The sequence below is a fragment of the Electrophorus electricus genome, chromosome 2 (genome assembly GCF_013358815.1).
Source record: "Electrophorus electricus isolate fEleEle1 chromosome 2, fEleEle1.pri, whole genome shotgun sequence".
In the NCBI taxonomy this organism is placed as follows: domain Eukaryota; kingdom Metazoa; phylum Chordata; class Actinopteri; order Gymnotiformes; family Gymnotidae; genus Electrophorus; species Electrophorus electricus.
In genome coordinates this window covers 28,908,116-29,196,473 of record NC_049536.1, presented here as the reverse complement: position 1 = coordinate 29,196,473, position 288,358 = coordinate 28,908,116, and the positions used below count along the sequence as shown (strand labels likewise).

Genomic DNA, 288,358 nt, shown 5'->3' with positions numbered 1-288,358 from the left:
TGGACTGGCAAGTGCTGCTTTAACCTAATGCATTTTATTTTTTGTAATTTGACAGCTGATGGAGACGGAATCCAAATTTTTGATTGGCTGGGAAGAGGAGCGTGCAGAATTGAGGGTGGAGTTATCTAGGCTGAAGGAGGAACTTGCTGAGAGCAAGGCAGAGAAGGAGGAGCTTCAGTCCCGCACACATGCACTGACTGACAGGGTGAGCAAAGATGCCAATACGATTTATAGCATTTAGACACTGACAGTCAGTCCACTGGTGTAGTCACATGGGGGATGTGATATGATGCTTGGATCTGAGGACCCTGTGGGTATTCTGTGCAGCTATCTCAGACTGTGGACATGTCCTTGTCTCTCCGTCTGGATGGCGAGCAGAGAGAATGGAGGAGGAAGCTGAGAGAAGGCACAGAGAGAGAAGGCAGACAGGCTCTGCTTATCCACAAACTACAGAACAAGGTCTGTGTGGAGGGTGTTACACAACTGGAGGGTGGCTGATCCTTTGGGGTGTTAGCCGCTGGTCCAGATGGAAATCTGCCCTCTCAGTGTTCTAGTAGACCTTGTTTTCATATCAAACCACAGCACAGGTTGAGGTTCGCCTGCTCTGACACTATCAGGAACTGTTGGATTCAGTTCTTTAAGGGTTTCGCAATTATGTGATAAGATGAATCAAATTATTAAAATGAGGAAACCCATAAACAGCACATTATATGAGCACCCTCAGGTAGGACTGGGAGACACTATCTCTCTGTGTGTTAACCCTCACTGGGAAAGTGCTGATCTAGAATGAGCTCCCAGTGCATGATTTGTTTTTATTAGATGAAAACTAATCTCAAATCAACACTTGCTCTTTGATATGGGGTATATGTCGCACTTGGTCTTTGTGGAGTTTGCCTCCCCTCGTATTATAGCTGACCATAAAACTTTTACGTTTGCTTTGTCTTAGTTGGTGGAATACAGGGGATTGTGTGGCCATCTGGAGCAGCAGGTACAGACTGCTGAGAGAAAGGTGAGCTTTAGCCCACCCACACACACAGTATCTCTCAGGAAAGTGTGTGCTGCTGCTTTGGAAAGAAAATATCATTTATAAGCTACACCACCATTCCTGTTCTGTTCTGCAGAGAATGCTGCGAGACGAGCACAGTGATGCATTGGAGAGCGCCCTCATTAGGCTGGAGGAGGAACAGCAGAGGTTGGGAAGCAAAATGGTTAATTTCTCAAAAAGGAAATGATCAAATAAACAAATAATTAAAATAAACAATCAAATGACAAGCAAATGACAACACAAAATATACATAGATAATAAAAAGCACAATGACATACAGCACATACACTAATATATAATATAGTATGATGTAATATAATATAATATTACTGTATAATATAGAAGAGTGTGTTGACGTCTATCTCAGCTGATGAGCTGATCTTTGATGTGTTTCCTTATATCACTGGTCATTAAGTTCATGATCGTCTTTCTAATTGGGCGATCAGTCCCAACTGAAGTTATGTAAAAAACTAAGGTTGTTACACATGTAAACATAATATTCATGTGCGATCGTATATATATGTATGTGTGTGTATATATATATATATATATATATATATATATATATATATACACACACACACACACACACACACACACATTTCAGAATCATTTTCTATAAAATGAATAATGCTCAGTATAGCTTAAACTATACTGTCAACTATAATTTTCTTGGGGTTGATGACCAGAATACCACATCATGAATGCCATCATAACGTGTCTTACCTGTGCAGGAGTGTGGCGCTGGTGGGAGTCAACACGCTATTACGTAGTCAGCTCAGCCAAACAACAGAAGCAAACCAAGCCCTGCAAGGTGACTTAAAGAAGCTGACAGCAGATTGGACTAAAACAGTGGAGGAGGTGGGACAAAGGGAAATTGACTGGCACCAAGAGAAACAGGTGTGCAGTAACTAGGTGTGACAATACACACACCCTATGGCTTAAATACACACTGTCTGTGCTGCTGGGGCAAGTGTGATCGCTTAACTGTGGCCCACAGACTTTGTCCAGATATGTGTCAGGAGAGCACGCCAGGCTTCTGCTGATCTGGGGAGGGGTGGAGGCTCTCCGACGCCAGTGCCACACTATAAAGACCGCCACAGACAAGTGAGGGAACGTCTGCATGCTGGTTTGCTCTGCAAAGAATATAGAATATTTAAGAAACAGATTCAGAATATGGATTGGAATACATTTTTAAGGCTTTATGAGTATGCATGTATTACGCTGTTGTATGCTGAGAACAGTAACTCAGATCTTCTATCATATGTACCAAAGTGTGGCTATTAGAAAGCTTGGTGCAATGTTGTGATAAATCTGCCCTGAAGTTTGTTCTTGGTTGTTTGCATTGCGCAGAGACCTATGGGAGCTGAGGGCGGAGTTTTCTCGCCTGTCATCCACTTTACTCTCTCTGCCTTGCCTTCCTGCTGTCTCCTCCACCCATGCGTCTCCCCCTCTCTCCTCCACCCTCACGTCTCAGCCTCTCTCTTCCACCCACGCATCTTCCTCCACCCCGGGACCCATGACTGTGGAGGACTTGCGTCAGGAGCAGACAGTCCACCCAGAACTCATAGCTGTGCGTGAAGAGAACTCTGGGCTCAGGTACAGGTCAGTGCAGAGCCCGGGGACCAGATGTGTAATCTACACTTCATCCCAGTTCCCGTTCCCTCAACTTCACCACATAGGCATCATTACAGTGGACCTCTATTATCCCTACTGGACTCACATTGACACTCTGGAATTAGTTTGACTGTGTTTTGCTCTGTTCATTTCATAAGTGCTTAAGAAATACGAACGTGTATACTTTGAGAATAGTACTGAGATTGTTAGTACCTGGTGTGAGTTCCTTGGAAAATCCAGAGGGTTTGGGACACTTATGAGACATGATGTTTGATGTTTAGATGGTGTGATTGCTGTTTGCAGGATTGGAGAGTTGATGGACACTGTAAAAGCTCAGGAGTGTGAGAGGCAAAGACAGGAGCTGGAGATGGAGAAGATCAGGGAGAGAGAGCAGCAGAGAGAGCAGCAGCACACAGAGACTCAGAGAGACTTGGAATCAGTCCAAAACGCTGTCAGAAACTTGGTAGGTACAGCAGTGGGGCATGTACTGATGTATCATTTTTGTTGATTACAAACACATGTTTTCCTATTGCAAGATAAAATTTCAGCTAGTCACTGAAATATTTATTTTAAATTTGAAAAATGTAATGAATCAGGTTAAATGTTAAAATATGAGTTTAGTCAGTGTTTTCCATAAATGAATTTAACAGTGATGTAAAGTTCAGTATTGGATCCAAATGCCCCCCAGTAGCCTACCAGCCACTTCTGTGCTGGTAACATTTGCTTCAGACATAGGCTAGCTAATGATGTCTCAGCTACAGTATTACCTGAGCTAGGTAAACTGCTAAATATGGAACGGGCCACTTCTGTGTAAAATAACCTGCAGTTATTTTAACCTGGTTAGCTATCTTGTGTGTTCTTAGATGGTTTATTGACTATTAATGATATGAACGATAAACTGTCTGGAGATATGATTAAGTAAGATATGAACGTATATCTGGAAATGACGCTGGGGTTTCCCCAACACCGCTGTGGCTGGATGAAGGGGTCTGAGAGTTATCTAGACCTCTGCATGATTCACGCCCTGTATGTAGGCCTTACCTGAAACAAACCTATTTATCTAAAGTCAGCTCATCATAAATGATAAACTCACACTGGATTATTACTGCTAGCATTTAGTGAAACGCCCAGCATTTCACACTGAAGAGATTTTGAGCTTATATGTTATGTGATCTCAAGTTAAAAAGGTTTACATGAGTGAGTTTTAAACTAAAATACAATTAGGAATTGGTGGAATTTGGAAGAACTAACTGAAACTTTAAAATATCTGAAATATCAGTGAAATACCAGTGAAATACCAGTGCCAGAGCAATAAGCAATGCCAGACTTCACCCACTGAAATCTGTACGGCGTCCACACAACCTGATCTAACCGCTCTACCCTAGAGCCCACCTAACCGCTTTATCATAAAGCTGCCCTAACCACTTCACTATAGTGTGCGGTCAGCAAGTCTGAGTGGTTGCAGTAGTTTGTGTGGGTAAACAGACAAGTGTCTTCTATTTCTGTTCTCTCTGAGTATGCATATACACGCCTTTATGTGTCTGCGTGCTCTCTGCGTGTATGCGTGTACATGCCTGCATGCGTCTCCATGTGCTTATGTTAATTCCTGATTAGATTAAAAGCAGATGCAGTTTGCTTGCTTAATCATGTATTTCAACATCATGAGAAACTTTTATCCCAACTTTATCTTGAGAGAAAAAATATATTATGATATTAAGAAGGTTGCACAGAAATTACTAAGTAAATACTCATTAAATACTAATTAAATAGTCAGTAAGTACTAATTAAATACTCATGGCCTTTCTGCATTTACGCTGCAATTAGGCTTCAGCATTAAGAGAAAATGAGGGAACCTCAGAGGAAAACTATTAACATAACATAATTAACATATTAATATAATTAACATACTGAACAGTGTGTGTGTGTCTGGACATTGTGCTGTTATCCAGTACAGGAGTATGTACTGAACAGTGTGTGTGTGTGTGTTTGTGTTTGTGTGGACATTGTGCTCTGTTATCCAGTACAGGGTTATTGTCTCTCTAAGGCTGGATGGACATTCCAGAAATGTGGCTAGCCATGTTGAGCCCAATGATGGCTTGTCTTCTGTGCTGACAATTATCGCTCAGGCTGAGACAGCCCTCCAGTGGAGACACCAGGAACTGGAGGTCCATAACCAAACTCATTTGTTAGTATTCATTAACATCTGGTGTTGGTTTAATGCAGGAAGTTAATTTAGAGAGTTGCTGGCACCTTCTTCTTCCAGGAAGCTGAGGGGAACTTGCGCAGGTTGAGGGTGGAGACTGAATCACTGGAGCAGCGAATCAAAGAGCTCTGTGATGAAAGGGAGGAGTTTCAGGACCAAGCCAATCAGACAGCTCTGGAACTAAAGCAGACACAAAGACTGTTGAACAGGTTTGTGCTACTTTTTCATAGAAGGTCTAGTATTTTTGATTCCCAGAGTTTTAAGTGGACATTGACATGTGTGATTAAAATGCGTCCTGCATCACTGCGCTACACCCCTCCAGTGTTACTGCAATACATCACTCCAGTGTTAGTGCGCTACACCCCTCCGGTGTCACTGCGCTACACCACTCCAGTGTCAGTGCGCTACACCCCTCCAGTGTCAGTGCACTACACCCCTCCAGTGTCACTGTGCTACACCCTTCCAGTGTCACTGTGCTACACCACTCCAGTGTCAGTGCGCTACACCCCTCCAGTGTCACTGTGCTACACCCCTCCACTGTCACTGCGCTACAGCCCTCCAGTGTTAGTTTGCTACACCGCTCCAGTGTCACTGTGCTACACCCCTGCAGAATCACTGTGCTACAACGCTGCAGTGTTAGTGCGCTACAACCCTCCAGTGTTACTGCGCTACAACCCTCTGGTACAAATTTCCCAACAGCTGCGCCTATACTGGCGCTCAATGCCAAGGCATGTTAGAAATCAGAATGCATATATTTTTCTGCCTAAGGTGGGTAAACTGTTTTTGCTTTCCACGGCAGCTTCAAATGTGAACCTCTCACACATGTGCTGAATATGTTTATACTCATTCATAACTCTTACAGGAACCTGAAGCTATGATGGCTGTAAATGTTTTTATGCTTGTGTTTATGCTATGGGCAGTGGTAGCTCAGTGGTTAAGATACTTGTAATTGGAAGGTTGCTGGTTCAATCCCCACCACTGCCAAATTGCCATTGTTGGGCCCCTGAGCAAGGCTCTTTACCCTCAGTTACTCAGGTTGTACTCAGTCATAATTTTAAAAGCATCAGCTAAATGCCATAAATGTAAATGTGTTGGTATAAGACCTGCACCCAGTTTATGAACTCAACACCACACACAGTTCTTATTGGGTTCTGCTGTTGTCCAGACCTGAGCAGATACATGTGCAGATTTTCAGTTGCAGGTGTTGCAGCAAGAATGAAGTTGTGGAAGGTTAGGGTTAGGTGTTAGGGGTCAGGTTATGTCCAGAGTTAGGGGTAGGGTTATAGTTGATCCTAACCCTTGCTATGGCGTTGCAGCGAGAAGGAAATCGTGGATGGGTTACGAAGGCAGCTGGTGGAAATGGAGACACACAGTGAAGAGCTGACTAAAGAAAACAAACAGCTGAGATTCCAGAGGGAGAGGGAGGATGAAGAGAGGAGTGAGTCTGAAAGAGAGCGACAGAGGCGGTAAGAATTCAGACTGTAGAATTTAGACATTTAGCCTCATGCAAAGCAAACCTGGTTTGCTAAATGAATGGTTGAATTGGATCCTTATCTTTAACAGTTGAGTAGTGAGTTTTCTGTTGGGAGTGTGTAACAGGCCTTTGTGTTCCAGAGTCGAGACGGAGCTTCTGGAGAACGCGCAGCTCTGTGAGAGAGAGAGCCGCACTCGCTTGGAGTTGCACAACCTGCAGGGGGCACTGGAGAGAGAGAGGCTCGAGAGAGAACGCATAGAGAGAGAAGCAACAGAAATCAAGGATGCTCTCGTTAAGGTAAATGTGTAGGTGGGACTATTGTCTAGATTATTGTCCATACCAGTCACTCTGACTAAACCAGTCTATTCTACTGTCCATACCAATCACTCTGACAAACCAGTCTAGACTACTTTCCATACCAGTCACTCTGACAAAGCAATGATCATCTAATATTGCGATCAGGAATATTAAAGATTGAAAACAGTTAGACTGTCGTTATCACAAGGCATTTTAGCTCAGTCTGACCTATTTTACACTCTCTCAGCATACCCCAAAACGTTTAATTACTGCCGCAGTCATGCTGAACTGATGAAGTGGAACATAAAAGTATTATTGTGAATATTACATAAACACACAAACAGCATCCTAACTTACCAATATATGCTATGAGGATGCGTTTATCCTGAGTACGGAACAGACTAGAGGGAGAACTGAGAAGGTGTTTTCGCCACTCTAACTGTGGGATTGTTCATTCATTAAAAGCTGCAGTCAGTAGGGTTGAGAAGAGTGGGCGCTGCATGCTTTTTTTCTTTGTTAACCTTTATAAAATTGTGACCTCTGTGTGTTTTTTCTAGTCTTTCTCTAGCGTGACTCTTAACTGTGTCCTTCCCCATGTCCTCCACCCCAGACTCGAGAGTCGCTAGTGGCCATGTCCTCCAGCTACACGCTTCTGAAAAGGGAAGCAGCAGATGGACGTGATGCCTTGGAGAAAACTGCTGCGCTAAATGAATCCCTGGCTCGCGACAAGAGCAGCCTCAACTCCCGGATTCTGCAGGTCTGAGACAAATCTGTGTCTTGTAGCCCAGATCTCACAGCTTCTCACTATTTCTCATGTTTTCACATTGTTTCTCATTGCCAGTGTGCCCCAGGCCCCTAGACCATAGGCAGTCACCCATGTGTTTGTAGCGAATTCGAAGCTCGATTGTGGTGGCTGGAGGGGGCATTTGTATACTGCATTCCACATTATTATGCAAATTGGATTTAAGATTTCATTTTTTGTTTTTCAATTAAACTTATGGACAGTATTGTCTCATGGCTCTTTGGATCACTGAAATCAATCTCAGACACCTGTGATAATTAATTTGCCAGGTGAGCCCAATTAAGAGGAAAACTACTTAAGAAGGATGTTCCACATTCTTAAGCAGGCCACAGGTTTTAAGCAATATGTGAAAGAAAAAGGATCTCCCTGCTGCTGAAAAGTGTCAAATAGTGCAATGCCTTGGACAAGGTATGAAAACAGATATTTCACAAAAACCTAAGCGTGATCATCGTACTGTGAAGAGATTTGTGGCTGATTCAGAGCACAGATGGGTTCGTGCAGATAAAGGCATAATGAGGAAGGTTTCTGTCAGACAAATTCATCGGATTAAGAGAGCAGCTGCTAAAATGCCATTACAAAGCAGCAAACAGGTATTTGAAGCTGCTGGTGCCTCTGGAGTCCCGCAAACCTCAAGGTGTAGGATCCCCCAGAGGCTTGCAGTTGTGCATAAACCTACTATTGGGCTCACAAGCAGAAATGGTTGCAGTGGGCCCAGACATACATGAAGACTAATTTTCAAACAGTCTTGTTCACTGATGAGTGCCGTGCAACCCTGTATGGTGCAGATGGATGGAGTAGTGGACAGTTGGTGGATGGCCACCATGTCCCAACAAGGCTGCAACGTCAGCAAGGAGGTGGCGGAGTCATGTTTTGGGCCGGAATCATGGGGAGAGAGCTGGTAGGTCCATTTAGGGTCCCTGAAGGTGTGAAAATGACCTCGGCAAAGTATATAGAGTTTGACAGACCACTTTCTTCCATGGTACAAAAAGAAGAACCGTGCCTTTCGTAGCAAAATCATCTTCATGTCTGACAATGCACCATCTCATGCTGCAAAGAATACCTTTGTGTTTTTGGCTGCTATGGGCATAAAAGGAGAGAAACTCATGGTATTGCCACCATCCGCCCCTGACCTCAACCCTATTGAGAACCTTTGGAGTGTCCTCAAGCAAAAGATCTATGAGGGTGGGAGGCAGTTCACATCAAAACAGCAGCTCTGGGAGGCTATTCTGAAATCCTGCAAAGAAATTCAAGTAGAAACTCTCCAAAAACTCACAAGTTCAATGGATGCAAGAAATGTGAAGGTGATATCAAAGAAGGGGTCCTATGTTAACATGTATCTTGGCCTGTTAAGATGTTTTTTTATTGAAATAGCTTTTGATTTTAGTAAATGTGACCTTTGAATGCTGCAAATTCAACAAATGACCATTTTCAGTTCTTTACAACCTATAAAATGTTTTGAAACGCTGTTGTACATAATAATTTGGAACAGTGCATTTTGAGTTTCTTTATTTTTGAAAAAATACTGTTATCATTGGGAGGTTTGTTCAATAACATTCAATTTATACTCTAACAGTTGATGACTTGAAAACTGTCATTTGCAGTGACCATTTAGGAAAATCAGAGAAAAATATCATTTGCATAATAATTCGGAACATGGTGTATGTCTGTGTTTGGGGGAGGAAGTTGCTTAAGGGTGTGTGTGTGTGTGTGTGTGTGTGTGTGTGTGTGTGTGTGTGTGTGTGTGTGTGTGTGTGTTCTTGACCCAGTTGGAGGAAGAGGTTGATGAAGCTCACATGCAGATACAGAAGTTTAGATCAGATGTGGCGGCTCTGCAAAGGGAATTAAAGGCCGTCTCCATGGAAACCTCCCAGTTAAGGTCAGACATTGCATTGTTTGAAATGACCAAAGACCCCACAGTCTATGGAATGTGGTTGCGTCCAAGCCATGTAGACATTAAAAACCTTCCTTTAGTAGGCTAACTGATAACCTCTGGCATCACTAGTTTTGATGCAGTGACAATAATTCTGTTCTATGCTTGAGATTTTATTGTGGAGCTGAAAAGGTTTTAACTGGAACTGTAGTTGTCTTATTTCTTAGGGACATTAAATAATTATCTCTACTAGTCAGAGATAATGGAGGCAGTTGGTAAAGTGTGTGTGTGTGTGTGAGCTGCAGTGGGGGGCAACTATTCTGCAGTACAGTCTGCTACATGACATGGTAGGATGGAACATAACATAGAAAGTGTGCGTGTTCAGGGCTCACAGGGATACAGAGCTGGACTCCCTCCAGCAGGTCCGACTCGGGGAGAGAGAACTACAGAAAGAGCTGCAGGCCCTCCGAGGGGAGAGAGACATAGAGACCACTGCTCTCGCTGAAGAGAAAGCAAGAAATGAAGAGGTATGAGTGGAAGAGGACTGTTGTTGTGTTTTAGCACAGTGGAGACCGTTGGTGTGTTTTTATTATACTAATTTTGGAAGACATGATTTGATTTAACTATTTAGATTTTATTTTAGTGTTTGTGACTATAATATAGTATATGTACATACAAATACACTTACTACCCAGATAAATTACTTTGTGCTTTGTTTTTGGCGTTGTTATAAAAGGTGCACGAGTAGCAAAACTGTCAATTAGGAGTTTTTATTTCTATTTCCAAGTTGACAATTAAAATATCAGTCTAATAATGGCTACATGTGATGTTGGGATACATGCAATGTTTCAATTTGACTTTGGAATGTGTGTGTGTGTGTGTGTGTGTGTGTGTATGTGCATGTCAGTTGTGTGAGCAGCACAGAGCTGTATGTGAAGAACTAGATAATGTGAAAACAGATCTCTGCAGAATAGCAGAGCAGGAGAAGGAACTGCAGAGAGAGACACATACACATCTAAAGGAGCTCCGACAGCTAGAGGAAACAAAGCATGCTCTGGAGAGACAAAATGAGGAACTGAGGCAGGACAGAGAAGAACTCAGGTAAGGTGTGTGTGTGTGTGTGTGTGTGTGTGTGTGTGTGTGTGTTTCTGAAAGGGCTCCAAACTGTGGAAATGATGCGTTAGGTTGAGTCATGTTACTCTGGTGTGTTGATAGTGTTGTTGTTGACAGAAATTTGACTGAGACCCTGCAACAGCAGCTGTGTGTGGCCCAGGACCAGGCTTCTATGCTGGAGGTGCAGTGTACACAGCTAAACCTGCAGATCAGCACACTGCTGCAGGCCAAAGATGTGCTCCATGGTGAGTCCTGGCTGCTGATGTTATTACTTTTCAAATGTTGGTGAATGCCAACTGACTACCTGTGACCTTTTCGCTGCGTAGGTGAGATCCAGTGTCTTCATGCAGAGCTGGAGAGAGACGCAGTGGTGAGACAACAGGAGAAACATGTAGCAAGTGAGGAAAGGAGAAGGTGTGAAAAAGAGACTGAACACTGTCGAGCAGAGGTCAGGAGACTGCGGACGGAATCTGAGAGAACGTCAGAACAGCTCAAGATCCAGGAGCTAGAGCAGGATGAAGAAAGAGGGAAGTGGCAACAGGAAAGAGAAGCTCTGAACTCTGAGCTGGGTCAAAGAGATGGAGAAGTGGAGGCGCTGAAGAACAGGATGGAAGCTCTGGTGGCTCAAAACAGGGAGCTGTCCAATATGGTTGATGAGAGAAACTCTGAGCTGGAGCAGCTTCAGGTGGAGCTAGCAGGAGAACGCAGAGACCTGGAGATGAGACTGCAGCAAGCAAATGAGGAGATGGAAAGATGGAAGACGAGTACAGTGGACATTCAGAGAGAGAAGGAAGAACTGAATCAGCGGGTTTTACAAAGAGAAGAGCAAACTAATGCAGAATTAGAAATCACCAGAAGAGAGAAGGGTCACATAGCCAGTCTTTTGAGACAGAGGGAAATTGAGATTCAAAAGAAAGACAAAGACACTGAGGAGTTCATGTTGAAAGTGAGATTGCAGGAAGGTGTAATAGAAGCACTCAATTCACAGTTAAAAGAGAAAGAAGTCCTGGAGAGGAAGCTAACTGCTCTGGAGGAGCAGGGCGCTCAGCTGAAGGAGAGGGAGAGTGCTAAAAGACAAGAAGAAGAAAGACGACAACAGGAGAGGGTGGCAGAGGAGAGAGAGAGGGAGGTGAGGATAAGAGGAGAGCTGAGAGAGAAAGAAGCAGCATTAGAGCAGCTGAAAGACCAACTGGAAGAACTACTAAGGGACAAGAAACACATTTGTTGGATGCTGGAGGAAAAGGAGGGTAATCTAGAAAAACTCCAGAACAATTTGACAGGAGAACAGAAAAATCTGGAACGTATAGCTAGAGAAGCAAAAGATGAGATAGAGAGGTGGAAGAGGAGGGCAGGTGACGCAGAGAAAGAAAAGGAGGTAGTGAACCAAATGCTGGCAGACCGAGTGGAGAGAGAAAGAAACGACCTCAGTGCTCTGGAACAAGAAATGGATGACTTAAGAAATGTGCTACAAGAAAGAGAGGAAGCACTACAAAAGAGAGTGAATGATATTATGGACTTAAAATCTACACTAGAGTTGTTAGAAGGGATCATAGAGAATGAAAGGAAGCACAAGGAGACACTGGAAGGCCAGCTTATTATGTTAGGGGAACAGAACTCACATCTTATTAAAAGAGACGAAGAGAGGCTGAAAGAACGGAACAAGATGGAGGACGAGCACCAAGAGCAACAGAAGGTGCTGTGCAGAGAGCTTGAGCAGAGAGACGGAGAGATAGAAAACCTCCGATCCAAAGCAGAAGAAATACTAAAGGAGAAAGATGAGATACTAGACCGACTGGATGAGAGAGATACTGAGTTAGAGAAACTGAAAGCCAGACTAACAAAAGAACAGTTGACATTTGAGCAGAGAGTAAAAGAAGATAATGAACAAAGGGAGAAATGGAAGATGCGGATTGAGGAACTGGAAAAGGAGATACAGAGATTGGAAGAGAGGGAAGAAAGCTGGATAAGACTGGAGGAAGAGGGACAGGAGCGAGAACAGGAGATGAGAGGAGAGATCTGTCGGATGGGACAGGAGCTGAAGCAGCTCAGAGTGAAGATGGCAGAGATGGATGGAGAAAACAGGGAAATGCAATGGAAGACAGTGGAGCAAAAAGAGCGCCTTGAGTGCCAGGCCGCCCTTCTCAGGGAGAGGGAGCAGGACGCAAACAGACTGAGAGAGACTTTACAACAGAAAGAAGAAGATGAAACAAAAAAAGCTCAACAGGGGCAGGAGGACCTGAGGAAACTGAAGGAAAGGCTGACTGTGATGGAGCAGGATCTGAAAGACACACAGTCCCTCCTGGACAAAGAGGGACATCTACGCAAGGAGAAAGAAAAGGAGCTTTTAAGCTGTAGCCAAAAACTTCAACTGGCAAACGCCAAAAGTGCCAAAGAGGAAGAAAAAGTCCAAGACCTGGAAGAAACAAGCAAAAGATTGATGGAAGAGGTGGAAATGTTGAGAGGAAAACTTGAGGAAAGGTCAGGAGAACTGGAGAGGAAATTGCAACTGCTACAAAACCATGAAAGAGAGGTTAAGAATCTAAAAATCAGACTGGAGGAAGGTAAAGAGGAAAACAAAGGGTTAAGGAGGTCTCTGAGTCAAAAGGAGGGAGAGACTGAGCAGTTTGAGATCCGTCTGAAAGTACAGAGTGAAAAACTGAGAGCCAAACTAGAAGAGCTTCAACAAGAACAGCACAGCCTGGTGAAACTCGAGACACAAGTTCTAGAACTAGAAGAAGAAAGGGATCATCTCTCATCAGAACTGAGAAGGAAAGAGAGAGATGTTGAACTCTGTAAAGAAGAGACTGGAAGAGAAAAGCAAGAGAAAGACATCATGAGTGTCTCTCTCAAACAAAAAGAGGAGGAACTGAAAGGAGCACAGGAGAGGGAGGAGGCTGTAGTCACCCAGGTGGCAGCACTACAACAGGAAGTGGCAGCACTCTCTGCGAGCAAGGAACGCGCAAGGTCTGTGATAAGGGAACAAAATGAGGAGAACAAGAAGATTAGAGAAGGGCTAAAAGCTGGCCTTCAGGAGATGGCCACTCTAAGGGAGTTACTAGAGGAGAGCCATCGCGAGGGCGAGACACTCAGGGCTATCCTTCAGGGGAAGAAGGGTGAAATGGTCCGGAGCAAAGAGAAGGAAGATGGGACAGCAGCAAGAGCAGAAACAGATTTACAAGCTCGAGTTCAGAGAATAGAGAAAAAGAATCTGGATCTACAGGCACAGCTGTTGCTTAGAGAGTGTGAACTGGAAAAGAACGTTGAAGCGGTTACCAGAGAAAGGCGGATGGCTGAGAAGAGAGAAGAAGACCTAAGAACTTTAGAAACCATAGTGAAGCAGAAGGAGGATGAGCTGGCCAGAGTGAAACCGAAGACAAACGCTATGGAAGAACAGAGACCCGATCTCATCCATGTGGTGGCAGAGAAGAGCAAAGAGGTGGAGAAGCTGACCAGCAGGGTGAAGGAGCTGGAGGAGGTGCTGAAGGAGAAAAATCAGGATCTGAAAAATTCAGAACAAGTGATTGGGTCACTGCAAAAGGAGAAGAATTACAGACAAAATGAGTTACAGGAAAGAGAAAAAAGGTTTGAACTTCTTAGTAAGGAACTGAGAGAGAAAGAGAGAGAGATAGAACTGATAAAGAACAAAATGCAAGTTAAAGAGAGGATGAATGAAAGGGTTAAATACCTTGAAGCACAGGGTGTTAAGAATATGGAGTTTGCAAAAGAAAAGCTTAATGAAAAAGAAACAGAGTTAGAGAAAGTTAGAGAAATCGCTTTCAAAGAAGAAAAGGCAAGAGTATTCCTGCAGAAACAGCTGGAAGATGCGATGAGGAATACGAAGACTCTGAAATGTCTCCTGGAAAGTCAGGACAAAGAAAATGAAGAGAAAATCGCTAGACTAGAGAGGGACATATACCACCTAAGAGAATCTGAAAAAAATGCCAACAAACTTAAGAAAAAGATTTACAAGCAGCTTCATCATCATTTAAAAGACGTGTCAGGAATCGGTATGATCTGTCATACCCAGACTGAAATGAAGGATCTTCTAAAGAAGGAAGATGAAACAGATGTGTTGAACAGCCAGATGGAGGCTCTGGAGACGGACGTGGAGAATTTGCAGCCTCATACTGATGAAGAGGCCTGTATCCCACAAGATGATGGAGTTTGGGAGCTACTGAACAATCGAGTGTGCGCTGTGCTCCTGGAGAAGCAGGAGACAAGCAGACATTTGAGAGAGAAGGAGTCAGAGGTGTATGCTCTGAAGGAGCGGACAGAGGAGCTCAGCAGGGACAGGGACCGTGTCAGGATGGCTCTGGAGAAGACGGAGTTGATGCTGATTCACTATAAGGAAAGACTCCAGCAGCTGGACCAAGAGAAGACCAAGACAGCAGCAGTGGAGGTGAGAGTAGAAGTGAATAATCCATCGTCTCAGAAGCAAAAAAAGTCTGAGTTTTAAAAATGCATCAGGCGGTGTATAAAATGAGAACTAGTCAAATATTGGTTGACCCAGCTGTGAAACCTTTGTAGTGCTTCACAACTCACAAGAAGTCACAGGTGATGCCAGACAAAACCTGAATCATGCTCTAAAAATGCTGTAAATTAGCTGGTGTTTTTACCCAAAAACTACTGCAGTATACGAAAGAAAAACATCTGGAATAAAGTAAGTACCTGCAGCTGCCAGGATCAAATCCATCAGCTCTTTTATAGATAACCTAATCATGAATATGTGCACACACAATCTCGCTTTATCAGTACTGTTGGATAGTGATAGACCAGTGAGCCTTATCAATACTGTTGGTTAGTGTTGGACCAGTGAGTGTTATTAATACTATTGGTTAATGTTGGACCAGTGAGCCTTATCAATACTCTTGGATAGTGATAGCCCAGTAAGCATTATCAGTTCCACTTAGTTAGAGCTGGACTAGTGAGTGTTATCAATAGTTGGTTAGTGTTGAACCAGTGAGTGTTACCTATACTGTTGGTTAGAGATGGGGCTCATGAGGAAAACATGATGTGGGCATCTGTGATTTGATGTGAGCCTTTGGCATTACTTGGATCAGGCCAATTGAACTGCTGGTTCAAAGTTATTTTTCTTTATGTCTTCTAAACTCTAGAATAATGGTATTAATATTGTGATATTATAAATGGTAGCTTATTAGTTTTTTTTTTTTTTCAAATTTAAAATAACACGCTTCTTTAGGCAGTCTTATGGATTCACTGGGTCTTTTTTTACAATTTCAAAAAATGTTTATCATATAAATTTGAAATTTTATTATATGTTAAGAACTTTAAGATTCTGGACCTTAAAAAGAGCGCTATAAATAAGCATAATTACTATTACACTATTATTATTTCACTCACCTGTCAGGATAGTGGAGTGGAGGGCAGGTGTGGGGAGGAGGTGGAGCCAAGCTCAGCGGCAGAAGAACGTTTGTGCGCCATGCAGAGGGCTGTGGCCCAGCTGGAGCTGCAGCAGAGAGAACTACAGCAGAGAAACCGACACCTGGAGCAGCACATCCAGAGGCTGAAGACCGAGAGGCAGCACCTGCGAGACACCTTAAAGCAGGTAAACCAGTCTATAGGACACAGGCTACTGGGTCATTGAAGGTGTATGTGTGTGGCTGGACAGTGTGATTCCACTGTTCATGCTGGAATGAAGTCTAAAATTAGCCAGATCAAAAACCACCATCTTGTTCATACTTGTGCTGTAGAGACCATGAGACTGTGCTATGGTATGTGGCCCATGCTGTGGACTGTGCTTGGTGTCTAACCCTGTGCAGGTCATTTACAGGGCTGTGAGAGGGAGACAGCAGGTCGTTTACAGGGCTGTGAGCGGGGGACAGCAGGTCGTTTACAGGGCTGTGAGAGGGGGACAGCAGGTCGTTTACAGGGCTGTGAGAGGGGGACAGCAGGTCGTTTACAGGGCTGTGAGAGGGGGACAGCAGGTCGTTTACAGGGCTGTGAGAGGGGGACAGCAGGTCGTTTACAGGGCTGTGAGCGGGGGACAGCAGGTCGTTTACAGGGCTGTGAGCGGGGGACAGCAGGTCGTTTACAGGGCTGTGAGCGGGGGACAGCAGGTCGTTTACAGGGCTGTGAGCGGGGGACAGCAGGTCGTTTACAGGGCTGTGAGCGGGGGACAGCAGGTCGTTTACAGGGCTGTGAGCGGGGGACAGCAGGTCGTTTACAGGGCTGTGAGAGAGGGACAGCAGGTCGTTTACAGGGCTGTGAGAGGGGGACAGCAGGTCGTTTACAGGGCTGTGAGCGGGGGACAGCAGGTCGTTTACAGGGCTGTGAGCGGGGGACAGCAGGTCGTTTACAGGGCTGTGAGCGGGGGACAGCAGGTCGTTTACAGGGCTGTGAGCGGGGAACAGCAGGTCGTTTACAGGGCTGTGAGCGGGGGACAGCAGGTCGTTTACAGGGCTATGAGCGGGGGACAGCAGGTCGTTTACAGGGCTATGAGCGGGGGACAGCAGGTCGTTTACAGGGCTGTGAGCGGGGGACAGCAGGTCGTTTACAGGGCTGTGAGCGGGGGACAGCAGGTCGTTTACAGGGCTGTGAGAGAGGGACAGCAGGTCGTTTACAGGGCTGTGAGAGAGGGACAGCAGGTCGTTTACAGGGCTGTGAGAGGGGGACAGCAGGTCGTTTACAGGGCTGTGAGCGGGACCTTGCAGGTCGTTTACAAGCCTGTGATAGGGACCCTGCATTACGTTTACAGTTCTTGTCTGCTCATATGTTCATGTCCGCTAATATGGACAGACACTGGGTCCAACCTGTTCTAAACTGTTTTCAATAGGTTAGTCATTGATACGATATCCTTATTTTTGGTGTCCATCAGGTTGAGCTCGAGAGGGGGAAATTGCGACATCAGCTGTCCCAATCAGATACTGGCATCAAGGTATGACTGAGTAACTTCATTCCTGTGTGTATCTGGAGTTTTGGACAGTAACGCTGAGGTTTCCTTTAATTTATAGACCAGTGGAGCTTTTAATTGTCAGAAGGCCTCTGTTAGCCTAATGTTTCTTAGCCTAATTCACATCACATGCTGTTCATGTTGGAGTGGAAAGTTATGCCATCTTCACTACCAAGACTTCATCATAGGCATACATTAGCACAGTAATCAGGATCAGCTTTGTCAGGTCTTAGTCTATATCAGGACTGAGCCAAGAATGTCTAAAGGGAGTCGAGACTTGGCGTCAGCTTCTGAATTGATTCAGCTACATGGACGATGCGTAATACAAGGGACTGGGAGGAGTGGGACTGCACAAACACGTGTGTGTGGTCCAGGCAAACCCAAGAAAGAAAAATAGATAGGTCCAGTCTGCAAAGTGGTGGAATCAATAAAACTGAGTCAAGAAAACACGCAAATGACCCTGGCTAAAGCACAATATGAACAGAGAAAGTCTCAGAACTGCAGTGACAACACTAGCAGGAGTTCATAGCATACTGTGGGACGAGGCAGTCTAAACTAAGGCTAACTAATGTGTAAATAACTAGTGAGAACTAAGACCAGTAACCATAGAAACGGTCAGTTCAGGAGAGAAGAAGACCTAAGGTGGTGATGTGTGAAAGCTAGGGAGAGTTTCTGTTTTTGTTTAACAGGCTAGTAAAGACAAACTTCATGCTGTGCAGCAAGTTGTAAGCTTGATTTACTGATTTACCTGGAATAAATGGTTTACCTCGCAGGAGCCCCAAGTCCCAGCTGGGTCTGATGAGCTAAACAGCCTGCGAGCTCATGCAGGTGAACTGGCTGAGCAGGTGAGGGGGAGCATCTGGTATGATCACTTATGCAGATGAGAAAATGATGATATATAACAAGCCATGATTGACTGCTAGAGTGCATGTCGACACTACTGCTTGTAAAACGAAATTAAAAACATTGCTGGATATGTTCACCTAGTGGCTATTTTTAGCTTCACTAATGTAGGGTCACACGCTTAACCAGCAGCACATCTGAAAGGGCACATACAGTCCTGCAGTGCTTGTAAGTGTTCTCTGTCTCCAAATGTGCAGGTTCACTGTTTGCGTCTGATGCTGGCAGCCAGTCAGGAGGAGCGGACTGAATTCATCGATCGCTCTCTAATGAATAGCCACAGACTGTTGTCCCTGAGGCAGGACCTGAAGCGCTCTTTGCTGCTGGTGACTGAGCGCATGCAGCCCTCAGTCCTGCAGGCAGAGACCGACCGACTAGACAGAAGCATCAGAGAGGAAGAGCTCAGCTTCACTCTCAACCAAAGCTGAAGAAGAAATCAACCTCAGTATCCATCAGCTCTTGTACAGAATTTTGCACTTTATTTTTTTAGCATGGATTCTGTGTACGTTACTTACTTCATGCCATTTTTATGTATTTATTGTTCAATTTCTATTATGTATAATTATCATTATCATTACTATTGTTTGGCATTTGTTTATATTTGTGAGAGCATCTAAATCTATCCTGAAGCTTTATTGCATATAGATCAGTACTGAAAAGTTAGTTAAAGCATAGACTAAACGTACAGGCCATCCAATAATATATTATATAATATATATAATAATATATATATTATAATATAATAATAGTCATGCATTAGTCTGTCCAGAATCAGGGATGGGAATGTCACCTGGGTTGAATTCTGATGTTTTCAAACCCTGATTGCAGGGCAGCAGTTTAATGTACATGTTCTAAAGTGTGAAGGAGAGACTACAATGTAACCGTTCTGACAGCCACTAATATGAATTTGTGTTTTTAAGAAGAACAAATTTGGTGACATCCTTCAGGTAACAAATACACAAATGTTTTCTTGCCAACACATGGAAGAAGTGTTTCAGTATTTAATTAAACCTCAAAGGCTTTTCTAATATTTTTAACTTGTTTTCTCTTGTTTTTAAACACTGCTGGGAGGCAGAGGTTTCTTATATAATGCATGCAGGACAGTGCTGGGGTTAGGGTTAGGACAGTGTTGGGGTGTTTGGTTTTTGCACTTATGGTGAGCATTGAGCACAAGTCAGTGCACATAACCAGGGCCATTGTAGGAAGCACTTGACTGACTAACAATAATCTCAAAAATCTTATCAGAATACTCAGTTGCAGTAACGTCTTGTCTTAGCAAAACCAAATTCTGCTATAGGTTCAGATGGTTGTAGTCTAAAGACATGGTGGGAGAAACACCTGCTGAATCCTGGTACTGTTGTAAAATCTTATTTTGTGTTTTCTGTTACAGTACAGGGTCACACCCGTGTACTTCACCGGGTGTGGACTTTCAATACATGCATGTTCAAGCACACCATAACACAGCTTTATCAGAACAGGAAGGAGAACGTTGAAGTGCCATAAACTTGCACTGTAATACAGGTCATTATGTCTGACCCCTGTTAGTAAGCTGTTGTGTTCTGTTGTGTTGTGTTGTTCTGTTGTGTTGTCTGAAAATTATCTATGAATATTTTATTTGCAACTGTTCTGGTACATATATTCTGTGGAGAAATATGGCTATTAGACATATCATAAACTTTTTAAAGTGTTATGTTTGCAAGCTCTGCTATTTTTAATTGAAGCAACATGGTATAAGAAGCTGTGCCTTACAGTGATTACTAGTGTAATTGGTTGTCTAGTGGGTGTTTTCAGGGGTGTTGGTAGAGTCAGTGGATATCCAGGGGAGTTGTAGGTTACCCCTATCCCTAACTATTAGGCAGTCGAGACACTAACAAAATATGAGTACATAGCCCCAGATCCATAAGATAGATTTAGGGAGCATGTAACTGGTAAAATATGTTTAAATTTGATTTAATATCCCAACCCACAGCAACAGTAGAATTATATTTTTCAGTGTATACATGTAAGGAACTATTTCTAGTAGATGTGTTCTTAATAAAGGAGGCATTGAGTGTTGTAAGATATGTGTTCTTAATAAATGAAACATTGTAGTAATAGATATGTGTTGTTAATGAAGGAGGCATTGAGTGTACTAATATACTCTAATCAAGTTGGAGTATATGAATCCTTAATTGGTCATTTCCTGTGCATAACGTAGTTTAATGCTGGTGAACCATCTAACAGTATGCTAGAGAGACTTCTGGATATAAATACTGCAACACAGCAGTAGTGTTCTGAGAAATATTAACTGACTGCAGCTGGAGTTCATTCAGTTTAAATGATGGCCAGCAGCTCTAGGTGACTAGCCATGCTCAATAGAATATGGGTTATAGGGGAGAGAATGAACTTGAGATGAGGTAAACTATACGAATGAGCCTAAATGCAGTAACAGTGGAAAGATTTTTTTTGCACCCTATTTGAAAACTGATAGCTTAACATAGGAGACTTGTAAACTTCAGCTGTAGGCTAATAATGAAATATATGTTTCATTATAGTTCCCTGATTATGATTTTGTACTAGATTTCCAGTAAACACAACTATGAGTAGTTAACAAATTGTTAACAGTAAACATGAGGTAGGCAACATACAAATGAAGTGATCAGAATGGATAATGCAAATTAATAAGGAACAGGTAAAGTAAACAGCCACATTTTACTGGCTATCATTTGGCATTATAGGTTAAATGGCAAGTTGTTACTTTGTGAATCTGTGGTAAACAGAAACATGTATATCTGTGAATGTCACTGTGGTTTGAGAAAGGTTGGTTGTCCTGGTAGGGGTTTGGATCTGGTGAAATTTATGGTCACAGTTCTTTGAAGTACAAGCAGGCTGTTAAGTGCTTCCCACATTTCATTCTGTCAGTTTTATGACACCTAAGAAGAGAAGGGTCAGAAAGCCAGGCGAGCTAGGCCATTTATGGCTTTGTTGTTCAGCATCAAGGCGCCAGAGGGGTCCTGGGTCCTGTCTGTGGTGCAGGGGGGAAAGCCCACCCTGACCAGGTCAAAGTTTCATTAGAGGATAATTTGCACTTGTGTTGCGACAGGAGTTTTAATAATAGCCAATTCTTTCCTCAATTAAATAAATAATTCCTTTATTTAACAAAATTTAACAATTTTGATCCTCCAACATAATTTATTCCCTCAATAATTTGTACCCATTTAACTTAAATTTGCTTGTTAGTGTGGTGCAGATACACACCGGAATGTTCGGAGGTAGGACATTTAGGAAAACATGCTCTTTTATTACAGAACATACAGTGAGAGACACATAAACATAACTAGCCAATTTCAGGCTGGCGTAACTGCAAGGAAGTTTCCTTCTGAGGTTGTAGCTGGTACTCACTTTCTCTGGGCCCCTACTGAAAAGGAGACCGTTGAAGTAGGTTCCCCACATGTGGCACAGGTACACCCAATTTCAGGTACCCACTGAACTGTCCTATAAGCCTTTATCTTTCTCAGTGTTGCTGTATTCTGTCTCCCGTATAGACAGCTTGTAATTATTATACATCCTGATTGTTTTTTTCCCTTAATCAGCGGAGAGAAGTCAGTGGACCCCTAACCCTAAATGCTTTAACCTAGTTAAAAGGGAGCGTTTAGTCAGTGGGCCCCTAACCCTAACCACTTTAACCTAGTTAAATGCCTGCTGGCACTGCTCTGAGTGCTGGATTTTTTAAAATTAATTCTGCTTTTGTATTTTTTCCTAATTTTTAGTTGTATCCAATTCCCACTTGTCAAGTAGGTCTCCCCCATGTCACAGCCAATCTAATATTTTCTCATGCAATACCACCCCTTATTAGCTCATAGATGCCTGTGATTGGTCAATGTTTCTAAAACTGGCAGAGGAGAGAGAGTATGCCCCTCCCTCCACGAGAGCACAGCTAATTTCCTCTTGAAGGCTCCTGGCCACAGATGGCCGTGGCATTATCAGATATCGAACCACATGTCCCGTGACATAGCATCTTCATGCACAAACTTTTGTCCCATGGTGTAGTGTCTATGTATTGTGTTGTTTGAGTTTTAATAAACATCCAACCAGCCCATCCATTAGTGGATGGTGCTGGTGTGAATTAATTCCCAAAAGATTGTATAGTTTGTATATAAATTCATGGCAAAGTTGATTGTTCAGCCTCCCTCCCCTACTGCGTGGCAGCCACAGCTGTCTGCTGACCTGATTGCATGTATTCTTTGGCTTGTTCACTGGGTGCTTGGATTCGGACATCTGTAAAGATGCTTTGTAACACCAGCTGTTGTAAAAAGTAAATACATTTGACTTTGAATAGAACATGGTGTTCATCATGGTTCTGTTTTAGGCCATGTTTTATTATGCGTGTTCTTCATGGTTCTGTTTTAGGCCATGTTTTATTCTTTGTGTTCTTCATGGTTCTGTTTTAGGCCATATCTTATTCTTTGTGTTCTTCATGGTTCTGTTTTAGGCCATGTTTCATTCTTTGTCTATCCTATTAGGATCTATTCTAGAGCTAAACAGTTATTTTGTGAAAACTATAGCTATCCGGATGTAACCTTTAATGCAGGCTTATCAAGTGAGTCCCATATCAGTGAAGTAAGCTGCATGTGGCCAAAATAAGACACATGCTACCCCTAACCTGATGTAATTTATACAAACTAATGCGAATCTGATTTGACATTATTTACACATGTTAACGCTAACCTGACATAATTAATAAATGCTAACCCCAACCTGACATAATTACTACATGCTAACGCTAACCTGACATAATTACTACATGCTAATGCTAACCTGACATAATTAATACACCTCACTCCACTGCTGCGTTCCCTTCTTTGGTTTCTAGTAGCTGCCCGCATCTGATGCTCGCCTACAAAGCCAAAACTGGACCAGCCCCTCCGTATATGATTAACCTCTAGTACTTCTCGGCTGGAAACACCATGCTTCGAGACTGTTCTCTGTCCTGGATCTCAGATGGTGGAACGAATTTATGAATTTCTGGACAGCAGAGTCCCTTGCAGTCTTCAAACGCAGAGTGAAGACCCATCTATTTATGGAATATTTAAATGACCACCGACCTTGCTACTGTGTTCAGTAAATGAAACTGTAGCACTTATTGTTTGATACTGTTTGTTATTGCTCTTATCATTGGCTGCTATAGAGTTAATGCATATTTTGCACTTCAAGGCATCAACATAAGTCACTCTGGGCAAAAGCGTCTGCCAAATGCCAAAAATGTCTAACCTGACATAATTAATATATGCCTTTATAACCTCTAGCTTGCTGTACGTCTCTTTAACTTAAAAAAAAGATTTTATAGTAATCTTTTCAAAACTTTAGAAAAGTTTTATTTCAATTGTGTTTTTAAATAATATCAGTTATGCACGTTTTATATTATTTTTAATATATAGTTTCAACTTGATGTTTACTTTAATAAACTTTAATGTTTATCCTGTTTTAAGCACTAAAATTAAATAAAGATGATTATTACTATTTGTGTTATCATCATCATCATCATCATCATCATCATGTATGTATATTATAATATGGACACTGTGAATGGTCTAACTCAGTACATCTTTGTTTGATCTGTAGCAGTGTGAATAAATGTGCTTTCACAGGCCTGTCTGTTTGGGCCCTGTGGCAGGGCTTTTGTTTTCAGGCAGCCGTATTGGCGTAGTTCATCCGCCTAGCTGTGACAGATCAGGAAATGCTTGGGAGTGATGTAGTAATGAAATACAGTGCACAGCCATCCGACAGCACAATAACCTGTTCATCCACGAGAAGAGGCAGAAACTGCTCTGCACCGGCGCAGATTGCAGCTGGCCATAGCTGAAGGTGTGTCAGCAATGCAGACAGAGCGCGTGCTGTGGGAGCTGGGAAAACTGGAACTTCATTCGTGTTAGGCAAGGCCTGCAATACAGGTAAGCGGACACATTAATCATCATCATTTTCTTATTAGTTAGTTATGATTTGACCGTGTTTTGTTTAGTTTAGATTCAGATATGGTTTGATGGGTACTTGAGAAAACAGACATGTTTCTAGTACCCATCTGCTCCATCTGCACAAAAGCACACAATAAGATGCTTGTATTCTGCCTTTCACTGTGAGGCTTGTATTGAGCCTTGCACAGTGTGAAGCTCTGGCTCAAAGCAGGCCAGCAGTGCTAAGAATGTCAAAATATAGGAATCCAAGTTTAGTGACCAATTTTAGTGTCTACATACATGATAAACAGTAAATGATTTCACATTCTTAAAAGCTTACAGTTCAGTGCAGTTTGAAGCTGTTCATTTAGAACAACGAAAGTCATCACCAATTCATTGATTACAATTGATTTATATAGCATATTCATGTATTAAATGGAATAGTTTGATCAATATTAGGCACGTACTGGTGATGATATTTTGAACAGTCATTTTACATTTTGGAGAAATATATTAAATAGAAGTAGATTGCAATACTCAAACCAGCAGATAGACTATAACAATATATAACAGGATATACTATTTGGGAAACTCAGAACACAAAACATTAGCATTTAATTTTTTTTACAGCAGTGCATCTAAGAGTGAACTTTTTTTGTGCATGTTTATTTATTTCTATTGTTTTATGTTTACCTTCCCTCCCTGTTGGTTTTAGAGTGAAGATCAAAAGAGTGAAGATTTCACATTCACAAGAGAATGTAAAGACATGAAACTTATCACATTAATCACACTCATACACAATCAGTGATGGACAAGCCTGACTGAAGAAGGACTCCAAGGGGACTGCATGTAAAGCTGATGTCAGTTTTAATATCGGGAGGGATTCCTACTTTTCTCAACAGAACTGTCTCCTCTGTAATCGGCAGTGATGGGTAACAAGACAGTGCAGCTCCTGGGATTCTTCTTGGCTCTTCTGGGATTGACAGGGACCCTGGTTGCTATTGTTCTGCCTCATTGGCGTCATACGGCCTATTTTACCTCCAACCTCATCACTGCCACATCTTATATGAAAGGTCTGTGGATGGAGTGTGTCACCCACACCACTGGTATCTACCAGTGTGAGCTCCATCGGTCCATGCTTTCTCTGCCCCTAGACCTGCAGGCTGCCAGGGCTCTCATGGTGCTCTCCTCTGCCATCTCCATCATGGCCACTGTCATCTCTGTCTTTGGGATGACGTGCACCCGCTGTCTGCAGCACTCCCCTGCCAAGGTCACTCTCGCTGTTAGTGGGGGCATGTGTTTTATCTCTGCTGGAGTCCTCTGCCTTATTACAGCATCCTGGGCAGCCAGTGATGTAATCCGAGATGCATATGACCCATTCTCCACCAGTGGAATGAAGTATCAGGTTGGCCTCTGTGTGTACATTGGTTTTGCCTCTGCTATTTTCAGCATTTTTGGTGGTGGAGTGCTCAGTGCAGCTTGTTGGGATAAAACAGATTCTTCTTCCTACAAGTGTCCCTCCCACCTGCCCCCACATCGCCAAGCGCACACAGCTTGTGAAAGCTGCTATTCAGCAGAGCAGAAGTCTTCCTCTACCATCAGAGGCAAGGCAGGTAACGATGTGTCTTCCTCTAACACTGGAGGCAAGGCAGGTAACGACGTGTTTTCCTCTGCCATCGGAGCCAGGGCAGATAATGATGTGTCTTCCTCTAACGCTGGAAACCAGCCCAGTAACGAAGTGTCTTCCTCTGCCATCGGAGGCCAACCCAGTAACGACGTTTGAATGACATGTAAGTGAAGATGGACAGGGACACTGAAAAGGAGAAAAGAACTTTGGTCTGTTTTAATTTTTCAATGTATTTGTTTTTGGAATTTTGAGTTTCCAACTTTCAGTCCTTGCTTTCACACAAATCAAGGACTGATGGTCAAATCTCATCACAAAACTATAGATGTTATTCTGATTCTGAACTGTATGAAGACCACTTTCATACTTTATAATAACAGCAAGAGAGAACCTACAAACTCTTTTCTCTTACTATGATAATATTTTGTATACAAAAAAGAAACTAAAGCACTTTTTACACTAAAGAAAATGCATCTTTAACACATTTTAGGAGAGGAAAAACACAGGACAGATAATGATTTAGCAAGAATGTCTGTAGTTTTCCTGAAAGACTGAGTGTTGGTGCTCCTGCTACTGTCTGCAGAAATGCCTGACCTTTGATGTGTTGCTGGGTGACAACACAGGGCTACAGATTTCATTTGAAAGACAAGTTGCTGCTGATGTCTTTCTGTGAGGTCAGCGGCATAAACCTGCCTATTATCTACTTAATTTACCTGCTTGTTGGCATCTCCAAAAGACTGTGTGCAGGCATGTACAGATATTTATTTTTTATTTTTTAATATTTAGGTAATCCATTACTGCTATCAGTTTGATTAATGATATGGCCATGTCAATAAATGTTAATAAATGTTAATAAAGGATATGGAAGTCATTTAAAGTAAAAAAGTAGAATTAATTTACAGACATAAAAAAATGTAAAACATTGCTGGACTAACTAAACAAAATATTCTAACAACCTTTTGATAAAAACATCATCTTAGTTCCCAACAGATGAATAATAAGGAATGGAGCCATTTTCTCATCCCCATGTCTGGTTTTCCCACTTGGAAATACAGATTAACATATAATTGAATTTATTTTTAAATACATATCAGAAATTTATATTTAAATAAAATGTCAACTTCAAAGCATTTGTAAGTAACAAGCATTCGGTTTTATCAAATAGCTTAGGGCAAAAACCAAATGTATATTCAGGCTTACAGATGACCAGGGTGCAATAATTTGTAAACTTTGATAAATTATGCTAAATGTCTGCTCAAGTAAGAACGCAGCATTGTCCTTACAGATGATGCCAAACAAGAACGAGCCTGATATGGAAATGCGCTATATAGCAGAACAAGATAAAATAAGTATGGGTTTTACTCAGTGTTGTGGGACTGGGTGTTCTTAGAAACTAACGCAGGTCCAACTCTCCCTTCTCTGTCGAGAACGACATGTCTAAATAGTCTGAAACAAAATCTGAGATAACCACAAGGTGGCAACAAGGGTACGAGTTATAACCAATTTCTGTCAAATTTTGAATGAATAAGCACCAGACCGGTTCATAGGAGGACATGGGTTCAGTACCGTGGACAGCGCCGCAGAGGCGTGCGCTCAAATGATAATCTATAGCAGTGGGCGAATTGCTGAGCGTTCACAGTGCGCTCTATACAAAGCAGTCTTCGGGGGCGCGCTGTTAAATGCGAGGTATGCGGTGCGCGAACAATATTAACATAGACAAGAACACGGAAAGCACGAGCTGTCAGTTGAACTACAGAGACCGTCAGTTATTTCCCAGACACAAACAACTCATAAACCCTCTCCAGGTTTATCATGTTCCGGGACCTCCGTGTTGAAACGTATTATAGTACCAACTCTTAGGCTGCTTGAAATCTAATCTACATAAAACCGTTACTGCATGCCTGAACTGTCTCTAATTTCATGGATATACCATTGTTTTGTAAATTTGTGTTATAGAACCTAAACATCGTACGTTTTACAGTTTGCTGTTTTGGTCCACACACAGATCTTTCCTAAACTGAACCTAACTCAAACTGACCTACTCATACATAAATTCACGTGCGTTCAAGGTTCGGTGACGTCCATGGGCTTGACGAAAACAAGAGCCTTAAAACCTGCTGAAACGATCTGCTTGGATATGGGTATGTTTCCAGCCACACATAGGAGCGCAGCCAACTTCACCTTTTCTACGATCTTAGCTCATCTTTTCCATCATTTTATTCTCATAGTTCCCGAACCATTTGCAGATGACTACTACCTCTAGTTGTAGGCTAATTGATTAGGCTTTAAGTCTTTCCGTTATCTTATTTCTCTTTTGTTTCTATCAAAGTTAAAAGTCTATGTCAGCAAGACAAACAGGTATCAGGAATTCGACTTGTATTTCTAATTGTATTTCAGTTTCCATTTCTATACAAACTTTCTTGGGAAGAAATCGCTAACTAATTAATCGTCAATCGACATTGTCAACACTAGGTGTGATATTCCGCTGCCTGAAACGTAGGCAGCTGTTTAAAAGTCCTTTTGCAAAGGGTCACTCGGATTTGATAAAATTCCATTTGTTATTTGTAACGTTTCATTTATTGATTCCTAAATTCAATTAAATAAACGTCTAAATATTTTGGAAAAAATCACCGAAAAGTATGTTAAAGAAAAGTTCATGGCCCACTAAAGTCTTTGCATTTTGGTGTTTTAATTAATTATGGGTTTTAAAATAAATTGTGTTAATTATCAGTTCATTTAGTCACCATTCAATCCGTCGAAGCGCCTTCAGTAGTCCGTGCAATAGCCTGTATGCCTCTCCCAGCAGTGCTCGATGAGAGTCCGATCGTTCCGCTCAGGCTGACCCAAGCAGTGGAAGATGGCCATCCACGTGGAGGGATTACTGGCGATCGTTATCTTCTACGTGATCATTTTATTTGTTGGAATATGGGCAGCGTGGAAAAACAAAAATTCTGGGGTTGGAGAAGGTAAAGATCAAAGTGAATCTATAATGGTAGGTGGACGGGACATTGGATTGTTTGTTGGCGCATTTACAATGACTGGTAAGTTTTCTTCGATTGTCTTTGTCGATCCAGACAGTAGACAATTCGTTTAGTTGTGGAATAGTCCAATCATTGTGTACTTCACTCATTTTCCTAATAAAATGCCGTTTGGCGGTGATTATTCGTTTTTTCAGAAGTGCAATATTTGATCAAAATGTATGACCGCGCTTGTCAGAAAAAAAGTGTATAGTCTGTGAGCCTGTGCTTTTATGATCTTTTTAAAGCGTGCATATTCTGGTAAATAATGATTGCTTAAATGCTCTTAGATAATTACTATTTAGAGTATAAAAGACCCCGAAGCTCTACCCATTCTTTGAGAAGGCCTTTAATTATTTATTTCTTGAACAGTGAAACATGTTAATGAAATAATCTTGATTGTACATGAACTCAGTGAAAGGAAGCTGTTTTATTACACAGTTTTCTAATGTGGTCATTTGTTGTACATTATTTACCAAAGTATAGCAAATGCTCTTTGCTTATTTTATGTAACCTAAATTGTGACAAATATATTGACACACAAGTTGACAAAGAGTCATAGTGACCAAACAAGGACACAAGCTTATACACTTCAGAGGGAAGTGTTTTGCATTCATCTGCGTTTCTGTGCCGCTCTCTAGCCACTTGGGTTGGTGGTGGATACATCAACGGAACAGCAGAATACGTGTACTTGCCCGGATACGGCTTAGCTTGGGCGCAGGCGCCGTTTGGTTATGCTCTCAGCTTGGTCGTAGGTAAGATTCAGGAATATACCGTTTGAAGATATTAATTGATTTTTAATAATACAAAACTGCTCTAGTCCCCATCATCTACCTCATTTGCCATATACCTTGCAAAGGTGTGGACCATAATATTAATCATTTGATATATATTTATACCTGAATCTGATTCACTCAGGTAGTCTGGTCATATATAAATACACTTGACTGAGAGCTCAGCGCTTGGCTTGACAGTTTGATTGATATTTGACCAACACAAAGTGCGCTCTTTCACAAATAGCCTACGTGATGAAGGACCTCTGTGCAGAACGTCCCGTTTCTCTAGAAACCTTGTGTACTTTACGGCAGTTTGTGGTAGCTTTCCGCTTCTCTCATATATATGTATGTATGTACGCTTGCATGCATGTCACTCCTCAAACCTCAGGCAGCAGGCATGGTTTCGTTTAAGCAGCTGCCTCACGCTCTGAAAACTAAAATATCTGATGCCCACAAAATAGGAAAAGGCTATAAAATAGCAAAGCATTTCAACAGTTTCACACAGAGGTCATTTGTCAACTGTGTAAGCTATAGGGGTGGAGCCGAATCCGATTACGGTATTCGACAAAGCACAAATAGTGACTTTTTCCGAATAGTTATTTCGTACAAATATTCTAATTATATGTATATTATATACAAAACATGACAAGTAGCTAGAAATCCTCATAACTGTTTGGTACTTTATTATAATGTTACTTATCTTTTGTTTTCCTATTGGAAACATGAATTGCAATTTCTGAAGCTGAATTTGTTTGGCCGGGAAAAGATTAGCCTCCATAAACTCTGGAGGTGAGGTTCCTAACAAGTTCAATTATACGCTGTGCTCACTCCTCAGTCAGTGTGTGTCAAACGGTTGCAGATATCACACTGGAGGAATATAGATATCACGCTGGAGGAATACAGATATCACACTGGAGAAATACAGATATCACACTGGAGGAATACAGATATCACACTGGAGAAATATAGATATCACACTGGAGGAATACAGATATCACACTGGAGGAATACAGCTCCCATTATGGCTGTTCTAGCCATAGCGCCACCATTCAACATACAGACGCAGTAGTTTGACTGAGAGGATACTGGGTTAGGGTTAGCCTTCTTACCTAGCCTATATTGTTGGCTGTGTGGGGCGACCTTTTGCGTAATTGTTTCGAATTGTGTCTACGTTTGACAAGTATTGAGATATTTACATGGCCTGTTAGGTTACTCTCTTTTTTTTACAGACAGTAAGATCTATAGTTAAATTAGCCACATTGTTCCCTCCACAGTTAACAGTGTATTTTTGACCACTCATTTGCTGTCACCCATCCACATGGATGCCCTTTTATTCAAATACAAATCATTTTACTGCCATGACAAATAAGTACACAAAAACAAATAAAGTGCTCTCAGCACATGCCTAGCTTATTCATTCTGTAGTAAAAGTTGTGGAGATGGTCAATATTGCAGTGAAGTACACAAGGTTTCCAGAGAAACAAATCCTTTGGGACTGAGGTCATCAGCTCTTGAGCAAAATGCTTCTGAAGGACTATGAGATTAAACCAGTTTATGTTCAAACCAATAGATGTTTAAATCATTAATTCCATGGGACTCTTACGTTCAGAGTGTAGATGAGTTATTTTTTGTTGAGTTTTCTAATTTCATTGCTGGCATTTCAAAAACTGGCAAAGAAATCAGATATGTCATTAAGGCAGTGTCCATTACTATTAAAATGCCTTGCCACTGGAAATGACAAATCCTTAATTCTGATGGTCTGAAGGTGTTCAACAAAATGATCGGCAAGCCTTCTCTTGGTTTCTCCAATGTAAAGCTGATTACATCTCATGTACGAAATACAATAGACAACTCTTGCAGTAATGCGTGAGGAATGGGTAATAACAACGGCTCCTTTCAAGCTGGGTATTTTAGTGACTGTATTAACACGTTTACATGTAGGTCATCTAGCCACTTTATAGAGTTTTGTACTGGTGGAGTATCAAGGGCATAAACACACTTCACAGCAGAGCAAGAAGTACCCTTTACCTGTCCACAGCTTATTTCTATATGATGATGAAATTGTGTGCAACTCAGTAAAGATGAAATTAAGATGACCAAATCCTGTACCTGGAGCTCAATATTCAAATCCAGAAACATCTGACATGTAGTATGCAGGGGTAGCTGCTTGACTTGTAATCAGAAGGTTGCCAGTTCAGGCCCCACCTGTATGTAGCAGTATGTCTCAGATGGGTCTGTATATCTCTGTGTGCTTCTAAAGCAGGTTACAAATAGAGTTTTGTTGTTTTTATGATTTTGGTGAGACAGCTTTGGTAACACAATGCAATATTCTTCAATTTATACTATGCTTTTATTATATTGGCACAATTTATAGTCAGTACTGTATGCATTGTCAGTTAGATCATTTCAGTTTTCATTAAAGTAAATTTGTGAAATTTTAAGTGTATTGTTGATAAGTGGAAGATTGATAAGTGGAATATTGATATGTAGTGCATGACCATGATTAGTCTCAAAGACAGTCATTAACATAAAGCATTTCTCTCTTCTCTTCTCTTCTCTTCTCTTCTCTTCTCTTCTCTGTTTTCCCTTAGGTGGACTCTTCTTTGCCAAACCTATGCGCTCCCGTGGGTACGTGACCATGCTGGACCCCTTCCAGCAGATCTATGGGAAGAGGATGGGTGGTCTGCTCTTCATACCAGCCTTGATGGGAGAGATCTTCTGGTCTGCAGCCATTCTGTCAGCCTTGGGTAAAACTAACATGTTTATTCAGAGTATAATCACACTACAGTTAAAGATGCTATAATCCATGTTTATTCAAATTATAATCACACTACAGTTAAAGATGCTGTAATCTATTTCAGTTGTTAAATTCTTCTAGCCGTAGTTCTGAAGGTAATGAACCCCTCCCTTCAGACGTTTTTCTACACAATTATAGCTGTCAAGGTGTAAAGACATTATAACTGCAGTGTTATCAAAGTAAATTATTTATAACAGCTTTAAGTACAGTTGCAACTCTCATAACTGGAAATGACAGTTGAAACTGAAATTAATACTATACTTTCAGTTTAGGTTGTTTCCTATCATAATTCTATCCTTATTATCCCTCAACAGGTGCAACCTTAAGTGTGATAGTTGACATCAATATCAACATGTCTGTTATGATATCAGCTCTGATTGCCATCTTCTACACGTTGGTGGGTGGGTTGTATTCTGTGGTATACACGGATGTGGTTCAACTCTTCTGCATTTTTGTGGGCTTGGTGAGTGCTTTGGGATTTCCCAATGCTTTCACTGTTAAAATAAATGGCTTTAAAACAAAATATGACTACTCTCCTACCACCAAGATCCAAACATTAAATCTGTTTCCAACAAGGATGCAAAGGCATATTTTGTGCACAATTTATGAGGTTCACCTACTCTACTGCTGTCTGTCCTCTGGAGCCAGTTCTATAAATGCATCTCCATCAGTGTAATGGGAGGAGGCTAAGCAGGATGCGGGGATGAGTCATGTTGAACAGAAATATACGTTTATTCACACAGAGAAGAAAGACTATGTGGCACTTAATATAGCATAACATCAAACACTGACAACAGACAACAGAACAATAGGGGTTTATATACACATGTAAATGAGAAACATAATTACAAACAGGTGTGACACATGGGGGGGTGTGGCCACATGGATGAACACACACACACACACACACACACACACACAGGGAGACATTTGGGGGAGGGGCCGTACTGTGACAATCAGTTTGTGCTGTATTTGCATTAACAGTATTGACAAGTGCACTTACAGTATAGATATTAAAGGCATCCAGCTAAGACTAGGACAATTTCATTTTGTCTACCTGTTTTACTGAAGGGCAGTTTTTTTTTGTGATTATTCATATGACAGAACATAGCTCAGTTTTAGCTGCATAGCTGTTTACAGCTCGTTTTGATTATTGTGATTTTAATAGACTAGGGCCATGTCAAAAAGCAATGCAATTATTATAGCTAACACTGGTAATGTTACAGATTGCTAGCCAATTTCATAACTGTGATGTTAATCTCACCTTGCTCTTCGACTTTTGATAAGGGTGGCTCTCTTTGATTGGGGTAGCTCTCTTTGATTGGGGTAGCTCTCTTTGATAGGGGTAGATCTCTTTGATAGGGGTAGCTCTCTTTCTGTGTTTGACATGAACTGGCTTGTATTTGCAGTCTGATTTTTTTCTTGTCTGAATTTTTGCACACCCAATTTTACGAGATGCCTTCACCATGCCTGGCCATGCCTGGCTGTGCGTTTCCTCTGTGATACTGTGGGACGTTTCTCTCCTGTTTCATATCTAGTGGGATTACACTACTTTGATCAAATATTAGGAAGGTCAGCAGGCAGATTTGGACTATGAAATTGAATTTGCTATTTTCTGTATATTAACTCATTACTAAAATGAAGACATGAAGTAGAACAGAAGACAAGAAGTTTCTATTCCGATGTAACGTGAACCCTAACCCTAACCTTCCTGTCCACATCTTAGAACAGTGTTCCCCCTCACTCTATCAGTAGACCTGCAACTCACAGCTGACTGTAAAAACCTGTTGGGTACAGTTATAGTTAAAAACCTGTCAGGTATAGTTATAGTTAAAAACCTATTAGGTATAGTAATAGTTATAGTTGAAAACCTAGTAAGGTTAGTAATGAAACAGGTGCACCTAATAAATTGATCACTCAGAAGTGTTGCACTTTCTCTGTGAAATCTTTATATTCATTCCTGTTACTTCATAATTTGTGTTGACAAAGACTGTAAGCACGTTTTGGCAACACAGTGAAGTATGCTGTGAATCATCTTCTCAGACAACAGCGCTGTCACCAAGAAACACACAGATAAACACAGTGCTGTCACAGAGAAACACAGCACTGTCACTGAGAAACAGCACTGTCACAGAGAAACACACAGATAAACACAGCACTGTCACTGAGAAACAGCACTGTCACAGAGAAACACACAGATAAACACAGTGCTGTCACAGAGAAGCACAGCACTGTCACTGAGAAACACAGTGAAACCCAGCACTGTAGGAAGAACAGAACTACATGATTAAAATGGAATGATTTTTAAATAAACTTTTTAATTAATGTCCTTTAATTAGTAGATCAAATTTTACAAATGTTAAGTTTAAGTAGTGCTTGTATATTAAATACAATTCTTTCCCTCTCTCTGTACAGTGGATCAGTGTGCCTTTTGCTTTAGCTAACCCTGCGGTGTCAGACATTGGCATCACAGCAGTAAAGAAAGTATTTCAGACTCCATGGCTGGGTACAATTCACCCTTCAGATGGCTGGATGTGGGCAGACAACTTTTTCCTCCTAGTGAGTGTCCATAAGACCTTTCAATTTAAATCCAGCTTCAGGGTTTGGTTTAAAGAAATGTAGAAAATTGGTATGAGGAGGTCATTTATAATCGTCTGCAGATTAAACCTACTAGTTATTTGACTCATATTGTTTGTATTGTTTTCCAGTGTGTCCGCGCCTGTTGGGGTGTGTGTATGTTGATGCTGGTGATTCTGTGTGTTGTAGGTGTTGGGGGGGATTCCCTGGCAGGTGTATTTTCAGCGCGTTCTCTCTGCCTCTTCAGCTGCCTATGCCCAGCTCCTCTCCTTCCTGGCTGCCTTCGGCTGCTTGTTCATGGCTGCCCCGTCAGTCCTGATTGGAGCCATCGGAGCGTCTACCGGTAAGAGGACCCACATGAGCTTTAAAGGTCAATTTACTTTTGGAATCATTTTGCTTAACTCTGAAGGTTTGATAAAATACTGAAGAAGGTTGGAAATAATCTGATCACTCTTGGTTATGCTATTTATAGATAGTTATAGACAATTATAGATAGTTATAGAGAGCTGTATATTGGTAAGGGTATTTATATTCAGGATCATATAGCATAAGGTGCAGATGTGAGCGTAGAGCTCAGTTAAGTGAAGTCAAATTTTACACATTGTCAAACATGTTGTCACAAAGCACCTCTACAAATGTCCTCCACTGGGTGAACTGTGTAGATCTGAGTTCAGTTTGGAGCTTTGGGAGGTGTTTGATGAACCTAAACTGGAATGACTCATGTGTGGATTGCACCAGATGACTCATGCATGCGGATTACTCCAGATGGTTTCTGTCATCTACTTGAAGAGTACTAATTTAACTGTGAATTCAATGAATCTGAGGGGGCTTAATTAATTTTGTTGATCACATGCTTGAGCATAAAAGTCTTAGCAAATAAACAGATGATTGCTGTTTTGTTGCAAATGAGAAAAAAAGAGACAAACTTACAAAAAGCTTTAGAGATGAGAGAAAACATGTTTACACCTAAAAGACATGGCAATTAAGCACTAGTGCATGATTCTTCCAAAGAAAAACTACAAATCAAAGCAGAATAAGATTACTGTCATATTTTGTGCAACTTCATGTAAGCATATATGCATTATACAGGGCTAATTGTGAACAGCTATGTAGGTCTGTTTTTGTGTTTAATATGTAATGCACTGCTGAAATGAATTCGTTTTTATTTCATGGAATTTAATTAAATAAAGAATTTGCATTTCATCAGACTGGAACCAGACATCCTATGGCCCTGTACCACCAATAGAGAGAGACGAATCAGACATGATTCTGCCCATCGTGCTCCAGCACCTCTGCCCACCCTTCATTTCCTTCTTCGGCCTTGGGGCTGTGTCTGCTGCTGTGATGTCATCAACAGACTCGTCCATTCTCTCAGCTAGTTCTATGTTTGCCCGCAACATCTACCAGCTTGCTTTCCGTCAGTCAGTAAGGACATTTCACATACACAGATGTTTTATTCATATTTTACATTTGCAACGTTTAGCAGATGCTCTTATTTAGAGTGACTGACATATTTAACAGTATGACAGTTCCTGTGCTCCTTGGCTATCAAAACCATGACCGTGCTGTTTCCAGCACCTTTCTCTGCCTACTCTACCAGGTCAGCTACAGGAGGGTTAACCTTAACCCCTAATCCCTAACCCTAACCCTACAGTTTGGTTAACCCTAACCCCTAACCCTAATCCTAAAGTTGGGTTAACCCTAACCCTTAACCCCTAAATCTACAGTTGGGTTAACCCTAACCCTAACCTTAACCCTAATGAATCCTAACCCTACAGTTGGGTTAACCCTAACAGATTAACTCTAACTCTAACCAAAACCCCTAACCTTAACCTTAACTCTAACCCTAATCCCAAATACACACTGCTCTTGACTCTATTAAATCATTGTTCACTTTAATAAACTTTCCACTCTTCATTTCCCACAGAGTACTGTTGCACACCATACCACTAATTGTTCCTGGGTAAACCCGAGTTTGAGCTAATCTGGTTGTCCTTGCTTTGTGTGGCTCTCTCAAGGCATCCGACCGAGAGATCGTCTGGGTGATGAGAATCACTATCTTCGTGTTTGGTGCTATGGCAACTGCGCTGGCTCTTCTAACAGGAACAGTGTATGGTCTGTGGTACCTGAGCTCTGACCTTGTCTATGTCATCATCTTCCCCCAGCTGATTAGTGTGCTCTTTATCAAGGGTACGAACACCTACGGTTCAGTGGCTGGCTATGTCTTTGGTCTGCTTCTGCGCATTGGTGGTGGGGAGCCCTACCTTAAGATCCCACCTTTCATCTACTACCCAGGCTGGTATGAGGAAGAGAAGATGCACCATCTCAAAAAAGACGTGGAACACATTGTGGTGCAAAGGTTCCCCTTTAAAACTGTTGCTATGCTGGCATCCTTCTTGAGCAACATTATCTTCTCCTGTGTGGCCAGGTATCTCTTTGAGAGTGGTGTGCTCTCTCACAAATATGACTTCTTGGATGCTGTGGTTTCCAAGCACAGCAAGGAAATAATGGATAAAACAACCCTTGTTGGAAATGAGAATATCATCCTATCAGAGATGGCACCAGTGAAAACAAAGATTGGATCAACCTTGGAAGGAACATTCATGAACACAGATGCACTTTGTGATGAGGGAGAGACTAGTCCAGATTTGAATAATGAACATAAATAGAAATAGAAAACTTCCTTAAATGTAACAGTGGTTAAGAGTGCTAATGCTACATCTATGTGGCTGATTTAGTTGAACATTGTATTTTTTTCCCCAGCTAATACAAAACATTCTTCCTAGAATTTAAATCTAATCTACTGAATTTAAATCTAAACCACTGAATTTATATCTACCTTACACTGATGGGTAGGAATGAAACTTATTTTATCATTTTGTTTAGATCGGTCACAATAGTCATGATATTTATAGCAATAATATATTTAACCATTAGTCACTGTATGTTGTGATATAGTTTATAATAAGGAGAACTTCATGTTTCATAGTAATCTCATATCTCAAATTCTTTTGTGTAGTTGATACTCATGAGTGACATCACAGATTAAGCTTTATTATATAAATATAAACATAAGACTGAAATACAAGTACAAAAACTAGAAAACCCCATTAAACAGAAACAGTGAGAGAAGATAAGATCAAGTAATTACTAGTCATTTCTTTTTCAGTTCAGTAAAATGAGCTTTGCCGTCTCTGTAGAAGATAAATGATGAAAGTGAAGAGTCATTCATTAGAGACTTTCTCAGTCTGCAGGTGCTGTATTGTATGTCAGTAATCTGGTAGCTGTGTGCAATATTGTCAGGTTGCTTTAAACACCATTTATATAAATCTCATCTGACAAGATTCACCGTGAAGTAATAATAGATAATGATGAACAGCAGCTGACTCAGTGACAGAATCTGAACATAAATATATATTTATCCACTGGTTAATGTATATAAACTCACTGGTGTACACGCACGCACGCACACAAACCAGTGGGTATATATACATTAACCAGTGGAGATATATATATATATATATATATATATATATATATATATATATATATATATATATATATATATATATATATATATATATATATATACACACACACTGGTTGATGTATATATATTTATTGGTCAATATTGTGTTGTTATATTTTTATGTGATGTGTGTATGTATAGCTAGAGTATGAACAAGTGAAATATTTCAGAATACATCAGTAGAAATGCTTTATTTATTATTTATTTATTTTTTCAACTGGAAGGCCATCTTTGTGAAAAAAAAATCTATTTACTAGTAAAGTGTTGAAGAATATAATAAATATAAATGTAAGGAATTAATGATTGTGTTTGGCACTGCCTAACCCTAACCCAAACCCTAACCCTAACTAACCCTAACACTAACCCTCACTCTTGACCTGGGACTGCATGCTATATTCTGCAAAAATATCTGAGGAGACAAGAACAATCTGAATGTAGTCAGTACATTTCAAAATTATTATATATTTTAGATTATTCCACCTAGTTAGATATATTGTCATATTTCCTACACAGTGAAATTATCAAATTATATTGCGGCGAACATAATCAAACTCAGAGCACCACAGATTAATGGTATAACTCAGAACTCAAGCAAGGATGTGACACATAGTGTCATCATTTCACCACTGTTCCTTCCATAGGGAGACCAGCCATGCTGGGTAGTTCTTATGGTTGATTCCACTGGGCCTGTTGAATGTGTGTCCTAAACTCCTGTTTAAAAGTGTCTGATAATGTATGTAGATAAAATTGGAGAATACACCCTGATACTGGTATTTGTATAGAGGTATATTTAAATTTCATGTATTATATAACCTGTTTTTGGTGGCAACAGCAGTTGAGAAGGGAAGCATGTTTAGCATTTGTTTAAGACTGTGTGTTTAAAGGCTTAGGAAAGGATTTCATGTTTCAGAAAAGACTGCTGTTTCTTTCCTCTGTGATACAGTATGATTTTCTAGTGCAGTTTGTCCACTGACTGATATTTAGTAGGTGAAGAATGTGCAGGAAAAAAGAGGACGCAAACGCGAGCCTGCAACTGAAGGATTTAAAGGCCCTGCACAAAACGTCATATTAACGGGAAGTATGTGATTATCTTCATACTTCTGCTTCAGTTCAACATTTATTAGTCACTCCAAAGTGCATAAAATTACCAAAGTATTTTTGGTATACTGCCCCCTAATGTCCAGTTAGGAATGACATTTTCTTGTGAGTTATCTTTGATGTCATAGATAACACTAATTGATTACAGTGAATCATAAGATACCTTATATTGCATATTCATGAACTGTGAAATGAACTGACCCTCCCACAATTAACTCACTCCGAATAGCTATACTTGAATAACACAGATGCAACATACATACAAATGCTTGGTTTTTGGATACAAGCGGGAGAAAGGTTACTTTTTACATTATATTCCAGAAAACAAGACCACATCAAAATGGCTCAGATGTATTTCTGGGGTTGAAGTTAAACTAAATACAAGAGTTTATTGCACGCATTTTACTGCAAATTAATTTAAAAATTGGGCTCAATACAGCTGCGGAGTTGCCAGTCGACTAAAGCTTAAAGCAACAGCTTTTCTAATACTTATTGGAGCCAACGTGGATGATAAAGTGGTAAGTTTTTCTTTTTAATTAACAGTTGTTTTCATTTGACATTTTATTCAGTAATTTAGCAAGCAATGACCATTAGCGCAGGCTAACGTTTGCTAATTTTATGTAATTTAGTTCAGCTACAAATTAATTTTTATAACGTTATATGACATGCTGACATTTTTTAAAATTGCCAATAGTCATTTAGACTTTTCCACATTTAGCTCTGCCATTTGTTGTCAAAGCCTGTTAGCTAGACCTGGATAACCAGCCAAATATAAACTGGCTCGCTAGCTAACGTTGGCTAATAGCTTTAATGGAAACACGATCAATATAATAAATGCACAGATGATACCGTTATAAATACGCTGTTAAAATATGAACTGTGGCATCCTATAATTTAACCAGAGAATTTGACTAGCAGCTATTTAAACACAGAACCAGACTGCTATTTTATGTGTCTGACCTGATTTTTCCTGGACCACCACAGCATCGGACATCGCAGTCACTCCCCTCAACCTCTCAGACCATCACTTTCTGTCCCTCTCTCTCTCCCCCTCCCTTCTCTTTCCATCCATACCGCCCCAATGCGTTCCTCCATCACTCCTTCTTCCCTTACTTCTATTATTTTGTCCACCCTTCCTCACCCTACAGTTAAAATATTTTCCTTTCTACACTCTTCTCGTCAATGACTCTTCTGTGTTCTCTCTCCTCTAGACCTGCTAAGACCTGCCCCCTGGCTAACAGAAACGCTCCGCTGACACAAGAGAGAACTAAGGACTGCAGAGAGGTGGTGGAGGAAATCTCACGTAGATTAAGACCTCAGCTCATACAAGTCTCTTCTTTCCATGTTCTCACTGGAAGTAACATCTGCAAAGTCATCCTACTTCAGAGGAAAAATTTAATCATCAGCATCTGATCCACACAAGCTCTTCAGTATTTTTTCTTCTCTCCTTAACCCTCCCTCTCCCCCTCCTCCCTCATCCCTTACTCCTGAGGATTTCATCACCTTCTTTGAGGAGAAGGTTGTAGCAATCTGCCAGTCCTTTTCCTCTGTTCCCACTATTCCAATCAGTGTTCATTCCTCTACATCCAACTATCTGTATTTTATTTTCTCCACTCTCCTCAGATGAAATTCATCAACTCCTGACTTCCAGCAATCCGACTATATGTCCCCTGGATCCCATTCCTTCCATTCTGTTCCAGACGATCTCAAGAGATCTGCTTCCTTTCATCTCTGTCATCATCAACAACTCCTTATCCTCTGGACATGTACCAACTGTGTTCAAAACCGCCAGGGTGGTACCAATCCTCAAGAAGGCCACACTTGACAGCTCCAACACAACCAATTACATATTGGTATCACTTCTCTCTTTCCTCTCAAAAACCTTTGCTGCGTACTCCTCTGACTGCAGTGTTTGTCGCCATCTCATTCTGCTGCTCTTTGTCTTAATGGGGGATGTCTGTGACCACAGACCCGTTATCTTTTCTCTCCTTTGTCTTACCATCCTACCACTACCACCATCTGTTGGTGTCCATATACCTTTGACCATATAGTGTAAGGGACTTTCCCATAACAGTTTAATCTGTGTCTTGTTAGTAAATATCACCCACTAATGACATTTACGAAGAAATATTTATGAGCCAAAATAGAGTGCAGTATATATGCACTTATTCAAAGATTATTATGGACATCACTGCAATATGTGTGTGCGCGTGTGCGAGTGTGTGTGGTTGTGTGTGCCTAGGGGCCATGCTAGAGATCAGAAATGACTGTTTACTGTCCCGTGTTTGATGTGATGCTGTATTATCCCACTGGAGCCTCTGCAACATTCATAATTTATTTTGCCTGAATGAAACATTTGGGGCTGAGACAAGAGGATGACTAAAGGCATCTAATTTAAGTTTGGGATTGGTTTCTTACGGAAATCTATTCATCAGATTCAAGTGCTTTAGAGATTTTTTTCTCCTTCTGTCATAAACTTCAAATGAACAAAGAGATTGAGGGGTAGCAACAGAGTGACAAACACTAAAAGAGCTCCAGAGTTCAGTGACCGAGGCTGGAGTGAAGGGGCACTAGTCAGTGATATTGAGCACCTCATGCCTGTTGTGGTCAGATTACTGAGCTCTGCATACACCTGGCCTATTGTAGTCAGATGAGACATAAATGAAGGCTTCTAGACAAAATTCAAAATGCTGTGTGTGGCATAAACACTGCCCATTACTCAGCCAACGCCATCCCAGACCAAACAAGTTTTCAAGTTTCAAGTTTGGTATATTTGTCACATACATAGTCATACACAGTATAACTCACAGTGAAATGGTTTGAGAGTGCTCTGTCCAAACTGAGGAGAAAAAACAGGGGTCTATAGGGAAATATATATCTATATATATAGAAAATATATTAACAATGTATGTACAATACAATAATAGTATGTTTATATACACAATGTACAATGTATATATGGATATGTATAAGTGTATGTACACAATGTACAGTTCCAGCTTACAATTGAATATTTACAGTTGCATGGTGGTGGTGGTCCCCACAGTTTATCAGTTTCCCTGATTCAGGGCCCGAATGGCCTGTGGGAAGAAGCTCCTCTTCAGTCTCTCTGTTATCAGGGAGCGAAAGCGCTTCCCTGACCTCAACAGAGAGAAGAGCCTATTGTTGGGATGGGTGGGGTCCTTCACAATCCTCCTGGCCTTGGTCTGGCACCGCTTGTAATAGATGCTCTGCAGGTCAGGAAGTTCCGTATGAGTGATGTGCTCTGCTTGTCTGTCCTGCTTGGTGCTGTTCCCAAACAAGACTTTGATGTTCCCCGTGAGGATGCTCTCACTAGTGAGGTGTAGAAGTTCAGTACCTTGGAGGGCAGTCTAAAGTCTCTTAGGCGTCTGAGGTGGTAAAGACGCTGACGAGCCTTCTTTGCCAGGGAGTTGGTGTGGCGGGACCAGGACAGAGATGTGAACACCAAGGTACCTGAAACTATCTACTCTCTCCACCGTGGTTCCACTGATGCTCACAGGTTGGTAGTGCCACTCCTGCTTCTTGCTGCAATCCATGATCAGCTCCTTTGTCTTGCTGATGTTTAGGAGGAGATTATTTTCCTGGCACCAGTTTTCCAGGTGTTTAATCTCCTCCAGGAAGGTCCTCTCATCGTTGTCCGAGATCAGGCCCATGACCACAGTATCGTCAGCAAACTTGACAATGATGGTGGAGCTGGAAGTGGCTGTGCAGTCGTAGGTGTACAGTGAGTAGAGCAGGGGGCTTAGGACACAATCCTGAGGAGCTCCAGTGCTGAGGGTGAGGGTAGATGAGACACAGTTGCCCACCTGTACTGATTGTGGTCTGTCTGTTAGGAAGTTGGAGATCCAGTCACACAGGGATGTATGCAGTCCTAGATCCTCCAACTTAGTAGTGAGTAGGGAGGGGATGATGATGTTAAATGCTGAACTGTAGTCTACAAACAGCATTTTAACATAATTACCCCTCCCTTTGTCCAGGTGGATCTGGTGTGGAGCAGATGTGCAATTGCATCATCAGTGGAGCGGTTGTGGTGGTATGCAAACTGCAGTGGGTTCATGGAGGCTGGCAGTGAAGAGGTGATGAAGTCTCTGACTAGCTTTTCAAAGCACTTCATCACGATTGATGTGAGGGCAACAGGGCGGTAGTCATTGAGGCCGGAGGGTCGAGGTTTCTTCGGGACAGGAACGATGGTGGAACGCTTGAAGCTGGATGGGATGATACCGAGCGTCAGGGAGAGATTGAAGATGTCGGTGAATACCGGGGCTAGCTGGTCTGCGCAGGCTTTGAGGACTCTCCCGCAGATACCATCTGGTCCCACCACCTTCCTGGTATTCACTCTTTTGAACACTCTCCTCACGTCACTCTCTGTGATGATGAGAGGACACTGTCCTATGGTGGGCTCTGCGCATGCGCCGTTGGCTGCGCCGATAGCACCATTAGCGTTGTTAGCGTAAGCGCTGTTAGCATTAGCGCTATTAGCATTAGCGCTGCTAGATGTAGCCTTGAAGTGAGCAAAGAATGTGTTCAGCTCGTTCGCCAGAGACTCATCCACACACATCAGTCCGGAGGGTGGGCTCCTGTAGTCCGTGATCGTCCGTAGTCCCTGCCACAGGGATCTAGAGCCACTCTGCTGGAACTGTAACCCTAGTTTCCTCCCATAGCGCCACTTTGCCTCCCTCACCGCCCTGCGCACTCCATATGCCACAGACTTGTACTCGTCCATGTTCCCGCTGATGATCCCCGTGTTGTAGGCAGAAGTGTGAGAGATCAGACATCATCAGTGCTGCGCCGGAACATGTCCCAGTCTGCGTCATCCAGAGTGTCCTGCAGAGCGTCCACCGATTGGTCTGTCCAATGCGCGACCTCCCTCTGAACCAGAGCTTCCTGTTTCAGCCTTTGTTTATATTTTGGTATGAGGAAGATGGCGGCGTGGTCCGACTTACCAAACGGTGGATGAGCTGGTGCCTTGTAGCTGTCCTTGTATGGGCTGTAGCAGTGGTCGAGTGTCCTATTTCCCCTGGTGGGGAAGGTTATGTGCTGGTAAAGCTTGGGCACTGCACGCTTGAGGTTAGCACTGTTGAAATCCCCAGCCACGATAAGTACAGCGTCCCGGTGTTGTGCCTGAAACTGTGTGAGAGCCTCATGAAGTTCCCACAGTGCAGTGTCCATGTTGGCCTGAGGTGGGATGTACACGGTGTTGATGATGACCGAAGTGAACTCCCGAGGAAGGTAGAAAGGACGAAACTTGAGCGCGAGCAGCTCCAGGTTGGGTGAGCAGGAGCGGGCGAGAGTAATAACATTGGCATTGTTGCACCATCTGTTGTTTACCATCACACACACTCCACCGCCTCTTGACTTCCCTGAATCTGCCGTCCTGTCCCTGCGGTAAACCGAGAAGAAACCGGCCGGCTGGATGGTGTGGCTCGGTACCGCTGGGTTCAGCCACGACTCGGTGAAGCAGAGGAGGTTGCAGTCCCGACTGTCCCTCTGGAACTTTATCCTGGCCTGGAGGTCGTCGAGCTTGTTGTCCAGAGACTGGACATTGGCTAGCAGGATGCTAGGTAAGGGAGCTCGGAGGGCCTGAGCCCTCAGCCTATTCCAGCTCGCTTCCCTCGAGGCCTTTTCCTCTTGTCGTGTCCGTTGTTCTCCCTCAGGATCTCCGTCGGCCATCTTGTGTCCGGGGTTACAGACGCCTTGAGGTGAGTGTTATGTAGATTAAGAGAAATAAGAGCATCTCTGCTGTAAGAGATATGCGTCGTGGTGTAAGAAGGGCTGCGGAGAAATCAGGGGTAGCGGGAAGAGCGGGAAGAGCGAAAAGAGCGAAAAACGTGCCAGGTGTGGACGGAGCAGTTGTGATGGCAGCCGACCTCACCGGTGCCATCTTGAGCCCAGCCATTCCTCAGCCAACACCATGTCAGGCCCTGCCACAAAAAATTGGGCAAAATTGATGTTACTCTCTGTATGAGAGGGATGGCATTACTCTGTCTCCTGTGAATCAGAGTGACACTAGCCAATCATCGATGAATCAGAGTGACACTAGCCAATCATCGATGAATCAGAGTGACACGAGCCAATCATCGATGAATCAGAGTGACACTAGCCAATCAGTGATGAATCAGAGTGACACTAGCCAATCATCGATGAATCAGAGTGACACTAGCCAGTCGTGGATGTCTGTGAGTTTTGTACTTGCTAATGAGGGCAGTTAGCACTTTTCTCCCAGTGTGTTCAGCAGCCCTGTGTCACAGCCGCATGTAAAGATCTGATGCTTCACGTGTCTCAGAGGATACATGTGCCTCCATACACATTTACATTTACATTTTTGGCATTTAGCAGATGCTCTTATCCAGAGTGGCATACAAAAGTGTTTTGTCATTTACTCACAGAATGTATCCTTGTCAGTACAACAGGTTAGAGTCCAAGATACCATTGAATTAGCATACTGCTAAATTCAGGAATCTGTGCTGATACCTAGAAGTGCAAAATAAGAATAAATACTAAATCAAACAGTGAAAAGTGCATTACCAAAGAATAAGTGCTAGTGTGTTCTGTTAATCAATAATAGTGTAAAATTCCATAGGTACAGGATTAGTGGTCATTTAAATACTTGACAAATAGTCAAGGGACGCTGCTGTTCAGACAGTGGAGGTTCATTCCACCATCAGCAGCCTCTGCAATCGGTAGTTGTCAAATGACATGGAAGACCAAGGTGGCTGATGGATAGGAATTAGGTTAACCATCACCCCAGAAATCCCAGGAATAAGGTTACCCATCATCCCAGGAATTAGGTTAACCATCATCCCAGGAATCCTAGGAATAAGGTTACCCATCACCCCAGGAGTTAGGTTAACCATCATCCCAGGAATCCCAGGAATAAGATTACCCATCATCTCAGGAATTAGGTTAACCATAATCCTAGGAGTTAGGTTAACCATCATCCCAGGAATCCCAGAAATTAGGTTACCCATCATCCCAGGAATCCCAGGAATTAGGTTAGTAATCATCCCAGGAATCCCAGGAATTAGGTTAACTGTCATCACAGGAATCCCAGGAATTAGGTTATCCATCATCCCAGGAATCCCAGGAATTAGGTTATCCATAATCCCAGCAGTGAAGAGTCGTGTGGCGGCATCATTATATGAGGATGCTTTTCCTCATCAGTGACAGAACATCTTGTTAAAATTGAGGAATGTCTGGATAAAGCAAAATACAAGGATATACTACAAGACAACTTGCTTCAGTCTGCTAAGAAACTAAAGCAGGGGAAACAGGACAGTAATCCAAAAACCAAGGTGGGATTGAACAAGGAATAGGTGAACGTTCTACCAGGGCCACGTCAAAGTGTAGACCTCAGTCCAGTCAAGAATCTATGGTAGATCACATGCATCATCCAAACAACCATGAGTGAAACCGTATGAGGAATGGGTGGAGATATATATATATATATATATATATATATATATATATATATATATATATATATATATATATATATATATATATATCTCCACCCATTCCTCATACATATATATATATATTTTCAGAATTTGGCAAATGCACTTATCCAGAATTATGTCAGTAAATCACTCCCAACCAGTGTGTCAAGCTGGTATAAATTTACCCCAAAATATTTTATACTTTCACTTGAGCAAAAGGGGTGGTTGTTCCACATACTAGTCTGAATGGGTTGAAAACATGCAGCATTTTCTGTTTTTTTTCCCCAAAGATTTGCTAACAAATAAAAATGCTTGAATTTATGATCATTTTCCTTAATTCACACTTTTTTGTTACACATCTGAGAAAGAAAATCCAGAGGGCTGTGGTACTCAACAGGAAGAGAAGAGTGTGCAGATCTTAACACTGCAGATCTAAAAGTATTTCCAAGGTTTCTTTATTAATGGTGCAATAATGCATCTGGTAGTTATTTAATTACTCTTTGTAAAATCATACAGGATGGTCAACTCTACACTTACTGCATTTAGCAGATGCTTTTAACCAAAACAACTTACACATTAAAGTTAAGGGTCTTGCTCAGGGGCCCAACAGTGGTAACTTGGCAAAGGAGGGGCTTGAACTGATAACCTTCCGATTACTAGTCGAGTACCTTAACCTGGGGGGATGGGCCCCCTTTGAGTCTTGGCTCCTCTCAGTGTTTCTTCCTCATGCTCTAGGGAGTTTTTCTATTGCTGTTGTCACCCTTGGCTTGCTCACTGGAGGCTTGGACTGGGACACGTGTAAAGCTGCTTTGTGACAACAACTGTTGTGAAAAGCGTTATATAATAAACTTGAATTTGACCTTTGACTTTGACAACTCAGATATGAAACATCAAGGTTCAGACCTAGGGTTAGGGTTATGGGAAGATTAACTAGTTCATTTTTAATATGGACATTGCATGCAGCACTCTTTAGGAACACACTCAGTCTACCCTGATGCTGACTATATTAATACTGACACTGAATATGTAAATACTACAGTGATATACACTGTGACTGTTGGACATGTTAGTTGTATCAGCTCAGTTTGTTTCCTTAGAAGCACTGCAATGAAACCAGACATCTCCTCCCCTCTATGATTCATGCCTGAGTTAAGCCTGGGAAAAAAATAATCAAATAAATATCCGCCTCTGCTCCACCACAGCCGATCCATCAGCGTGCCCTCATCCACCCGTGCAGGAGCCTCAGCTGTTTCCAATATTGCTTGGCTGCACCTCACCAAGCCATGTGTCATTTTTAAACGACAGTCCTGTAAAGCATTAACTGGACGCTGTGCAAAAGAACTGCTGGCAGCAGGTTTGTTACCAAGATGGATGATCAGGCTTCTGCAATGTTTTTGTCTGAAAAAACCCCCCCAAAACATTGGCCCAGTGGGTTAAACATTCTCCCAACTGACAGCAGATCCACATTGCCAAATTGTCAGTGTGGAAGTACTGACACACTATACAGCAGATTTGCACTATGAAACGTAGCTGTTTTCAAAGGGCTTGGATTGGAAAAGGCAGATTTTTAAAAATGCAATTAATGATATTTTAATTCAATTTAATTGTTTGTAGTCACTTTCAGTAATTTGCAAGATTACAGCATCTGGTACTCAAGAATCATTTTAAAAAGCCGTTTTAATTAACAATTAAATGACATCTACACTGGGTCTTGTTTGGGCAGTCAGCACTAGGGGAAAAGATCTCCTGCAGTCCCATTTGTGTATCTAAAGAATGAATGAATGCATTTCAGTCTCTTTTAATTGTAACAGTATTAAAAATGCCTCTTCATATTTAATCAGCTGTTATGTCAGTAATGTAATGTATACACTGTGCAGAGGCAGTATTTCCCAGTCTTGGTCCTGTAGAACTGAAAGGTTTTTTGTCACAAAAACTGCTAGCATTATATAACTAGTTGATTTTCCATTGATTGACATCAGGTAACCAGGTAAAACATTAAACAGGCAGTACAGAGGCACCAAAGCCCAGTGTGGAGCAGATCCCTAATGTGCTGAAGACATATGTACACATGGATGGATATCTTGTGCAGTCTGTAAGACTCTAAACCCAGTGCTCTTAATATTGAAGGAAACAGTGACCGTGAGGTTAAAGAACAGACTGTCAGCTTTCATCTGAAGAGAGTATGTCTACATTAGGTAAACTGTAGGAGTTGCAGACATCTTCCATAGTCAGCCATGCCTTTGCCACCATGCATCACACTTTTCTTCTCATTTTCCTCTTTCCAACACTGTGGTACATGTTAATCTTTGTTTTGTGTCCACGAGACACAATCCTTCAACATAACGTACTTCTTAAATTTTTACTTTCATTTTAAAGTTAACATTTTCGTTTAGTATCTAGAGATAAGGCCAAAGCAGGCCATTTGAGATTTAACTATGCCACACACTGTCACAGAATGCGCCCATTCCCGCTGGTTATATGCGTGCAGTGGGAGTTAAACGTTATTCTTGTTTGTAACCAAGCCCCTGTTATCAGCGCACACCTGCACATGGTTTACTGTGGGAAGGTCGCTTTGGATAAGCGCGTCTGCTAAATGCCGTAAATGTATGTGTGTATTTAAACTGTTGTTGGTGTGTGCGTCAGTTATTACGTTTGTCGTAGCCTGTGTTAGTGATCGTGTTAAATTCACAATGTTCCAAGTTATTTGTGTTCGTGTTCACCGTTTTGTGAGTTCCATTGTCTTTGACGTATGGCAATAAATGTCTATCACCGTCGAGGGAGTGTGTATGTTTTGCTCGTGGCACTCGGGCCGTTACACACACATTTTATTCCAATAACAGAGTAGAAACTAAAGATTCTGAAAGCTGGGAGTGCTGGACATAGATCAGCGTATGTTCCGATTTAAAAACACAGGTTGGCCAATAAATGTATAGGTTTAATTTTCAATATGCTTTTTCAATGTGCTAATGTAATCCACAGACCTCTATCAGTAAAAGGATGTGTATCAGGTATATGGTCAAATAGAGTGTTTAGAATGGTGACTTCTTCCACTAAAATGCCTCTCTTATTTGAGGAATGCTCAGTAGTGTAAAGCAGTAAATATGTAAAGATTTAGTATGTGTAAAGATGGGTTCAGTTTTTTATTTGACCTGTCAGTGAATAGGAAATTATAGCAGGGTTTTACAGTTGTCAGGCTACAGCACTGCAACATTTGGTTTTCTAGCACACAAGATTCTGAATATGCGGGACTTAAAACTTAGATAATGAGTTGATTGAGTTTTCTATTTTCTGAGCATTTTATCACGACTCAAAAATGCATAGCCATGAATACTATCTGAATATTTTCTTAATTTACTTAATATCCTGTATAGATGCCAGAATATCCTAAGATATTGAAACGCTGATAGACATGCCGGAGGGTTTTGTGTGCAAGACAGACGTTCTGTATTTACTAAATGTAATAGACAATTCGGAGGTGAAGGAACAGAACTGCTGTGAAAGCATCCAAACGCTTCCTCTATGTCTTGTCTTGAGAACCTCACCATCTCACACAGCCTCAAATGACCCCTTCACCCTTACAGCCTTGTGATAATGAAATTATCCTGAGGATGAATTCTCACCATTCTTGCTCTCCCATCAGTGTAATGCAGTTTGTGCTTTGAAGGTCAGTTGGATAAATGGGGTTTTAGATGGAAGTTACTACTGTTGAAAAAACTACAGTTGTTGCTTGACAAACACAAACAAGAATATCCAGTCCAGCTCACATGATGCAGAGCATTTCATCTTAAATCTTTAAGTTGGCTAAGTAGCTAGCTTTTTGTTTCCAATTATTTTTAATGTGAAAAGAAATAAAGCACTGTGATTAAAGTGTGACAAATACAGAATCAAGCTACTTACATTTCTCAGGCTATTGATTGTTATCGATCCTGTAAACAGACCCAGTGACTCTGGGCATTCACACACAGGTCCGAGGCTGCATGAGTGATTACCAGTGCAGTGAACTGGGAACAGCCTGTCCAAGTGTAATCTCCTAAATGAAGGAGGCAGTGCTGAGTACACATGCAGCTCAGTGAGACCCTGCAACTACTGAAGGCCCTCAAGATGATTAAATCCAAGCCATGTTAATGACTACAGAGGGTGTGTGTGTGTGTTTGTGCAAGAGCAAGCATTAAGGCAGTTGATATGTGAGGTGCAGCATGTGGTGTTGGTTCAGCAGCAGGTGGTGTTGGTTCTGAAAATGTGTTTTTCTTGACCTCAGTAGCCTCATAAGTGCCTTTATGGCTCAGACCAATATTTATATACAAACAGTGCCAGGCACACTGCCTGGCCAAAAAAAAGGTCACACACTCTAATATTTCGTTGGACCGCCTTTAGCTTTGATTATGGCACGCATTCGCTGTGGCATTGTTTCCACAAGCTTCTGCACTGTCACAAAATTTATTTCTGTCCAGAGTTGCATTAATTTTCCCCCAAGATCTTGTATTGATGATGGGAGAATTGGACCACTGCACAAAGTCTTCTCCAGCACATCCAAAAGATTCTCAGTGGGGTTCAGGTCTGGACTCTGTGGTGGCCAATCCATGTGTGAAAATGATGTCTCATGCTTCATGAACCACTCTTTGACAGTTTGAGTCCGATGAATCCTGGCATTGTCATCTTGGAATATGCCCGTGCCATCAGAAGAAAAAAATCCATTGATGGGATAACCTGGTTGTTCAATATATTCAGGTAGTCAGCTGACCTCATTGTTTGGGCACATAATGTTGCTGAACCTAGATTTGATCAACTGCAGCAACCCCAGATCCACCACAAGCTTGTATGGTAGGTTCTAGGCATGATGAGTGCATCACTTCAGCTGCCTATCACTCTAGAACAGGGTAAATTTGGACTCATCAGACTACATGACCTTATTCTATTGCTCCAGAGTCCAATCTTTATGCTCCCTAGCAAATTGAAGCTGTCTTTGCCGGTTAGCCTCACTGACAAGTGGTTTTCTTAAGGCTGCACAGCTGTTTAGTCCCAACCCCTTGAGTTCCTTTTGCATTGTGCATGTGGAAATACTCTTACTTTCACTATTAAACATATCCCTGAGTTCTACTGTTGTTTTTCCACGATTTCACCACAAGTTTAAGTGATCGCCGATTATGATTATTCAAGATTTTTTCCGACCACATTCCTTCCTCGAAGATAATATCTCCCCACTGTCCTTCCACTTTTTAATATGCGTTGGACAGTTCTTAACCCGATTTTAGTAGTTTCAGCACTCTGCTTAGATGTTTTCTCTGCTTGATGCATGCCAATAATTTGACCCATCTGAAACAGATTAACATCTTTTCCATGACAACAGGAAGTGCCTTTCGACATGGTTGTTTAACAATTGAGAAGCTACTCACTGCATCAGTTCAGGTTAAATAACTTTTGCCAGCTGAAACATAATCACCCATGCAGTAATTATCCAATTATCCTATTTGCTTAGTTAAATCCAGGTGGTGATCTTTTTTTTTGTGCAGGCAGTGTGTGTGTGTGTGTGTGTGTGTGTGTGTGTGTGTGTGTGTGTATGTATATATATATATATATCAGGGTGAAGGACTGCATGAGAATTTCTATAGTCTCTGATGGGAATAAACTCAGAAACACATTAAAGGTGGACTGTGCCCAGTGATGATCTGAGTGATCAGGTTCAATTTACTCTCAGTGACATTAACAAACAAAAACAAGCCGAACAGGTAGAAATACCACACCACGGCTGCTTCATCACTCCGGGGACATTCCCAGACCCTCCTCACTGGGATAACAAAGATCTTAAACAAGCAGGCAGCATCACCACATCTCCAATACCCCACAGCCGTATCTCTAAGAACCATTCTCTACTGATATTCTGCCTGGTGTGTCAGGTACACTAACACTTCTGAAGTAAAAGTTATTTGAATTTGTAGGGATTATTGTGTTGTAGTTCATTTTCATGGTTAATGTTTGGGATAGAGCCCAAAATAATGGAGTTTCACTTTTCTCTCATATCAGTTCTGAGCGAGAAAACTAAAGGCCTGTGCATGTAATCAATCAAATGAAACAAAACACAGAAGCATTCGCTGGAAAATTAGGTTGCCTTTCCACACCAAAATGACTCATGTAGGTACCGCAAAACTCCAGTATATAACTATTCAGTCAAAATTTGAAATGGAGTACTATAGAACCACAATCAGGCTCTGATCTAGGATCTGTTAGTACTGCACCGCAGTACTAAATGTATTGTTTCCAGCACTAATGGTCTTTGCTGGCCAAACTGTTTTAGAAGAGAATCAGAAGAAGAAATCTGAACAAAAACAACACGGTCCCTAATAAGCATGCCTTGTGACCTCATCCCTTTATCAGGGTGGGACCCTTTCATCCTGATAAATAATCCATCATAGCTATAGGTTTCATTTTTAAATACATACTTTATTTTGAATGAATTTCACTATACTGTGAAATGATTATAAATGTTCAACAAACCCTAAACTGATTAATTAAACTCTCAAACTGATGCAAAAACCTAATTATATACTGAGGTATTCCAGTTAATTAGCTTTATCTGATGAATGCCCAACACTTTAACTCAGGCTAGGTACATTAGTGTGGAGAGTTGTTTCTCTGATTGTGCTGTGAAAGTGCTGTGTTTACTATGTGCTTGACAGGCTACCAGAAAGAACACCGACCCAGCAGAGCGAGGATGACTGACGCAGCTTGTTAGCAGCCACAACAGGTTTGAGAAGCTGTTTAAAGAACCAGGGCACCCCACAGGGTTTCCATAGGCAGGTGTCTGTTAGGAGCATCAAAATCACACAACAGAATTTTTAATGAAGGACCAGAGGAACATGCACGTGTCCTGGGGGAAATGTGGAAATGTTTGCTTACAAGCTTTTATCCGAGTATCAACTTTTAGTTAGAAATATGATAAGATTTACACATTATTTATTCTGTCATTCATATTTAGTCTCAGTTGCAAACCAAGAAGCACATTTTATTATAACTACAGTGCCTCTCTTAAAATAGATTTGATGTATGCATAGATGCATTGATAGATGGCAACCTGGTAACATTCTTTAGCAAGGTAACTTCCCTGCAGTAACTACCCTTATGACATCACTGCTGTACTTAGTTGTCTTGTGCACAACTCCTTTCATGAATGAGTTGTTCTGCAAACAGTGCAGATGTGTGTATATAGAGCACAGTACAGGGGAAAAGCCCCACACCTAACCTTTTGCGGCTCTACACAGGTAACCATATGATGCAATATGTGAGCACACCCCTGATATTCTGTCTAAAACCCACCTTCCCAAAATGAAACGGAAGCTATGATTTAGCAACCATCTCTAAGAGGAGTGTGTTTGTGCAAAAATAACCAAAGTGTCTCTCTTCACCCTTAAGTCATGGTGTTACGTCACAAGGGTTAAGTCATGTCATGGTGTTTGTATGGGTGTGTGTGTGTCTCATCCTCTCTATCTCAGCCAGTATTTAAACAAATGTCTCCACCCCCCAGAGAGCTGAGAGGCTGATGGGACAGAATATGTGTCACCTGGTCATCTGGAGGGGGGGAGAAGACCAAAACAGGCAAACACAACATTGCACGTAGCAATGTGCACATTTATATGTATGTACACACAAATTATATGGCATGTATAAAGTGTGTGAAACGATGCATCTGAGTTTAGTCATGTATATTGAAAGGAAGAACTTTCAGAAAGAGGAAACTGAATCTCTCCCCTTGAGTCCCCTTGGGAACTTAGTCACAGGCCTATGCAAACATGCCTGTATCCATATACACAGTGTATACATCTGTAATTTCATTTCATTACTTAGACTCACACAATGCTTTAAAATTTGTTTTGATTCCAAAGGCACTTTATCATAGGCAATTCTATTCTAATTTTACTCAGAACAATTAAACTGGGAAAATACACTGAATTTGTAGTGACTACTATTGTTGGTGATTAATGTGCCTGACAGCACTAACTGCAGTTGGGGTTGGGGACTGCACCCATACAGTAAGTCATCAGTTATTGATTAGTTTATACTTGCACATAATTACCCAGCTGGAGTGTGATTGCTTTCCTGAGTCAATCATGATAACGGGCAGGAGTGTGTGTGCACGAGGCTATCAAGAAGAACCCAAGATTACTTCAGCAGGGGTCTATCAGTGGTGGCCGGCTGCTTCAGTGGCTCTCCATGTAGTGTGAGTCTGGGACATGCTGGGAAAAACCCTGATTGGGCACATATTGCAAAAACAAAAGAAAACAGAAACTTTAAATCTATCATAACCTGCAGAATAACATTGGAGGGCCATATGGCAGTTCTGTTTGGTAGGAACAAAATTTAGCTCAATTAAAATATTTATAAGTAGTTGTTGAATCACTTATGTTCTAAATCCTTCACTTTCCCTAAGGTTGTGAGGTATCCCTGCATGATTAGGAAAATTGTGCTTACTTCTATATGTACAGTAGGATAATATTACCACATTACAAGCTCTTCCCTCTGGACAAGTAGTTCCATCTCTAAAATGTTATCATGCATATTTACAGCTAATTTGCAAATACCTTTGACTGAAGAATTCATAATTATGTTCTGAAAAAACATGAAAAATAATAGTGATGTTTCATATACTCATCTACTCTCTGTTTCAACAACTGCCCCAGGTTTTCAATATTAAATATGTTTCAGGTAAATAAAGGAAACATATTGAAATATTGTCAGTGATACTCAGCCATGTGCTACATGTGCAGCTGACAGAGATCTGGGGCAGTATTACAGCATTGCCCTTATTCTATAACCATAGCTTCCTGCCACCATACCTATTGATTTTCAGTGAAGTCACTCATGTAGAAAAAATGTTATGCTCTGTGTTATGACATGATACAGGATAGAACAGAGTTCCTACATTAATTAATTAATTATTTCTATATTATGGATTTTTTCACAGATTCCATCTTGAACTTGACAGATCTTAAGGAAGTCCTCTAGTCCTCTAGTTGAAAAATTCTGAAATATTCCTTTAATGCACATGGGAATTCTTACAAACACTTAGGCAAAATTTACCAATGAATATTTATAACGTCAGTCTACAGGCAGACTGAAAAAGCATCTGCTCTGCCAGAACTCGGTGGCTGCATGAGAGATGAACCCCGTGCCGTCACATATGAGGAGACCAGACTCACAGCCTGTTGAATATGACTGATTTCTGTACTGGAGGTCATTTGTTAAGCCCTAATGAAACCCTGTCACCTGCAGCACTCCTGAGCAATCCTGCACTGACAGCTGTTAAGAGGTTAAGGGAAAAATGTGGTCGTATTATGTAGACAGGTAATAGTTCTTTAGTGATAGAGACAGTTCTCTGTTAATGGATGGGCACAGTTTGACTCAGTGTTGTGCAAATGGATGTCTTACAGACTGATCCACAGTCTAAGTTTGGCCTGTACTGAAATTATTCCCTGAGTACAAGCACAACTTCTTCAGATGACCTAACAAGCTGAGTCATGCTGTCTGCACAGTCAACTGCAGCTCTGAGGAATTTGTAGGTGCAAGATCTCAGGTGCAAATGGACCTTTCCACATCATCCCATAAATGCTTGTTTAGGCTCAAGTGAGGTGAACGAGCAGCCACATCATCTGTCAGAACTAACCAGAATGCTCCTCAAGCCACTTCTGGCCAACTTGGACCAGATGGCACAATGCTTTATCCTGCTAGAATATCCCATCATTGCTCTGGTATCTGAAGTCCATGAAGGGCTGCAAATGGTCACCAAGTAGTGAAATGTATTGAGCACCGGCCAATGGCGTGTTTAGGTGGACCAGTGGACAAACCCTTGCCATGAGGACACACCCTCACCAGCATGGGCCCACCAGCAGCCTGCACAGTGCCTTGTTGCCAGATGGGGTTCATGGGGTATGCACACACACAAAACATCAGTCTGATTACTACCGTGACTCTTCAGACCACACCATGTTACCAGTCCTCTGGCCCAGTTAGCAACCTCATGAGACTGGGTGAGGCACTGTGTCCAACACTGTGGTGTTAAGAGGGGGTCTCTGGTGAGTCGTTTGCTCCTGTATCTCATTAGGCTAAAGAACACTGCACTGATCAGTGGGATATGCATGTGGGGTCTCCTGCACTGAATGTAGATGTGGTTTCTGCCATAGTTGCTCTTCCTTTCACATGGACAATTCCAGCCAGACATCGCTGGTCATGATTATTACGCACCTGTCTGTGGCCACTGCACTGTCCACTGTGGGTGGTAATGACCCTAACCCTTTTATGATGCATTACCAGTACAGACCTAACACTGTGGGTGGTAATGACCCTAACCCTTTTATGATGCATTACCAGTACAGACCTAACACTGTGGGTGGTAATGACCCTAACCCTTTTATGATGCATTACCAGTACAGACCTAACACTGTAGATCAAGGAATGTTAAATGCATAACACGAGTGGGTTCATCCTCACTCAAGATAACACTTACACGTGTGGCTGTTCCCAAGCCGATCCCTGAAGCAATGCCACTTCATAATCAATCAAGACACTAACATCTTTAAGAGGCAAACCTTAGACATGTAAACAATCCATAGACACTTCTAGGAAACTGATTATTTCTCATCTTCACTTTCTAATGTTCATAATATATACTTAAAAATTCAGCTGTTACTGGTGGGTATTTTCTCGAACATGGTTCTATTACTAGGGTTATGGTTATAGCACTAAGGTAAGGATTAAGGTACTAGGGTAAGGGTTAATGCACTATTGTAAGCTACTCTGGACAAGAGAGTCTATATGTGGATTTCCCCAGCATGTTGAGAGCTTACCACTTTTCAAAGAAACCTAAAGTTGTGTGAACCCCCCCGGTAGAAGAAGGTGCAGCCTGTTATGTCCTATGAGATTTGACTTCATATTAATATGTAGCAAATGAAGCCAGTACTGTGGCATTGGGAATTCTCTCATCTCCTCCCTGGGTACTGTTCGTCTGTCTGTCTCCCTCTACTCCCTGGGTACTGTCTGGGGGACATGTTTGACTGGTGCACAACATGCAAAAATAAAGCCAAAGAAAACATTCAAAAAGGTACACACCTGGGGACAGGTATATATCTATATATAGAAACAATGTTGGCTGGATTCATATACATGAATTTATAATTCATTTGTATAAAATTCATTTACATAAATTTCTAACAATATAAAGGTTATATTTTGGCTTATCTTCATCAAATTAAGCTACAGGTGTACAGGCAAGGAGACATGACTAAACCATTGTTCCTTTCATTCTGTTGCATGCAGTCATGTTTCACTTTTTTTGGAAAACATACGAGCATACAGCTATCAAACAGCCTGCTGTAGGTGAGTCAAGAGGCATCCTCACCTGTCACAATTTTACTGATTTTATCATGAAAATTAAACATTCTTGTACACATGAAATTAACTACAGGGGAATTATGAGACTGTATATTCCAGCAAGTGAAGAAAATTTAGTTTTCACTGATTCCCTCTCAACATTCATACACTCAACATCTCATAATATGAGATCTCTCATAACACTCAACATCTCATATGACTTTTAAACCATTTAAAAAAATAATTACAATCTCATTTTCCTTATTGCATGTATTTGTTATTGAATGGAAAAGGTACTTATAGGACAATTGAGCAAGATTTATTTTGATGAGTTCAATTCAATTTGACTCACTTTTGTGGCTAAGTGCTGCTTCATCAGAAATGAAGGACTCAAATCACATGGCTTGACCTGTGTCAGACACCAGGCATAGATTTGTCAAATTGTGACTTGAGAAAAAAATGAAGACCACTTTGACAGTCCTTTGAACATTTGGCAGACACACTAATCCAGAAAAATGTACCTACTCATGATTATACACTGGGAATCAAACCCGTGACCTCAGTGTTCCCAGCACCGCGCTTTACCTGCTCTGCCAGGATATTACACACATGTATTACCACTCAAGTTTCCTGTCACATTTAATAATCTTAGTTATATAAATAGTATGCTATTCAGGAAACGGAGTTTCACAGACAGCACCAACAATGCTATAACAGATACAAAAGGGTTACCAATTTTACCAATATTTAAGTAAAACTGGCATTGACAATCTGCTGCACCCCCCTATGATTCATTGATGGTTTAATTAAAATAGGACATGATGCATTTACATTGACAAGGTATACAACTTAAATAAATTAAAAGTGAAAAATACTCTTAATTCTTCAGACTTGATTGTGGACCCTTTTCTGTGATTTGTGTTCCAGGTTTTAGATTGTATGGTAGAGGCTTTGTTATATTAACATAACAATAACAGACTTGACCAAAAGACGTTTTTGATCAGATGCACAATCAGTGGATCTGGTGGTGGTGTAGTTAAGTAAATATGTCTGGAGTGAATTTCATCACAGTAAGAAATTTTCAGGGAGTTTTTAATTTAAATGTCTATCTCAAACAAACAAACAAACAAAAACACAAAACAAAACAAAAAACCCAGCTCACAAAGACAACAGCTCACGACTTTCAGGAGAAAACAGAACAATGTGAGTCATAAGTCATTATGTGCAACCTGTAAACAGTGTGAATGTTTCACATAACTAACTCAGAGAGGATGTAGCATCACCCTTCACACTAAATAATCTTTTTGTAAATAGTCTACCGGTTATTTTATTAACAGATGTCTGTGTGTGTGTGTGTGTGTGTGTGTGTGTGTGTGTGTGAGTGAAGTAAGTGTGGAGTGTGTTTGATATTAGGATCCATCTTGAGGCTTTGTCCTATCTGATTCCAGACCAGCTGTGTAGGTATGAGGTCCAACCCGACCTTCCAGAGTGTGCAGCCTCTTCTTCACCTGCACCATGGGACAGGTTATGCCATGAGAGAGATTAATCCATGGGACAGATTAAGATATGGGAGAGATTCATTCTTGGGACAGATCACGCTATGAGAGAGATTAATACATGGGACAGATTATGCTATGAGAGAGATTAAACCGAGGGACAGATTAACCCATGGGACAGATTATGCCACGAGAGAGTAACCCATGGGGCAGATTAACCCATGGGGCAGATTATGCCATGAGAGAGATTAACTCATGGGACACATTAACCCATGGGACAGATTACGCCATGAGAGAGATTAAGACATGGGACAGATTAACCTATGGAGCAAATTATTTTGTACATATGAATATGTAAATATGTATTAACAGTTTGGTCATGAACTGCTGCTTCCATATGAATTATCTTGTCTTTTTAATTTATTGGTTGTCTTGTTTTATCTAAATAAATTGAGCCTCTGATTTTGTGGTAGTGAATGACAGCACATCTTTTAACTTTTTAAAGCTGCAGTGTGCGTAGACGGCTGCAAGCAAGTGGACGGGGACGGGCGAGCATACAGTTGCGCGTACCTTGCGCGATGGCTGCCAGCTTGCTCTTTTCGTCAGGGCTGAGCTGCAGCAGCGTGTGGATGACGGGCAGCAGGGCCTGTTTCTCACTGCCCGCAGGCAGGAGCATGAAGCGTAGCACCACATTCTTCAGGTACTCCAGGTTCGCCACAGACTTCTCCCGCTCCTGGTTCCGCTCCAGACGCCGTAGCTCGCTCTTCAGGACCTACACAGGATGTCAGACTGACTTCATTTGGCATTTATTTGTAATTTCACATTTTCATTACAACAAAACAGCTTCCTTGGTCCTCAGCTCTCATATGGATTGTCAGAACTTTTCAGATGTTTTATACCACTAGTCACCACCATCATAGATAAAAATTACAAAAAGATTATTACAAAAAATTGTTGTTTAAATAATTAAAACTTCCTTGTTTTGGTCATTTGTGTTATACATAACCAGTCCCACTGTAACACTGAGGACCATGAGGACCTTTATAATCTGAGCGTGTACTTGGTGGGAATTTCATTATACAGGGCTGATCATCATTGTTATTCATAATGCTCACACGCTCAAAGTCTTTCCACACAGAGCTGTGCTGAGGAGTAAACATGTGTGCATGTGGGTGCGTGTGTAAGTTTATATACATGTTTGTATACATGGATTTACACCGATCTCCTCCATGAGGACAGCATTAGTGTGTTTGTGTGTGTGTGTGTGTGTGTGTGTGGGTACACACACATGCGTACACTAATCTGCTCCCCAAGGACAGCATTAGTGTGTGGGTTTACACATGCTTACACTGATGTCCTCCATGAGGACGGCGTTCGTGTGTGTGTGTGTGTTTTTACACTGATCTGCTCCATGAGGACGGCGTTAGTGGCTTCACTCTCATGCAGGAGGCTGTTCATGTGCTCCAAACTGCGGGTGGCAGTACTGAGTCTCTGACTCAGATCATCTTTAGTGGGCTCCACCTGCCACACAAAGGGCTCTTCGCTCATATGCGCACAGACACACAGAGGAACACGCACATACACACAGACATGCATAAATATATAGACAATAGGCAGTACACAATACAATGTATATGCACACACAATGATGCACACACAATACACATGGACAGATGCAGAAGTGCACACACACACGCGCACATACACACAATTAACTATATATCAAATATTTTTGTTACATTTAAAAAATAAAGGTTGTGATAGATATTCAGACCCAGAAGCAAACTTTACCAACAACTAAAAATAACAGCATTGTTCTGATTTCATGGCCTTCGGTCTAAACATGTCCTGTGTTCACTGCTTAAAGTGTGTAAAAAACACATAAATGAGGAAACATGGAGATGAGCTTTTATGGGGAAGCAGAAGAAACTGATTTGTAGCATCTGTTCACAGTATAAAAAGTAAGTATGTATATCAAAGTACGTTTCATAAGCATTAGAGTAGTTTGGAATGGGTGCTCATTTCAAATTATTATAATATTAGCAACTTTAAAAGTATCAGAAGCAAAACTGTGCTACCTGCATTTAAGCAGGTCAAACAGCAAACTGCACTGGAAAGGCCCCATCAGACCAGGGTTTGAAACCAAAGTGCCACATTAACTAGTACTACATAATTAACTAATATTACATAATGTAATAGTTAATGTAGCACTGTTGTGACGGACCTGCTTAAACGCACCTGATTCAACTCTTCAATCAACTGCCAGGTTTACTAGGTGTGTCTGTGCAGAGCTATCGCTAAACTTTTCTGGACTTTGGCCCTCCAGGACCACACTACAACACCTCTGTCTAAAGTAAACATGACAACAAAAAATGCTGACCATGCAGAGCGTCTACCTTGTTTGGGGTCTGGGGAGCTGAGCAGCTGCTCCAGTGTGGGTGGGGCGCTGTCTGAAGTGGACACCAGCTCTGCCTCTGCGGTCTCCATGCCTTCTCCCTCCTCTCGAGCCATGTTTTGCAGCTCACACACAGCCATGTCTGCAAGCTTCCTGTCTGGAAGAGACTTCCGAATTTGCTGCACAGGTGCTGAACCTGGGGAAGGTCAGAGGTTATGGGTTTCTAATATGAGGGATCTCTGAAAAATGCTCTCTGTAGTAACCAGTTGGGACAGTCACTGGTTTGCTTGGACTTTATTATTTAAATATTTTTGTTGATGTAAACCTGTGCTTCTCCAGTCAGTCCCACCACTGCTCAGGGTTTCCTACTGCTGGCCTGATTAAATTCATCATCAATTAATGAGACCCATGTGGGTGAAGCTACTGTATGCGTGGAGCTACTGGTTGGGTGGAGCTAGTGTATGGGTGGCACTAGTGTGCTGTGCTGTGGTTCCTCTAGTACATCCTGGGCAGCACAGTCGACTGTTCAGTGTTAAAAATACTTTATTCCCAGACTATTCAGCTTCTAAATGACTAATTATCTTCTAAATGGAATGATAAAATATTTTAATTAGTCCTAGTAATGCTGGAAAGAGATTTGCCCCTTGCTATATTTTTCATGCTATGCTTTAATTACTATGCAAAGAAACTCATATAATGCTTTGGACTGTACTGTGAACATTACAAACTGAATGGTTTTGATAAGCATTACATCACTGAAGTACTGCTTCACTGGAAACTTTGCTGCAGGTACACTGGTACCCAGGTACCTGTGCTGCTGGCACCCAGGTACCTGTGCTGCTGGCACCCAGGTACACTGGTACCTGTGCTGCTGGGCTCCTTCTGCAGCTGGAAGAGCTGGGCCTCCAGCCTGCTTATCTGCTGCTGCAGCATCTCCACTGTGCTGCGCTGTTCATCCTGTAGATGGTGCACTTGTTCACGGAAGCTGCTGCGCAGGGCGTCGGCTTGTGCCGTCAGCTGAGCCACAGACTGACTGTGCTCAGATCTCAGCGCTGAATTCTCTGAATGTAGGGTCAGCAGCCTGGGACACGAAGAAGCAAACAGTTGAACAAGACAGTTCCATAACTATCAGCCCAGCTACTAAATATCAAAATTATAATTTTTTCAGGGAGACCATGAGTAGAAAACACATACGCCTAATTAGATTTTCAGATTTCTTAGAGCCTTTAATAATTTCTAATGAAACTAAAAATATTTTTGAGTCATGAAAATATGATAAGTCAAATTATTTTTAAATGATCAAGTAGAACATTACTATTTATTTTCTCCTATTTCTATATTTCTTTGATGGTGGGTGGCATATTAATAATTTATCAGTGCCCTACAGGAAAAATGGCATCCCAGAGCAACTTTTTAACATTCATGCACACACTCTGGAACACGCATGCACACCCCCACACACGTACACACCTCCAGGTACACACATGCACACCCCACACCCACCCCACACACACCTCTCCCTCAGCTCAGCCTCTTTTGCAATGGTCTGCTGAAGCATCTTGTTGTGGCGCTCCAGGAGCAGGTCGTGCTCTGTCTGCAGCTGCTGCAGTTCTGCAGTGCTGCTCTGCAGATGGAGCTGGTTCTCCTGGAGCTTTGAACGCAGCTGCTCCATCATACTGTCCATGTGCTCCCTGATCAGGACAGCGTACGCGCACACACACACACACACACAGGTACATAAATTTGGTTTTATACCTTGTCAGGACATGGGGTCAAATACGTTTTGTGTAATATTAAAACTAAATATTAAAGTCTTTTTCCTCTGTAGGGCAGAATGGTTCTGAGTACGGACAGTTCTAATTGCATTTTCACAAGATCACAGTTCGGCATTGAACGCTTACAAACGGTCCTCTAATCCTTTTTAGTGCCACAGACCTCTCCGTCTGGGATGGATTAATGATGCAGGGATTCACATCATTGGGTCTAACGCAAACGGAGGTAAACCTCAGGGATTCACTGATTGGGTCTAACGCAAACGGAGGTAAACCTCAGGGATTCACTGATCGGGTCACTTCTCTCCCGTTGACATTCAGTATTTGAATATGTCCTGTACTGCTTTGCAGACATAAAAAGAAACACTAAAAACATTTCAAACAACTCCAAAATTCTTGTCAGACCCATGTAGCCACCAGAGTGGCTCACTGCCACAAATACTTCCTGGCCCTGATTTCCAGGACCAAAGCTGTGGAAAAAGAAACTGTAACCGGCATGAAGGGGTCAATGAGGCATTTATTGTGGAAAAGAAGCTTCAACTCTGTTAAGTCAATTTAATAAATGAAAAGTGTGTTGACTCTGATAAGCCAACTTTGGAAACTGAAATCTCACCTCTCCTGTTTTGAAAATTCTCCATCACATGGAGCAGAACTTTTGGTTTTCTGCTGCTTGAGAACATTGTGCACCCGCACCTTATAACCCTCAAACTCAGACACTGTCGAGCAGAGTTCGGCCTGCAAACGGAAGAAAAACTCAGACCACAGCTTTTTTCAGTAATACAGACATTATTAGTCTTATTTTTTATTAATTATTTTTCTTATTTGGAATATGCGTGCACCTGCAGACACCATCTGAGCTCTGGAGTGGTGCAGCTGTTTAAGAGTTTGCACTTTGTCACAAGGGCACTAGCTGTAGATCCGGCAGGGCCAAAGCCAGGCGAGGCTGACAGGGTCACAGAGAGCATCTGCCCTGCTCTGTGTGTGGGATGGATGGCTCCGTGTCTCTCTCATTCATCAGCATGATGCAGGGAACAACTGTTCACTTCCCAACCCAGTGCTTATGGACCCCAGACAGTCCAGCTCAGTGTGCTTGTGTTCCCAGCTTTGTGTGTGTTTGCTATTGCCTTGTTTATAACTGTATTAAGTGAGCGTGACATGCTGACCCTAACCCTAAACCTTTTCTCATTGCTCTTAGTGAGTGTGATGTGCTGACCCTAACCCTAAAGCTTCTTCTCACCACTCTAAGTGAGTGTGACTAGCTGACCCCAACCCTAAAGCTTCTCATTGCTCTAAGTGAATGTGACGTGCTGACCCTAAAGCTTCTCCTCATCATTCTAATGTGCTTTACTCCAGCAGCTTCTGCATCTGTTCCCTGGTCCTGGCTCAACAGCCTCCTGTTTTAATGAGATATCCCCGCTTTGTTTGTCTTATATGGGATTCACACAGTGCCAGTACCAGGGTAATGAAACAACACTACAGGACAGGCAGAGCTCCAACAAGAGTTAGTACTGTTACACAGACAAAGTAACAGGAGAAAACTGAGTACCTTTGTAGAACTGAGCTGTTCCTGCAGAGTGTTGACGTTGCACTGGAAGGTGCCGACTGCCTTCAGATGCTGGTCACTCAGTGACTTTAACTGCTCCTGCAGCCTGTGCCGATCTGCCAGCAGTTCACTGCACTGAATCTGAGACAGGCAGACACAGTCATTTCTCACAATAATTCCCACACTCTATGATCCACACCTTAAAGTTCTCGCAGACCTCCTGGAGCCTTATACCTTATAGCCGTCCAGCTGCTGCAGACTACCCTCTAGCTCTCCTTTCAGAGAAGACTGGATCATCATCTGAGACGCTTCCTGCAAAACAAGCAGTCAGAGGCTTTTTTAAAACATCAAAGCCGATACAGACTTTGTATGTTACTATTGGACACTCCATCACTGCTCTACACTTCCCTACAGAAAATAAATACTTGGAAAACAAACAAAATTGCAGTTACATTGATAAAATACAGTGAAACTACTAACTGCCCGTGATTTATAGCTAGTGGAGAATAGAGTTTATGGCAAATGTCTAAAATATGACACATCATTTAGATATCTTGTGTATTACCTTAAGGTAATATGATCAATAAAATCTGGTGTGAACAGGTAAATTATACCATACAGAACTCACTTCCTTCTTGGCATCTGCCAAATCTTTCTTGGTCTTCACCAACAGTTGTTTCATCTTTGAGTTTTTTTCTTCTCCGATATCCACAAGTGATTTCAGAGACTCTGAGGTAAACAAAGAAGAAAAAACAAAAAAAGAATTGTTTAATTGTAATGCTGAAATGGGATGTGACAGGGGTTCTGGTTACATCAGCAACTAACTGGAGCTTGAGAGTCTCTGAACTATAACGAAAACGTACCAAGCCTAACACTGTATAGTACTATGATACTGTCTAATACTGCGTGATGCTGCGATACTGAGTATTACTGGACAGTACTGTGATACTGAGTATTACTGGGCAGTACTGTGATACTGTGATAACGCTAAGACCCAGACTTAGTAAACGTGTATCAGATTCTCATAAAAATGTCATTTTTGACATAACTGCAAGTAACAGCATGAGAACATCTCAGGGGACAATGAGAGAGAAACACCCTAAACCACATCACTGCATGCAGGCATTTTATTCCTCTGGTGTGAAAGACTATTCCCATAGTTATTGACTTAATCACAAACTCTGGAGTTATTTTCAGGTACAAGATCAAAATAAATGTGTCATGATGTATTCAGAGACCCCTTCAAACCCCCTCAATTTCTACTGAACATTAATTAAATAACCCCAGATATGAACCACAGATTAGAAGTCAGTTGTGTCTAGATGGCCCATGTTGCCCAGATGAAAGATGGGAAAAATCAGTATAAATAATCAGCATAAATAATATGTATCAGTATAATATGTAACAGTATAATTAATATGTCTGGCTGATATAAATGTTGAGTTTTTTCAATCCCTTACTCTCTGTTCACCACTTATTTAACCTGCTCAAAAAACAATAAAAAGCTTCTTAGGGAAGCATAAGTGCACTAGACTGAGACGCTCCCGTTTCTGACCTGTGTTGCAGGGTAGGGTCAGGGTTAGAATTAGGGCTAGCTGTGCTTTACTTCATATGAAACCAGCCACCAGCTGTGCTTTACTTCAGTTGTAATGAATTGAATTACATGATATAAAAATTCTGTAATTAAATGCATATCTTTTTGCGTCTCTAAATAAAAAAACAAAAATAAACAAAAAATATCCTGTTTCTCAAATATACAATAACTGCTAAAATAGTCTAAAGCCAAAACATTTTAAAATACCTCCACATCAGAAGTACTCTCTCACTCCTTTGACATACCAGGCTTTACTGCTTATGATAAACACTTTAGCGGAAGAGGACAAGTCTCCATTACCATTACTCCATTTGGAAAGGTAATCAAAAGAATCATTTAACTATAAACTTCAAACTTGGCATGAAAAGCTATAGGAAAAATAATCTGATAGTCTCTAATGAAGCTTCACTGATGGGGACACTGTAGTCCTCACCCATTTCCTGGCTCAGTTTCTCCTCCCTGTCTCTCTGAGCCTGGGCAAGGTTCTCCTGTTTCTCCAGCAGTTTGTCCTTCTCCAAGAGCTGGACGTTGAGCTCTTTGACTAGCCGCTCGTAATCAGCCATCTCCATGTCCAGCAACGTGCTCTGTTGGGCATCCTAGATGCACGCACACACACACACGCAAGCACGCACGCACGCCCACAACAAAAACAAGGTTTCATTTGAAACAATGTTTTCAGCATGAGCATAATTGCTCTGGGGTGTTTCCAGTTTAACCCTCGTATGTGCAGTTCTATCCCCACCAAGTCATCAGATCTGACCCAAATATAAACAGTCATGCAGCCAATTAGAAAACATATTTATGCTTGACACTTTTTTAATATATGGTATACCTCTCAAGGTCAGAAATATCCAGTGTGTGAGATTTTGTGGAGGGGGTAGTGGTTGGTGGTCCTTCAGTTCTGTCATCTGAGGGGTGGGGGGTGTGTAATCTAACCATCAGCTCATTTCATTGGCTTATCTAACTAATGTGTCGGGAGGGCACAGCCATTTAGATTTCGCTTGCTATTTGTTACTGCCACAGCAACAAATCAACTATTTCTGCAGACCGTTTTGTGATGTGTGAGATTTGACTGGTTGGGTGTAAGACCATGAGTCTCATGGCCAGTGAGTGAGACTGGAGAGGTATGATATTGGAAAGTGGGCTGTAGTGTCATTTAGCAGAAATAGAATTACAAAATAATATTGTTGTTCAGAAACTGCAGATACATGGGGCTGTTCTAGCACTGTATATCACAAATGGCCTTTGACAGCAGTAGAACACTGGAAACAGTGTTATGAGAGCTATTAATATTGTTAAGACAGCCCTAGGGCAGCATTTTGATTAATATTAATATTGTTAAGACAGCCCTAGGGCAGCATTTTGATTAATATTAATATTGTTAAAACAGCCCAAGGGCAGGGTTTTGATTAATATTAATTTTGTTAAAACAGCCCAAGGGCAGGGTTTAGATTATTATTAAATTTTGTTAAAACAGCCCTAGAGCAGGGTTTTGATTAATATTAATATTGTTAAAACAGCCCTAGGGCAGCGTTTTGATTAATATTAATGTTGTTAAAACAGCCCAAGGGCAGCGTTTTGAAGTACTTAGGTTTGCAACGGCCATGACAAAAAGATTTAGGTACATTAACATCTATGGATAAAATGCATGATATGATTTCAGCCTATAACCAGGTACATGAAGGTGCTGAGTCCAGTGTGAGGGTTTCTGAACACACCTTCCTAAGCTGTTCCAGCTCTTGTTCAGTTTGCTGTAGCTGCTGTTCCTGTTTTTGCAGTAAAGCTCGCGTCTCCTCAAGATCTGCAACAGCAGACTGGTGGTCCTAGAATCACAAAAAAATCAGACAGTGGTGGTCCTGGAATCACCCAAAATGAGTCCTTTCAAACTCAAATTCTATTCTTGGTGTAGCTGAAAACTAGTTTGTATGCTCAGACATTTTAAACTTAATACATAGCAGAAATCTGACTTGAAAAGGGATCGTTCACTACAACTGTAAACTTTGTTTTTGTACCTTTGTTTTTTGCTCTTTTGTAATCTTCTCTGCCTCCAGGTCTTTCTCTAACCCAGATTTTAGCTTTTGCATCTCCAGTGCCTGTGCTTCCAGCTGACGAACGTTACTTTGGAGTGTCTCAATATGAGCAACCATGTCTTCTCTCTCAGAGGACAGCTGCTTATGCTGTCAGAGAAACAAGGTGGCAGAGATTTTGTTTTTAAAGCAGGATTTTCTATACAAGACAGTTTTCTTGACAAAGACAAGAAAAATGTGTATTCAGATCAACTTTTGGGGAATGGAAGGGGTTGTTAATTGGCATATATATACGATGTATGCATTAAACTAACAAAATGAACCTTTGTATTAGCTCGAGCACTTTTATAAGCAGTCATGAAGTTGTCATAACCCACAATGCTTACTGACAAATAGCTTGCTACCCCTAAATAACCAATAACAATTATTTAAACACAACATAGATTAATAACTGACAGTATCTGTGTTTTTTTTTTTTTTTTTGTATCAGATCATATATTCTGTGGTCCTTACAGATATTATGCAAAACAGTCTTAGCCGGTCTTGGGAAGAGAAAACAAAACTAAATGACAGATGCAGTTGCTTATTGACAAATACAAAAGGTAGGAAACATGCGCTTTGGAAAGGTGGCATGGACTCCAGCACTGGTTGAAATAAAGACTCTTCTATCTCTAGAGTGTTCTGCGAGTCAGATGACCATAAATGGTTCACTTTCAACGTGAAATGCCTTATAAACATAGAATAATTCCAAGTTTACTAAGTCAGGCCTATCAAGAGTAACTGGGTTCTAATTCTAATTAAGTAACACTTCCTTGTTTTTAAATAAGCTTTTAAAACTTTTTAAAACTTGTTATACAGCCTGCCCCATATTTACTTTAGACTAAGTAACACTTCCTTGAGTAACACTTCCTTGTTTTTAATTAAGCTTTTTAAAACTTAATGGTCTTTAACCTGCATAAACTCAATAAAATATGAATAATGGTGGTTGAGTTCTAAAACAAAACCAATGGAAGTTGACACTTTTTCAAGACACTGCATATGAGCTTTATTTGACAGCAAAGTCTGAAATGGGAAATTTAATTTATACCACTGTGTGAAATCTCTGAATTCATTCGAATTCCCAGTTATTTTTAATAATTCTCTTACATGCATAAGTTATAATACTTATAAATAACACACATTGGTCGAGCAATGTGATTACCTGTTCAACAGCTGACTGTAAACGTTTGGTCAAGTCCTCAACCAGTTTCTCTGCTCCCACCAGCTTCTCTTTCTCTTCATCCAATAGTTCAGTTTGCTTGTCATAACTAATCATAAGATTCTGTGAATTAAGTTCATTCATAAGTTAAAAATGCAACTAAACATTGAGGAAAAAACAAAAAAGGGACAGAATATTAGAAATAAAGACCCCTTTATACCCAAATGTTCTAGACTCTTGCAATATTATTACCCTCTGTAGATGAGACCTTCATCTACAAATCTAACAAATCTAACTTCAGCTAAAGTTAAGGTATGTTTAGAACCATTATGAACATGCATATACTAAGGTCAGGGTGAGAGCTAGGGTTAAGGTCAGGGTCAGGGTCAAATGCAGAACTTCTGTTCTCCTGATCAGTCACATGTATGGTCACTAAGCCTTTAAGTACATATATTTCAAAGGGAGTTTAACTTTTCAGAGTAGATACCAGAGTGGAAAAGACCATTTCATCAATAGATGCTGTTTACCTTCTAATTCATGTAAGTTACAGCTGATATTTACCTTGTACTCCTCTGCACCTTGGATGATGCCCTTCACAGAGTCGGACAGTTTATCTCGTGCAGCCTGTACGGCCGCCAGCTCCTCTCTAAGAGCAGATGCCTGTAATGAGGTGGGTTACATTACATTCAAATGCATTTATATACACACACACACACAATATATTATTTTTTTAATGCCTTTTAAATGCAAGACAATACAAACGCCACTCTGGGAACAGCATCTATCTACACAGTACTGAATGTGGCCTGTAGAAACATCTCACCTCTTTTTCGCTCTCACCTCTTTTTTGCTGTTTTCCAGTTCCTTCCTTGCTTTAACAGCTACAGCTTTGATCTTGTTCATGCGTTCGTCTTTCTCTTTGACTTCATTTTCTAAGATTTCTACAGAAAATGAGGTTAAAATACAGGTTTACCCCACAGTTTGTGCATGATTACAGTCAGAGATACAAAATCAATAAAAATCATGATTTACTTATGGTATTCCTTCTGCTCAAATATTGAATAATATCACTCGCTATTTTCTGGTTCACAATATACATACAATGCTGTGAACAACAACTAGTTATCCAGTGTGGTTCTTATACACAGGACAGACCAAAGCCCACCCCATATTTGTAGCTCCCTGAAAATGTCTGGCAATCACTTCAATTACAGAGCAGTCACTGGCTGAAATCTGTCATTGGCTGAACTCTAGTGAATTTACCACTTCAATAAGTGCGTTTAGCTACTATACAACCTAAATTTAAATGTACAGAGTTTGTAACTGCATATGCAGATAATATGCAACGTTTATATGAATAGGTTTGGTTTATACTTATATGCAGACTGCAAAAACAATGTGCTAACAATAAAGAACTCCACATTCAAAAGAATAACAAACATACCTATTTGCATATTTTTGTTGCAGGTAGACATCTTGAATTCCTAGAAATCAACAGTCAAAATATTTCAATTCTGTCAAATTTATGTAGACAAACATAAAATCAAGCCTATATGACAAAACAGCAGAAGTCCAAAAAAACCCCCCACTATGATTTAAGAAATAAATACCTAGCAAACACATACCTGTAAAAGGGAAATTTCTTCATTTAACTGTACTATTATGACCTCCTTCTCATTGAGCATATGGTGGAGACTTTTCACATCATCTTTGGTTTTCAAGTCATCCTTAGTTCCTTGTGTTCCAACTTCATTTGGAGGTTGTTCATGCAGTTTGACTGCCGCTCCCTCAGTTCTCTCATCCTCAGAATGGTGCTCACTGTCGTGAAGGCTGATCTCATTCGGCATCTGCATTTCAGTGTGCTCCTCGGTTGACATGATCAAAGCCTCATTTGGCGTGATCAACGCCTCGGCCTGGAGCTCCCTGCCGGGTACTTGCTCCTCTGTGTGGTGAAGCGGAAGCTGTTCTGTTAGTATGGCATCACAGTTCTTTGTCTGCTCTTTTTCATAGAGCTGTTCTTCCAAATGAGCTATACAGCTCCTAAAACTTCTCCTCTCTGCCAAGGCACTTTCCAAAGTCAACAACAGGTCCTCCAGCACCTTAAGGGTGAGTTGGACAGTGTCCTTCTGTCCACATTTACATTCCTCTACCATGTGATCTAGATCTGTTCTCATGTTTTCTAGTCTGTGCTCTTTATCCGAGGCCACGGTGATGTGAATCTCTTTACATTTGTCTGATGAGTTGACCGATGTTTGCGCTACGCTCTTCAGATTCTTTATCACACTGTCCTTCTCGTATAGTTTTTCTTGCAGTTCCTGAATTGACATGGCTGCATGCTCCTTCATGGCACTGTACTGGTTCACAAAGTCAGCTGTTCTATCTCCCAGCTCCAACTCAAGATTTGACAGTATTTCTTTTGTGTGCTCATATTCACTGATGACAATATTTTTTTCCTCTTCAAGAACTGTACATCGGTACTGCAGCTCTTTTAACTCTTGAATAATTGCTTCCTTTTCATGTTCAGCATTACAAAGCACACGAGTCTCCAGCTCCTTCATTTCTGTTTTGTGTAATTCTTGTAATTTTTGAAGCTCCTGCTCATGTTTGTCAAGACTTACAGTCTTTAGCTCATTAAGGACATGAACTTCCTTTTCCAGACAAGTGTCTGTATCCCCTTTCATCATTTGCAGTTCATTAATCTTAAACTCTAGCTCTTCCCTTTCCATCATGAACTCTTCTTTTATATGTTTCAAGTTGCTCTCCAGCTCAGTTTTTACATTGCTGAGAAATATGAGCTCCTCCTGAAGCATTGCATTCTGGGACTGCAAATCCTGTAGTGTCAATCTTAGCCTCTCATGTGGTTCCTCCAACGTTAAGGAGTCTGACGTATGCGTAATTCCCGAGGCCTTCTGGGTCCTGCTGTTACCCTCCTCTTCCTCTTCTTCCACGTCCTGCAGGTAACTCTCCTTAAGCACCTGCTGCTCCGAGAGCTCACTCAGAAACCGCTCCCTCTCCATCTCAAAATGTGCAGCGTTCATCTCAAGCTGCTCTTCCAGGACTCTGATATCGTCTTCATGCTGTTTGCTCAGCCTGGAAATCTCATCCTGTAAATTTTTAAGGTTTTCATGAGATTTTTCAAGAGCCATCTGGTGAGTTTCCACACGAGCTTCAATTTCAGTGGTATGTGCTTTTTTTGCAAATTCCAGATCATGTTGCAAGTTATGCACCTGGTTCTCATACTGCTGGCGAACTGTTTCAATATTAGAATTAAACTCTTCTATTAGTCTTTGTCTTTGGATTGCCTCATTCTCATTTTTTTCACTTTCCATTTGTTTAATAAGCTTCAGTTCTTCTCTGTGTTTTGCTTCACTGATTTCAAAGTCTTTTTCCAAAATCTTTATCTTTTCCATGTGCTCTTTGTTTACATTATCCAGTTTCTCCTGAAGTTGAAGTAAGTTTTCCATTGACTCCTGTTGATGAATATTACATCAATATTACAATACAATTCCATCCATCCACCCACCCATCCATTATACAAATGGTAATGCTGTTAAAATCTCACTCTTAAAGCAATTTAAAAATAGCTAATTTTAGTAAGAAACAAATAAACAAACAAAAAATACAACAATGCTAAAGCTAAACAAATGCTGGAAAAAAATCATTGTGGTTCTTTAAATGGGAAACGTGTAAACAAAAGGCGCAAGCCGTGTTTCCTTCCCTAAACACCGCCATTTAGTGGCGGAGATGGAAATGACATTGAATTAGAATCTGAAACAGACACAACCGATTAAGACCCGTTACATCCAGACGGAAAGAAAATAAACTACATTAACTCCAAAATCTTGCACTTGCTGATATGTAAAAATGAACAAAAGAACTTCTTAAGCTAACAGACCTATGATTATAAATGGTACTGTCATTCTAAGACAGGAAGGAGCACTGCTAAGAGCTGCTGTTAGTACTAAAGAGGGTTATGTAAATAACTTTGAAACAGTTGGGTTGTGCTGGAATAGAATATTATTACAGCATTATTTCTAAAGCCTCTTGAATTTTAATGATGCATTAAAAAAATTACACATTAATCTCTCTATCTTTCTTGAAGATAGCTTTACAGTAAGGTGGTTTAGGCTAGTCAAAACTTTAAAATGAGCCAGTGGTGATCTGCCCCAGACTTTGCACTCATCTGTTCTGGATGTGTCTGCACTCTTGTTCCTCAACACTACCTGCTCAGGTGGCCCTGGATATCCTCTCCTTTTCCCTTTTAAGCATTTTATGCATTTTTTTAAAAATTGTCAAATCTTTAAAATGTCACTCTGTTGCATCATAAGAGCATAATTTACTACATTGGTAACAACCTTTATGAGTATACAAGTATAAAAGGCAGACCTATGGACCATGACCATCCAATAGGAATGTCCCACAAAACATTGCTTTTGCAGGGACCCTACAAAAAAAAAAAAAACAACAACTTTCCAAAAGAACCTGTGTTTTGTAGGCTGGGGGTCCTTGTCACCCTTTTTTGTTCACTGGGATTGCAGAGTACAAGCACCAGATTAAAGTGTATTTCACCATGACTAAAACCACCAGCTAATACCTTTATCATCACTTACATTTGTATGGATTGCTCAATACATTCATCTATTTGCACAGTAACTGAACTTACTTCTGCCTGCATTTTGATCTTTTCATTTTCCTTCCGCAATAACACAAGGGTCTGTTGAGTCTCAGCTTTCTCAAGCAATACAGCATCCATTCTCTCAGTCAGCTCCTGGTAAACAGTGACACAGCAGCCATTCTCTCAGATAAGCATATAGTGTGTTTTAATCACAGGTTTACTGTAAACACAACTTGCAAATATTAATCTGTTTGAACATTAACTCAAAGAGGTAAAAGCAAACATTCTGGATGCATAAAGAAAACAGAGTACTTGATGCTCACTTGTATTACTGTGTCATCTGAATTCTCACTGGGAAGAGCCTTTAGCATTTCAACTCGCTTTTCCAAATCTTTCAAAAAGGAAACCACCCACACACAACCGTAAGTGATCAATGAGGCACTTGGAGACGTGTAAAAGAAGCAACTTTAATCGATAAGCAACTGGCAACTCCATACCTGCACATTTTGCCTTTAACTTTTGCATTACAGCCATTTGTTTCTTTGCAAATTTAATGAGGTCTTCTTTAGACAACGTGTCCAACTTGAAACATTAAGAGGAAAGAACACATGATGAAATAAGATGAACTAGCTCACAAGTCTCAGTGTCATATACACAGTATAATCTTCACCTTAGATTTCCCCAGATAAGGGGTTGACGGCCCACTCGCCATATCCGTGTCCCGCTGTAGACAAGAAAAGACACATCAGGCGAGAGAACCATGTTCACAACTTAGCTAGCTAGATTAGCTCAAATAATAATACCTTGATTAAATAAGTTTCTTCTAAATATACTAAAGTAACATTTAACAAATTAGAACATGCTTACTCCACTTAAATTCAGTTATCTGTCAACAGACATCCAGTGACAACTACTTAACCAGTAGTCATCCAAATTAGCAAATCTAAATGTTAACTAGTCAGTTAGCCAGTAAATATAAATGCCATATTCGCTAATGTGTTGAAGGTTTACCAAAATTGTGACCGCTAACACAACAAGCAAGCTCGATAACAAAACCGACACGTTTTCATTTCCGCGTCGCTGGCTAATTTAAGACACAAAGCTTGCCAATTGTTGATATAAAACAAACAGGATCCTACTCACTTCCATATCAACACTCCAGGTAGAGCTGAACTCTTATTTCATACGAAACATTCAATGGATAAACCAGCTAAACTCGCCAGTCTTAGATTAGTTGTAACAGCATCGCTTGTGAAACGTTTCATTTCCGCCTTCGTCATATCGCGAGGCACTTCCATTATCTGTGGCTCGTAGGTGGGGGGCGGGACATCCAAGGGAGACATTCACGTGTTTTTCTGCATGCAGGTAGGTGTCCACGATTCCAGGAAGTCCCGGATACTGAGCACTGGCGCGGCTTCTCAAATTCCACTGTGTAACTGGTTTGTACATAGAAGCAAACATCTCAAATGGCTCATCAGCAGACTGTTCGTACTAACCCAGCCAAGCATGGGGTGGGATCTGTCCAAAAGGGCAGGACGAATCAGTTTCTCACGCACATCGCTCTGGCTGCGCCCTGGGAAGCACCTTTGATGGAATCTGCCCCTCTCCAGCTACTGCAGGAATCTAGAGCTTAGATAGCCTAGTAACTTAGACAGCAGTTAAGAGTTAAAATTTTAAGAGGAGCCAGTTGGTAACTTGTTTACAACTGTCCTATTTGTTTTAAAATCTACAAAACAAAAAGAAAGTAATAAATGTTTACATTTTCTGTCAAACAATAATAAATGAAAATCAACAGAATTATCATTTGAGGTTTTATCTTATATGAACTAGATTTTTTGTTGCAATGGTTTCAGTTCACAAAAGTTTGATTTAATCCTTTATTACTGGCAAAAAAAACCAAACAGAAAATGTCAAATTGACTTAAAAAACAAACAAACAAAACCCCTGAAATACGCTTATAAAAATGAGCATTGAGATGGGAGTAGCTTTTTAGTCCAATTCTGTAGCATTCTATCTCCAGAGTCTGATTTTACAAAAGATGTATTTATTAGAACATGCAGAGCACTTATCCATATAGTTTTGACAATTACAATGGTCAGGAAACAATGGCAGCGCCGGCTGTACAAACTTTACATTTTATTAAGGAAGTGTATAAAGACAAAAAAGTTTTACTGATTAAAATGTACTCAGTAATCACAAAGCAGCTTTCCTGATGCATTCTGAGCAAATGTCTCATCAGTGCCATCACATCAACAAAAAATATTTTTATACTCCCAGCAAATATAAAGTAAAATTTGTATGAGTTTTTCTCCCCTTTGGTCATCTTTCTGGTACATGCCTGATGTGAAGAGATTCTAAGTTATCAGAGATGACAGGGAAAATGAAACACACACACGATCAAATAATTTGATGATTACAGCTGTCCACACTCCATCACTGTTATCTTTTTACTCGGTTTACCACTTTTAGAGCCCAGCTCTCCCATTTGTTTCACAACATCCATTCCATCTTTGACAAAGCCAAAAGCAACATGCTTGAAGTCTAAATGCTCAGCTTTCTTCAGGGTGATGAAAAACTGAGAGTTGTTAGTGTCTCTGCCACGATTAGCCATAGAGAGCAGACCTGCTCCAGTGTGTCTTACGTCAAAATTCTCATCCTCAAACTTGCCTCCGTAGATGGACTTTCCACCAGTGCCATCCTGGTTGGTAATATCACCACCCTAACACAAAACAAGTCCCATTAGTGAACTAAAATTACACAAGTAAATCAACAAACTTGTATGGACAGGTAGGGTTACATAGAATGTGTAGTGGATGAAACACTGCCCATTCTGAACACAAATGCTGACAATGTAAATAAATACTGCAGTCTATACATTGGCTCCACAAAACACTACATGCTGGATCACAAGAAATGACATGCAGTCGTCCTCTCCAGATGGAAGTCAACAAGAATGAGCATCTTCTGTCAGCTCTTCTCTCTGCCTTACAATTTAATTACCTCTGCAAATCATTTGTATCAAATGCATGAATTCAACAGGAAGGTTAGTAATGAATACAAAAATCAACTCAATTCCCTTAAAGCTACCGTTGAGCAACAAGCATACAATACACATCTATGACAAAACATTGTTCAGTTGGTCAGTCTATTCAATAAAACACTCAACTGAATTAGCTTTTATTATATACATGATAAAGCAATCCATTTGCTTATAGGTTACTTAAGATTTTTACATTGGGTAACCTATTTCACATAGAAAAATATTAAGGCTTTTTGTACTGTTATGTTGTGTCTGAAACTTGAACTTGGATAGACGGTGTGAAAGAGGCGACCACGACAGAAGTAATGGACCATCACGATGTGACCAGCAGTAGCCAACAATCCAATATTCATTACACAAATATCTGGGCAAAACAGAAATGCAAATTAATTCTTACCTGGCATATGGAATCAGGGATTATCCTGTGGAAAACAGAACTGCGGTAGCCAAAGCCCTTCTCTCCAGTGCACAAAACTCTGAAGTTTTCTGCAGTTTTAGGAGCAATGTGAGCAAACAGCTCCATGGTGATCTTGCCCATGACCTCACCATCAGCAGCAATAGTGAAGAACACCAAGGGATTGCTTGGTTTAGAAAGCTCAGCAATTCTTGAAGACTGGGAGAAGTCTTCTTGACGCATGCGACTCTGACATTCCATGAAGGTTCTCTTGAAGGTCCCTGCTAGATCAGCACTCTTGAACTTGGCAGCTAGCTGTTCCACCCTAGCATCACCGTCTGGTTTACAACATGAAAAACCAAAACCAATGCACATTGGAGATGAGGGTTAGGAAGGTAAAGCCGTATAATATTTGCTTCACTCATTTGTTTGTTTGTTTTGAGTGGTCTACCTGTATAGTCATTAGCTGTCCAAACCAGAGCGTTGGCAGAGGTGTTCATGGGTTTCAGTTCTATGTCTTTTGTGATGGTGTGGTTTGCACACACCTTTAAGACCTGTTCACGCCTCATAAGCAAGCGATAATACTTTTTTGATGGGTGGAAGAGAATCTTGATGTCACCAACACCACGTTCTTTCCATTGGTTCAAATCACGGTCCCATCTATAAAGCTTTGCCCTTTCCTTGTAGAGAATCTCCTCATCCTCCTCACCAGATTTCACCTCAACCTGGGAAGAGTTAAACGTTTCATGAGAAAGGAACGGTTTCCTGAAACTGCCAATTTCAAAAGAACATGATTATTTATCGAAGAGTTTAATTCCAAAACACATTTAAACAAGTTGTTGCGAGTGAGATTTACACAAGCATGAATAATCTGCATTTTATAATGATACTTATGTTTTCTTTTGTCAAAGTACATTAGCCTGTCACAGAAACCTTTCTAACCCTGTTGTCATTCCCATCAATATGCCAGTTCTTCTCTAAAAAGGTGCATCGGAGTGCCTAATCTGATTGTTCCTTGGCAGCTAAACTAGTTGTATGCCTAGCACAATTTTAATAGCTTTTAGCAGTGATGTAAATTTTTAAAATTTTCTCTGATTTTGTCTTGGCAGATAAAAATCACTTGATTCACAAAATTACAAGAAATGTCATTACTGATAAGATGCATTAAGTGTATTAACCATAATTTTGTAAAATGGATGTACAGCATTTAGGAATGAAGCTCATTTATTTTGTCTTTATTAGTTATAATTGTGGGAGTTGAATTCTCTAACAAACACACACACACGAAGATCATATTTGGTACTGCTGAATATTTTTATAGGTGTCAGTTAATCAAGATGGCAGAAAAAAGTCTGGATTCCACTATATAAAGTCACTTAAAAAGAAACATACCTCTGGCAGTGAAACAATAGGTTCAAAGTGAATCTCTGTATTGTTAGAAACATCTTCACCACTGTCTTGTTCCTCCTGTTCCTCATCACGGGACAATGCTGTAGAGCTGCTACTGAACACCACTGCTCCAGCATTTGCCCAGGAGAAGTTAGGATCTACAGACAATACAAATTCATAATTAAGTCACTAATTATTGCAGAAAATGGTACCATGACCACAACCTAAAGACTTGGATTTGTTGCATGCTCCACACGTGTGAAACCGGGTAAAAAGTTCAGCCATAAATATGTATGCTATAGACTCAGGCAACCTTAAACATTTGAAAGTTATTTGTTTCGACAATTCATCAATCATTCGTGCTTTTTAGTTTGAAACAACTCCAACTAAATTACTTTGTTCAAAGCAGTATTTCAGTTTTTGTCTCTACAAATATGCATAAAAAGATGATCATTGGTATTGCTGAATATAGCGCTTTATATTGAGTATGCAATTGATGTGCATGCATATTAATTTTGCTTTAAAAACCTACAATTACAATTTCCCCCTTAAAAACAAAATTATAGGACACGTCTCCAAATCAACAGAATGGACGTAACCAACCTTTTTTGCCAAAAGCAAATTCACCAGAATTCTTTGCCAAATCTGCAAATGAAGGACCATCTTGAGAGCAAAATTCAAAGGTAATAGGGGCATCTGGGGAGGCAAAACAAACAACACATCAGAACATGGAGGGATGGGGAGGGAGGTTAGAATAGCACTGGAGCAGTACAGTGGTGCAGAACTGGATTCAGAGCAGCGGAAGCTATTTATAACATCATTTATATGGTTTAGGATTAGTTTAAAGGGCAGGTTAGTGTCATTAACTATTGTGCAGGTCTCATGTGAATTATATAATTCAAATACTATTGACAGAATGAAATGGGTGCCTAGTCTGCTTTATAAAGAAAAGAACAAACAAACAAACAAACAAAAAAAACATTAATTCAGAAAATAAAAAGTGTCCGGGCCACCATTGGGAAGCTACACAACAAAACCAAGTGCTCACACAGCTATGCAAGAAGTAAACAATATTCATACATTCCTCATTTTAGGAATGGGGAAGGGTGCATACCTTGACAGGTACTGGAAGGATTTGTTGCTTCAGCTTCATAGTTCTTAGTAGAGAGATCAATGGGACTTCCATCATCAGCTATGGCAGTGCGATCTGTGGTAGCCTTGCTGCTTTCTTTACGGGCTTCACTGCTCTTAGTGTGCCCATCAGCGGAGCAGGAATGCTGTTGGCAGATCATTTTGCTCTAAAAGGAAAGACAAATTAACATGTCCTGTGGCTTTTTACTCGTAAGGAAAACAGTCGTCTCAACTTTCAGGTTCCCCTGAACTAGCATCAGACCTCGTTGTCTGCTGCGGTCGGGCTACGAGACTATTAGTGTGATGGCAGAGTATTTGGAGTGGGTGTGATGGTGGAGTACTTAGTGTGATGTAGAAGTAATTTTGGCTTGCTGATGAACAATGCCATATGAAACATTAATTTGACTGTTCATCCAGTCCCCCTCACAGCCAAACCCTCTTCTGTTCCTCTCACCTGAGCTTCCTGGACCTTTTGTAGCTCTATTCCAAAGTCCTCTAGCCCATCTGGCTCAGTATCTGTATCACTACCCGCCCCGCAGAAGAACGTGGGAGGGAGCTGAAGCATCTTGGCCCTTCTCTCCTCCTCCAGGGTCGGCTTCTTCTCCCAGACAAGCACACATTCTGTGTCTTTTACATCCTCGTAGGTTTGTGCTGTGAGCAGTAATGTTTAAAATTTTAACAAAGAAAAGAAAAACTGTGAGAACTTGGTCAGTTATAAATGATCATTATGACGAGTGCATCAGAAGAGCCCAGACGATCAGGTCTCTCTGAAGAGAAGCAAACAGTGCTAAGAAAAAACAACTATACTTAATATTTCATTATGGTTATACAGTATCATTTGATTTATGATGAACAGTTTAGCAAAAGATGACCAAGTGTCATGTGAACAGGTAATCTGTACCTGTTCATGGCAGGTACAGACTACTCTACAAAAATACCAACACAAGGCTAATCTCAGTATTAGCCCTAGAAACTGCACATACTGAACAGTGTTGCTTCTATACAGTCTGATACTACAGTATTGTCAATATTCTCTGAAACACTATCACCTAAAGAAACATTTTGTTCATGCATATCCCCCCACAAAAAACATCAAAAACTTCTCAAAAGGTCAATTGCAATTGGTTTTACATTTAACAAATTACATAAAGCACAAGGATTCACTGAATCACTGAGTTAAAGACATCTTACCAGAGCTAGAGGCACCAGAATCAGGGTACAACTTTCCATTCAGATTTTTAACTGCAGTTTCATAATCTTCATCTGTATGACAGAAGTACACGTAAATGTGTTTCAATAATTTGGTAAAAAACAACATAAAAAGTATAGTAGTAAACACGAGTGAGCTTTGATGCCAAAAGGTTTCTATAAAACCAGAAAATACTGCATCCAGGAGATTCACAGAAAGCCAGAGGAACAAAAACTCCAAGTGTATGCCACCATTTAGAACGTTCATGGATGGCTAAGGTGCAACCCCTCTAAACAAGACAGTGATCTAGATCATAACTATATCTGAGTCTGCTAGGGTTAGTTCAGAAAACAAACTAGTTTTTTTCTTCTTCTTCTTATACACACTTCCCATGAACTATCTTGTTTTGCACAAACTTATTCTACAGATGCATGCTCATCCCCTTTAGACTCTGGCTGCGGAGATAAATTCTTTTACTAAATCATGTGCTACCTGATGTAAATGGTTATGAATGTTACACTTTAATGCCTTGTGTGAACAAAAATGTTTCAAAATTTTAAAATGTTAATTTTAAGGGGAGTCGACCCTGAAGGGAACACCCAAAGATTAAGTAACTTTTACTTTTGATTAAGCAACATGTCTCTGCATCTTCAACCTTAATCGCCTGACACCAAAACAAGTAGAAAGAACTGTCTCTTAATTAGGTTACTGAACTGAAGGGTTTACCAAACCAAACAATTCTAACCTCACATGAGGGGAAGGGGAATAAGACATTATGAAGTTCTTACCATTGCTGTCGTCACTGAAGTACCCTGGCTTATCTTTATAAAGAAAAAATGCAGGTGGGAGCATCAGCTGTCGGGCAAATTCCTCTAGCTCTGCAGTCGGCTTTCGTTCAAATACAATTTCAACATCCGAGTCACACTGGTCCTCATCATTCCTTACATCCTGCTGAGTTTGAGATGGAACTGAAAAGAGGGAAAAAGGAATTAAACTACATAAATTAACAGATTTAAGAAAGAAGCGTTCCAAAAAGCAAGGACTGAGAGAGAAACTTACTCAAACCATTGTTTTTTTTCACCCAGTAACACTTTCCTTGACAGTTACAACACTTGGTCGATAGGGTGTGTTCGTGTTATACTATTTTAGAATTACTTATTAAAACAGTCATGAGATACCTCCAGCACAAGTCACATTATTAGAGAGCACTGTCAATTTTCACTTTATGCCTGACTTTGCTGACTTCATTAAATTCAATAAATGCATAAAATTCATTTATTGTTCAAATTCTCTCCAAAATATTAGCCGCTATTAGTCACCAATTTCCAACTGGTATCTAAATCTAGACCGTACTGCTCCCATCAAGTGGAGAACAAATATGATTTATGTACAGTGTCCTGGTGATAAGAACACAAAGCTCCTTAAGGTCTGTGTCCAACACTTCTTTTAACAAGTCAACCACTTGCATGACAATGTGAGATCAGAAAAATCTCTCCACTTGTCTAAAATTAATACATATATAGCTAGCATACACACACAGTACTGCATGAACAACAAAGGATATGCAGGCTGGGGAACATGCATTTTTAAAAATGTTTCCATTTTGGAACTGTAAAAACAACATTGTGCTCATTTTCAGTCAGCAAACACTTTCGTTCCCTAGGTAGAACTGTCATTTTTGCAGAAAATGTGATGACTACTAATTACCAGAATTGTGCACAGAGAGAATATAGATAACAACAGATCTTCATAAACCCATCAGCAGGCATAACTGCTGACCAACATGACCCAAAAACACAACCCAACAACATAATCCAAAAACATGACTCAACGGGACCCAAAAAGCGAACACACACAAACAGAAACGGTGCTTAGATAACAGATGTTGAAAGTACCATCAAGAGAATAAGCATAGAATTTGTCTCCTCTGCCCAAAAATCAAGGAAACCAGTAAAGAGATGAGATGTAACCTACAAAAAGCATGTGGGTACCCAGAGTAGGCTTTTGTGAAAACAACAACTCAGACAAGACAAAACACTGCTGTCCCAGTGTGGCTGGAGTATAAGAAACTCAGGACACTTATATTTATTATATTCCTGTACATTTCAAACTAAGCAACACTAAGATATATCATAAATGACAACAAGTCAAGCAACAAGACATATGCAGAACAAAATCAGGGACGAGTGTCTGTTCACCAGTAAGACCAACTCTATAAGCATGCCATAGCACTACATAGGTAGGCTACTTGAATGTAAAGGACAGGGGACACTCCTGTATGTACAATAAGAAGTGATCGAGGCCATCGGCATGTGCAACAGTTAGCGGACATTAAGACCAGTCGTCTGACTTACAACTTCTAGACAATTCAAGGACGTTGATGACTTCATGTTTCTGAAGCGAAGTGCTAATAGTTTTCCATCTTCTGTGACAACAGTTAACGAGACTCATTATACTCGCAGAACATGACTGTATAATCCAACTATATTTTCTCTATAAGCCATTATAAGCGAGTTATATTCATGTTTAACAATGTTTTATTGTAATATCAAGTAAGTGTTACCATTTTTAAAATGTCTACTAAAAGTTGTAAAACACAAAAACAACAAACAAAAACAAACATGTAATTATTGCTACACACAACAATGCATGCAAAAATCTTCCATGCACTCCATCAGAAAGACTACCATACATTAAACGTAGGCCTAAAGCCCCACTAAGGAACATTTGTCCATTTAATAAAGTTGGTTTTTCATTGCAGACCATGTGAAAAATCTAACATGGTCCAACATTCCAGAAGATTCAGACTGATGATTTAAAATAGATTTTAGAAAGGCTTTGTGCCAGTAAGAAAAAGCATCACACTCAAAGCAAAAATAAAAGATATGAGGACATTTGGAAACATGGGCAGATTAAGGACTATTTCCACATTAATGTAAGCATAAAACCAGCAGTGTTGTTCCAATAGGGTAGTTAATCTCAATAACTGAAAGTGCAGTATTTGTGCAAATGATGTATTACCCTAAATGTAAGAATGCTTGAGAAAATGTTTTTTTCCAGAAAACTGCTCAGAACAGTGTTTATTTGATATAGGTAAGATACGATTGTGATTCCAGACAAGGATTAGTTGCTTTCAGTGTTGTAAATACCCGAAGTCTATGGGCCTCTCAATCTCCACGACCACTGAGCCAATACAATTAAAATGTGTGTTAATTGCCCAACGTATGAGGCCAATGGCCAGTGTTGAAACCTGTCAACATAGTAGGCATACAGATTGATAATAGGTGGTCATAGGTCACAGACTGTGCTGATAGAAGTCAATTAAAACATCCTGATTGGGGCTTTAAGGCAGAGCAATGATGGCAACATAGACTGGAGTCTGTTTAGCTACTTCTTCAAGATGGATGTGAGCAACACTGCGTGCATACAGTAACCAACATGATACCTTGTTATTTTCAACCACAAACTGCATAAACCAGTAGTTTTATTATGTTCATAATCTACTGCATGCATCTCCACTTCATACTAATGAATCACACCCTAATGCATTGAACCATATTTAAGTAGTTTAGTTTAACGACTTGGGAACCACTGCTCATATCTGAAATACTGATTTGGACCTAAATGAAGTCACTGTGGATGAGGTCAGTGGTTTTGTTTGAGCAAACAGAAGGGCAGACAGATCTGAATAATACAATAAGTACTAAGCTGAACAATTAATACCACTTTTTACTCTTCCTACATATTAGCAAATACAGAGTTAAAGTTATTCGGCATGAGAATTCTCTCCTCCCATTGAATTGGTAGCTGGCTTTGTTGGTAGATGGCCATAATCATGACCAAATTAATTTAACTGTCACTTCTACAGAAATTTGAAACACAAAACAAGCAACATATTTAGGAAGTTGGTCACACTTCAGAAGCATGCAGGTTAGGTTTTCTGCTTGCACTAATGCTCTGGTTATGTTATCCTTCAGCCAGGGTTAAATACGCCAGCACAGGCCACTGGGTGACAGCACAGCATTCTGTGTGTCACAGAACACACAGTGACAAAATACCTGGAGGTTCAAATTGGGTGGGTGATGTGCACGTCCAAAAAGCCATAGGGTTATCTTTAAAAAGCCTAAAATCCAATCCTAAAAAAACAATGGTCGGGCGGTGAGAGAAGTTTAAAAGAGGGACAGCTAGATACCTTGACTTGGTGCTCTTTTTGCATTTTATACAACACAGTACACACAGAACGAAGCACTAGCTTACAAAAACAGAACATCGTAAAGTAACGCAGGAACGTCACAGAAAGCAAACTGCAAAAGAAATGTTAGCTAATATTAAACTTTGATGTAATAGTAGAATAACACTATCAAAGCGATATGCAAGTCATTCTGGATCAGAATATTTGCCAAATTCCATAAATGTAAATAATATATTTAACTAACACTGGTACAAAACTAATGTGGTTGTGCATTAGTTTTCCACTGCCAGCAGACAAAACGAGTCAAATGTTAGATGTGTGAACAAAAGGTCACAAGTATTTATTAAGGAAACTTGTGACTTACTGCATACATTTGATCAAAGTTCATCCTAAAGTGTGCACCTAATAAGTGGTTTTCCCCATGCGCCTATTCATTTAAAAATTTTTTTAAAGTGCCACTCTGCCAATAAAGTTCTGTTTATTAAATTTACTTTCACAACTTTGCTTAATGTAAAAACTGTTACTCTCAATAAAGTAATTGTAAAACTAATTTGGCAAAAGTGATCCCAATGATGCAAAAACAATATATCAGAAAAAAATTAAAAGAAGAAAACCACTTTGGTCTCACCCTTTTCTGGCACTTTGAATGGAGTTGCTGTTGAGCTTGATCCTCTTCCCAATGTTTTTGCATCTGAACTGCTTGATACCTTATCTTTGGAACCGGCTGCGGTGCTGGGAGTTCTCTCTGCAGATGAAAATGGGCTCCCAAAGATTTTCTGTACCGATTCTGTGCCAAAAACAAACTTAGGGGGAGAGACCACCGTTTTAGAGGTGCTTTCTGGACTGTGAGCTACTATCATTTCTCCACTAGGTGTGTGGCTGCTTTTAGAAGGCTGTTCAGTCTGTTCTCTGGTGGTTTCTTCAAGAACTGAAATAGCAGCTTTACCACAAATGGTCTTTTCTGAAGTCAAAGTTGACACAGGGGGATCAGCTACAAGCAAAGTTCTCTTTCCTTGGGCATCCTTGGCTTTGTCAAAACATTCTTTGAAGGAATTTGCAGTCTCCTGCAGTTTGAAGCGCACAGCTAACTGCTCCACTTTTCCTTCCCCTTCAGCAAAATCAAAGGCAATCCAGATCCATGCTTTTTCTTTCATGGCCTCAAGGTTCATATCTGAAGTTATCCAGTGGTTCGCACATAATTTTAGGACCTGGTCCCGTCTCATCACAAGCCTCGTGCGTTTAGTATCATAGTTTTGTAAAATTTTGAGGTCTCCTATACCTCTTTCCTTCCACTGACTAAGGTCTTTATCATAGCGATACAACTTTGCCCTGTGACTGAACACAACCTGCTCATTCTCTTCACCAGTTGAAATCTTAACAAGATCAGGCATGGGCACAACTGGCTCGAAAAATTGGCTGTCCCTTTCCTCTTCTTGAGTCGTTTCTTGTTCATCGTCTGTGCCGACAGAAATCCTGCTCTGGCTTAGCTTAGCTGGGGATTTTGATGGACTGAGAACAGGCTTGAAATTGAAACTAAAGCAAGTAGATGATTCTCCAAAACGGAACAAATTTTTTTGTAGTGGGCTGCTAGCTAGTGGAGAGGCATATATAGATGTGTTTGTACTTTCATCATGAACTTCTTGGAAATCATAATTGTCCCATTCCAAAGTGGTTCCAGTGCCTTCACGATGTGGTCTGATTGGGAGTTCTGAGGTGTCACTTACAGCTGTAGCAATGCTTTCTTCTTCTCTGCCTTTAATTCCATCAAATGTCAGAAAAGACTTGAGATCTTTGAGACCACACTTCATCTCCTCAGCTTTCTGTATTAGATGTGCAGTTCTGTCAGAATTTGTAAGCTTGTGAGGAGTCTGTAGAGGAATGTCCAAAAGGAGTCGCTGACATTCCTCAAACTTCTGCTTGAACTCTTCTGCAAGTTCTGGGTTTTTGAATTTGGCAGCCAACTGTTCCAGCTTGGCATCTCCATCAGAAAAGTCATTTGCTGTCCACATCCAAGCACGATCTGATCCAGGGAGGGGCTTTAAGTTCATTGTGGTAGTGATCAAGTGATTAGCACATACTTTCAACACTTGCTCTCTCCTCATAAGAACTCTAAGCTTCCCATTTTTATTATTTTTAAGAATTTTAAGGTTCCCAACACCTCGTTCTTTCCACTGAAGTGTTTCTCCATCAAATCTGAAGAGTTTAACACGGTGTGTGTACAGACACAGCTCATCTTCTTCCCCAGTAACCAGATCAACCTTCTCAGGCATCTTAACCACTGGTTCAAACTGGATATCGTCATTTTCTTCGGTTTTGTACATATCCTCCTCCTCCTGATTAGCAGGGGTATCTGTCTTTTGGTTTTGAAATGAAGTGAAAAGTTGTTCACCGGCTCGTGCAAAGCCTCTGAAACTTGGATCACTTTGGCCAAATTGAAAGTCACCTTGTGAAGAATTTGCCAGGTCTGCAAAACTTAAGGTATTGAGCTTTCCTGTAACGAGGGGATTGTCATCATTACTAGTCTTGCCCATTGATGGAACAGAAGTGGAAGAAATTACTTTTTCTTTCTCCCTGTGTTGTTCAGCAATACTTTTCAAAAACACTGACGCAGACCCACTTTGTACTTGACCATCTTCTAGCTTTGATTCTGATACTGTATTACCAAACTGAAATCCACTGGAAGGTACCGACATTGAAAAGGGGTCATTTTTACAGCTTGATGTTTCAACCTGAGGTGCAGAAGATTCAAATGTAAACGATGCAGGTTCTTTCTTACTCTGACCAAACTGAAAGGTGGTATTAGAATCAAATTTGGCTTTAAAACTTGTAGCAGGTTGGTTAACCATACTGCCAAAACTAAAGGCTGGTGCAACTGAAATTTTAGGATGGGGAGCCTGGCAGGACACACAATGACTGGATGTGCCCTCATTTCTTACTAGACACGCATCACAATCCCACTGGCCATTTTTCTTTCCAAACGCATCCAAGCCACTCTGAGGCAACTGAGTTTTTTCACCGACACATGGGGCTTCACATGAAATACATTTTGTGGCAGTTGGCTCATTTCTGACTAAGCAGACAGCACAATCCCATTGTCCCTCTTTTTTGAGAAATCCAGTTCCAAATGAAAAAGCTGGACTTTGTGATGACTTGACAGTTTCCAGTGCACTAACAGTTTTGGTTAATGGATTTGATGTTTGACATGCAACACAACTGTTTGCAGAGGCCTCATTCCTCACTGAACATGTGGCACAATCCCACTGTCCTGGTTTCTTAGCAAACTGAGAGGCAAAACTAGACGCAAATGATGGTGCAACATTTGAAGTGCTGCTTACAACATGCACAGAGGAATTTTCTGGTATGACAGCATTATCTGCTGAAGGTTCCCACTGGGCAGGCTTTTTGTCACACTGACTGGTTGGTGGAACTGGTGTGTGGGTTCCAAATTTGAATGAAAATGGAATCTGAGATCCAAATCCCTTTATGCTGGTATCAGTACTGACACCCTTAGAACTTTCACCAAGTCCAAAAGTAAATGTTCCAGTAGAGGGTGTCACAGCAGAGGTGCTTCTGAACCACTCTGCTGGCTTAGCTTGTGTAAAATCACATGGATTGGGAGTGTTACAAGCAATACATGTCTTGAAAGAGGCGCCATTTCTTACACAGCAGACATCACAATCCCATTCACCTTCCTTCTTAGCAAATTGTGTTTTTAGATCAATTTTTTTGTTTGTTTGCTCAACGGTGGATGGTTTGGAGTCATTTTCCTTCTGCTGATCTTGCATTTGCAGAGATTTAAGAGTAGCTCTCTGAACCTCTTCAAATTTTAATTTGAATAATGTTGCTTCATCTGCAGTTTTAAAGCGAATGGCCAGCTGTTCCATCTTTGGCATCTCATCAGCATAGTCAATAGCATGCCATACCCATGATTTATCAGACCCAGCATTTGGTTTCAAAACCATGTCTGGAGTTATGTAATGATTTGCACATATTTTCAGAACTTGTTCCCTCCTCATCAACAACCGAAATTTGCCCGATGTTTTGTGTTTCAGGATTTTGACACTACCAATGCCTCTTTCTTTCCACTCTTTTGTTTCTGCCTCAAAACGGAACAGTTTTGCCCTATTACAGAACATCTCCTCTTCCTCCTCTTCACCAGTTTTTACATCCACCTTGTCAGGCAGTGGGACAATGGGTTCAAAATGGGGTCCATCCTCATCCTCTTCAATGTGGGTGCTGTCATCACTTTCCTCATATTTCTCCTTTTCCTCTGTGTTTCCTGTCCTAGGTACTGCAAAGCCAAATGTTTGGTCAGATTTTCCAAGAAGATTGGTTTTGCCCTGGGCACCATCAGTAAATGGAAATCCTGAAGGAGTTTTACTCCCAAAAGTGAAGACACCACCATGGCTGGGCGTGTGGTCTGGTTTCTGAAGGTTCAGAGCTGAAAGTCCTTCAGTTCTGGGAGGAATATCTGAAGTCAGAAGCTCCAAAAGGCTTTCACTGTTGTTTTTCCCCTGGGTTGATGAAAAGATAAAGTCTCCATCATTAGATTTGAAATTTGAATTGAATTTAAAGGAAGCTGCTGCTGGGGTTGTCTGGGCTGCTGCTGCAGCACCAAAAATGGGAACTTTGGGAGTTTCAGTAGGAATTTGCTGACCAAAGTTCATCTTCAAGTCAACAGACTTAGCTTCACTGCTCTTATAAGACTGTACAGGTGTGACGGGTGGCTTAGTGAAGTACCCAGGCTCCGGCAATGTTGGATTAGCAGAAGGCTGGGAAACATTATGACTGCAGTATTCTTCACTGTAGGGGGAGAGTAAGGCTGTGACTGGTGACTCAAACCTAAGTGGAGTACCAAAGACCTGGTCTTGAGGATATATGCAAGTGGTTGTTTGAAGAGGTGGGGTGTGTGCTGGCTGCTGGTAGGCATACATATGCTGCTGAGGGAGACGATTCATGCCATAGACTGGAGCCTAAGTTAAAGAATTTTTAAAAAAAAATTAAAAATCATTAAATAAACTGTATTAAAATGTTTCATTTATCAACACACATGACAGTGTTCCAGGTAATGAATGTTGATTGCACATGTCTGTATACCTTTGTTGGGGTTACATTAGCAGCAGTGCGAAGAAGGTACTGTGAATTATATGCAGGGGACTGACTGTAATAGCCTGAGGGACCTGTGGTAGCAACTGAGACAAGCAAATAAAATTAAAACTAAAAAAATGTCAAAATCGGACATCATACCAAGTTATATAGTCATGTAGTCACAGTACCACTAACCTGTAAGTGGCACTCCAGGAAATGTTTGTGCAGCTGGAAATTGTTCCTGAAGGGCTTCTCCAGAATAACTTCCTGCATACACATTCCTGTGATAATGGGAGTCCGTGCCCTCTGACGCATTTTGCCTCAGGTCATGTACCTCATTCTGCAAGACAATCCAGAATGCCATGTGTACAACTACTGACCCAAAATGTTATCCATCAACTAAAAATCTTAGGTTAGACTTTTCAGGTATATATGCACCAAAAAAACCCCAACAACCTATACAGCTTGTAAAAATCAGCTGGTACTGAGATAACCTAGTCATAGAGACCTTTGAGTCACAGTGCTGGGAAGAATTAACAGACAATGCTGTTGCTCTCACTATGTGTTACACTTTGACATATAGTGCCAAAGTGTTAATTTCTTAAATGATTGAGGGCTCAACAAAAGATCCTGGACGTAAACTGACCTTCAATGCCTCAACCTTTTGACAGAGCACTTGTAAGATTGACTTCTGATCTTCTGCCCAATGTGGAGCCATCTTGGGAGAAAACTAACAATAAAGGATATGTATTAAAATTTCAAACAAGGCATGTTTTTTTAAAACATAAGTAAAACCATTAACTACCACTGGTCTTTTGGAGGGAGAGAGTACACTTTTGGCTGGGGACGACATGGAGAATTTGTGAGGCAAAGCAACGTCTGCTTCCGTTAATAGTCTTGGGCTAGAGGTGATTGCAAGTCCTCCATCAGTTTGGTCCATAGCCTCTCTGTTTTCTCCAAGTTGCTGATTGACATCATTGAGTAAATCTATAATTTCCTCCATTGACACAGGTAGCTGAAATAAAATGTGAAAAGCAAGGTTAATTCTTTGTATCTTAATTCTGTCAAAAGTACCAAAACACAGATGGCAGTTTGTTTTATGTTAGACCTTCTCCACATCGTCTGCACTGGCATTGTAGATCTTTGATAAGCATTTCCTGAACTGCTGGAGAAAGTTGATACACATGTCTCGAGTTTCTTCAACACCATTCCCTGCCTCCTCAGAAAGCCTCTGATAGATCTTGGATAAAGAAGAGAGAAAACTGAATACATACGTTATATAGGGATAAAATATTTTTGTATCTGGCAATGGGATGACAAATGGAAAATAATTTTATACTCCCCTCATTACACAAAGATCTTATTTTGGTTCTTTGTATCCAGTGTCTGCTACGTTACAATATACAGTTTATCGCTAATCGGAAATATTACACAGCAGATAATGAAGAAGTAAATTACCCGAGCAAGATGCCAATGGGAGGAGATGCAATTGAGGTTCTCAAGCTTTACGATGGCTTGTTCAGTTTTGCCCTCAATGTCAAGGAGAGTAGCAAAAGCTATCACGGCCTCTTCTTCATAGCCTTTGACTTCAGACACCTAAAATTAAGAGAACAAAAACAATATTATCCATCACTATTCATATGAAGGCCATGCCTTCAAGTCAAATAAATGAACGTGTGGTCAGCACACCTGTATATCCTTACTCCTAAAATGCATGAACAAGGGATCAAGAGGTTCTGCAATAGTTCTCCTTTTCTCTATTTTCTCAAGCAAGGGTAGCACAACATTCCAGTAATGGACACTGCGGCCAACATACTCCTTCTGGTCATAGTAGGAGTTGACTCCATCTCCCTGTAATGATAAAACATCAGAAACTCTCATGGATTCAGCATTTGGTCAAAGTGATCTAGTAGTACATAAAAGAGTTAATCGGTAGAGTGAATTTTCCTAAATATGACCATTTGCAGCAATTATTTTTTATATAGCAGCAATATCATTTCACGAGTAAATTATAGATAAAGGTAATGTTGCCACACAGTTAAGATACTGAGTTAGCTGGCTAGTTAATGTGTGAAATTGGACTATATTAATAAGCATGCTATAAGCACAGTGCAAAACGTTTGGTGTAAATGCTGTCCGTGCAGTACAGCATAGGTTCATTGAACTGAGAGGACCCCATTGTCCATTGACCCATATTAGGGTTAACCTATAGTAGGTAGCTTTTTAGCTGTGAAATAAATGTTGCTACTTATTCAACTTTACCAATAGGTTTAGGGTATTCTTAAAAATATGTGGATAGAACATAAGCAATAAGACAACCTTGTAAATTTAAAACAAAATCTATAATTTAATACCTAAAAAACCTCACCATTACGCTGAGATGCTTAGCCCAGTGGATGAGCAAGGCAGGCTGAAGGCCATGTTTCTCTCTAGCTCGCAGAGTGCTCAGGCCATGCTGGACAATCATTCGCAGTTTAGCAGACATATTAGGTCTACAGGAAAGAACCCAACACTTAAATTCTGAGTCATCATAAACAAAGGAAGGGCGACAGGCAGACCTAATGGGAAGGGGCATTCATGAAATTTTGTCTAGGCCTTAACCCCTAAATCTAGAATTTCACATCAACTTAAGTATTCCAACTTGCATAATAAGTGTAGATTTTGAAAAAACTATTATTCTGAAGCTACCCAAGACATTATTTCAAATAATGGACTATAACTCACGCTGCTTTTTTATGAATGAGACTGTAGACTGCATCCCACCACTCCCTTTGTTTCTCTGAGGATAAGAGTCTCATGAGCTGCAAGGGCAAACATTTTGGTTCATGTAGTCTGGAGTTTGCAGAAATCTTCTCAGTCTCTTGTAATTGAGTGTGGCTTGTGAATATAACACCACATAAAAAGACCTGAAACATAATTCACAATTTCAATAAGACACTTCAGAGAAATGACATCAGCACATGGTGTGAAACATCTGGCATCAACATGTAAATATGTGTTCAGATTAAAAGAAGTGCACATTTTGTTCAGTTATCTGTGTGAATGTTCATAGTCTACACAACTTATTTGCCCCACATGATTAATTTTGCTAGTCAGATTGTTTACTTCGAGGTCAAGCAGACAGATGGACTCTGGAGTGTTGGTGTCCAGTTTGAATGTCTCCAGAGTGAGCCGAGGGAAGAGCTGTGTAAGCCAGTCTTTCAGGGCAGGTCTCTGGCCCATCATGGACCACTGCAGGCCCAGCCATGTTAAATGCTGCAAATCCCCACAGTGCAAGACAGAACCTAAGAACACAAAAGAGAAAAGAAAAAAAAAAGTTCTTGATCTCACGTCTCAGTTACAAATTTTAAATGTCTGCCTGCTACAGGGGACTAGCGTTAACATTTTATGCAACAGCCAATAAGAGCCATGACAAGTCTATGAAATCATTTTATGAAACTCAAATTCTGATTACTTTGTTGATCTAGTATTTCTAAAGAAAGTTACAGCTAAATTGTGTTTTATGGCATGCACGTCATCAGATTAACAAGGTCGTTACATTATGTGACGCGCTGCAATACTAACTGCACATTTACCACACTTATCACTGGTTACTCTTTCTATGTAATTTGTTTCTACTTACCACTATCCGACTTGGCAAGTTCTTTCATGTCTGGTGCCTGTGTCCTGATGCCCGAGATGTCATCATTCTCAATAAATGAATGGCCAGAGGTTTGCATATTGAAGAGCATCTCAAACAGGCTGTCCTGTCCGCTCCTGTTCCCAAACACCTCCACCACCTCTTTAACAAAGTGCACCGTATCTTGGTTCAAATTTACCAGCATGTGGCCCGCTTGGCTTTGTCGATAACATGCTATTGCCTCCAAAGGAGGCTTGGGTGTCACCTGGTCTCCTTTAGCAGGTTTTGTCTTTGGCTTGGGAACCTAAAGGGAGCAAGAGAACCACTACAATTGAATAAAAAAAGTTTTAAATAAAAATGGCAGTTTCTACTCTCTGGAATGGAACAGCTAAAAAACAGCTTTTGCTCTCAGGATTTTTATCATAGGTTCCTGGGGGGGGAGGGGAGTTACCTCTAGCTTCGACATTTCTTGAGGTTTGTATTAATGCTTCTAGGTAATAGTATAGCCTAGGATAGGTACTGCGTTTTGATTATGATGTAGCCAGAATGCTTTCCAGGCACAAACAGTTGGTTTGCCACATGCACCAAAAACAGCTTCCGCTTGTTATGGCAAATACCAAGCCTCACCTAGCAACCCCAACCCAAGTCTCACCTGGTAAGCCACAATGTAACAAAGAGCCGCCAAATCAACAACAGCTCTCCACTGCTGTTCCTTTTCCATGGCCATCTTCAGAAGCAGGGTCCCAGCATAAAGATACAGGTGAGCTCTCATTTCTGTGAACACCTCCAAGAACTCACCAGCTGCATTTGTGGCAGTGTTTTTCAACGTCTGCATAGCTTGGTCGAATCTAGTGTCACAAAATTACATACATATGTCAAGTTATCATACTAAAGAACTTTTGTGCATAAAAAGTTAATATAGCAATTTACCACAAAAAAAAAAAGATAGTTGCCTTCACCCTGTGATGTTGTGCACGCTTGTTACAGTGCTTCTTCATAAATATGATTATGTCCAAGTATGAAATATGAGTCTGCCCTCTCACTAATTAAGATATTTTATGCTTGTAGAGGTAATGATTCCTTAAGTTTCCTCAGAGCAGCCTGAACTTCCAAATGTTAGCGAAACATGCACTTTCCTTTTTCTCTCTCTGGTTTAACCATTCCCACTGTATTTGCTATGATTCTTGATGAATAAACATTTTCTACAGTTATGGGGCCCCATTGCTCTGCACAGATTTAAAATCTTCCTTCTACAGCAATGCGATCCTGCTCAGTAATTCATCATTGATCCCTTCACAAGCTGGATCATGTGCTAGAGCCCAGAATGCAGGACATCAGGGCACATAACCACTACCCAACACTTACATCTGAAGGGCGTCCAGGCTCTCTTGGCATCCCTTTTCTGCAAGTGTGAGTCTCAGCACATTGCAGTGAGCCAGCAAAAACTCCTTTTGAAATGTGTGACATGCCTTGTCATTAGATGATACACTGGGTTGAGCAAGATATTCCTGTAGAAAACAAACACACACAAAATCCTTCATTCCCTCATTGGAAAGCTGCATTAAACATTGCAAATGAAACATCTTTCCTACTTTGATAAAATACCTTAAAAACAATGGGCCAGATTCATAAAACTTAAAAGGTAACCATGCTATAAATCACACAAAATGTACAACTCAGTATTTCATTCAAATTCAAAATGGCGATGATTAATGCCATTTGGTGTCAGTGGAAATTCAGTAGAAATTCTCCTGTGAAAGCCAATAAATTATTATTATTTTTTTAATCAGCATGTAAATGAGGCCATACATGTTAAAGGTCCACACCAAGAGACTGACTAACCCCATGCTGAAAACTAATGCATTTTAACTTAAAAGACAGGACCCAAATAGTTGAATTGAGTTGATGACTTACGCACTTCTGCTATATCACAGCAGAGCAATAAAACTGTACCTCTTAAGTCTATATCCATTTCTAATTTATTGTTCTGTTACACCCAAATTAACATTTCTTACTGCAAAGGTTTGTGGCATTCGAGACCCTGCTCTAGTGAGTCACCTTTCTCTGTGTGTACTCTTACTACTGCAGCTGCAGTTTGTTATGTTCACACCAAACGCACCAAAAATGTGCCTTTTGACATTGTCACATATACACATGGACAGCTTCTTTGTGAGCTGGGGTCAGAGGGCAGGGTCAGCCATTGTATGGAACCCCTGAAGCCAAGGGGATTAAGGGTCTTGCTCAAGGGCCCAACAGCTGCATGGCAGGATTTGAACCCACAACCTTCTGACTGATGGTCCAAATGGGTGGCTGTACAGAATTTTGTTGACTTGCATGTGTGACTAAACATCACTGGAGAAAGGATTACCTAATCCATATCCACGGCTTATCACAAGTTCACTATCAGACAGGCTCCATTATGAATCACTAATGTTATATACAAAAGTGGAAAAAAAATCTCATGTAAATATTAAAAGGCACTGGCAACCCACATTTATGAAGGATGAAAGGCGTTACCATTGTACTATTTGCTGTTAACATTTCGCCAAATATGGTGGTATGTTTTATGAATTTGGCCCAAATTCTGACCGCACCAGGGTGAAAAGTAAATTCACTAACCTGAAGAGTGAGAATGACTGTTTTGTGCCAGTCCAGGTTATGTTTCAAAACGCCAGATCTTTCAACATCTAGACAGTGTCTGGCTGCATCCTCTAAACGCCCATCAGAGCAGTAGAGCTGCACCAGTTTACGGTTAACGTGGGCATTAGAGGGCCGAAGCTGGAGCTCTGACTGCAGCAGGTCATATAGCTGGTTCCAACCTCGCTGTCCCTGCAAGCTCAGCAGTTTTTCCTGGGAAGCAAAAAATTACAATAAAACTGCATTCAAAGATGCATGTTACAGTCTTACAAATAAATAAATAAATAAATAAAAATACATATAAAAAAATTTAATCTCACCAATATAAACTACGTTTTCCCTTAAATAAACGTAATTCAGTGTCAGCAGGTACGCAGACAATTAAACTGAAAACTACAATAATTTTAAAAAGTTTGAAAAATTCTAAACATGAAAAAAGTAGAAAATGTTTCTTTTAAATTATTTCAGTTAGGATTTTTGGCACAAATGGTTGATTCACAATTTTCTAACCCAGTAGTTTAAAATACGAGTTGCAGTGAATAATCAACTAAATCAGCAATCAAATTAGTGGCCAACAAATGTTCCTGATTATTGTGTGATATCAACTCTACCTATAATCAACCCCAACCCTAATCCTAACCCCATCTTTTAATACAAGTGTAGTCCCAGAAGGAACTCTGCCAGCTGCACAGAACACCCGTTTTGTCCTTGCCCCCTCATTTCTTTGAGATTTAGATGCTGCAGTTTTATTTTATTGCTTCTACTTTGCTTATCCTTCGTTTAAATTTTTACAGAAAAAGGATACTGACATTTTTATTCATCTTTTGTATCATCAGGAAAGTTAAGAGGCATTTTTGAATGAAGTGTTCAACTTTATTGCCTTTACTGTCATTTAGCGCATGCCGAAAACATCGAGCAATAAACCGACAGACACTTGGAGAACATGGAATATCCACCTCGTCTGGGACGTGAACTCAAGACCTTAGTGCTGAGAGGCAAACATAACCTCCAAACCACCATGCTGCCCAAAGAAGTCTTAAAGCATCAACCTGTGGTTTAATATTAAGCAGTCTCTAATTATACTGAGAATAATGGTAACTAAGCAATGTAGACTGTGAAAATTATGGCCACTACGTGAATATGGAGTGTGTAATTTTGTAAAAACCAGGAAGTATAATATAGATTTAAAAAATATTCAGCAGAACAAATGCTACCCCTGCTTTCAGCCAGGGCCCAATAACACACGAACGTGCACTGCCCGACTCCAGCTGGCAGAGCCCACAAGAGCATGCACTGGAGAGGAGTGCAACATGACGCTTTCATCATGGTATCCAGTTACTTCATGTCTCATTCACATCTAATAAAACACCCAAGATTATGATAACGGATGTAAATAACAAACTTGACAGATGTGACAATAGCCAAGCTAGAATATTTATATAGATCTGGATGCAATAACTTATCGCTGGCTAGCTTGCCACAGCTAGCTGCGGTAACTGTAGAAATCAGGCAAAGACAAAAACATCAAGATTAGGTACTACTTAGGCAAAGTTTGTTTCAATGTTTATTTTTAATTTTCAGCAAATTTCATCAACAATGTTTGCTGACAAAACAGCTGCAGTACCGAGCTAACCAAATACTCTGAATTAAGCTCTTACTTTAGCCAACTGCTTTGACTCCTTTAGTTTGTAAAACCAAAATACATCTGCAACTCCATTCCACCACTCCATTAAAATAATGGATAGAAAGACCCACCCAAAATGTCACCTCAGCTTGTTGAAAACATCCTGCAGCTGCTTAGAGAATATCTACTAATTCACACAAAAATAGAGGTGAACAGTCACCATGTACTTTACTTATGCTCAAGTAATTATGTACTTACCCTCAAGTCAAAGACAGCAGGATTACCAGGCAACAGTTTGGCAGCCTTCTCCACCCAGAACTCTGCCCTGCTGTCAAGTACCGGCTTACCACACAGAAGTTCAGCCACTTTCAGAACCAGGTCTCGCTGAGCTGGGTTCAGATCCACTGAACGCTAAAGTATAACAGAGAAAAAATAGAAGGAATGTGTTTATTTCAACACTTTACTTACATTTTTGGCTTGGCCCAAGTGCATAATTTGTAAACCAATTCATCACAGTGACACACCCTTTAGTATTTACACAGTATTTACTAGACATAGACAGCAGTTTAACACGCATCAGAAGTGCATTAGCAAGACAATTCAAGGCATTTAGTTTACCTGATGTTTTTCTAACAAGTTGGAACAGACACATGGCACCATCAAAATTGTATTATAGCATCTACAGCAGCATATAGATATACAGCAGGAGGAAAACGGACGCAAACAATTGGTAGAATTAAGAGAATAGCATAGTGACCCATAACCCAATTTGCTCCTTCACACTTTGCTTTTTTTATTTAAAAGCATCACACTTTTTATGTATGATGCACCTGGTGAGTGTTGAAGTGCTGACGTTAACCACAATGCACTTTCTAAAAACAGGTCATTATGTAGTTTGTCATAGTGATATTGTATGGTCAGCAGCAGCATAAAAAAAAAAAGACCATCTGACCTTCAAAATCTTAAAAGCAACTGCTATAAGTTACATTTCCTATTAAAGTCACCATTCTGACTTAGTTCAGTTTAAAGGAATTCATTTGCTGAAGCGCTGCAACATAACACATGGTTTTATATAAAACTGATTTTGTAGCGGTCGATTAATTGGCCAATTAAATATTGTTTTGAGAATCTGCAACAACCAAATTCCTCCTGCATTAGTCATAAAGTTTATTTAACAAAATGTAGTTTTTTATTGACTTTGTAAATTGTTACTTTTTTTTAAAATGTAGTTATAGATTTTAATGTAAAAAAACATTCTAATGTAAAATAAGTGCACTGCAGATCTACTTAAGCACACAGGGATAATTCAGACAATAACAGTGTTAAATTTATTTTCAGCAAATGCGTGTCCAATTAATTATCATCAAATTATGGGAGAGAAGAAAAAAAAAAAAAAAAAAAAAAAAAAAGCCAACCTCAAACTTCATCATGCTATTGGCATTATATATTGGCACTGGCCACAGAAAAGCCCATATCGCTCTACCACCACTACACTCGGTGTATGTATGTTTGTATGACAGCATCCATGAAGAGTATAAAATATTTCAATGAAAGGATAAATCAATTTATAGTTCTCTCAAATTGATAAAATGAAACTAAAAATATTAATTTAGAATGTATTATTTTAACTCCATCATATTAAATCATCTTATTAATTTAGTTCCTATGAGTTGTCTGTAAAATAAATAAAAGGTATTTACAATGGTGTCATCATTTAATACAATATTTGCCTAATGGGGGGAAAATGCAGCTTAAATTAGGTGTGCAGGAAATTCACATACCTTGTAACATCCAACAGCTTTTTCAATTTCACCTTCTTGTTCATGTAGCTGGCCAAGGAACCTGTGCGCTTTGGGATCCCTGACCTGCACACTTAAATATTCTGCAACATGTCTGCAAGTGTAGTAAAAAATTAAGAGAAAAAATGAGGAAAAAGGCAAATATTCAAACCTTGCAACAAGTTAAAGAATAGAATAACTGTGCCAAAATCAAGAGTAAATGGTACCTTTTTGCGAGTTCATATTCCTTGGCTTCAGCATACAACTTGGCAAATAAAAATCCTTTTACTGGCTTCTGTAGGCACATAAAAAGTGTAATTACACAATCCGACACACCACCACATATAAAAAGCTCGCATCATGAAATGTTTGGTCACAAAGGGCTGGGCTCGTTATCATACAAGAAAGACTATAAATTCGTTACATGGTTTAGTTAAGAACATCTTAAGAGATATGCAAGTGACCGTTGCGCCCAGATAGCATATTTAAAAATTGTATACAAAAAGTTTCTACCGAATTAGATCGTACATTTTTTGTACCTTGTTGCTTAGCTAACTACTTGAGGTAAGACATTCGACCAATATGAAATTAATAATAAACTAACTAAGTGCCCGGGGGAAAAAAAACCCTGAAGGAAAAATCTAGCTAGGAAATACCCAGTTGCACGTAACCAGTAGCTAATGCGTCCTTTGTTTCAACTAATACCTAAAGGCCAGAATATTTAATGTCAGTTCAGAGCTTTAACCATGGCAAACTTGGATAGGGTTAGCTAGACAGATCACATCACCAAAATGATCACCGAGAAAGCGATTAACTGTATACAATTATCTATGCATGTTGGTTAACCTAGCTAGCTAGGTTAGATAATCAGCCAATTTTGGCACGTCATAGTGTGTTTACGCCAAGATGAAGTGAAGAAGGAAAACGAAACCAATGAACATTTCCCTAAACACACTCCTCAGACAGACAGGTTAGGTTAGCTGGCTGGCTATCCAGCTAGCTGCCGGTTTGCCGCGTTTTCCAAAAGGAAGTGATAACGATTGTAGCCAACTAGCTAACCTAGCACAACAAAGTAATATTAGCCAGCCAGCTCATGTTACTCGTGCTAGCTACTATGCGCAAGGAAAACTTGAATTAATCGACTAACTAGTTAACCAACTATAGTACTGTATATTTTACAACATGCGTAACTATGTACTTATGCGGTTCGTTCCGTGTCCTTTTGTCGCTATCGGAGTACTAGCTAGAGAAATGAGCGGCCTGATAGACAGGCCTAGTCAGGCTTAGAGTTAGCGCGTTAACTTAGCATTAGCATTAGCATTAGCATTAGCACTGCCCATCAATCACGCATTTCAAACCGGTCTCGCATAACTAGCTAGCAAACGTACCTCTTTTTGAGACGGAGAGAGGCTCTGTACAGAGGAAATGTAGCGTTCAACATCAGCTTTACTTCGCCTCATGACTGTAAAAACCTTGTTCGTATGTAAATCGCCCAATAATGTGAATTTAGCACCAAATTCAAATAATATTAACGTTATCGTATACGTTTGCTATATACGGACTTATCGGTAAAACTGCGTAGAATCACATGGCCCCCTTATCGCGAGACCTTGTCACGTGCTGAATGGTGACGCACTTTCCTTTTCTTTTCTTTTCTTTTCTTTTCTTTTCTTTTCTTTTCTTTTCTTTTGAGATGATGGACATTTTATAACTTTTCTTTTATTAACTGACGCGAAATTTATATATATATACAAATACATAGCATACAAACAAGTCTTAGAAACGAACAGTATGTACACTAGGATGAAACTGGGCTACTACAAGAAAATGTTGAAGGTTTTAGTTTTGCTTTTTGTCTTAAAGAGAGTTTAATTAAGTCAGTTAAATTAAATATGTTTAATCTCATTTGGCTCATTTAAAAATATTTGGCATGAACATACTCATTATGAATGTAGAATTTAGCCATTTGGTCAATGGATTTTCCAAAATCCATATATTACATTTTTCTTTAAAAAATATATATAATTTTAAATATTCAAAGTATAGAGGTTTGCAGAAAATGTTCACAAATTGGTAGTGCTAAACTAAATAAATAACAAATTTTATATATTTTATATATTTTTTATATATATATATTTTTATTATATATATTACATTTTATATATATATATATATATATATATATATATATATATATATATATATATATAAATTATTTATAAGAAGAACCCCACAGTAACATTAAATTCCAAAAGCAACATTAACTCCACTAGTAACTGCCCCTAGCAGCTGCCACTAAATTCCTGAAACTGTGGAAACCATCATAAAGTCATATTAGCTTTATATTAATGCTGACATGGAAAATTTATTTGGAGATCTGGTTGTGAGTCAGAATAGTGTGAAATTATATTTACTAAATGTTCATTTACAATTAATCATATAATAATGATAATTAATGGAAAATGTCTCCTAACCTCAGGAGATTGTGTTTGTTTATAAGGTAAGACAGCACGGTGCATTCAAGTCAATGCGGTGGAAAGTAGAATATTCACAGCAATGCACCAATCACAGAAAGTACCAAGATCTAATCACTGAAGGGAAAAAATAATTGCTAGTATTTACTGTGCCCACATCTTCCTTATCTTTGCCCTCTTGTAAACCTTCTCTTAGTGTTAACCCATCTCTTAGTGCAGACTCTGTTTTGTTAAAACTGGCAATGCTGTCCTTTATAGGTGACTCTGTCCTGTCTCTGTTCACTGTCCTGGCTCCTAGATGGTGGAACGATCTTCCACTTGTTGTCTGGACAGCAGAGTCCCTTACAGTCTTCAAATGCAGACTGAAGGCCCGTCTATTTGTGGAATATTTAAATGACCACTGACCCTGCTCCTATGTTGACTAACTGAAACTCTAGTACTTATTGTAGGGTATTGTTTATCACACTGATGTTGACTGCTCCTATGCTAACTAACTGAAACTCTAGTACTTATTGTTTATTGTACTGATTGTTGTCTGTTATAGAGCTTATATGTGTTTCACACTTCTAGGTATCAGCATTGATTCCTGTATTTTAACAGTATTCTAGTTCATTGGTATCTTGGACTCTAACCTACTGTACTGGCAAGGATGTATTCTATGAGGAAATGACAAAGCACTTTTGTAAGTCACTCTGAGTAAGAGCGTCTGCCAAATACAGTGAATGTAAATGTAAATGTAAATGTCTCCTGTATTAACCTTGGGTTCTTCCGTTTCCCTGACTACTGGACACATCTTCACACCTGTCTCATATTGTTTTCCTTCATTTAAAACCTGCTAAAGTTGTACCTGTTGTGAGGTCTCTTGTGTTTGCTGCCAAGTATGCAGATATCTTAGCTACATTGCCTTTGGCTGCTTTGTTTCTGTGCTGTTTCATTTGTCTTTTCACTCCTCGTGGTTCACCCTAACCCTGCTGTTGATTGCTCCTCACCTGACTCTCTGTCTCTTTTTGACTCTGATGCTGTCTGCCCCTCCAGTAAAGTCGGCTACTTAGGCTATTGTATCCTAGTTACAAGTCCTAATAAGAGCTCAATCAGATCTTTTCTTTAATTTGGTAACTTGTTTACAATTTAAGAATTGCCCTCTTTTAATCTCATTGCTCTCACATGAAGATGCAGCAGATCGCTTGCATAGCAGCTACAAGAAAAATGTCACATGAAGAAAACAGATGAAAATCCCTGGAACCCTCATATACGGTACTTTGTAACTGAATTTGCAAATTTCAAACTACTTTTGTTTATTTACATTATCACCCAAGCCCAGTGTGTTTATTAAAGAAGCTGCATACCACACAGAATCAGCTACTAGGGCTTTTACAAATACACATCCTAATCAACAAAATATACTATAACTTAAATAATCAAAAGGTTGGAAACACAAGCTATTTAATACTTATTTAAAATGAATTGTTGAGTTTGGCATATCTTTGAATAAATTCATATGTATAACATTCATTAATGTTATCTTTATAAGCTATAATAAAACCCTAAATTTAAAAGCCAGTACATTTTCTTCAAGATTTGTTTAGTTTGTTTTTTCACTATCATTAAACCACTTAACCCACAATATTTAAGTACTTTGCCAAATCTTTACCCAGACTTTTATCTGAAGGCCTAGGTGCAATTTATTCATTGGTTTATTTGCCATGCATTTTGTTCTGAGACTGTTGGTGCAGGACTGTAGGCTGAACAGTGATGTTCTGTTTTTTTATTTTAGACACCCCCTCCATCTTTACTCTTTTGTGATATACAACACAGTCAAGTAGATTTATTTAACATAATGCAGTAAAACGATATTAAGCATTGTGCTGACAAACAAGCTCTTTGTAATCAGTGATAGACTTGTATGACACTTGTTACCTGGCAAACCTATTCATTTTTATTAGTTCCCAGTATCACATATTTGCATATTGGGGCGGGATTATCTCTTCAACTCTACCTTCTTCAGTGTGTTCCTTTCCTTGCATAATGCATGCACCTCCTTAGGGATCAAATGCATATTCATTTCTTAAGAACATTTTTCTCTGCTAAAATGAATTGTGCAGCCCAAATCATAAGGCCCAGAACAAAACTTGGAGCAAAGGGTATGTATGAAACTCCACACTCAAGTGCAGGCACCCTCATCAGCCTGAAGGTGGAGCTACAGCATTAAATGTTTAACTTCTGAATCTAAATAAAGGTCAAAAAGCTAAATTAATTTTGAGTTGGCAACTTTTCTGAACAGATTACATCAATGCTATTGATAGTTTTCAGCAAAGATTTATGATATATTTACAGCTCTGACATAATTGGTGTGAGATTTCTGTTAAAATGTCAGAGCTCCTTGTGTAATCCACTTCACGTGGAACTGCTAAAATGACTGGAATGCACATACAGACTCTAAATTCTTTTTTTGCCTTAATCCTTGGCTTTGGCCTATCAATTTCTGCTAGGATGGATGTTTTGCTAATTTGTATAATATGCAAAACCTATTTTGAAAATCCACACTACACAAACACTGAATTTTCCCTTATGCTCACTATAACACCAGGGCTGTGTTTTCAGAAATACCCAATCTTCCAGTGTTAATGTGGACTGGGCCACAGAGAGAAAATAGTTTTTTCTTCTCATTCCTGGGAAGCTACTGCATAATTGGATTTTTTGGTCTGTATTTTTACACAATATGAATGAGAGAGAGAGAGATATATCACATCTTACATATTTATTAGTATGACAGTACATATGCTACCATGGAATCAATCCCACAACCTTGGTATTACTATGCTCTCAGATATTTGTGACTTTTACTTTTAAAGGTACTTTTCATAGATAAATGTGGGCCGTATCACTAAACAAAAGGCCTAGGGAGGATTGTTTATTGAAACAGCTCTTGTAAAGGTTAGGGTTAGTAATGTTAATAATGTAACCCTAACGCTAACCCTAACAGTTCCTGTAAAGGTACTGGTGATCACAGTGGTGATCAGTGTTCTTCTGGGATCTCTAGAACACCCAGTTAAAACCCAATCCTAATCCAACCATAACCTAACCTAACCCTAACCCTTACGCAAACTCAACCCTAACCCAACCATAACCCTTACCCTAACCTAACCCAACCCTAACCCAACCATAACCCAACCCTAACCCTAACCCTAACCCTAACCCTAACCCAACCATAACCTAACCCAACTTTAACCCTTATCCTAACACAACCCTAATCAACCATAACCTAACCCAACCCTAACCCTAACCCAACAATAACCTAACCCAACCCTAACCCTTACCCTAACCCAACACTAACCCATATCTAACCCAACCATAACCCAACCCTAACTCTTATCCTAACCCAATCCCAACCCAGCCATAACCCAACCATAACATAATCCTAATCACGTCCGCTTGGCATGCAACCACAAACAGCTAAACACTCATTTTATTTGTTTAAAATTACATACATTTGATTTTTATATAATTAATTATCAATATTAATCTTACTCTTATATTCATTCTTATTCATAGTTTAGCAAGAGTGACAAATAAGTGTTGCTATAATCCATCTTGCAGATGAGGAAGAATATATCAGCAGAAAATATCTGAAGAATTGTGCTAATCCTGAAAAAAGATGAAATTTAAGTTACTGTAAATTGAAAATACATATTAGCATTGTTTGTTATTCAGAGTTGATAGTGCACTGAACAAATATTTTTTCAAATTTTTAAATGAGAGAAAGGAAAACACAACTAACCAGTTAGTTAGTGCAGGACAATCACAAACAGATACCAGTCCTCTTTTTTCGGTCCTTGGAGTCATGTTCCTGCTTCGTTAAACGACGTTTCAGATCTTCTGGCATTTTTTCATAGCACTGTTTACAAACAGGCTTCAGATCAATCTCCACAAATTTATCCCTGGTTGATTATAGACACCACAACAAAACAGAGGTAGAGTAATAAAAAGGGATGGAAAAATTGAAGAAAAACTGGGATTTTACCTCAGGTTCTTTACAAGGTTAATGCCATGGACCTTTTCCCCAGTTATCTAGTGCTCCCTCCTGCTGTTAGTCATGCTGGAGCCTCTGTTAACTATGTTAGCTGCTTAGTTAAACTGTTGTGCTATTGATTTGTTTACCTATCGATTGGCTCTACCAAGAGTCACTAGACATGTGCACAACTATTTCTGTTTTTTTTTTTTTTTTGATACATGGTATTTTGTAAAAAGTATAATGCTTTTGGGACATGGATATAAATTCATGTAATGATGAGACCAGAGGAAGTGTATTTTTAAGTAATTTAAGGTAAAAGTATTAAATACATAAAATTATGTTAATGCCAGAGATACTGTTTAAGAGGTCAATCTAAATAAAATATTCTGTATCATAATTGGAACTGTATCTTCTCAGGATTGTGATAGATCATCAAAAATGTTACTTGTCTCTCTTTATTATTGTAAACATCTACGCTAGGAATGACTATTATAGGTTTACAACAGACACAATTTTAGACACAATGATGTTCTTTACTAAGCATGCGAGAAAACGTACTTTAGGGTCAGCTTGCTACTGCAGGTGGAGCAGCAAAAACAGGTGATGCACCAGGCTTTATTCAGTGCTGAAATGACTGAAAGGAAAAACCAATGGAACTGAAAATAAACATAATACTGCAATACAAAGTCTGTACATTATAATCACTTTATAACACTCTTATGGTTATGTAACATTATATCCTTTTAATTAGACATAATAGTCTCCAAATAATACATTTGTTTTTATTCTGAAATATGATGCATGTGGACAAATATGGACAAATGATCTATTATTTATGTTAAATAAAGTCACAGCTAAAATCAAAGAAATAGCATACATGGAACTCAAGCACACTTGCTCAAAACAATACCTTCTCCCTCAATGACTCGGTTGCAGTGGTGACAGACATCCCCGAAGAGCTGGAATTAATAAGGTAGTTATAATTAACTAATGTAAGCTAAATAATAAGGTAGTTATAATTAAAAAATCGGAAAGTTTGTCTCTCTACAGAACAAATGTATCTTATATTTCTCACATTTGAAGCAACACACATGCACTGGTGTTCACAGTGGAAAACAGAAAGGCATACATTTTTTTAAAAGACAAAAAATTAAAAATAATCATTATTTTAGATATTTACCTGATTGTAGTGTGTCTCACAGTAAGCCAAACCTCTGCGCTCATAATGCCGGTGGCCCAGAAATGGTTTTTCACACTTAGAACACACAAAATGCTGTAACACACACACAAACAAACACACACACACACACACACACACACACACACACACACACACACACACACACACACACACACACACACACACACACACACACACACACACACACACACACACACACACACACACAAGTGTGGCTGTTGATTGTCCTAAACAGGCTAGCTTATGTAGTTGTTATAAATGATATATAAATGATCAGGTAGACTTGGAGACGCACCAAAAAATGCACCCTGACAAGGAAAAGCTTACAAAATTAAAAAAAAAAATTGGTTCAAAAGTAGAAGTCAGAGAGGTTTTTGAAAAAGTTTCATCCAGTCATTCATATTTTATCTATTCACCCATTTTTGCACAGAATGGTAAGTCATGTATCCTATTTTCATACGGTCATGAAAGGCTAAATGCACTTTTATATACCTACACTGAGATTATATACCTACACAGAAATTATATATCTACATTGGATTTTTCACCAAATCACCATATAAATACTTTAGGCTGTAATAATTCCTGCCGCCTCTGTGACGTTTCTATGCAACCTGAGGCAGTTATATATTTATTTGTATGACAGAAACAATTTCCAGTAAAACGGTATTGATCGTGAAGTGAAAGCAGAAATGAATGTGTTTTTTCACCTGCTTAAATATATGTCTGTAGTTGAGTTGAAGTTTTGTCAGTTAAAGAATCACAATATTACAGTTTACAGTTTTTTTTTTACTTTAAAGCAATAGGCAATAGCCTGTTTTCTTTTATGTCAGTCTTTCACTATATATATATATATATATATATATATATATATATATATATATATATAGTATCATAGAATACATGTGTGTTAAGCCCCAGTACCTTCACAAAAATACTCTGATAAAAGAAGCTACCAGACAATTGATAAAATTAACTGAATTGACAGTTATAAACATTTTGAATTGATTAAAGAGGCTGAGCCCCCCTTGCGTATGGGTGAGAGAACTTAAGAGGGCTGGGGTAAGAAAAAAGAAAAGAGAGAAAACGTCGCCACAGTGACTCACCAAGCCAAAGTGTTTCATACTTCCACTTACTGTATTGGCTAGGACATATGCTGAGAATTATATGGATTTCTGAATGGCTCCTACAGTAGGATCTCATCTCCATGTAAGTCATAATACAAATTATATACACAAACATCACACTGAAGATCTGCAAACGTCTCTAAACCTTGTTTGTGTACGAGTCGATAAGAAAGACACTGAACAACAGAGGTGCTATTACTCTTATTTTACGCTATTAAATAAGAGCATACATTATTATTAAGACAGATGAAGATCAGATTGCATTTTAGCAGTTCACCTGTTTTACCTCCTCCAGTTGTTCCAATACACCCCCATAGGCATCTAATCAAGATCCGAATACAACAAGGAACTAACAAGGTAAATACACAAGGGATTAAAAATAGTGTAACCTTTATGTTTACCCAGACCAAACAACTACATACATTCCTCTCCTGAATCAGAAATTCTCACTCTGTCTATAATATTAGTAGATGCTGGGTGATGAAACTACGTGGTTACCTCAACATGCCATTGCTTGTCCAGAGCATTGACCACCCTGCCTTCTATGGGTCTCCTGCAGGCTCCACAGATTGGCACACCCATCTTATCATGGCACGGCAAGCAGTAAAGCTCATGTTTTAGCTCTCTTGCATCAGCAGTCAGCTCTTTACTGTGGACGCATGTACATAAGCACATCAACATAAACAACCACAATAAAGTCTGGAAAATATTAAACAATTCAACAAGTTACTTATGCAAAGTTATTGTAATTTATAGGTATTTATTTAAAGAAACATATAGTTTGATATCATTTTAAATAGTGGTTACACTGATAAGAGAAGCTATCAAGGAAGAGCACGACTGGATAACAGGGGGCGGCCATCTGATACAACCAACCAGACTAAGAGATGACCAGGCTGTCATGGCTGATTTGAAGAAAAAGAGTTGCAGTGGCTAGGTGACACATTAAGGCAGGACAGTCTACTGAGAACCATAATAGAGGGTAGAAAGAAGGTAAACACATACAGAGACCTAAAAGAACTATTAGGTGTGACGCAGAGGTGTGACAGACAGGCGTGACACACAGGTTTGACCAGCAGGCGTGATACAGAGGTGTGACAGACAGGCGTGACACAGAGGTTTGACCGGCAGGCGTGATGCAGAGGTGTGACAGACAGGCGTGACATAGAGGTTTGACCGGCAGGCGTGACGCAGAGGTGTGACACACAAGCGTGACACAGAGGTTTGACCGGCAGGCGTGACGCAGAGGTGTAACGGAGACGTGCCTGTCATTAGCCTGTTAGCCTTGCTCAACTAAGGCAATAATTTCAGGAATATAACACTCAGCTGCATGTTATAGGATGATTTATCTAATATTATAAGGGCTTTATTCATCCTAAACTAACATGACCAGTAGTTAAATTATAGACTAGGCAATATAAATTCCAATCCTTTATGCGAATATAAAAAGATGTTTGGTCTGACTGACTAAAAAAAGCTAGATATTCATACTCACCCACATTTGGTGCAGCCAAAGTGGTCAGGGTGGTAGGGGTCATTCTTGAAGATAAGAGGTCGTTCATCAATGATGGTGTAACACTTCTGGCAAATATATCTGCCAAGTTCACTGGCTTTCTCACGGTTGTGGCATGGGCGACACAGAGGTCTGTGAGAGGTTGAGTAAGAATAGTAAATCCCACATAATAAGACCTGTTCTAATGGTTGAAGGTTCTCATGGTCAAAGGTTTGTATTGTCAAAGGTGTGAAGCTTTGTCAAATTGGTAGCCCTCCCTCTTAATAAGGAAGTAAAAGTGGCATATAAATGTATTAAGTTCAACCTTTTAAAAAATTTTTTATCTGCTTCCTTAATTTGGTCTAATTGTCATCTAGTTAAAAATCCATGAAGCAGTGAAAGGAAAGGAAGACAGATTTAAAACTCTTTCTTAAAAACCTCATATGTGTAAAAGCCCAGTGTCAGATTTGCTATATCACTATTCTTATATTAGTTTTCAGAAAATAAAATTAACCATTTCCACCCCAGCACAAATTGGTGAGTCATCCTGATGTTTACAGCCAGGTGGTGACATGGTACTGCACTCACCTGCCGGCATGCTTTGCAAAGCCAACATTAGCGAGCACAGCCAGGCAGATATCACAGCAGAAACAGTCTGGATGCCAGCTACTGTTCATGGCCTTAATGACACGGCCAGTAATGAACTCCCCTGTAAGCAGAGCGCACTAGTGCAGAGACATGTAAAAGCCAAAACTTTATTCAAACGAATCTTAGCAATGTACGTTTACTCACCACACTTATTACAGCAAGGCGCAAACAGCATCTGGAAATCATGCTCACAGTATTTTCTGTCCTCAAACTGAAAGTAACAAAGCAGATTAACTGGTCACTGTTTTACTCTGAAGGCCAGGTCAAAATTAAAATGTAATCTTAATAAACAAACATAAGATAGACTTGTGCTGATCACCACAATTAGAACTCTCCAGTCAAAATCTCAGTCTAATAACCCCTAGAAGCATGAATAATAATAATAATAATAATAATAATAATAATAATGATAATCTTTATTTAAATGTCAGTTTTCATTGTAGACCAAGAATGTAAATGCAATTATATTAGTACAAACTCTAAACAATAAATTGAAATAGAATAAAATGGGATTAAATAAAAGACTAAAGCAGGCTAAACTAATTTGTCTTTAATATACATTTTAAAACACCTATAGAGATTGTATTCCTGATATTCTCTGGAACATTATTCCTCTAAATCACCAGGTCAAGCAATGCAGGTAGAGCGGGGGCTAAAACACCTGCTGATTCCTAGGGAGTGCATGTACTGATATTCTGATAAATATGGAACTTGTTCTGGATAAGACCATCTTGCAAAATGCTGAGAGCCGCTCTGTGTCAAGTGAGATCCTAGCTGAGGGGGCATTTACAGCAAGACCTGCTGATATATGCTATATGTGGCATGAGCTAACCAAAGGGGTGTGTCTGTGGGCACTATGTGTAAATTGCACCTATAAGCAGATGTAGTGTAATATTAAAGGGCAGTGGATGTGACAATGCAGTACAAGTCCCTACACTCCCCTGCTGGTTCACAGAACACTCAAGGGGCTGCGGTTACTTCTGACCAGATAGGGGACTCTTTCCTGGTCAGCAAGCCTGACAAGTATGATGGCAAACCCAATGATTGGATGGGATTTCTGTCACAGTGCTCCTTATACTTTAACAACTCCCCTCCTGCTTCAGACCAAGCATGAATCTTGTTTGTGATCTCACAACTATCAGGCAAGGCTCTGGACTGGGCCAAAGCTGTGTGGCCAAAGATGCAAGCTGCATCTTACAGCTACTTTGAGCAAGAATTCTGTGCCATTTTTGAACATCCTCTTGAAGGGAGATCTAAAGGAGACCGCGTCACCTGCTGCGGCTGGATTTTTCTTTGTAAATAAAGAGGATGGTGGACTAAGACCATACATAGATTACAGTGGTCTGAATACAGTCACAAGAAAATATCCTTATCCGTTGCTGTTAGTTCCAGTTGTGCTAGAACAATTACATGGAAGCATCCTACTTCACCAAATTAGACTTCAGAAGTGCTTACAACTTCATATGCATCAAGGAGGGGGACGAATGGAAAACAGCATTCATCACTAATACGAACACTGCGAATACCTGGTGATGCGTTTCAGCCTCTGTAACACCCCCTCGGTATTCCAAGCATCAATGATGTCCTCCGTGAGATTCTAATTTTGTTATAGCTTACATTGATGACATTTTAATTAACTCCCCTGATCTCATTACACATCACATATGTTCATCAAGTCTTTAGTCATTTTTTTAGAAAATCATCTATACATAAAGAACGATAAGTGTGAATTCCATACTGTCATACCCCCTAGTCTAGACTCCATTTTCCAGGATCCTCCCAATAACAGCTCTCCTGTCGCTCAATCCAGATCCTCCAATAGTCACAGGCTCACCAGATTTGCCTCTCCTGCCTCTTACTGACTTATTCCACCTGTCCCTCATTTATGTCCTCTCTGTTTAAACCTGTCAGTTCCCATTCACACTTTGTCTCTCCAGTTACTGACCTGCTTTGCTACCTGGTTTTCGTCTCTGTTTGATTCCTACCTGGTATGTCTGTTTTGTCTCGGATTGTTTCTGCGATTCCCACTTTGCCTGGCCCTTGTGTTCTGGTTGTCCTCTCACTGGTTTTAGACCTCTGCATGGCTAACAAATCCCATTCTGGTTTATACCTCTGTCAATAAAACTGAACGTATCTAATATCTGCAAGCATCTTATTCTGGTCCTGTACATTACAATGACAGTGTAGCTATTTCCCAGGAATCACATCAATCATGGCCTTGCACTTTGTTCTACCTGCTCTACTAGATGAGCTACAGTAGCTCATAATGTTTAACATAAATATTACATATTTAATGTGTTTACACATGTTCACATTTGATTTAATACACTTGTCACTCACTCTCACAGCATTGAGAGAATTAGAAACAGTCATTTCTCACATTTACTTTCATGACTAACAAAACTTGTGAATATTTACACTGCCTGGCCAAAAAAAATGGTCACCACCTGGATTTAACTAAGCAAATAGATAAGAGCCTCCCATTGGAAAATTACTGCATGGGTGATTATGTTTCAGATGGCAACAAGTTATTTAACCCTAACTGATGCAATGAGTAGTTTCTCATTTGTTAAACAACCATGTTGAAAGACACATCCTGTGGTCGTGGAAAAGATCTGTTTCAGAAGGGTCAAATTATTGGCATGCATCAAGCAGAGAAAACATCTAAGGAGATTGCTGCAACTACTAAAATCGGGTTAAGAACTGTCCAACGCGTTATTAAAAAGTGGAAGGATGGTGGGGAAACATCATCTTCAAGGAAGGAATGTGGTCGGAAAAAATCTTGAATGATCGTGATCGGCAATCACTTAAATGTGTGGTGAAATCAAATTGTAGAGAAACAACAGTAGAACTCATGGATATGTTTAATAGTGAAAGTAAGAGCATTTCCACATGCACAATGCGAAAGGAACTCAAGGGGTTGGGACTAAACAGCTGTATAGCCTTAAGAAAACCACTTTTCAGTGAGGCAAACCGGCAAAAACGGCTTCAATTTGCTAGGGAGCATAAAGATTGGACTCTGGAGCAATGAAAGAAGGTCATGTGGGCTGATTAGTCCTGATCTACCCTGTTCCAGAATGATGTGCGCATCAGGGTAAGAAGAGAGGCAGCTGAAGTGACGCACCCATCATGCCTAGTGCCTACCATACAAGCCTGTGGGGGCAGTGCTATGATCTGGGGCAGTTGGTCAGGTCTAGGTTCACAACATTATGTGCCAAAAGAATGAGGTCAGCTGACTACCTGAATATACTGAACGACCAGGTTATTCCATCAATGGATTTTTTCTTCCCTGATGGCACGGGCATATTCCAAGATGACAAGGCCAAGATTCATCAGGCTCAGATTGTGAAAGAGTGGTTCAGGGAGCATGAGACAACATTTTCACACATGGATTGGCCACCACAGAGTCCAGACCTGAACCCCATTGACAATCTTTTGGAGGTGCTGGAGAAGACTTTGTGCAGTGGTCCAAATCTCCCATCAATACAAGATCTTGTGGAAAAAATAAGGCAACTCTGGACAGAAATAAATGTTGTTACATTGCTGAAGCTTGTGGAAACAATGCCCCAGCGAATGCATGCTATAATCAAAGCTAAAGGCGATACAACGATATATTAAGAGTGTGACCTTTTTTTTGGCCAGGCAGTGTATTTTCCTGTAGCCTAATGGAGTGGTGAGTAAGATGTTTGAATGCTGGCGGGGAGGAAGCACACCCTCAGAAGCTTAGGTCGCCACATTTACAGCATTTAGTTGACACTTTTATCCAAAACGACTCAAAACTGAACACAACTTAAGGGTTAAGGGTTTTGGTCAGGGGCCTAACAGTGACAACTTGGTGGTGGTGGTGAGGCTTTAATTGGCAACTGTCCGATGACTAGTCAGCTACCACTGCCCTGCTACACTTGTACCAATCTGTAAATCTCTATGATAAATCAAGACACAATGGTAAATGCATGACTCCAATATTTGTAAAAGGCAAGAAGAAGCAGCAGACCTACCTCATAAAATAGCCCTTCTGGAAACGGTTGGAAGCATTGTGCACATACAAAGCACTGTTCATGGTACAACTCTCCATTGCTGTTTACAATTTTCTCGGCAGGGGCAAAGCCAGTCTTGCAAAGTTCACAAATAGCATTAGCAAGAGCATTTGCCATATTGCTGTGGAGACAAAAACAAATCATTTGGTTGACATGATTAATATAATACATAGAATTTTAATGCACATTTGTAAAAAAAAAAAAAATCTTGACAAAAATCCTACTGTTTTGTAGCATGATACTGTGGACAGCATTTAAAATAAATAAATAAATAAATAAATAAATATATATATATATATATATATATATATATATATATATATATATATATATATATATATATATAAAAATAATTATTTATGTATTTATTTATATTTTCAAAATACTCAAAACACTTCTGTTTGGGGAAGAGTGAACTGTCCCACAAAAATAAAGTAATAACCTGTTTGTTTGTTTTTTTGTCATTGTATCTGTCAGATGCTCACCCAGACAGAGGGACACGCCCACTAACTCACTAACTCTCTCACACACACATGCCCTTCTCCCGAACCCCTGATTACTAATCATGAGCACCTGTGCCCTGTTTATTTAAAGCCATCCAATGCTGCATTGCTTGTCAGTATAGTGCCTAAGAGATGGGCTGTGTGTAATGGGGGTAAATGGGGTCAGATGCTTGGAGATAAGAGGTTTGGGTTTTATTGTAATCTAAATCAGTAGTGAAAGAAAAAGCCACAGGGTCAGAGCCAGGAAAGTGAGATCAGGGATAAGCACAATCATGGAGTGAATACAGTTTGAATCAATAACCAAAAAAAGCAATAAAAAAACAGGCAGACTAATCTGAAGGGGCAGGCAAGAGACAATAGTGAGAAAATGCAAAACCCAAGATCTGGTACACAAAAGGGCAAGACAGGAGAAACCACTCATAATGCTCAGTGAAACTGGAGGCAATACTTCGTAATGGGAAGAAGGAGTAGGCAGGTTTAAATACTCTGTGAGTAAAACAGGTGCTGTTAATCTGGTGATGACCTGACAAACTGTCTGACTGGCTGGGTTATTAACTGGGTGACTAATAGCATTTTGGGAACTGTAGAGAGCTTGGGACTTTGGTGGCATTACATTGTGCCATGAGCCTTTACTTCCAACGTATTTTTGCTTTTCCTGTTGCTTCTTAACCAGCTCACTATTCTGCTCATTGTTCCTTTGTTTGATGGAGAATAAATACGCTTTCTATTTGCTCTTACGTCTTGCTCCCTCCCGTTAGATCATAGCGTGCTTGAGTTAGGCTGTTGACTGGTTTAGTGAGTCCTATTCATTTAATTTCTGCTTGTTGCTTTATATAGAAAACCAGATTTGCCTCATCATAGTTTTAGATTTGCCACTTCTCACTAAAAACTGTAGGTACTGAAACTTGCCTAGTTCAGCTGTTTATGTTCCATATTCTTTGACGGAAATGCTTGCACTGCAGGTGATGACACTAAAGCAAAAGCAGTCTGCCATGGCAAATAAATAAATAATAATAAATCCTACAGCCTAACATCAACATTCTTCTGCATCACATTTCAGAAGACTGGGATACATCATTAATTATAATTTGATGATATTGTTCTTGAAATTGATTAGTGTTTCCTGTGATGCTCTAGGAAAAGTCACACCCTATTCACACTGCAGCTTCTGAGGCTGCATTGATTAATTCTGGTTTACCTTCCTGAGAGGAGGGACACAGAACAGGTTCACAAAATCTAACACCATCATGTATAAATCGTTTCATGACCTTGAGAACTGCCACTAACAGCATGAAACTTGCAAGTTTTCATTTTTTAAAAGCACAAAAAAGGAGCAAGAGCTCATAGCCTACTACATGTGTCTATAAGCTAAAACTAAGGTTAAAGTAAACCTAAATGTGATTCTATTGGGCTAAGTTAAGAGTAAAGCTAAACGTGTCTGTAGGCTAAAGATAAGAGTAACGCTAAATGTCTGTTGGCTAAAGGTAAGAGTAAAGCTAAATGTGTATAAGATAAAGCTAAGGTAAGAGTAAAGCTAAATGTGTGTGTAGGCTAAAACTAAGGTAAGAGTAAAGCTAAGCTTAAAGCAACAATAGTTCTAAGATATTTTATTTTCTTCAGTGTTTAATGCAGGTTGTAACTGATAATCTAGGCTTCATTGTCCTTTTATAATATTTTTTATTATAGATAATATAATATGCAAATATTGAATATGAAAAATATAACTAACTATAAAACAAATTAGGTGCTAGTGACTTGCAGCAAGCTCCTCGCTGGACACCAGAGGAACATTCTCATGCATGGTTCATAATATCTGCTTATGGAAACTGAGGGCAGAATAACACTGTTTATGTTAACATACTTCATTATAAAGACTGGATCACATAACTGCTAACTGGATACAATGGAATTAATGATTTTATCCTCCCAAAATAAAAACAATTAGTTCTATAAATATGACAGTTGACACCTCAGTAGCATGCTACTGGGGCACTTGTGACTAAAGTACCTGCTGAGGTCATTTAGGACCAAACCATTTTAGCTGCAGGAGGAGAAATGTGTAACCAGTTCTAAAATTACTTTTCTTTTCTTTTTTTTCTTCCCCCCCCCCCCCATATTACTTATAATAAATTATAATTATGTGAAAAACTCCATATATGAAAATTTCCTTTCACTGTAACTGAGGTCTGTCATTTTGTCACAAGTCTGTTTGCTATCTAATTTCCTTTACTAACTAAAGAAGTCTTTTAATAGCATATTAAGAGACACAGAATGAAGGAAAAACCCACTGCAATCTGAGTGAAGAAATTATTTCAAAGTCTTATTGACTTAAGCTACACTGATACATTACAGTACCTGCATGGAATGACTAGATCTGAAGCTGTGTCCCCCTGATTATGGTTTTGTGTAGCTGACATCTATAATAACACTGTGACTCTCAGCACAAATAAAATAATGACAAAATTCAACTTGGAGAGAAATGTGAACTCACAAGCGAGCATAGAAGTCACAAAACTCCTTGTAGACTTTTATGTCACTACGTCTCCTTGGAGATTTAAGGAGTGGCGCTTCTGTCTCTTCACCATTCTGACTCTCCTGGACCACATTCTGGTGCACCCGCATGCCTCCGTTATCAGGAATTCCCTGATTCTTAGCCTCCATGGTGTATCACAACTCCCTGAGTATTCCACAAGGCTTTGCTCAAACGTCCTACTGCGAGAGACACTAATTTCCGTGATCTCTACTCTGAAACTCTGAGCACTTATGAATCAAGGTTCCCACCACCTCATTCCTCTCTTCTCTCCTTTTCTTGCTTTGTTGAGGGCTGGGACAGTCTTTCAAATTAAGAGCCTGACCTCAACTGTAGTGTGGAGAAGTCAGTAGCAGCCAACACTGCTGACTACAGTATAAACTACAAATGACTACAGATTAAGACAGGTGTACATAGTCATGGACTATTAATAATATGTCATGGACATACAGGTGTACATATATAATATGTCATGGACATAGAACAGACTTTTTTGCCATTATTAGGTTAAAATAGGAAAAAACAAAAAAGAATGTTCAGCAGCTGTTTCACTCAGTATGAACCCAAGTCATTGTTATCCCTCTCCATTTCAATTTCTTTATATAAATTGTCTGAAATTGTTATAGTCACAGGGGACTTTTAACCAGCAAGTCCATTCTTGCTTTGCTGCAGCACTAATTTTTTTGTGACTCTACAAATAGACTGGGGGTCTCACTTCTAAAGTAGGTACTAGCAGCTGTCACTCTGCATTTTCAAAGGATGGCATCAGTGTGGGGGGACACATTTCTCCACTGGTCTGACCTTGTTAGCCCCGTCCTCAAGAGGACAGTACTTGTGTATCAATACCCACTCAATACCTTAAAAGCATTGTTGATTATAGATTTTAGCCTGATCGTTAAGATGTTCTATACATTTACTTGGTTCTAATTATATGAAACTGGTCAATTCTTTATTTATGATCATACCCATCTACTATTAAAATTATGTTTATTGAGGATGTTACTTCACAATCTGCTGTTATGACTGCACAAATCTGGCGTTCCTTTTTTTTGTGCCTAATGACATTCATCATATTCAGGACCCTAACCCTAACCATAACACTAAAGCCTAACCCTAACCCTATCATTAAAACACTTTGCCTTCTGCTGTCTCATTTTCAGGGACCTTTTTGTCCAGTGCACACTCCCACCCCCACACCATGTGAAGTTAGGAAAATGCACTTTGCACTGTCCTGAAAATAACAATTTGTCATGGCACTGTGCTTAAGACATTGCAATTATTTTTTCATGCTTGCATGACAGAAATGACCACTGTGTTGGAGGACGTCCCACCCTGAAGAAAGAATTTTATTTGTGGAAAAAAAAAACTATTCAAAACTATATATTGTTTTAACAATAAACAGTACAACTCTTAAACTTCATACTATAATAATCAAGCACAAACTGAGAAATTACCACCGGACTTTGTATACAAATTATGCATTTTTTCATCAAAATTCACTATGATATGGAGTGATTACATATCATATAGATAAAAAGATAAATGAAGCATAGATTCTGACAAAACGCAACAAATTGTGTTTAGGGAAATACTAAACAGTTTAACCCCCTGCTGCCTCAAAAGTACAACTATGACTTTGTTGTTCATTCATCTTCTGAAAGTAATGTTGACTTTCACTGTTCTAGCTGATGTAGCCTTTAGGTTCTAAAAGTAGATATTCCTGTAGCATCATTGGAAGAGGAAGCTGGGGAACGAATAAGTAGCAATATTTCCCAAGGTGTTTTCTTACTGTAGATCTACACAGGTGCTGTAAACTGCGCGGTTTATTTTCCAGCGCAAAGAGAGATTCATAAAATGTCCTGTAAAGCTAGGGAAATAAATATAAGTGTTTAGTTAGTTGTGCTTTGTAATATGCAGAATTTTCCACATTCTATTATTTTTTTGCTGATAGTGGAAACAATAATGAAAACAAAAGAAGTACTTCACCACCTACATGGAAAATATCCTCAGGTATGGCTTCAACCCATTTAGATGTTACTGGAACATCATTGTAGGAGTTCAGTAGAACCTCTACAGTTTTAGGTGCTGCTGCACAGGCTGTTAAGACCTTAAAAACAAAAACAAAATTTAAAATAAATAAATAAACGCAACAAACATACAACAATGAATAAAATGTTCTAAATTACTGAGCAAATGTAATGTTAAATATTACATTAAAATGTACTAAAAAATAATTACATAAATAAATCCTGAATTGCCTAAACCATCTAAATGACCAACCTTAAGCAATGCCTGTGGCCATACTTTAATGGACCCACGGTTTAACAGTGTCTGTACAACAACGTGTGGCTGCCGCTCCTGACGGACCACAGAGCTTTGCAGCACAACAGACAGTGGTGAGCAGCCATTGTAGTCAATGGCGTTGACATCTGCCCCATGATCCAAAAGAAGCTGCACCAAACTAATCTGGACGCTGCGGGCAGCTTTATGCAGAGGAGTGCGATGTTCCTTGTCAGCAAGGTTAACATTAGCTCCATAAGTCAGAAGAAGACAGCAGAGTTGAATATGGCAGAGTTGGTCTTCCTGACCTCCCATCTTTTCATGGGCTTCCACACATGCGACCCCTAATGGCGTTTCACCTGAGCAACTGGTGTGATTGATATGTGCTCCATATCGCAAGTAGAGTTGGGCATGCTTTGTCAGGCCATGCCTTGCTGCCACATGCAATGGAAGCTCTTCCTCCTCCTCACTGGGCAGATCCACCCTGGCACCATGACGCACCAGGGCCTTAGCACAGCTGTTTTGGAAAAGAAAGTCACTTGTGATTAAAATTCAGACACCTTCCTAATAATAAGATCATGTCAAGGTTCAGGAACCTTAACCCTAACCTTAAGTGCCCCTGTAAGCTCAACTTTCAGGGCACTTGCTTGCCTACACTGACCACATTAAACAAGGAGAGTATGTAGAGGAAGGTACCACACCCTGGTCATGAGTTTGATTCCCAAACTGTTAAACTGCTAATTACATATAGAGTAAGTTGCTCTTGATGGGAATGTCTGCCAAATGTTGTAAATGTGAAATGACAAAATAACTAGCTTATATAAGTAACACCCATCCTGCCCTCTATCTGACTCTCTGTCTACCTGCACCAACACAAAACAAAATCTAATATCAGACCATTATACAGCTTCTCTCTCACCAAGCAACATCAGTACTTCCACTTGCTTGCTGGATCCAGTAGTGACATAATTTCTTAAAACCTGTGTCCCTGTCATTTCAGTTTTACTGAAGACATTGTCAGTGATCTCATTTGTTCTGTTGAATCTTGTTATATTAATCTTCTGCCACTTCTTAATCTTTGTGCAGCTGCAGATAAATACAATATCCTACATTCTTATCTTCACTCTCAACTAGAAGCACCGTTTATCCTAGTCAGGATGATGCCTCACTGAAAGAAGGCATTCTGTTCTAAACACAAATGTGTAAACCTACAAATGTTTGTGACGCTGCTTCCTGTTTTTGAAACTTTTTCACGCCAACACCACTGTTTTGGCATACTAGCCCTTACTGATCTCTAGCTGTTTATCCTTTTTTTTTTCCTTGGAGTTAAATACGTTCTACCTGGAAACCAGCAACTTCCATCAGACATCGAAAACTACTTTATCATCAAAAACTACATCCAAAGAACTACCAAAAACATAAGTAACATTAACATTTTGCTTTTCTATCATGGCCGCTTCCACTCTGCTATCCGTCGTTATCTGTGAGAAGTGTAGAGTCCATCTTTGCACATTATAGTTTCCTAATTTACACACCCTCGTACCTGGACATGCCTAATAAGCTATTCTACTATTGTGGTGACAGCTGTCAGCCAGAGGAGTGTTGGTTCCTCTCAAGATTTCTTCCTCATGCTTTAGGGAGTTTTTCCTTAGGCATCACTGAAGTTAGTCTGACCTGATGCACAAGTCGTCTACATCACCCAGCCAACGAGCTGGCAGCCAGTGGGTAGAAAGCAAGAGAGAATTCTAGCAATCCAATCAGACATAGTGAGAAGATTCCCCCTCTGCAAAACCTTTTGGGTATTAAGTTTAACACGAATAAATGTTAGCTGCTCCTATTACAGATATTTAGTACTTTGTAACAAAGTTTATTCTTGATATTTAAAAAAAACCCAACTTTTTTTTCTGTTCTTCAATCCTGAACCTAAATTGGAGAAGAGAGAAATCTCTCTGTCACGGGACACGCCCCCTCATGAGTCACGTGGTACGGCCTGCCGCGTGCAGGGGGTTCACTCATGTTTGTAGCCACACCCCCGTGAAGGCAAGCACCTGTACGGGGTTAAGTGTTAGTGTGTTTATGCCTATTTAAACCCCCGTCAGTGCATGCCTCACTGTTGGTTATTGTTTGTTTGTTAGCGTCTGAATGTAATACAGGTAATCATGTTTGTCTAGCCTACGTTAAATGCGTTAGTGTTAAGTGTGTCTGTGTGCATCGTTAATGCTGTTTGTCAGTGCCACCATCGTCTAAATGTTTTTGTGTCATTAAATGTTTCACTCTGTCGAGAGAGTGTGCGTTCTGCTTCACGCCCTTCGGCACTCGCGCATTCGTTACACTCTCTATGACAACCACATCGAGGCATTAATCTCAGATTTTATCAATCTGTAAACCATATCAAGGTATTAATCTCAAGATATGAATTGCTTGAATTCATAGAATTAAATTGGCTATAGATAATAAGTCATACCGAAGGGACTGGGGTGTTCTGCAGAGATGTAAGGGTGTCAGCCCATCCTCCGTCAGCTGGTTAGGATTGGCTCCATGTTCCAAGAGTAGCTCGGCACACTCAGTATTGGCATTTGCACATGCCTCATGAATGGCGGCCTTTCCTCCCGCGTTGAGATTGGGGTGAGCGCCATGCTCAAGCAAATACTGTAGGCACTCCTTAAAGCCTTGAGCTGCAGCTATACAGAGTGGGCTTGTCAGTTCCCGCTTATATTCCAAGGACCAAAGGCCTGCAACAGAGTAGTGTTAGGCAGTGTCAATTCACTCTCTAGGAACTATTTGTGTAATCTATATTTTCTGAGTAATCATATAAAATGTCTCTGGACAGCATACAGATCCATTTCATGAAAAAAATACAATTAGATGCTATAGTTATTCCTGTCAACCCAGATTTCTGAGCTCATAGCAACCATTCCCTTGGAAACCCAGCTCTGGAATCAAAGCAGATTAAGTAAAGGTTGTACATTTCATATAATTTATCATAGTTATTTTACCATCCTGAATTAAGCATGAAGAAACTCACTAAAAATCAAATAAAATTCTAATAAAATTCAACAGTAAAAGAAGCGGTACACATGAGAGAATACAATATTAATGCATAATGCTTTGAACTAATAATATTAAAGTTGTCATGATTTCATAGCAGCTACAGTAAAACTTTCTTCAAATGAACTCCCCATCACCACCATCAACATCATGACAAAGGGCTTGTTTTACCCGAAGGTCCAAATTTGGCCTCTGTATTTGCTTGCCACTGTAGCTCTTCACGTTTTACACTGTAAAACACATCAACATCGATATAGTTCCTTTTCAGAAAGGTACGAAGTCCTCTAGAATCTCCCATTACTACAGCCCTGTAGAGCTTCAGGGAGCGAATATCAGCCTCTCCTTCTTCCTTGTGGCGTGGCTGATGGTTATTAACATCAAGTAAGGCCTGCCGTCCATCCAGTTGTACAGTGGAACAAAGATTCTCCAATTGGAGGGTTCTCAACATCTCCTCTTAACTCTCTAATGGATAAGGTCTTCGGGGACTTTTATAGGCTTTGTCATATTTTCCTCTGGCTCCAAGCACTTTTGTTCTTCTATTAATAGCATTCCATTGCTGACCATCACACAGTCATAGCTTACTGGGTCCACATTTAGCCATTGATGTATGAGAGCACATAAATCCTGTCAAGCTGCAAATATGCAAGTCTGTATTCTCAACGTGATAAACCCAAAAGCTTTACCATGTGTTAGACTGTACATGATCTAGCTCTGTTTTTGACTGTGAACCCATCATATCAGTCTATGGCTTGTGTCAGGTGCACGACAGCTAAACCTTGCAAAATTAAGACTATACTCTTACCGTAATTCAGAAAATGCATAGTGAGGGGCAGTTTAGTAGGGGAATATAGTCATTGCTCAAGTTTAGTATAACTACCATAGTATAATATAATACCATAACGCCATATTAAAATTATTGATATCCACCCATCACTGGGCAAGAGCACAGCAGAGCCAATTTATGAAGGCTAAGCTCCCTCAGATGAGGACCATGATCAGCTCTACTGTTGCTAGGATGCATATCCAAACAGTGGTTTATTACAATCCTCTACAAATCCTGAAATGTCATTGTCATTCACACAGTAAGCCTTTAGATCCTTGCCAGGACAGGTATGACTTCAAACATTTATATTTGTTTTTGCTTAAAACAGCTGCATCTATACATTTTAAATGCTCTGATGTATAAACATTCATGCAGGTTATGTTCTGAGCATATATCAAAACATTCTTACCATGTAGGGTTAGAATGACCATGGTTTTTTCCTGAAAGTGCTGAAGTTTATACATTTGTATACTTGTATACTAGTGCATCTGCTTGTCCCAGTTTTTAGATGTTTGAGAGAAAAATAAATTAATACTAATGAATGAAATAAACATTTTTATTAGGCTTTGATGGATTTATTTTTCTACATTTACCTGACACATTTAACCAAAGCAAATTACAATTATGACCCAGTACAACTTGAGGGTTAAGGGCCTTGTTCAGGGACCCAACTGTGGCAGGGCTTGAAATTTCAACCTTCTGATTATAAGTCAAGTACCTTAACCACTGAGCTACCAGTGCCGCCTAGAATGAGAAATGTGGATATACTGAAGCAATTACAAGTAGGCTAGTTCCAAAAAGCAAAGAAATACATGAAGGCAATAATAGTATAAATAATAATAATACATGTGTAATACCATTTGAGTTTCTTATTTTGATTAAGGACATTTATCAGTGTTTTTGATGACTTAAATGAATACCTGTGAGATCATCAATTATGATAAAATAGGTGGCAATTCAGCTAACCTTCTCAGTTATTGTTTCATTTATATGACATTTCCTAATACATCTTTATTCCATTTCTTATGAACAATGAAACTGTTTTATTCAAGTTATTTATAGGTTTTTAAAATGGCTCTTGTTTAGACAGGTCTGGCTATGATGGCTATTTATTTTAACTGCTGATTCTAGCAATAAGAGTCTGTGATTTAAAGGAATTTAGAAAACTCAGAACGGACATCTACTTCTAAATGTGGCATAATGAGCATTGACAATCCCTTTCTGTTTGTTTAAAATGATTTAAAACTCCATGGCGTCCTGAGTACACCTGCCAGGTTAGACCATCCTTTGTCTCTCTCTCTTTTTTTCCTCCAGCACAAAACTCACCACGTTTCTGTGCAGTCCACAGCAGCTCATTACTTTGGAACACTAGAATCTTATTGAACTCCTCAGGGTCAGAGAAGCCATTCTGCAAGTCTCTCCAGTGGTGACCCAGCATATCGGCCAGGACAGAGGGACAAATAAAATCCATCCCTGGTTGCTTGTTGTCTCCCTTGCTGCTGTTCTTTTTACTGTCTAAAGAAGACCGCCTTCTGTCTGTGAGGCATGGAGAGGTCACTACATGACTGAAAACATGTGTTTCCCCACCTGCTGAGCACATCACTGCTACAGAAACCACTTCTCACTGCCTGGCTAGATTGTTACCTGCCTGCTTTATGACTATTTATATTATCACTGTTGCAGCATTGCTATTTCTAGCACAGATAACATGTGATTGTTGGAGAGTCTTGCTGTTCATATGACTTCATGATGTATTCCACACGGTGACTGGAGACACAATTAAAGTGGAGAGGTCAGTATTGTAAACATGTCAAATGTAAAGCCAGGTTGAGTGCTCTGGCACTGATATCACCATTGTGTTGCTCTGGAAATAGCAACGGGCGTAAGATAAAATAGCAGTGGGATTGTATTGTTCTCCAGTCACACTGGAGCAGAGGCAGGAATCTAGGGAGTGGTCATAGCAGAAACGCAACAGTCTAACCTTCAGTCCAACAGCTCCCAGTGAAAGAGAATAACAACCTTTTACTTGTGATCATTATATATAATTAAGAATGTTATGCTTTTGCAAACTATAATTTACATCTTACTTATTAGGTCATGTGGTTTAGACACCTTGCAAGTACTTATAACATCAACCTGATATTAATTCTAATTTGAGTTGCATTGTTCCAGTTTTGAGAAGTCAAGGGGCTGAGCATTGTGGTGTATTGTAGTTATAGGATGTGTGAATGATATGAAGAAATATATAATCAAAAGTCTATTAGGCTTAGGGTCAAATGTCAAGCCTAGAGTCAAATGATATAGTCTAGAATAATAAAAAACGGACACAAAACACAAAACAGCAGTAAACATGCACAGAAATAAAAACAATTTAGGGGAATTTAGGTTAATCAATTTTATGACAACTGGTAGTACTTTTATATATTTGGACAATATTACAAGTGTGCAATATCAAAAAGTGTAGGTGCATTGATATTTTAATGACTCACTAATAAAGAACAGTAGTGCTGTTTGTGAACTGAGAACTTGTAAGACTTGTCCTTTTGTCATTATGATTACATTCACTTATATTTATCAGTAAGGGTTTATCTAGAGCAACTTACATTTTTATCAGTATCTCTGCTCCCTGGGAACTCTACCTTCTCTACCAGGTGAACTACACCTTACTCAGCCTTCTCTGCCAGGTGAACTACACCTTACTCTACCTGCTCTACCAGGTGAAGTACACCTTACTCTACCTGCTCTATCTCTATCTGCTCTACACATTACTCTACTTGCTCTACCAGGAGAGCTACACCTTGCTCTACCTGCACTACCAGGTGTGCAGCAAGTTGCTGAATGCTGAATCCTTGACCCAGTGAGGGTTTGGCATATTTTGATTATAGTCCATTATAGTCCAGACCACAGTGGTCTCTACCAGGCTGACAAACCCCCATGCACAAGGCATGAGTGGTTAGTGAATGGTTTGATAAGTGTGAAAATGATGTCAGTACTATGCTATGGCTTTCAGTCACCAAACTCAACCCACCTGAGCACCTGTCTTTTTTACCACAACACCAACTGAGAGAATACCATTTGGAAGCATCCCTCCAGTACAGTTTCAGACATAAAATCTATGCCAACGTACAGAGCAGCTCTTATCTGATAGCTCATCACTTCACTATGACTGTTCATGTTGTTTTTTCCTTTGTCAACCCTGCCTCAGGTAAACACAGTTGTGTCTTTGGTGAAATGGAAACCAACAGTCAAGCATCTAATTCATTGGAGAAACTATCTTAACACCTTTCATTATGTTTCCCAGTGGTCTTTGGAACACTCTGACTAAACAGAGAATAGGAGCAGTCACAGTGTCATGCTTACATTCTCACTGTTCCTTGTTCTATTCAGGTCAATGAATAATTCAACATCAATCCAACACCAGTAGCTTACTGCCACTTCATTTCCATTATTGAGAACTGGCCTTACTGGCAAGAAGAGATATCACATGTGATGTGGATGATGTCTTTGGCTTGCTCAAGCCCAGAAATGGGACACTATGTCAGAAAAGATGTACTTTATTTTTCTTTATGTCTAAAAGATTCTTTCTGTGGAAAATCTATGGTGATTCATACTTTTGTCCTAAAAGTTAATTTGTATTTATATAGATAAGAATTTACAATTTGAATATACTTTTCTTGTACTACATTCAGCCTCCTGCATTGACTTTTACATGGATTTCACCATTTGCATATTTATATTTTTTCTTCCATTATACCATTGCTATCAGTTTGTTAGCATTTTGATAATAGTGTTTTCAATTGATTGCTGTAGTGTCTAGTGGATGGTCAGTACTGACTACACATTTGATTGATTTATATGTGTTTTGAATGGAAAATTTCATTATGTACAAAATTACTATATTTTTGCTTTTCCCACACAGTGATGCATTTTGGTAAGCTGAGCTTTTGGATTTGTTTTTAAGTTTATGAAAAAAAGGATGTGTTTTCAGAAAATATGTTTTACCAGTTGTGTATGTATCAGTGTATGTCTCAGTGCGTGTATCAGTGTGTGTCTGTCTCAGTGTGTGTCCAGCAGTTAAACAGTGACATTTGGCATGTACTCATGCCAAATTTTTATCTATCCATCTAACATCTGCTGCAAGAAAACACAAATTTGGCATTTAGGACTCACCCACCAACACAGCTGGAGAAAGCTGAACACTGGGATCTTTCATCCAGTCATCATTGGACAGCTCAATAACAGCATCTGGGTTTTCTTTGGTTAGACTTTTGAGAAGAGCTGCCACACTTTTAAAGTCCTTTTTATCCAAAGTACTTTTTAATGTCTGTACAAATACTGACTCCACAGAATAATCGAACCTTATATCTAAAGACATTATTTTACAACTGTGTTTTATAGTGGCCTCACCACTCTTTTGAGTCTACTTTTGTTTGTTTTGAATGAGGCTGAAAATTATTTTCCACTGTGAAAGTGTGACTCCGATCTAGGATTGCAGCTAATAATATAACAGCCTGGCTGTAAGCTGAATAGACGTCTTAAAATAGGACTGGTATGATCTAGGTCACTTCTCTTCAGTTTGTTTTTCATGGAACCACTTTCAGGAGAGAATCTAGTGTAGATCATACATTTTATCTGTATAGAGCAAAATAAAATATTTATATGTACAGTATATCATGCAGTAAACCCCTGTAAAGCAAAATAAAAGCCACTACCTTAATACTAAGAAGAGCAGAAGTATGTGTTGACCACATGTTATATTTGCAAGTTGCTGTCATTTTTGTGAGGCTCTCAATATGTGCATTGGTCAGTCTGTTTCTCTGTAGTTTTAGGAGCTGCCTTTTTGGTGAAAAGTTCCTAAATCTTTATTTGTATGATGTTATCCTTCTCTTTTGCTACCTGCTTTTCTTTTCTGGTGTTTGGGTATGGCACATGCTGGCTGGTGATTGGGTATGGCACATGCTAGCTTGTGTTTGGGTATGGCACACGCTGGCTGGTGTTTGGGTATGGCACACGTTGACTGGTGTTTGGGTATGACACATGCTAGCTTGTGTTTGGGTATGGCACAAGCAAGCTGGTGTTTGGGTATAGCAAAAGCTGGCTGGTGTTTGGGTATGGCACACGCTAGCTGGTGTTTGGGTATGGCACATGCTAGCTCATGTTTTGGTATGGCACATGCTAGCTCCTCAGACAAAAAGTCTGAAAACCTTATGTTGTAAATAAACCTAATAACCGAAAAACACAGCACTAGACGTTCCGCTGAAATATAGTGATCATATAATTGATGAGCTCACCAACATGTAGAGCAAGGGCTTGCATTACAACTTTGTAATTTGAATTTGTAATGCAAAATTAGGAATAAATACTAATTTATCCTTTGCGTGATCTGTGAGATCAGAATCAGAATGGGTGACATTAAGCATGTGCTTAGGAAATTGCAGAGAATGCCACATATTACTTTTACTGTGTTACTGCCATTTTATCACCATTTCATGTTGAAACTTCAGATCAAAAAGAATAGCAGTCAAATAAAAAGTCACAACTGTAATAAGAAAAGCTGATAAACTGTTGGATGAAGTAAATAAACATAAAGAGAAAACATGCTTGCAGTGAAATCTCCACAAGTTCAATCTGTTGACATTTATGCCTAGAGTGCTGCCACCTCATGACTAAAAGGCTCATAGCAGGGATGAGGGAACCAATTTATGTGAGCAACGTAAGCATTGTTTCTCATCCAGGTTCATAATATGTTGCTATTTATAACCTGAGATCCAGTGTGAGAACAAAAAGTTCAAACAAGATTAAAAGGAGATAGACCATTTTCCTGCTACTCCTACACTTCATGAGATCCATAATGACAGCAGTGGGCTACTACTAAGCAAAAGTGAATTATGACCACTGGGTTATATATATACATTGCAGTTTATATAGTACATTTTTATATAAAAGGTTTAGTATAGTAAACAAGGGTTCCAAAGAAACAGGATGTTGTGGACAGAGGTCTTTCAGAACTTCAGAAGCACTTTGTTTGCACAGCTGATGAAGGACTCTTACTATTTTTACCTCTTCTAAAAAAAAGTCCAGTGGGTGGTCTTATCTTCTAGTGGGTGGTTTTATCTTCTAGTGGGTGGTTTTATCTTTTTACTGTGTTGGAGCATTCTTAGATTTGTACTCTTCTCGACTGACATGGATGTCATTTCTGCATTTGTCACCTGGGCAGATGTCTTCTAGTTGACTTTTAGTGTTGTCCTAGATTGTCCCACTGAACTCTGGATGAAGTCCATTAAAGTCTTAATGACAATACCAAGCATCCAGGTGTGTGGTATTGAAATGTATGATTTGTTATAGTTGATCTAGACAATGCTAAGGCTGGTCAGTCTGGTCTTAGAACACTGGTGGACACTGTGGTGTTTTGACCCTTTGGTGTTGTTACCAGTCCTTTCTGAGCAGTGCTGATTTACTTGTACTTGCACAATTGTTCCTTCAGCATGGTGGCTAGTGTTTCCGACAGGACCTTCCATGTTGTGACAGTCAGGTTATTGATCTGTATTGGATGGTGTTTTGCCCTTGTATGGGTCCTTCACGACAGCCCGGAGCTGATAGTTAGCATTTGGTTAATTTGTTCTGCTAGGCACCCTTGAAGAGCTGTTAGTTTTCTTTAGGCAGTACTGTTCACAATATCAAGTACTTGTTCATATGAGCTACTTTTCACAATATCAAGATGCTCTTATCCAGAGTGACTTACAAAAGTGCTTTGTCATTTACTCATATAATAAATCCTAGCCAGTACAGTAGGTTAGCGTCCAAGATACCAATGAACTAGAATACTGTAGAAATACAGGGATCAATGCTCATACCTAGAAGTGCAAAATACATACGTTCTATCTCAGACAACAACCAGTACAATAAACAATAAGTACTAGAGGTTGGTAGTCAACAAAGGAGCAATCAATATCAGTGTGTAACGCGTGGTGGCCCGAGTGCCGCATGGCGAGGGGCAGGACGCAGACTCCAGCGACTGGGACCTACATTTATTAACATTTAAAATAGAACACTAACTGCACTCACAAAAATGACACACGTTTAATACGAACATGAAACGGTTAACATTTAAACACGGACGATAAACACAAATACTTTTAACAACGATAAAGGGAACATTACATCCACACGCTACGCCAACAATGACCAACGACGGCGCACACCCTGACGTGGGTTTACACACAGACAGACGAGGCGCAGGCGTGTAGGCGTGGCCACAAACGAAGGTCCTCCCACTGCACGTGGCTGGCCAAACCACGTGCCTCGCGGGAGGCGAGCGTTCCGTGACACGATCGCAAAAAACAATACCCTACAATAAGTGCTAGAGTTTCAGATAGTCAACTCTGGAGCAGGGTCAGTGGCCATTTAAATATTCCACAAATAGATGGGTCTTCAGTCTGTGTTTGAAGACTGCAATGGAGTCTGTTGTCTGGACAACTAATCCTAACCCTGCTCACAGTATCAAGGCCCTGTGAAACTTAGCAGCCAAGCAGCGGGTATACCATTAGCAGCAGATATTTCTAATCAATGTTGTTAGTGAGTGTTTTTAATTATTTTTGCAGTCCTGACATTAAACCATGGAAGTATCCATGAGAGTGTTTGCCTAATAATTTTTGCCTCATCTGGGCTGAATTACTGTTAGAAACATTTTACTGGGCTGTCTGATTTAAAACAATTAAAGATGCTTTTGTTCATCACTGAGCTACATTTTTGTCTGGCATATTATACACAAAATAATTGCTCAAATATAGAACAACTATGTATTTAGGATTTCCTAGTGTGAGTAAAACTAAATATTTATTCAGATTTAAACATAAGCGTATAAATTACGACTTTTGTTTGCGTAAGAAAACCCTGAAAGCTGCACCTTTAAAGTCCTCACCTAAGAGCTTTCAGAAGCCGCTCAGAATATGCCTCTAAAAAGTGCCATGTATTGCCTGTTACTATTCATGCGTTATGCGAATGGTTTGTTTATTATAATTATTTTATAAAATCTAAAATAACAATATTTGTAATTATCAGCCATTAAAAAAGTTCCTCAAAGTCATTTAACATCAAGTCCAATAGGCGTCAGCATTCCCGGAAGTGTTTTAAATCGCAACCCCATGAGGAAGAAGCAGCCATTAGTCGACATTAGCAGACATTTCTCAAAGCTGTTAGTAAACTGGCACATCGTCGCTGCGGCCGAGCTCTTCGAAGATGCCAGTGGCAGTGATGATGGGCGAAAATTACCAGAAGCTTCTGGAACAGTGCGAAACGCAGGAGTTAGAGGTAAACTGGTGTTAGCACTGGAAAACGTCCGGGTTCACTTGAAGTAATTTAGCGCTAGCTAGTTAGCTACATTAGCTAGATTGAATAAGGTGGGTTGTCTGGCTAACGCTCTGTATTTCCATCGGATCTGTCTAAGGGGGGTTGATGTTACTGTACTGGGTTCTCGGAGGCACACAGAGCTGTTGCTGTAATGTACGAAATGAGGTAGCTTTAGCTATTTGCCTAATTTGCACTTGCACTCTGCACATGTTATTTATCTAGGTTAACTCGCTTGCTAGCTGTGAAGGGTAGTTTAGTTTGTACGTTAGATTAACGTTAAACTAGTTCTCTAGCAAGTAACAATTCATGACAGACGTTTTTGGCATTGTCGCTATAATCGTCATCATCTAGCTAGAATCATTAGCTGGAATAGTTAACTAACTAGTTAACAACACATTTTCGGTGAGCTATATAACGCTACAGTATCGTGTTTATATGACCTAAATTCATTTACAGACATGTTTTGATTAAAAAGTTAAGTTTTATTCATTACGGCACTGTTTCAAATTGTCCGTTTTGTGATGTTTCATGAAATCCTTTATCATTTGTAGGCTCCAGGTGGCATTGCAACTCCACAAGTGTATTCCCAGTTACTTGCCCTTTATCTGCTGCACAATGATATGTGAGTGTTCCTTCATTTCCCATTTTAATATCATTACATTCTGTTGCACTGATCATATATCAAACAGATGTACTGTACTGTGTTTATACAGGAACAACGCTAGATATCTCTGGAAGCGGATTCCCCAAGCAATTAAAACGGTACAATTCAAAATTTCATGCAAATGCTGAAAATCCCTCCTTTCACCATGCTGTAACCGGACTTTAGAGCTCATGTTTTTGTGCATTCTGTTAATTAATCTTTCCTTCAAATTCTGAGTTGTGAGGGCTAGTTTTTGAAATGATCAGGTTTATTATTTATTGACTATTGACAGTGAATGAGTCCTTTTTATTTCAAGTTTGCAGTGTCTGATGTTTGTACAATTTTGCCAACTTATTACATAAATCTGTGATGTGCAATTTTTTTTGCTTTGGTCCTAGACACTAATTTTAATTTTTGTGTGGTTGGCTGGGTCAGTACTGTATAATTTACTACATTCGGCCAGTTCTTTTTTTGGTGGTGGTGGGGGGGGGGGGGGTCACTATTTCTAATCCTGACATGGCATTTATGGTATTTAAGGCTTAAATACTTTTGCAAGGGACTGTATCTTAAAAGTACAGTTTATGTTGTATTTTATATATTTTAAGTTGTACACCTGTGTCTAAAGATATTTCACAAAGTTGTGATACTTTCTTTTCAAACAAACCATCAGTTCTTGACCATCCTTTGGTTATGCTGGGGCCATTTCTGCACAGCATTGTATTTAAATGACAAAATACTGTTATCATCCCCCCTCCCCCAAGGCAAACCCAGAACTGGCAGCAGTTTGGGCAGTAGGACAACGTATCTGGCAACGAGACTTCCCAGGAATCTACAGTGCAATAGCTGGCTACCAGTGGTCTGAGACAATTCTCCCTGTAATGGAATCGTTAAGAGGTACTTTCAGATTTACCAATTAAAAATGGCCTGGTATAATAATGTTGTCAACATTAGTGACCAGTGTTTCAGGATTACCATTTGACATTGAAATTATTATACTAATAATATCTAATTTGCTGCATACTAAGTTCATTACTGGGATTTTGATAAGTGCTGATATTAATTTCACCACAGAGATTATACATTTGATTGAATCTCTCTTGAGCAGAAAAAAAAAATTCAATAAATGACATTATAATGAAAAACAATTTCAAATATGACATTATAATCAGCACTATTGCTTCTATAACTATATATATATATATATATATATATATATATATATATATATATATATATATATATATATATATATAATATAAATATATATATATAATATAAATGGAAAAACATGAAATGCAGCAGTTAGTATTATTTGGTGTAGCTGAAGTTTTGTACCCTATCCTTGTTTTATTATCTGTCTGAAATTGTGGAGATAAATGTTCCTGTTCACCATGTAGGCTCATAGGCCAGTAAAGCTAATTGTAAAAGGATTACAAGCTAAACTTCATGTCCGTTGCTGTCAAACACTTGCTTCCCAGCCTTTAAATATGTCAGTAATGTCACACATTCTGCATGATGTTTGGAACACAGTACTGCTTACTGTAAACTAAAAGTTTAAAAAACTACATGGTGTAGCTGATAGCTGTAACATTACAGGAACAGCCGTCTTGCATTATTGCAGTCACTTTCCTCCATGTGAACTAGAGCTGGAAAGCAGTATGTTGTGTAGTTTCACTCGGTCATGAATACAGAATGTCCATGATTTTATTTACAAATGTATTTTACAAAACTGTCAAGACAATGGGTTTCAGTGAATTGTTGGAGGAATGAATATATAGAAGGGTCAGATCAATTAGTAGTCATTATGAAATATGGTTTGCTGCTAGAGGTGCTAGAGGAACAGCTGTCTTACAATAAATAAATAAATCAATCAATCAAACAATCAATAAACATATATAAATGGAAAAACCAGTGAATGGAGCAGTTAGTATTATTTGGTGAGCAGTTATTATTATTTAGTAAGCCTTTATCCACAGCTTGGTGGCATTTGCTTAAGAATTGAAGGAATAGCAAAATGTTTATTGTGCTAAACAGTTTTCTGGGTCATTTTGCAACTTTAGTAATGGACATCAATCTGTCCATATTCCTGAATTGTTTGAGGAATGTCCTTCTGCTAGAAGTTCTAAGACGTCTTATCCTGTATGCTCTAAATAGAAACTTTTATTTCATGTCGTCATTTCACATACGTTATCAGTATGATAAAATAGGATAGTTTATCGTCAGGACAATATAGCCCTGTGTTATTTTAACCTATGCACAACTCTCTGCATTTTGGACGTCACCTGGATGTGAACATGTCATACAGAGCCAAATCCCCATTTAAAATAAAAAGCTTAATTGCCCTGTTTTGTTTGCTTTTTGGAGGCTAGGCAAAGCAAGTTTTTGTGAAGCACTTTATGTACAGTAGCAATTCAAAGTGCATCAAGGAGTTTTAAATAATAAAACTTATTGCTTCTGAGATCTCTCACTGCAGGAGGGCTATGATATTTTTAGTTGGCGAAGAGAAGAAAAGTTCAGGTTGACCTATAAGTGGTTTATCTTTATTAAAATTACTTAAATAATCGATTTTACATTGTAGGTTGCCATGCATGTAGCATGCCCATTTTGCCCAAACTGTATTACACATTATGGTATCAGCAGGGGGCAGCAGTGTGTCCCTGTTGAGGTGATGACCTCTAAACCAATCTGTGCATTACTCACTTGATCCCCGTGTGCCTGCACCTCACACAGACCCAGGAAAGAAGTTAAATATAAACCGTTCCTCATTTAGCTGTGCAATCTCTGTGTACAGTTAATCAAATGACTAACGGATGATTCAGAAATGGGTTACTAAGTAAAATAAGCATGATGAATACTTAATTAAATAATTATTTTTGCTCTTACTCTGAGACTTCTGGACAAATGACAACTTGTATGAAATTAAGACAATTGTTAAAATATAAGTTTATGTACTTATGGAATAGTTTTTTAAAGTCTGTACTATCAAAGTATACAATAAGAGAAACATGTAGATGGCCATTACTCATTCTTATTTGATAAATGTCAAAGCTCTGAAGCATGTTTCAAATAGAATAGTTCTCTCTCCAAAATTTGTAATAGTAATACAAATTGAATTAAAAAAAAAAAGTTTAAAAGGCTTTTATCTGGTTTAGAGTTGTTTTGTAATTTAATCATGCAGTCTTATGACAGGCATATGAGCCGTGTTTATCATTGCACAAATGTTTTCTGATTGAGAATCACTGAGGAGGGGAGCCTCGATGCACTTTGTGACATGATGCATGCAAGGTGATGTGGGGGGGGTGTTGCTTCTCCGAAAAGAGACTTGGAAAACAAGCTGAGAAGAATGTGTGTGCTGATTGGTTAGGGGGTATTAAGTGTCACCAGCTGAAAGAGGGTTGTATAAAACCCTGGGCCGCTCTGATCCCAGCAGAACTCACGGCTGGAAGGACCCGTGTTTGTAGTAGTGCCACAACTACACAGTAGACGTGCTTTCAAATCATTCAGTGAAATGGAAATCCAGAGGACTGGCTCCCTGATGGGGTCATCTAGCTCAATGGAGAGTCTGGAAAAACAACTTAGTTGTCCAATCTGTCTAGAAATGTTCACCAAACCTGTGGTGATCCTTCCGTGTCAACATAATTTGTGCCGCGGATGTGCTAGTGACCTTTATGACTCTCGAAACCCTTACCGGTTTTCAGGTGGTGTCTTCAGGTGTCCCACTTGCCGCTTTGAGGTGGTTCTTGATCGTCATGGTGTACACGGACTTCAGAGAAATCTTCTAGTAGAGAACATTATTGACATCTACAAACAGCAGCAAGAAGGCAATGGTAGAACCTCAGAGGTTCCTCTTAAATCTAAGGGCTCCCCTGAACCTCTGTGTGAGGAACACGAGGATGAGCGGATCAACATCTATTGTGTCTCCCACCAGGTTCCAACTTGCTCCATGTGTAAAATATTTGGTCCGCACAAAGACTGTGAAGTGTCACCGCTTGCTGCTGTTCACCAGGCCCAGAAGGGTGAGCTGAGCAATGCGATTGATTCTCTGGTAGCAGGAAATGGTAGGCTGCAGGCCCTGCTAAACCAGATGGAGGAGGTCTGCAGAGCTGTTCAGGACAACGCTCACCGTGCCAAGCAAGGACTCGGGGAACGCTTTGACACACTATATGCGACACTAGAGGAAAGGAAGAATATCCTCTTGGAGCGTATTAGCGAAGAGCAGGATGAAAAGGTCGCAGCCTTGCGTAGGCTGGCCAGGTGTTATGGAGACCGCCTTCAGGCCGCTACAGAGCTCACTGACACAGCGGTCCGAGCTCTAGAGCAAAGCAGTGCAGCAGATTTCCTACAGTCCTCAAAGAGCCTGATTGAACAGACTAAGGACGCAGCCAGGAGTTCCCTAGCTGAGGAGAGACCTGAACCTGGATTTGAGAAAATGGACCATTTTACTGTATCTACAGAACATGTCGAAACATTATTATCTAAAATGGACTTTGGAGCAGATGATGGCAGGAACTATGAAGATGCAGGAGAGGGAAGAGTCGGGCACAAACACTAGAGGAGTAAAGCGTTTACAATTAGTATCTACTATTCTTCGCTACTAGATATTAGTAGAGGGTGAGATAATGTCTCACTGAAGGTGATGTGATAAAAGAAACTGGCGAAGCAGTTTGTGTTAACAAAATGGCAGTTTGCTGTGTGTGTGGACTGGCAAATGGCAGCTGCTGGTATGCAGAATGACCCCTAAGTTACATCCACATTACACTAACCCTAACCACATTATTCAAGGAAGTTATAAAAATGTCACCAAAGGACATTTTGTCTACTTTTTAAAAAATGTTTTGGTTGGGTGTTCAGTTTTTACTTTTGGTAATTCTGATAATTTATTCCATTATGCTGTTCTAATGACAAATGGGGGGGGTGAAGCCTGTCATCCTGGCGCTTGTGCTTATACTGTTATTCATGAAGTGAGTGCAGCATGCTGAAATAAAGTACTTCAGAAATCATCATAACTAAGCTTCACTTTTGCTAATGTCATTGGTTGTCCTATTGCATTACACTGAAAAACATTTGATATCCAGACACATTTTACATCTGTATAAGAACTCATTTACTAATCAAATATTTTACTGGTCTTCATCATGTCATCTTTTTTTCTTATGAAAGACAGCAAGATATTTTTAAAGCATAGAGAGAGGAGACCTTGGAATAGTATACACTGCACGGAGGACAGGGGATCCTATTTCTGGGCCCTGCCCACATTCTCCACTGTCTTGCTCAGCAACTCTTGTTGCTTGTTAAAGTGGAGAGTGGACAGCCTGGCCCTTGGAGACCTGTTGGCTAGCACTTGATCATTCTGTTCAACTGTTGTATAAATAATCACAAGACAATGTTTTTAAACACATTCCTGGGCTGACCTGGTTACGAACCTAGCATTTTCTGAGTAGAGTACACTGCTCTTGTGAGACAAAATGTATCCACCCAAGAAAGTTATCTGCCAGATAGGCTAGAAGTTCACACTACTAGTCATTCAGCTTTTGAAAAGTTATTCTGCAGCTGTTTAGTGTGTTCCATTGTAGAGCACTGAGGAAATCTCCCATCCCCCTGCTGTTAATACTCCATGCTATGCTGTCCATGTTCTATGTATTTTGAGACCATCTGGACTATTGGCAATGGTGCTTCAGTGATTAAGGTACTTGACTAGTAATTGGAAGGTTGGACTTTTCAAGTCTGCAATCTGTCAGTTCATCTTCAACATTATGTAATTCTTTTTCTCAAAGAGGCAAAGACTTGGCCAATTCAAGCCCCACTATGACCAGGTTGCCACTGTTGGGCCTCTGAGCAAGGCCCTTAGTTGTAGGTCATTTGGGATAAAATCTTCAGCTAAATGCTGTAAATGTATTGATATTAATCAATATTGACCAGTCCTTATGATGTACCACTAAGTGAACCATTAGTTACAGGCATCCAAAGAAAATGACTATTTTACTTTGCTCTTCCCTGCTTATTTTTGCATTTCCCCCACACTGAGATCCCACATCTGTTAATACTGTGTCTATGCAGCTGTTTATAAACAGACGGTGTTGCCATGGTGTTAAAGTCCTGGGTGCTAAAACCAGCAGTACTGGCTGTTAATAGTGAGTCACGCCAGGATTTAATTTAAGGCAACAAAGAATGTACTGTTTGCATTTTTCATTTGCATCATTAGGCTTTGGTCAAAGTAAGCTGAACTTTAGTTCATAGTTATTTGTTGATCTAGTTGGTCGCAGTGTGTAAGCGATTAGATGTGTTTATGAAATGTTTTATCATTTTAGAGCAACAGTGCCACTTGCTGGAATGCAACAGTCGTGACACACACTTCAGATGGGCTATGCATAGGGTGGTACTGTTGGACCCTTGTCATTGTTGTGTGCTTGGATAAATCAGATTGGCTCATGCTGCTCTGTGAATGTCATCAACATTGTCATCAGTAGTGATCGACCTTTGTGGGACCGATGTGGTTGTTTCCAGGATTCCATGCCACTGTTTTGAGAGTTGGTTGGATGATGACCAATCAGATGCTGATTTTTAAATAATTTTTCCAATACCTGGTTATTTTCAGAATTAATATTTGCTTGCCAGTATTTAACCAGTAAGCACAATAAATTGCTTACTGGTAAATTGCTGAAGGTCAACATAACAGTAAAATGTTCCGAGTTCTGATGGCTGTACTTCTATCCTTCTAGTGCTCATGAGCATTATGCATGTTTGTTCATAAATATCATTGGCTTATGGTACAATATTTATATGTATTTATCAGAGAACCATGCCAGCAGCTGAGAAGGAACACTGCTGTTTTCTTCCTGTATGCCGGGTGTTTCCATGTACATAAACATGAATATTTTACCTAAACATATTACCATTTGAGATCTAACAGACATGTTCTGCCCTTCAAGTAGTGGAGTGTATCTTGGTAAAGTATCTTGGTAGATATTTAAAGTGGTCTGTTTCTTTTCAAGCCGTTTTTCCCTCCCCCCTTCAGACTCGACCCGCAGGAGGGCGTACAGCCTTGTGGCCCAAGCTTACACCTCAATCAGTGTCGAGGACTTGTCCTCCTTTGTAGGATACTCAGTTGAAGAGGCTGTGAGGGGTAAGAGTCTGTATCAAAGTGCTGTGTTCAATCATGAGCTTTCTATGGGCTGAGCATTTCTCTCCATCAGAACTAATTATTCCTTCTGAGGCCAGCTGTGGCATAAGTTGGAATCTGTTTCTCATTGTTATTTCAGTTCAAAGTGATCTTGCCAGTTGAAAGTCACAATGGGCTGAAATAGAGTGTATACAGATGTTTGAATTTGTCTTTCTGTCTCTGCCCCATCCTGCCCATCTGTGTAGTCCCACCTTCCCCACGTCTGACTCATGCTTTTTTGCGCTTGATCTATTGGCATAATTGTCTGTCTGCCGTCTTTCAATGTCACTGCAAAATAACCTAAATAAGTTTGAAATGTTCAATATTTCAGATGTTTTTGCTATATGTTGCATTCAGTTTTCACCATGGCCAACCAGGATTATATTTATATCCATCTTGAAAAAGTGTGTCCCTTTGTTCTGTTAGATAGACAGTTACTTCATATATTTAGATAGATATTTGATTATAAAACTAATTTCTCCTAAAAGGTCTACGTGGATGTTTTGTATGAAATCAGTAAGGCTAATTTGTTGTCTTTTTCTGTAGGTGTGGTCAGTCACGGGTGGCAGGCAGATCCCAACACCCGCATGATAATGCCACAGAAACCAGGTGGGGGCAGTCTTTCATTCTGTTGGAAATGAAAACTTGACAGTTTCCCCCATCTGAGTCATTCTGCTAAAATGTTCCTGACACCACCCCCGCTTCTTTTCTCTATGGTTAATTCATAACACTCATGTGGAATGCACAAAGTGCTGGTCATAGGCTCTGCCCACCTCTGGTTTGGGGTTCTGTACTGTGTTTTACTCACAGTTCTTGTTGCATGTTTTCACTTTATTATCTTGGGTTTTATTTCTTTTTTTGCAGTAATGCACATTGTTGTATAATGCGACTGTTTCTATGGTCGGGAAAGTTGTATAAATAGAAGGCTTTTGGCACAAGTTTTTGTTTTTCAGTTTTCCGATCAAGTTCAGAAAGAAGGGTGCTCAAAGGAATCCTTTTTTCCTCTTCTCATGTTGTCTGTATCTCTCCCTCCCCGCCCAGATCCACCCCCGGTCACTCTGGTTCCAAACGAGCAGCAGCTGGCCAGGCTCACTGACTACGTGGCTTTTCTTGAGAACTGATAAAGCAGCCATTCTCTCAGCTAGTGTGTCTTATGCACAGCAGAAGTATGCGCTTCCTGTTCTTGGCTGAGACTGACATTCAGGATTCTCTCATACAGATTGTTTTAAAAAGTCTGTCCAGGCTCAAGATGGGACTTCCTAACCCTGTGTGTGTTTGTGTTTGTTGAAAATAGTTACTTACTTTAAAGACTCATGTACAGCCTTACCATACAGTTTTTGCTTGTGAAATGTAGACATACAAGTATTCAAGTAACGCAAAACTTTGTAATTTATTGTTCAGCATAAAGATGCAGTTTAGTTCTTCCTTAAAACGCATTATGATGCATATGTGTTTTATGGGACTTCTTTCTCTACTTGAATGATGATTCTGAAATTTGCTCTGGCACAAACTCTGTCAGTTACCCCAGTAGTTTTGCATAACAAGGAAGGTCCCCATTTCTAATCTAAGACTCTTTTCTCGTATTATAAAATAACACGAGTTTGCCTGCTGGAGTAGATGCTGGTGTGTATATTGTAGAATGTTTGCATGACCCATCACTAATTATGGTGTATGGCAATTTGCAAACTTCAAAACCTTGCAGTGAAATGTACTTTGAGTTCATAGTGAATACTTTACAGATGTGCTTCGAGGTGGTCATACTGGAATGCTGTACACTACTTTGACACCATCTGTAGAGACCTTTTAAAATGTACTGAGATCATTCATTGAAAAAGCCCTCTTTGTATTGTAATGTCTGATGTTTCTACAGTAGAGGCATCCTCAGTACAGCAGTACTGGAACTGCAGTTCACCAATTAAAGTAATTCACATTTAAACTTTTAACTGGATGATTTACTTTTGCTAGTATTTGTTTTCCCAATTTGTTTGTTTTAAATATTTTTTTTTTCTTCTTTCAGTGTTTCTGTAGATGAACCACCTACAGACTGGATTTAAAAAAGGGCCAGTTACAAACTGCTGGCATTTGGTTATAATTCTGCAACATGTTAACTATCAAATAACAACCTTCAGTAGCTGAGATGTGTAACGGGTAGACTTGGACTATGGCTAATTTTTTCAAGTCTGCAATCTGTCAGTTCATTTTCAACATTATGTAATTCTTTTTCTCAAAGAGGCAAAGACTTGGACCAATAATCATCTGTAATCTTTCCCACAGTGCACATAAGAAAATAATCTGCTGATGGCAGGTTTCATGTACTTTTAAAGTGGAAGCTCATGGTGACTCATGTAGTAGAGGAAATATTTACTCACTCCGCTCAGAACATCAGTGCCGTGTAAGTGACCCAGTATTACAGTCCACGCAGTATGTTGCATCTTAACTGTCTACCAGGCTATTATTTTTTCTGTTCAGAGGTTCGCTAGAAAGTGTTGTTGTTTATACCTCATCTTAGTTGGTCCTATTAGGTGAGCACAATATAAGCGTTCCATTAATGATATTGACCAAGACATGGATTATTTTTGTGGTAGCTTTCAGATTTCATTTAAGGGGGTTCCAGTCTAAATCTGTCCTTACATTTATCAAAGGCAGGGATGAGTGCAGCCAGCTGAGGTGGGATGTCTTTGACTTCAGCAGAAGGGTCATGGTGGCGTGCACTACAGCATCTGGTGTGCATGTGTAGAGAATAACAAATACTCATCCATGTGTTGGATGTTCAAATATGTGCAAATAAATTAGCTCACTATTCTGGGTTTTCATAGTAATACTGTTGCCTTAATTCAACGGTGATTACTGCTTACACCGTCTTTCATTTAAATCCACATTTCAGCTCTCATTCTTTACTCTGACTTTACTCTAACATCTTTTGTTATAACGCGTGATGGTATGCCGAGAACCTGTCTGGATGGTGATCTCAGAGGTTTAATTATAAGATGATATCAGAAGTTTAATTAAGTTAAATAAACACATTGTTTACTGTGCAGGTGTGAAGTCACTGTTGGTGGGGTTTAGTCTTTGTGGACCTTTAATGGGTAGAGTTGGGTTAACCCTAGGAGAATCCATTATGGTGGAGAATTAAGTCGTAATGTATACTAGGAGGAAGCAGGATAAATCCCACCATGATGAAAAGCTTTACTGTGCCAATTAACTATTAATACATGAGTTAGAAGTGAAGAAGTCAAACAGATATTGGTATGGAGGATCAAACATGGATGAAATCTAATATATGCTAAGATTACACAAGTAACAATAAAACAATCATGAAGCTATTGTAAAATAAAAACGCCGGAGAGCACAGTTCATGCTAATAGTGGATATATGCTAGCCAGCCAGGAGGCTTTCATTTACTGCCATAAATATTAACATCTAAAACTCTTAGCTGTTTTGTAGCCTTTAAGGAAAAAAAGAAAATGCATAAATAAAGTCTTGGGTGGAAATGCCAAATGAGATTCCTTACTACAGTATTTGTGCTTATGTAGCCCATGTATATTCTTTTTTTTTTTAACTTGTATTTAAATAGCCAAGCCTCACTGAATGTGTTTATTTATACACAGTTTATACACAGTTTCCAATCCTTTATATTTCCCATAGCCAGGTGTGCAAATGTCACATTAGTCACTGTTATTACTGACAGTGTTGTGAAGCTTCTTTTCTCTCCTGTATGTGCTCTAGTGATGGGCAGTCCTACCCCAGCCTGAGCTGGTCAGTAAGTGCAGTAGTCATTCGCATTCAAAATCATCACCCAGTAAGTGAAGCTTGTACGCCAATGTACAAAAGCTCAAGGAGGGTTATTTTTTTTTTTTTTTTTTTTTTTTTTTTTTTTTTTTTTTTTTTTTTTTTAGGAAACTCATCACAGATGTCATTTAAAACATGCTTTCCTGTGTTCAAACAGGGAAAAAAGACAGAAAACTTTCCTTAAATGCATCGATAAGGTTACTCTTTGGACAGTAACAACCTTTTATATGAGAAAAACCATTATTCCTTAATCATCATGGCATAGTAATTAAGTACCCTCAAATCACCAAAGTGAAGGCAGATTAAATCTCTCATTAACTGTAAATAAGATTTTCTTGTTACAGCTAAAGCTGCTTTATGTTTTATAGACTTCAGAAAGAACATTAGGCTCCTATTTAATGCATTATTCCTCAGGAGAAACATCTCCCTATCAAAATGTGCATAATTTTTGCAGGCTCTCTTTTTTTGGTTAAGATTCAAATAGAGAATAGTACAGTATTACTTTACTTTTTCAAACTTGGACCACAAAACCTGCAGTCCCACACCCTAGCTGACCCTTGGTTCTACTGCGGAGATTCTCAAATCTTCACCCAAATCTCAGTCAGGATGCCAATATTACTATTTTCATGCCCAGAACAGAACACTACATTCAAAGAGCATGTTTTCAGTGACTTAAACAGTTTATTAAAGGGTTATTATAAAGCGTTTATTGAATTTAGGTAAACTAAACCTCTGCTGCTTTAGGAGAAAATGTTTCTATGTGAAAAGATGAGTCACGGGCTGAGGTTGGAACTGTGAGATGACTGAAGAGACTCTTTGGTTTTACTATTTAATCAATGGGGGAATTTATAAGATCCTCTGGAGAAGCTGAGAGATTTGTCCTAAAAAGTGATCACTTCAAACTCTTTCCTGCTGAACAATACAGATGTCTGAAGATTCTTTTTGCTCTAAATTTAAATAGTATACTTATTCAGACAAATGTTCTATGAGGTTTTTTATTTTCTTTACCTCTTTGGTCCTATAGTCCATGTATGGATCCTTCACAAAAGCACAAGGACAAATTTGCTTTTTAAACAGGATGTTTTAAAATCTATAATTACCTCCAGCTGTGCAGACCCAAGCAGTCTTTGTACAAAATAAAAACAGTGCAAACTACTCTTTGCACTCTCTGTTTGGCCTGATCTAAGGAGCACCTTGTTAATTTAAATGATGCTGATATAACAAATTTTGCCCTGGAGGCACATGTTTAGAACCACCCCCTTTCCTAAAGTAAACTGAAGACAGTGAGTTAAATAGTAGCGAGACCGCTGGCCTTATAGAGGAGTATCTTGACATTCTCAGACAGGAAATAGTATATACAGCTTGGCAAGCACATACAGAACTACTTACCCCTGAGCACTGGTGCAGCTCAAGGCTGTGTGCTCTCTACCCTGCTTCTCTCCCTATATGCAAGTGACTGCACCTCTGATCCCCTACAAATCAAGCTCTTCAAGATTGCTTAAGTTTGTTTTTGCACTTTGCACTTTTTCCATATTTCTCATCATAGTTCATGCATCTTTGTAGATGTAGAAATGTCTCATTCCATCCAGCGTATGTTTGTAAAGTATCAATCATTACGTCTGCTCTTATACATAGAACTGCTTTCACATGCAGTCTATATTTTTGTAAATAACTACATTTAGACTATTGGCATTGGAAGTTGTGACCAAGCCCATTTGTCCCTGATTATAATAAAAATTAAAAAACTAAATGTATTTATATAGACCTTTTTTACAACAGATGCTGACACAAAGAAGCTTTACAAATGTCCAAGCCCAAGCCCCCAGTGAGCAAGCCTAGGGTGATAGTGGTGAGGAAAAACTCTCTAGAGCATGAGGAAGAAACCTCAACCAAGGGGGGGGGCATCCTCCTCTGGCTGACAACTCCCTCTTTATAATAATAACTTTTATTTTATTATTTTGCATTCTCCCTCTATGTAAGCATCAGATTCACCAGAAAAGCTGTCTCTGGAAAAATCTGGCATCTTTTGGCAGGAAGATAAAACTGGGTCATGCTTGGATCCAGCAAGAAACTTCTCATATTCACAAATCCAAGCAATGAGGTTCCATGATACCTGAATCAGGCTTTGCCATGTCAATCCCAGTCCCCTAAATTAAGTCCCATAAGCAGTCCATGGGGTGTGGATGGAAGTCCACAGGTGAGGCCCTAGAACTCTGCATGATCTAGAGAGATCCTGCATAGAGGAGATGAGCTTGTTCTGTGTTCTCCCACTTCAAGCATTATGGGAAAAGTCTCATTTCCTTTATCTTGGCTGCACTAAGTACTTAATGCTTAGTGTCTAAAAAGTGACGGTTTTCAGAATAATAACTGTAGACTGCCACCAACCTGCAGTTGTATCAGAGCAAAGCTGCACATATTCATCCACCACTTGGTACCTTCTCATGGGCTGATAGATTCCAGTAAAGCTGGATACACCTGCCCCCTTAGCACACCTGCCACTTTAGCACACATGCCCCCTTAGCACACCTGCCTTCTTTGCACACCTGCCCCTTTGGCTGAAATATCTCTGCTGTGGTGTTTGGCATCATGTTGTCTTCAATCATTTTTCCCCTGATTTTATGGTTTTGGACAATAAATGATAAATGCATTTCTAAATGTTTTATAAATGTAAAATTATTTTATGTTTTATAATAAAATATTTAACACATTTGAATGTGATCTTGTGTCCATAATATTAAATGTTGGTAATGAAACTATCCTGTAGAATATATTCTCTCTTTGTTCTCCCCTATACTCATATTAGTTTACTTTTCTTTAGTTTTTAAACGTGTATATTTCTTTAAATAAGGTTCATGGAAGAAGTGATGTTGGGTTTTTCATCTTATGAGTTAGTAAAGAAAAAAACAGTAAATTGAATGAGAGGCAGTGACTGAGAGCTGTTTCTGGGTGGTGTGAATGTAACAGTTGATGTTGGCTTATTATAAATAGTCTTTTCACAAGAAAGCACAAACTGCCTCAGTGGAACCACCATAAGATTTTCCTGTTGTAAGTCGCTAGTCCTCCTTTCTGTAGTTGTAATGGATTGAGATCATGCAGTGCCCGCAAAGTCCTTCTGCTCAAGAAGGCTCATGTACAGGCCCATCTAAAGTTTGCCAATGAACACCTGAATGATTCAGAGAAGGCTTGTGAGAATGTCATGTGGTCAGATGAGACCAAAATTGAGCTCTTTGGCATCAACTCGACTCGCCGTATTTGGAAGCAGAGAAATGCTGGATATGACCCAAGAACACTATTCCCACTGTCAAACATGGAGGTGGAACATTTTGCTATGGGGCTGTTTCTCTGCTAAGGGTACAGGAAGACTTCACCGCATTGAGGGGTTGATGAACAGGGCCATGTACAGTAGGCTCTTGAATGAGAACCTCTTGGCCTTAGCCAGAACACTGAAGATGGGTCGTGGATGGGTTTTCCAGCATGACAATGACCCAAAACATACGGCCAAGACAACAAAACAGTGGCATAAGAAACTCATTTAAGATTCTGGAGTGGCCTAGCCAGTCTCTAGACCTTAATCCCATAGAAAATCTGTGGAGGGAGCTCAAACTTCATGTTGCCAAGCGACATCCTCGAAACCTTCAGGATTTGGAGTAAAGAGGAGTGGGCCAAAATACCCCCTGAGATGTGCGCAAACCTGGTGACCAACTACAATAAACGTCTGACCTCTGTGCTTGCCAGCAAGGGTTTCTCCACTAAGTACCGTCACGTTTTGCTTGAGGATCAACTATTTATTTCACTTAATCAAATACAAATTAATTTATAATCTTTATTTAAAGTTTTTATTTTGGATTTCTTTGTTGATATTCTTTCTCTCCCTGATAAATGAAACCTATCATGAAAAGTATAGTCTGTTCATGTCTTTATTAGGAGGTAAACTTACAAAATCAGCAGGGGATCAAATAATTATTTTCCCCACTGTATGTATAATTACATCATTCCTAATACTGATTTTCATTGCTAATGAACAGCCATAACATTCCCATTACATCCAGGCTGTGGTTTGCAATTACTCATAGGTCAGGTTAGGGTTAAATCCCAGTAGGTTTTAACTCGTTGTTGTCTCACAGGCCCTAATCAGACTTGGATATATGAGATCTGGAGAAGTCACAATATCAAGTGAATTTTATAGATTTAAAATGTGACACACACACAATACCCGTTAATTACACAGCAAGTGTGTGTGTGTGTGTGTGTGTGTGTGTGTGTGTGTGTGTGTGTGTGTGTGTGTGTGTGTGTGTGTGTGTATATATATATATAATATACCCGTAATCATATTTGTCTAGCCTGTGTTAAATGCGTTAGTGTTAAGTGTGTCTGTGTGCATCGTTAATGTTATTTGTGAGTGCCACCATTGCCTATATGTTTTTGTGTCATTAAATGTTTCACTCCGTCGAAAGAGTCTGTGCGTTCTGCTCCATGCCCTTCAGCACTCAGGCATTTGTTACATATATGCTATAAAATAAATATCTATATTTTTATGTAGGTCAGTTGTAGTATTCTTACTGAAATACAAAATTAATAATTCAGAAATTATCTTAAATATAACATATGAATTGTTTCACTTAAATCTACTGTAATGAAATACAAATTTCAAATCCATGTAATTCAAATATTGTTCATTTCTGTATTTTTGATGTTTATTTGCTCCTGTTGCCATGGCAGATGATTCAGTAGAAGTGTGCAGAGTGTATGTGGAACCCTCTTGTACTTCCGGCTTCTGGCTCAGTTTCGACTGCAATGAAAATTGTGGGACTGAGAAGCAGAGAGGAAAATGACAGCTGCGGGCTTGGCTCAACTCACGAGGAAGTGCACAGAGCCTCCCTCCTCCTCAGAACTTCCCCACCCCCACTGCAAACAGAGCCTGACCAAATTTGGTTAAGAGTTATTGTGATTTTCAGTTTGCCACAGGTCTGTGTCATGGAAATTACATTACAATGTGAAGCAGAACCTATAAAATAAAACAAAAAATGAAAATATTTTTCTAAACTATTTCATCCCAAATGAGTCACAGTGTTCATTTGCTACATCATAGCTCAACATAAATTGTGGAACAGTTCCACATAAATTGTGGAACTGTTTCACAGTTATTAAGAGTCAAACAGACCAGCAAGTATTTGGTAGTTGGTAATATTGCTATTCTCTCTAAGCTTTGATGGCTTACAGTTTCCTTGGACCATCCAACCAAGCAAATGTCAGCGTTTCTTTGAAAAATCTGTTTTTCCATGGCACTTTATGGTCAGAAAAATAAAGACACCCTAGGGCAATGGTTAATATAAAGATTTATTTGTGTTTTCTCATTCTCTAATGAAATACACAGTTGAAAAATACCTAATATCCCCACTAAAAAAGTAGAGCTTGACAAGTACATTCTATCTTTCATCTTTGTTCTTTTTCCCAGAGCATTTTTGGCTTTGAGTCAGTGGTTCCAGAGGTGCATTTTTCATTTAAACGCATGACATTTTTACTCATCTTCAGTGGCAAAGCAGATGACAGTTGTGATTATTTAGAATTTTAACTCTGCCAGAGTCAGAAATAAGTGTAAACATCAATGTGGGTTCTTTAAATGAAAACATCTTACCTTTTATGAGTAGGAGTACGAGGTCAGCATGTGACCAGAGAAAACAAAACATTTTTTGCAAACAAGCAGTGGAAGCATAATGAGAGCATATGGAGAGCCTTTGCGGTTTAAAATAAGAGTCTGCTCCGAACACCCTGGGTGAACAACATGTTTCATAATAAACCCCAGGTGAACAACCCGCTTCACAACAAACCAGATTTACTGACAGGCTTTCGTCAAGCTTTCATGGCTTTGTTTTAAAAACAGTATAAAAAACTCATTTGCCCTTGAGTTTTACTACACAACAGCTTGTGCTCTGTGAAACAAACATGAATAATACACATACATACACCCACACATCCAAAAAACAAAACAAAAAACAACAATCTATGTAGCACCAGTACAATAATATCATGCAGCAACCAGTCTCCTCTTTTATTTCCTTTTGTGGAAAAGTACTAATTTAAAAGTTTTCATGTGGCAGAATCCAGTGCAGGCATCTTGGCTTCGGTGCGTTTTCCTCTGAGTATTATCAGAGGTTGTGTGGCGCGTCCTCAGTGTCCTCTTAGGTTCTCACTGCAGCAGCAACAGGTGTTTGTTGAACAGGTGTGGCTGAAAAAGCAAACACACGAATGTAAAGAATGTAAAGTGCAAACACTCCTACAGTCTGAAAATAGTCATAAATGACCTACATGATCTACATTTGCCTACATAAGGACACACAGTTGGAAAAGTCTTGACCTTGGAGAGGTTGGTTGAGTAGCTACAAATGTAGGTCCATGGCAGGTACAGTGTTCTTATGGACAGTTTGCTAATCCACAGTGTGCTAATCCACAATGTGTTCATGGAGTTCTGTAATGAATGCACTCATGCAGTGTATAAAAGTAAATTTATTTAGCTGATGTAATTTTGATGAAGTCAAATATCTCAGGCTGAGATGGTGCAATCTGAACCAATCTTTTATAATGACTTTTAATGTCTAATTATTTGTATAGTTTAGGACTAAACAGCAGTGAATCACCCCTTTACTTGATTTGCACACACTGAAACTGCATCATTCTAAAGCTTAAATGTAAACTCTAAATTAGTCCCCCAAAGGCTTCACAGCCAGATGGACCAACACACTGCAAAAACACTGCATAATACTGCATAAAGACTGCAGAACACTTCATAAACACTGCACAATACTTCATAAACACTGCATAATACTGCATAAACACTGCATAATACTTCATAAATACTGCATAATGCTGCATAAACACTGCATAAAGGCTGTGCCTACATACTGCATATATCTTATAACATGAAGGCTGCAGACCACAGGTCTGTTATACTACATATGGCCAACAGATGACAGATTGGTTCTGAAACATTATGGTCAAATAAATGCCCCTCTGCACTACAAGACGGCTGTGGTCACACAGACTGGAATGTGAAAGCTGCTACTAATAGCCATCTCACCATCTGAAAGGAGAAAGCAGAACCTGTGACTGGTTACATCAGCACGTGTATGTAAATTGACTAGGTGTCAGTATAATGGCAGGTTCCTAGTGTGACAAATAATCATTGGAAAAAATGACTTATTGCTCCTATAACTTTGAAGAGGAATATCTGTTGATAAATATTTCCCACATGTTTATATCAGTGTCAAAGTAAAGCTATTCAAGGACACATTGTTCTCATGGGTCCTGCAAAACCATTCCAGCAGTTCTTAATAGTAATAATAGTCATAATGGATTCTTGGATTTGTGCCCTGATTTATTTGATGCTAGATGCTTGAGGTTTTTTTTTCTTTTTTCTTTACAATCATCAACAAAACACAAAATTTCCCATGGCATAGAATCTGCATGTTTAAAAGACATTTTAACATATGGTGGTTTATTTATGATGTTGCCCCTGTAGATTTTCAAATGAATATTGTGTTCATTAGGGGTGAGATTTTGCTTTAATGATTATTAAATCCATTTATATTCAGTGGAGAGCGAACATTATATAGAAGTTCTTTAAAACATGATTTTTTAAATAAATGACACAATAATTCAGCTGTTAGCTGAGGAACCACACCTTTTCTGAAGTACATATTCACAAATGTTTATATTCTTCAGTTGTTCTAGTGTTGGTTGCAGTTACTTGTAAAACTGTGTATTATCACACTCACTAAATCACAGCGCGTGCCTGTGTTATGCATTGTCAGTGCCAAATAAACTCCTAAAGAGTTCCCATGATCTTATTCAAAGCTGAGGGGACCCTGGTGAATGCCACTGCATTCAGTTTAATTTAATTTGTTTAGCTCTTTTTCACATAGACATCATCACTAAATATGCTGACAAATCCAAGTTTAGACCTCTAGGGAGCAAACAAAAACAGCTGGACAAGACATGGGCAGAAACCAAGAGAGAAACTAGACTGGAAAAGAGAAACCCTTTCTCCTCTGGGCGATACCAGATAGCAGCATATTCACCATTAACACTTTCTTTCCCAATATTTGTAAATAAAAGGCTATTCTTCTAACTAACAGATTCGCATATTTATTGCATGTTCCATGTCTTACCTCCTTTTCCACATGCCTTCTCACACTCTTTCTGTGTGTCAAACTGATTCAGGTTACCACCACAGCCTCCATACCAGAAGCGGGTGCAACTCTTGCTGGCAAAGTCGTAGTGCCACTTCAAAACAAACTTGGCACAGGTGCCCTCGTCTTTGGGCATTTTACAGATGTCCACCATTGAGAGGATGGCTGCTGTTTGGAAAAGTTATCAGTAGTTAAAGAAGCAACACAGAAAAGCCCAGTGTGTTTAATAATAAAAATAATGAGAATCATCATCATCTTGCTATTATATTTCATCTGTGCTGTAAAAATTGCTGAAAGATTTAATTCTGTATTGTCGGATATACTCTACTAAAATTTGCAAAAAATGTTTTTATGCTGCCTGGTGATTTCTGAGTTTCTAACAGTTTTACAATAACTGCATAGTATTAATCATACATTCTTAAATTATATAATACCATAGCAATAATTTGTAATTTGAAACATTTTCTAAATATCTTCATTAATGTAATATTACTGTATAGTAACTGGATTAAAATATCCTTGTGGATGTTTAATGTATTTTATCTGCTGCACTATATTCAAAATATAATTTTCATAAAATCTATTCATAGAATAAAAGAATAAACACAGACTCCTTAAAAGATTTCCATAGTGGATTAATTACTGTTACACAAGTAGGTTAAGGTATTTAAATGAATGAAATTTCACTTGTTCTGGTTCATTAATTAGGTCTTATAAGTTGCCATTTTCTAAAGTAATTTATTTAATTACCTGTGCTTTGCCTCTATAATAAACATTCTATTTAAAAGAAAATTAAATTTAGGTATAAAATAATCTAAAATAATCCATGTGTAGAAAGCAAATGCTTTAACAAAGCCAACATTTTTCTAATTTAACTTACTATTTGTATTACTTTTACTATTTTATGCTAAGATTTGTCACCTTTTCTCTTTTTTAAGGTAGAATCACCAAGGTTGGTTCATTCGTGAAGTAAAAAGGAACAAAAATGTTTCTAAAAAGACTACAATGAAATAAAAGTGTTCTGGGCACAGTTTCCCAAAAGCACTGCAGTGATATGATCATCCTAAAAATGATAGAGTGCTCAGTGAATAGTTGCTCTACCATTTAAAAGATAATCTTTTAGTTGTGATGCGTTTTGGAAACACTGTTCAAAGAGTCAACTGACAGGAGCATTTATGAAGCATGAGAACAAAACATAAACATAAAAAATGTTACATTTGGAGAAATGATCAAAATCTCATATCACTGAAACATCGTGACCCCACAGTAGAATTAAACACAACATAATTTATTAAAGTGAAAAACATTTACAAAATTGCTGTGTTTAAGGTCACTCACAATGGAACTGCTCCTGGCCACTAAGGGTTGATGCTTTCTACATGAATGTGTGAAGACAAGACTGAATCATGTCATTAGACCACTTGCTAATAAATTATCTTCTTGCTGTCTTCTGTCTGAATGTATGCCATTGCATTACCCCCCCACCCCCCCATCAGTAAATGGATGTATTAACTGCTGAGAGGTTTTCCTGTAAGTCTAACCTGGAGCTGAAGCTGGATAGACCTCTGATTTGATCTTGTCTGCACTCTGCTCTGGTTGTGTCTCCAGCACTGTGAAAGTATTAAAAGAAAACGAAATAACATTATCAATTGTTTGGAATCCCATTTGCTGTTTTGACAGAATCCCCACTAACCCTCCTCAGTCCACTAATCTGTTCAGCTGTTTCCAGCGAAGTGGGACAGCGACAGAAAATCAGTTTAAAGGTTAGTTAGTGACATCTAAAGCATTTGATAGGGGACCCTACCTGTATTCATGCAGTGTCTGAGACACTGTGCCTCGGTCTCAAACCTATTTTCATTGCCTTCACAACCTCCATACCAGAACTGGGCACAGAATCCGATCTGTTTGTCAAAGTACCACTTAGCCTCATAGTCTCTGCACTGCAGTCCGGAGTCATAATCAAGTGAGCATGGGTCTGCAAGCTGATTAACTAGAACATGCAAAAGAAGGAAGTGATGGATTATGAAGAGGCTGAGAGAGTTAGTGATGTCAGCTGGTTTACCAAAACGTAAAAAAATATGTAAAGAATGTAGATGATTTAAATATTAGCTGAATGACTGTGTTAGCTTGATTAAACATTAGTAATACTTTAAAGTACTGCATTTAAACAATGGTGTATATTCAGCCAACCTGTTAGTTATTCACTGAAAGAGTAGCCTATTGCCATCTTTTCATGGGGAAACAATTTTAGTATTTGACTGAATATGAGGCTCTCTCATATTTTCTGAATCTTGCTCCTTGGTTAAGTATCAGCTTGAAAAGTACAACGACCATGAAAGTACAATGGAAAATAAAGTAATAATAAAATATACAATGATGCAACTACTGTCATGGAATTGAATGTATACAAGTTTAAGCTATGTTACATTAGTCTGTTCACTTCCAGTACTTCTCAGCTCATGTTATTGCATAATGGAAAGTAAAACAAAAATGTCAGAAAAAATACCAAGATCCATTAGCCCACATAATGAACTGCAACATACTCAACACCGGAAACTAATTAGACTGCACTCCTGTTTGTTTTGGGGGTTACCAAGGTGATGTTTTTAAACATTTAAAACCTTGATAACATATCAGTTGCAACATATCAGTGCTTATAAAGTTAGTTTTTTCCTGTACAGTCCTGTGTATGCAGGTGAAGAGGACAACATGGTTAGTCCACATAAAGAGTGATCTAGCTGCTCTGGTAGGCCAGATGTTTCAGGAAGGGGAACACAGCTGTACATGTAAGTGGGTTAAAGGCCCTGAAACCCCATGTTGGGGAAAGTCATGAAAGTTTCATTTCCTGAAGTTCATCTTTAATTTAAAAAATTTATCACACCAATACCCCCTCTTGCTCTTGTAAGTTGCTGATTAGGCCTTTAAATAGTTTAAAAAAATAAATTAAAAAGAAAAATATTGCAGGCACAAATGATGTGGTCTTTTTTTATAAAACACAGCTCAAAGGGAACAAATTATTTTGCGCTCAGATTCTGGTCTAACATCTTGTGTGACAGCATCCAGTGTGAAATGTTTCTGAGGCTGTTCCACAGTGCCTATGATTTATTAACTTGTTTTGATGAAGAATAAATCAATCACATTTTGGCATGTCAGGCACTGCTAACACACCCTGCCAAGCCAGGCTTCAGATTAAACAGCAACGGCAAATTTTGTAGAGAGAGTGACAACAAGGAGCTCCAATTACTCACCAATGTCTGGTCTATTCAGTGGTGCAGTTGATAATACCCTTGTTATTTCTGCTCCAGCAACAAATTTTAACTCTGCTGCTTCTGTTGAAGACAAATGTTTTAGACTGACATTACAGGAAATCCATGTTCTAAATTTAAGGCTCACTTGTGTTGTGTTTATATACACAATATCTTTGATCATAAACAAAGGATATGAGGCAATGTTATGCTACAGTTCTCTTATTCACACACTAATTGTTTCAAATCTGACAAACATTTCCCAATGTATTTTCTTTGTGTCTGTGCAGTAACTGTTACTTTAGCCCTTAATCCCCTAATCATTCCTAAGCACGTCATGAAATGCAACATTTTATTGTAATGTCAAGTTCACTTCAGAATAATACATTATTACTGTATTATTTATTTAATGGATTATAGTGACTGGGGAAAAAGACGGTATTATATTTATTTCCTTTTGAAATACAGCCCATCTTAAAAAATGTAAGAAGCAGATGATTCACCTCATCTTGTGAGGTACATGTAAACAGAAATTCTTCATTGAAACATTTATTACTTAAAGTGACAATCTTACTTGTGGTAATGATGCCTTTATAGGTGCGGGTGACCTGTCCTTTAAGATTATGTCCGGTAACCTCTATATAGTAGGTTTGGTTGGCTTCCAGGTGTTGAAGAGTGAGGTGGTGGTCAGTGATATTTCTCTGCAGTACCGAGATGTGATCCTGGAGTCGAGTCACCATTACCTTGTAGGTGGCTTTTGGACCATCACTGGCCCAGTATAACGTGAACCCTCGGGATGTGACATTAACCAGGTGAAGATCCTCTCCATTTGATTCTGGACATGCGTACAAACAGTATATTTCTGTTTTTGCTTTGTTCTTACAAATTTTTTACAGTTCATTTCTAGTCTTTGCTAGTTTCTTTGTGTGTTCTCAGCTGTGTGGAAGAACATTCTCACTTTATTTAAACTCGATTGAATCATTTTGAGGCACTACAGGTGTATTATGGCAAATGTCAGAGGTGTCGTGTTTAGCAGAGATGAGAGCTTTACATAACATTACATAAACATTCCTAGACAAATAATTTTTGATATTCCTATAATACAAGTTTGAGACAAATGGCCACTATTTTGAATTTTTATTTCAATGGCTTGTACTTTTTTGTAAAGACACTTTGTTCGCATTTCTAATGTGACTCATGACTTAATAAAATTGTAAATGATACATATCAACAGACCTGATTGTACAAATTTGTGGATTCACAAGAATGTCTCATTTCATTAGCACAGTAGCATATCTGATGGCCCAAATGCATTATAAGACAATACATCCTAGCACATTTGTCCAGAAGTGTGATTCATGAATTTCCATCTCAAAGTGAAAGAGACGTATCATGATAAGAGGCAGTGCTAGTAAGAGAGCTCCCCTGGACCACGATCAGCCATGTGAGCATTATACTTTTCTAAATAATTTATGCACTAATTGAAGGTGCACTTGTCACTGCAGTGTAGGTCCTACATTAAACCAGCAGTCAGTGTTGCAGTTATACACTGTGCTAGTGTATAAGTATATAATTCTGCTTTTAGTTGTATTACAGTCATTGTGGGGGAGTAGCTAACTACAAGCAGCTTTTCTAGATTTTCTATCTTAACTAGCTACTTTTTGTCAGTAGATTAATGGTAGTGCAGCTATTTAATTTTTTTTCCATTAACTTACTAGGTAAAATTTTCCACAAGTAGCAGTGTAGCATAACAAAAATCTGGATTGTTTTTTTCCTTGATACTGTAATTGCAAAAAAGAAGCCACCCAGAAGCCCCAAACAAAACAAACAAACAAAAATAACCCAAACATGCAAAAAAAAAGGTACAAATAAAAAACAACAACAACAACAACAAGCATACCTTTATGTTTTTGCTCATGGACGTCTTGCTGTCCACTGTGTTTATCTGTCTTCCTAGGATATAAATAGTAATAAATAGCTTTAATAATAATAATAATAATAATAATAATAACTGTATATGAAGATATCAGGGTTGGCATTAACACTACAGACATAGTTTCTTCTTGTTAGTGAAATGAGAATCTATAATACAAGGCATGTTAATAATCCATAACTATTACCTATTGAAATGTAGTAGTATTTTTGTGAAGGATAATGGAGAGAGCTTACTCATGCATGTGTTGTGATCTGAAGAGAGCATTTCCTGGCTGGTCACTCTGGTACCACTGGCACTTCCTTGATGTTTCATGGGACATGTAGAAGGCATTCTTTACTACAGTGTGAGGTGCAGAAGACCGAAGAATAACAAAATCATTATATGTTCATACATCTGATATATGATTACATTTAAGTGTGTTTGGGCCATGACTTACAGCTAAAGTATTTGGGTAGTAGTTGGGCAAATATCTGAAGGTGGTCATCATAGAAGCCTGACGGTCTTTCTGTCTTCTTGTAGAACACATCTGAAGGCTCACTTGCCACTTGGTCTAGTATACGCACATCCCTAGCAGTGAACCTCTTACCAACTCCTATCACTACAATGAAGTAACCCTTGCATTTTACCTCAATGGCAGCCTTCATCAGCCTCTCCTCATCCTCTTCCACTGACCCAGTCACAAAAAGCACCAGTACTTTCAGGTGGCGGGGAAATGGCGCCTTCTCAAACACGTGCTCCACCGTGCCCTCCAGGGCGGCTGAGAGAGCACGCCCACCCTCTAGCTGATACACCTTGTCTAAGAGGAAAGTCTGAATGTCACGTGCTGATTTGTTGTCTGTCAGGCTGAATCCCACACTGATGGGAATGCCGGTAGCATTGTGCAGATATTCATAGGGAGCATGCTGGACCAGAGCAACCCTAGCATGATGAGCGCTTGTGGACGGTTCTGTTGAGATCTCAAGTTGATTCACCATATAAGCAACATATCGTTTTATCTCAGTGAAGACGCCGGGCCAGGTGCTTTGGGAGCTGTCCAGGATGAAAGCCATGTCAATGTCCAAATCAGTGGTGAATGACCGTCTCCCCCGAACTCTTCGAGGAGGTTCATAGTCACATATCGAGTCAGGGCTGCAGAAGTCTGGAAAGGAGTTTCCAAAATCAACTCAGTGCAGTCCATTTTATCATGTATATCACACTGCTATACCATAACTGAAAATAAATGGCCCTTTGGTTTCATTATGGTTTTGAGTTAGATCTTGTTATAATCTCTCATTTGGCCATGACTGCTGCACACACAACACCTTGACTGCTGTACACACAACACCTTGACTGCTGCATGCACAACAGCCCGCTCTTACCTAGGCAGATGTGGCAGTTCATGATCTTCTTGATAACTGAGTTGTATTCATTACTTCCAGGTGAAGGAAGCACTATAACTTGGGCCAGCGCAGTGTCATTAAGCTGAAACACAATAATATAGACTGAACAGAAATATAATTTTCAGTGTCTTGTTGCAATGATCAGAAGTACCATTCTAAAGCAATGTAAGTCAATTTCAACCAGTGCTTATTTCAGGATATAATAAAAGCTGGTTAATAGGCTAAAACATTGTATTTAAGAATTTTAGTATTTCTCTGTCTCCTACCTGCATTGCTCTAATAAGCTGACGATCCTCACGGGTCAGGAGGAAGACAGAAGCAATCCCAGCATCATAGAGGCGCAGAGCGGCAGTACTCAGTTCTTGTGTGATCTTTAAAGGACCACTGACGAAGAACACAGCTACCTTACGCACCAGGAAGCCACTGCGTACACGCTTGAAGGTATTTTGTGCCAAAAAATTCATTGCTGTCTCCAGGCTGCGCTGCTTGTTCGTCTGGAGAGTCTGCAGACCTTCCAGGTGTTGAAGCAGTGCTTGCTTTTTCAGGGCATCAGCAAAGCGGATCTCCGTCGTCACCTCACTGTTGTAGAGTGTCAGAGCCACTCGGGCGCCTCGTGGACAGTTGCTTTCCGTGATGGTGAGGTCTTGTACGAAGCGAAGCACAGCTTCCCTCATGTTGTTGAAAATAGTCCGCGATACACCAGCTGATGCATCCAGCGCGAAGGCCAGCTCAGTGGGGTAGAGCGGACACTCCTGAGCCCCTGCAGTGGGCAGCAGCAGGGCTGTTAGTACACTGCTTCAAGCATTTTCAGAATATCTTAAAAACTTGATTCTGTAAGGTATTTAAATGCAGAAATGTTCACTTACCATAACAGCAAGCTACAAGAGAAAATGATTTTTAAAAAATTAATGTACAATTAGTTTTTTTTCCTACAATGATGAGGCATTTAAACTATGGAATAGGAATGTTAGAGACACATGTAATTAATGAATTAATTAATGTAATTAATGTTAGCGATACATGTAATTAATGGCATGTAGTTAATGACCCCATCACATGGACTCCTCTGAACATTTCTTTGGACTTTAATCAAATACTTACGACAGTTATCCCTGATTTTCTTGACTAGGTCACATTGTGTGGCCTAAACACAAACAAACAAATATAAATAAACAAGATCAATATATTGATCATTCAGCATATATGACCATTCTCACAGTGTGGTGAGAAAAAGTACTTACGAGTCCTGGTCCCCTGGGCCCTTTCTGGCCCTATGAGAACAAAATTATTTTGAGTCAGATACAACTGAGAAGAAAAATCTAGATCACCAGTTTTAAACCCCTAGGATCCTGAATAAATCTCAGCATGTATTAAGAGAATATATGTAAATTGAAACATTATTAGTTTACTACATATATTGAAGCAATAAAGTTGACACATAGTATGGCTCATTTATGTGATTGAATTTTATGACAGTGAGGATGGATAGATAACCTGACTACAGTAATGTTGTTTTGTAGCAGTCAAATAATATTTTTTAATTATTAAAATATTCATTTAGAATATTAAAGAGTTATTTGAGATGTAATTTATATGTTAGGTGATTGGGAAATCTCCTACTGATTAACCATGCTTTGTGAAAAATTAGATATTCTCAGTCTCTTAGTCTTTACAATCTATTACACTACTTGACAGCAGTTTGAATATTTAGTAATGATGGACTAGTCACAAAAGAGTTTTATGTTTGGATGTTTTATGTTTTGTCTTAACTGGAGGATTCATTTTCTTTTCTGTAAACAAATTATGCATATTATATGAACATCTGCACAATTTATTTCCTATTACAATATTGCTTTGAGATGACATTTACATGGGTGGCTAGCTATAATGCTACTGCTAAAACACTACAGTCTTTCAGTGTATAATTGATATGAGAATGATATGTTGTTTCTCATGTGTTTCCCTTTCACTTTAAGACTTCTGGTTCTTCTGTTTTATATCCTGTGATTTTTGGTTTGGTCTGATGTTTAGATATGGGTTATGCCACTTATGTTTTTTTGAAATGCTACCATGTAATACCAAGGCTAGAATCCAGATACTGCTGCGGTCGCAAGGAATGTGAATAAAAGCCAGTTCATTTGAATGGGAGACGATGGGAGAATGCAGAAAAACTATTTGCTTCCAGTAGCTGTTAATTTCAATGTACTCTGAGTTCATCTAAGTTCATTTTATACTCACAAATTTACTGACCTCTCAGGCGAGGGCCAAAAGAAAATGGCCAGGTTACTGTAGCCTTAAGGGCCATGGAGACACCAATAAATGCAGCCCAGAATGAACATTATTGCAGGACTGCGTGGTATGTAGATATATACTTATATATATTATTTTACATTTTTAATGAATGAGCTAGAGGGAGCTAGAAAGCTAGCACAAACTGAACCATATTTCAAGCTAAAAACCAAACTAGCTACCTGGCTATAAAAACAGCTAATGTAAGCTGTTTGCTGAACTAGTACATTCACTCCAAAACCATATCGGCATCACTCACAATCACCTGATTCTGCTCCACCATAGCCAAGAAAATAGCAAGGCAAATGTTCAGTGTGAAAGTCTTCTTATGTATTATATCGAAAGTAAAGGGATTATAATGTCTGCACCGTCCAACCCGCTTCCTATTTAACACCAAAAATGCTAAAAAATATGTTTAGATCCTCAACAATGTTTAATTATATTACCATTTTCAAAAGTTACTGAACATATATATATTTTTTAAATGAATAGCTACTTTAACATTTAGAAATATAAATCTAATACAAATTTAGAATATATATAAACAGACACATTTATTTTTGATATCAAGAATATAATTTCTCCTAGTAAATATTGAAATCTTGATAGCAAATTTTAATGTATAAACTGAATTAATGTTGTCATATGATTCTGATGATGTAATTGAACATATAAGATATTTTGACTCGTGAAAATGTAATTGTAGTTATCTTGAATTGCTGTTCTTACTAGCAAGATTTTAAATGCCGATATCCCTAATTGCCATTTTGAATAGTCAAACTCTGAATCCTATTAGTCAAAACTCATTTGTAGATATCTGAAATTGTATTATTTTTAGTCAGACAAAACCCATTATATGTTAAAGCTATTTGCCATATTCAGGTCGTTCTGTTCTATTTTAAATATAATTCCATACCTAAAGAGAGTCTACAGCAAAGGGCAGCTGATTAAACAAACCACTCTTTAAAGATGGCTACTGAAAGTGGTTCTTTGCTTCATAGTTGGTATTTGAATTTACTATTGTTCTTTTTGACTTATTATTTTTAAAATATGCTCTTATTTTAACATGTGGTTTTTAAATGATATTTTATATTATATTTTAACCTGTTTTTAATTATAATAAGTTATCTTTTATTTAAAATATGCTTTTTGGAGCTATTGTACCTATGAACAGGTGCTCTATTGCTAGTCATTTTACATGTACATTTATATTTAAATGTACAGAATGTGTTTACACTCTTAGCCAGAATGACACAAATATTTATTAGTCAAATGTATTCCATGAGCCTGCTGTGAACAGCTCTGAAAAGTAGTTGTTAGGATTGTGTTTTATAAATGTATTTACAAGGCTGTGTAACTTATAATCCTACATAACATACAAACAAATCAATAGTGCTGGCAACTAGCTGATGCATCTGAGATCAACTTTGCTTATTAGTACGAACATTCAACAACTTAAAGGACATTACTTACATATGGTCCAGGATAGCCAACCTCTCCCTTCTGTCCAGGTTCACCAGTACCACCTGCAATACCCTGTCAAACACATGTAACTATTCTATCAGCCCCAAAGCTATGCAGCCAGGAAATAAGATAAATTGAAGGCACTGAGCTCACTCTCTGTCCGCTATTCCCTTTGGGACCAGGTCTTCCCTTAGTTCCTTGCTCACCACCTGCTCCCTGTATAAACACAGAGGTCAGTAATGTTGTGCAGTAATGTCACGTGGTCAGAAGCTGATCTGTGACGAAGAGGGTAAATAAGGTGACCAGTGTGAGTACATTACAGTGAGAGTATGTTACAGTGAGAGAATGATACAGTGAGAGAACGTTACAGTGTGAGTACATTACAGTGAGAGAACGTTACAGTGAGAGTATGTTACAGTGAGGGTACATTACGTGACCTTACCTTTGGACCAGGATATCCAGGGAACCCTTCATCACCCTGCAATTGCCAGATAGGTTTAGTCTTATGTATCACATATAAAACCATTTCATTATATATACACAGTAAATTAAGTTTTTGTATGAATTTAATTAAAGATTCTTATGTCTCAGGCCATCTGTAAATGGTACATTATAATATATATATTTGGAGCCACTTGTACATTTAATGTTGTTGCCCACAGCCAATATTTACCTTTCTGCCTTTAGGACCAGCTTTGCCAAATCCATCTCGCCCATCTTCTCCCTATAAAGAAAATTTTTATTGACAGCACAGTGTATTAAGACCTACTGTAACCATTGAAACTATAGTAAAAACTGGAGTGTGAGGCAAAAAAAGGTAAAAGGGGCAGGTGCTATCAAAAATGGTGCCATAGACAAAAACAAGCTTGTCATTGGAAACCAGGGGGGTCATACATAGAAACATAATGAATAACAGGAATTCTCAATTTATATGGAAGCCTTCACAAAGACAACTGAGAAGAGTCCAGGTTTAATTCTGAAGTCCTGAACAAGTCCTTCATCGACAGCGGGAACAGGGAATGTGGAACATGGCCAGTGTGAGGAGGAACTGCACCACTGTAATGATGTGGGGGCAGGGCTGTTTGGATATGAAGTACATTGAGACTGGAGAAATAGGTCATGTTGAGATCTTACAGGCTCTCCTCTGGGTCCAGGGGGTCCCACGGTCCCTTTGGGTCCTGGGTCTCCAGGTTCACCCTATGAATGGATTTAGAGAGCATTGCAGTATGTGGCAATTTGAGTACAAGAAAGTAAAATGTGTATATGAGTAGGCAGGAATGTAGGACTGGTGACTGAATGTGCATTCATTAGCTGTTTCGGTACCTTATGACCAATAACACCACGTCTGCCCTTCTCTCCAGGGGGCCCTTTGGCTCCTCCAGGACCCTAAATGGAAAACAGAAAAGAGAAAAAAAGTTTAAATTGAGGTCACCCAATGATTCATAGTAAGGAAATACAATGGGCGTGTATTTTACCACTTGTTACAGCAGGAATGTTCAATGTTATTATAGGCTATTCAGAAGTCTAATATTCTAACTTGATTGCAAGGCTTTTGTAAGTGAAAGAAGTTTCTATTTTTAGATACTAAAAATGTAGGAGCAAGGGCACTAAGGTGCTAATTTGCTAGTGTTTAAAGATTTAAAGATATGAGGCATCACAGATTTATCTGTCCTGGATTTATAAATAAATAAAAATACGTTATGAGAAAAACTCAATAAATTATCCTAGGCAGTTATTTTATCTGTCTAACAAGCTACAAATTACAATAGTTTATTTGAGATAACTAGCCAAATTCTCTGTTACCCAGCTCAGTTAATCCTAACCCCAGGTTAACCTTAACTCTAAATTAACCCTAACCTTAATCCTAACCCTATGCCTAGGGTAGATTGGCAGAGTGATTGATTATACTATAGATTTTACAAAGTCCTGTTAAACAAATAACATGGCCAAGTAATACTGGAGAACCATGACAGAGTAATACAGAAAAACTGTGGATTTTGTCATAACCCTAACCCAGACCCAATTTTGAGTGTAAAATAGAAAGAATGAGCTGATGGAAAACTGGTATTATTCCCCTTTTACACCTAGTTAATCCATTGGTTCGTTGAGTAAGTGACTATAAACAATATTGAACTAGAATACATTTCTAGTTAATGTGTGACTAGCCTACTAGTTTTAAATGTCCTTTTAAAATAGTGTTGTTGATCCTTGACACACATGTCTAATGAAATCATAAGAAGATGCTGGTCACTGCCAGTAATGGTAGGATAAGGTCATGATTTGATTGGAAGAGGAAAAATTTAAACATAATAAATTTAATGAAGAAGTGAAACTCTTACTCTTGGTCCAGGGTTTCCATCCTCTCCCCTGATTCCTGGTGTTCCAATTGGTCCACCGGCGCCCTGATATAAAGAGTCACAACAGTATCATGAGTTTTGTTTTTGTAACACCAAGTGCAGCCTCTTCTAGCACCCCTGTAAAGTAGCTGCATTGTACTGTATGCCTTGAAATCATGAGGAGATATTTAAAATGTTTCCATGCAAACACGGTCATATGTGGAGAAGAATTGGGTTATGCTGGATACAATTATGAGGTTGTTGATTATTCAGCTAAACTAAACATAAAGCAGACTAGACATCGCAAAGAATGTTTTACTAAAGGGGAGACAGATCTGCTCCTGGATGATTTACTAAAGGGGAGACAGATCTGCTGCTGGATGCTTTACTAAAGGGTAGACAGATCTGCTCCTGGATGCTTTAGTAAGGAGGAGACAGATCTGCTCCTGGATGCTTTACTAAAGGGGAGACAGATCTGTTCCTGGATGCTTTACTAAAGGGGAGACAGATCTGCTCCTGGATGCTTTACTAAAGGGGAGACAGATCTGCTCCTGGATGCTTTACTAAAGGGGAGACAGATCTGCTCCTGGATGCTTTACTAAGGAGGAGACAGATCTGCTCCTACATGAGGTGCAAGCTGTCCAGTATAAGAAAATATTTGACTAACTCAGTTTATTAAGCCACCATATATTTGGTCAAGGCAGACTTTCTACCAGAAAATAGTACCCACATTTGCAATGCAATAAAGCAAAATAAGTATAAATATAAACATTTGTGTCTTGTATTATTTCATGCCTCTGTGTGAATGCCATTTTGGTTTAAGTGTTGTGAGGTTTTCACCTGCTTAGCCCACCAACTGCCACAACTCATACACATTTGTTCCTGTGCAACATCTTAATTAAAATATAATTTGAGGGTTGGGTTATGCGAACAGATTGCACCAGGCTTCAGACATTACATGTTCATGAAAACAGCCACACATTGTGCTGCCTCATTTACATTACACCCTTGTTTACATTAAACCTATTTCCATTAAATTTCCAATTTACATTAAACCCCCATTTATGTTAAAATTGTTTGCATTAAACCACCTACTTGGATAAAACTCCCTATTTCTTTGCAGCAACACTGCTGTCATGGTACGGCCCCTCCCCTCCAAACTTCTCCATGCGCGTGGGTGTGTGTGTGTGTGTGTGTGTGTGTTCGTCTGCATGATCACGCCCCCTCGTGTTTCTCACCTGATCCTTGTTATCGTACGTGTTAATAAGTTTCTTGTCTTATCGTGGATGTTGTCGATGTTTGACCCATTAGGCTGCGTGCTAAGTAGTGTGTGTTAAGTGTGTAAATAAATGTATGTTTTTGTTCAACATGACTTGTCCCCGCATCCTGCTTAGCCTCCTCCCGTCACACCACCACTCCATGTTAACACATCACTTTGCACAAAGTATGACATTACCTGCACTGTCTTAACTGCATTATGCTTAACATTCAGTGACTGTCATTTCACATTCATAAAATAAATTTGATGATCTACTCATTATCAGCAAACTAGTGTAACATTTCCAGCTGCAAGAGCAAGACTTGTCTCAATATCTTAAAATAACTTTATAACTAACTTTATACCATAGCTATTTATGCATTCATTGTATTTTTATGTGCGGAAGATGGTAAGACCTCTTATGAGATCTCTTATGAGACCTCTTATGAGACCTATTATGAGACCCACCCGAGACCCTCCAATTCCAGGTTCTCCTAGTAGACCATTTTCTCCAGGCCTTCCACGTGCACCCTAGAAGACAGAAGTATTAATATTTCTGATAAAATTGATTTATACCATCTACATATATCATGCACAATGATTTATTAAAGGTGTAACTAACTGATAAACTAACATTTAAGCACTAGGGATAGGGTCAGGGATAGGGTCAGAGTCAGGGATAGGGTCAGGGTTAGGGATATGGTCAGGGATAGGGTTAGGGTTTGGGATAGGGTTGAATTTAGGGATAGGGTCAGAGTTAGGGATAGGGTCAGGGTCAGGGATAGGGTCAGAGTCAGGGATAGGGTCAGGGTTAGGGATAGGGTCGAGGTTAGGGATAGGGTCAGGGATATGGTTGAGGTTAGGGATAGGATCAGGGTCAGGGATAGGGTCAGGGTCAGGGATAGGGTCGGGCTTAACACTCACAGCCTTTCCTGGTGGACCCCTCCTACCATCAGCTCCCTGTTTAAAAGGAGTGAATGAGACACCATTAGTCATAAGAATAAATGAGACCATTAATCATAAGAATAAAGGCCTTTGCTGGACAGTCACATAGCATACAGGCAACTAATATTTAACCATCAAGCACCTTGAAAACTACAGTAACTGCAAAATATTTCCTTTTTTTCCAACACTGTCAAACATATAATGCAGACAAAAATGAGCAAAATATTACTACTACTACTTTACTACTGTATACTGATTACTACTGTATCATGATCAACTACATTTATAGGATATATATAGGATAGGATTGTTTTATTTAAATTAAATTAAGCAATTCTCCACTGTGCTGCTGTATGATCTTATAGTCAATACAGATGGAATTTAGGAAAAGAATCATATAGATTACATCCAGATTTTGAGAAAGAATTTAACTTTCCTTACTGTAGAAATGTAATGCATAGATGAACATACCTGTCTCCCGGGTTCACCCACGCCTCCTCGCTTACCGTCTTCACCAGGCTCTCCCTAGAGTGACAGAACAATGGTCAGCAGAGCGCAAAGATTTTAACACATAAAATAAACGTTCTGTTCTCTTTTACTTGCACTAACTCACCTACACAGATAAGCATGACGACTGGTTCAAGCATCAAACAGTCAGACACTGACTAAAACTCATTAAATGTGTTATATTGATCAACATTTCTTCACAGCCAAAAAATAGTAGTTGACTGCAGAGGCCAACGACCATCGGTGTGTCTATTCAAATCAAGTGTGTTGTTGTAAATGGAAATGAAGGTACAATTGCAAGAAAGCCAATTCAATGGAATTTTCAGTCTTCAGGCTGGTTGGTGATGTGTATTGTAAGCATATTATAACATTTGTAACCCTAACTCTAACCCTAATGTGTGTGTGTGTGTGTGTGTGTGTGTGTGTGTGTGTGTGTGTGTGTGTGTGTGTTTCGGTAACTCTAACCCTAATGTGTGTGTGTGTGTGTGTGTGTGTGTATATGTAACTCTAACCCTAACATGTGTGTGTGTGTGTGTGTGTGTGTATATGTAACTCTAACCCTAACGCATGTGTGTGTGTGTGTGTGTGTGTGTAGGTAACTCTAACCCTAACATGTGTGTGTGTGTGTTCGCGCGCGCGCGTGTGTGTGTGTGTGTATGTAACACTAATCCTAACGCGTGTGCGTGCGTGTGTGTGTGTGTGTAACTGTAACCCTAATGTGTGTGTGTGTGTGTGTGTGTAACTGTGACCCTAACGCGTGTGTGTGTGTGTGTGTAGGTAACTCTAACCCTAATATGTGTGTGCGCGCGCGCGTGTGTGTGTATGTAACTCTAACCCTAACGCATGTGTGTGTGTGTCTAACTGTAACCCTAATGTGTGTGTGTGTGTGTATGTGTGTGTATGTAACCCTAACCCTAACATGTGTGTGTGTGTGTGTGTGTGTGTGTGTATGTAACTCTAACCCTAACGCATGTGTGTGTGTGTGTGTGTGTGTGTGTGTGTGTGTAGGTAACTCTAACCCTAACATGTGTGTGTGTGTGTGTTCGCGCGCGTGCGTGTGTGTGTATGTAACTCTAATCCTAACGTGCGCGTGTGTGTGTGTGTAACTGTAACCCTAATGTGTGTGTGTGTGTGTGTAACTGTGTCCCTAACGCATGTGTGTGTGTGTGTAGGTAACTCTAACCCTAATATGTGTGTGCGCGCGCGCTTGTGTGTATGTAACTCTAACCCTAACGCATGTGTGTGTGTGTCTAACTGTAACCCTAATGTGTGTGTGTGTGTGTATGTGTGTGTGTGTGTATGTAACCCTAACCCTAACATGTGTGTGTGTGTGTGTGTGTGTGTATGTAACCCTAATGTGGGTGTGTGTGTGTGTTTGTGTGTGTATGCAACCCTAACCCTAACATGTGTGTGTGTGTGTGTGTAACTGTAACCCTAATGTGTGTGTGTGTGTGTGTGTGTGTGTGTGTGTGTATGTAACCCTAACTCTAACGTGTGTGTGTGTGTGTATGTAGCTTAAAGTATTTTAAGCTGGCAATAAGAAATTGTACCGGTGGTCCAGCATCTCCTGCATCTCCCTTGGGTCCCCTCTGGTTATTGTCCTTTCCTGTAGTGCCCTAGTAAATAGAGATAATCTTATTTATTATTTTGTATGAATGTGTGTGACATTTGTGAGAGGAAGCGAGAGAGAGAGAGAGAGAGAGAGAGAGAGAGAGAGAGAGAGAGAGAGAGAGAGAGAGAGAGAGAGAGAGAGAGAGAGATGAGTAACTATTGATTAACCTTAAAAGCCTAAAAGGAGCATTTGTTTCAAAAAACCTTTTCGTTTTATTAATTTACTTAATCTGAGGACTGACTTCAAATGTGCACTTGTTTTTTCTTCAGACAGATTGTTTTCTATTTAGGGTGTGAGACAACACCCACATATTGGAGTGAATTTCTAGTAAAACCACAATAGCAACCATTTAAAGTTTCTGAAAGGCCAGAAAATGATGGGCATTTTGAATAAAGCCACTATCTCAAACTGCCTGAGATATGAAACATGTCTCTCTTCATATCTCAACCTACACGAGGAGAGAAAGAGACTTTAAACATCCTAATGTGTTCTTAACAGATCCTGAAGGAGATTGGACCTAAATGTTTTGCTAAATGTAATTTTAAACTTTTTTTTGTTGAAAGTCTCTCAAGCTACGTTATTAGAACTGAATATTTGTGTGTCCTACAAAATAAGGCGTCTTTAATGCTTCACCTTGTATTCCTATAGGCTATAAAAAATATTCCTACTAGCCAACACTGAATCAGCCAAATGGCTCTTCTGACCAAATTGTTCTGTGCAGTTAATCTTTCTAAACTTGTCATTTGGTTAATATGGGTATGCCACCAAAGTTGCAGCAATCAGCAATTTTATGCAGAAGACCAAAATACATTTGATAAACCATATGTTGAATAGATCCAGATTACTTTGGATCTATACTGCGTAGACAGTGACCTGTGTCTGTGGAGTATAATTCTATTCTATTAAAATCACCCAAAAACTAAAACTAAACCACTGAAGCTCAGACATGGCTTATGGCATCAGCTGCTTCTCTGGGAAATATCATCAATATGCTCACAAATTATTTTTAAAGGGGAGGTTCAGCAACAGAAACAGATGATTATATTGAGGTCAAATACTCACTGGATCTCCACGCACACCAGTCTGGCCCTCATCTCCCGCATGGCCTTTGGTACCTTTAGGACCCTACACAGACAGACAACGTCAAAAGCAAAACTGCTGCCTCTTAAAAGTTCACATTAATTTTATTCAGTAAGGATGACATGATTCTTGTGACAAAATAAATTACCCTTTCCCCAGGGTTCCCTCTGTCCCCTGGTGGGCCAGCAACTCCACTTGTTCCCTGAAAGTTCACAAGTTTTAACCGACAGACAATAAGCAACAGTGAATAACTGACAGAGAATAAACAACAGTGAATAAGCAATCAATTGAGATTTTAATACCAAGCTAATGGATAAATTTGCTGACCCAAACCAGTCTTGTTACAAGAGCACTTACCTCCTCCCCATTGATTCCATCTAAACCAATCTCTCCAATTTCTCCCTAGAACAAAAAAAAAAGAGTCACATCCAGTATCTCAATACAATAAATATTGCATTAATTTATAAGCAAACCTTTTGACATACCTTTTCACCATTGTAACCACGTGCACCCTGAAAATCAGAAACACAGTGTTTAAATGTGCGAAGGCTTAGGTTTATAGTTCTGTTATAAAACCAGAACAAAATCAGATTTATTATTCAACTTTGTATGCTGCCTCCACTGTTAAACATTGCAATAAATAAAAATGCTCACCTTTACACCTCTTGGTCCTGGGCATCCTTGGAAACCTTGTGTTCCATTCACACCTGAAGGACCTCTTTCTCCCTGGAAGAGTTTGGAAGATATAGATTATTAGCAGGTTTGACAGGTTTCCATTGTGAGTTATTTGTGATTGAAGAATTCTGTTAGTAGGGTTAATAAGTTTCCATTATGCTGCATTTGTAATTGAGGCATTTTTCTGTGAGGGATATGGGGACATTTGAAAATGGAGGTTTTGGGGGTGCAGTCTATTATAGGGGCATATTTGTGGTGGAAGGGCATTTAGCTGTAGTGCTTTTTCCTTAGGGACATTTGGCTGTGAGGATATATGGTGTCGAGGAACATTTGGGTGACAGGCTTGTGGTTTGAGTTTAATTGCGTTGTTGAAAATTAACTTTCAAAATACTTTTCCTTTTTAATCACCATAAAGGAGAAATTGAATGATAATTCTATACTTAAAAAAAGCATAATTTTAAACTACTTTTTATTACTATAAACCACATTTTATTTTAGTATTTCACAACATACTACAATTAAACAGCCAGTACTTCTTATTGACTCTACATGAATATATGTACTGTAAGGGAAGTTTATGTAATTTGAATATGGATTGTAAGTGCATTTAATAAACATTTAATAAACTTACAATCTATATTCTATATTTAAAGTGTTTCCTGGCTAAAAAGTACAAATATTGAAGTATACTTGATATGCTTTAACATATTTGATTTTATTGTAATGTAACTGAAATTTTGTATAAATTTAATAGTTTTTTAGCCAGGGAACTTTTAAAAAATTCAAATTATTTTTAAAACTGTAGATGGTTGGGGAGTTGGTTCTGAAAAGCAAAGGGTGTTTGGGTTAGAAATCTGCAAATATAGGAAGTTTGATTATTTAAGCATTAAAGCTGAATAGCTATAGCTGTATATAAGCTTAAAAGAGTGATGGAACATTGATAATGGTATTTATGTTGGAAAGTTGTTTGTGGTTGTCACGGAACGCTCGCCTCCCGCGAGGCACATGGTTTGGCCAGCCACGTGCAGTGGGAGGGTCATATTAGTAGCCAGACCTGCACACACCTGTATTGTGTTAGTCTTTGTGTATTTAAACTCTTGTCGTTGCGTGCAGTGTTGTCGGTTATTGTTGGCGTAATATGTGAATGTTAAATGTTTTTTCTTGCCATTGTTAAATGTAATCGTGTTTGTTCAGTGGTAACCGTGTTGCGTTCATTGTTTGTAACACATGTGAGTGCCGTCGTCTTTATGTTTCAATTAAATGTTTGTCGATGCCGAAGAGAGTCTGTGCGTCCTGCCCCTCGCACTGCGGCACTCGGGCCACCACACGTTACAGTGGTTGAAGTATATTTGTTAATGGTATATATGTTGATGGTTAATTGTTATTAAGGAGTAATTAGATGTCTCATCATACTTTTAGTCAAATTATGATTGAGAGGCAACTATTGTTGTTTATAACGGTTTAAGGGCCATTTCTTATATTTCATCTTCAGAGGAGTCCAGAAGATTATGTTTTACATACACTGTCCTCATATCATAATTCTTAGCTACACAAATTTTATGTTTGATGTTCAAAACACCCACCGGTCCTCCTTCATCTCCAGGATGGCCTCTGTAGCCCTCACCACCAGGTAAACCCTAGTAGAAATTAAACAAAATGTGTGTTAACATTTTATATTTATGTTTTAAAAATTTAATAACTTTGGTGTTGCATATGATCTCTAATTATATTACCTGGTTGACCATATGATCTCTAAGCAGGTTATGTGGTTGACCATATGATCTCTAAGCAGGTTATGTGGTTGACCACATGCTCTTTAAGCATGTTACAAGGTTGACCATATGCTCTCTAAGCATATTACATGGTTGATCATATGATCTCTATGCACGTTACATGGTTGACCATATGCTCTCTAAGCATATTACATGGTTGATCATATGATCTCTATGCACGTTACATGGTTGATCATATGATCTCTATGCACGTTACATGGTTGATCATATGATCTCTATGCACGTTACATGGTTGATCATATGATCTCTAAGCACGTTACATGGTTGACCATATGATCTATAAGCGCATTACGTGATTGACCAAATGATCTCTAAGCATGTTACGTGGTTGATCATATGGTTGATCTAAGCACTTTATGTGGTTGACCTTTTGTCCAGGTAGACCAACAGCTCCTCTGTCTCCTCTATGTCCAGTGCATTTACAAGGCACTGAGCAGCATTCCCGTTCAGCAATGTTATCCTAAACAGAACAGAAAAGATCTAATCAGACTGTTTACTTTAGAATAATATAAAAAGGTTTTAAGAATTTAATTAATCTGTTTAATTTGCAGATATGTTTTCTTAGATTAGATATTTTACCTAATTTCCTTAAAATTATATAATTTTAATTTGTCAGAACACTATAAATTTGCAATCAAGACATACCAATTCTTCCAGCAGTTCATAGTCCAGGTCCATTAGGCTGACATGCAGAGGTCGTGTGTACCTAAAACCCCGTCCGAATTCTAGCAGCACTGTATCCTCAAAGTGTGGGACCCTCTCCAGAGCAACCAAGATGAACGCATTGATGCCTTGAAATAAACCATATTCCTTTTGAAGTAAATTGCAAATTTGTAATTTTAATATTTTGCTAATAAGGTTACAGTGTTTTGTACCTGCAGTCTGCATCTGTTGAACTCGTGCTTTCATGATGTTAAACTGGGCATCCAGTCCATCAGTGAGGTGGATTACAACCTTTGTTTTTGTAAAAAACAAACACAGTGAAAATTGTGCAATACTGCTGCAGTTATACACTGGAATCTTCCTTGGGCTCAAACCTATCCTATCCCTACACTGCATTTTATTATAAAAAAATATTTTAAGGGTTTTATTGTAATTGAGAAAAACGTAATTTGCAAGTTTACCTTAACTCTGTCTGCAGGTCGATTCTTGAATGTTGAAACATATGCATCGATGGTCTTAGCGTTCAAGAAGAAGGGTCCTTGAATGCGTAGGTTTTTGAAAGCCTCAATGAGCTGAGTGTGGCTGTCAGTGAAGTCCAGGTACATAGGTTCAAAGGCAGAGTCCATTGCTAACATGCCCACCTGTACTGATGGGGCCTGATCAGAAGAGCAGCTAACACTCCGCATTTGGGTGATTCGCTGAAGAATGGCAGAGATCTTAGACTCCAGTGATCTCTGACCCATGAAGATGTTTGGTGAAGACACATCAAATCCAACAAGGACATCCAAGTTGCAAGCTGATATTGGTGGAAAACAAATGTATTTAAAAGCTGTGTAATCAAATCTGATCAGTTAATTTATTAAATGGTTCTTTATAAAAGAGAACAAAGTCAAATAATTCAGTTGTGTGTCTCACCTTTTGTGGGCTCTGTTCCTCCTACACATAGTTTTCCCATGATTTCATCTTCAAGTGTTTCCAAAATCTGTTCATTCAACTCAGAGAGCTCCTGGAAGGTGCTGGCTCGGGCCACTGTGGTAGGTTCACTTCCCAAGACATTGAGCTCATTCTCAATGTCACCAACACCAATGGCATAAATGCGCACACCTGAGGCCTTGAGGCCCAGTGCTGCTGCTTTACTTTCATCCTGCGAACGTCCACCGTTGACAATCATCAGAATCTGAGGGACGCCTTCATCCTTCCGACTACCTCTCTCCTTCAAAAAGTGTGTCTGCTGAACATGCTTAATGGCATTTCCTGTATCAATTCTCTGACCACCCTTATACTCTGCCCGTCTGATGGCGTTGATGATGTCATCCTTGTTGTTATATGTATTGAGGTAGAAAACATCTGTCACATCTGTAGCATAATGTGCCAGACCAATCTGTAGCTTGTCTATGTCCGTGTAGAAGAGGTCAATGAGGTTGATAATAAACTCCATGACCTCTTTGAAATTATCCTTGCCAAGATTGATTGACCCATCAACCAAAAAGACAATGTCAGCAACTTTAGACTTTATACCAGTGGCTAGGAGAGAGTGTGAGAGAACAAAACAAATTATGTCACATGTAAATATGCATGTTTTTTTCATGTACACTAGTTATTTACCAACATAGTTCCACTTACTAGGCTCTACAGTAGGGGGACTGTGAGGTTTCATTGTTCCATTAAGTCTGGCAATAAACTGGTCCTGAATGCTTGCAAGTGCTGGGTATGTTGGTACTCGCAGGACATCATCTGCTGTAGTTGCAATCTGTCTGAGCTGCCTTGAATCTGCTGCTCCAGCACCAATTCCTATACAGTTCACTTTAGAGTCTTTGAGAACTTGACCATACTGTGATACATCAGAGGTTGAACTTCCACCTGTGAGCACTACCAAATGCTGAGAGGCGTCTGTAAGTCGAGCCCCTGCAGATTCTTTCAGCTCATTTCTAACCACATACTCTATAGCCTCTGCTAGGTTTCCACCACGGCCACCCATCTGACGCAGTCTCTTCACAGATGAAATAACAGCCTGCTTGTCAGGATGTGAGATGAGTGAGAACTCTGTTTTAGGTCTCTCAGCATACTGTACCACAGCCACGCGCACTTGATCAGGCCGCACATCTAGCTGTTGGACAATCTTCAATATAAAGTCACGGATATGAGCAAGTCCATTTGGTCCAACACTGTCAGATCCATCAATAAGGAAGACAATGTCTCTTCTTCCAAGATGAAGGCCTGAAAAGAAATATAGTAACATGAATACTTGTAGAATGTATTTGATTGTAGAATGTATTGCACTTATTGTTTCCTGTTATAGTACGTATGTGTTTTGCACTTCTAGGCTTCAGTATTGATTCCTGTATTTCAACAGTATTCTAGTTCAGTGGTATCTTGGACTCAAATATACTGTACTGGATAGGATACATTCTATGACTAAATGACAAAGCCATAAATGTAAATATAAATGTAAATGTAAATGTACTTAAATATGTAAATGCTTAAATGTTCTTTGAAATATGTTTTTTATTTAAACTTAATATGGTTAAAATCACAGAATCATTATTTTTATAGGGTTTATTCTAGACAGTGAAATTAGACAGATTAATTTACTGGTGTACCTGTAGTCACAATTTGCACAGTTTTGATGATTTCATCAGTATTCATCCTGCCAATTGTAGTCAAAAGTTGCTGCTGCATGTTTGCTAGCTGCTTGAAGTCTCTGAGAATATATGATTGTTCCGGCTTCAAAGAAATTAGTTTTAGCTCCTCTGGATCAGCGTTTCTTGATCCAACTGCCAAAGGAGCTACATAATTTAATTTTAGTTGATTAGCAGGACCAGATACGTCATCACTGGACTTTCCTCCTGTCACTAAGATGAGAAACTGGGGTACATGATCTTCAATACGGCTTCCAGCTGATCTCTGATAAATGTTCTTTGAGACCCAGTTCAGTGCTTGGCCAGTATTCAGCAATCTTCCACCTTTGCTTTTCAGTTTTCTCACTGCCTGTCTCACCTCTTCCTTGGTAGAGTGCTCATTGAGGAGGAACTCCAGTTTGGGGTCTTCACTGTACTGTACCACTGAAACCCTCACTTTGTCTAAACTAACATCTAGCTTCTCCACGATGTTAAGAATCATGTCTCGTATAGCAGAGAACTCGCTGCGCATTGCGGTGGTTCCATCAATGAGGAAGACAATGTCCTTCTTTTCTCCAGTAGATACTGGTGGCTCTATCATGATTTAACATAAAGGACAAACAATCATGATTTAAAATTTGATATTAAACATGATATAAGATTTGACAAAATAACAATACAGTGATTACATTTGGTATATGTTAGTAAAACAAATATTTAAAACAATACATCTAGCATCCGATTTTCCAACAAATTTTGATGTAATTTTGTGATATAAATATTGTATGTTGTACATGGTATATTGTAACGGTATAAGTCATACAAGAACACAATAAATAGGGTGTAAGAGCAAATCTTACCTAATACAGTGGGATAGGAGGGCTTCAGTTTGGTCAGTTCTTCATTAGACAGCTCTGTCAGTGTGGTGATAAGTTCATCTTTGACAGTATAAAGGCCTGGTAAGTCATCCACAGAGTAGGCATAATTGGGAATATAAGACACCACCTGCAGCTCTTGATGGTCAACATCTCTTGTTCCAATACTGAAGGGCACAACTCCTGACTGCTTCAGAGTATATGCTGCTTGTCTTACATTGTCTGTGGCTCTTCCTCCTGAAATTACCACCAGGAACTGTGGGACATCTTCATTCTTCCTGCCACCATGACTTGGATTCAGGACTTCACTGCGGGCCAATTCTATAGCCCCACCAAGGTTGCGCTCTCGTCCTCCTTGTTGTTTAAGTTCTTCGATAGCATTTAGAACCCCCTCTTTGGTCTTGTGGGAGTTGAGGTATATATCCACATGTGGAGTAGTTCCAAACTGTATGACACCTATACGGATCTTATTTTCACCTACATTTAATTTTTCCACTACTCTCTGGACAAACTCCTGGATGATGGGGAATTCTCTCCCAATACCTTCAGAACCATCAATCACAAAGACTATATCCTTCTTGGGACCTTGGGACTCTGCTGTAATTAAAATTAACATAAAAGACAAGACAACAGCATCAAATATTGCTCTTCCTTTGATGTAAATTATAATTTGAAACAAATTTGCATTATTTAATTTACAATACCAAAGATAATAAAGCATAAATAATTTGTATTAGTCTATATGTGCCTTGAATGTGTCAATTGTAATGGTATTCCTTACTCCTTGCTTTCTGATGTCTATTTCCTGCAGCTCTCGCACTAGATGTACTTTCAACAGCAAATGTAATTATATACTAGTGAGCATATTCCATATCCATCTTTATTAAATGTATGCTAATCTATTCTCTTGTGCTGTTCACAAGATATCATTAGCTAATTATGTGGTTCTCATTTTCAGTTTTGGAAATACCATGCACTGCGGTTTTATATTTCCCTGGTTATATAGGTGTTTTAAAGAAATACTGCATCCCGAATATTGAGGCATGACGATTCAAAATATTGGCTTGGAGTTCTGAAATGGTGTTCTCCTCTAGTGACAGTTTTGTTTCTTTGGTTTTTTTTGACTCTAGGATGTTTTTTGTGCACCAGCTGAACTAGGAGCAGGTAATAAGACAGAGCATGTACACGGTTTAACCCATAAAATTTGACCCCAAAAATGAAAAACCAATAAAAACTGGTCACAAGATTTTGTAACAGCAGCATCCATGAAAATATTGGTTACATATGTAACCATAGTTCTGTGACTGTAGAAGACTTGCAGGCATGGTGCAAACACCATGGATAACAGCTTTTGTCTGTGTTACATCTTCTTCAGAACCCAAAATCTTGCAGATCCCAAGTGACAAACAAACTCTATGGAAGCAGACAGTGTGGAAGCTGTATACCAGTAGAGTGCGAAAGAATTTATACCTGAGACTTCAAGACTCAGGATGGTACCACCCACAGACTGAGATGAGACCATGGTAACATTGCAGAATCAAATAAAAGTGCAGAGACAGACACCCACGTGGCTAGTGAACAGACCTCTGCAACACGGACTCCCTTAAGTAGAGTCATGGTGGAATGACATACTAGTGGATCCACAGAAAACTGGCCTTCAAACTTCTAAGCATACTTGATGACCTCCGAAACTAAATGTGACAACCTCTACTCTTGTCAAAGTAGACAAACAAGTGGTCAGATGGGTGAAAGGCTGTGGAAGCAGTCACGTAGAGTCAGAGTGACCGGACTGGACACAATATTGAATGACTTGCCTCAGAAAAGGCAGACAAACATAGAAAGTAAAAAATGTCAACAAAGACAAGATACTCTTGTATTCTTGTTTAATATACCTGTCAAAATTAACATTTGCCTAGCACACTTTATAGCCAGCTGTTCATAAAATAGTGTTGTGGCAAGTTCCTGACATTAGCCTTTGACAAATATCCTTACTGATAACTTTTTTTTTTGTAATAAATATCTTTAAAAATATACAAAATATATAAAAACAATTTTTATTTTAAAGCAGGTTAGGCACTATCTATCTAGGCTTTTTGTAATGAATGCCCGAGTGCCGCAGGGCATGCAGCAGGATGCACAGACTCTCTCGACGGAGTGAAACATTTAATGACATAAAACATTTAGGACAATAGTAGCACTCGCACATAACAATAACATCGAACATACACACACCTAATGCTAACGATAACACAGACATATGCTACACGAACATGGACATTAACATTATACGCAGACGCTAACAAACAATGACCAACAGTGAGGGGCTCACTGACAGGGGTTTAAATAGCCCAACAAACACTGTCGCTTAACTCTGTACAGGTGTATACCCTCACGGGGGTGTGGCCACAAACAAGAGTAACCCTCCCTACCCACATGCGGCAGGCTGTACTACGTGACTTGTGGGGGGGGTGGCGCGTCCTGGGCAGAACCCCCTTCCAAGGGTCATGGCTCCCGACATGTCCTCTCCAGGACTCCAAGACTTTTAGAGGCAAAATGATAAAGTTTCACAGAAACCCACCAATACTCATCAGCCTGAGAATACCAGCCCCCGGTGAAGCAAGGTGGTGGTTGCATTATGTTAAGGGGAAGCATTTCATCAGCATGGATGCCAGTCAGATTTGAGGGAAGATGGCTGGTACTAAACACAGGTCATCCTAGAAGATAACCTGTTCCAGGAAGAATAAGACTGGAGAAGAGGTACGCCTTTCAGAAGGACAAAGCCCTAAGAATATTGTGAATGCTGCCTGGAGTGGTTAAAAACCAAGAAATGGAATGTGTTATAATGGCCAGATAAAGCCTAGAGCTCAATCTTATTGAGAATTTGTGCCAAGACTAAAATATTTCTGTTCACAAATGGTGTCCATCTCATCTGACAAAGCTTCAGCAGTTTTTTTTCCAAGAAGAATGGGCAAAAATATAGGGATCCAGTTGTGCAAAGATGATGGAGAAATATCTCAAAAGACTTGCAGTTGTAATTTCAGATGTGATGGTTCTAATAATAGTATTGACCCATGGGCTGAAAACATTTGTCATCTAAAATGTTTGCATCACAAGTTCAAAAATATTTTGCCCCATCTAGGTGTTAACATATTTTGTAAATTAGAGGGTTAATGGTAAGTTAATATGAACATAAACTGTATACTGTCACGTTTGTCCCTGCCTGGTATCGAGGCTCCCACAGCAACACCTGTGTTTATTTACTTCCTGGTTTTGTTTCCTTGTTTTGTTTTGTTTTTGGTTCTGTCCGCTAGTTAGTTCCATTAACCTGTGTGTTGTTGTACTCAACCGGAATCATGTTAGTCCCTATTAGGCTCTATATTTAAACGCTGTGTTTGTTTTTAGTCTTGGCGAAGTCTCAATTGCCTGTGTACGTTTCTGAGCTGTTCATCATAGTGTTTGTTGCTTCTGGTTTATTGGATCTCTGCCTGTTTCCTATCTGTTTTGATTTGCTTCGTTGAGTGCCTTTTTGATTTTGGACCCTGGCTTATGTACTTTGGATTAGGCTTGTGGAATTCCTGTGTTCTCTATTAAAGCTGCATTCGCCTTACTGCATGCAACTCGATCTATGCATGTGGTTAGAAAATCAGATACTAAGATTTGTTTTCAGCTAAATGTACACACATTTGATGAGCACAGAGGCATTCAACAATATGGACAGATAATAAATGTGACCCGACAAAACAATTTCAAAGTTCATGCGGTTCGTGTTGTTTCAAAGCCACAGCTCAAGGCTATTTTTTTTTTAAATAAAAAAGAATGGTAACAAAAATCACAGGAATATTGGCATATAGGGCTTTCATGAATGCATACCAATAGTAGTTGGCGATATTGGAGAGATGGGAACAGAAATAGCCTCTACCGATGTCAGAATTTGCTCTTGGACATTTGGGAGTTCATACAAGTCTGAGACAGACACAGCATAATTGGGTTCATAGGAAATCCTCTGAAGCTCTGTGCTGTCAGAGGCCCTTGATCCTATTGCAAAGGTCAAGACTCCCAGATCCTTAAGAGCAGAGGCTGGGGTGTCAACGTGGTCAAACGACCGTCCACCACTCAGCAGGATCAGTATCTGTGACACCCCTTCCAATCGTCTGCTACCGGAGGAGTCAGTAAAGACATTGTCTCTGACGTACTGCAGAGCCGCCCCGGTGTTCAAGGGTCTTCCTCCTTTGTGCCTCAGACTTCTAACAGTGCTGAGAACATCCTCCTTTGTTGCGTATGTGTTAAGATAGAAATGGGCCTCTGGGTCTCTGCTGAACTGGACAACAGACACACGGTCTTTCCCCTCTGACACACGCAGTCTCTCAACCATTTTTTCAACAAAGGCACGCATTGCTGGGAAAGAATTCCTCGTGCCATCTGAACCATCCAAAAGGAATACTACATCCCTCTCAGGAACTTTTTCAGGAGCTAAGGACAGTAAAAGAGAAAACAAGGTCACATCAACTTTACTATCTTTTTTTTTCTATCAAGAACACTTTTGGATGTGCACAGTCCAATTGGAAAGGACACTCTCTTCTCTCCTGCACTATTCAATACCCATATTGTGGACTGGAATACTCTAGTCCCTTGGCTTGGTACTATTCAGTGGAGCTGTGTTGGTGCACTTGCGTCATGGCAGACGTTTGGCTGAGTAAGGCAGACTTGGTCTTTGGCTGTCGGATCTGAGACTTGGATGATGCAACCCTGGGCAAATTGTGACTGTGAATCCAGAACGAAGAACTCCTGGTCCCAAAGAGCAACAGTTGAGTTTGGAACGTTAACTGAAGAGCCCTTAACACAGACCTAGTTTTCCCTTTCACCATATAAAAGTGCCAATGCGACAATTTCATAACATGCTAACAACTCAACATGCTAACATTCAACTGTCCAATTTCAAGAATGATTTTGTGGGCATTTGTAAAATATTTATGGGAATCTGCCTTACCTATGACTGAAGGTTTCATCGGTGTTACCTCAAAAGGTATGTGGCTGAGAGATGAGAAAAACTGCTGCTGGACACTGGCAAGTTCAGAGAGTTCAGGAATAGACTGAGCAAAGATGGGATTACTGACAATTTTCTGAACTTCTCTGCTTGAATTCCTGGTGCCAACACCAAAAATCAAGACCCCACTTTTTTTCAGGGCAGAGGCAGGTGCATCTACATTGTCACTTGACCGTGATCCACTGAGCAGGACAAGAACCTGTGGGACACCTCGCTGATGTCTGCCGCCAGCAGAGGAAGTGAGGACATTGTCTCTCACATACTGGAGAGCAGAGCCGGTGTTGAGAAGTCTCCCTCCTCTGTGTCTTATACCTTTGACACTGTCAAGGACCTCCTCCTTTGTTGAGAAGGTGTTCAGATAGAAATGGACCTCAGGGTCTCTACTGTACTGCACAACTGAAAAGCGGTCCCTGCTATCATCTATATCGACTTTTTCAATTACTTTTTGCACAAATTCAAGCATGGCGGGGAATCCTTTCCTAGTGCCATCTGAACCATCCAGCAGAAAGACAACGTCCTTTCGGGGCATGTCATATTCCACTAGGAAGAAAACAGTGCTATTTTAGACAAATACATTTTGGTAAAATGCATCAGTTTCAATAGTCATTACTACAGAGACCTTTAGATAGAGTTATTCAGAGTTTATTGGGCTCGTGTTGTTTCAAACCCACAGCTCAAGGCTACCGGTTCACCTCTACATGAAAAGCTACACAATTTAAATAAAAAAGAATGGTAACAAAAATCACAGGAATATTGGCATATAGGGCTCTCATAAATGCATACCAATAGTAGTTGGCGATGTTGGAGAGATGGGAACAGAAATAGTCTCTACCGATGTCAGAATTTGCTCTTGGACATTTGGGAGTTCATTGAAGTCTGAGACAGACACAGCATAATTGGGTTCATAGGAAATCCTCTGAAGCTCTGTGCTGTCAGAGGCCCTTGATCCTATTGCAAAGGTCAAGACTCCCAGATCCTTAAGAGCAGAGGCTGGGGTGTCAACGTGGTCAAACGACAGTCCACCACTCAGCAGGATCAGTATCTGTGACACCCCTTCCAATCGTCTGCTACCGGAGGAGTCAGTAAAGACATTGTCTCTGACGTACTGCAGAGCCGCCCCGGTGTTCAAGGGTCTTCCTCCTTTGTGCCTCAGACTTCTAACAGTGCTGAGAACATCCTCCTTTGTTGCGTATGTGTTAAGATAGAAATGGGCCTCTGGGTCTCTGCTGAACTGGACAACAGACACACGGTCTTTCCCCTCTGACACACGCAATCTCTCAACCATTTTTTCAACAAAGGCACGCATTGCTGGGAAAGAATTCCTCGTGCCATCTGAACCATCCAAAAGGAATACTACATCCCTCTCAGGAACTTTTTCAGGAGCTAAGGACAGTAAAAGAGAAAACAAGGTCACATCAAGCTTACTATCTTTTTTTTCTATCAAGAACACTTTTGGATGTGCACAGTCCAATTGGAAAGGACACTCTCTTCTCTCCTGCACTATTCAATACCCATATTGTGGACTGGAATACTCTAGTCCCTTGGCTTGGTACTATTCAGTGGAGCTGTGTTGGTGCACTTGCGTCATGGCAGACGTTTGGCTGAGTAAGGCAGACTTGGTCTTTGGCTGTCGGATCTGAGACTTGGATGATGCAACCCTGGGCAAATTGTGACTGTGAATCCAGAACGAAGAACTCCTGGTCCCAAAGAGCAACAGTTGAGTTTGGAACGTTAACTGAAGAGCCCTTAACACAGACCTAGTTTTCCCTTTCACCATATAAAAGTGCCAATGCGACAATTTCATAACATGCTAACAACTCAACATGCTAACATTCAACTGTCCAATTTCAAGAATGATTTTGTGGGCATTTGTAAAATATTTATGGGAATCTGCCTTACCTATGACTGAAGGTTTCATCGGTGTTACCTCAAAAGGTATGTGGCTGAGAGATGAGAAAAACTGCTGCTGGACACTGGCAAGTTCAGAGAGTTCAGGAATAGACTGAGCAAAGATGGGATTACTGACAATTTTCTGAACTTCTCTGCTTGAATTCCTGGTGCCAACACCAAAAATCAAGACCCCACTTTTTTTCAGGGCAGAGGCAGGTGCATCTACATTGTCACTTGACCGTGATCCACTGAGCAGGACAAGAACCTGTGGGACACCTCGCTGATGTCTGCCGCCAGCAGAGGAAGTGAGGACATTGTCTCTCACATACTGGAGAGCAGAGCCGGTGTTGAGAAGTCTCCCTCCTCTGTGTCTTATACCTTTGACACTGTCAAGGACCTCCTCCTTTGTTGAGAAGGTGTTCAGATAGAAATGGACCTCAGGGTCTCTACTGTACTGCACAACTGAAAAGCGGTCCCTGCTATCATCTATATCGACTTTTTCAATTACTTTTTGCACAAATTCAAGCATGGCGGGGAATCCTTTCCTAGTGCCATCTGAACCATCCAGCAGAAAGACAACGTCCTTTCGGGGCATGTCATATTCCACTAGGAAGAAAACAGTGCTATTTTAGACAAATACATTTTGGTAAAATGCATCAGTTTCAATAGTCATTACTACAGAGACCTTTAGATAGAGTTATTCAGAGTTTATTGGGCTCGTGTTGTTTCAAACCCACAGCTCAAGGCTACCGGTTCACCTCTACATGAAAAGCTACACAATTTAAATAAAAAAGAATGGTAACAAAAATCACAGGAATATTGGCATATAGGGCTCTCATAAATGCATACCAATAGTAGTTGGCGATGTTGGAGAGATGGGAACAGAAATAGTCTCTACCGATGTCAGAATTTGCTCTTGGACATTTGGGAGTTCATTGAAGTCTGAGACAGACACAGCATAATTGGGTTCATAGGAAATCCTCTGAAGCTCTGTGCTGTCAGAGGCCCTTGATCCTATTGCAAAGGTCAAGACTCCCAGATCCTTAAGAGCAGAGGCTGGGGTGTCAACGTGGTCAAACGACAGTCCACCACTCAGCAGGATCAGTATCTGTGACACCCCTTCCAATCGTCTGCTACCGGAGGAGTCAGTAAAGACATTGTCTCTGACGTACTGCAGAGCCGCCCCGGTGTTCAAGGGTCTTCCTCCTTTGTGCCTCAGACTTCTAACAGTGCTGAGAACATCCTCCTTTGTTGCGTATGTGTTAAGATAGAAATGGGCCTCTGGGTCTCTGCTGAACTGGACAACAGACACACGGTCTTTCCCCTCTGACACACGCAATCTCTCAACCATTTTTTCAACAAAGGCACGCATTGCTGGGAAAGAATTCCTCGTGCCATCTGAACCATCCAAAAGGAATACTACATCCCTCTCAGGAACTTTTTCAGGAGCTAAGGACAGTAAAAGAGAAAACAAGGTCACATCAACTTTACTATCTTTTTTTTTCTATCAAGAACACTTTTGGATGTGCACAGTCCAATTGGAAAGGACACTCTCTTCTCTCCTGCACTATTCAATACCCATATTGTGGACTGGAATACTCTAGTCCCTTGGCTTGGTACTATTCAGTGGAGCTGTGTTGGTGCACTTGCGTCATGGCAGACGTTTGGCTGAGTAAGGCAGACTTGGTCTTTGGCTGTCGGATCTGAGACTTGGATGATGCAACCCTGGGCAAATTGTGACTGTGAATCCAGAACGAAGAACTCCTGGTCCCAAAGAGCAACAGTTGAGTTTGGAACGCTAACTGAAGAGCCCTTAACACAGACCTAGTTTTCCCTTTCACCATATAAAAGTGCCAATGCGACAATTTCATAACATGCTAACAACTCAACATGCTAACATTCAACTGTCCAATTTCAAGAATGATTTTGTGGGCATTTGTAAAATATTTATGGGAATCTGCCTTACCTATGACTGAAGGTTTCATCGGTGTTACCTCAAAAGGTATGTGGCTGAGAGATGAGAAAAACTGCTGCTGGACACTGGCAAGTTCAGAGAGTTCAGGAATAGACTGAGCAAAGATGGGATTACTGACAATTTTCTGAACTTCTCTGCTTGAATTCCTGGTGCCAACACCAAAAATCAAGACCCCACTTTTTTTCAGGGCAGAGGCAGGTGCATCTACATTGTCACTTGACCGTGATCCACTGAGCAGGACAAGAACCTGTGGGACACCTCGCTGATGTCTGCCGCCAGCAGAGGCAGTGAGGACATTGTCTCTCACATACTGGAGAGCGGAGCCGGTGTTGAGAAGTCTCCCTCCTCTGTGTCTTATACCTTTGACACTGTCAAGGACCTCCTCCTTTGTTGAGAAGGTGTTCAGATAGAAATGGACCTCAGGGTCTCTACTGTACTGCACAACTGAAACGCGGTCCCTGCTCTCATCTATATCGAATTTTTCAATTACTTTTTGCACAAATTCAAGCATGGCGGGGAATCCTTTCCTAGTGTCATCTGAACCATCCAACAGAAAGACAACGTCCTTTCGGGGCATGTCATATTCCACTAGGAAGAAAACAGTGCTATTTTAGACAAATACATTTCGGTAAAATGCATCAGTTTCAATAGTCATTACTACAGAGACCTTTACATAGAGTTATTCAGAGTTCATTGGGCTCGTGTTGTTTCAAAGCCACAGCTCAAGGCTACCGGTTCACCTCTACATGAAAAGCTACACAATTTAAATAAAAAAGAATGGTAACAAAAATCACAGGAATATTGGCATACAGGGCTCTCATAAATGCATACCAATAGTAGTTGGTGATGTTGGAGAGATGGGAACAGAAATAGCCTCTACCGATGTCAGAATTTGCTCTTGGACATTTGGGAGTTCATTGAAGTCTGAGACAGACACAGCATAATTGGGTTCATAGGAAATCCTCTGAAGCTCTGTGCTGTCAGAGGCCCTTGATCCTATTGCAAAGGTCAAGACTCCCAGATCCTTAAGAGCAGAGGCTGGGGTGTCAACGGGGTCAAACGACCGTCCACCACTCAGCAGGATCAGTATCTGTGACACCCCTTCCAATCGTCTGCTACCGGAGGAGTCAGTAAAGACATTGTCTCTGACGTACTGCAGAGCCGCCCCGGTGTTCAGGGGTCTTCCTCCTTTGTGCCTCAGACTTCTAACAGTGCTGAGAACATCCTCCTTTGTTGCGTATGTGTTAAGATAGAAATGGGCCTCTGGGTCTCTGCTGAACTGGACAACAGACACACGGTCTTTCCCCTCTGACACACGCAGTCTCTCAACCATTTTTTCAACAAAGGCACGCATTGCTGGGAAAGAATTCCTCGTGCCATCTGAACCATCCAAAAGGAATACTACATCCCTCTCAGGAACTTTTTCAGGAGCTAAGGACAGTAAAAGAGAAAACAAGGTCATATCAACTTTACTATCTTTTTTTTTCTATCAAGAACACTTTTGGATGTGCACAGTCCAATTGGAAAGGACACTCTCTTCTCTCCTGCACTATTCAATACCCATATTGTTGACTGGAATACTTTAGTCCCTTGGCTTGGTACTATTCAGTGGAGCTGTGTTGGTGCACTTGCGTCATGGCAGACGTTTGGCTGAGTAAGGCAGACTTGGTCTTTGGCTGTCGGATCTGAGACTTGGATGATGCAACCCTGGGCAAATTGTGACTGTGAATCCAGACCGAGGACCTCCTGGTCCCAAAGAGCAACAGTTGAGTTTGGAACGCTAACTGAAGAGCCCTTAACACAGACCTAATTTTCCCTTTCACCATATAAAAGCGCCAATGCGACAATTTCATAACATGCTAACAACTCAACATGCTAACATTCAACTGTGCAATTTCAACAATGATTTTGTGGGCATTTGTAAAATATTTATGGGAATCTGCCTTACCTATGACTGAAGGTTTCATCGGTGTTACCTCAAAAGGCAAGTTGCTGAGAGATGAGAAAAACTGCTGCTGGACACTGGCAAGTTCAGAGAGTTCAGGAATAGACTGAGCAAAGATGGGATTACTGACAATTTTCTGAACTTCTCTGCTTGAATTCCTGGTGCCAACACCAAAAATCAAGACCCCACTTTTTTTCAGGGCAGAGGCAGGTGCATCTACATTGTCACTTGACCGTGATCCACTGAGCAGGACAAGAACCTGTGGGACACCTCGCTGATGTCTGCCGCCAGCAGAGGCAGTGAGGACATTGTCTCTCACATACTGGAGAGCGGAGCCGGTGTTGAGAAGTCTCCCTCCTCTGTGTCTTATACCTTTGACACTGTCAAGGACCTCCTCCTTTGTTGAGAAGGTGTTCAGATAGAAATGGACCTCAGGGTCTCTACTGTACTGCACAACTGAAACGCGGTCCCTGCTCTCATCTATATCAAATTTTTCAATTACTTTTTGCACAAATTCAAGCATGGCGGGGAATCCTTTCCTAGTGTCATCTGAACCATCCAGCAGAAAGACAACGTCCTTTCGGGGCATGTCATATTCCACTAGGAAGAAAACAGTGCTATTTTAGACAAATACATTTCGGTAAAATGCATCAGTTTCAATAGTCATTACTACAGAGACCTTTACATAGAGTTATTCAGAGTTCATTGGGCTCGTGTTGTTTCAAAGCCACAGCTCAAGGCTACCGGTTCACCTCTACATGAAAAGCTACACAATTTAAATAAAAAAGAATGGTAACAAAAATCACAGGAATATTGGCATACAGGGCTCTCATAAATGCATACCAATAGTAGTTGGTGATGTTGGAGAGATGGGAACAGAAATAGCCTCTACCGATGTCAGAATTTGCTCTTGGACATTTGGGAGTTCATTGAAGTCTGAGACAGACACAGCATAATTGGGTTCATAGGAAATCCTCTGAAGCTCTGTGCTGTCAGAGGCCCTTGATCCTATTGCAAAGGTCAAGACTCCCAGATCCTTAAGAGCAGAGGCTGGGGTGTCAACGTGGTCAAACGACCGTCCACCACTCAGCAGGATCAGTATCTGTGACACCCCTTCCAATCGTCTGCTACCGGAGGAGTCAGTAAAGACATTGTCTCTGACGTACTGCAGAGCCGCCCCGGTGTTCAGGGGTCTTCCTCCTTTGTGCCTCAGACTTCTAACAGTGCTGAGAACATCCTCCTTTGTTGCGTATGTGTTAAGATAGAAATGGGCCTCTGGGTCTCTGCTGAACTGGACAACAGACACACGGTCTTTCCCCTCTGACACACGCAGTCTCTCAACCATTTTTTCAACAAAGGCACGCATTGCTGGGAAAGAATTCCTCGTGCCATCTGAACCATCCAAAAGGAATACTACATCCCTCTCAGGAACTTTTTCAGGAGCTAAGGACAGTAAAAGAGAAAACAAGGTCATATCAACTTTACTATCTTTTTTTTTCTATCAAGAACACTTTTGGATGTGCACAGTCCAATTGGAAAGGACACTCTCTTCTCTCCTGCACTATTCAATACCCATATTGTGGACTGCAATACTCTAGTCCCTTGGCTTGGTACTATTCTGTGGAGCTGTGTTGGTGCACTTGCGTCTTGGCAGACGTTTGGCTGAGTAAGGCAGACTTGGTCTTTGGCTGTCGGTTCTGAGACTTGGATGACGCAACCCTGGGCAAATTGTGACTGTGAATCCAGAACGAGGACCTCCTGATCCCAAAGAGCAACAGTTGAGTTTGGAACGCTAACTGAAGAGCCCTTAACACAGACCTAGTTTTCCCTTTCACCATATAAAAGCGCCAATGCGACAATTTCATAACATGCTAACAACTCAACATGCTAACATTCAACTGTCCAATTTCAACAATTATTTTGTGGGCATTTGTAAAATATTTATGGGAATCTGCCTTACCTATGACTGAAGGTTTCATCGGTGTTACCTCAAAAGGTACGTGGCTGAGAGATGAGAAAAACTGCTGCTGGACACTGGCAAGTTCAGAGAGTTCAGGAATAGACTGAGCAAAGATGGGATTACTGACAATTTTCTGAACTTCTCTGCTTGAATTCCTGGTGCCAACACCAAAAATCAAGACCCCACTTTTTTTCAGGGCAGAGGCAGGTGCATCTACATTGTCACTTGACCGTGATCCACTGAGCAGGACAAGAACCTGTGGGACACCTCGCTGATGTCTGCCGCCAGCAGAGGCAGTGAGGACATTGTCTCTCACATACTGGAGAGCGGAGCCGGTGTTGAGAAGTCTCCCTCCTCTGTGTCTTATACCTTTGACACTGTCAAGGACCTCCTCCTTTGTTGAGAAGGTGTTCAGATAGAAATGGACCTCAGGGTCTCTACTGTACTGCACAACTGAAACGCGGTCCCTGCTCTCATCTATATCGAATTTTTCAATTACTTTTTGCACAAATTCAAGCATGGCGGGGAATCCTTTCCTAGTGCCATCTGAACCATCCAGCAGAAAGACAACGTCCTTTCGGGGCATGTCATATTCCACTAGGAAGAAAACAGTGCTATTTTAGACAAATACATTTTGGTAAAATGCATCAGTTTCAATAGTCATTACTACAGAGAACTTTACTTAGAGTTATTCAGAGTTCATGCGGCTCCTGTTGTTTCAAAGCCACAGCTCAAGGCTACGGGTTCACCTCTACATGAAAAGCTACACAATTTAAATAAAAAAGAATGGTAACAAAAATCACAGAAATATTGGCATACAGGGCTCTCATAAATGCATACCAATAGTAGTTGGTGATGTTGGAGAGATGGGAACAGAAATAGCCTCTACCGATGTCAGAATTTGCTCTTGGACATTTGGGAGTTCATTGAAGTCTGAGACAGACACAGCATAATTGGGTTCATAGGAAATCCTCTGAAGCTCTGTGCTGTCAGAGGCCCTTGATCCTATTGCAAAGGTCAAGACTCCCAGATCCTTAAGAGCAGAGGCTGGGGTGTCAACGGGGTCAAACGACCGTCCACCACTCAGCAGGATCAGTATCTGTGACACCCCTTCCAATCGTCTGCTACCGGAGGAGTCAGTAAAGACATTGTCTCTGACATACTGCAGAGCCGCCCCGGTGTTCAGGGGTCTTCCTCCTTTGTGCCTCAGACTTCTAACAGTGCTGAGAACATCCTCCTTTGTTGCGTATGTGTTAAGATAGAAATGGGCCTCTGGGTCTCTGCTGAACTGGACAACAGACACACGGTCTTTCCCCTCTGACACACGCAGTCTCTCAACCATTTTTTCAACAAAGGCACGCATTGCTGGGAAAGAATTCCTCGTGCCATCTGAACCATCCAAAAGGAATACTACATCCCTCTCAGGAACTTTTTCAGGAGCTAAGGACAGTAAAAGAGAAAACAAGGTCATATCAACTTTACTATCTTTTTTTTCTATCAAGAACACTTTTGGATGTGCACAGTCCAATTGGAAAGGACACTCTCTTCTCTCCTGCACTATTCAATACCCATATTGTGGACTGCAATACTCTAGTCCCTTGGCTTGGTACTATTCTGTGGAGCTGTGTTGGTGCACTTGCGTCTTGGCAGACGTTTGGCTGAGTAAGGCAGACTTGGTCTTTGGCTGTCGGATCTGAGACTTGGATGACGCAACCCTGGGCAAATTGTGACTGTGAATCCAGAACGAGGACCTCCTGGTCCCAAAGAGCAACAGTTGAGTTTGGAACGCTAACTGAAGAGCCCTTAACACAGACCTAGTTTTCCCTTTCACCATATAAAAGCGCCAATGCGACAATTTCATAACATGCTAACAACTCAACATGCTAACATTCAACTGTCCAATTTCAACAATTATTTTGTGGGCATTTGTAAAATATTTATGGGAATCTGCCTTACCTATGACTGAAGGTTTCATCGGTGTTACCTCAAAAGGCAAGTGGCTGAGAGATGAGAAAAACTGCTGCTGGACACTGGCAAGTTCAGAGAGTTCAGGAATAGACTGAGCAAAGATGGGATTACTGACAATTTTCTGAACTTCTCTGCTTGAATTCCTGGTGCCAACACCAAAAATCAAGACCCCACTTTTTTTCAGGGCAGAGGCAGGTGCATCTACATTGTCACTTGACCGTGATCCACTGAGCAGGACAAGAACCTGTGGGACACCTCGCTGATGTCTGCCGCCAGCAGAGGCAGTGAGGACATTGTCTCTCACATACTGGAGAGCGGAGCCGGTGTTGAGAAGTCTCCCTCCTCTGTGTCTTATACCTTTGACACTGTCAAGGACCTCCTCCTTTGTTGAGAAGGTGTTCAGATAGAAATGGACCTCAGGGTCTCTACTGTACTGCACAACTGAAACGCGGTCCCTGCTCTCATCTATATCGAATTTTTCAATTACTTTTTGCACAAATTCAAGCATGGCGGGGAATCCTTTCCTAGTGCCATCTGAACCATCCAGCAGAAAGACAACGTCCTTTCGGGGCATGTCATATTCCACTAGGAAGAAAACAGTGCTATTTTAGACAAATACATTTTGGTAAAATGCATCAGTTTCAATAGTCATTACTACAGAGAACTTTACTTAGAGTTATTCAGAGTTCATGCGGCTCCTGTTGTTTCAAAGCCACAGCTCAAGGCTACGGGTTCACCTCTACATGAAAAGCTACACAATTTAAATAAAAAAGAATGGTAACAAAAAGCACAGAAATATTGGCACACAGGGCTCTCATAAATGCATACCAATAGTAGTTGGTGATGTTGGAGAGATGGGAACAGAAATAGCCTCTACCGATGTCAGAATTTGCTCTTGGACATTTGGGAGTTCATTGAAGTCTGAGACAGACACAGCATAATTGGGTTCATAGGAAATCCTCTGAAGCTCTGTGCTGTCAGAGGCCCTTGATCCTATTGCAAAGGTCAAGACTCCCAGATCCTTAAGAGCAGAGGCTGGGGTGTCAACGTGGTCAAACGACCGTCCACCACTCAGCAGGATCAGTATCTGTGACACCCCTTCCAATCGTCTGCTACCGGAGGAGTCAGTAAAGACATTGTCTCTGACGTACTGCAGAGCCGCCCCGGTGTTCAGGGGTCTTCCTCCTTTGTGCCTCAGACTTCTAACAGTGCTGAGAACATCCTCCTTTGTTGCGTATGTGTTAAGATAGAAATGGGCCTCTGGGTCTCTGCTGAACTGGACAACAGACACACGGTCTTTCCCCTCTGACACACGCAGTCTCTCAACCATTTTTTCAACAAAGGCACGCATTGCTGGGAAAGAATTCCTCGTGCCATCTGAACCATCCAAAAGGAATACTACATCCCTCTCAGGAACTTTTTCAGGAGCTAAGGACAGTAAAAGAGAAAACAAGGTCATATCAACTTTACTATCTTTTTTTTTCTATCAAGAACACTTTTGGATGTGCACAGTCCAATTGGAAAGGACACTCTCTTCTCTCCTGCACTATTCAATACCCATATTGTGGACTGCAATACTCTAGTCCCTTGGCTTGGTACTATTCTGTGGAGCTGTGTTGGTGCACTTGCGTCTTGGCAGACGTTTGGCTGAGTAAGGCAGACTTGGTCTTTGACTGTCGGATCTGAGACTTGGATGACGCAACCCTGGGCAAATTGTGACTGTGAATCCAGACCGAGGACCTCCTGGTCCCAAAGAGCAACAGTTGAGTTTGGAACGCTAACTGAAGAGCCCTTAACACAGACCTAGTTTTCCCTTTCACCATATAAAAGCGCCAATGCGACAATTTCATAACATGCTAACAACTCAACATGCTAACATTCAACTGTCCAATTTCAACAATTATTTTGTGGGCATTTGTAAAATATTTATGGGAATCTGCCTTACCTATGACTGAAGGTTTCATTGGTTTTACCTCAAAAGGCAAGTGGCTGAGAGATGAGAAAAACTGCTGCTGGACACTGGCAAGTTCAGAGAGTTCAGGAATAGACTGAGCAAAGATGGGATTACTGACAATTTTCTGAACTTCTCTGCTTGAATTCCTGGTGCCAACACCAAAAATCAAGACCCCACTTTTTTTCAGGGCAGAGGCAGGTGCATCTACATTGTCACTTGACCGTGATCCACTGAGCAGGACAAGAACCTGTGGGACACCTCGCTGATGTCTGCCGCCAGCAGAGGCAGTGAGGACATTGTCTCTCACATACTGGAGAGCGGAGCCGGTGTTGAGAAGTCTCCCTCCTCTGTGTCTTATACCTTTGACACTGTCAAGGACCTCCTCCTTTGTTGAGAAGGTGTTCAGATAGAAATGGACCTCAGGGTCTCTACTGTACTGCACAACTGAAACGCGGTCCCTGCTCTCATCTATATCGAATTTTTCAATTACTTTTTGCACAAATTCAAGCATGGCGGGGAATCCTTTCCTAGTGTCATCTGAACCATCCAGTAGAAAGACAACATCCTTTCGGGGCATGTCATATTCCACTAGGAAGAAAACAGTGCTATTTTAGACAAATACATTTTGGTAAAATGCATCAGTTTCAATAGTCATTACTACAGAGAACTTTACTTAGAGTTATTTAGAGTTCATGCGGCTCCTGTTGTTTCAAAGCCACAGCTCAAGGCTACGGGTTCACCTCTACATGAAAAGCTACACAATTTAAATAAAAAAGAATGGTAACAAAAATCACAGAAATATTGGCACACAGGGCTCTCATAAATGCATACCAATAGTAGTTGGTGATGTTGGAGAGATGGGAACAGAAATAGCCTCTACCGATGTCAGAATTTGCTCTTGGACATTTGGGAGTTCATTGAAGTCTGAGACAGACACAGCATAATTGGGTTCATAGGAAATCCTCTGAAGCTCTGTGCTGTCAGAGGCCCTTGATCCTATTGCAAAGGTCAAGACTCCCAGATCCTTAAGAGCAGAGGCTGGGGTGTCAACGTGGTCAAACGACCGTCCACCACTCAGCAGGATCAGTATCTGTGACACCCCTTCCAATCGTCTGCTACCGGAGGAGTCAGTAAAGACATTGTCTCTGACGTACTGCAGAGCCGCCCCGGTGTTCAGGGGTCTTCCTCCTTTGTGCCTCAGACTTCTAACAGTGCTGAGAACATCCTCCTTTGTTGCGTATGTGTTAAGATAGAAATGGGCCTCTGGGTCTCTGCTGAACTGGACAACAGACACACGGTCTTTCCCCTCTGACACACGCAGTCTCTCAACCATTTTTTCAACAAAGGCACGCATTGCTGGGAAAGAATTCCTCGTGCCATCTGAACCATCCAAAAGGAATACTACATCCCTCTCAGGAACTTTTTCAGGAGCTAAGGACAGTAAAAGAGAAAACAAGGTCATATCAACTTTACTATCTTTTTTTTTTCTATCAAGAACACTTTTGGATGTGCACAGTCCAATTGGAAAGGACACTCTCTTCTCTCCTGCACTATTCAATACCCATATTGTGGACTGCAATACTCTAGTCCCTTGGCTTGGTACTATTCTGTGGAGCTGTGTTGGTGCACTTGCGTCTTGGCAGACGTTTGGCTGAGTAAGGCAGACTTGGTCTTTGGCTGTCGGATCTGAGACTTGGATGACGCAACCCTGGGCAAATTGTGACTGTGAATCCAGACCGAGGACCTCCTGGTCCCAAAGAGCAACAGTTGAGTTTGGAACGCTAACTGAAGAGCCCTTAACACAGACCTAGTTTTCCCTTTCACCATATAAAAGCGCCAATGCGACAATTTCATAACATGCTAACAACTCAACATGCTAACATTCAACTGTCCAATTTCAACAATTATTTTGTGGGCATTTGTAAAATATTTATGGGAATCTGCCTTACCTATGACTGAAGGTTTCATCGGTGTTACCTCAAAAGGCAAGTGGCTGAGAGATGAGAAAAACTGCTGCTGGACACTGGCAAGTTCAGAGAGTTCAGGAATAGACTGAGCAAAGATGGGATTACTGACAATTTTCTGAACTTCTCTGCTTGAATTCCTGGTGCCAACACCAAAAATCAAGACCCCACTTTTTTTCAGGGCAGAGGCAGGTGCATCTACATTGTCACTTGACCGTGATCCACTGAGCAGGACAAGAACCTGTGGGACACCTCGCTGATGTCTGCCGCCAGCAGAGGCAGTGAGGACATTGTCTCTCACATACTGGAGAGCGGAGCCGGTGTTGAGAAGTCTCCCTCCTCTGTGTCTTATACCTTTGACACTGTCAAGGACCTCCTCCTTTGTTGAGAAGGTGTTCAGATAGAAATGGACCTCAGGGTCTCTACTGTACTGCACAACTGAAACGCGGGTCCCTGCTCTCATCTATATCGAATTTTTCAATTACTTTTTGCACAAATTCAAGCATGGCGGGGAATCCTTTCCTAGTGCCATCTGAACCATCCAGCAGAAAGACAACGTCCTTTCGGGGCATGTCATATTCCACTAGGAAGAAAACAGTGCTATTTTAGACAAATACATTTTGGTAAAATGCATCAGTTTCAATAGTCATTACTACAGAGAACTTTACTTAGAGTTATTCAGAGTTCATGCGGCTCCTGTTGTTTCAAAGCCACAGCTCAAGGCTACGGGTTCACCTCTACATGAAAAGCTACACAATTTAAATAAAAAAGAATGGTAACAAAAATCACAGAAATATTGGCACACAGGGCTCTCATAAATGCATACCAATAGTAGTTGGTGATGTTGGAGAGATGGGAACAGAAATAGCCTCTACCGATGTCAGAATTTGCTCTTGGACATTTGGGAGTTCATTGAAGTCTGAGACAGACACAGCATAATTGGGTTCATAGGAAATCCTCTGAAGCTCTGTGCTGTCAGAGGCCCTTGATCCTATTGCAAAGGTCAAGACTCCCAGATCCTTAAGAGCAGAGGCTGGGGTGTCAACGGGGTCAAACGACCGTCCACCACTCAGCAGGATCAGTATCTGTGACACCCCTTCCAATCGTCTGCTACCGGAGGAGTCAGTAAAGACATTGTCTCTGACGTACTGCAGAGCCGCCCCGGTGTTCAGGGGTCTTCCTCCTTTGTGCCTCAGACTTCTAACAGTGCTGAGAACATCCTCCTTTGTTGCGTATGTGTTAAGATAGAAATGGGCCTCTGGGTCTCTGCTGAACTGGACAACAGACACACGGTCTTTCCCCTCTGACACACGCAGTCTCTCAACCATTTTTTCAACAAAGGCACGCATTGCTGGGAAAGAATTCCTCGTGCCATCTGAACCATCCAAAAGGAATACTACATCCCTCTCAGGAACTTTTTCAGGAGCTAAGGACAGTAAAGAGAAAACAAGGTCATATCAACTTTACTATCTTTTTTTTTCTATCAAGAACACTTTTGGATGTGCACAGTCCAATTGGAAAGGACACTCTCTTCTCTCCTGCACTATTCAATACCCATATTGTGGACTGCAATACTCTAGTCCCTTGGCTTGGTACTATTCTGTGGAGCTGTGTTGGTGCACTTGCGTCTTGGCAGACGTTTGGCTGAGTAAGGCAGACTTGGTCTTTGGCTGTCGGATCTGAGACTTGGATGACGCAACCCTGGGCAAATTGTGACTGTGAATCCAGAACGAGGACCTCCTGATCCCAAAGAGCAACAGTTTAGTTTGGAACGCTAACTGAAGAGCCCTTAACACAGACCTAGTTTTCCCTTTCACCATATAAAAGCGCCAATGCGACAATTTCATAACATGCTAACAACTCAACATGCTAACATTCAACTGTCCAATTTCAACAATTATTTTGTGGGCATTTGTAAAATATTTATGGGAATCTGCCTTACCTATGACTGAAGGTTTCATCGGTGTAACCTCAAAAGGTACGTGGCTGAGAGATGAGAAAAACTGCTGCTGGATACTGGCAAGTTCAGAGAGTTCAGGAATAGACTGAGCAAAGATGGGATTACTGACAATTTTCTGAACTTCTCTGCTTGAATTCCTGGTGCCAACACCAAAAATCAAGACCCCACTTTTTTTCAGGGCAGAGGCAGGTGCATCTACATTGTCACTTGACCGTGATCCACTGAGCAGGACAAGAACCTGTGGGACACCTCGCTGATGTCTGCCGCCAGCAGAGGAAGTGAGGACATTGTCTCTCACATACTGGAGAGCGGAGCCGGTGTTGAGAAGTCTCCCTCCTCTGTGTCTTATACCTTTGACACTGTCAAGGACCTCCTCCTTTGTTGAGAAGGTGTTCAGATAGAAATGGACCTCAGGGTCTCTACTGTACTGCACAACTGAAACGCGGTCCCTGCTCTCATCTATATCGAATTTTTCAATTACTTTTTGCACAAATTCAAGCATGGCGGGGAATCCTTTCCTAGTGCCATCTGAACCATCCAGCAGAAAGACAACGTCCTTTCGGGGCATGTCATATTCCACTAGGAAGAAAACAGTGCTATTTTAGACAAATACATTTTGGTAAAATGCATCAGTTTCAATAGTCATTACTACAGAGAACTTTACTTAGAGTTATTCAGAGTTCATGCGGCTCCTGTTGTTTCAAAGCCACAGCTCAAGGCTACGGGTTCACCTCTACATGAAAAGCTACACAATTTAAATAAAAAAGAATGGTAACAAAAATCACAGAAATATTGGCACACAGGGCTCTCATAAATGCATACCAATAGTAGTTGGTGATGTTGGAGAGATGGGAACAGAAATAGCCTCTACCGATGTCAGAATTTGCTCTTGGACATTTGGGAGTTCATTGAAGTCTGAGACAGACACAGCATAATTGGGTTCATAGGAAATCCTCTGAAGCTCTGTGCTGTCAGAGGCCCTTGATCCTATTGCAAAGGTCAAGACTCCCAGATCCTTAAGAGCAGAGGCTGGGGTGTCAACGTGGTCAAACGACCGTCCACCACTCAGCAGGATCAGTATCTGTGACACCCCTTCCAATCGTCTGCTACCGGAGGAGTCAGTAAAGACATTGTCTCTGACGTACTGCAGAGCCGCCCCGGTGTTCAGGGGTCTTCCTCCTTTGTGCCTCAGACTTCTAACAGTGCTGAGAACATCCTCCTTTGTTGCGTATGTGTTAAGATAGAAATGGGCCTCTGGGTCTCTGCTGAACTGGACAACAGACACACGGTCTTTCCCCTCTGACACACGCAGTCTCTCAACCATTTTTTCAACAAAGGCACGCATTGCTGGGAAAGAATTCCTCGTGCCATCTGAACCATCCAAAAGGAATACTATATCATAATTTTTACGGAGATTTCCTACAAAACATAAAAAATATTCTTATTTTGTTGTTTTTTTAACATGTTGATTAACTGATTCATTTTTCATTCATTTTTTTGCGGGCCTTACCACTTGATTGCTCTTCTGTTATTTTCTCTAATGAATCGGTTCTCATTGCAGCCACCAGCTGCTGTTTAGTTTTTGGTAGATAAGTAAAGTCTTTCAAAAAGAATGATTTTTGTTTAGTTGAAATAATTCTAATTTCTTCAGAATTTGACTTTTGTGTCCCTATTCCAATTATTGACACACCAAGACTTTTGAGATTATTCGCTGCTTCAGTAATATTGTCTCTTGATTTTCCAGCTGTCATCAAGATCAGGATTTGCGGTACTCCTTTGCTTCTTCTACTCCCTGATGAACTTACAAATATATTATTCTTTACATACCTAAGAGCAGAACCTGTATTGAGGGGTCTTCCCCCTTTGTGTATCAGACCTTTAACTGCATATAGTACATCCTCCTTTCTTGAAAATGAATTTAGATAAAAATTAGTGACAGCTTCATTGCTGTACTGAATTACTGCAATTCTGTCATCATTAATTCCTACAGTCAGATTTGCTATAAAGTTGTACAGAAAATCTCGCAGTGCTTGAAATCCTTCTCTAGCATTGTCTGAGCCATCCACAAGAAAAGCAATATCTCTTTTTTGCTCCTTTCTTTGAACTGCAAAATCTGAAGATCACAGAATAAATGTGTTATCTTTTTTACAAAAGCATTCAGTGTTGTTTTATACAAAATTCAACCTTGAAAATTTTTGCTTTTTAATATTTTAGGTTGACAAAATGTGAAATATTTCTTACCATGAACTATTTCCCCTTTTAGTTTCTTTTCTGCAAGTTTTGTTAGTAGGCTTTGTTGAATACGCGGCAAATTATGTAAATCAGGATCAGCATATGCATAATCTGTTTGTGAAGAAATCGCCTCCAATTCGATTTGATCTGCAAGACTTGATCCAATGGCAAAAATTGCTACCCCAGCTTTCTTTAATGTGCTGGCAGGTCCTCTTGGAGAGTCTCTTGATCTCCCACCTGCCAGTATCACAAGAATCTGCTTCACACCTTCATTTTCCCGACTTCCATTTTTGAGGGTGAAAACATTGTTTTTTTACAAACTGAAGAGCTAATCCAATATATCGTGGTCTTCCACCTTGTGGTATGAGGTTCTGTACAGCATTTTCTACCTCAGCAGTGGATGTGTAAGTATTGAGATTGAAATTTGTTACTGCAGTGTTGCTAAATTGTACAACAGCAATTTGATCCTTGTCATTACTGATATCAAATTTGTTCACCAATTGGGCCACAAATTCTTGTATTACTGCAAAATGGCTTCGTGCATCATCAGATCCATCAATGAGGAATACAATGTCTCTTTTGGCAGTCACAGTTTGGGCTAGGATAAATAGAGTACAAAGCTTCATAAGTGAGAATGACAATCCAGGGTAGAAACGATACTTATCAGCAGCAAATGCTAAATAACTAAGACCAGTTGACAAAGGAAGCCCAATTTGTTAAAACAACCTTATCAAGTAGTAAATTCAAGTTGGGCTCTCGAAATATGTTTTTAGTTAGCTGCTCTTGAAGCTTAGTGCATGCACACATGGCACACAAATGAGAACATAGGAACCTGACAAAATCATGTGTCTATATCCTTTCATCATAAGAATTCTTACCCTCAGATGTTGTGAACTGCTCTCTCATTTTTTCACCACCATTCACAACAGAGGCAACTCTTTGGTAGATGCTGTCAAGGTAGTTAAAGTCGGGGATGGAAAAAGCAAATGCTGGTGTAGATGACATTGTCTGCAACTCTAAAGTGTCAGCATTTTTTGTCCCAATAGTAAAGACCTTCACATCACTTTTCCTTAATGTCTGTGAAACTCCCCTGATATCATCATTTGATCGCCCACCACAAAACATGTATAGAATCTGAGCTACACCTTCCAAATGTCTGCCTCCAAATGATGGAGAGAAAATATAGTCTCTCACAAATTGGAGAGCAGCACCAGTGTTCAGTGGTCTTCCTCCTTTGTGCTTCAAAGAGCGCACTGAATTCAGTACCTCATTATTATTTGAATAGGTGTTGAGATAAAAATTAGCAGTGGCATTTCTATTATATTGGACCAGGGCAACCCTGTCACCATTTTCCTCTACACTAAGATTTTCAACAACCATTTGGATAAAGCCACGAATGGCCTCGAAGCCATTTCTAGAATCATCAGACCCATCCAGAAGAAATGCAACATCTCTGGAAACAACAGATTCTGGAATACAAAGTGGCACAACATGTAAATAAAACATGTAAAATAATAATAAAATATATAAAATAAAATGGCAGTTATCGTTAATGCAGTGCATAACCCAGCAAATTATGCTCTCTTATACTAGTGACATGTAGAATCAAAAATAAAGAATACCAACTCTTACCAAAACCTGGAAGAAAGGTAGTTGGTGTGGGTGTGGCTGATGCTCCTTTTATTAAAGCCAAAACATTTTCTTTAATTGTAAGAAGATTCTCAAAGTTAGTAATGAAAAAGTAATTTGGTTGGTGGGATACTGTTTGTAGTTCAAGAGTGTCAGCATTTGTTGTACCAATACTTATTGGAATGACTCCCATTTTCTTAAGGGCTTTGGCTGGGCCTCTAACATCATCTGTAGACCGTCCAGCAGTTAAAAGAATCAAAATTTGTGGTACTCCCTCTAAATTTCTACTTCCCGAGAGGACATTGAAGACTTCATCCTTTACATATTGTAGGGCTGCCCCAGTATGAAGGTGTTTTCCTCCTCTGTGTGTCAGGCGTTGAACACTATCAATAATATCCTCTCTTGATGAATGTGAATTCAAAAAGAATTCCAGAGTTACATTATCACTGTATTGAATAACAGAAATATGATCTCTATTCTGCCCCAAGATTAGTCCCTCTGACAATAACTGGACAAAGTTTTGTATACTCAAGAAACTTCCTCTTGTGTGGTCAGAGCCGTCAATTAAAAATACAATATCTCTTTTACCACCATCTGCTGTGAAAAGAAAAAAAGCTAGTGTTTTTAAAGGAAAGAAGTAAATGCAGGATTACAAACCACCATATATCCAGGAAAGCAGAGTAACAAATTGATGCTCATCCTTTAAATTCATAAAAAACACAATCTCCGTAAACCCCATTTCTGTCCAAGAGATGTGTTTCTGTGTTGCAGATTTTGTGTGTAAGAATTCACTAAGATGCATATGCAATGCCTTTATATGTAATCCAGTTATGTTGTTATTTTAAATATAAAGAATAATTTAAAACATTCTTACCTAATGTAGCTGGTAGCAACTTCCTTGGCTGATGGGGCACTCTTTTTATATATGACATAAGGTTCTGCTCAATATTTTGAAGGTCATCAAACCGAGTGACAGTAAAGGTATGACTGGGAGTGTGGGAAATCATTTGAAGTTGAATAACATCTGCATTTTGAGTCCCAACACTGAATGTCACAATATTTTCCTGTTTTAGTGCTGCTGCTGGATCTCGAACATCATCCTGGGATCTCCCACCAGTTACCAGAATAAGAATCTGAGGAACACCCTCTAACTGTCTACTTCCAGAAGATACAGTAAAGACATGTTTTTTAACATATTCAAGAGCTGCCCCTGTGTTAAGGGGACTTCCTCCTTGGTGTTGCAGGCTTTCAATTGCCCTGAGAACATCTTGCATTGAGGAATGTGTATTTAGCAAAAAATGGACCTGGGTATGTGTACTGTACTGAACCACAGACACTTGTTCTGCACTCTGTCCAACACTGAGTTTATCCACCACTCTTCCAACAAACTGACATATGGTTTGAAATCCATCTCTAGTGTAGTCAGACCCATCCAGCAGAAAAACAATGTCTCTCTGTGCTGTATCAAATTCAATTAGGAAACACATGAAATTGCTTTGTTAAAATGTATTTTAAAAATCTTATAAATTAGAGACTATTTTCTCTATTTATAAATTTAAATGATAGTTTCATATAAATAATTCAAGTTCATTAATATTGCAATATTATAATATTAAAGTGAAAAACTTGAAAAAAAAAGAGTTTTCAGTGGAACTGAATGATTTTTCCAGATCATAGATTTTTTTCCAAGAAAATCTATGAAGGAGCTCAACAAGCCATTGAGGCAGGTAAGAGTTGAAGATTAGGAGTTTCTGGTGATTTAATATCAACAATGATTAAGAAATCATTGACTCAAGGAAGAGTTTAAGATGAAGAAGTGTCTTCATGATATGGAAGACTATCCCAAGACAAAAAAGATGAAACCAAACTTGTAGCAAAATAATAGATGGAAAGAAGAATGCATATATTATTTAAAGCAGAGCAGATCTCAACAAAGATACCAGGGTGTGTCAGAATCCATAAAATGACATGAGGCAAAGCAAAAAGCTTAGAGAAATGAAGGTGATTCACTGATTTTCCTTATATTAAACTGCAATTCATATACACACTATTCATCCACAAAAAAGTGAATCAAAAATGCCATCAGGAAGAAGGTTACAGTTCTTACCAACAATAGTGGGGGGCTCTTTTGCCAGTTTGGATTTGATGAAGGAGAGGATTTCTGCTTGTATAGATAAGAGTTCACCAAAGAATGGTAGATTAAAAATATATCTAGGTGAATATGCTATGCTCTTTAGCTCCTTGTTAACTGCATTCTTCAATCCAATAGCAATGGTCAGAACTCCAAAAGCTTTGAGATCTTCAGTAGGTTCTGTCACATCATCACTAGACTCTCGACCTGTTATTACAATCAAAAGTTGGGGAACTCTAGTCTTGTGTCTGCTTCCAGAAGCAACAGTGAAAATGTTGGACCTGATGTACTTCAATGCAGCACCAGTATTTAGAGTTTTTCCACCTTTGGGTCTGAGACTTCTTATTGCATACATCACATCCTTCTTGCTTTTGTGAGTATTAAATACAAAATGCATCAAAGCATCTTCACTGTACTGCACTACAGCAATTCGGACATTGTCTTCATCAATGTCCAGATCCTCGACCATTCTTCGAATAAACTCGCGGATAGCCGGCAAACCATTTCTGGAATCATCCGAACCATCAAAGAGAAATACTATATCCCGTTTATTGCTCCCTGCATTATTTCAGGACACATGCACAAATATTAAATTTTTTTTTTTCATTGAGTTGATGATTTTATGTCTAATGGATTTCAATATGTACAAGAGCCAACAAGTGTACAAAGATTGTGCCTGGATCATAGTTTAAAAGCATACTTAATGTGTAGGAAATCAGAAAGCAGGGGATCTCCAAATGAGATTCTGAGGAGGGCAATGGTGTGAATGCAGAATTGACAAGAAAAAAATGCTCTCATGGAGTGGACATGTTTACAAAAGAAAATGCCAAGTGCAGAAACAACAAAGGTAAGTAAAATATTCCAAAAGAACATCCAAAAGAACACAATGTTAGCCATATAATACATTAAGCAATACCACTACTTTGCAACAAAAAATTAATTTTCAACTGCATCTAAAGCATTTTGAATAAGAACTGAAAATTTTGCACATAAATACGGATGTTCTTACCAACAATTTCAGGTATTCCAGTGAAAGGTATATCTCCCAAGGAAACAGTCTTTAAGGATGAAATCACTTGTGGCTCAATGATAGAAAGGTCATTAAAACTGCTGACCATGTGTGTGAAGCTAGGTTGCAATGAAACTGTGTTCAGTTCATTTAAATCTGTAGTTCCCACACCAATGCTCATTGATACTACTTCAAGATCTCTAAGAGCCATTGCAGGACCTGTTACCCCATCACTAGATGATCCACTACTTAATAAAATTAGTATCTGAGGAACTCCTTGAAGCCGTCTACTCCCTGATGAAGAAGTAAAAAGCTTGTGCCTCACAAACTCCAGGGCAGCGCCAACATTTGCCATTCTTCCACCTTTGTGTTCCAAGACTTTTATGGCATTTAACACTTCCTCTTTCTTCTCATAAGTATTGAGATAAAAGTTGACCCTGGGCTCTTCGCTGTACTGAACCAAAGAAACTCTGTCCATGTCTTTCTCCACACTGAGTTTCTCCACAATGTTTTGAACAAAATCACAAATTGCATGGAAGCCATTTTTAGACTCATCAGAATCATCCAGTAGGAACACTATATCTTTTGGTATTTCAATGGTATGAACTAAAATACAATAAATAATAAGAAAACAATTTTAAAAGAAAGAAGGAAGTAACAAAAACAAGAAAAAAACAACATCTTAGACAATGCAAATGACAAATATATACTCATAGAAGAAGTGCCCTTACCTTGTTCCAGAATAACATCAAGCTGTGCCTTTGGTAGACTCACATAGCTGTTGAGCTTTTGCTGGACTGTGTTGAGCTGTCTGAATTCCTTCACATTGAAGGCAAATGATGGATTGTGTGAAATAGCTGCAATCTGCTTGGGATCTGCGTTTTTCACTCCAACACCAAAAGGCACAACTCCTTCAGTCTTTAAGGCACCAGAAGCTTCTTTTACACTGTCACTTGATTTCCCTCCCATCAGAACAATCAAAAACTGGGGAACGTTTTGGTTTGCTCGACTGCCATAAGATGAAGATAAAATAGTGTCTTTCATGTATGTTAAAGCAGCTCCAGTATTCAGACTCCTGCCACCAACAAAACTAAGCTGTCTAAGAGCCCCCAGGACTTCTTCTTTGGTTTTATAGGTATTTAGGTAGAAATTTGGAGTTAGTCTTTCACTGTGTTGGACAACTGCAACACGTACTTTATCAAAACCAACATCTAGGGGTTCAATGACTTTGATTATAAAGTCACGGATGTGTCCAAAGTCTCCTCTAACATTATCAGATCCATCTATCAAAAAGGCAACATCCCTCTTACCATGATCAATGACAGTAGTAACTGTGGAAAAAAAGATTATGGTTAATCATATATGTAATATATAATATAGTATGTTGTCTTGCCTTATAAACATGCTATTTCACTGAGATATTCATTAACTTACCTGGCTCACCAACAACTGTAATGAGTGGTGTCATAATATTTTTAACAACATTTGGCAAACCACGAAAGGTTCTCTGATAGTATGCCAGATTTTCAACAAAAGCAATTTTCTTTAGTTCACTCTCCTCCACCTGACCAGCTCCAACAGCAAAGGTCAGGACTCCAGCCAGGGCTACTTGGTCTGCAACTCTCTTGACCTCATCTTGAGACGGACTGCCAGTGATCAACACCAAGACTTGCTGGACTCCCTGGCTCACACGAGAACCAGCTGAAGTCTGGAAGTGGTTTGCTAGAGCATATTTTAATGCTGCTCCAGTATTTAACACATTTCCTCCCATTAGTTGCATCTGAGCTATTTTAGCAAGTATGTCTTGTTTGGTGCTATAAGAATTCAGATAAAACTCTGTTCTCTGTCCCTCAGCAAACTGTATCAGTCCGATGCGCACTCGTTCCGGCCTCACATCTAGTTGTTGAACTATACTGGAGATGAAGTCTCGTACAGCAGGCAAGTTATTCTCAACATAGTCGGCTCCATCAACCAGAAAGACAATGTCTCTGACTACTCGTTGAGTTTGGATAGTTGTTATTTCAAATTCTATGGAAATAGAAATCATGATTAGAATAGCACTTCTGCTGTTTTCCCCACAAATAGCAAGCATTATTTATTAATATTGTTCTCAATGTTTTACTTTTAGTGCAATCAAACCAATTCTGTGAATTACACAGCAAAGCAGCATTACTAATGTCCAAGTCCAAGTCCCCAGTGAGCAAATCAATTTAATTACACGAATAAATAAAATACATATGTTTATATTTCCTCTAAAAGTTACCTGACTCGGTTGGTCCTTCTGTCACACCACCACCTGAAATTGTAGACAATAGTGAGACAATCTGTTTGGGATTGCGCAATAAGATTCGGGGGTCCTTCAGCATAAACACCAAGCTTTCATCAAAAGCTATCTGCTTGAGTTCAGCTTCATCTGCAGCCCGGAAACCAGCAGCCATGGTCAAGACACCCATTTGTTGTAGGGCGTCAGCTGGTTGTTGGACACTGTCTTTAGACCTTTTGCTGGTAATCACCAACACAAGCTGTGGCACTCCATCTCGAAGGCGGCTTCCTTTCTCAGGTATAAACATGTTGTTCCTTACAAAGTCCAGGGCAGCACCAATGTTGACATCAGGTGATGGTTTTGGTTTAACTTGGCCAAGGGCAGAGATGAGAGAATCCTTTGTGCTGTATGAGTTAAGGTAAATCTCAAGTCTTGGGGTGGTGGAAAACATAGCCACTCCAATTTGCACCTCATCAGGTCCAATTGGCATAGTGTCAATAAAGTTTTTGATGAATTCACGAATTGCATTGACAGAAGTGGAACCCATGCTGCTGTCAATGAGGAATATTATGTCCCTCTTCGAAACAACCAAGGCTAAAATGAAAAAAGAGCCAAAGTAACAATTATTACTTTTGCTGCTGACAAATTCATAATGTTCATTAGATACAAAGACATTTTTGCACCATTACTTGTTTTGTAGTTTTTGACTCTCATGTAATGCTTAATAATTTCATGTGTGCCAATCAGATTTGTTTAAACGTAACAGACCACTTTTACTCTCTTGGCCATGGCCAAGGTAATATGATTTATGTTATATGAAATTCAAACTCAAGCCAATTTGGCACCATTAAAATAGTACAGTTAGTATTTTGTAAAATGTATATTTTCTTTGTTAAATTGGACGAAACAATGATTTTAGTGTATGAGTTGGTCTATATCAAAGAAGCACTTTTTTACTTTAATACAAGTAAGTACAGGTGTATTTATTTTGTTTTTTTTTCTCCCATGAATTGTCTACAATCTTTCTTCCACAGTCTCTCAAGAAAGGCACTTGTCTATGGTGCACATTTAATATGTGGTTAAATGATTTTAAGCACCTATACCTCATAGCATAATAAAACAAAAACAATATTAGTTTAAAACAAGCATTATATTGAACTTCTAACTCAGCAATAATTCTACTTTTTATCCTTCCAAACAACCCATTCAGCTAAATTACCCAAACCAAAAATATTAGACTATATAAATACTCCACATCCAAAACAACCAATTTACTCTCAGATCATTTCAATATCAATAAAATTTCTTCACATTCTTTAGTCTACATTGAATTTGTCAGTTCATAGCTCCATTTTTTATTTATAACTACTAAACTTTGCACTAAAATTCCTCCAATATGAGAAGAGTGTGTTTATGTTTTTGGCAGTATTCAGCCTTAGACATTTTTTGTACTATCCCTTCAAGAATAGAAGTCATGAATCGGAGAATGTTCAGAAAAATAATATAATCTTCAACTTACTAAATGATGGTACAATGGACACCTATACGTAGCCCACATCTAACCATATCAAATACTGTGGCTGACTTAGCTATCAAAAGCTCTCTCAACTATTAATTCTCCTCAAACACAGCAGCTCCTCCACAAGTAACATAAGTATTCAACCTACATTCACCATTCAACCAAAAATGCTGCTCATAAACAATTACTCCCTAATAATATAATACTTTTCTCAAAAATAGTGCTCAACCATAACTAATTATCCAAATAATTATTAATCCAAAAGCAATACTAATTTCCATTTTCTTAACAACCACACCTCTCTCACACCTAAGTACAAGTACACAACATCAAAATACCCCAGAATCAAAAATAAGTTAATTAATTAATTTAAATACCACCCATAAATATCCTCCCAAAAATGTAACTAGTCTGAACATCACATGGCATCATGAACAATTACTCGATTACCTGTTACAACTTTTCAGGAAGACAAAAAATGTCAGCAAAGAGGTTCTGCACAACTTTGTGCTTTTGTTTGGAGGTCAACTTCACATAACGCTTACAATCTAAATATCAACTAACATTAGCTAGCTAATAGGCCATAGGTGTGATCAAATGATACAAGTTATACAGAAGTCAGTTTTGTTCTAGTTAAATATTTTTGGTCTGGCTCTAGTAGATATTTAGCTAGCTAACATGTGAATGATTAACAAGATATTCATGTTTGACTTGGTATGTGACCCTAAATGAATAATAAAATCATATTTGTAAGTATGCAATATCCAATAAACACATACATACAAATATATATTGTATGTGATAAAGGCTATTTACTAAGAAACAGACTCAAATCTGGCACCAGCCAAATAAAGAAACTTTTTATAGAGATGTATTTGTTTTTTATCCTTCAAGGGGAATTTACATAGATTACACTAGAATGCTTATTTCTAATAAAATATATAAAGTTGTGTATGGATTTCTGTGTGCATATTAATTTTAAAGTGTTATTCAATAAACAATCTACATGACAAATAACCTTTTAACTAAAATATTTTTTAGATTTTAAACATAGATTCTAAATTTTATTATATTTTAAACACAGACTTGCATTTGCTTCCTGCATGTTATTTGCCCATGACATTGTACATATAATTGCTTTTTATTTAAGAGCAAGTAATCTTTGGTTGAAGCAATTATATGAAAATTGCATGTAAGCACTTCAGCAATTACACACATGGTTCCATAATACAGATAATGAAAAAAGGGGCAGAAATGTGTTGAATATTCATATTAAGCTTAATTAGACCTTGGTAACTTAGGCTTGCTGTGAGTAATTTGGGTGCTACTCTCTTTTTTATTTTATTATAAATCACTCTTGCAAAAAAACAGTTTACCCAAAACCAAGATTTTTTCAGAAGCAATATAGGTTTGTTAATGACCAATTATTATTATTATTATTATTATTATTATTATTATAAATGTATTAGTTTATAAATGAATTTATTTGGCAAAAGCAATTACTGATCATGTGTTCACATTTCAGGGATCCTCCTTGCATAATTACATACCTTGTGTGAATTCAGTGTGTATCAGAATGTTGTGTTGGACCACCTCATTAATATATGGAAGCAGCTCATCAGCTATACCGGCCACTTTTCTGACATCACTGACAGACAGAATAAAGCTTTTATCCTTTGCAATATCCTTCAGCTGGGCACTAGCTGAACTGCCCATGGCAACACCAAAGGTGTATACATTAGCCTTCTTTAGTGCCCTTTCACCCTCACTGACATCATCAGTGGACTGCCCAGCACTGACAATTAACAAGGCTTGGGGCACCCCTTCTTCTGCTCTGCCACCTGCCTCTGGGCCCAACAAATTGTTGGTCACCTCTTCCAAGGCTTCCCCCAGATTAGAATCATCTCCACCGGGGAATTCGAGCCCTTGTATAACATTTTGGATTTTTCCTTTGTTGTCAAAGCTATTGAGATAAAACTTTGTCTCTGGGTGGTCACTATAGAGTACAAGGGCAACCCGGACCGTGTCCCTGCCCACATCAAGCCCTTCAATCACTCGGAGAGCCAAATCACGGACGAAGGGGAAGTTGGCAGCTCCAACGTTCTCTGATCCATCAATTAAGAGTACAAGGTCAGCTGAGTCTTGTGCTTTGAAAGGAGAGAACAAGAAAAAGAAAGAAACACAAAGCAAAATGCAAAATGTGAGGGTTAAAACGCAAGAAAGTGAGAAGACAAGGTGCGCACACATGATTACATGTATCGTGACAATCCTGAACTTTCACAATGCATCATAAAACACAAACATCATGCTGCATGGGGCTGAATCAATGAAGACATTCATTATTTTTTCTTTATTTAATTTCAGTTATAATTTATACATTGTTAATGTTGTTTCACTATTAAAGCCACAGTCAGGAAGTGAAACTTGCAGCCAAATCAACTCTTGACTGATTACTGATATGTGATTACTTGGGTTTCTAGTCATACAGGTCACTGACGGTTTGAAGTGTAATTCTGAGGATGTTTTATCAGTCCTCTGAGGAGCTTTATCAGCTCAATTAAGTGGTACACTTTTTTAATTTACACTTTATGTAGGTCTGAAAATGTGAGAAGTACTTCATCATGGTTTTTATTTAACTAAGTTGTATATTGTCACATGTTATATAATATAGCCTTTCTTACCTCCAGATCAGAGGAGTATGTTATTAAGCACACCGCTCACCTCTGACAACCATGCCTGTGGCTTTGAGAATCTAATTGCTTGATTCATGTGATTCCGATTTGGTTCCCACTTTATATTAAGTGCAAAAATGTTATACTTGCTCTGTATCAGATTGCTAATAAGAATATTAATAAAATGTTAAGGACTTGTGCTTTACCTCCAGAAGATTTATGAAACTGCATTCTTTTCCCTTTGCCATTAATAACTTTTTTTTTCTTTTAACTGTTCATTTTGTTATGGAACTGTTTGCCTTTTGGGGCAATTATATGTTAGAATTATAAAGGTACAGTTTAATTTTTTCCTATTAAGTTCAACTGATGGCTACAGGCTATATGTGCGCAAAGCGAAGTGATGTAATTTATTTGATTCAGACATTTATATTCTACTTTCATAAGCTTTAAAATGAATTTTCAGAGACAGCAGGGTGGGCAACTAGAAGTACGTTCCAATAATGCAATCTTGACGTTGTGTCTACAAGTTTCTCAGTGTCATGTAGGTTTAACATATGTCAAATTTTGGTTGTTTTTTTAAATGATAATGTAAGGTGGGCTTGAACCCAGGTGATGACACCAACAGCCTACCGGGTGAGCAACCACACTCTAATGGTGATGGGCCTGTGTGCAGAATAGTTAGATCGTGGATCAGGTAAAACTAAACACTGCATGGAAAAGGGAGCACATTGGACACCACGGGAAGAATGGCAACCCTGATGCACTGGGGAAAACCAAACTAAAACTTCCCAAGCAAAACCACAAAACAGGGAGGAACTTTAATGGCTAAGGGAAGCCTCAGGAGAGAGACAGACTCAAGAGGGAAAAGGACGTGTAAAAACACCGACAGCCTCTCAGGGAAGAAATGAGGTGTAGCCCAAGGGTTCACAGCCATCAATAGCTGAAGTTACCAGCTAGGCACTTGGCTCAAAACCTTAGCAAAGACCCAGCACTGAATGACTGGGCTTTTATAGATCTAGCCCAGCTGTTGGGCATCAAGCCTGATTAGTAGTGTGGTTGCCTCGAGGCCTGGTGCCAACCCTTACAGATAATATTAATTTTTAGAGATGTTACTTATATAAAACTCAAATGGTGGATCACAATGATTGATTTAAAAATATATAGATTTTTTTATTGTTTCAAAAAATAAAGATTAAAAATGTAGTTTTAATACTGGTGGAATCTTTCAACATAAAATAAATTTTATTGAGATAGCTATTTATTTGACTTCTTTATTTAATTAATTAATTATTTAATTAATTAGTTCGTTTATATATATATATAATTTTTTTTTATTATTTATTTATTTATTTTTTATATATATCAGGTACTCGTCACAATTTGATGTTGCTTAGACCTTACAAAGGTTCAGAACTAGAACTCGCCTCAAGTACATACAAGCACTAATACTGCATAAATTTCATTTCACATTTTTCCTGTTGCATGACATAAGGCTGACATAATGTTTATGGACACCCTATTATAAAGTGGGACCTGTAACTTTTAAATATGTTTAAAATTACAGTATACTTCCTGGTAGTTACCCTGGTAATTGTACCATCATCTTCTTTTATTCAGACACACCATGCAGACTCATGTTACAGAGTTCAGTCATAACAGTACCAGTCATGAACCTTTATCTCATCTTTTCATTAAATTACAAACCCAGTAATGTGCACCCATAGCAAATGTAATTTCCTTCTCCTGTTTGATGAACAAGGGCATAATTTCATTTTGCTATTGTCCAGCATAGTAGTTTATTTAATGAAGAGATGAGAGCAAGTAGGTTCATCACTGTTTTAAATTGTAGAAGCATGTTTTGTTCAGTTATATGAAAGATGTTTATTACCATACACACATACTTAAGACACTGAGCTCACACGACACAAGCTGTGGTGGGTGGTTAGCTATTATAAACAAAGGTAGCTGCTTTTTGGTTTAAGGCAATTGGCAGACACTCCTATCCAGAATGATTTAGATGTTCATCAGTAAGACAGAAGGTGTGGTGCCTGGGTGTTGCTAGTACCATGCTCTACCTGCTCTACAAGGTGAGGTACATCTGTGCAATGTACAGTAAATTTTGGAGGGTGTAAGCGACATTTTGTAATGTGGGCAAATAGAAGAACTGGCATAAGGAATATAACAAATAGACATAGAGATTGGTGGACCCTCAATAGACCAAAATGCATTTAAAGTATACAGTATATATATTCAGTAGATTAATGTGGTAAAAGTATCTGCCATTAAATTGGTTCTTCTCTGAACAGGACACCTCTCTTTAAAAAACAACAAAAACAAACAAACTGAGAAACTTTGCACTATCAATGACCAGACATGCATAAATGTGTGATACTTAGATGAAAAAAAAGTGATGTTAACAGTGCAGATGAATGGTTAATAAAGGTCTATGTCTGAATCGTCCTTGTGTTACCCATAGTCAGCATTTATAACTGACGTTGGCCATTCCAGAGCTTTGCTGTGGCAGTCTGAGAACACACCAGCATCAATTCAATTACATTTTAATTGCACTTTTAACAATAGACATTGCCTCAAAGCAGCTTTTCAGAAAGCAAGTCTAGTACCATAATAAGCAAGACAAAGGCAACAGTGGTAGGGAAAACCTCTTTCTTTCTTAAGCTCAGGCATCAGGATGAAGCCTCGAGAAGACCAGACTCAAAAGGGAAAACTTGTTCTCCTTTGGATGAAACTGCATAGAAATATCTCTGAGCAGTATTTATCTATTTATTTAATCTAGCAAATCACCCTGCTGTAAAATAAGCAGTGACTGTACCCCAGTTTTAAATGAGCTTTTATACTACCAGTCCATTAAATTATCACCTTAATTTAAAAGTTCAACCCGCAAATTAATTTGCTACATCACCATATTTACCACTGGTGCCATCTTATGATCTGTCAAAACTGTACAGCTCTATAACACCAGTCAGTCAGCACAGACATTTTTCTTTGGTACTGCCACCTAAAATGATAAGCGTGTGTGGGCCTGTGGGTGTGTGTGCGTGTGTGTGTGTGTGTGTGTGTGTGTGTGTGTGTGTGTGTGTGTGTGTGTGTGTGTGTGTATGTTTGTGTAGGTGCACATTCATTAATGAAAAGTTAAAAGCCTGTTAACACAAATTGTGCATGGGAATTATATGTATATATATGTTATGTTAATTATATATGTTAAATACATGTATATGTTTAGTCCTATAACTGTACACCTCCACCTCACCTGCTATTTATTATTAAATGTTTTATGGTGTAGGTGGGTGTATATAAAGTATATTATGAGGTGTAGCACACAAAAATAGGTGTAGCACTCAAAGGTTCTTGAAAAACACAGCGAAGTTATACACTTTTAAAACAGGTCTAAGACACATGATTTGCAGTAGGCACTGCTGAAGTTTGAGATTCCTATCTAAGTGTGACAAAATAATGCATGAAAAAGAAAAATTTTGACAAGAAGCAAAACTCTGTTCAGCTGGAAATATATGAGTACACATACCATCCTGAGCATGAAGTTTTGGGATGCCAAAGAACAGCACACTCATGAAGGTACAAAAAGGTAGAAACCAAAGTTTCCCCATTGTCCAAGGCAACACCAGAAACAACACCTGTAAAGAGACAAAAGATAAATGCAGAGCTGCATTTAAGGTTGTGGAATTCTTTAACTCTTGATGATTTGAAACAGTTTGGTACCAGAAAATGGCCTTGTCTTATTTTTTTTTATTTAAAAAACACTTTTCTTTCAAAAACAATCAAATTTCAAAGTGACCTCAAACTCTTGAGCAATAGTGTACGATCGCTAACATATGTTTGAGCTATTTGCTATGAGACATGCAACTCTGGATTTGCTGTTCACAGTGTTATGGATTTGAAGTTCCAATCCGTATAACTAGGGCCATCAGTGCATTGCACTGGCATGGTAAATATTAAAGTGCAGGTACCTGCTACACAATTGAAGAAGACTAAACAGGTGACCCAGATAAACATTATTTACCCAGAATGATTTGAACAATATAATTACATTTTTTAGTCCATTGCTGTGTTGGGTTGCACAATCACTCTCTAGCTGTTTGTGTTGATTTAGTAATGTACAGTATAGGTATTGTGACCTGGTATTGTGAGCTCTTAAGTATTAGAAATTCTAAAATAATTTGAGGCCATTACAATATTATAATAATGTGGCTATTCATTGTGCACCAAATTATACATCAACTTATGCAAATGCAACTTTATCCTATGAACAATTGTGCTGCCACTCTTTAGACTGCTGATTGTTGTTTATCAACTTAAAGTCTAATCTTATACTAAGATATAATTATTCTGGGAACAAACACCCTTGCTAAACATATAAATCATTCAAATAATACATCAATTGATTTATTACATTATTAATGTATTGCTGTGATTGATTAATATGGTTAATTTATTAATTAATAATATTATTGAGGATTATGGTCAAAGAACTGCAGAGGTTGATTTCATCTTGGTAAAACAACTGCTAGACACAACAGTGAGACACCTCCCCCATGCCAACAAGCTCTTTTAAGGGTATGTGAGGAACAGGAATGCTCTTCATTGCAGCTGGAACCAGGATTATTAGTTTGGGGTCTGTTTTTCCTCCAAAGGCTTTAGAAGACTTGTCAGGAGACATCTGGCAAGAAGGTCTCGCAAGATCTGGCTGCGTCAGCATGGAAACTAAAATTGGGACATGGTTGAGTCTTCCAGCAAGACAATAATCTAAACACAACATGGTTGCAGAATCAGGTTTTTGCAATGTGAATCCCAGTCCCCTGAGCTAAAGCACATTGAACACTCTGGGAGTGCTAAAGTGGAGAGATGGCCTAGACCTCTGGACAGTCTGCATCGAGCAGTGGTCTTAAATGCCTTGTTCTGCCTTCTCCCACCACATCAATCTTTATAAGCACTTAGGGCATCTGGGTACACAAATGTAGGTATGCCAATAAATAGAGTAAAATTTTCAGAATAAAAATGAATTTCTTTTCTGATTTGTTTGAACTTTTTTTCTGGTCCATGGTATTACGTTAAAGCTATATATTGTCTATAAAATTTTATTTGTGCTATATAAAATTAAAACTATATCATTATCACATATTGCTGAGCATGGAAACTGCACTGATTTTAAAAAATGGCAAATTTTATCATTCATGTTTTCTTCATATTAGTTGAGGAGGCTAATAATCCTGGAGGGCAGGATTAGTCTGGATTAGCACTAGTCACTTTACTCTCAGACTACACATGCAGCAGCTCTGGTATAGGTCAACATTTAGAAAGTAACAGTACTCAGAATGTAACAATACTCAGTATATGATCTCCTGTTGCTGCTCCTTTGAGATTGCCTTTAAATTTCAAATGATCTTTGCTTCTAAACACTTCATTTTAGTGGATTTTTAGTGTTTGATTAGACTTTCCTGAGATTAAATCTAGTTGCAGGGTTATCACCCCCTGGAGGTTGTTGATTTAGCAATATTGAGAGGGATTACACATTGCTTTGCAATTCACTATCTTTATTTTCAAAGTAGAGATTATCATCCTATGTTAAGTTCTAACATATATTTACATATATTTATTTGTGCTCCAATTTCACAGTAATATGAACACAGCAAAACGGACATTTTTGATCAGGAAACAATTAATACCTGAAAATAGCTCAGAGCAACATCTACTTAGCTAAATACTATTTCCATGTTTTTATTTTTCTATATCTCTCACCCCCAATATATATATATATATATATATATATATATATATATATATATATATATATATATATATATATATATATATATATATATATATATATATGGATCTCAAAGCCAAATCTATGAGTACCTAATGAGTATTAAAAATTGACTCAACACTGCCCTCTGCTGGATTATTGGAAGTTTCATCTGAATTAAAATGCTTGTCTAGCCCAGCTGCAAGGGCTCTACTAAGATAAAAGCAAGTTTGAATCCATATGACTCTTAATTACTTTAATTACTTGTCTGCTCATGCATAAGATAAGAAATGAGCATGTAAAGCAGCTTTGAACATACACTCATAGTCTTTATCAAAGTTTATAGTCTGTATCTCTCCTCAGCCACGGACAGAGCAGTTACAAAAAGCATTTCACTGTCAGTTATAGCATGTATGACTATGTACGTGACAAATAAACTTTGAACTTTGAACTTTAGTCTGAAACTACAGTGATATATGAGCACAAATTCTTATTTTCTTAGGTCATTGACAGTATAACATAACAGCATTAAATTACTGTGAAACTTTGAAACACTGAATAAGCCATGAACATCTGGTTCTGCTTCACATGGGTTTTATGTCTGGCTCTAACTGTCCAAGATTTCCCCAACCATCTGGCTGAGACTATGGAAAAAATGTCTCACTTAGCACTCTCTCTTCTTTTTACTGCTCAGAGGGCGTGATTTAACCACCATATGCAGTGCTACATTTGTAGCTCATCACAAAGGCAAACCTTTTCCATTTTCTTCCCCTCCTAATAGCAAATTGGTTGCAACAGAACTTACTGTCAAAGTTACCACTGACCTTTATTTTGAAAAAAATCAAAGAAAGACAAAAAGTGTATGCAGGAGGCACACAGTACTCTCAACAAACATTTGGAGTTGCATAGATGTTCACAAACTTGCTTGATTTGTAAAACTAAACCATATCTTGTTGTATTGAAATTTCAACACACATTTTAAAAGTAGCTAAAAGCAAGAATGTTTTACTTACCCTGAGTAAAAAGAACTGTATTTCACAGGCTTTTTCAGAGGTTTTAAAAATCTGCAAAATATGTCTTTAGGATCTAGGTCATTATCTTCCTGGAACTTCCCATCAGTGGACAAGGGTGGATGAATCCAAGTTAGTGATGATAGACTGAGCGCTGGGTTAGAGGAGTGAGGTACTCACACGCCCAGCTGCTCTACAGAGTGGGACTGACTCAAAGACAAGACACACACGCAAACATGGAGCCCTGTCACACAGGATTTTTCCACACCTCCCACTTTCTTCTGAGGGGTGGGAAAGAGAAGGAAAAAAAACTCACAAAGAAGGAAAAAGAAAAAAAAGTATTCAAATCAGAAAAAGACATAGTAGGCTGTTTGTAATTCAGCAGTGGGATGGGAAATTGTATCATAGATTCCACCAAGACTTGTTCTCCTCAGCCGCTTCACTCAGAATCTCAAATGTGAGTTCTTAACATCCTGTGTTTCTGAGGAACATTTCTTCTTCTAAGAATCAAGAATAGAGATGTGCTACTTTTTCATGAATGTAATATAACAAAACAGTACATTTTCACATTTAGAAAAAAGAATGCAAAAATCCTGTAAAAGCAGCAGGGATATTGAACACGCCTAAACCGAGCCATCTATGGATCTGTATGAGAACTTCACTCATTCTTTCACCGATATGGCTTCACATTTCTTTTGCAAATACGTATAAAAACACATGACATCGCACTTCGGTATACATTATACTGGAGTGTCACATCTGTTCCCTGTGACTCACCTACTCTCTCCATCATAGACCCCAGCTCCCATGGTCCTCCAACGAGTTTCATCAGATCTGATTGCCCTGGTACTGCTCACACCTGTTCTCAATTTATTTACCTTTCCCTTTATTTTTAAGCTCTAGTTTCCTGTTTGCATCCCACAAGGTCTCCATGTGTATTTGCCTATATTTCTCAGCCTTCTTGATTATATGTCCTAGTGTTTTGTCTCTTATCGCAGGACCCTGATTTTCTCTGTCTGATCATTCGGTTTTGCTTCTCCCTCTCTGTTTGTCTGTTGGAGAACAACTCTCCTGGCAGCATTCTGACTGAGATGTTGGAGAACAGCTCTTCTGACATGCACAAGCCGCACTAAAACTCTTTATTTTGCTTTTTCCAGCTGGCTGATTTCATGAACTCGGGAACACACAGGTGATATCAACAATATAAGAGTAGAGACCAATTTGATCCCAGCAAGCCATCTGTGAGAGCAGTAATCTGAGGGCTGTATTATAATGCCCAACCAAACACAGTCTCTTGAGCAAGAGTCAAATTCACTTTTTACAAAGTCATTGCATTACAATCCATATTTACACCATACACACCTTGATTGAACTTCATATCTACCAAAAAGTAACATATGTTTTGTTGATTTCAAAAAAGCTTTTGATTCTATTTGGCATACCAGACTATTTTATCAAATTCTAAAATGTAGTGCAAGAAGTAAAGTATATGACATCATCAAATCTATATATTTGAATAATAATTATGGAATAAACTATGGAATAAAAAGGGATGTGGGGTGAGTCAGGACTGCAGCTTGGGTCCAACCCTGTTCAACATTGATATAAATGAGTTAGCGGTTATACTGGAAATAATCTGCAGCCCCTGGACTCAGGCTAACCAATATGGAAGTGAGTTTTCTGCTCTACGCAGATGATGTGCTGCTTCTGTCCCCCACAGAACAAGAGCGACAGCGGCAGCTGGACCTGCTGGAGCAGTTCTGTCAGAACTGGGCACTGACAATCAATTTGGACAAAACCAAAGCTGTAATCATCAAGAAAAAAAACAGGCACCTTTTTAACTGTAGGAAACACTGGCCTAGAGCACTATCTATGCACCCCTGTTTTTCTTTTTCCTCAGTTTGGACAGAGCACTCTCAACCATTTCACTACGAGTTATACTGTGTATGACTATGTATGTGACAAATATACCAAACTTGAAACTTGAAACATTACATTATGATTACCTTGGGCTGAAAATCAGTGTTTCAGGAACCTTTGATCTGGAAGTGAATACTCTAAATGACAAAGCACTAAGAGCTTTCTATGCAATCCAGAAAAAACTACAAAATCGACCCAATTAAACTTTGGTGCAATTTGTTTTTAGTGTCCCTGTCCATATTGTGCTGTGTGGGAGTGAGATGTGGGGTCCACTCACGACTATAATAGATGGGACAAGCATCCCACATGACAAGTATTTTTAGAATTTGGACAGTGATGGCTGATAAACAGCTAGGACATATATTTTCTTGAAGATGGAATTTTAATGTGTGAACGTTGTTCACTTTTTTTTCCTGAACATGATTGCATTTATCAAACTGTTGCCTGCAGTGTACAGGCAGTATGTATTAAGCCGCGTGTATATCAATCCTTGCTCATGACAGTCCTTGGTCAGTACATTTTGGTGTTATGAAGATCAGGGCATGAATTCTTTGTCAAAACCTTTTGCTCAGATTATGAAAAGTTTTAAAAGTAAGCATGTGGTTTCAAGTTCTTATCACAGGGAATCATTCCCAAGGGACCTTAGAGTTGTCATCAGTCTTTAAAAGCCATGCTGCAAAAATGTTGTTTATAAGAAGGAAATCCTGGAATGAGAGGGCATCTCTTGTTTTGTTTACTGAATGAGAAGCAGTACAAGATTCACTTTCTTTTGGTTTTGTTTACAATACATTAACATATAATTACAGGAATGTTCCTGTGGTTAACATATATTAACATATATTTACTGGAATGTTCCTGTGATTAATGCTGTAACCAGTATAGCTGCCATGTGTGTGGGCCTGCTTGGTACCAGTCACTGGGTTAAGGTTAGTCACTTGCACCCTGCCACCAGTCATGATGAGCACAAGGTATACCAACCAACCCACCATCTGAGTCTGCATTATAAAGCCCTTCATCTCATATAATTGCTATAAGTAAGTACATTTCTACTTGCTACTACACTGCTGTTATGTCCTTGGATGTTGCAAGTTTGTTATTCATGCTGTTGTGCTTCAAGGTTTCATTTTACAGGCTTAACACTGTCATATCGCCTGAGTCCTCCACACACTGCAATACCCAGCAGGCTGTTCGTCACCCAACCCAGGACTCAACCAGTCATGAACGTCACGTCAGATCATCATCACCTGAATATTGAACTCACATGTGTGTCATTTAGGAACAGGTATATAAACTGGCCTAAAACTTCACATTGTGAAGTATTGCCTCTAGTTTTGACTAAGCATACTAAGCATTCTTCTGTGTATCAAACCTAGGATTTACTGTTTCTCGTATACAGTTAAACAACTGAACCCACATCAAGCCCGCTGGTCTCTGTTCTTTTCGAGATTTAAACTTAAGATTATGTATCGTCCCGGGACCCACAATACTAAAGCTGATGCCTTATCCCACGTTTTCATGGAGGAGACAGAAGATGAATCTGGAAAAAAGGAAACTATCCTTCCTAGCTGGATATATCTATCATCTATATGATGGGAAATAGATGACAAAATAGAATGACAGGTGATATTCATGAATATGTTTCTTCGTGTTCAGTTTGCAGTCAAAGCAAAACGCCTAAGACCCATACCAGAGAGACCTTGGTCTCACATCACTCTAGATTTTGTTACTGACCTCCCATGTTCCTAAGGCAACACTATGGTCCTCACTGTAGTTGATCGTTTCTCCAGGGGTGTGTGGTTCATTGTGTTCCCGAGTATGACAACAGCCTTCCAAACTGCAGAAGCATTGTTTAACCAAGTATTTGGCATTCAAGAGGACATATTATGAGATTGGGGACCTCAATTCACATTGTGAGTTTGGGCTTCCTTTTTTGAACATATTGGGGTGGCTATTAGTCTTACATTGGACTATCATCCTCAGGCGAATGGCCAATGTGAGCGGACAAACAAGGAATTAAGTAAATTCTTACATTGTTTTTGCATGAACAATCCATCTGACTGGTCAAAGTTTCTGCTATAGGCAGAGATGGCCCTAAATTCTCTTACTAGTGCATCCACTGGCTTGACCCCTTTTGAGTGTATTTTAGGCTATTAGCCTCCAATGGCACCATGGACCTCTGTCTCAACTGATATGCCCACTGTGGATGAGTGGATGCAGTGGAGCAAAATCGTATGGGAGGAAACACACCAGCATATCGACCGTCTCTCTGAAGATATAAGGAAATTGTGGACAGGCACAGGGGGGAGAACCCGTTATACCAACCTGGTGACAGAGTATGGCTCTCTATGTGAGAATTCCGCAAGCCAGGGTCATGTCGCAATCTGGGACCCAAATATATGGGTCCGTATGAAATTACTAAGAGTATTAATGATGTCATGTATCAACTGAATTTACCTGCTCACCTTCATGTTTCGAGGTCATTTCATGTGTCCCTGCTTAAGCCTGTGATTCCAGGGCCTTTGGATGAAGTCTCTCCTGAGGTCACCCCTCCTCAACTGATTGATTATGACGGCGTCTCGATCTATGCAGTACTCCGTATTCTGGACTCTAGGAGACGGAGTGGTTCGTTGCAGTGACAGGTCGATTGGGAGGGATTTGGTCCCAAGGAACAAAGCTGGATTCCCCGTTGTGATATACTGGATCTCAGTCTCCTTTCGGACTTCCACGCAAGGTTCCCAAAAAGGCCTGTGCCTCGCCCTTGGGATCGACCTCGCTGCCTTACTGCAACGGATTCTCAATCGGGACCAGGCTCTGCCAGGCGTGCTGGGAGTCGTCACGGGCAGCCTCGTACCTCGGCCATTCTGGACTCTTTGGAGGGGGGTACTGTCATGTTGCGTGATTCCTCAACACACTACAATACCCAGCAGGCTGTTCGTCACCCAACCCAGGACTCAACCAATCATGAACGTCATGTCAGATCATCATCATCTGAATGTTGAATTAGGAACAGGTATATAAGCTGGTTTAAAACTTCATCACGTTGCGAAGTATTGCCTCTAGTTTTGATTAAGCATACCGAGCGGGTTTCTTCTTCTTCTTCTTCTTCTTCTTCTTCTTCTTCTTCTTCTTCTTCTTCTTCTGTGTATCAAACCTGGAATTTACTGTTTCTTGTTATTGGTTTTTGCCAGTCCCTTTTGGATTTTTATTCCTGGTCTTTCTGGTTTTGATATGGACTGTTTTACCACTAATCTGTCTACCTGGCCCAGTTTGTTGCAACCTTTTTCTTTCACTATGTGGAACTACAGTAAAAACCCTGTTTTTTATCTGCAAGCAACTGATTTTTGGCCTGGCCCGTTACAACCACACGAGGGCATTCTGAAAGAAATCTGTAAGATGTAGAGATGTGACTCATCTTTACAACATGGACGATCTGATTGGCCAACAAGAAAATCAACTTCTCTTTAAATACCTGTGTTGTTGTTATGTGTTGGTGCCCTTTGGTGTGTTGGGCAGTAGTCGCCACATGGCCATGGTAGATGCAGCTTTGTAGGGCTCTGAGTTCATACATCCCTGTCAGTTGTAGGCTTTCTTTGAATAGGGCCTGAGGAGATAGTACTTTGCTCTCTAGCAAGGTTCTTAGATAGAGCCTTACAAGTGTACTTGATCTTTAGAGGCTTTATGCACAAGGCCTCCAGTGGTCCTATATAATGACTCTTAACCAGGAGCTTCTTGTAGTTACACAGTTTCAAAAGACAAGTACAGAGATTCATAAATATGATTGTCATGAACATTGCGCATATTGTCCTTTTCTTTTTTTTGTTTGGAGTTGTAGTGTGACTGGGGCAGCAGAGAGGAAGCGAGAGGCGAAGTTCCATTTTCACGTTCTTTATTATTCATACTCTTTCTACATTGCGTCACCGAGTCTAGTGGATGGGTCGGAGCGGAGTAGCTTCTCTGCAGTAAGCTCGTGTCGTTCGGCTACTAATGTGCAGCCCCATCCTTCTGAACCTGTGGGTGTACAAATACAGGTACAGGTTAATGAAGTGCAGGTGTCTCCTGTCAGAAGACAGGTGATTGTGATCGAGGAAAGCACGTGACATGGTCCTGGTCCTGTGGGGGTGTGTCTCCCCCTTTTGGGCACCGGTCTACCATGACATGTAGAGATGGGTGTTGTGTTTTGTTATATTTCTGTTATAGCTCTTTTTTTGTGATAAGGAGTTATGGTAGGAGTGTTGTATTTTATTTTCTTTTGTTTTAGGGAAATTAGTGGTTGAGCTGGCGTTAATTCGTTTTTGCTTGTTGTGTTGGAGTAAATCCCACCCTGAAGAAATACTCGGGTTAGGGTTAGGGTTTGTTTTATATTGGGATTATATTTTTTTGTATGTGTTTTTTTTTTTGGTGCAGTACACAACTAACAATAACAATACATCATTGAAGCCCAGTAGAATGTGCATCTCAATGGGTTTCTTTATGTTGCACTCATTGCGGTCCTGGAAAATCGAGTTCACAAGAGGTGTCGTAATAGGGCTGTGGCAAAAATCAGGGGTACGTCCTGGATTTGATCCCAGGATTTCTCACATCCCAAGCAAGAATCATATGCCAGACATGGGCAGTGGGAAAAGCACAGAAGCAAGTTTAGCCTTGGTAAAGAGTACAAGGAGCAACACTGGTAATGGATATGGGAATGATCTAGGACCAGGTGGATTATAGAGGAAAGAAATACATTTTCACCTCTTAACTATGAACCATCCAGATCTACCCTGTACAGATCTACATTTGGCCCTTACCTAGTGTGTCTACTCAGAGTATATAACATAATCGCTGTTAAAGTGAGGCACATATGACTAAGACTCAATCCTAAAAACAGCTCAAACATACAATGTAATGAGGAAACAATAGCTAAAATGAAAGGTAACACACTCTCATAGCAGCATAGCCTTAACACCTTAATCTTCAGAGCAACACACAAGCCCACACATATAAACAAATCATCCTCATCTATCTCAGCATATCTTATTAACTAAAAGTCTCACCTTCTATCAGGAAATGGCACGTGTCATTGGTGGATCAGTCGGCCTTCGTGCATAGCTGGAACACATCTATTGGCTGGTACTGTTCACCCCTATGACAGACTATGTAGAGAGGGAAACAGAACAAAAGAAAAATGCTGGCATCTAACATTTGTAACATTCATCTTATCACCTTGTCCTAACCCTAACCCTAACATTCTTATCACCTTGTCCTAACTCTAACATTCTTATCACCTTGTCATAACCCTAACCCTAACATTCTTATCACCTTCTCCTAACCCTAACCCTAACATTCTTATCACCTTCTCCTAACCCTAACCCTAACATTCTTATCACCTTGTCCCAACTATATCTCTTGGACACCCTAACATTGGACACCCAGCTGAACATTCTCTTCTTCAAGTGGCAGTTTCTGTCTGCAGACATCACAATTCATGCACAATAACGAATAATGAATAGTAAATAATGAATGATTAATCATCTCTAACAGCAGATTTCCAAACTCAGGCCAAAAATGAAATTTGAATTCTACTGGAATTCCATTCCATCTTGAAGATTTTCCTTTTTTTCTTGTTGTTCAGGAAGAATAATAATGTGATCTAAATATGATGCCTGGTGGTAATTCAAGAAAGCTAAAAAAAAAAAGGGAGACTAGCCTACAGGCTTGTTATGAAGTTCTGAAGTATAGAGATTCAAATGTGATGCATCATTGATTTGTAATTGGTTGGTAGGCAGTGTTCCACCAGACCTAATAGCTGCTGGCATACTTCTCATTATTACAGAGCTTCTGGACTAATAGATGGCTCAGTCTGCTTCCATTCAAATAACAATTTTGTCTTGTACTTTGGACGGGAAATTCAGCCTTTTGTTTTAGTAATCTCTTAAGCTCTCGCTTAGTTATGTTTATCCTCAACCCTGTGTCACTTGACACTGAATACTGATTGGAGAGCTCAAGCATTTTTGTTGTGTAGAGATCTAAAGTAGTTAAAAATAAGTCATTATCCCAAATAGCCTTTTGCTGCTCCCAATTAAACCATCACCATCTTCATCAATGTCTTTGAGCCAATATCTCAACCTGCAAATTCAGGAAGGTTAATAAGTACATGTTATTATAAGCACACGTTTTGTTTTACTATTTGTAGTAGTAAAGTAGTAGTGAAGCAACTCAATAGAATTTATTCCATTTATGAACATTTTCCTTAGTTAGCTAAATTTCCTGAATTAATGCTTAATTGATGTTGCCAGTTCATGTCCCATCACTGACAAGCTGCCACTGTTGAGCTACTGAGCAAGACCCTTAACCCTCAGTTACTCAAGTTGTGTTCAGTCATAATTGTATGTCGCTTTGGATAAAAAGCACCAGCTAAATGCCATAAATATAAATGTTTTAGTATAGCAATAGTATTGACTTATAATAATGATAAATAACATTTTTGAGCAATCCCTTTGGACTCATCAGTGCTGGTTCTATTCCATTTTAAATGGGAATTCCAAGCTGGGACATTAAGTCCATGTTCTATTTTGATATGAAGGACATATTAACAATGTCTATAAACAAAGGCTGTGTTATGAAGGCTCTAACTGCTATGATATGGTCCTCCACAGTCAATGTGCTGTACTGAATGCAGACAGTGGAAAGTTGGTGACAGGCATCATGTGCTAAAATTATTGCCCAAATATCTAATCACGGGGGTATTCCACTGTGTATAAAACTTCAAAACACAATTAGAAGCTGCCCCTTCTACCAATGCCTACACAGTGAAAATCAAATTAAGCACATTTATATTGAAGTTAATGCTGCCACAAAACTATAACAAATGTAGTCATTTCCTGGTGTTGTGTCTAAACTTCATAAGCATCCTCATCTTTGTAATCAAACAGAAAAGAAGCCAATTTCCTGCCTTTGTCAAGAGGACAAATTAACATATTAAAAGCATTGTAAGATTTGCAAAATAAAGTGCATCTCTTGCAAACAAAAGAATAAAACACAGGGGTATTTCATACTGTGGCGTAGGATACATGTTATGAATGTTTGATTACTCTAATGATTAAAGAGCAGAATGTATTTTATTCAAATTATTTAAATAATTTGTATCAAAAGGGGATATCAACTAACCAACAAACCAACAATAAACCAACTAATGAACACAAATAAATAACAAACACAATACACAATAAAATTGTGTATTTATTTGGGTTGACAAGAAAATAAAGTCAAATGTGGGCAGGAAGAGCAGAAGCATGGGCTAGAACATGACTTTCAGATGCTGGAGAATGCTTCCTGTCTCGTTTAGTAGGAGATATTAAATAACACTGTGCTGAGGGGCACAAACATGGTTTTCTGAAAGGATCACTGTAATGGGATGACTCACTTCAATCAGCGTTCAAATACAAGTTAGCTGATACAGGAGACCAGTGTCACCTCAGTGAGCCAGCAGCCAGCATGAGAACCCAAGTGCAGAGCAAATAGGGGCCTTAGAAGCTAAATAAAAGAAACAACGAAACAATACCATGCCCAGCGAGGATCAAAGCCAGCTGAGCTTGGGTGAGTATTGGCGAAACTGATCTTCCCAACCAAAGAGGTTGAAGTCTAAAGGAAAATACAACGTAAAGGTGCAGAGGGTGTGGAAGGTATAGAGAAGTGTGAGAAGCAGGAGAGAAAGGAGAACCAAGAGACAGCCCTTAAAGGCTGACTTAAAATGCCTATCTGGTCTTTTACCAGAACACTGCAAAGACTGCACCAGGTAACCTGTGAGGTGCTCTTAAGTAGGCAAGAGGACAAACGTGGCTAATTGCCCCCGATTACCCTGGAGCCATCCTGTGGCTCCCTCTGGTGGCTGGAAGGTTGTGTTCCCTATGTTCACTAAATTGATGAAAAACAAACAAACAAAAAACTATTTGCTCTGCAAATCATGATTTAGTATTAAAGCTAAGTAATGAGAAACTAGTGACAAAATTGTGTTAGAGCTGAAAAAAGTATTGTGATAGTAGAGGCAGGATAATAACGTGAATTTCAGAAACAACAAGGAACAACTTTTGTAATACCTTTTGACATAATTGACCTCACTATGAATGGTAAAGGCAGCACACTGTTATGGCTGTGTAAGTCAGTAAAACTTGCTTTACCTCTTGAATAAAGAAAAATGATAAGCAAAGAAACACTCACAGGCTAATAGCACAGATATGAGGGGCAAGTTATAAACATTTCTCAAAGAAAAACTAAATCTATGGTAAAGTTTCCCTTTGATGGGCAGTGATGGTATGGCAGTGAGCCAGTCTACAGTATCTAATGAGTATCTCTAACCTATAATTCAGGAATTTTCTATGGTAATGAATCAAATAGCCTTTATTTTCACTCAGAAATGCATTGTGGGTGATCCTCATTTTCAGTGCAGCTGAGTATTTACAATTTAACAAGAAATTAGAATGAAATTTTATTAGGTTAGACTAAAAGCAACAAAATTACATAAACAAATTGATGATAAAATTAAATAAAATTAATGAATTAAATAAAATTGCAAAAAATTAGGGGAACAATCAAGATTTAATTAATACAGGGAAAATAGAATAAAACCAGATAATAAACCTATTGATTTCAAAAGAGATAAATAGCAAGCTAAGATTTACAACCATCGAGTAAAGGGATAATATGAAGTAATAAAACAAATAATAACTGTAGCAATAAAATTAATAAAATAAATAAAAACTGTTTTAAATAATAAAACAGTGGTAGAACTGAGCTAAAAATAAAAATTAAATTAAATTAAATTAGTGGGAAATGTTTTTTTAAATAGTAATAAAATACTAATAAATAAAATAAAAGAACATTTTATTTATATTTAAACTGTGCATAACATATAAATTAAGTTATTTTCATAAAATATTGCTTATTTAAATCATGAGTAAATGTTTAATTTTTTTCCCAATAGTGCATTGGTTGAGAAATTTGCATAATAGTGTCTAATTGGCTCCTGATTAAATGGCTGTGTGTGGTGGGAATGCATCTGTACTATTTGCCAAGAGAAGTCACAAAAGTGGTAATGTGTGCAGTGTACAATCCACCTTCCCCCAAGGCAAACATAGCGTGTGATGTCATCCACACTACCATCATGAAAGTGTAGAACCAAAAGCCCGGTGCATTCAGAACACTCCTGTCACGTTTCCCCCTCATCATTTCTGCCCTCGTTCAACCAGTTTGTGAAGTGCAGGACCAGAGAAAACAGGACACTGGACTTGTTGTATGCCAATGTTAAACAGGACTCTGGGCTTGTATGCTAATGTTAAAACAATTAGGCATAAAATAAATAAAGATTATTTGTGGAGCAAGCTTGGTTCTTTGATTTCAGTTGAATTCTTTAAAATTTTTAAATTCATTAAAAAAACGAATAAACAAACAAAAAAACTTTAAAAAATTCTGTTCAACACACACACACACACACACACACACACACACACACACACACACACACACACACACATAAATGGGATGAGTACATTTTTAATTTGGCATAAACAGTAATGAACTCAAGACAAATAAAATAATTTCAAAGTCTTATTTCCTGAACATCTAAATATTCTAAATATATATTACCATTTTCTATTCCTTAACCCTTTCCATACAGGTTGGCAGCAGAAGGCATTACTGTAACCTTAATCTCAGCACACCTGTCCTTCATCTGTACTTAATCTCAGCACACCTGTCCTTCATTTGTACTTAATCTCAGCACACCTGTCCTTCATTTGTACTTAATCTCAGCACCCCTGTCCTTCATTTGTACTTAATCTCAGCACAACTGTCCTTCATCTGTATTTAATTTTAGCACACCTGTCCTTCATCTGTACTTAATCTCAGCACACCTGTCCTTCATTTGTACTTAATCTCAGCACAACTGTCCTTCATCTGTACTTAATCTCAGCACACCTGTCCTTCATCTGTAATGTCAGCACACCTGTCCTGCATGAACACACTAACACACACAACCTTTTTGTCCTGCTTTCTGCTTTGCTTATTTCTGATCTTGTGCAGCAGCCATGGAGAAAGAGCCTGTAGTTGGAATTATAGTCAGGATTATTAATATACTATAAGTAACAGTTCTAGTAATTAAGAGGCCTGAGTTCTTATTGTTGTACAGTATTTGCTAATTACACCTGTTTTTACAGTTTCACACTATTTCTTATTACACATGTATGTATACATTTTCTATGAATTAAGTACAGTGTGTCAGTATTTGTGATGTAACACATTATTACTTACCTATTACTATGTAACTATTGTTAGAGTTGTTCTTTAACAGTGATATTTATGGCATTTAGCTGACACTTTTATCCATAAAAGCCTGCAAATATGACTAAGTACAACTTGAGTAATGGAGGATTAAGGGTCTTGTTTAGGGGCCCAACAGTCACAGCCTGACAGTGCTAGGACTTGAACTAGCAACCTGCTAATTACTAATCCAGTACCTTAACCACTGAACTACAACTACTTAGGATAACCTCGCTCCTATATGTCCTATGTCCATGAGTGCATAACAGCATATTCAGATGTCTGTTTTCATTACACTGTTACAGTTCCTACTGATGACTCAGGACTTGGACTTATGAAGAGCACATTTCTGCAGGTCTAGGAGGAGACACTCCATCTCTGGAGCAGGACTGCCCTCTAGTGGTCATCCATATGGTGGTTAGGTGTATTAACCATTTGCATCAGCTCTTCATTCACACAGTCTGTAGATGGCCTCCTGAATATACAAGCTTCAACTGAAAAAAAACCCCAAAACCTGTGTTCCGTTGGGCTCCATTACAGGAATCCCAAACTCCTCTCTGTATCAGTGAAATTCACCACCTGATCTTTATCACCTCAGATATCTGAAGCAGTTCAGAACTAAATCTTCCCGATTGCTGTAAGTGATTGATCAGATAATTCCATATTGATATGCCATATTTATATTCCATGTTGATATTCCAGACTGATATCTGTTCAAGGTGATGGCAGCATTTATTTGGTCTAACTCACTTCTTTGTACAGGACATTTATCCTGACATGTACAGGACATTTAACCTGTCATTATAAAGCCACTTTATAGGTTTTATCACAAACTGTGCTTTGTAACAGAAGAAATTCTCAAATTTTCCTTTGGATATGAATAAAGTGTAACATTTTTGGCTCTTATAATACACATATACAAGGTGTTCATAATAAAGAGCTGTTTGCTGCCTTGAGTTGATTAATTAGATTCACATAAAGGTGCAAGAATCTGTGCTTCATCCTATGAAAAACACAGCAATGTTTTGGCCATTCCATTAGTATTACTGTAGGAAGACATTTATTAGCTTGTTTTCTTTTATTCAGGGAATTGTCTTTCTAACTTATTAATTAACTAATTAATTGATTGACTTTGTTAGCATCATATCTGTTTATGAAGAAAAAATAAAAAGAAACCATCTAAAATTCTTTAGCTATGAATCAAGACAGTTGTAACACAATCTTTATGAGTTAGACCACATATTGGATTTTATCAATACAAAAGCAACAAACAAAATACATATATAATGAAGTATATGAAGAAAATAATGCTAAAACAAATAATGATTAATTAAATAATGAATAATTAAACAAACAAGTAAATAAATAAATGCTGGTTGATGTACATTTGATTTTAAAAATGGCTCTGTGATAAAACTCCAGGCCCAAATGTAAACTCTGTTCTGATGGCGCATCTGTTGCCAGGTGTTGGGTGGTCTTATCCCTCAGACCAGCTCATATTAGCCATATTCATTCTGTGAGGTTTGTCCTCACACCTTATAGTATCGTCTTAGGTATTATAACAAAAATGCTTTTAGTCTTTTGTAAATGTGAGTTTATCAACATTGGTTCATGAAATTAAGTTTGGCTTTAGCCGCCAGGGGGCAGCCTACACATAACCCGGAACTTTCACCGTTGTCTTTCGCTCTTTCCGCCTACGATAGCGGAAGTTCTTGGATTTTCGGAACACGCGCTATTTCCGCCATCGTTTGAAAGTATCTTTTCACGAGAGATTGGAAACGTTTAACGGACGTGTTTCGGGTCGGAGAGTTTACCGGCGCCAGCGGCTCCTGATGGACCTTCAAGGTTGGTCTGCTGTGTTAGGTTAGCTACCTTCTGAAATACGCTTCACCATGTGTAGCTTATAAATGTTTGTTTAGCTCTCTGAGTGTTGTCCGCATAACGTTACCGGGAGTCGGCTAGGCTAGGCTAACGTGTGAACTAACTAATATTTATAGCTGAAGTTTCTAGGAAACTGTTTGTTTTTAAAATATTTTTCTTGCATTTAAATGGCTACACAGTTTGTATTTGTAGAGTATAAATATCTAGTCTTGTCCTAGCGAAGCAGCCGTTCCCTTAATGCTATACGAAAGATCAGAAGATTTATTAAGCTTGATTAATTTAAGGTACAGTTGCCGCATTATCTTAGCAGTAAGTTTAAAGGCGTGCGTTTTGGCTTGTGTGTGTGGTGGAGAGGGTCAGGGCAGTAACTTGGTCTTAGCTGGATAACTATCTTAGCTGGTCCTTAGGCTCGTCACTAACTAGTCTCGTTTGTGCCCTGACGTGGGGCATCGGCGTCGTTTCTCGTCTCTCTTGCTCTTGTAGGTATCGAACCGATGTCTCTGGGTTCGCCTACGTCCCCAAAACCAGGCTCTGGGGCGCAGTTCTTACCGGGCTTTCTGCTGGGCGACCTCCCAGCGCCTGCCACGCCCCAACCGAGAACGTTCGGCCTTACCGGGGGTGGTGTTGAACTGAGGTCCCCTCTTCTAGCAGGTAAACGAACGAAGAACTTTAGAGAAAGTTTTGTCTAGTCTGATTCATTCAGCTCTCTGCTGCTGTCCAGTGCTGAGCGCATGTCCGAGGAGTTGAGTTCTAACTACCTGGTGTGTGCTAACGTGTCTGTCAGGCGGCTCTCCTCCTCAGCCTGTGGTTCCAACACCCAAAGACAAAAGTGGAGCTCCTCCAGTGAGAAGCATCTATGAGGATGTGTCGAACAGCTCGGGGCTTGGGATGTCTCCTCTTACATCTCGCAAACAGGTGACAGCACATGGGATGCAGCACTGGTACTGATGTCATTACTGTTGTTTGGGGGCTAAGGTGGTGGTCTTTTATTTATTTGTTTGTTTGTTTGTTGTAATGAGTGTCATCTCTATGGTTATTTGCTATTTAGTTTCTCGTTTCTTATACAAAGCTTCTAGATAGACAGTGCCAACTTAAATTTATTTGTGCTCAACCTGTGACATTATTGTCCATGGTTATCCGTAACGTAACTACTTCTAGAACGTTCTAAAAATATAGTTTTTTAAAAGCTGTGGAAATTAACAGTAAACACACAGCCACTCAATCAATACTTTAATTTTATACATTGCTAGAATAACTTCAGAATAGAGCATGTTATTATTCATTATTTGAACGCCTTTTGTGCTCGCAGTGTCGAGTGTCTGTTTCCCCACAGTCCTGGTGGCGTCTGGCGTCTTCTGGCTTTTGTAACATTGCTATGTTTCTCTCTGCAGCCCTTTTCTGTCCTGCAGACCCCGTCTGTGAGTGCAGCTCCGGGCAGCAGTAAGTGTTCAGCACATCTCCATGTTTGTGTTTGAGTGGAGAGTAGAGAGATGGCGTGAACTGTGTGTGTGTGTCCTACTGCAGTTCCCAGCATGTTCAGTCCTGCGGGGCTCGGACAGCAGAGGAAGTGCACGTTGTCGCCTGCCCAGGTCGATCCTTTCTTCACGCAAGGAGATGCTCTGTCCTCGGACGACCAGCTCGACGAGACATGGGTCACTGTGTTTGGGTAAGTGTAGCTGAGCACACAACCCCATTTTGACCTAGGCTTGATTCTTTCATGCTCGAGTCCAGCAGCTTGTAGCTGTGTTCTCTCTCTCTCTCTCTCTCTCTCTCTCTCTCTCTCTCTCTCTCTCTCTCTCTCTCTCTCTCTCTCTCTCTCTCTCTCTCTCTCTCTCTCTCTCTCTCTCTCTAGGTTCCCACCAGCCTCAGCCTCCTACATGCTCCTACAGTTTGCACAGTACGGGAATATTCTCAAACACGTAGTACGTACCTACCTCTCTGCTCTGAGTTCTCTCACGTCTGGCAAAGCTTCAGCATGTGTTCAAACACCTAACCCTAACGTGTGTGTGCGCGCAGATGTCTAATGCAGGTAACTGGATGCACATCCAGTACCAGTCTAAACTGCAGGCGAGGAAAGCCCTCAGTAAAGACGGGAAAGTGTTTGGCGAGGCCATCATGATTGGGGTCAAACCATGTATTGATAAGGTGAGTGTGTGTGTGTGTGCGCGCATGTTTAATTGGTTAGTCCTTCGTTTCTTGTTTTTAAACTCATTTTAGCTATTACCATGTATTCAATGTTGTGTTTCCAAAAGCATCTGTAAATTGATTAAAAATGACAACAGGGTCTCGCATGCAAGATCAACCAAATGTGGCAAGTCCAGACAGAGGTTCTGTTCTGTGACTGTGATCAGAAGAGCTGGGTTGAGTTGTCTGAGAACTGCACACCTCGATGGTGATTGGAGGGGGCGGTGCATGCGCATGGAGACGGTTGTCTGCAAAGTTGTGATTGGCTAATAAGAATAGTGGGAGGTCAGTTTCCACCTGGAGAACAGTAGATCGTTATACTAATGAGGGAAATGCAATCATGCTGTCATGTGACAAGAACTCTGAATTATCTGCAGCTTGTATGTATTCTTATATTACTATATATAACTAATTATATATTACTCTACAATATTCTATTACTCGTTATAGACTGGTTGATTTGCCTTGGTCATTGGCCTCCGCTCATACCTCATTAACCTTTGCTTGCTTTATTCCGAGTGTCGGAACCGTTGGGAATAAATCCTTGCTGAGTTGGGAGAGCTGTCCGAACTCCAAGTGTCTCTCACACCCTATCGTGTACAGGACTGCAAAGCAGAACATCGTCTGCGTTACTAATGTGTGCTTTCAGTAGAATTTCCACATGCTCAGATTCCTGCTGACTAAGGTGACACGCTTCTGTAAGCAAACGGCTGAGCTTTGCCAAGGCTCTCGTGGGTCTCATCATGTAAACACGACCAGCACTTTGAAGGGTCTTGGTCTCGCTGCTGTTTGAGGTTTTTCCTACTCTGTTGTTGCATGGAAAGGTTGCCATGACTGAGATTTACTTCCGGTTTCAGAGAATGGCTCTAAATCTGGGATCAAATCTTGTTTATGCTGTGCAAACTTCCTCAGTGGGTATAAGATTACGCACTTGCTTTGTCGACAACTCTGACTAGCTTCAAAGAATGGCAAAACCAGGATCATGTCCAGCAATGAACTGTCTATTCCAGCCATCTGAGAACAGTCCCCAGGGTCTCTAATCCATGTTATACAGTCTGGACAGTGAAGACTGGTCTCTAATCCAGATTTAGCTTTTAGCAGATGGTGTCTAGCCTAATGAGGCACACCGCACTGTAAACCCCCCCCCACCCCCCGATTTGGTTTTAAGATGTGTTTTGTGTTTCTGTGGTGGTGCTCAGAATGTGATGGAGGGCTCAGAGAAAGGTGGCGGTTGCAGCAGTGGTGTTGGGGTGCTGAGCACTCCCCCAGTCAGGGCGGTGTGCACACCCACTCACGCTGGCTCCACCCCGCGTGCCGCCATGAGACCCCTATCTGCATCCTACAAGACCTCCAGCAGTGAATACCAGGTACCGCACTGCCACGCTGTGACATACATGCACAGATTGGTTTTAGATTCTCTTTGTTCAGGTTCCTCTGCTACTTTAGTTTCTTGGTTATGTTTTGTGCTTATTTTTGTTTTGATGTCTGGTCAGTCATTGTTGTTGTGATGGTGATGTATAATTACTGACATCACAAAGGCTTGACATTGCTCCTATGAGGATGGGCGCCGATATTGTCAGGCTGCTCAGCTTCTGTTCTTCTGATTTTTAGGTCATCTCAGACAGAGACACTCCAAGAAAAGATGATACTTTTGTGTCTAAAGCTATGGAGTACATGTTTGGCTGGTGACGCGTCTCCATGACCTGACAGAGACAGGACAGTGTGTCGAGGTGCAGGACAGTGCAGGAAACAGTTAAACAAGCACACATGCTAGGTCCTCATGAACACAGGTGATGCTGAGCTCTGCTGTGAGACACTCCAGTACTGAATCCTGCACGCACCTAACGCTGAGTTCTGCCGGTTGACTGCACACTAGAACGCTGCTTCACATTGACTCTACAAGACATGAGTGCGTCTGAGTGGTCTCAGAACCATCATTAAACCAAAAATCCTTCTGTGTAACTCTTAGAAAAATGTGGATGACTGGGTGGATATATTGCATGTTTGAAAATCAGGGTTTATGATTAAGAGATTACAACCTTAACTTCAGATCCCAGAGCATCTCCACCCTCCTGAGGTTACAGTCTTAACCTCAGATCATGGAGCAGCTCCACCCTCCTGAGATTACAGCCTTAACCTCAGATCATGGAGCAGCTCCATCCTCCTGAGATTATAGGCCTTAACCTCAGCTCACAGAGCAGCTCCACCCTTCTGAGATTACAGCCTTGACCTCAGATAGCAGAGCAGCTCCACCCTCCTGAGATTACAGCCTTGACCTCAGATAGCAGAGCAGCTCCACCCTCCTGAGATTACAGCCTTGACTTCAGATAGCAGAGCAGCTCCACCCTCCTGAGATTACAGCCTTGACCTCAGATAACAGAGCAGCTCCACTCTCCTGAGGTTACGTCCATAATCTCGGCTATCAGAGCACCTCTACCCTCCTGATATTAGGGCCTTTGATCTCGGATATTGGAGCAGCTCCACCCTCCTGAGATTACAGCCCTTGACCTCGTTTATCAGAGCAGCTCCACCCTCCTGAGATTACTGCCTTAACCTCAGATAGCAGCAGTGGTGTTTAACGCTCTCTTTAATAGAAGTATATCAAATGTATTAAATATATCAAGTTTAGGGTTGCACTTGGCTATTTCATACTGGTGCTTTTAATAAGACAAAACGTTTTAATAAATGAATCTGCTTGATAAGGCTGTTACTTTCATATCGGTATATTTTTAATGAAATATAGTCTCTGGCATTTTGTTTCTTTGTCAAATTTTGTGATTATTGTCAAGTCCTCTAAGTTGTGTAAATAAATTTCTCTGTTTACCTGCTTGGAGTGGTTTATTGTTATACTCATATATAATTTCATGAATTTGTTTGGAGAAATTACAGATGTCATTTGTAGCTTTGCAGCAGTGGAGAGTGTGTAGTGGTGGGGTTGCTGTCTGCAGCTTTGCTGAGGTGTGTGTGGGGCTCACTGTGGGGGGTGGGGCGGGGCGCTGTGTGCAGCTGTGCTGAGGTGTGTGTGTGCGTGCACACGCCTGCTCTTTCTCTTTTACCTGTGCAGGTCAGTAGTGCAGAGGGCTGAGAACAGCTGAGTGCTGTCAGTAGCAGAGAGGAGCTTCCCTCTGCCTTTATAGGGGGTTGTTCTAGTACCGGGCTGTGGGTGATATTACACACTGCAGAGGTGGGCTCCATGTACAGACTACACTACCACTAAAGAAACGGAACGTAGGCAACTGGCGTTTTGTATATAGTAGGAGTGAACAGTATGTTGTAGCCAGGTCAGGTGTGCAAATGTAATGGCATCACAAATTTGTGTGTGTTTGAAAAGTCTTATAAAAAGTGTTAAAAAGTCTGATGGACATGAGCTCAGTGGGAGCCTTAGGATGGTGAGGGTCAGGGGGCTCTGAGCTGGAGGATGACGAAGGTTGGGGCGGGTGATCAGGGTAGGTCCGAGACGGTCTGTGGTCAGTATTCATGTTCATATTCAGTATTCATATTCATGCTGTGTTTGGTGTGATTTTTAACAGGATGCTTGCTTCAACCTATTACTACTTCCTGTTTACTACCCCACCTCGTTTGGCAGCCCAGATCACATCACTGCTGAGGTGTTCTTCCGGAGTGGTTCCCAGGAGCATGCCCCAGATTCACACCTGGGCTGAGGTCACTTTTAGGTTCCCCTCTAAGAATCTTCTTCAACAAGAGCCATGTCAGGTTAGCCTCACAGGAACTGGACTTGGGCTGATTGGGGAAAAACTCGAACACCTCGTGCAGGTTAAACTGGAATCAGACTGATTCATGGACATGAGTTGCCATGTTTTTGGAGGCTAGAATAATTGTTTTTTTTTTTAATCTGTGTGGATTAAATTATTCATCTGTTCTATCTGATGGCACTTAAAATGTCCAAGTAGTTATCAGTACTGATACACGTCATAAGAAGCATGAGGCGTGTTTTGTATGGGAGCGGTACTCTCCCTGCCGAGTGCATGGCGGTGGGAAAAAGGCTGTTTTTTTTCCTTCTGCTTGTGTCCCTCGATAGAAATTTGGATGGCTGTTGCGATGAATGGACCTTTATCACCGCTCATTTGAGATGGTTTGGTGCGTTCAGCTGACAAAATGGAACACTTCCAGATTTACGGTGCGTGACTAAAAGGTCAAGTACTGCCTTTTATGAATAAGTACGCTTCTGGTGAATAAAAAAAAAAAAAAAACGGGCAGTTTTCAAAGTCCTCTGAATAATCTCTAATTGGATATGCAGTGAGTTGTTTGGTCATGGCTCCCTCAGTCTTTTGCCCTGGGTACCATGTGTGTGTGTCGGGGGGGGTCGTTGCTATGTAGACCCCTTTAATGTACTGTGTGTTTGGTTGGGGGGGGGGGTCAATATCGATGGATGACATCCATGAAAAAAAAAAGATTGCTCATCAGCTCAAAACTACAAGGTCAAACTTTACATGAAACAGTGGTAAGAAGGCTGCCGAACACTGGCACGCATTCTGTGGTTAGATGGGTCCAAAGCATGGACAAAATCTCTCAAGAGTTTCTAAAGAACAACAAAGTGAAAACTCGCCTGTCTAAGTACGCTGCCTGACTAGAATCTAATAGGACCCCAGTGGGGTGTTTTAAAATGAAACAGAGCAACACCACTCCTCCGCAAAGAACGGTAGAACATCTCTCCAGAAATGTGGAGATGGTGTCCCCCATGCTGTAGAAGATTCTGCCATCAAAACTATAGATGAACATACAAAGTACTGAAAAAATAAAGAGATTTGAAGCTCAGTAGTGAAAGATGCACTGGATTGTTGTGTAGTTGTAATTGTGTTGTGGTGTAATTGTAGTGCTGATGTAGTTGTTTCTAGTGGCTCAGATTTTCTCTTCTGCTCGTTTTTCTCGGCTAAATCACAATGTGCAGCAAAGAACAAAAGAGTCTTAAAATGACAAACTTGGCAGAAAGATGTCGAAGGCGAGTAAAGGGGCCTTCATTGGCCTGATGGTGGTGCTCTAGTTTAGCCATTTATGTTTGTCATTTCCCCCCACACCATAAGGTATAGAGACACAATTTCCCTTCCACTGTATTGCTTGGCTCAAACCAAACAATAAAGGTCATAGAACTATAAGATCCACCCACTTTGATTTTTTGATAATTTGTTTAGTATGCGAAATGGCTTTTGCAGACTAGTCCTTGGTTTTTCACCCTATTGCCACAATCTTGGTATGAAAATATTTCAAAACATTTCAAAAACAATCGCTGCATAATTGAGTTATAATATACAAAGTCAATTAAGGATTGTGATTGCCACTGGCCAGTCAGCCTTCAGAAAGCATTTTACAGGCTTAAAACGAACCAGTCATGATGAAATTTAAATGCTGTGGATACTTAAGGATTCTCTGGAATTCAAGAAAATCAAGTACATCTACAAATTTTCACTTAGAAATGTAAAATTGGATTGAAAGGATTCTTTGCAGGCATCCAATAGACTTTGGAATTACAATTGCTTTTCAAAAAATATGTTTTATCACATTCATTAATAAATGGTATTTATTCATTAATAAAAGTGTAAAATTTGCACTTTACAACTAGTCTTGATCGCATCAGATCAGGTCTTATAATAATCATCATTCAGAAACTAAATAATTTTTTAAATGTTGATAATTTTACTGTATGCGTGAGTAACATGTTGGTCAAACGGGTCTCAGTATCACCTTTCTGAGTCGCATCACTGGTCAAATGAGTCCCAGTATCACCATTCTGGCTCATATCACTGAAACTCTTACGTAGTTTCTCTGATCCTGACCTAAACGTACAAATACATGTAAACTAAAATAGTAAGGGAAAGTTTGAGACAAACTGCTCAACGGAAAGCCCTGCCAAGCACAATTACATATTTTGCATATAATTTTGCTCATACCTAAATGAGCAAAAAGCCAGGAAGTGTAGTTCACGAAAACACTAAAAGTGACAGACATACATGTAATGACTGTCTGATGTACATGTTATAATGGTCTGATATTGTCTGCAAAGTCTGAGTCACTTAGAACATTGGGAGGCTCTGCAGTGTTAGTTAATTTAATGCTTTGGACACCTTTAAATCCCTAAAGGACAAACATCAGGAAATTATAAGAACTACAACACAGGCATTTACAGACATGCACGTAATGACAGAACGATGTCATGATCAGATGCATCTCAGCATGCTTGAGTGACACCGCGTCATGGATGACAGCCCACCACTTGAAGCTCAACCCCAGTAAAACCGAGCTTCTGTTCATCCCAGGTATTCCCAACCCTTATACCATGACCTCATACTTTCCTTCAAGTTTTCCTATTTAAGAAGGAAAACTTTTAAGTATCACTCCCTGGTATCACCATCTGAAGCTGCCCGTAGCCTGGGCGTAACTTTGGATAAACAGTTGTTGTTCTCAACTCATGTTTCTAATCTAACCCGGTCTTGCAGATTCCTCCTTTGTAACATACAAAGGATTCTACCCGTTCTCTCACAGGAAGCTACCCAAGTGCTTGTGCGGTCTCTTGCGATCTCAAAGCTAGACTAGTGCAACTCGCTACTTGGTGGTTTTCCTCTAAGAGCCATAAAACCTCTACAACTTGTCCAGAATGCAGCAGCACGACTGGTCATCAATCTTCTGAAGTTCACACGTTACTTCATTGTTGCGCTCCCTTCATTTGCTCCCTGTAGCTGCACGCATCAGATTTAAAATCTTGATGCTTGCCTACAAAGCCAAAAAAACAGTCCCTTCATACATGAGGTCAATGGTCAAAGCCCAATCCGTACCTCGAGTACTTCGAACCTCAGGTATGGCTCGGCTTGAAATACCTTGCTTCAGGTCTCATGTCCTGGCTCCAAGATGGTGGAATAAACTCCCACTTGCTGTCCAGACAGCAGAGTCCCTTGCAGTCTTCAAACGCAGACTGATTACCCATCTATTTGCAGAATATTTAAAGGACAACTGACACTGCTCCCATATTGACTGAATAAATTAGTACTTATTGTAGGGTATTGTTTATGTTGTTTAACAAACTCTGGCACTTATTGTTTATAGTACTTATCATTGTTTAAGATAGACCTTATTTATTTTGTACTTCTAGGTATCAGCATTCATGCCTGTATTCTACAGTATTCTAGTTTATGTATGTCTGATTCTAACCTACTGTACTGTACTAGGATATATTCTATGAGTAAACGACAAAGCACTTTTGGAAGTCGCTCATCCATAACAGCCTCAGACTGACCAGTCCTGGTAACAGGAGAATGATTAACTATAGATTTCTATACTGATACTAGCTTGAGCAGGTTATTTGCTGACAGGGCTGTCTCGCGGGGTCGTGGGGCCCTTGTACCCGAAGCCTAAATATGCTACAACCAGGAACTGTTGCCTGCAGCTGTATTTGTATTGAGTTCCTACTGTGTATTTTTAATATAGTAAATCTAACCTGCTATTTTTTTTATTTTACAAGTACCATAGTGTTCAAATTAAAAGTAATGCAATTACTGTAACGTGATTGAATTCTGTTTCAGTTGGCATTTACCTGGTCTTTAACAGGGGAGGTCTCTCCCTCCTGGTTTTCTATTGTATATCTGGCATTTGCTATTTTATGTGAGGGATTTTTTAATTACATACAGCATGGCTATATTTTTATGTTTAAAACTTCAAGCTACTGGAAAAGCATCCCTTTTCACATTTGTTTGGGAAGCCTAACAATAATTTAGAGCTTTACAGCATTAGTTTTAAATATATTGTAAACTGGCACTTTTTTGTTTGCAGTTTTATGACTTTTATATACAAATGTTTGTTTAGGTTATACAGCTTTTCTGTTTTCTGATTCCCAAAGGTGAGACCAATTAAAGAGGTGTCCATTAGATGGCAGTGTTTTCATTGGTGAGCCAGGAAGCGTCATGGCTGTGGTGAGCAGCATAGAAGCCAGTCACCTGGGTCTGTGTCTCTGAGGTCCATATTCTCTGAGGTCTGTGATGGTAGTGAACAAATACTGTTAGTGTAGAACCTTTTCTCAGCCTTCTAAACTACATTGTTTCATCCACCAATTTGTTTAATGTTTGTTTTATTCAGGCAGAAACTTTAAGAACGAGTTATTTACCGTATTGGGCTGGAACGTGCAGAAGATGCCTGTAGAGAAGGAGGAAAAAAACATAGAAAAAAGACATAGAAAAAGCATAAGAAGAGATAAGTACCAATCAAATGTACAATAACAAATCAATACATTTATTAATGTGACTCTCTCAGGAATTCAGTGAACACAATGAGTCTCATCATCTGAGGTTAGTCTCTGTTCTCTTAGTCTTTGCTGTTGAGACTAATGGTCTGAGTCACGTATAGTTCAACACCGCCACTCTTACTGCTCTCTATGGAGCCTTTTGTCTGAGTCAGATCACATCAGATCTCATCAGATCCTTTTCCTTCCCGCTAAGAGCTCGCAGGGTTTTCGTGAACACTTTTCCTCCATAGTGCTTAGAGGCCTTAGTAGTTTCTGTGACCTAAATTGTCTAAAACATTTTTAAATCCCAATAACAATACAATGCTTTGATTTTTCTTTGAATCTGGTTATTTTATCCTCACTCATGTTGTCCCAATATTGCCAAACGTTTGAGCCTGAAACTGGAGCATTATTACACAGACTGAAGACTCAGCGTGATTGACACAATGACACACTTCACTTACTGAGTGTGCTCCCCACAGACTCTCAATTACCCACTGAGAGAGGTGGGGGATAGGAGAGAGAGAGAGAGAGAGAGAGAGAGAGAGAGAGAGAGAGAGAGAGAGAGAGAGAGAGAGAGAGAGAGAGAGAGAGAGAGAGAGAGAGAGGAGGAGAGAGAGAGAAGGAGGGGGGAGAGAGAGGGAGAGAGAGAGGGAGGGAGGAGGAGAGAGAGTGAGGGAGAGGGAGGGAGGGAGGGGGAGAGAGAGAGAGAAGGAGCGGGAGAGAGGCAAACCCCATTTATCATTATTGGGGGTGCTGCACACTGCACACAGCATTGCTGTAAAATTTACACTAACTCATGTAATTCTGTCATTGTAGATGTTGCTTCTTATGCTAAACATCATCTTCACCACATTCTCATGGGAGTTTCAGATATGACAGCGAGAGAGAGAGCGAGACTATCAGATATAACATCAGATATGACGAAAGAATTAGATATTACATATCAGATATGACAGTAAGCGAGAGTATCAGATATTACATATCGGATGACGAGAGAGAGTATCAGATATTACATATCAGATATGACAGTGAGAGAGTATCAGATATGACAGTAAGTGAGAGTACCAAATATTACGTGTCAGATATGACAGTGAGAGAGAGAGAGTATCAGATATTACGTATCAGCTATGACTGTGTGAGAGAGTATCTCATATTAAATATCAGATATGAGTGAGAGAGAGCAACAGATATTACATATCAGATATGGCAGAGAGAGAGGTAGAGAAGGAGAGAGAGCTTTCCTCCCTGTAATATGTCAGCTAGCTTGTCTCATCCAGGATGTGGGTCTTGTTAGTCACTGTGTAATTGTGTATTAAAGAGATCAGGTTGGAATTAAAGGGACTTTAAATGCAATAGGATTTCTGCAGGCCCCTATTAAGCTTATAAATTTATAGATTTAATTAAATCTGGAAATGCAGCACTGCAGAAGAGAAATCTGCCATAGGCTAATCTCTCTCTACCGCTGTGTGTGTGTGTGTGTGTGTGTGTGTGTGTGTGTGTGTGTGTGTGTGTGTGTGTGTGTGTGTGTGTGTGTGTGTGTGTGGAGGGGGCGGGGCCTGCTCTGGATGGGGGAAGGGGAGGATCTGACAGCCACCTGGATGAAATGTCCCTTTATTTGGCTCACAGTGGAATAAGGCCTGGAAAAATCAATAATAATATCTCCCGATTACAGTCATCCAAGCTAACTTCTCTTTCGAAATGGTTCTCAAGTCCCTTAAGAGCTTCAGCCTGTGTGAAGGATCAATACAACAGTGGTGCTGTGGTTTTGCTTAATGCATTCGTCCATTTCTGTCCTGCCTGTGTGTCCGCCGCACGTGCGTGCGTGTGTGTGTGTGTGTGTGGTCTTCTTTGAAAGAACCTTTGTTTCATTAGGAATTAGAGGAGTTGTGCTAGAGGAGTTTCCATCGCTTTCAGACTGATTGCCCTTCTAGGAGGCTTTCTGTGCTCCAGAATGGAGCTAAAGAAGGATCCCTCTTCATTTTGCCCTGTTAGAGAGTGCAAGCATGTGTGCGTGCATGCTAACTGAGGCTCTTGGGTAAAAAAGGTTCATTCGACTGATGTGACTGAGCCAGATGCAAGCGCTAACCTCTCTTGAGCTCTCCTTCTCTCCGCTGCTAAGCTGAGTTCTGGGTGGAGCTTGTCTGTCCAGGTGAGCACTGCACTCCCCGACAGCCCTGATGGGAGACAAACGTGTCTCTCAGCCCTGAATACACTCCAGCAGTGATGGACTCAACTATGGCTCCAATGGAGATTTGGAAAGAAAGCAATGGTGTGTGTGTGTGGGTGTGTGTGTGTGTGTGTGTGTGTGTGTGCGTGTGTGTGTGCGTGTGTGCGTGCGTGCGTGTGTGCGTGCGTGCGTGCGTGCGTGCGTGCGTGCGTGCGTGTCACGCAGTAAGCAGAGCGGACTTCTTTCCTTTAATCTCTCCTACAATCTCATTTTCAGAGAGATACCTTTCTGATTTTTTTTATTTTATTTTTTTTTAAGTATCACAGTACTCAGAAATTCATGCTTTTGTACATTTAGTTGTACGTGATGCTTCCACACTTAAAGCTGTTTGGTGGCAAAACCTTTTTTAAAAGTGAAATATAAATGTAGCTGAGTTGACGGTTCGTGTTTTGGCTACTACAGATGGTTCTGCTTTGAGTTCGCACTCATGTTCCACATTCCTTCTTAAAGCGATCAGAGGTGTGTGGATGGCCATCAGTGACCCAGATGGCTGGTTTTGTTCAGGAGAAGGCAGCTACACTTCCGTCAGTGTGTCTGTTCCTCTCTGCTTCTAGGGATGCTGCTGTAATTGGAGGCTTAGTCTTGTACTGCTGGTGTGTCATTCCAACAGACTTGCTGCTGCAGTCTGGATTCAGTTCGGATTGGCGTGTCGAGCTGCGGTTCCCTCGCTTTCTCTCACAGGCCCTGGATGACCAGGGTTTGCTGTCATCTCCTCCGTGCTGTGAGCATTGCTCCAGATGTTTAGGGCTCACCTAGCTTTCCCTCTGATGTCTGCTCACTGACTCTGAACCGTTTCTGCGTTACAAGAACGTGAAGGCAGTCGGACGTTCTCTATCTACTCCTGTGTGAACCGGATCCGCTCCAGTATGTCCTGCGCTGTCTAAATGATTTCAGATGTACAGCAAGACTCTGACATTTATCTCCAGAAATACGACGTGTGTGAATTACTCTCTCCGTTTCTTGGAAACTCAAACACGACTCGCCTATCTGGTAATAAGAGGAGCTGATGGTAATGAAATGAAATGGATTTACTGACTTCTATACATAAATATATTACTATATCTGCAGCGTGTCTGGCTGTGAGGCACGTTAATGAAAAGTCAGAAAGCTGTTCTCCTAACGTCAAAATGTCAGCTGCCACCCACCTGATCTGCAAACTCCTCTCACATCACCTCTCCTTATCACATCACCTCCCCTCATCACATCACCTCCCCATCACATCACATCACCTCCCCTCATCACATCACATCACCTCACATCACCTCCCCTCATCACATCATCCCCCCTTTGAGTGTTGGTTCCTCTCAAGGTTTCTTCCTCATGCTCTAGGGAGTTTTTCCTCGCCCTTGGCTTGCTCAGAGGGGGCTTTGACTTGGACATTTGTAAAGCTGCTTTTTGTCAACAACTGCTGTAAAAAGTGCTATATAAATAAATTAGATTTAACTTGATTTGAAAATGAATTGTGTGTGAGAGTCAGGAAATACAACACACTCCTGCCTCTCCTGGAACAGGGAGGCCTTCCAGTCCACCTTTGACCTTCCTAGTTGGCCAGTGCCTGTGCAGAGATTAAATCCCAGCACGATTCCCTGAACAGGACAGAGCGAAAACCTCCGGACCTGCACCACCAACCCACTGCTGTTCTCATTCTACCTGCGACCTCACCAGGGCTGGCTGCCACATGCGTGCTCCCGGGCCTCTGAGTAACGTGAGTGCAGTGCACGTGAGGGCTGCATGCGTGAGATGTCGCCACGCTGACCCCAGCAGGCATCAACACGGACAGCTGTGCTGGCTGACCGACCAGCTGCTGTTTCCTCTCCCGGTGGAACATTTGGAGAAGGTCAGTCTGCTTGGCTTCAGCTCCGCCCCTAGGGGGCATGGCCTCCTGATAAGCCCTGACCTCAAGAACTCTTGCTCACATAGTGACAGTGTTTTCCTCTAAGTGCTACCCAGTCTTCACTCCAGAAAAATGTCCCCTTTTAGTTAGATTTGTTTATATACTTATTAATATTATTATGTCTTCAGATAATGCTTGTTATTAATTCTAAAGCAACATGACAACACCGACAACGCCAGTGTAGTATGTTTTCTGTGTTTCTGTGCTTTAAAGATGGCATGTCTGTGTGGGGTATTCATTATCTCCTCTGATTGGTTTTTAATGGAAGTGCCTCTCTAATGCGTCTCTCTCCTTCGCTGGTCGCCATCAACACATTTCACACGGGAGCGTTTTACTCACTGACCTTTGTTTGCAGTTGTTCTGGGTTTGTAGGGCTTTTTTTAAGTGTGTGACAAGGGATGTGAGCAAATGTGTGTAAAGCACTATTATTAAATGTCTGCTGCTGATTCATTAAACCAGTGCTACAGTTGGGATGTAAATGTGTCTGGCACCAGTGTAGGAGGACAGCCAGGCTTCCTCAGATGCCGGTGAGCAGAACTGGACGCTTCTCTGATTCATGGACTGGCTCTACATATGACATTATCGCTTCCCCTGTTTGATCACCTGAATGACAAGTGGCAGAGACTCGGGGGAACTTGTTATCGTAGACCTCACTAAAAGTGTGTTCGGCTGCCAGAATCCGATCTGAAGCCAATCAGTCAGATGTTCATCCAGCCTTAGTCAGCACCCAGGGTCCAGGACAGAGAGAGAGAGAAGGGTGGGTTGTCTATCTGTCTGAGAGGGGAGAGAGGGAGCGACAGACTGTCTGCAGTTTTAAAAACTGATATATGCAGCTGATGAGGTGAAAGCGGTGTGAGTGGAATGTAGGAACAACCGCCCCCCTCGCCCGCCCGGGCACGACTCCTGGTTCACAGGTCGATCGAAAGACTGGTAGAATCTTATACCCGACGGATAATAAAAGCTTTCAGACAGTTACCTTGGAATAACATCCTGCCATTGACATTTGACTGATAGTGCTACAGCGCCCTCTATGGCTGTACTCTTATTCATGTGTTATTTTCTTTGCTGTCCATCTTGTGTGCATTCCTCTGCTCTTGGTGCGAGATGGCCATTAGCCAACGTCTGCTTCCGCTGTTATAAATCCGTATGTATCGGTATCGTTCAGCATTATCCTTGGCCTGAGGCTCTGGTTCTGGTCCCGGTTCCTGTCCGGATATGCTGACACTGCTAGCAGGCACGCTCCAGCGATCATGGCTTCCATGGTTGAGTTCTCCATGTCTTTCCTCGCGGGCTGGAAGTCGACTGTAATCTATGACAGGACCCGTGTAGATATCAGAATGGGCTGGCTCTGGCCCCTTGGGCCACTGGCTGTGTTCACATGTGCTGTCAGGAGGAGGAGTCAGGAGGAGGGGTTGGGGGGAGGAGTCAGGAGGGTGGGTCGGGGGAGGGGTCAGGAGGATGGGTCAGGGGTCATATCCTCCTCAATGCAGACCTCCATTAGAGACGCATTCTGTTTGACCTCATGCGCTTGTTGAGGTTTTGTTATTCTGGGGTGATTTGGTGTTGGGGTAGTGGCATTCTTGGCACATGCTGTTTGACCTCTCGCGCTTGTTAAGGTGTTGGTGCTGGGGTGTTGGGGTGTTGGTACCAGGGTGTTTGTACTGGGGTGTTGGGTGCTGTGTTTGGGTGTTGGGGTGTCGGCGCTGGGTACAGGGTAGTGATGGATGACTTCTGTGCAATGTGGCTGGTTTCTCTGAGCCATTCCTCCATAGCCTCTGGGGAGTAGTGGTTTAATGTGATTTAAAGGATGATTTCACCAATAGCAGATAATGAAAGGTTATAGAAGGTGATCCTTGTGGAAGGGAATTCTTGTGGAAGGCTCTCTGGAATCCAGAAGAGGCTCTGTGCCTCGTGTTCAGATGGAGCGCCACCCACAGGATGGCAGTGGGATTAAATGCCATTTCCTCTGCTTTCAGAGTCTGCTTTCAGAGCCTCTGTTAATATGACTGTCCCCTGGTCTCTCTGATGACTGTCCACTGGTCTCTCTGATGACTGTCCACTGGTCTCTCTGATGACTGCCCGCTGGTCTCTCTGATGACTGCCCGCTGGTCTCTCTGATGACTGTACCCTGGTCTCTCTGATGACTGCCCGCTGGTCTCTCTGATGACTGCCCGCTGGTCTCTCTGATGACTGTCCTCTGGTCCCTCTGATGACTGTCCAATGATCTCTCTGATGGCTGTCCACTGGTCTCTCTTCGTAGTAGTGTTGCCAGGGTTTCTTAACCCCATTACTGCTGAGCTGTGCTTGACTGATACACCCTCTACTTTCTGCAGGTTTTTCTAGATTTTGCTATAACATTCACTGCATTCCAAAGTTTAAATTCAGATTCTGTAGCTAACACAGGTCCTCATTAACACAGGTCCTCATTAACACCCTTCCTCATTAGCAATTTCAGAGAGAGTGAAATCAAAGTGCAGATTAAAAGCATGTGTTGTTTTCTCTGTGTGTATGTGTATAATTGTGTGTGTGTGTGTGTGTGTGTGTGCTCTGTGTGTAGTTGTATTTGTGTCATAGTGTATGTGTATAATTATGTACACTGTGTGTGTACTCTGTCTGTGTAGTTGTATTTGTGTCATAGTGTATGTCTAATTGTGTACGTGTGTGTGTGTGCTCTGTGTGTAGTTGTATTTGTGTCATAGTGTATAATTGTGTACACTGTGTGTGCTCTGTGTGTGTAGTTGTATTTGTGTCAGTGTATGTCTAATTGTGTACGCTGTGTGTACGTGTGTATGTTTGCTCTGTGTGTAGTTGTATTTGTGTCATAGTGTATAATTGTGTACACTGTGTGTGCTCTGTGTGTGTAGTTGTATTTGTGTCAGTGTATGTCTAATTGTGTACACTGTGTGTACGTGTGTATGTTTGCTCTGTGTGTGTAGTTGTATTTGTGTCATAGTGTATGTGTATAATTGTATTCGCTGTGTGTGTGGTTGTATTTCAGTAGAAAAATGGTTTTTACCTCCTTGCTACTTTTTTCAGTTACAAAACTTGTAACTGAACCACAGAAATCTTATTCGATTCTGTGGACTGCTGTGAGTTTCCCGTGATCAAACAAATTGCTGTTTGAAATACCTGTTTCCCACAAACCCCCCAGACTGATAAAACCCCTCTTATCCCTCCACATTAGACACCTGACCAGGAAAACACTTATCACACAGAGGCAGGGACAGCAGTTAGTGAGCACAGGACGCGTCTGCAGGAGGGATTAACTGAACTGATCCCATCTGATGGGCAGAACTATTTGAAAGTCAGAACAATCACAGCAGGTGGGGAGTCTGTGGGTTGTGTGGCGATGTAATATCCTGTTCAGAGATACAGGAGTGAGAGTGTGAGAGTGTGTCCCAGCACAGCAGGCCACCACACCGATAACACCACTGCACACAGGCCTTAATCCCATCCTTCTCTGCTGTCTAATACTTCCTACTGTATCTCTTACTGTCTCTGATTTTGTCTCTCTAAAACCATCTCTCTTTCCCTCCAGTAGTGTCTCTCTACTGTCTCTCTCTGAAGTTGGATTTTATTGTCTCTTTAATTCTCTCTCTTTAGTGTGTTGCTCTCTCACTCACGCAAGTCCACAATTTTGATTTAGTAATTTTTTAAAAATTTATATATTATTTTCAAACATACTTTTTTGTTGTTCTATTCTGCCAGGCACTACAGGAACACATATACACACACACACACACACACACACACACACACACACACACACACACACACTGCGTCTGTGGTTGTGATTTGCTTGCTCTTAAATCCAGAAGTGTGTGTTTATCTTTAGTGACGTGGTGGTGTGTGTGGGGTGATGGTAATGGTGCTACGTGACCCTGTGTAACTTCTGTCACTCTGGCTATTTCTGTCTCTTCCTTCCATTTGTGTGTGTGTTTGTGTGTGTGTGTGATTTGTTAGTTTTGAAGTTGGAATGTTCCAAAGTAAAAAGTATTTCAGGTTCCTCTGTAATCTTTAATAAAGTCTGCTTCATTTAATGCCTCCAGTACGACTTAGCGGAGATTTGTTGCTGTGGAGACCAGCGCTGAGTGAACCTCCAGCCATGCCTTTGAGGTGATGTGCCATTTATTCTGCCCTGCATGTTGATTTGGGATGGCCAGAATCTATAGTGTGAGTGCCCACACTTTAATTTCTGTGCTCAGTGAAGTTTGTAGTGTGGAATTAGGAATTAGTCATCCAGTGTAAACTCCAGGGATGGAGGGAAGCTCCCCCCTCTCAACCCCCCCCCCCCCCCCCCCCCCGCCAAACGCAGCGATCCTTCCACATACCCCAGCTAATTAACTACAGTTTTGTAATTACTCTAAAGCAAAGGTGTGCTAGATCCTGAGTAGACAGACTTTCTGAGTAGACCTGCTGTAACAGTAGACAGTGTTACACAGTATCTGCTCTCCTCCACATTACCCCCCCAGTTTGACCCCCCACAGTGTGTACTGCCCCCCACAGAGCTCTGGCTCTGGCTCTGGCTCTGGCTTTGGTTCTGGTTCTGGTTCTGGTTCTGGCCCTGCGGAGCTCTTCAGTCCGAGCGGTACTCAGCTCTCCCCGTGCCTTTCCTGGCTCTGTTGGCTGCACATTTTCTTCTTTATAATCCACCGACGCGTTTTGGTTGTTGGCAGAGGCAGTGTGAGTTTTACTTTTCCATCTGAAGGAAAAGGCTTCCATCACACATTAGGTTGTGAGCAGGTATGTGTCAGCTTGTCAGAGTACACGGCCTCCTTAGATTTACTGTTTCCTGATTGAAGTGAAAGGACCTCAGTGAGCTTTAATGACACACCAGGCGCGGTGCCATCAGCAAGGTGCTCACCCTTGAACACCCCTGAACACCCCTGAACACTTCAACCCCGCTGAGGACACACGTGTGCTCGAGGACTAGATGACAGGGGACATGAAGCACTTAGCTGCTTGATTAGCTGAGTGTCATGCTCTCTGCAGAACAGGTATAAAAGCATCTGAAATTTTTGACAGTGTTCTAGAAAGATAATTTTGCAATAACCTTTTAAAATTTACACTTTAAAAATCCAAACAAGGAAATAATTTGCAACTTTGTAATTGTACAGTGGGTACTGAATATACAGTTCTAAATCACTAAGATTAGTATCTTCACTGTACAGAAGACATTAGCATCCATGATGCTTAAATATATTTCTACTTCAACCTGCTGTATAATTATGTAAAGCTTGTAAATGGTTGCGTCTGCGTGCACCTTGTGTGTGTACCTGCAGTGCGTGGGCACTCAGTGCACCAGGGCGCCACCTGCAGTGGCTGTCATGCTGGTCTGTTTAACTGAGCTCACACTATCTTCACCTTCCACTGAGATGTGTTAATGTTTTACTGAGCTGTGTTAGTGTTTTACTGAGCTGTGTTAGTGTTTTACTGAGACGTGATAGTGTTTTACTGAGAAGTGTTAGTATCTTACTGAGAAGTGTTAGTGTTTTACTGGGATGTGTTAGTTTGACTGGGAAGTGTTAACCCACTGTGTTGGTGTGGGTGGTGTTAGTGTACAGTATCAGTGAGTCTGTGATTAACCCATGGTGTTGGTGTGGGTGGTGTTGTTATGGGTGGTGTTAGTGTACAGGCCCAATGGTCATCTCATTCATTTATATGCAAATTCGGTGCTGATTCTGTTGGCTGATTATTTGTTTAATATCAGAGCCCAGAGGGATTTCAGAACAAGGTGTTCTGTTCCAGAGTATATGTGACTTTATTTACCCTTTGCCATTTCCTCTTCTCTAGGTTCACATTTAGGCATAATATAACAAAATGTTCAGTTTCTGGTGTTTTGACAGTTTTAACCTCACTTGCTGGGGAAAAAAGGCGTCCATAGAGAGAGGCTTGTGGAATCAAATTCAGGTCAGGTTCTGTGATCCAAAGCAGATTACTTTTATTTCATACACCACCAGCACGGCGACATTTCACAGACCATACAGCTGTGGGAAAAAAGACAAAGCGTGAGTAAACCCAGCTGTGTTGAACGAACCCCTGCCCCTTTCATGTGAGGCAAAACTGTCAAGGTAATTTAACACTGTAAGGGTTAATTCAACATCACACACAATCTTACTTTTTTTTTGCCCAGATCCATTTGAGGAGTTGTCATGCTGTTGGTCTCAGTAGGATTTGAGCCCAGAGGATATGTCAGAATCGACTGCTGTGTGCCCCAAGGCTATGAATTAGAGTATTGATGCATGTGTGATGCTCCTAATGGCATTCTGGCAGACTGATCACTTAATTAAGAGAAAATGGTAAAGAGAACCTTGGCTGGTGCAAAGGTATCATTGATTTGTTGATTGGAAGGATAACGTTGGTTTGTTTATTTGTTGGTTATAAGGGTAACGTTGGTTTGTTGGTTATAAGGGTAACGTTGGTTTGTTGATTGTAAGGGTAATGTTGGTTTGTAGATTGTAAGCATAACGTTGGTTTGTTTATTTGTTGGTTATAAGGGTAACATTGGTTTGTTGGTTGTAAGGGTAAAGTTGGTTTGTTGATTGTAAGGTTAACGTTGGTTTGTTGATTGTAAGGTTAACATTGGTTTGTTGATTGTAAGGGTAACGTTGGTTTGTTGATTGTAAGGTTAACGTTGGTTTGTTGATTGTAAGGTTAACATTGGTTTGTTGATTGTAAGGGTAACGTTGGTTTGTTGATTGTAAGCATAACGTTGGTTTGTTTATTTGTTGGTTATAAGGGTAACGTTGGTTTGTTGGTTGTAAGGGTAACGTTGGTTTGTTGATTGTAAGGTTAATGTTGGTTTGTTGATTGTAAGGTTAATGCTGGTTTGTTTATTTGTTGGTTATAAGGGTAACGTTGGTTTGTTGATTGTAAGGTTAACGTTGGTTTGTTGATTGTAAGGTTAATGCTGGTTTGTTGATTGTAAGCATAATGTTGGTTTGTTTTTGTTGGTTATAAGGATAATGTTGGTTTGTTAGTTGTAAGGGTAACGTTGGTTTGTTGGTTGTAAGGTTAACATTGGTTTGTTGGTTGTAAGTGTAACACTGGTTTGTTGATTGTAAGGGTAACGTTGGTTTGTTGGTTGTATCTCCTGCTATGCTGTGTTCTGTGTGCTGGGACACATTGCACACTCTAATACTGCCATTCATCTCAGACGCAGTGCGATGAAAGAGAGTTGACGATGTGACGAAGTGCCCTGAGTTTGCCCTGCTGGCTGCAGTCTTCCCCGGAGGAGCACCAGGAAACAGCAGTGGATTTGAGCTTAGATCCTCAGCTCTGGCCCCTCTGTTTGGAAGAGTGAAGTCCCCCGCTGAGACAGACATGGGAGGTGTTGGAATGGGGGGGGGTTTAATGCTGTCAGGCCGTGGAGTCCTAAATCTGTCATTTGTGAGAGATTTGGAGAGAGTCTCAGCTCTGATTCAGTGCCGTCTTAACCCTTTCCTCTCCAGCTACACCTGACCAAAAGAAGACACTGGCTGCATTTATGACCCCTACACCATCAGTTTTTTATTTCTCTCTCTCTCGCTCTCTCTCTCTCTCTCTCTCTCTCGCTCTCTCTCAATCTCCCTCTCTTCTCTCCCTCTCTCCCTCTATCCCTCCCTCGCTCTCTCCCTCCAAACTTATCCACTCATCCCACATTGCTCTTTATGTTTCTAAGGTAGACAGGCTGAGGTGATATTTAGGTGGACGAGGGCCAGTGGGCTGTGAAAGTGAAATGGAAGCCCATTTACGGACACGTGAAGTTGGACTGTTATCTGCAGACGCTGTGGTGTGTGTGCTGCTCCCAGGGGGCCACGAGCAGTGAGACCAACTGCAGCTTTCTACATCCTGATAAGTGAATTCCATCTCGGCAGGCGTGGTCAGGCTTGGAGCCAAGCGGGTGATGGCTCTGATTGGAGGTGTGTGTGTGCGTGTGCGTGTGTGTGTGAAACATGCTGTTGCTTATCTCTCTCCGGTGTATTTGTGCCAGTACAAAGGCACAGAGCGACCACACGAGGAAAATAAAGTAATTTCAAAGGTGTGAGTGATGCATGGGGAAGGAGCACTTTCACGGAAAACCGCGATGATTTTCCAGAATGGTGCAGGTGCCCTTGCTTTGTCACTCCTGTAATGATGAACATTTGCAGTTCATCATTCCTAAATACTTTTCCTCTCATATCATACTTACCTCTGTGCTTACTCTGGTGGTAGATGTATTGAAAAGACACAATCTCCGGTCACACCTGAGCACGCAGTATCTGCCCACACTCGTGTGCCCTGGATGTCCGTAAAATACTTTGCCCCTTTAGAAATGGTGAAATGCATCAACTCTTTGTGCAAAAATATTTCTTTGTAATGGTGAAAGAGTGTGAGTTTCATTACTCTGTGTAGCTTAATATGGAGAGCATGTGGTAGACGTTGCCATGGAGAGGAGTTATAAATTCCAGCAACAGCTTATGGTGAGTTTTGTTCTCACTTTATCAATTCAAGGAAACTGCAAATTAACAATGCCAATCACAGTTCTGCCTCATGTTTCCGTAGTCGACAATAAAACTTTTCTTCTTCTTCTTTCCTTCCTTCTTTGGAAGCGTGCGCTCATCTGAGATAATTGTGTCTTTAAATAGCGTCATGGTGTCGTCTACACAGGGTCTTCATCAGTGCTGCCTGGGTGAGGACCAGCCAGGGAAAGATTAGGATCAAAGCACGCACCACCTTTCAGAATCGCACTCTGTGGCTTTGTTGCTTTTCAATTTAATCTGAAGTTACAACATATCACTAATCTGTGGGTTCTTGCCTGGGTGTGTACGTGTCTGTGTGTGAAAGATATACATAGAATGTGTGTAGTGTATACACACACACAAACACGCGCACACTGCTGGCTTTGTCCGCTGGAGTTTGGCTGTTTTTGGATAGTCTGTTCAGCATTCAGCTCTAAGGTTCAGAGCCTCAGGCTAAATGTGGGTTAAGCCTTACTGTGACATTTCAGATGTGCATAATTTCCCCCGTGTCCTCTGGTTTCCATGGTGCCCCATGTCCTCTGTGGTGTCCCATGGTGCCCCACTTCCTCTGTGGTGTCCCATGGTGCCCCGCTTCCTCTGTGGTGTCCCATGGTGCCCCGCTTCCTCTGTGGTGTCCCATGGTGCCCCGCTTCCTCTGTGGTGTCCCATGGTGCCCCGCTTCCTCTGTGGTGTCCCATGGTGCCCCGCTTCCTCTGAGGTGTCCCATGGTGCTCTGTGTTCTCTGTGGTGACCCATGGTTCCCCGTGTCCTCTGTGGTGTCCCATGGTGCCCCGCTTCCTCTCTGGTGTCCCATGGTGCCCCGCTTCCTCTCTGGTGTCCCATGGTGCCCCGTGTCCTCTGGTGTCCCATGGTGCCCCGTGTTCTCTGTGGTGTCCCATGGTGCCCCGTGTCCTCTGTGGTGTTCATGGTGCCCCGTGTCCTCCATGGTGTCCCATGGTGCCCCGTGTCCTCTGGTGTCCCATGGTGCCCCGTGTCCTCTGTGGTGTCCCATGGTGCCCCGTGTTCTCTGTGGTGTCCCATGGTGCCCCGTGTTCTCTGTGGTGTCCCATGGTTCCCCGTGTCCTCTGTGGTGTCATATGGTGCCCCGTGTCCTCTGTGGTGTCCCATGGTGCCCTGTCCACAAATTCTGCAGTTTCTGTCAGGAAAAATAAGGTTCTGTCTGTCCTCTGAGGACCTGTGTGTTCTGTGTGAGGACCTGTGTGAGGACCTGTTTGTCCTGTGTGAGGACTTGTGTGTCCTGTGTGAGGACCTGTGTCCTGAGGATTGCATTTCCTTGCTGTTATTTAGGACTTGGTTAGTGGACACTAAAGCATTTCTAAAGATACTCAATAATGTTGCCTTCAGATGAAGTGTAGGTGAAGTGGCTTAATTCAGGCCAAGTGTGTGTGTGTGTGTGTGTGTGTGTGTGTGTGTGTGTGTGTTGTAGGAGGAGGTCTTCAAGTTCAGTAACACTTCGCATTGCAGCTCTCTGTCTCTCTCTCTCTCTCTCTCTCTCTCTCTCTCTCTCTCTCTCATTGTCAGGGATGTTTTAAGTTCACAAAGGTTCCCTGTCAAGCTGTTTCTAAGCGTTTGTCTCCATGGCAACGGAGGGAAGCAGAGGAGAGAAATCTAAGAGTGTTTAAAATGTCCTTGTTGTTAAAGAACTTAGACCTTCCCACAGTGAGGACAGCCACAGATTGAGAAGGAACCTCCTCTCCTCTATCACACAGCATAATAACACAAGAGCTGTTTCCCTGCATTCATCAGGCCCACATTTTATTTGATATGCTCCTTCACCACAAAGTTCATGTACGTGTGTGTGTCTCTCTCTCTCTCTCTCTCTCTCTCTCTCTCTCTCTATATATATATATATATATATATATATATATATATATATATATAGAGAGAGAGAGAGAGAGAGAGAGAGAGAGAGAGAGAGAGAGAGAGAGAGAGAGAGAGAGAGATTAAAAATTGTAGTAAAGTACACAGAGTTTTCAGAGGAACAACGTTTTGGACAGAGGTCATTCATCAGCTGTGGGAGCAAAGTGCTTCTATCTCTTACTACTGTGTGTGTTTGTCTGTGTGTGTGTGTGTGTGTGTGTAGTATAGTTATGTAATGAACTTTGTAAACACTCTACTAGGGCTCCCTGTAGGATATTCACATACTAATAACACAGCACTCACTGGTCAGGTGGGCAATATTGCAGATTTTTCTTGAAATGTTAGATGTAAATAAAAAGAGATTAGCTGGTAATACCCTCATACTGCAGAGCGTAATCCATGCAGAATGGGCCTGCCTGTCATTAATCTCACCTACCAGAAGGCTGGGAGTTTCTCTGAAGGAGAGGGTCACCTGATTTGACTGGAATTTGCCAGAATAGCATTCAACTGCACTGGAATGTGTTTGTTGTTGAATGGGCATGTTGTTGAATGTGTGTGTGTGTGTTTGATTGTGTGTATTGTTGAATGTGCATGTTCTTGAATGTATGTCTTTTTTAATGTGTGTGTTTATGAATGCTTTTGAGTGTGTGTGTTGTTCAGTGTGTGTGTTGCTGAATGTGTGTGTGTGTGTGTTGTAGCTTTCCTACATCTGCTTCACTGCTTAAAAGCACTCGGCCCTACAAATTAAAACTAATCCAGCATACAAATGTGAGAAGTAAAACTCACATCTGTATGCTGATTTAAAGTTTATGGCTTCATGCATCTAGATAAGTGTGTGTATGTGTGTGTGTGTGTGTGTGTGTGTGTGTGTGTGTGTGTGTGTGTGTGTTTGTGTTGTAGACTAGAAGGTAAGCCTCTTAAAAGTCACTAGCAGTTTGGCTATGTGGGGCTGGAGGCTTTGGCAGGGATCTAGTTTGACGTGCTTTCCCCACCTCACCACCGCGTCCTCTTTCCCCAAGAGAACGCGGCGTCCTCTATTGGCCATTTAAGCTTCTTAGATGTCGCCTTTCAGCTGTTTCTCACAGGCATGTATGTGGGTCGTGGGCTTTGGGTTTTGACGTGCTGTAAAATGACGTTTGTTCAAAGTGAAGAAATCTTACTTTCCAGACCAGCTTCTCTTCTCTTTTAAAACCATGAACAAATCTTTTTTTTTCATATCTACTTGGTAATGATTTATGACTTAAAAGATGGCAGCAAAAGTGAGTTCATTGTTTCGTCCATCCGGAGATCTCATTAGCTCTCACTACTCCACACACAGGCCCGTGGGCTCCAGTCACACACAAACTCTGCTCAGGTAATGAAGACAGATAAATTACAGCAAACCTTTCTGTAGTTGTCTTAATTTCAGGGGAGGAGCCCTTTTCAGGGGGAGGAGTCCTTATAGGAGGAGGAGCCTTTTCAGGGGAGGAGTCATTTCATGGGGGGGAGCCTTTTCCGGGAGCTCTCTTGGCCTCAAGGAAAATATTAACTGTCCCATCAATAATTATTAAGAGCATGGCAATTAAACTTTGATCCAGTAACATTTGTTAAATAACAATAATAATAATAATAATAATAATAATGCAGTTTGATAATGGATACCAACACAGAGCACTGACAAGATTGGAATTATGGACTGTCCATACTGCTGCTACAGTCTTTCTGTTGTAACATCAGGAGTTTTAGTCATGTGCTATAGCTTATGTAGATTTATATTAAATCTGTGTGTAAAGTTTGTGCTCTGACGTGGGTTCATATATCTGTGTATAAAGTTTGTGCCCTGACGTGGGTTCATATATCTGTGTGTAAAGTTTGTGCTCTGATGTGAGTTCATATATCTGTGTGTAAAGTTTGTGCTCTGATGTGGGTTCATATATCTGTGTGTAAAGTTTGTTCCCTGACGTGGGTTCATATATCTGTGTGTTAAGTTTGTGCCCTGACGTGGGTTCATATATCTGTGTGTAAAGTTTGTGCTCTGATGTGGGTTCATATATCTGTGTGTAAAGTTTGTGCTCTGACATGGGTTCATATATCTGTGTGTAAAGTCTGTGCTCTGATGTGGGTTCATATAGCTGTGTGTAAAGTTTGTGCTCTGACATGGGTTCATATATCTGTGTGTAAAGTTTGTGCTCTGACGTGGGTTCATATATCTGTGTGTAAAGTTTGTGCTCTGATGTGGGTTCATATGTCTGTGTGTAAATTTTGTTCCCTGACGTGGGTTCATATATCTGTGTGTAAAGTTTGTGCCCTGACGTGAAATCTCTGCTGTCCTGCTAGTTTGAGGGCTCATTCAGGGACACGTGAACAGGAATTAAAGAGCTCGTTGGGCTTCTGAGGTGAAATCATCGTGGGTGAATGGGTGATGTGGGTGGAGAGGTTGGGTGAGGATCAGGGTGGAGGAACACCCCCCCCCCCCCCACTTCTCTCTCCTCCACATCTCAGCATAATGGAGTCATTAACTGACTCTTGATTGATTGAAGCAGCTCACACAAGTAGAAGAGGCTAATTCCATTACCCAGCATCCCTCTTACCCCATGGCCTTGTGGGATTGTTTAAGTTTTATGAGATGTCTTTTAACGATTACAAGAGTCTATCTTGGTGACCTCAAGACTACCTTAGAAGAGATGATGGTGATTTTAGTTATGAGTGAACAGAGACAGGGCTGAAGATACCAGTACAGATACCCGCGAAGATACCAGCACAGATACCTGTGAAGATATCAGCACAGATAGTAATGTAGATAGCAGCACAAATACCCATGTAGATACCAGCACAGATAGCAGCAAAAATTCCAGGACACTACAGGCTAAAGAAAATCAAATAAAATAAAGATTTTCTGCTACATGAATAAATTAAAATGCAATAGAAATATTTATTATTTGAGCGTGTTTATTTTTAAATTAACATGTATGCTCACATGGAAATATTATCTCCGCTGTCCCAAACTGATTGTGGTACTGGAGAGACATATTCTCCAAAATAAAAATCATAATATAAAGCATTATTGTATTTTAGTTAAGTATTATTTTAAATGCCTACATGTATAAAGTAAGTCTACATAAAGCACATTTTAGCATTTTAATTTAATTGTTTGTACAAAAATAAAAAACAAACGATGTTGGTTTAATATAGTGATATCAGCTATCAGCGATGGATAATAGCAGCGTCTACTGCCCCAACCCTAGATTTAGCGTCTAACTGGTGAGGGATGTTGGTCAGTAGTAGTTCTGGTTAAAGTACCACACAACTTAGAACTTTAGTAGCTATGCAGAAAAACTCCCCCAGTAGTGAGTAGGTGTAACTACACTCTGTTTTCTGCTCTGGTTCAATATCATGTGTGTCATCTTGAGTTATGGCGGTACGTAGGCAGAGTTTCCTGTAGGCAGCCCCTGCAGCGTGTCTGGGCCTCTGCGCCTTTACAGGGGGGTTTCACTGTCACAGTCAAACTGTACGAATAGATGAGGGGAAGGGTCATGAGATCATATTTCAGCGTGTTTAGAGTGTGAACATAGAGGATGCAGGCGTGTCCCAGTATAAAGCCCAAATAAAGCCAAATAAAGCCCCAGTGTACTTTTCTCACTGTATGTGTGGCCGTGTGCGTGTATGTGTATGTGGGACTGCGTCCATGTTCATGGTCTGTTTGTCAGTTCATGGGTTCTGTGCTGGAAGTCTTCAGAGTTGATACTATCCTCAGGCTACCCCCAGAGCCTGACACTTGACCTTTCACCTCGGGCTGGTATAATCACAGCACGCGAAAATCACTTTCACGTAGGAAATGAAAAGATGATAATCTCATACGGTGATCAAATGTGAGTGTGTGAGTCTCTGCTGGAGAAATGTTACCAGAGAAGCCCATCTCATCACAGGTGTCGGCAAAGCCCCTCCTCCACAGTCCAATGGTGGAAATAGTCCTTCTATCCTCACACAGTGTGAAGAAGAGGAAGAGGACTGAGCATAAACACTCCCTTTTACGAGCGGTGAATGTGCCAGCCTCCCATGTCCAGACTTCCTTTAAAAGGCTCTTAACTAAACAATATCTTCAGTAAACCACGTTTTTCCAGACATGCAGTGCCAAAGTGCATTGGGGATCTGTGGATCTACAGAACTCTTTATGGGAGGGAAAAGACATAAACGTGGGAGTTCACACCATTTCGTAGTTTAGTGCCCAGAGCAGCAGTTCATCCTGCGGTTTATGTGAAGGCCTGTCGTGTGTGTTTAAGAACTGTAGTTTTACTGTTAACATATATATAGTTATGAGACTCTGGCAGTAACAGTATGTTGTCATAAGGCCTAAAAATGGAGCTGAAATGAACAGAACGATTTCCAAGCTGCAGTATGTCAGTGATCACAGAGGCCTGAAGGAATGGAGGCCTTAAGATTTCTCTCTGGATGTGGAGAGCAAACAGTTGCATTTACTCAGATACTGGTGGTAGAATATTTTTGTGACTGTTTGCAGTGGTTAGTTTTGCTTCCAGCCTCTGCTTCAGTGCACTGGGAGCTTCAGGAACCTCAAACACTCTGAGACTTTTCTCTGTGTTCTGCACAGAGTTGGGGATTTTATATGCACATCATAATCTTATGCGATTTAAATTCAGGAATAAGGGTTCCCTCTGAGGCCGATCTGCCTGAAAGCTATTAGAGTGATCAGTCAATCCACTGCAATTTTAAGCAATGAATACCTGAGAACAAGGGTTAGGGGTTAAGGATTAGGGGTTAGAGGTTAGGGGTTAGGGTTAAACCTAACTGAGACCAAGGTTTAAGGGTTGGGGGTCGTGATTAGGGTTAGGGTTAGGGTTAAACCTAACTGAGACCAAGGTTTAGGGTTTAGGGGTTGGAGTTAGGGGTTAGGGTTAAACCTAACTGAGACCAAGGTTTAGGAGTTAGGGGTTGGAGTTAAGGGTTAGGGTTAAACCTAATTGTGACCAAGGTTTAGGGGTTAGGGGTTGGAGTTAGGGGTTAGGGTTAAACCTAACTGAGACCAAGGCATACTTTACAGTAGGACCCTGTCTAAAACAAAGTAAAACATAAAGAAATATGAAATGTAACAATAAAAGACATGGTTACATATCTAATGGCCATAAACAATCAGGTAGGTGAGCCAATGCTTAGTTAAAAAATTCAAATAAAAGGTTTATTCTGCTGTGTGTGCAGGATATTTCTGTAGAGAGGAGTGTGTAAGTGCATGTGTGTATGCTGAACTCTCCGAAAGCAGTGCGCCTTCTACTGGTTGGGCAAGGAGCGGCAAACTGTTGGTGAAATAATAATAATACTGTGGTCAGAAACTGCAATATTCCGAACCTAAAGAAAGAAACCTCATAAAACTTCAAGTTTTAGTATGCTGTAGATAAAAGATGCTTTGTGATTATGTACTAATATTTTAACTCTGCAATACTCTTCTGTAAATTTACTGTGGTTCATACAAGAAATATCGACTGTTACAGTCTGAAGGTGGAAGGTATCGGAATACTCTAACATTGCAGGTTAACCAGGAAACATTTTGTGTGAAATATGTCAGCGCTGCTCACAGAAGCGCTTCCTCTGGCCCATTCCCATCACGTCCAAACAAAGCACCTAACAAGAGGCGCGAAGAGGAGGCCGTCCAGCGCAGAGATCAGAGTGGCGGCTTTCCTGAGACAAGCAGCTTGATAATGTCAACTGAAAGATGAGGATGAAACTCAAAGAACAGAGTCTCCAATAAACGAAGAGCATGCCAGAGCTGCACAAGGCCTGGAGGAAACTTCAAACAGCACAGCCCTAACAAGGCCTGTGGGGGCAGCAGGGATGTGCCGGCATGTCTCTCCACACACACACACACACACACACACACACACACACACACACACACACACACACACAGACAGTGATGCTAAACCATGTTTGAGGCTCTCCCCACCCCCAAAACCCCAAACAAACCCAGGAGTGGAGGAGGAAAAGAGAGTAACTGAGAAAAGAATCTGATGTGATGTTGGCGGATAAAAATCCAATAAGAGCGTTTCAGTAAGAGCTGATAACAGTGTGTTTATATAAGATCTGGTTACAGTGTGTTACAATAAGAACTGATTACAGTGTGTTTCAGTAAGAGCTGATAACTGTGTTTATATAAGATCTGGTTACAGTGTGTTACAATAAGAACTGATTACAGTGTGTTTCAGTAAGAGCTGATAACAGTGTGTTTATATAAGATCTGGTTACAGTATGTTACAATAAGAACTGGTTACAATGTGTTTATATAAGATCTGGTTACAGTGTGTTACAATAAGAGCTGGGTACAATGTGTTTATATAAGATCTGGTTACAGTGTGGTACAATAAGAGCTGGTTACAATTTGTTTATATAAGATCTGGTTACAGTGTGTTACAATAAGAGCTGGTTACAATGTGTTTTTATAAGATCTGTTTACAGTGTGTTACAATAAGAGCTGGTTACACTGTTTCAGTAAGAGCTGGTTACAATGTGTTTATATAAGATCTGGTTACAGTGTGTTACAATAAGAGCTGGTTACAATGTGTTTATATAAGATCTGGTTACAGTGTGTTACAATAAGAGCTGGTTACAATGTGTTTATATAAGATCTGGTTACAGTGTGTTAAAATAAGAGCTGGTTACACTGTTTCAGTAAGAGCTGGTTACAATGTGTTTATATAAGATCTGGTTACAGTATGTTACAATAAGAGCTGGTTACAATGTGTTTATATAAGATCTGGTTACAGTATGTTACAATAAGCTGGTTACAGTGTGTTTCAGTAAGAGCTGGTTACAATGTGTTTATATAAGATCTGGTTACAGTATGTTACAATAAGAGCTGGTTGCAATGTGTTTATATAAGATCTGGTTACAGTGTGTTACAATAAGAGCGGGTTACAGTGTGTTTCAGTTCTCCAGGTGTAGCAGAGATGCAGGCGTAGCCCACTGTGGTGTCTGGTCGCAGTTTGATGAAAGGATGCATGCTGCAGAGGTACAGGGTTTGGATGGTTGAGGGTGGGTGGAGGTTGAGGGTGTATGGAGGTTAAGAGTGAGTGTAGGATGAGGGTGGGTGGAGGTTGAGTGTGGGTGGTGGTTGAGGGCATTTGTAGTTTGGGGTGGGTGGATTTAGGGTGGGTGGAGGTTGAGGGCGGGTTGAGGTTTGAGGGTGGGTGCATGGGTCCCAGGAACCTCTCTGCTGTCCTCATGCTCTGACATCCAGCATGCTGTCTCACCACAGACCCTGGATAGAGACTGTAGAGGATCTTGAAATAAATGTGATTTGTGCTTTTTGGATTTAAGTTTCTTTCTGACTTTTAGTCTCTGCCAAAGTATGTGTTCTTCTCACAGCAGCATATAACTGGATAGAGATGTCTGCTCTCGATTTCCAGAGTTTCTGAGCATGCTAACATAAGCTAAGATCATTTTTCAAAACCTCTCCTTCCTTTCTTCTCTGTGGCTCCTGCTGCAGATGCCGTGTCACAGGGCTGTTGCTAGCACCACTGCTAGCACCACTCAGAATGAATCTTTAATGCTCCCCACAGCAACTAATGTGAAAAAACCACAACTGGACAGAGGGCGCAGCGTTGGGTTCGGCGGAGCTGCTGACCACCAGGACGAGGCCTGATGAACCCATGGACATCGGGGGGGAGGTTTGGTTTTTGGTTTGTTCTTTTTGGGCATGAATATGGTTTAACTATGAATGACCCCCCTCCCCCCACACACATACTCAGTGAATCTCCTCTCCTCCCCTCTGCTCTCTTCTCCTCCTCTCCCCTCCCCCCCCCCACTCGTCTATGTTGTTGCTGTATTCTTGGTTCTGTGCAGAAGGTCAGCGGGTCTATTATTATATAGAGCTTGTAGCTGGGAGGTTGAGCAGAGTACTGTGAGCTCTCTGCAGAGATGAGCTCGTGATGAAAGCTCTGGCCTGTCAGAAGTCACAGTGTGACCTCAGCGCGACCCACACACAGAACCCGTACTTGGAAGAGTTTTGCTTTAGCGTTTGAACTTTGCTTACACCAGTAGAAATCTACATATTGCACTTCTTCCAACTCTGTAAAGGTCTCTGGGTCTCTGGGTCCTTGCTGTAAAATCCATCGGTAGGTTGTGCATAGATCCGCCAGATTACAAACAGCTCATGCTGACAGTCTCTGGCAACCTTGGACATGAGGTCAAAGGTCAAGGCTAAGGGTGAAGCCATGGAAGGAAATATTATGAATGTGACGTGTGGGAACGTGCGAGGACCCTGTGCTTTAATTTCACAGGAAGTCACTTGGTAATCTTGCGAGCTCTCCTGCTGAGAGGCCAAGCAGGCATGCGACCTTTGAACCCTGAGTACCGGTTCACGTTTTCTCCCACACTAAATAAATGTGCCTGATGCCTTTTGATGACATCATGACCTCATCACTACAGACTGGAAATGGAAGCACATTTAAAGAACTGATGCTTTTGTGCTAAATGGCCAGTTAAGTCATGTGATCTAGAGACAGGTCACTGTGAGGAAGAGGAGAGGGAACTATGATGAAGAGGAGAGGGAATAATGATGAAGAGGACTGAGAATAATGATGAAGATGAGAGGGAATGACGATGAAGAGGAGAGGGAATAATGATGAAGAGGAGTGAGAACAATGTTGTAGGGGAGAGCGAATGATGATGAAGAAGAGATGGCGCGACTGGCAGCAGCACACAGCTTTTGATGGTCCAGTTGTTCTTTTATCGGTCTGTGTAACGTGGAGACTCCGTGTGGTTGGGAGAACATTAGTGAATTCCTGCCTGAACTTTCCATCTGTTCTGAGGCAGTGTCGTTCTTCCCGCCCCGAGCCCCTGTGACCTTAAACGACTTTGACACACTAATGTAAAGATGACTGAGGCACTGCTAATGTCTAACTGCTCTAGCTCGTACCAACGGCCTTTTATCTGGAATAAAAACAATCCCGTGACTGGTGCTTGAGAAAGCAGAATATTTCCAGCTACCAGCTCACCTGCGCTGAGACAGATGGCGTGACTTTAATTAGACTCTCTGTGCATTACTGAGGCTTGTAGTCAGGCTTTGAACTCTTGGTGGGGTAAAGGTAACAGTAATGGTAATGATCATGATCACTCTCTTCCAAGAGCGATCGCATCAGGATTGTACACAAATGGCTCGGTCGGAGTGGATTGACCTTTCAGTGACCTTTTGATTCCTGTGATTGTTAATGAATGTGTCAGTGCTGGGTGGGGTTAGTCTGCCCACGATTCAGGGATTAACCTGTTAACCGCTTGAGGAGATTTGAAAAATCACAGTCATAGAAACCATAGCAATTAGTGTAATGGTGATGGCGTGTGAGTTTAATTGATGTGTAAGTGTCTCTGTGACCTGTTTTGTACCTCAGCCCACCCACCAGTCATTTTATAAGCAGGACCCCCCCACCCCCACCCCCACCCCACACACCACATGCACTCCTGAACTGTGTGATGTGTGTGCATAAGCATGTGAGAGTGCAAGGTGACTTGTCTCGTCTCTGTCAGGTTTCAGGACCTCCTCTTCCTCATGTCAGTCATATAGGAGGAGAGTCTTCATCACTCTGGGGCTCCCGGAACCTGACTGCAGAAGACTCCAGCGTTTTACTGACTGTTTCAGAATATGTAATGTTTTCCATCTTGATGCATAGACAGCCGGAGATTATTACGACGTTTACTGGTTATCTGCTGAGGACCAGCTGCTCGAGAAATCACAGAGGATATTAATACTGGAAATGAAATAATAATAATGAAATAATAATGTCATACATATAAATACTTGATAATGAGTCTCCTGGATTTTTTGCTGATGCTGTAATAATGTGAGCGACTTTATTGCGCTACGTGTTAAGAGAAAAGATGAGACCTTTCGATGGTGTGCAGTTTAATGTCTCCCTTCTGAAGGCCCTGGAGGACAGAGGGGATGAGTTCCTGTCAGCTCCAGGTAAAGAATCCAAAGCTCTCTACTTCTCCATCATTTCTCAGTCCTTATCATTTATTTACGGAACACTGTGCTCAGTTCTCTTCAGTGTCTCACCAGGTGGGTGAGATTTTACAGTTTTCTGATTTTGCCTTATCAGAGTTTTAGTATTTTGATTAAAACAGCGGTCACAGTTTTGTCATGTTGGTTGATTTTAGTTCATTTTATCAGACTATCAGACTCCTATATAGAACTAGTCGATCAATTCAATAGTCAATTCAAATCTGCACATTTCATTCTGGATTAAAGGCAACTGGCTAAGTGCACTAACCCTGGGCCATTCCCCTTTGACCTGTGACCCTTTTAATTGACATGCAGTCTGTTTCCTGATTGGATTATTAGAAGCCAACGCATATTCTGTGTGTTTATAATGTCCTTAAATGTTTATAATAATTTTCTGTGTTTATAATGATGTTCACATTCTGTCACATTTTTGTCAGAGCCAGGTTAAAACCACATGAAATGCATTTAATTGTTTTGTATTTTATTTATTGTTGTTATTGGTGATGAAATTTAAAATTGTGTGTTCAGTAATTTCACTGATGAGGTCTAATGCTTACAGCTGTGAACTGGACCCCAGATGACCCCAGATAGCCTCTCGGCTATTTCTCCCTTACGTCTCTTCATTCTTCTATTTCTCACTTACGTACCGCTTCAGTCTCCTATTTCTCGCTTACGTCTTTCTTTATTAGTAATGGTCAGTGATGTTGTCTTCAGTTTAATTTTTAGGGTAGCAGCAATCCAATATGCAGCCTGTACAGACCAGCATGACCAGGGGCGATACAGAGGTGGTGGTTTATGGTGACCTGGGGTGGTGTAGGGTGGTGCTGCAGCATGTCCAGGTGTGGTGTAGGCTGGTGGTGTAGGGTGGTGCTGCAGCATGTATAGAGGTGGTGTAGGGTGGTGGTGTAGGATGACGGAGCAGCATGTCCAGGGGTGGTGTAGTGGTAGTGTAGGGTGGTGCTGCAGCATGTCCAGGGGTGGTGCAGGGGTGGTGGTGTAGGGTGGTGCTGCAGCATGTACAGGGGTGGGGTAGGGTGGTGGTTTAGGGCGCTGCTGCAGCATGTCCAGGGGTGGTGTAGGGTGGTGCTGCAGCGTGTCCAGGGGCAGTTTAGGTTGGTGGTGTAGGGTGGTGCTGCAGCATGTCCAGGGGTGGTGCAGAGGTAGTGGTGTAGGGTGGTGCTGCAGCATGTCCAGGGGTGGGGTAGGGTGGTGGTTTAGGGTGCTGCTGCAGCATGTCCGGTGGTGGTGTAGGGTGGTGCTGCATCATGTTCATGGGTGTTGCAGAGGTGGAGCTCGCCTCCTGTTTTGTGCAGAGGCTGTATAAATGCTCAATAACCAAATGACTTCTGTATGCAAATTGAAACTGACCTCAGAGACGATTTTAGTCCCACAAAATCAATGACCGTCAGAGGCTGGAGATGCTAATGTAAACAAATCAATATCCATCTCCTTCATTCAGGTGATTAGACTCTGCGCAGGTTTTATAACCCAAAGTCTGCAGCTTTCCCTACCAGCACTGGGATGTCATCTGAACAGCAGCCAAGGAAACTCTCTTCACCTCCTTGTTTTCTCTTTGTTTATGAATTTCCTCCTGCGAGCCGTAAAGGAAGCCAGGGCGAAGTCACTGAGCCGCTGCAGAAACATTAATTATTTGGATTGATCTGGGAGCTGGAATCCTCTCGGAGTGTTTCTGAGGGGGAACTGTTGGAGCCGTGAGTGGCTGTGTGGAGTATGTGTGGGGTGGAGTGTGTGTGGGGTGGAGCGTGTTTGGGGTGGAGCGTGTATGTGGTGGAGCGTGTCTGGGTGGAGCAGGACAGCGTGGACCCATTACGGCCCTGCTGTCTGAGTTTCCAGTATGTTCTTCACGTGTACAGCACAGACTGTGTGGCATTGAGCTAATGAAGGGTTTGCTTTGCTTGCCCAGATGCCCACTGGCTGTGACCCATGAGCTGGATTGGAGCTGGACTGGAGCGTGAGCCTGTTCACAGCACGTCAGCTCCCAGCGCAGCGTAGCAGAATCCGTCCTGGAAGGTTTAGACTTTAATGACATTCGCTGCTGTGCTGGCAGGAATCTGCAGCTCCAGGAATTCTCTCCACAGCTTAGTGAGCACATTCAGACAAATGCAGTGATACTTCTGACTATTAAGTCTCCCCACAAAACCATGTGTTTGTGTGTGTGTGTGTGTAACGCTGCTAGCTATGCAGTACTTGCAAGACTTATACCTTTTGAAATATTACAGTGGATGCATTAAGGTTCATTTGGTGTTGATAGAACTGCTATCAGAAGTGTTGATGTTCAGTGACTGGATGTGTGGGGGCTTAGTTTTGGGTCATTGTGTTAGTGTTGGGTCATTGTGTTAGTGTGGGGTTATGATGTTAGTGTTGGGCCGTGGTGTTAGTGTGGGTCATGGTGTTAATGTGAGGTCATACTGTGGGGCCACAATGTTAATGTGGGGTCATGGTGTTAGTGTTGGGTAATGGTGTTAGTGTGGGGTCATTGTCTTAGTGTGAGGTCATGATGTTAATGTGGGGTCATGGTGTTAGTGTTTGGTAATGGTGTGGGGTCATGGTGTTAGTGTGGGGCTGTGGTGTTATTGTGGGGTCATACTGTGGGGCCATGATGTTAGTGTGGGGTTGATATCTGCTGTGTACCCAGCCTGGCCTCTTGTTTGTAATGTGAGTGGGCTGACTGGCTCTAAATGATGACATCAGACTCACTAATGTCCTCTGTGTCTGGTCTGTGTCCTCTGTGTGCTGGTGTGTCCTCTGTGTGCTGGTGTGTCCTCTGTGTCTGGTCTGTGTCCTCTGTGTGCTGGTGTGTCCTCTGTGTGCTGGTGTGTCCTCTGTGTCTGGTCTGTGTCCTCTGTGTGCTGGTGTGTCCTCTGTGTGCTGGTGTGTCCTCTGTGTCCTCTGTGTCCTGGTGTGTCCTCTGTATCTGGTCTGTGTCCTCTGTGTCCTGGTGTGTCCTCTGAGTCCTCTGTGTGCTGGTGTGTCCTCTGTATCTGGTCTGTGTCCTGGTGTGGCCTCTGTATCTGGTCTGTGTCCTCTGTGTGCTGGTGTGGCCTCTGTATCTGGTCTGTGTCCTCTGTGTGCTGGTGTGGCCTCTGTATCTGGTCTGTGTCCTCTGTGTCCTGGTGTGTCCTCTGTATCTGGTCTGTGTTCTCTGTGTGCTGGTGTGTCCTCTGTATCTGGTCTGTGTCCTCTGTGTCCTGGTGTGTCCTCTGAGTCCTCTGTGTGCTGGTGTGTCCTCTGTATCTGGTCTGTGTCCTGGTGTGGCCTCTGTATCTGGTCTGTGTCCTCTGTGTGCTGGTGTGGCCTCTGTATCTGGTCTGTGTCCTCTGTGTGCTGGTGTGTCCTCTGTGTCCTGGTGTGTCCTCTGTGTGCTGGTGTGTCCTTTGTGTGCTGGTGTGTCCTCTGTGTGCTGGTGTGTCCTCTGTATCTGGTCTGTGTCCTCTGTGTGCTGGTGTGTCCTCTGTGTCTCGGTGTGCTGGTCTGTCCTCTGAGTCCTCTGTGTGCCGGTGTGTCCACTGTGTCTCGATGAGGATCACTGTGTTGTGGGAGGTGAAAGTTTTCACTTCAGTTCTTAGTATATTTTCCATGCAAGATTGGTGTTTATTTATAGTCATTTAAGAAGTAGGTTATATATGGGAGCATTACATTATTATTATTATTATTATCATTATCCCCCCTGATCCCCCCCCAGTGCAGTACAATGTAGTTACTGCATGGCGATTTCTTGGTTTATGTTATATATGTGGCCAGCTGGTCTATAGTGAGTGTGTGTGTGTGTGTGTGTGTGTGTGTGTGTGTGTGTGTGTGTGTGTGTGTGTGTGTGTGTGTGTGTGTGTGCGTGTGCGTGTGCGTGTGTGCATGTGTGCGTGTAGCATGTGAATGTATAATCTCACAAGAGTGAAAGAGTCTTTGCTGCTTTCTGCTGATGAGTTTCCTGGCTGGTTCTCTGTCTTCTGTGAGCAGGAGAAGGTGCTCCGAGCTCTGACGCTCGGTGTAAAAACATACGTGTGTGTGAGTGTTAGAGGACTGGTCCAGAACGACTGCCCACATAAACAGCGTGAGAGAGACTGACACACGCTTTCATCTAATTACCGGCTGTTCATGTGCCTGGATACATTAACACAGTTTGTTTACAACTCCTGTAAAGTATTCAGGTGAATCCTGTCTCCTGGGAGGGGTACGGGGATCTGAGCATCTATATCAGTATTAATCTGTGAAGTTAGACAGAATCCCTGCACAGAGTACATTTTCATTGTTAAATGAACAAAGGGGGTGTGGATGAGAATTAATGAGAAGAGCTGAAGTCACCTGCTAGTCAGACAGACTTCCTGTGTCTGAGAGACACCCGACATCAGCGAGCGGCCTGACCAATGAGAAGAGCTGCTAGTACACATCCGCGAGCGGCTTGACGAATGACAAGAGCTGCTAGCAGACATCAGTGAACGGCCTGACCAATGAGAAGATCTGCTAGCACACGTCAGTGAACGGCTTGACCAATGAGCTGCTAGCAGACATCAGTGAGCCGACTTCACCCCTGACCTTGCGTGGCCTTGCACCAGTGTGTGTGTGTGTGTGACATCTACCTTTCTCTACACGCCCATCCCCCACACAGACTGCTAATGATATTTCTGTATCTTCACACATCTTAAAACACTCTGCAGATCCAGATCAGTTCTGAAGAACCACTTAATACTTCTGACTAATGGAAGTGTTTCTGATCGCTGTCTCGTGTGTGTGTGTGTGTGTGTGTGTGTGAGACACACCTGTCTGATATCTGGAACCTAGTCTGACACCTTTGCTCTGTGCTGTATCTAGAACAATCTACCTCACCTGTGCTGTATCTAGAACACAGTCCGACTCACATGGTATATCTAGAACCCAGTCTGACACCTCTGTTCTCATATGAAACATGGACCCTGTACACAGTAATCCAGGACTGGTTCTTTGGAAATGGTGAGATCTTTGGCTTCTAAGGTGGTTTCTCAGAAAGCAGTCCTCCTCCACAAACAGATGACTCTTGAAGACCGCATACTGGGTGGATTATAGAAGCTCTTCCCGTATCATTACGCTAAATTAGCTTTAGTGCGCATTGTCCTCAGGACTGAGTAGGGCATGGGTGTGTTGGCCATTAACCCGGCTCACACAATTACGTAGAGTGGGCCTTGACAGCGCCCCGTAGGGGGCACTGTAGATTGGATTGCTGCCTAACTACACTGGAATCAGCACATGAAGTGGTGTAGGCTCTAGATAAGATAACACACGCACATGCAAGCGCACACACAGACGCACACACGATGCAGAATGACTGGAACACCATCAGTGCTTCCTGTAGGAGATCCCCCCAAACGACCCCTGTTATGGACATCCCAGACAGCTGGGGACGTCTTTAACACGTATGCAAATGAATTTACTGAATGAAAATTAATTTATATACTTTGAGAACTTTATTACATTATTTTTTAGCCAGTAGAGTTTGGGAGGGGGGGTCTCCGCCCTGAGACACAGACGCTGTGTTTCCGCCAGAGCACAGGAGCAGTTCCTCAGGCCTAAAGCTGAGTGTTTATCCATCCAGGACAGAGGAGCTTCGTTAGCAGTGTCCAGAGGCGTGTCCCCTGTTTTCTGTGGTTATTATATTGTCGTTTCCGGAGCTGTGCTAGACTGGCTGGCCTCCACATGCCAACTGTAGCTGATGCCTTAAACATACTGGACAGTTAGTTGCTTCGCAGCATGAGTAACAGGGGTCCCGTTCACCCATGTGGGTAGAACAGAACTGTTTTCTGTGATCCATTTCCCACAATGCACCTCTTTACATCGGCGCTGAAGCTCCTGAGGCAATGAACGGCGTGCGCGGGGGACAGCAGACGTCAAAACAATTGACATGCGGCTGTTGACAGGGTCAGGTGGAGCCTGTCTGTGCTGCTGCAGTTATTTTAATTATCTCCCTGTGGATCTGTGAGCTGCTGGGTGGACCAGTGCAAAAGAACTCTGACTGCCACGCAATAAATGTTTCCATCAGTCCCATGTGATTAAGGGGGTCGCCATTCCCGTGAGCCCACACCCCTGAGCTGCTGCAGGACTGGTTTGACAGGGAGGGCGCCTCAGACTGGTGGGTTGCACGTGTCTGTATTTCTCCTCTCTGTGCGCTACCACACACAGCCGTGAAAATCTTCCCAAATGGAGCCGCACATTTTCACTTGGTGTCTTCAGAGCTCGTGGTGGCTCTGTCAGGGTGCGGGACACACACAGACCTGTTTTATCATTCTGGGTCTGCGTTATATCTTAAACAGTTACTGCAGTGAGTCTGACCTTTCCTATGCAGATTGGCTTTGGAGTGTGAAACCCAGCTGCTCTCTGAAGGACGGAGTCACTGGGGAAGGACGCCACTGACTTAAACAGCCTTGATGAGACTCCATGAGCACAGCAACTGAAAGTAAAAAACATTTGCCATTTATTTTTCTATTATTAGAACTGGTTTATTAATCCTGACAATAATCACTTTTACATTCCAGCTCTAGAGATTCAGTTTGTACTTAATAGCTATAAAATTCATGCTTTGAAATTTTATTTTAACCCTCCCCCCCCCCACCAAAAGGAGTTTTTCCATTATTTTATACTCATTCTCTCAGTTCTCTTGTTTTCAAGGTTGCACCAAGCTCAGTGGTTTAGCAGTTTAGTTGCTTTTTGTAAGACTGATTTTGTAGAATTGACTGACATTGATTGACAGTTCAGTCATGCCTGTGTCCCATGTGACACGTTTCCTGTTTGCGTCAATTGTTCTATTTCGATCTCTGTGAGCTGCACTAATGTCTGTGGTGTACTGCCCACTGCCCACTACAGAACGGAGCCCCTCACTGGCAGTACTCACTGCAGAATGGGGCCCCTCACTGGCAGTACTCACTGCAGAATGGGGCCCCTCACTGAACTCTCTCCACTGCACTCACATGAACTGCTCAGGTAGCAGCACCTGTGAGGGGCCCTGTGAGCCCCCCTCGTGAGGACGGCCCTGTGAGGATGCCCCTTTGAGGACCCCCCTGTTAGGGGCCCTTTGAGGACCCTTCTGTAAGGGGCCCTGTACAGTATCACTCTCACATGTGTGGTGAGCCAGGTCATGAGCAGGTATTTGTTCCTCTGTTAGCTGATGTGTGTGTGCGCGTGTGTGTGCACGTGTGTGTGTGTGTGTGTGTGGTCTAATATCATCTGTTCTGCAGTGCTGTGCCAGAATTAGGCAGTCTAAGACAGGAATACATTATTTCCTCTTGTCTTTGGTGGTGCAGGATGTTTTGTGGTGAGGTTTGTTAATCTCAGACTAAATCTGCCCACTCTGTGGCTTTGTGAACTGAGTCAGAATGTGCCTTTATCAGTACTGACAGTGGCATGTTGTCTGTGGACACTTTCATTCTCTGTGTTTTGCTGCTCTTGGTTTCTCAGGAAACTGCTGTTCCTAGCATTCTCTGTTACACAATGCTGTCTCAGCAGAGATCACTATGTGTGTGTGTGTGTGTGTGTGTGTGTGTGTTTGTGTGTATGTGACAGAGAGAGAGAAACCAATACCCTCTCTGATTCAGCATTTACACCCCAAACAACAAGGCTTCAACATAAGCAAAAGAGGTCCAGACAGAGCCTGTAACCCATCCGGCTGTGGATCCGCTCTGACACATGGAACAGCCACGAGAAACCACAGAGCTGGCCAGACTGCTGACCTCACTCAAGGTGAACGCAGGTGCCAGCTCTATCCACCGCAAGGTTCAGCATCTGCTGGAATTTAACGGGACAAATTTTCCATCTGACACAAAAGACCCCTGTTATGACTTACAAGGACATCCTTTCTCTAAGCAGCAGGCCTGCCAGACTTACCACTGGATCTCAGACCCATCTGGGCTTCCAGTTCAGCGTTTCCTGCTCGAACACACCACGCAGAGGGGCTTGGAGATCAGCCAGCGATTAGAAGCATTTCTCAAGGCAGGTGCAGCGCTGAACTGCGCAGTACTCGCGGTCCGCAGGACTGGGACTGGGAAACATGAGCTGTGCATGTCAGCGCCGCAGTAGCCCTCGTATGTAAGAGGAGAAGGATCTGTGTGTCACGGGCGGCCTGCCATGTGCACGCCTTCTACACACTCCAAGAGCAGCAGATGGGTGGAGCTATTTATAGAACTTATTATCACAGCCCATCACACTCACATTTACACCACCCGTATCACTGTAGCACAGACGACATCACACACCCAACCTTCACACCACTCACACCTCGTCTGTGTGAGGATGGCTTTGGATTCTAATCACTGTGTGAATGCTCAACAGTGTTGTCTGTGGTTTCTGTGTGTGTTTGTGTTTGTGTTTGTGTGTGTGTGTGTGTGTGTGTGTGTGTATGTGTGTTTGCGCGTGCACGTGTGTGTATGTGCTTGTCTGAGTGTGTGTGTGTGCGTGCATGTGCATGCATGTGTGTGAGTGTGTGTGTGTTTATGGGCATGTGTGTGTGTGTGTGTGTGTGTGTGTGTGTGTTTATGTGTGTATGGGCGTGTGTGTGTTTATGTGTGTGTGTATGGGCGTGTGTGTGTGTGTGTGTATGTGTGTGTATGGGCGTGTGTGTGTGTGTGTGTGTGTGTTTATGTGTGTATGGGCGTGTGTGTGTTTATGTGTGTGTGTGTATGGGCGTGTGTGTGTGTGTGTGTGTGTGTGTGTGTGTGTGTGTGTGTGTGTGTGTGTGTGTGTGTATGGGCGTGTGCGTGTGTGTGTGTGTGTATGCGCGTGTGTGTATGGGCGTACGTGTGTGTGTGTGTGTGTGTGTGTGTGTGTGTGTGTGCTTTCTCCCACTGTATCTGTATCAGAGCAGTGCTGCTCTACCTCAATGACATTTACTGTAGTGACAGGAGGGCTGGAGCTTCCCATTTTGTCAAATGAGGTTAAAATCCACAGATATTTTTCAGGCCTGTGCCATCTGTGACCCCCCCACTCCCTCTCCCACCCTCCCTCTCGCTCTCTCTCTCTCTCCCCTCTCCCACCCCCTACCTCCCCTATCTCTCTCTCTTCCCCTGCTCTCTCTCTCCCTCTCTGTCTCTCTTTCTCACTCTCCCTCTTTCTCTCTCCCTCATTCTTTCTCTCTCTCTACTTTTCTCTTTCTTTTTTCTCACTCTATTTCTCTCTCTCTCCCTCTCTCATCTCCCACCCCCTACCTCCCCCTGTCTCTCTATCTCACTCTCTCTCTTTCTCCCTCTTTCTCTTTCCCTCGTTCTTTCTCTCTCTCTGTACTTCTCTCTCTGTCTTTCTCTCTTTTTTCTCACTCTCTCTCTCTGACATGTCAAGGACACTCCACTGCTCCTTACGCTGCATCTGTTTTTGCCCATATGGCAGCTTAGCTACACCCCTCACTCCCCTACACACTCCCCTACACACTGTCCTACACACTGTCCTACACACTCTCCTACACACTCTCCTACACACTCCACCTACACACTCCACCTACACACTCCGCCTACACACTCCCCTACACATTCCCCTACACACTCCCCTACACATTCCCCTACACACTCCCCTACACACTGTCCTACACACTGTCCTACACACTCTCCTACACACTCCCTACACACTCTCCTACACACTCCACCTACACACTCCACCTACACACTCCGCCTACACACTCCCCTACACATTCCCCTACACACTCCCCTACACATTCCCCTACACACTCCCCTACACACTGTCCTACACACTCTCCTACACACTCCCTACACACTCTCCTACACACTCCGCCTACACACTCCCCTACACACCCCTTACACACTCCGCCTACACACTCTCCTACACACTCCCTACACACTCTCCTACACACGCCCGCCTACACACTCCCCTACACACCCCCTACACATACCCCTACACATTCCCCTACATACTCCCCTACACACTCTCCTACACACTGTCCTACACACTCCGCCTACACACTCCCTACACACTCCCCTACACACTACCCTACACACTCCCTTACACATTCTCCTACACACTGTCCTACACACTCCCCTACACACTCCCTACACACTCTCCTACACACTCCCCTACACACACCCTGCACATTCCCCTACATACTCCCCTACACACTCTCCTACACACTCCCCTACACACTCTCCTACACACTCCCCTACACACTCCCCCACACACTCCCCTACACACTCCACTAACACACTCCCCTACACACTCCCCTGACACACTTCCCTGACACACTCCCCCACACACACTTCCGCTACACAAACAGAACATCAGCACTGAGGCTGTTCTCTTTAGTAGTGTGTATTCTACCGAGCATGTAAGGACATCACATCTAACCCGGGCAACGCAGCTAAGCCTCTGCAGCAACCTTTTCTCCAAGCCTCCTATGCACCGTGGTGCTCACAGTCGGCATTACCATGGAGAAAACCACTGCTCTCCATAAAAATCAGAATAGTAATACAAATTCCTATCTTGTTTTTGATGTTCATTTTGAACATCATTTGGATGTTCCAGAATATTACGCAGACAGACAAATTAAAAGATGCAGTTGATGGTACTTGTATCCAGAACACTGAACCCAAAAGCACAGGGCAGCTTGGACTTCAGGTGGAGTGAATAATGACAGGAGAGGCCGTGGGTCTTGACAACGATCCAGAACAAAGCAGAAAAATCAACTCTGAAGCGGCTCAAACAGGACATTGTGCGTTTTAGAAAGGCAGGTCAGAAAGCTGGCCATAATCTCCCAGAAATGTCACCGTGTGATGTGAACCAAAACACACAGGAATTGAACCAGTTTTCTGTAGATGAAGAGGCTGGAATACTGATGAACTACAGGGAGTTTCACTGAGTTTACTCCCATCACGTAGCTTCCGGAGTGACTAAACCGTTTAGTGACTGAGTTGATGTGTAAAGGAGTTGGAGAATGTTTTGTATAATTTTGCTTTATTTATATGACTTACACACAGATCGGATCACATTTTAAGATCCATACAGAAATTCACGTCATTGGTAGATTTACAAAATTTTTATCACAGTGGTAGAAAGAATGGCTGTACTCACACACATCTGGAGTCTACACGTAACGGGACGCAATAACAATCCTCCACTGGTGTTCAGAACTTGATTGAACGTCCTGTAAACTGACACCTGATAACTGAGAGCAGGATTAGAGATCAATCACGTGTGTTTAAAGTGCCTGGGGATTGTTGAAGTGCCTTTCACAGAGGGTTCGGGTGGATCTTCATACAGGATTTGAAGTCTCTGAGAAGAAGAGTTTGTTAGACTGTGTGGAGACACTGCAGTGGTCTTCTCTGTGCATCTATGGGCAGGTCCTACAAGCTCTAATCTCTTCAGCAGTGTGTGACTGACGTGTAGCTGCTCCAGATGGCTTTGATATGACCAAGCCCTGCTCTAACGTCTTAGCCATGCACTCCTTTCTGTTTTGACCCTCACATTTGTCTGATTGATTTATTCTGATTGTTCAACCTTATGATGACCTGCTGGCATTAACACTGCAAATCCAATCCAACCAAATCCAGCCATATCCACCCAAATCCATCCATATCCAGCCAAATCCAGCTAAATCCAGCCAAATCCAGTCAAACCCAGTCAAACCCAGTCAAATCCGTGTTCTTAGTGCAGAACCCAAACCTCAAACTGTGCTATTGTTCAAGTCCTTTACATACTACACTGTATTATAATACTGGTGAATTCTGCATTTTAACACATTGACAAATAAAATGAAGGCAAAATTGGCAAAATCTTACTGTATGTCATTAGCAGGGGAAGCTGTGAATGTTGGGAAGAGTCTCTCCCATTGGAGGAGCTGGCACGCAACACACACACACACACACACACACACACACACACACACAAAGAGGGGAGGAGTCAGAGAGGGAGGCATCATAGACGGAGGGGTCAGGGGGAGGGGTCAACAGAGTGTGCAGTGAGAACTGTTTAATTGATCCTTAAGATGAACTGAGCAGCAGGGAGATCTGGACTCTGGAACAAGACAAGACATCCGTCCACCCCACTGTATCTCCTCTCCTCTCTCCTCATCTCCACCTCTCCCCCTATCTCCTCTTCTCCTCTCTTCCTCTCCTCTCCTCTCCTCCCCTTATCTCTTCCTCTCTCCTCTCCTCCCCTCTCTTCTCCACCTGTCCTCTCCTCTCCTCTTCATCTCTCCTCCCCTCTCCTCTCCTCCCCATCTCTCCTCTCCTCCCCATCTCTTGTCTCCTCCTCTCCTCTCCTATCCTCCTCATCTCCCCTCCTCCTCCTCCCCTCTCCTCCCCTCTCCTCCCCTCTCCTCTCCCTGTGAGAGCTGTGGCTCTTGCGTACGTACCTGTGTGACAGTCTGAGGTGAGGCCCAGCTCTCTCTGGTCTGCTCCGGTCAGTACACCATCAGCCCTCTCTCTTCAGTTCTCTCTCTGTCTCTCTCTCTTTCTCTCTTTCTTTCTCTATCTTTGTTTTTCCATCTTGCTCTTTTTCTCTCTCTGTTTATTTCTCTATCACACTCTCTTTCTCTCTATTTCTCCTGTCTGCCCCACCCACACAGAGGCAGTGGCACTGGATCAGATACAATTTAAAACCCTCATCAGCTCGAAATGATCATTGGCAGTAAATCTGTGTGTGTGTGTGTGTGTGTGTGTGTGTGTGTGTGTGTGTGTGTGTGTGTGTGAGAAAAATTTTAAAAGGTTTAATGAGGCACCCTGACATCATGTATTAAAGATGGAAGACTGCATTCTCCAGAAGAGAGAGGACATATATGTCCCCTCTTATACATATATGTCCCCTCCCTTATACATATATGTCCCCTCTCTTATACATATATGTCCTCTCTCTTATACATACGTGTCCTCTGTCTTATACATATATGTCCTCTCTCTTATACATATATGTCTCCTCTCTTATACATATATGTCCTCTCTCTTATACATATATGTCCTCTCTCTTATACATATATGTCCCCTCTCTTATACATATATGTCCTCTGTCTTATACATATATGTCCCCTCTCTTATACATATATGTCCCCTCTCTTATACATGTGTCCCCTCTCTTATACATATATGTCCTGTCTCTTATACATATATGTCCCCTCTCTTATACACATATGTCCCCTCTCTTATACATGTGTCCCCTCTCTTATACATATATGTCCCCTCTCTTATACACATATGTCCCCTCTCTTATACACATATGTCCCCTCTCTTATACATATATGTCCCCTCTCTTATACATGTGTCCTCTCTCTTATACATATATGTCCCCTCTCTTATACACATATGTCCCCTCTCTTATACACATATGTCCCCTCTCTTATACATATATGTCCCCTCTCTTATACATATATGTGTTCTCTCTTATGTCTTCATATGTTCCGTGTGCAGTAGGGCACATTTGCCCTCTGCCCTTTGCTCTGTGCCTTTGTCTGCTCTGGACTGTTGTTTGAACAGCAAATTCACGTGTGTTGTGTTGTGTGATGTGGTGTGTTGTGCTGTGTGTTGTGTGTTTTGTGTTGTGTTGTGTTGTGGTGTGTGTTGTGTTGTGTTGTGTTGTGTGTTGTGGTCTGTTCTGTGTTGTGTGTTGTGGTCTGTTCTGTGTTGTTGTGTTGTTTTTGTGATGAGAGTTGAAACCCATGCCTCAACTGCACTTATACACCCAAAGACAGAGAACAGTGAGGCTAAACACACCCAACACCTCCACCCAACACCTCCACCCACAGGTAGAGAACAATTAGGCTAAACAAATCCAACACCTCCACCTACAGGCAGAGAACAGTGAGGCTAAATACACCCAACACCTCCAACCACGGACAGAAAACAATGAGGCTAAACACACCTAACACCTCCACCCACAGACAGCTCAATGCACCTATCACCTCTATCCAACACCTCCACCCACAGACAGAGCTGCAGGGCTCAGACCCCTCTGCACTGGAAGGCCTGACTGCTGGGTGCATTGGGTAGTCAGCTATGCTGAGGCCATCTGCCCAGTCACAGAGCTTAACATTTATCACCAAAGTCATTCTTAAATGGAAATGTTCAGGGCAATAAACAGAGTCTTCACCCCTGACATCTCAATTTAAGGCCTGTGCTAAAGTTCCAGGTTTATTTTTACTGCTAAAAGTGCAGAATCTTCACTTCTGAATAGATACGTCAGTCAGCAGTGGGTCGTTTGGATATGAGCGTCCTGTAATCACATCAGGGAATAATAGACCTAAATCCCAGCTGAGCACTAAGCACACAGATGATCTCATGCACTGGTCAATACAGTAGATACTGATATTCAGTATGTGCAGTTCATCACTGAAACATGAATGAACTTGAATAAAAAACAACAAATGTGAACCTACATGATGTCAGGTTTTTGAAGGCTTGGCAATCTCTGACAGAATCATTCTCAGGGAATTAAATCAGGAACATGGATATCACACCAGTTCTGATCAGGGAGTTGGGATTCTGTCACACTTGACCAGACTTAAATCATGCTAAGACTTTGGTTGAAAAGCTTTATAATGTTGTCGTGTACTCTCAAGTCTCTATAATTTTGCAGATAACCAAATTACACAAATGATAACACACGTATTAACTGCTTAGAAGTGAATGATGTCATTGTGTTAAGGCACTTATAAAGTGAAACGGACAGACTTTGTACAGACTTTGAAATGTTGTCTAAAACATCTGAAACACAGTGGGCTCTGAGTAATGGAATGACAGCCGTGTCTAAGCATGCAGTGGTCACAAATCAAGCCACATTATAATGTTCACAATTTAATTTCTCATGGAACAAAAATGTGTCATTTCTGTTAGTTCTCACTTATCAATAGATGTGCATGATCTGTCTCTGAATATCTGATTGGTCTGAGCACCATAACTGAGTTTTGTTAAAGCGTTGTGGGCAGGGTAGACTCCAGGTGTTGGTAGTGAGGTAGAGGGAGGTGTGTTTACTCTTCAAATCTCATTTCTGTTATTGATGCACAAAATGTTTAAGGAGCAAAATACACACAAAGCAGAGGACCCTCATTGTGTTTTAACGCAGATCTTCTGAATCTAGGACTCCCTCATGGTGTTTTAATCCAGGTCTTTTGAATCTAGGACTCTCTCATGGTGTTTTAACCCAGGTCTTCTTGATCTATGACTCCCTCATGATGTTTTAACCCAGTTCTTCTTGATCTATGACTCCCTCATAATGTTTTAACCCAGGTCTTCTGGATCTAGGACTCCCTCATGGTGTCTTAACCCAGGTCTTCTGAATCTAGGACCCTCTGATTGTTTTAACCCAGGTCATCTGGATCTAGGACCCTCCACAGACGTCCCGACCACCCACCGTTGTCCCCCACTGTTTCAGGAGCACCTCCATAGTCCCTGCCTGTAAAATCCAAAAGGTAACATGTCTTACTGACCATGGGCCTATGGCACTCATCTCTGCAGTTATGTGGTAAAGTGGCTGGAATTCTGATGATGTCATACATTAGCAGAGTTATTTCTGACTTCTTGGTGCCACTACAGAGGTCTGCCTATGATGAAATCAGAGATTTGATGATGTCATCACAGGTCTGCTGACACCAGGCTCCTGAACCGCTGTTGGATTCTGATGGATTACAGCGGTATGACTGGTATGATCAGATTGGTATGATCAGTTCTGGATTTTGATTGATTATAGCTCTGTGTGATTGGTATGATCAGTTCTTTAGAGGTCGTTATGATACCCCATCACCTCAAATTGTACTACAATGATAATTGGGACTTGAAACTGATCAAGTTAAAAGTTGAAAACAGTGAATATTAGTACTGTCGTGACACCCTGGCCCCATACACTGTCTGCTGTACATGGAGCAACAGCTGAAACTGGGAACTATTCCTAGGACTCCAAATATCTTACAAACTTAAAAACAGCATGAGACCTGCAGAACCATGGCAGGGTTTGACAGATTCATGCGAAACCATGGCAACACTGGAAGAGTCACCACTGGCAGCATTCTGGTCTGGTGTGGCAGTATCAAATTACAGATAGCACAAAGAAGCACAGGATCTGTGCAGCCCTCACTGCTGAACAAGACCCAAGATACAGGACCCAGGTCGTCCAGGTCATCGACTGTGTTTCCATGTTTGCATTTGGAGGTGGGTTCTCCAGTGCAAAAGCATCTAAAGTTATAACTGCATTGGTTTGCACTGGTTTGCACTGGTTTGCACTGGTTTACACTGGTTTATTAGTCTTCACTGATCTATGGTAATACTACTCAGTCCTTTTGTTCTTTAGGTGCATCGTTCGACTGTTTCACAGCTGCAGTTCTAGTCATTCATCCTCTGACTGGCAGTACGCAGTGTGCGTTGTATCTGCTCTGTTTTCATTTGGTCAAACCTACTGTCTCACTTTGTTTAATAGACAGGACTGTTGTTATTTTCCTTGACTGTGCAATTTTTGCAACCAGGAGTTAAAATCCCAGAAATAAAAAACTAACGGGTGCAAACGTATAAAGAAATAATCCCTATATTCCAGAAGTGCTAGAAAAGTACCAGATATTAATATCTTTTTAGCTGGAAAAAAAAACTCTGGCTATATGATCCTGTTATAAAATTGTAATATTATGCTCAATTTTCTTACCAGTTGCAAAATATGAAGCTTAAATGTCAAGCAACCATCTAATACTGAACTGTGATATTTGTACAAAGAAACATATTTGACTATTTTCACCTGTTATGTGGATTGGATACTAATGAGTTTTTCTGGGATTTTAAACATTTATTTTGTCAACAAAAACAAGTTTCAAACTATAAAATTTGCAGTTGGGACAAGGACTATTATACAGAAGAAAAAAAAAATCCCAACACTGATCACTATTTAGAGTCTTAGTCTGTTATCTTCGGACCATCTCTGATGGTGGTGTGTGTTCGGACCATCTCTGATGGTGGTGTGTGTTCAGCCTATCTCTGATGGTGGCATGTGATTGCACCATCTCTGATGGTGGCGTGTGATTGCACCATCTCTGATGGTGGCGTGTGTCTACCTCCCTCAGTACAGGGCAGCGGTGCCGGAACCGACACATACCCAACATCTCTTCCCCTCTTCCTCTCTCTTCTTCTCTTCCTTCAGGTCTCTCCCATCCCTCCATGTCCAGTTACCCAGACACACATGAATCAAATAAAGCTGGTGCATGATTACTACTGCTGTAAATATTTATTAAGCATGAGCTAGTCGTGATCAAAACAAATCAAAAGAAAAGTGAAAGATAGAGAAAAAGAGAGGGAGGCAGTGAGAGACAGAAAAAAAGAGAGAGAGAGTTCTTGTTTTCCTGGTGTTCAGCGTCTGCCTTAGAGCTGCAGAAACGCTGGCTCCGCCTTCCCCTAATGTGATTCAGTTAACAGTGCTGTGTGAATGATAATGGCGTCTCTGGGGAGCGCGCGGCCGGGACGTGCTGCTCTGTTTCTGCAGCGCTTGGTTAGTAGCAGAGACGCTTTCTCTAATAGTCTCCCCACGTCTGCTAATCCGTCGTCAGGGCTGAGATGGATGGGCTTTTGTGGTTTGTGAGGGGCTCATTGTGCCATCGTTAGGAGGCTCCACGCCGCGTGTCGTCATACTACATTTACTAAATGACTCTTAATGAGAGGAGGGGGCGTGGCTTCAGGGCCCGGCGCTGTCTCCTCACGCAGGGTGTTGTGCTCTGTGCTGTGTGGTATTGTATGTTTTGAATCTTTCTTTTTCTTTGTTTCTATCTGTCTTTCTTTTTCTCACTATCTCTCTCTCTCTCTCTCTATCTCTCTCTCTCCCTCTCTCTCTCTCACACACACACACATACACACACACACACAATCTGTCCTTGACCGGCGTTTGTTTAGGCTGCAGAGATAACTTTTAGTCACTGCATGAGAAGGGCTTTACGGTAGCAGGGGCTGGTCAGCACACGCTTACCACTGTGTCCACTAATGTCCTCCTGTATCCACTAATGTCTCACCGTGTCCACTAATTCTGGCCAGCACACGCTTATCACTGTGTCCACTAATGTCCTCCTGTATCCACTGTCTCACCATGTCCACTAATGCTGGCCAGCACACACTTACCACTGTGTCCACTAATGTCTCACCGTGGCCACTAATGCTGGCCAGCAAACGCTTACCGCTGTGTCCACTAATGTCCTCCTGTATCCACTGTCTCACTGTGTCCACTAATGCTGGCCAGCACACACTTACCACTGTGTCCACTAATGTCCTCCTGTATCCACTAATGTCTCACCATGTCCACTAATGCTGGCCAGCAAACGCTTACCGCTGTGTCCACTAATGTCCTCCTGTATCCACTGTCTCACTGTGTCCACTAATGCTGGCCAGCACACACTTACCACTGTGTCCACTAATGTCCTCCTGTATCCACTAATGTCTCACCATGTCCACTAATGCTGGCCAGCACACGCTTACCACTGTGTCCACTAATGTCTCACCGTGTCCACTAATGTTGGCCAGCACACGCTTACCACTGTGTCCACTAATGTCCCACTGTGTCCATTAATGTCCCACGTGGCCACTAATGCTGGCCAGCACACGCTTACCACTGTGTCCACTAATGTCCCACTGTGTCCACTAATGTCTCACCTTATCCACCAATGCTGGCCAGCACGCACTTACCACTGTGTCCACTAATGTCCCACTGTGTCCATTAATGTCCCACGTGGCCACTAATGCTGGCCAGCACACACTTACCACTGTGTCCACTAATGTCCCACTGTGTCCACTAATGTCCCACGTGGCCATTAATGCTGGCCAGCACACACTTACCACTGTATCCACTAATGTCCTCCTGTATCCACTAATGTCTCACCGTGTCCACTAATGCTGGCCAGCACACACTTACCACTGTGTCCACTAATGTCTCACCGTGGCCATTAATGCTGGCCAGCACACGCTTACCACTGTGTCCACTGATGTCCTCCTGTATCCACTAATGTCTCACCGTGTCCACTAATGCTGGCCAGCACCCGCTTACCACTTTTGTCCACTAATGTCTCACCGTGTCCACTAATGTTGGCCAGCACACGCTTACCACTGTGTACACTAATGTCCCACTGTGTCTATTAATGTCCCACGTAGCCACTAATGCTAGCCAGCACACACTTACCACTGTGTCCACTAATGTCCTCCTGTGTCCACTAATGTCCCACTGTGTCCATTAATGTCCCACATGGCCACTAATGCTGGCCAGCACACACTTACCGCTGTGTCCACTAATGTCTCACCATGTCCACTAATGCTGGCCAGCACACGCTGACCATTGTGTTCACTAATGTCCTCCTGTGTCCACTAATGTCTCACCGTGTCCACCAATGCTGGCCAGCATACACTTACCACTGTGTCCACTAATGTCCTCCTGTATCCACTAATGTCCCACGTGGCCACTAATGCTGGTCAGCACACACTTACCACTGTGTCCACTAATGTCCCACTGTGTCCACTAATGCCCCACGTGGCCACTAATGCTGGCCAGCACACACTTACCACTGTGTCCGCTAATGTCCTCCTGTATCCACTAATGTCTCACCATGTCCACTAAAGCTGGCCAGCACACACTTACCACTGTGTCCACTAATGTCTCACCGTGGCCACTAATGCTGGCCAGCAAACGCTTACCGCTGTGTCCACTAATGTCCTCCTGTATCCACTGTCTCACTGTGTCCACTAATGCTGGCCAGCACACACTTACCACTGTGTCCACTAATGTCCTCTTGTATCCACTAATGTCTCACCATGTCCACTAATGCTGGCCAGCACACGCTTACCACTGTGTCCACTAATGTCTCACCGTGTCCACTAATGTTGGCCAGCACACGCTTACCACTGTGTCCACTAATGTCCCACTGTGTCCATTAATGTCCCACGTGGCCACTAATGCTGGCCAGCACACGATTACCACTGTGTCCACTAATGTCCCACTGTGTCCACTAATGTCTCACCTTATCCACCAATGCTGGCCAGCACGCACTTACCACTGTGTCCACTAATGTCCCACTGTGTCCACTAATGTCTCACCTTATCCACCAATGCTGGCCAGCACGCACTTACCACTGTGTCCACTAATGTCTCACCGTGTCCACTAATGTTGGCCAGCACACGCTTACCACTGTGTCCACTAATGTCCCACTGTGTCCATTAATGTCCCACGTGGCCACTAATGCTGGCCAGCACACACTTACCACTGTGTCCAATAATGTCTCACCGTGGCCATTAATGCTGGCCAGCACACACTTACCACTGTGTCCACTAATGTCTCACCGTGGCCATTAATGCTGGCCAGCACACACTTACCACTGTATCCACTAATGTCCTCCTGTATCCACTAATGTCTCACCGTGTCCACTAATGCTGGCCAGCACACACTTACCACTGTGTCCACTAATGTCTCACCGTGGCC

General features: G+C 40.7%; 11 protein-coding genes and 1 long non-coding RNA gene across 21 annotated transcripts in view; 7 read left to right on the top strand and 5 right to left on the bottom strand.

Moving 5' to 3' along the window:
- Positions 1-19,264, top strand: part of si:dkey-230p4.1 (centrosome-associated protein CEP250) — a 20,582-nt gene extending 1,318 nt beyond the window's left edge. The window contains exons 2-23 of the mRNA XM_027005722.2: positions 56-205; positions 328-459; positions 947-1,009; positions 1,122-1,192; positions 1,780-1,945; positions 2,046-2,152; positions 2,399-2,650; positions 2,966-3,125; positions 4,684-4,827; positions 4,926-5,074; positions 6,182-6,331; positions 6,480-6,636; positions 7,247-7,393; positions 9,205-9,314; positions 9,694-9,835; positions 10,216-10,409; positions 10,539-10,666; positions 10,748-14,820; positions 15,790-15,987; positions 17,257-17,316; positions 18,105-18,176; positions 18,432-19,264. Of these exons, the coding sequence (XP_026861523.2) occupies positions 59-205; positions 328-459; positions 947-1,009; positions 1,122-1,192; positions 1,780-1,945; positions 2,046-2,152; positions 2,399-2,650; positions 2,966-3,125; positions 4,684-4,827; positions 4,926-5,074; positions 6,182-6,331; positions 6,480-6,636; positions 7,247-7,393; positions 9,205-9,314; positions 9,694-9,835; positions 10,216-10,409; positions 10,539-10,666; positions 10,748-14,820; positions 15,790-15,987; positions 17,257-17,316; positions 18,105-18,176; positions 18,432-18,659 (7,050 nt within the window). The 5' untranslated portion in view covers positions 56-58 and the 3' untranslated portion in view covers positions 18,660-19,264. The remainder of the gene's footprint in view (positions 1-55; positions 206-327; positions 460-946; positions 1,010-1,121; positions 1,193-1,779; positions 1,946-2,045; positions 2,153-2,398; positions 2,651-2,965; positions 3,126-4,683; positions 4,828-4,925; positions 5,075-6,181; positions 6,332-6,479; positions 6,637-7,246; positions 7,394-9,204; positions 9,315-9,693; positions 9,836-10,215; positions 10,410-10,538; positions 10,667-10,747; positions 14,821-15,789; positions 15,988-17,256; positions 17,317-18,104; positions 18,177-18,431) is intronic.
- Positions 19,265-23,832: 4,568 nt separating this feature from the next.
- LOC113574657 (claudin-14-like) lies at positions 23,833-28,610 on the top strand. Of its 3 annotated transcripts, XR_003410343.2 has the most exons (4): positions 23,833-24,161; positions 24,877-25,951; positions 27,855-27,926; positions 28,592-28,610. XR_003410343.2 is itself a non-coding variant. In XM_027005732.2 (3 exons), exon 2 carries the CDS (start codon positions 25,090-25,092, stop codon positions 25,942-25,944), a length of 855 nt encoding a protein of 284 aa, XP_026861533.2. In that variant the 5' UTR covers positions 23,834-24,161; positions 24,877-25,089; the 3' UTR covers positions 25,945-25,951; positions 26,369-26,656. The 3 variants fall into 3 exon arrangements, 2 of the variants coding, with proteins under 2 accessions (XP_026861533.2, XP_026861532.2); XM_027005732.2 differs by lacking the exons at positions 27,855-27,926; positions 28,592-28,610 and adding an exon at positions 26,369-26,656 and having other exon boundaries at positions 23,834-24,161; XM_027005731.2 differs by lacking the exons at positions 27,855-27,926; positions 28,592-28,610 and having other exon boundaries at positions 23,839-24,161; positions 24,877-26,656.
- LOC113574656 (high-affinity choline transporter 1) lies at positions 25,939-38,452 on the top strand. Of its 2 annotated transcripts, XM_027005730.2 has the most exons (10): positions 25,939-25,951; positions 27,855-27,926; positions 28,592-28,826; positions 29,444-29,557; positions 32,170-32,325; positions 32,690-32,838; positions 34,791-34,934; positions 35,142-35,295; positions 36,160-36,377; positions 36,971-38,452. In XM_027005730.2, the coding sequence occupies exons 3-10, from the start codon at positions 28,643-28,645 to the stop codon at positions 37,619-37,621; spliced, it is 1,770 nt and encodes a 589-aa protein (XP_026861531.2). In that variant the 5' UTR covers positions 25,939-25,951; positions 27,855-27,926; positions 28,592-28,642; the 3' UTR covers positions 37,622-38,452. The 2 variants fall into 2 exon arrangements, with proteins under 2 accessions (XP_026861531.2, XP_026861530.2); XM_027005729.2 differs by lacking the exon at positions 25,939-25,951 and having other exon boundaries at positions 28,589-28,826.
- A 267-nt stretch (positions 38,453-38,719) lies between these two features.
- Positions 38,720-40,827, top strand: LOC113574658. The gene is made up of 3 exons (XR_003410344.2): positions 38,720-39,559; positions 39,901-40,097; positions 40,791-40,827. It is a non-coding gene; the product is annotated as an uncharacterized LOC113574658 (long non-coding RNA).
- Positions 40,828-58,452: 17,625 nt separating this feature from the next.
- Positions 58,453-76,712, bottom strand: LOC113574626 (GRIP and coiled-coil domain-containing protein 2). Its single transcript, XM_027005655.2, has 23 exons — positions 76,178-76,712; positions 75,705-75,758; positions 75,532-75,616; positions 75,358-75,425; positions 75,083-75,187; positions 72,045-73,889; positions 71,864-71,903; positions 71,260-71,360; positions 70,981-71,079; positions 70,423-70,542; positions 69,207-69,371; positions 68,913-69,017; positions 67,628-67,790; positions 66,229-66,329; positions 65,835-65,912; positions 65,604-65,741; positions 64,671-64,792; positions 63,800-63,976; positions 63,149-63,366; positions 62,287-62,481; positions 61,289-61,428; positions 60,461-60,662; positions 58,453-59,902 (listed from the first exon to the last, which is right to left on the bottom strand). The coding sequence occupies exons 1-23, from the start codon at positions 76,181-76,183 to the stop codon at positions 59,829-59,831; spliced, it is 4,401 nt and encodes a 1,466-aa protein (XP_026861456.2). The 5' UTR covers positions 76,184-76,712; the 3' UTR covers positions 58,453-59,828.
- A 169-nt stretch (positions 76,713-76,881) lies between these two features.
- Positions 76,882-102,780, bottom strand: ranbp2 (RAN binding protein 2). Of its 3 annotated transcripts, none has more exons than XM_035520541.1 (29): positions 102,504-102,780; positions 101,343-101,410; positions 101,119-101,230; positions 99,596-99,748; positions 97,696-97,926; positions 96,442-96,584; positions 95,729-95,924; positions 95,080-95,380; positions 94,563-94,741; positions 94,182-94,363; positions 93,826-93,949; positions 93,147-93,308; positions 92,916-93,053; positions 92,566-92,697; positions 92,263-92,472; positions 92,104-92,187; positions 91,653-91,797; positions 91,467-91,561; positions 86,998-91,342; positions 86,236-86,313; positions 82,966-83,145; positions 82,180-82,251; positions 81,443-81,639; positions 80,972-81,155; positions 80,461-80,553; positions 79,861-80,015; positions 78,920-79,193; positions 78,472-78,806; positions 76,882-77,753 (listed from the first exon to the last, which is right to left on the bottom strand). In XM_035520541.1, the coding sequence occupies exons 1-29, from the start codon at positions 102,573-102,575 to the stop codon at positions 77,448-77,450; spliced, it is 8,946 nt and encodes a 2,981-aa protein (XP_035376434.1). In that variant the 5' UTR covers positions 102,576-102,780; the 3' UTR covers positions 76,882-77,447. The 3 variants fall into 3 exon arrangements, with proteins under 3 accessions (XP_035376434.1, XP_035376435.1, XP_035376438.1); XM_035520542.1 differs by having other exon boundaries at positions 92,290-92,472; XM_035520545.1 differs by lacking the exon at positions 86,236-86,313.
- Positions 102,781-106,919: 4,139 nt separating this feature from the next.
- Positions 106,920-119,434, bottom strand: LOC113574617 (LIM and senescent cell antigen-like-containing domain protein 1). 2 transcript variants are annotated; one of them, XM_035534209.1, is made up of 11 exons: positions 119,101-119,434; positions 116,068-116,227; positions 112,214-112,280; positions 112,010-112,130; positions 111,425-111,574; positions 110,428-110,578; positions 108,782-108,874; positions 108,512-108,560; positions 108,160-108,235; positions 107,368-107,527; positions 106,920-107,234 (listed from the first exon to the last, which is right to left on the bottom strand). In XM_035534209.1, the coding sequence occupies exons 1-10, from the start codon at positions 119,268-119,270 to the stop codon at positions 107,389-107,391; spliced, it is 1,176 nt and encodes a 391-aa protein (XP_035390102.1). In that variant the 5' UTR covers positions 119,271-119,434; the 3' UTR covers positions 106,920-107,234; positions 107,368-107,388. The 2 variants fall into 2 exon arrangements, with proteins under 2 accessions (XP_035390102.1, XP_035390103.1); XM_035534210.1 differs by lacking the exon at positions 106,920-107,234 and having other exon boundaries at positions 107,374-107,484.
- Positions 119,435-120,466: 1,032 nt separating this feature from the next.
- asb18 (ankyrin repeat and SOCS box containing 18) lies at positions 120,467-129,731 on the bottom strand. Of its 2 annotated transcripts, none has more exons than XM_027005652.2 (5): positions 129,461-129,731; positions 123,884-124,151; positions 121,420-121,936; positions 121,133-121,246; positions 120,467-121,006 (listed from the first exon to the last, which is right to left on the bottom strand). In XM_027005652.2, the coding sequence occupies exons 1-5, from the start codon at positions 129,663-129,665 to the stop codon at positions 120,821-120,823; spliced, it is 1,290 nt and encodes a 429-aa protein (XP_026861453.2). In that variant the 5' UTR covers positions 129,666-129,731; the 3' UTR covers positions 120,467-120,820. The 2 variants fall into 2 exon arrangements, with proteins under 2 accessions (XP_026861453.2, XP_026861451.2); XM_027005650.2 differs by lacking the exon at positions 129,461-129,731 and adding an exon at positions 126,617-126,917.
- Positions 129,732-133,431: 3,700 nt separating this feature from the next.
- cops8 (COP9 signalosome subunit 8) lies at positions 133,432-144,243 on the top strand. Its single transcript, XM_027005653.2, has 7 exons — positions 133,432-133,600; positions 134,191-134,261; positions 134,353-134,401; positions 135,044-135,176; positions 141,298-141,405; positions 141,988-142,050; positions 142,483-144,243. Exons 1-7 carry the CDS (start codon positions 133,529-133,531, stop codon positions 142,560-142,562), a joined length of 576 nt encoding a protein of 191 aa, XP_026861454.1. The 5' UTR covers positions 133,432-133,528; the 3' UTR covers positions 142,563-144,243.
- On the top strand, positions 137,458-139,292 carry trim63b (tripartite motif containing 63b). The gene has a single exon (XM_035536124.1). The coding sequence runs from the start codon at positions 137,791-137,793 to the stop codon at positions 138,832-138,834; it is 1,044 nt and encodes a 347-aa protein (XP_035392017.1). The 5' UTR covers positions 137,458-137,790; the 3' UTR covers positions 138,835-139,292.
- Positions 144,244-150,549: 6,306 nt separating the features above from the next.
- On the bottom strand, positions 150,550-219,206 carry col6a3 (collagen, type VI, alpha 3). Its single transcript, XM_035535958.1, is given in 69 exon segments — positions 150,550-151,456; positions 153,396-153,584; positions 154,958-155,026; positions 155,221-155,406; positions 156,665-156,745; positions 157,236-157,496; positions 158,562-158,614; positions 158,831-158,933; positions 159,034-159,735; positions 159,956-160,058; positions 160,243-160,736; positions 160,843-160,854; positions 161,078-161,120; positions 161,218-161,247; positions 163,739-163,801; positions 163,883-163,945; positions 164,172-164,207; positions 164,403-164,453; positions 164,864-164,926; positions 165,053-165,115; positions 166,069-166,131; positions 167,792-167,854; positions 168,248-168,283; positions 168,740-168,793; positions 170,326-170,391; positions 171,450-171,512; positions 171,616-171,669; positions 171,825-171,869; positions 171,953-171,979; positions 172,122-172,193; positions 173,726-173,779; positions 174,303-174,395; positions 174,581-174,726; positions 174,811-174,889; positions 175,060-175,394; positions 175,514-176,122; positions 176,222-176,815; positions 177,199-177,810; positions 178,077-178,688; positions 181,962-182,561; positions 183,079-183,675; positions 183,919-184,518; positions 185,035-185,631; positions 185,875-186,474; positions 186,992-187,588; positions 187,832-188,431; positions 188,949-189,545; positions 189,789-190,388; positions 190,906-191,502; positions 191,746-192,345; positions 192,862-193,458; positions 193,702-194,301; positions 194,819-195,415; positions 195,659-196,258; positions 196,777-197,239; positions 197,241-197,374; positions 197,618-198,217; positions 198,734-199,330; positions 199,574-200,170; positions 200,262-200,844; positions 200,936-200,949; positions 201,862-202,452; positions 202,616-203,209; positions 206,484-207,083; positions 207,187-207,780; positions 208,016-208,609; positions 211,085-211,681; positions 215,748-215,856; positions 218,999-219,206. Coding segments are annotated over 68 exon segments (22,008 nt in total). The 5' UTR covers positions 215,830-215,856; positions 218,999-219,206; the 3' UTR covers positions 150,550-151,409.
- A 13,730-nt stretch (positions 219,207-232,936) lies between these two features.
- On the top strand, positions 232,937-238,101 carry nup35 (nucleoporin 35). 3 transcript variants are annotated; one of them, XM_027005737.2, is made up of 9 exons: positions 232,937-233,053; positions 233,573-233,740; positions 233,874-234,004; positions 234,481-234,529; positions 234,614-234,755; positions 234,942-235,011; positions 235,106-235,234; positions 236,473-236,640; positions 236,885-238,101. In XM_027005737.2, exons 1-9 carry the CDS (start codon positions 233,041-233,043, stop codon positions 236,960-236,962), a joined length of 948 nt encoding a protein of 315 aa, XP_026861538.1. In that variant the 5' UTR covers positions 232,937-233,040; the 3' UTR covers positions 236,963-238,101. The 3 variants fall into 3 exon arrangements, with proteins under 3 accessions (XP_026861538.1, XP_026861537.1, XP_026861539.1); XM_027005736.2 differs by having other exon boundaries at positions 232,937-233,071; XM_027005738.2 differs by lacking the exon at positions 235,106-235,234 and having other exon boundaries at positions 232,937-233,071.
- The last annotated feature ends 50,257 nt before the right edge of the window (positions 238,102-288,358 follow it).

What these genes read in the sequence shown, in the direction of transcription:
- cops8 (XM_027005653.2), top strand. Translation starts at nt 133,529, where the DNA reads ATGCCAGTGGCAGTGATGATGGGCGAAAATTACCAGAAGCTTCTGGAA. An exon ending in GCGAAACGCAGGAGTTAGAG is followed by an intron (nt 133,601 to 134,190) that starts GTAAACTGGTGT and finishes TATCATTTGTAG; the next exon opens with GCTCCAGGTGGCATTGCAAC. An exon ending in TTCCCCAAGCAATTAAAACG is followed by an intron (nt 134,402 to 135,043) that starts GTACAATTCAAA and finishes CCCTCCCCCAAG; the next exon opens with GCAAACCCAGAACTGGCAGC.
- ranbp2 (XM_035520541.1), bottom strand. Translation starts at nt 102,575, where the DNA reads ATGAGGCGAAGTAAAGCTGATGTTGAACGCTACATTTCCTCTGTACAG. An exon ending in TCCTTCCAGTACCTGTCAAG is followed by an intron (nt 80,554 to 80,971) that starts GTATGCACCCTT and finishes TTGCCTCCCCAG; the next exon opens with ATGCCCCTATTACCTTTGAA. An exon ending in CTATTGTTTCACTGCCAGAG is followed by an intron (nt 79,194 to 79,860) that starts GTATGTTTCTTT and finishes AACTCTTCCCAG; the next exon opens with GTTGAGGTGAAATCTGGTGA.
- nup35 (XM_027005736.2), top strand. Translation starts at nt 233,041, where the DNA reads ATGGACCTTCAAGGTTGGTCTGCTGTGTTAG. An exon ending in AGGTTGGTCTGCTGTGTTAG is followed by an intron (nt 233,072 to 233,572) that starts GTTAGCTACCTT and finishes TTGCTCTTGTAG; the next exon opens with GTATCGAACCGATGTCTCTG. An exon ending in ACATGGGTCACTGTGTTTGG is followed by an intron (nt 234,756 to 234,941) that starts GTAAGTGTAGCT and finishes CTCTCTCTCTAG; the next exon opens with GTTCCCACCAGCCTCAGCCT.
- LOC113574656 (XM_027005730.2), top strand. Translation starts at nt 28,643, where the DNA reads ATGGCCATCCACGTGGAGGGATTACTGGCGATCGTTATCTTCTACGTG. An exon ending in TGCTCTCAGCTTGGTCGTAG is followed by an intron (nt 29,558 to 32,169) that starts GTAAGATTCAGG and finishes GTTTTCCCTTAG; the next exon opens with GTGGACTCTTCTTTGCCAAA. An exon ending in AGCCATTCTGTCAGCCTTGG is followed by an intron (nt 32,326 to 32,689) that starts GTAAAACTAACA and finishes ATCCCTCAACAG; the next exon opens with GTGCAACCTTAAGTGTGATA.
- LOC113574617 (XM_035534209.1), bottom strand. Translation starts at nt 119,270, where the DNA reads ATGGAGGCTAAGAATCAGGGAATTCCTGATAACGGAGGCATGCGGGTG. An exon ending in CAGAAGGGCTATTTTATGAG is followed by an intron (nt 112,281 to 116,067) that starts GTAGGTCTGCTG and finishes TGTTACTTTCAG; the next exon opens with TTTGAGGACAGAAAATACTG. An exon ending in GTGAGACACACTACAATCAG is followed by an intron (nt 108,561 to 108,781) that starts GTAAATATCTAA and finishes TATTAATTCCAG; the next exon opens with CTCTTCGGGGATGTCTGTCA.
- LOC113574657 (XM_027005732.2), top strand. Translation starts at nt 25,090, where the DNA reads ATGGGTAACAAGACAGTGCAGCTCCTGGGATTCTTCTTGGCTCTTCTG.
- trim63b (XM_035536124.1), top strand. Translation starts at nt 137,791, where the DNA reads ATGGAAATCCAGAGGACTGGCTCCCTGATGGGGTCATCTAGCTCAATG.
- LOC113574626 (XM_027005655.2), bottom strand. An exon ending in TACAGTCAGCTGTTGAACAG is followed by an intron (nt 69,372 to 70,422) that starts GTAATCACATTG and finishes TTTCTCTGACAG; the next exon opens with CATAAGCAGCTGTCCTCTGA. An exon ending in AACAGCTCAGTTCTACAAAG is followed by an intron (nt 64,793 to 65,603) that starts GTACTCAGTTTT and finishes TTCCGTTTGCAG; the next exon opens with GCCGAACTCTGCTCGACAGT.
- asb18 (XM_027005650.2), bottom strand. Translation starts at nt 126,890, where the DNA reads ATGTGCTCAGCAGGTGGGGAAACACATGTTTTCAGTCATGTAGTGACC. An exon ending in GTGGACTGCACAGAAACGTG is followed by an intron (nt 124,152 to 126,616) that starts GTGAGTTTTGTG and finishes ACTCTGTTGCAG; the next exon opens with GCCTTTGGTCCTTGGAATAT. An exon ending in GGCCACAGGCATTGCTTAAG is followed by an intron (nt 121,247 to 121,419) that starts GTTGGTCATTTA and finishes TTTGTTTTTAAG; the next exon opens with GTCTTAACAGCCTGTGCAGC.